The sequence below is a fragment of the Patiria miniata genome, unplaced genomic scaffold, assembly GCF_015706575.1.
Source record: "Patiria miniata isolate m_02_andy unplaced genomic scaffold, ASM1570657v1 HiC_scaffold_20, whole genome shotgun sequence".
Taxonomy (NCBI): domain Eukaryota; kingdom Metazoa; phylum Echinodermata; class Asteroidea; order Valvatida; family Asterinidae; genus Patiria; species Patiria miniata.
In genome coordinates this window covers 25,776,805-26,053,601 of record NW_024037059.1, presented here as the reverse complement: position 1 = coordinate 26,053,601, position 276,797 = coordinate 25,776,805, and the positions used below count along the sequence as shown (strand labels likewise).

The window sequence follows — 276,797 nt, the reverse complement described above, 5'->3', positions numbered from 1 at the left end:
TTGTGACTCTTTCCTTTTAAATACTTTTAATAAGTTACAAGAAGTGCCAAAGAACCAGTTGAATAGCTACCTTGGCGCATCAAAATATAAATTCCTTAACCCTAACCACCCCAACCATTCAAAATCCAACTGCATGTTTTGTTGGATTCTGTTGGAGTGAGTACTGCACTAGTAAACTGATTATGCTTTGCATGGAGTCAGGCATACCACCATAATCAGAGTCCAACAGTTTGGGTTTTGAGTTTATCATGTGGTTTTGAATTTTGCAAGAGTGAGGAAGATTCCTAGTAAATCACTCAAGGGGGTTAGTGTTAATTTTTAAAAAGCTGTATATCCTCTCTAAGTGATCTCTGTTTGCTTTTTCCCAGGTTTACAGCATTGCTAATGTTGCTAGCATCGTAACTTTGGGTGTGATCCCTGGCTACATACTGGTTTATGGCTTCTGACTAGCGCCGCTTGAACAAAGACATTTAGTACGGCATATAGGTGATGAGATTGTTCGTTTGATGATAAAAGCATGGAATTTGGCACACAGTCAGAGTATGTCATGAGAAAGATATTTGTCTATCCTGTTCGTTGTGATGTCATCTCAATTTAACCATGCGTACTTCACACGGTATAGCATAGCACGAATGGAACCGGAAGGTAACGCAACTTACGTGTTTATCCATGGGCGCTTGTAATCATGGCCCAATTTCACGGCGCTGCTAAGCACACGATTTTCTGCTAACAGAGCCTCCGTCTATTTCATGGAGACCGTAAGCATAAGAACAGCAAAAGGCACGCTTACTTCAGAGGACAAATTTGCTTAACTTAGTGACGTAACAATATAAATCTCCATGCACGCACGACCGTTAGCACACACACACCGTGAAATAGTGCTTAAGGTTAGCAAATTTTTCTGCTATGCTAAACTCAACTTTTCTGCTAACTGTTAAGCAGCGCCGTGAAATTGGGCCCAGTGGTGTGTGCGCGTGTACGACGAAGTCACTAAAGAACCTGATAGGGCCATTGCAGATTTGTCCTTTGAAATAATATAGGTAGAACAACAAGCAATGACAGCCATTTTGAAAATTGCTTGTAATTCTTCCTGTATTTTTTTCAAAGGACAAATCTGCAATATCTTTCTTAAGACATACTCTGACTGTGTGCCAAAAGCCATGCTTGTATCATCAAAGGCACAATTCCCCAAAATATTTCCCTTATCTGCGCCAATACAAACGGGGAACCGCCAACATGGGGCTGGATAGCTCAGTTGGTAGAGCACTGGAACGGCAATCTGTAGTTCACCGTTTCAAACAGCGTTCCAGTCAGTGTTTTTGTTCAACTTTATAAACAATAATTATCGTTAAGTCATTTTTAAACTACAATTTGTTGTCCCTCAGAATTAACAGATGTAATACTTACATATGAAAATGTAATTCTGAAAATTTATGAAGTCTTAAATTAGTTTGGGTTTTTTTGGTCATTGGACAATACCATACTTTCTGTTTGATAAGAGATGTGCTTTGCTTACCCATGTGTGAAAGCTTATTTTTGGAATTTTATTCTGATATAACGTGTAAAATAAATCATTTTTTGGAAATCCCTACAATGAGATTGTTGAAAGTGTACATTCTTACTTCTTAACAAAAGTGTCCACTTCTTACAAATCGTGGACAATGTATATTATACTGGGACCATGCATTGTCCGAATGATTTGTATAACGAAATGTCGATGACCGGCCCTACACTTTTCTTTTTGTTACTAAAGATTTTCCCATCATTTAAATCACATGAGATTAGTTTCCCAAAACTAGGACAAATCAGAACGCTACATTCGTGAATTACAACGGACTGAATACGGAGCCATGCCGTGAATCTGTTTTTTGGGGGTTTTTTTAGCAATAAACTATCTACATGTATTATTCTTTTAAAGGGAATATACATCATTTGCTTTTGCTGTAATTTTCAGAAATGGATGGAATTGGGGGGTTGGAAATATATAGCAAATATAGTTACACTGACTTTTTTGACGTTTTGGGTTCAAAAATGCTATAAAAACCAAGAAAAAACAATCATTTTCCTGTAGTCTGGTTCCCTGACTCCATTTAAGAAGAAACAGAGCAGTTTACATATATTGGGGAATTGTAAGGTCAGGGAACCAGTCTAGCTGGCTTGTACCCGTTCATAGGTGTGTAATCGATTGCAAACAAGTGCGATGGTCAACTGGGGCCAGTATTTGAAAAAAAGCCAGTTTTTTCCAACGCTGGTCGGCCGATCAGCGTTGGAAATTGATACAAAAATACCACTTTTCTTGAAAATGACAGTAAACCAGGTGCCATGATTTTACAGGATGCTTTACACTGTCGTTCACTAACAGTCCAGCAAGGTATTTCAAAATGATTTGGTAGTTTTATTTTTTGATGTTTGCAAATGTTGTATTTTCCCTTTAATCGTTGAAAATGGTGCAAGAACAATGGAAATCCTGAATTGTGGGACTGTACCTACCGGTAGATCCATGTCCATATGTGCAGTGTGTATGTATGGATTGGTTATCCATTCAGACTGAGGACTTGGACTGAGGACAATGGGGCGTGTGCGATTTCAATGGGCCCAAAGACCTGAGCACTAGTCCTCGGGAGAATTTCCTGTACAAACCTTCTGGGAGCTGTCGAGAAAAAGTTAAAGAGTACAAACATCAGGGAACAAAAGAAGGAAAGGGGCAGGTCTATCATGAGTACAGTAAAAATGAGCTGTGTGTTCAGACATGTCAGAGTATGTGGACTGGCCATCTGTGGTTTGGCCAATTGCTTAAAGGGAATATACATCATTTGCTTTTGCTGTAATTTTCAGAAATGGATGGAATTGGGGGGGTTGGAAATATATAGCAAATATAGTTACACTGACTTTTTTGAGGTTTTGGGTTCGAAAATGCTATAAAAACCAAGAAAAACAATCATTTTCCTGTAGTCTGGTTCCCTGACTCCATATAAGAAGAAACAGAGCAGTTTACATACATTGGGGAATTGTAAGGTCAGGGAACCAGTCTAGCTGGCTCGTACCCGTTCATAGGTTTGTAATCGATTGCAAACAAGTGCGATGGTCAATTGGGGCCAGTATTTGAAAAAAAAGCCAGTTTTTTCCAACGCTGATCGGCCGATCAGCGTTGGAAATTGATACAAAAATACCACTTTTCTTGAAAATGACAGTTTACCAGGTGCCATGATTTTACAGGATGCTTTACACTGTTATTCACTAACAGTCCAGCAAGGTATTTCAAAATGATTTGGTAGTTTTATTTTTGGATGTTTGCAAATGTTGTATTTTCCCTTTAAAGGGAAGATACAACATTTGCAAACATCACAAAACGAAATTATTAAATTATCACGAAATACCTTACTGGATTGTTAGGGAATGACAGTCTAAAGCATCCTGTAAAATCGTGGCTCCTGGTGTGCTGACATTTTCAAGAAAAATGGCATTTTTCCCAACGCTGGTCGGCCGACCAGCGTTGGAAAAAACTGGCCTTTTTTTCAAAAACTGCTCTGAATTTTCGTAAATAGTTATTCCGCATTTTCTTTGCAATTGGTTACACACATGTGAAGGAGTACAAGTCTGCTAGACTGATTCTCTGACCTAACAATTCCCCAAAGTCTATAAATTGCTCCGTTTCAACTTAAGTGGGGTCAGGGAACAAGACTGCAAGAACAGGATTGGTTTTCTTGGTTTTTCCAACATCTACAAGCCCAAAACGTGAAAAAAGTCATTTTAACAATATTTGTATAACATGCTAATCCTCCAAATCCATTTATTTCTGAAAATTGCAGCAAAAGCAAATGTTGTACATTCCATTTAAAGTCATTAATCAGATGTTAAAGTGGGTTGGGTAAAGATAAACAACAAAATCCTGGTATGGAAAAAGCCCTAGTTCTTATCAGGCAAAATCGCCTCACGCCAACGACATTCTGGAACAAAATTAAAGTAACGAAATTAAAGTATCTTTTCATGGACTTTGAATGCTACAATCCATTCCTTACTCATACACATGTGTAAAATTAAATTTAACAAGACCTCACCTACAAAACTCACAAAAACAAATATGACAAAATACAGAAAATATACAACTGGGTAAAATTGAGAATTTTTTATTCAAATCTTGCACTTCTCTGTCTCACGAAGTTGATCATGAAAGAAAATTTTTATTTAAAATACCAGGAATTTGTAATCAATATTTAAAATATATTTACATATATGTACACACATGTACATTAATGTCACTGACCAGCCCTTCAGTGTAAACTCTGCAGAAACCGTACGCTCAAATGTGTGTATGCATATGCATCTTTAATAAGAGCCAGTTTAAACTAGTAGAGACTGGTTTGAACTGGTTCAAACCAGATTTGAACCAGTATTTCATATACCTATACAATACACTAAGTATACTGTCTGATCTACTAACCATGTCTTGCATTGTATCAAACAGTACTACATTACTTAAAAATGCAACTTTTTTTATTCCTACGATTTTAGTGCATCAAAGTAGATTTTCACCCGATGGTTTTAAACTTTTTAAGGTCTCTAAATATGTACAGTATTTTGCATTAAGGCAGACATTTTTTTCTTGTGCCTTTTATGCTAATTTTTTTTTTTCTGGTTATCAAGAAATCCTTTGACTGAGATTCGTTTTTTGTTTGTGTGTTTGTGTTTTATTTCATGACGGAACTTTGCATATCAATCCCCCCTAAAGATAGATATATAATATTGGATGGCTTTGAGAGGGATATAAGAATATATTGCATGAGCTATGATGAGGGCACTATTGTTATAGCTAGTGCAATATATTCTTGTATCCCCGGGGAAAAAAGCCATCCAATACTATCATTATTATTTATATCAGGCAGACTTAATCAGCAAGAAATGGACACTCTCTTTATTTCTGAAACTTCACCGAATATTCTTTGCTTACCGAAGCAAATTTTGCGCTGCTCGAAGCTGCCATTGTTGCTGTTGACAACAGTGCGCGTATATCATGATGCGCGCTGCGTCCGTGCCCGCGTACGATGGTACCGCGCTACGCTCTGTTGACTGGTTGACAACTGTGAGGTTCTACGCTCTTGATTGTGTGGGAACCAGCAGAAATTGTTAAAATGCCCGGACTAGGAAAATATCAAAAAATAATATTGTCCTCATCTGGGTACTTTGACTGACATAATATTGCAGTCGTCTGTGAACTTTTCATGACAGCATACAATACAGTGATTTATTTTTTATCACTGGAAGCCTGATAAAAATAATAATAATATGGTTTAACTCCTTGGATACAAAATAAATTACCTCAATATTAACGGAAATAAAACATTGTGTACTATATGATCTTTGAACAGATATATCAAGTGTTCGTGTCTGGCGGGTGCAATTTTGGAATAATCTGCTCATTGCACACATAACCTATACAAAATTAAAACTAACAAAGGCTTAAGTTTTTCTGCTTATCAAGGTTCCTTCACTGACTGCAGAAAATGAAAATAATTCAGGTGGAAACCTTTGCTGCAAGGTCTACTTTTCTGTAGCATAAAAAGCGTAGTTTGTAATGTCACGTCAGTATTTAAAGCACAGTTAACATTACAAACAATTCAACAGACGAACAAAAATGCAACTTTTCAACTTATGCTACAAGCATTAAAGCACCACATCCTATGAACTCCAAATTAAATATAATTTCAGATATTTCCTATGGAATTTGACAACATGTTAAAAAAAAATGGAATTACTGAACCAATTGAAAAAGTAAACCTCATAACTCTTGAAACAAAATTGGAAAACAACAGAAAATTGTGCAGATGTTAATTATGTTAAAGTGTGCAAGAAATCAGCACCCTACATAAATGTCCATCTGACCTTAACATTGGCCAGGTGGTTTCATCTTCTCAATTGGAAAAATTCCACATTACAACTGAACAACAAGAATAATGTTTTTCCCAACTTATCTCATTGGTCTCTTTATCTCTTTTTAAAATGAAAAATTGACATTTGTATTTTTAACAAAAACCTAAGTTGTATTTTTCTTATGTACAAAGTATTTACATATGAAATAGTGAGGCGTGATATCTACAGTGATGAAGATGTTATTAAATTTACACAGAAAGGGATCTTCAACAGTTAATGTATCGAGCAAAACATCCCCCCCCAAAAAAAAAAAATGAAAATTCAAATTTCATTTAATGCTACTTGAAAAATAACTTGCATTGGTGTGTGTGTAACTATAACTTATATTAGTTATTCATATTTACTTAAAACACACCGCTACCAAACTATCTACATGGAAGATACCGAAAATGCATATTAATTAGGTATTGCCATGGCGACACCACATGCAGTTGCGATTGGATGAAAGAGTGAAGGTAGTCCCCTGGTATTGGATGCTTTCCTTTTTACAAATATTCATGATGCAATTCCTGGTACAATCTGATTGGTTCTCATGAAACACATCTGGGCCAAAGGTTAATGATATACATGTAATCTATCTGGTTGAAACCAGTCGCAGCTAGTTTCAAATCTAGATCCAAAAATACTATCAAATTCTCTTTTAGCTGAGGCAGTTTTGAAAAGTTGCTAGAGTACTCATGCTGTGTGAAAATTTAAAGTACAACCCGTTTTGTTGTTGTCGTTGTTTTCAAAAACTATTTACAGCAGGCTATAATGATGACAAGATTTATGTCATATATAGCCCTTTATCCCACGAGCGTGAGTGCACCACAGAACAAAGTAGTGTGTCTTAGTACCAAATGCCACGAGCTGAAGGCCAAGTGGTATGTGGGACACAGACGCACCAAATTTTCCATTTTCCATGAGCGCGAGCCGATAACGAATTTATCTTCAGGCCAACTTGATGCACAGTAAGGATGGAACACGAATTCTGTGCATGAACTTTTCAGCGGTAATCCTATAACATGTGAGGGCAGTAGGTACAGTGCGCATCTAAGAATAGTGCGATACCCAGACTGCGATATGGATAATGTTGTTGTCATGAATCAGCCAATCAGGATCGAGGATTCAAGTTTGCTCGAAAATGCCAAAATTCAGTATTTTTACAGCGAAGAATTTACTCTATGCATAGATTTCAGATTCAAAAATCTTTGTAGAGTTATTTGATCTAAAGTTATTTCAATGCATGAACTATTTGGCAACTTGATTTAATCACGTGGGGTGATCAATAAACAGAAAAAAAGAAATTCACCATAATTCCCGCAGCACTTTTGATAGAAAATTCCTGAATCCTACAAAATCAAACACAGTGCACAAAACAAATGGTCATTCTTGAAACTTCATAGGTGCATCAACCCCTGTGCCAAAAAAAAAATTAGCTAGGCCCAACTTTCCTAAATCCTATAAAATCCTTCAAAAAAATTCTGATAGAATTTGTAGGACCAGGGAGTGCACGGTAACAGTTAGAAATCGACAAAGTTACTATGCAAAACATCCAATAAAAAGTATCAGTGTGACATAAAGTTTAAATTCAGGTTTCTATAAATTTTTGTCACTTTTGCATCCCTTGCTAAACTGGCTGTGAGACTTTACGGTAAAACGACACACATACCATGCTACCAATTTTGTCCGTATAAAATTATTGCTTCTACAAACTACATTCAAGTCCAAAGTTAAAAAAAACCCACAAACATTGTCCTTCATTTGCTAAGAAAATAGAAGAATTTGTGCAACTCACAAAATTATGGCTTACAGTGAACAGAGTGAATGATTGAATGGAAACAGTGGCCAACAGAAATCTGGTAAGCACGGAAAATACCTGCTCAGCAAAAACAGGTTTCTCAAGGTACAAAGCATGCAAATTATTATAACTTCTGACTTGCTTGGGCAAAAAATATTGCTATTAAGCATTCATTGTCTGCTTAACACCCTGTGCAAACAGACATTCTGTGCCAAGTTGTCATTTCAGTCAAAATCAATCAAGTGACTGTTTTCAACAGCTAAGAGCTCCCAGCCAACATAAAGCAGGATTGACTGGCTGAGACTGTTTATGTAACTTGATACAGCTATAATGTCTGCCAAGTAGGTCCACGAAATCAGGCCTCAGGCTCAGGTTAGCAATTTCGTGAACCTGGCCGCGGTGTTTTTATCTGCAGCACACATCGTCAATGGATCGTCATTATTCAGCTAGTCGATGTTTATTCATAAGAAAATAACAATGACGTCAAATCATTGCTATCACACTCAGTCATGCATCAAAGAACAGCTTTCGTCGAGCTGCCACAGTGGCCTAGTGGATAGTGGAATGAACCATGGATTGCAAGATCTGTGGTTTGAACCCTTGTCCAATTTTATGAAATATTTTTGTTGGTTGGCATAAGTTAATTGCAAGGAAAACACTACAAATCCTAAGTGTCTTCCATCCACACAGCGTGATAAATATTCATGTTAGGGTGCGTGATGTGATTGGTTAAAAAACAATGTGTCAGCAAAAAAAAAAGGTGCAACCTGGCCCTTGGTTTCCTACAACCTGACCTGTGATGACCTCTGACTTATGACCCCAGGAGTAAGGAACCATATCTTCTATTGGCTACAAATTCTGAAACAGAAAAAGAAAAACGTTGTTATGTATCAATGTCGTCCAAGTCGCCTACGTCGTCCTGAACCAACGTCTTGGAAGACTCGGAGCTGTCTTCATTCCCGTTGACCTCTGACCCCTCTGACGACCCGTTGACCTCCATCTTGGTGTTGGAGTCCCCCTCGACGTACTCCTCCTCTTCGTCATTTTCGATGTGTTCACCGTCGTCGTCACGCGTGTTGAGCTCGTCCAACAGCGCGGTGGCTTCGGCCAGCGTGTCCTGAGCGCTCATGGTGCGTTGGAAGGACCGGCCTGTGCTGGATTCGTTGGAGACGTTCTGAGGCGTCCAGTAGTGCTCACTCATCTATGCAAAACAGCAACATAACGAAATAAGCACATTAATTGCCTAGTCTTGATAGAAAGTTGCTATGGATTTCTTGTATAACATAAAAAAATCAGTCAATTGACAGATTGTTGGAAATCACCTACACTTCTTAATTTCTGCTAAATGACAGCAAGCTAAACAGAATTTCACTAGGTGTTTAGTACCAGTACGATCCTTTTAATCTTAATGAGATTTGTGATAATAATCAGCTAGATTAAAATGATCCTATGTGCCTTCAAGTTAGTCAGCTTGCTTACACGTAACCATTAATGAAATACGGTTTACATAATTAGCTTGTCTTTGACTTGGTTAACTTGGAAAATTAAACCTTTTGAATCGGAGATGTTATACCCGGTTAACTGACCTTTCAAAAAAACTACATATTGGGGAGAGGTTCTTACCTTTTTCTTGAGCCAGTTGACTGCCCACTGCCACCGGACCGAGATGGTCATCAGATACTCTTTGGCCATGGAGCATTTGTTGGACAGATGGACCAGGAATTTGATGCACTGGTAGGACCGACGGCTGTCCATGGACGTACATTTACGGATGATCTCTGCGAGAAAATAACAAGAAATAGTGACATTAAGTTTATAACAGCCACGATGAAAAAGTCTGCAAGGAAGGCAATTAAAGCTGCAGTCCATCATTTGCAGCTATCCAAAAAGTAACTGACATAATTATTGTTGAAAAACATACTTGGTTGAAAGATACCGGTAGTAAGGGGACTAAACTATCTGTGAAATTATTCTTTCTGCCATGCTATCATTTTGAAGAAATCAATGAAAGAAGGCCTATCCAACAGTGCATCTGAAGACGCACCACTGGAAATTTCCATAAGTAGTTTGTTTTTCTTATTCGGCGAAGCGCACGCAAGCGTTGACACGACGCACACGCGTGCGCCCTAGATAATTCATCGGATTAGTGCGCGACACCGCATAGCTGGAATCAGCCAAGTGAGAACGTGTCTTGGACGCTGAATTCAGGCCCAATTCAAAACATGATTCATCAACTTTTGATTTGAAATCGAGATGCTAGAATGTTTTTTCTCTTGAAATATACAGCTGAAGCTGAGCTGAAACTTCATGAGGTTAGTTGTTCAGTATCCTTCTTTAGATTTTAGCACGTTTGTTGGGTCATACAAACAAAATGCACAAATTACAAAAATGGACTGTACTTTTGAATGTTACTACATGTACTCTATACAGTTTTGGTCCAAAGTGTGACACAATTTTTTTGCCTCTGTTATCTTGGTACGTTGTAATTTTCCATTCAGAAATACCTAAGACAGTTTACCCATTCCTATTGGTCGAGAGCCTGTCTTAAACGGTTGATAAAACACCAGCTGGCTGGTCTAAAACACTCTTCTGGTGTCACATGAAATTTTGACTCCTATATAATCTGGTCCAATTATCCTTTTATTGGTTAAACTTTCACAATCCTCACTTGCACAACACTACCAGTGAGTCAGTTTTTCATAGTCCTAATTCACACAACACCAGCACAGCTGCGCTCTGCACCACATCCTGCAGTATGCGCCACACCCAGGCCAATCTCCATATAAGGAGCTGTTTACGACTACTTGCTAGAGGCTAGAGGCACATACCATAACATAGTTAGAGGGGTGTTTTAAAAAAATGAAGTAAAAATATTGGAAAAGTCATTGGAAATTTATATTTTTTTGACTGGTGTTGACTTTTTGACGGAAAAGATATTTGTGAATGGGAATAAATCTGTGCTTGGCTGGTTTTAAACAAGTCAGTTTAAGACTGGCTAGGGGCCTGGTCGCTAATAATATCCCACCCTTTGGCTCGGGCTATTATCAGCGTCCATCCCCCAGCTGGTCTTAAACGGACTTGTTTAAAACCAGCCAAGCACACATTTATTCCCTTATTCAAGTAGCATTAAGAATGACTTTAAACATTTTATTTGTTGGGTAGGTAGTTTGCAATTCACATTCACTCTTGGAGGATGACTGCATCAAGGAGTGCACCAGAATTATATAATCACAGATATCAGATGTAACAGGCACATGAAAAGAGTGGACCCCACATTGATACAATAACCCATATGTCTTGGCCTCCCAAGATGGCATCCGAGTGGCTTCACCCTACCCAGACAGAGATGAGCGCTCCTTACCCAAGAGGCCATTGTTGTTGTTGCCTTCCACAGCTAGCTTGAGGCGCTTGCCCTGCAGGGGGTCCTCCATCATCAACAGCTCCAGGAGGAGAATCAAGATGTGCTTCAGCTCATTGGTGGGCGCCGAGGACACCTGACCCTGTATCGGCCAATCAGGGCGGAGAGACAATAAATGAAAAAAAAATCAATACAACAAAGAGGAAAAATTCTGGCACATAATGTAGCATTTATAATTTCAATCTCCCTTGTTATGTTTAAAGGTCCATAGGATTAATTGATTTTTGTGCATTACTTTTCTCTTCACTTTGACCGAGGTTTTCTCCATAAAATCGTTAATAACATTCAAATACTCCTGACTGTCAGAAATTTCTTGCTTGGCACCTTAAACCTGTATACACAAAGCATTTGGAAACACTTGTTAACATAAGCAGTGCTTAGGTCACTCACGGATCCTACACACAAGGATAAATTACTGTTCTGAGCTCCAGTACAAAATGCACTGAGTGGACTTGCCTTAATTGGTTAGACACGTGATAACAGGCATTAATACCTGTTGGCTTGCAATCGCGAATTTTCCAGGTGTGCTATTGTGTCGGTTCTTTGCATGACATCTTATACGGAAATATTCATAAAGCTGTATGCAAAACTACTCCTTACGTAGGACATAATTCTTCTAAAAATGTTAAAAAATTAATACTTCAGGATATAACAGATGGTATTGTGCAGTTTTTGTCATCATAGATGAAGTATTTACCCGGAAAATAAACGTCAAACTTCGAGGAGAACGCCGTTTACCCCAATTTCGTTTTTAATGAGGCTTTCATTAAGAAGTTTTAGACAGATGTGATCCCGAACCGATGAAACAAAAGCGACATCTCATTGTTCATTTTAAAGCTTAAGATATTGTGCTCAATATTAACGCGGTTATGCAGTTATCACTTATCAGAATTCAATAATAAAGACCAAAAACATAGATTCATTAGCTGGCTTGACTGACTTTGACACCAGATCGGGCGCAGAGCCCTGCAAATCTGAAAGCCGCCGCGCGCAGGGGTCTTTGTTGACAAGTATTCATGGTATTTGCCACCAGTACGGGCCGTTATCACGCGTCTAACCAGGAGTTTGGCTGAATCATTCATCCTCGTGTGTAGGATCCATGCGTCACTTAGGCCACGTCACTCAACTACTGAAGTCTTTTTGATGCCAAATTGCAAATCTGACAACTTTAAAAGAACACTGACTTATGAATGAGCCATTGCATGAACAAATCTGCCCACCTTAAAAAAGTTTGAATTACTTGCTGCACGATCATTCCAAACCCAACTTAAGGCCTTATTCATAAGGTTGCAGATGTCCCCCCCCCCCTCCCAAAAAAAGGTTGGTCTTTTGGGGGCTTTTTAAAATAACTGAATTGTACTTACGTGGATCATCATCATGACGGACAAGGTGAACGTGTCGTTGCAGTAGCAGCAATGCAGCAGCATGTCGAGCAGTGCAGTGGTTGCATTGGGTACTTCACGGAACATCAGTATGACCTGCGGGGGGGACCACATTGGAATTGTTAGCCAAAAACAGGTTTATTAATAAGGATATTGAGTTCTACAGTTGTTGAAACAAATATGCTGTGTAATTTTAACACAGTCACAACACACAATAAATTGCTTTTTTTGGACAAACCTGATTTAGGGTAACCTTGTTTCATAAATAGTGATAACATTTTAACGTGTAGGGCAATGGAAATAAATTTTTTTCACTTAAAAGTAGTTTGATAAATGGGCTTCCAAGACACAATTAACTTTGGTGCTACATAGATTTTTTTTTATGAAACATACATGTATTTCATTGTGTATCTCTTTGTTCCTATAGACTGAACACATCACAAACTTACATTCAAAGATTGTTTTTTTAACAAAAGATTGAAGAATAAGACTTGTAGAAATTGACGATTAAGGACAGGTACAAAATCCTTTGTCCCCTTTGTGTGTCTGTCGTTTATCATTAAGCCGTACAAGAACATGCAGTTGTGCATTTCTATACGCCCGAGGACAATGCTTTGTGTTTCCCTTCGTCCCTGTAATATTATGCTCTCCCATGGACTAAGCACATAACCATACGGTGGACTGTTTTTAACAAATCACCCAACGCTTGAGGACTGAAAGGATCTTTTGTTCTCCATTTATGTGTCTGTCCTCTACTGTAAAGCCACACATGTACACCCGCACAAGTGTGGCCGTTTTTTACATACATGTAAAATTTTACCCAAACTGACATTGCATAATATTTATAACTGGACACCTCATGCACCAAGAAAAGCTTTTGTTTTGGAATAGTCAGGGTTCAAATATAGCAGAAACGATATCTTAATGTAGACGTAACGGTGTCAAAATTACTCAGTGGAAGTGTGACATTTGGGGTTGACACGGTGTTACGTCCACAACCAAGCTATCATTTCTGCTCCATTTGGTACCCAACTACCGGTACCATACCAAAAGTTTTTCTTTGTGTGTTACATGTATAGTAAGAAATACATGAAGTGAATTTGGGAAATGCTTTACAGAAATTTCATTGACACGTTGTCAATGTTACGTCCGAATGACATTTTTGCTCATATTTTTGGCAAAATACATGCAAATGATTTAAAACTTTCTGCAGTCGTGAAACACCCAACAATAAATATTATGTAGAGCAACTGCAAGCAAGGCATTCATACTTTTCATAATATGGTCATATGCACACATTGTTCCAAACCCGGTTGAATAACCCATAAGGTTATCCTCATGAACTTTTTATAAATTGTAATACACCGATCCCTCTGCCTACATGCACAAGAGCAGCCGGGTACAATGTACAAGTACCACTGAACACCTAGTCACAACCAACAACAATATGCTTGAGGCCAGAGGTGTCTCATAAAAAGCTATTCATAAAAATCTGGGAATTTCCCATATGAGAAATTGTGTTCATGACGAAACAGTTGTGGCGTCATAACGACAGCCGTTGCTGTGCACTTAACTGGTAGCGAGGCACTATTCACTATTGGACAATCCATGTGCACAACATACAGTCATGCTGTTGTAGTAATAGCTGAATAGTAGGGTGTGGCTGATACTGCCGACAGACTGCATGCAGGAAACGTCTTCAAACTGTACCCATAAACAGGTCTGTTGAACTTGTAGGTAGGTGGACAATGTTTAAGGGAATATACATTTGCCTTTGCTGTAATTTTCAGAAATGGATGGATTTTGGGGGTTAGTATTTTACAGCAAATTACACTGACTTGTTTGACGTTTTGGGTTTGTAGATTCTAGAAAAACCAAGAAAAACAATCATGTTCTTGTAGTCTGGTTCTCCGATGCCACTTAAATTGAAAAGGAGCAATTTATAGACATCGGGGAATTGTAAGGCCAGGGAACAGTCTAGAAGGCTTGGACCCGTTCACAGATGTGTGATCAATTGCAAACAATATTCAGACTAAATATGGTATCCGGGCAGTAATTGAAAAAAAAACACCATTTTTTTCCAATTTGAAATTGATACAAAAATACCACTATTCTTGAAAATGTCAGCACACCATGATTTTACAGGATGCTTTAGACTGTCATTCAATAACAGCCCAGTAAGGTATTTCATAATAATTTGGTAGTTTTGTTTTTTGATGTTTGCAAATGTTGTACATTATATATTCCCTTTGATGCAGCCACACAGGCAAGCATATATAACACTATGACAGCCTGCATTATGCTCTCATGTATCCAAGAAGAAGAAATATTGACTGTCATGATGTTCTTTGATTATTTACCTTCGTATTGATATGTGCATGTATGTTTTTGACTTCATCTGCATAAAACTGAAGTGATTTAAATACATATTTACATCTACATGTACGCAAACTGTTAGTTAACTACAGTGGAACGCCGCTTTACCGAACACCGCTATACCGAACATTCGGCTATACCAAACATCATCCTTGGCTCTCGGTCAGGGTAAGCCTTAAGGATTTTTTTTTGTATAGCAAAACTGCTATGCAAATTTTGATTTGCATAGCAGTTTACCAATTTTGCATAGCAGTTTTGTTATACTCAAATTTAGCCTCGGCTTTGCAATTACTATTTACCTGTCAGTGTCAGACTGTACAAATTACAAAGCAATAAAGAAGTAACTTATGTTAAGCTGTGAACTTAATGACTCATCAGTTGTCTGTTTATTTCAGGAGCTGCATGCTTGCTGGAATAACTTTCGAGTGAAAAAGCAATTTATTAACCCGGGCCATTCCTGGCCCGGGTCTAGATCCGCCTGTCAATTATTGGCAGTGTTTGCCTTGATACCGGTAGTTTTCGTAGTAGCCATATTTTCATCAATATGCTACACAGCGCACAAACGACAACACAGCTGGGATTTTCACGTTTTTAGTTCCCACGAATCCCACGTGCGTATCAAGTGATTTTCTTGAAGGGGTAAACCCGTTTTCCGTGTCGGCAAAATGTTTAAGATAAACCGACAAATATCTAAAGAATAGTGATGAGAAAAGGGCTCGATTTACCTGGGTGCACGCATGCACCAGTGCATGTACATGTAGATTTTAGCTTGTGCACGTAGCTTTTTTACTGAGCATGCACGACGTGCATGTAACTTTTTTAGCCACCAAAATACTCATTTCATGCATATATTTACCAGTGAGTGAGAATAAGAATAAAGTTTGTTGAATAATTGACCAGATAGTGTACAAACGTGTTATTTCTTTTATAAATCCATAAATTATTCCTCGCACAGTCGCAGCAGATTCAAAGTTACGAGGTAAAATCTCGACGTACGTCCTGCAACCTCCTCCGATCATGCACGTGATTTACCACGTGATAGATGCTGCGGATAATTTGGTATCGCACTGACGCTCCGGGCATTCCTTATGTCCGGATCATAAGTGCGATTCCAAATTATTAGCTGCGTTTATCACGTGGTCTCGTTATTGGCCCATCAGACGCCGCCTGTTTACAAACTAAACACGTACAGATTTTATACAGCTGAACAAAATTGACGTTCTTTTTCAGTATTTAAGCTTAACTAAATCAAAACATGATGGATGTTTACCATGTCCGATAGTTGTGTAATTCAGTGGACCGAAATTTGGTGGCAAGTACACTTTGTGTCAACTTTTCATGATCAAAATGTTGTATAGCAGTTTTGCGATGCACTTTAAAAATTGCGTCGCAGTCGACCTCCAATGTGTCGCAAATTGCGATGCGATACCGCTTATTGCGGACCCTGCTCCCGGTTTTAATGTACAAAATCAAGCATTGTTGTTGAAAAAGTCAACAGATTAACAAAAAAATCTACTGGTTGTACATGTATTAAACACTACTTGGGCCACTTTTAATTCCAGAACATCAAACGACCCATAGTTACATCGTGTGTGAATGTCGACAAGCGACAGATGGCTATTATTTCCCCAAGGAATGAAATTAAGGGAAAACCACCAGGCCCAAGGAATAAAAGGGAAAACCACAAGTTGCTTAAACGTTTCGTGAGGACTCCTCTTGCGGCAGCGGAATGTGAGAAATGCCAGTTCACTATTGGTAGGAAGAGGGTACCGGCAGTTCAAAATCACTATATTACGAACACTTTCTGTGGATCCAACAATGTGCGTTATCGTGGTGTTCCACTGTATACTGAACACGAGTCAGTCTATATTTAAACAGTATCTTATAGTATGCATTTTTCTTTCCACTCTTATATGGTTCATGTAGAGTACAACTGAGCAAGATGGCAGAGGGAGGTATGACCGATCTAGTCTTGGATGAGACTCAGAAGGAACTTCAGGAATGTCCTATCTGTTGCACTGAGTACAAGGATCCTAGGATGCTAGACTGCTCACACAACTTCTGCCTGAAATGTCTGCAAGAACTCAGACTGACACAAAATAAGGACGACAAGAAAATTGTCTGTCCATTGTGTCGAAGTGAAACTGCCCTGTCTGAAGCTGGCCTGGACATGCTACCTGGAGGATCAAGGGATGTCAATCAACAGGAACAGACTGAAGGTCAGGGGTTACAAGTCATGTGTCAGGCATGCGATGAGGAAAATGAAGCCATTTCTCGATGTATGGATTGCAAACATTATCTCTGTCAAGAATGCCTGAAGGCACACAATCGATTGGCATCACTGAGGGCTCACAAGATGGTAGCTTTGACAGAGCTACCTGTTGAGTTCCAAGATATAATTGAGGACACTGAACTCAAGAAAGTTCCCAAGTGTCTCAAGCATCCAGATCAAGATCTCTGTCTGTATTGTAACTCATGTGAAGTCCTCATATGCAATGAATGCACAAACATTGATCACAAAGAATCCATGCATTCTCACGTCAGCATCGACCAGGCGGTTAGCAGATGTAAACAAGAAGTACAAGAATCCGTGTCTAAAACAGAAGAGTGCATTCAAAAATTCATTTCTGCAAACCCCTCTTCAGGTCATTTACGTTACAGACTCGACAAGATGCTGGTAAAAACTTACTCTCAAATTTCACAGAAAGCAGAAAAGGAAATTAGCAAAATCAGAGATAAAGCAAAACAACTCAAAATTGAGGCCAGGGCCATTGCCATTAAACGAGATACAGAATTTGCATATACAGAAACGTCTGAGCAGATTCTGGGTAAAGTGAATGAAGTGATGACTACAGCAACGTGCTATGAGATCCTGGAGTCCAAGAAGAAAATGCTGAGGGATTTGAATGAGCAGGTGGAGGTGCATAAGAGTTTGGATATCAAGCATGGGAAGTCATTCCTTGGCTTTAAGGAGAGTGAAGAGGTTGGTCAGCTTGGGACTCTGCTCTTGGAGGAGAAATGGGAGAGGGATGAGACCTTTCTAGATGTAGATAACGATATATGGTGCACAGGACATATAGCAGCATACTCCACAAGTGAAATGGTTTTGGCATACACTTATGAACTGGTTACACTGGATCCAGAGGGGAAGGGGATTTCTACAAAGACCTACAAACGTGACCCTGATAAACCAAACGAACCCCATGACCCTAATGACATACAGAAAGCAACAGCTCTAGCCATCAACAAGGATGATCAACTTCTGATCCTAGACAATCCTGCAGTCAAGATCTTCAATAAAGAATACCAGCTCCTTCATCAGTTCCTACCGGGTAAAGAGGCCGGCGTGGATGGCACGCCAACATGCCTGGCAGTGGACAGCAGCAATCTGATAGCAGTGGGTTACGAGGACAAGGAACAGATATCTCTACACAACCCATATGGTTCCCTCGTCAGAACACTGCCTGCTCCAAAGATTGATAGGCATTTGATCATCAGCAACAAGCGACTTATTTACACCAACAGCAATGAGGGTTTGCTGATGGCTGTTGACTTACATGGCAACAAACTGTTTAATCAAAGTTGTAGTTCTCCTCGTGGGCTGTGTTGTGATGATGCAGGTGATATTTACCTTTTGGCCTCAGATCAAATCTGCCATTTCAGTGCAGATGGCAAGTGCATTGCTTCATGGAACTGTCAGGATGGTTCTGATATCACATACACGCCTGCACATAAATTAGCAGGTACATATGTGTACTTTGGGTCTACGTGCATGTTCATGTATCACTTGGTTTAGAGATATCAACCAACACATAATTGTTCAAGCGATGAAAACAAAAGGCAGGGAATAAAAAAGAAAAAAATATACGAAAATGGTATCAAGACATTTTATATCTTCAAAACACCCATGAAAATTATTGATGCTCCATGCATCCATGGACGTGTGCAATGTACAGAAACTTTCTGACTGCAACTTTACAAACAGGACAGACTTGAAACACTTTGAGCAGGATATGGGAATGTATACATGTACATAGAAAGTTTACATGTGTTATATTACATTTAGTATCTTACACACAATTATCAACCGTAGTCATATGTGCAAACTTATTTGGAGATTGTACAGTTGTACATGTTTTTAAAATGGAAGCGCTAGTTTGATTTTTTTCCTAAAACTTCCCATTTCCCAAAATGAAATTTTTTTTCCCGAACTGATAACATCGCCTCAGAATTATAACAATAAAGTTTTTACATGAGGTGTTCTATGTACATTGTAGGTTGAAAAATAAACTTAATATTTCCAATCAGTCTTGAAAAAAAAACCCGCATGTGTCGTAAGTTCTTCTCTACTTCTACATGTATTGCTTAAAGATATGGTACAAGTGTAAATACTGATCATGCAACATCCATTTAGTATCCATATTTCCAGCTACCAGTACATGTATGGTACTCCACCATTTGTCATGAAAACAGGTGGGCAATAGACTGATCCACACACCCCGCTCCAGGAAGTTTTGACCAATCACAGCCATGATTTATGCCCGACATAGGTGTGTACACATTTGTAATGTGCATGCAGACATGTGCACGTCTGGCACATGTATACATGTACTGGTATTGAACATAGGAGAGGTGAACGATTTGTTGCCCACATACATGGTGGGCGGTGCCAAATAGAATGGTCTGTTCATCGAGGGCTATCTCCATGAGACAAAGTACGTACTCCATGTTCTTTTCAATAGATCCTTTTTTGTTTGTTTAAACAAATGAGACCAGCTTTATTCTTATTGGACTTTCAGAAACACAAACTTCAGCAAGATAAACTTCCCATCCAAGCGTTCTTTGTAACTTGGTTCACTGCAGTTTCTGTGCACTTTTCTCAAATATTGAGACTGTTTTGTATTATGAATATGAGTAGAACAGCTAGGACATGAGAGGCACACATGCTGTTGCCCTTGTGCGCGGTTGGTGGTAATGGGTGCTGTTTAAACATTGAAACGATAAACATTCTTAATCCATTTACAATTAATTTTCCAAACTGTTTAAACCAAACCCGCATTGTATATGTTTGCTGTATCTGCCCTCGTATGCATTTCACACACAATTAACAATACTAGTAAAGGACACCTTTAAACCATTTTATTTACAAAGCAAAAGACAGTCCATTATGAATGATCTTCTTTGTAGATCAGTGTCAATGCTGCCCTTCGTTTGCTGTGCACCATAATAATTTAATGTATATTCTTGTAACTAACATGCTTGAGTGCAAACACTGGTGCAGGTGGCATGCAGCCTGTGTGTCGTGGCTAAAGGTTTAAACGTTTCAATTAGGCTGAAATTGATTTGCTAAACGTTTCCAAAATGAACGCAAATCATCGAGGGCCACCTGCATAAGAATGTAACGTTATACCTTGGAATGTAGATCAGCTTCATTCTTATAAGAGATTCAAAAACACTAACTTTAACTTCCAACCCAAGCCCTCTTTGTATCTTGGTTTTTTCCCGACATTTTAAATTAAATGCCCCTTTTATCTTAACGTTTATACTGCTTGGTATTATGAGCACATGTACACATTGGAGCCTTTGGTTTTAGTAGTTTGGTCTTGGGTATTTGATCAAGCATTCAACTTGATCAGGCATTTGTAGCCTCAGAATAAACGATGGTTCTCCATTTATTAACCAAAACAGTTTGACTAGTTCTCTCCTTCTTGCTGTGGTTTATTAATTTAACCTACATTTCAATGACTGTATAACATTGTTTTGCACCACTGAAAACAAACCTTTCATTGACAATGATTACCAAAGACATTGGTTATTGCAGATGAGTTCTGTTTCATCTTGAGTTTTAACCACTATGGATGGTTACCCAGACCAGTGTTATGGGCCCATGTAACAGACTGCCTATAACATGCACTGGGCCTCTCTGCCACCCAAGAAAAAATGTGTGGAAAATCTGATTGGCTTTTCCGCAAAACCTTGCGGAAAAGCCTTTGTTTCTGTATTTTTTTTCTTCTTCATGTTTTCTATCCCAAATCCCATAGACTTTCTACACTTTTTTTCTCGCCGGCTTAGACATTGACACGGTGTAAATGTTGTTATCATCGCCGCTATGTATTAAATTTATTCCATTATTTATAAAGTTTCTTTCCTTGGAGTAACTTTTTCCCTGATTGAGAGCCCTTATTCACATAATTTGCAAGTCTAATCTAGTCAGTCCCCAACCAACCCTGTTTAGGAATCTCTTGTATGCCATCAGTAATGTTTTTGCTTGCGCCACCCCGGCGTGCGGGAAATTCAAATCATTGCGTTCACGCTCCGGACCAACTCACTTCACTTTTCAGTAGCCAACAATTTGTAAATTTTTTTACTTGAGTTTATTTTTTACTTCAATTAATATCATGTTTATTTCTGAACATTTTATTCCCTGTTAGCATTTATCTGTATACTATATTACTAGCGCCTGGCTGGATAATCATGGATACGTGTGTTTTAGTTCATGCCGAAATACCTAAGATTCCTTAGAGCCAACGCCCGTATTTTATAGGCCTTCACCCCGGTACATGGAAACAGAAAGTACAGATTTTTGGGGATGCCAATTTATAACATAATTTATATCTGTGAATTATATTTCATTGTGGTATGTTTATTTATTTTCTATTCACATTATTTTGTACAGCACCCCAGAATGCCGCTGTAAATCCCTGAACACCCAACAACTGTTAAACCATATACCTCACTGTGTGCTGATGATTCCTTACCCGGGGAACAATTGTAAGTTTAATATCAGTGGGTTTCTTTATTTAAATAATTCATTGGATTAATTGTATTTTATTAAAATTAATTGTTGACTCCTCCGCAACCGAGTATATTGTCGATAAGGTGCTGCCCGTTCACAATTGGTCTAATATTCTCTCTTAATCTATTTATGTAATTGTTTAATCATGTATTTTGATGTTGATGTGATTGTAATATTTAATATGAATGTTTGTATTTTCCTTTAGTTTTCACCTGCATCAGCGGTATGCAAATAAAATGGGGTCAAGAATTCAAAACAGACTTCCAGTCTTGTTCTTCAGTGGTGCATACAGTGACAAATGCGACGTCCCAATGACATTTTTGCTAATATTTCTGGCACATTCAATGATTTAAAACTGTATGCAGTAGTGAAACACCCAACAATTACAAATATTATGTAGAGCAACTGCAAGCAAGGCATTCATACTTTTCATAATATGGTCATATGCACACATTGTTTCCAAACCCGGTGGAATAACCCATAAAGGTTATCCTCATAAACTTTTTATAAACTGTAATACACCAATCCATTATCTGCCTACATGTACTGCATGCACAAGAGCAGCCCGGTACAATGTACAAGTACAGGACAGCTAAGGGCCCAATTACATAGAGCTGCTTAAGCATGCTTAAGCACAAAAAAACTTGTTTAATATAATCATGTTCCCAGCCAAAACTCAATGGAATGTACATTGCTTGTGACCGGTATTTAGCTGTTGTTTACTTAGCATAACAATTGCATAGAGTTTCAGTGGGTAACGTATTAAGCAACATTTTTTTGTGCTTAAGCAAATTTTGTGCTTAAGCCATGTAAGCGGCATTATGAAATTGGGCCTAGCTTGAGGTCAGAGGTGTCTCATAAAAATCTATTCATAAAAACCTGGGAATTGTGTTCATGAGGAAATAGTTCAACATTTACAGCAACAGCCGTTGCTGTGCACTTGACTGTGGTAGCGAGGCACTATTCAGTAATATTGGACAATGCGTGAACAAAACATACAGTCGTGCTGTTGTAGTATACATGGGCCTACCTGTACAAGAAGGGTGTGGCTGAGTCTGCTGACAGACTGTATGCAGGAAAAAACCTCAAACTGTACCCATAAAACGGCTACATTGTAGGTAAGTGGAGGATGAGCAATAATGTTCATGAGGAAACAGTTCAATTGCGACATCGCAATGAAAGCTGTTACAACTCAGTAAAGTGAACTTGACTGTGGTATAGTGAGGCACTATACAACGTGTACAACATGTACAGTACAGCAGTGAGCACTGTTGTAGTACATGTAGCAGTACATGTAGGGTGTGGCTGATTCTGCTGACAGACTGTATACATAAAGGGGGGAAAAGTTTTGAACTCGACCCATAAAACGGCTACATAGTAGGTAAGTGGAGGATGATAATCAAGCTAGCACAGGAGAAATACAGCACCATGGGACCCTAATGGAATAAGCCAATGTAATTAGCTTTTGGGGCCCTGTATCCCATGCAGACACAATGGATTGTCCTTTGATTCTTTCTGACTGTCCTATCTCTATCTTCTGGCAAACTTAAATTCTTGATCCACAACACTATCTATTGGACAATCCGTGTACACAACATACAGTTGTGCTGTTGTAGTAATAGTAGGGTGTGGCTGATACTGCTGACAGACTGCATGCAGGAAACGACTTCAAACTGTACCCATAAAGAGGCCTGTTGAACTTGTAGGTAGGTGGACGATGTTATGGGAATATACATTTGCCTTTGCTGTAATTTTCAGAAATGGATGGATTTTGGGAGTTAGTGTTTTATAGCAGATATTGTTACATTGACTTGTTTGCTGTTTTGGGTTTGTAGATGCTGGAAAAACCAAGAAAAACAATCATGTTTTTGCAGTCTGGTTCCCTGATGTCACTTAAATTGAAATGGAGCAATTCATAGAGGTCGGGGAATTGTAAGGTCGGGGAACCAGTCTAGAAGGCTTGGACCCGTTCATAGATGTGTGATCGATTGCAAACAATATTCAGACTAAACATGGTATCTGGGCAGTAATTGATTTTTCTTCCAATTTGCAATTGATACAAAAATACCACTATTCTTGAAAATGTCAGCACACCAGGTGCCATGATTTTACAGGATGCTTTGGACTGTCATTCACTAACAGTCTAGTAAGGTATTTCATAATAATTTGGATGTTTTGTTTTTTGATGTTTGCAAATGTTGTACCGTATGCAGCCGCACAGGGGAATATAATAAATAGCACCATGACAGACTGCATTATGCTCTCATGTATCCAAGAAGAAGAAATCTTGACTGTCATGATGTTCTTTGATTATTTACCTTCATATTGTTATATGCATGTATGTTTTTGATTTCATCTGCATAAAATTGAAGTGATTTAAATACATATTTACATCTACATGTATGCAAACTGTTAGTGAACTACAGTGGAACGCCGTTATACCGAACACCGCTATACCAAACATTCGGCTATACCGAACATCATCCTTGGCTCCCGGTTTTAATGTACAACATCTACCGAGCATTGTTGTTGAAAAAAGTCAATAGATTAACAAAAAATCTACCGGTTGTACATGAAACACTATTTGGACCCCTTTTAATTCCCGAACATCGAACGACCCATAGTAACATTGTGTGTGAATGTCGACAAGCGACAGATGGCTATTATTTCCCCAAGGAATAAAATTAAGGGAAAACCACCCGGCCCAAGGAATAAAAGGGAAAACCACCCGTTGCTAAAGTTTAGAGGACTCCTCCTGCGGCTGCGGGATGTGAGAAATGCCAGTTCACTATTGGTCAAAAGAGGGAACCAGCAGTTCAAAATCACTATACCGAACGATCGTCACTATGAACACTTTCTGTGGATCCAACAATGTTCATTGTAACGGTGTTCCACTGTATACTGAACATTAGTCCATCTATATTCATGCAGTATCTTATAGTACATGCATAAGTTGAAAGTTTGTTTTTCTTTCCACTCTTATATGGTACATGTAGAGTACAACTAAGCAAGATGGCAGAGGGAGGTGTGACAGATCTAGTCTTGGATGAGACCCAGAAGGAACTTCAAGAATGTCCTATCTGTTACACTGAGTACAAGGATCCTAGGAAGCTAGACTGCTCACACAGCTTCTGCCTGAAATGTCTGCAAGAACTCAAACTGACACAAAATAAGGACGACAAGAATATCGTCTGTCCGTTGTGTCGAAAGGAAACTGCCCTGACAGAAGCTGGCGTGGACATGCTACCTGGAGGATCAAAGGATGTCAATCAACAGGAACAGACTGAAGGTCAGGGGTTAAAAGTCATGTGTCAGGCATGTGATGAGGCGGAGAACGAAGCTATTTCTCGATGCATGGATTGCAAGCATTATCTCTGTCAAGAATGCCAGAAGGCGCATAATCGATTTGCAGCACTGAAGAGTCACAAGATTGTGGCTTTGACAGAGCTACCTGTTGAGCCCGAAGAAATAACTGAGGACACTGAACTCAAGAAAGTTCCCAAGTGTCGCGAGCACCCAGATCAAGATCTCTGTCTGTATTGTAACACATGTGAAGTCCTCATATGCAATGAATGCACAAACATTGACCACAAAGGATCCATACATTCTCACGTCAGCATCGACCAGGCAGTTAGCAGATGTAAACAAGAAGTACATGAATCCGTAGCTAAAACAGAAGAGTGCATAAAAAAATTCATTTCTGCAACCCCTTCTTCAGGTCATTCACGTTACAGACTTGACAAGATGCTGGTAAAAACGTACTCTCAAATTTCACAGAAAGCAGAAAAGGAAATTGCCAAAATCAGAGAGAAAGAAGAACAACTCAAAATGGAGGCCAGGGACATTGCCACTAAACGAGAGAAACAATTTGCATATGCGGAAACGTCTGAGAAGATTCTGGGTAAAGTGAATAAAGTGATGACTACAGCAACGTGCTATGAGATCCTGGAGAACAAAAAGAAAATGCTGCGGGATTTGAATGAGCAGGTGGAGGTGCATAAGAGTTTGGATATCAGGCATGGGAAGTCATTCCTTGGCTTTAAGGAGAGTAAAGAGGATGGTCAGTTTGGGACTCTGCTCTTGGAGGAGAAATGGGAGACAGATGAGGCCTTTTCAGAATATGTGCAAGGTAGAGACTATCGACATATAGCAGCATACTCCACAAGTGAAATTGCTGTGGTACAGAGTGATAAATTGCTAACATTGGGTATAAAAGGGAAGGTGATTTCTACAAAGACCTACAAACCTGACCCTGATAAACCAAACGAACCCCTTGACCGTAATGACATACAGAAAGCAACAGCTCTAGCCATCAACAAGGATGATCAACTTCTGATCCTAGACAATCCTGCAGTCAAGATCTTCAACAAGGAATACCAGCTCCTTCATCAGTTCCTACCGGGTAAAGAGGCCGGCGTGGATGGAATGCCGACGTGCCTGGCAGTGGACAGCAGCAATCTGATAGCAGTGGGTTACAAGGACAAGGAACAGATATCTCTACACAACCCAGATGGTTCCCTCGTCAGAACACTGCCTGCTCCAAAGATTGATACACATTTGATCTTCAGCAACAAGCGACTTATTTACACCAACAGCAGCAAGGAGGGTTTGCTGATGGCTGTTGACTTACATGGGAACAAACTGTTTACTCAAAGTTGTAGTGATCCTCGTGGGCTGTGTTGTGATGATGCAGGTGATATTTACCTTTCGGCCTCAGATAAAATCTGCCATTTTAGTGCAGATGGCAAGTGCATTGCTTCATGGGACTGTCGGGGTGGTTCTGATATCACATACACACCTGCACATAAATTAGCAGTTAAATGTACATTACGGAGGAACTGGTACAGTGGGGTTGCTGTGTACATGTGCATGTATCACTTGGTTTAGAGATATCAACCAACATGTAATTGTTCAAACGATCAAAACAAAAGGCAGGGAATAAAAAAAGAAAAAATATACAAAAATGGTATCAAGACATTTTATCTACAAAACACCCATGAAAATTATTGATGCTCCATGCATCCATGGACGTGTGCAATGTACAGAAGCTTTCTGATTGCAACTTCACAAACAGGACAGACTTGAACACTTTGAGCAGATATGGGATTGTATACATGTACATAGAAAGATTACATGTGTTATATCACATTCAGTATCTTACACATGTACATCAACCGTAGTCATATGTGCAAACTTATTTGGAGCTTGTACAGTTGTACATACATCCATGTTTTTTTAAAATGGAAGCGCTAGTTTGATTTTTTTTCTAAAACTTCCCATTTCCCAAAATGACAAAATTTGTCCCAAACTGATAACATCGCCTCAGAAATACAACTATAAATGTTTTACATGAGGTGTTCTATGTACATTGTAGGTTGAATTTTTTTTAAATATTTCCAATTAGTCTAGAAAAAAACCCGCATGTGTCGCAAGTTCTTCTCTACTGAGCTACATGTATTGCTTAAAGATATGGTACAAGTGTAAATACTGATCGTGCAACATTCATTTATATTTCCAGCTAACAGTACGTGTACCATACTCCACCATTTGTCATGAAAACAGATGGGAAATTATAGACAAATCCACACGCCCCCCTCCAGGAAGTTTTGACCAGTCACAGCCATGATTTATGCCCGACATAGGTGTGTACAAATTTGTCATGTGCATGCATTGGCATGTATGACATGTGTACGTCTGGCACATGTAATACCGGTATTGAACATAGGAGAGGTGAACGATTTGTTGCCCACATACATGGTGGGCGCTGCCAAATAGAATGGTCTGTTCATCGAGGGCTATCTCCATGAGACGAAGTATGTACTCCATGTTCTTTACAATAGATCCCTTTTTTGTTTAAACAAATGAGACCAGCTTTATTCTTATTGGACTTTCAGAAACACAATCTTCAGCAAGATAAACTTCCCAACCAAGCCTTCTTTGTAACTTAATTGGTTCACTGTAGTTTCTATGCACTTTTCTCAAATATTGAGACTGTTTTGTATTATGAATATGAGTAGAGCAGCTAGGACATGAGAGGCACACATGCTGTTGCCCTTGTGCGTGGTTGGTGGTAAAGGGTGCCATTTAAACATTGAAATGATACACATTCTGAATCCATTTACAATTAATTTTCCAAAATGTTTAAACCACACCCGCACTGAATATGTTTGCTGTATCTGCCCTGGTATGCATTTCACACACAATTAATAATACTAAAGGACACCTTTAAACCATTTTATTTACAAAGCAAAAGACAGTCCATTATGAATGATCTTCTTTGTAGATCAGTGTCGATGCTGCCCTTCGTTTGCTGTGCACCATAATTATTTCATGTATATTCTTGTAACTAACATGCTTGAGTGCAAACACTGGTGCAGGTGGCATGCAGCCTGTGTGTCGTGGCTAAAGGTTTAAACGTTTAAATTAGGCTGAAATAGATTTGCTAAACGTTTCCAAAATAAATGCAAATCATCGAGGGCCAGCTCCAGCTCCATTAGAATGTACCATTATACCTTGGAATGTCCTATACAAATGGTTAAATTTCTTCAGACTACAATGTAGATCAGCTTCATTCTTATTGGATTCAGAAACACTATTCGGAAACACTAACTTTAACTTCCCAACCAAGCCCTTCTCTGTATCTTGGTTTTGCCAAACATTTTAAATTAAATGCCCCTTTTATCTTATACTGCTTTGTATTATGAGCACATGTATGCATTGGAGCCTTTGGTTTTAGTAGCTTGGTCTTGGGTATTTGATCAAGCATTCAATTTGGTATTTTGTAGCCTCAGAATAAATGATGGTTCTCCTTATTTATCTCAACAGTTTGACTGAGTTACATGTGTATGTTGAAAAAAATATTCCTGTCTTTAATAATCATAACAATCCTAATCTTTGGCCTAAGGGGTCCAAAAAAGTGACAGGTTTCTGAGAAGATCGCCAGCTTAAATAAAATACCAAGTTTTAAGTTGATATGACAAGTCTTGTTTGTGCTATGGTGGGAAAACTATTGCTATTGTTTTAACCATAATGACCTTTGCCTTTGATTTATGGGGTCTAAACTCGTTAAGCTTCATTAAGCTGTGTTCAGGCCATGACTTTGCTTAAGTTACGCTGTGTAATGCTGATGCGCGCAGCCATACAAGTGAGTGTACACGTACTGTGCGATGCTGACACTCGCTTGCATGGGAAAGCGTTATCAGGTACAAGGCTGAACAGGTTATATGCTGGCGTGGTGTACATTCTTACATTGGCGTGTATTGTTTACATTTACGTACATTACTTACATTGGCGTGTATTGTTTACATTTACATACATTACTTACATTGGCGTGTATTACTTACATTGGCATGTATTGTTTACATTTACATACATTACTTACATTGGCGTGTATTATTTACATTGGCATATTGTATTGTTTATTTTGGCGTACATGTATTGTTTACATTGCTGTACATTACTTACATTGGCGCGCATTGTCTACATTGGCGTAGATGTATTGTTTATATTGCTGTACATTACTTACATTGGTGCGCATTGTCTACATTGGCGTAGATGTATTGTTTATTGCTGTACATTACTTACATTGGCGCGCATTGTCTACATTGGCGTACATGTATTGTTTACATTGCTGTACATTACTTACATTGGTGCGCATTGTCTACATTGGCGTACATGTATTGTTTACATTGCTTAACATTACTTACATTGGCGCGCATTATCTACATTGGCGTATATGTATTGTTTATTGCTGTACATTACTTACATTGGCGCGCATTGTTTACATTGGCGTACATGTATTGTTTACATTGCTGTACATTACTTACATTGGCGCGCATTGTCTACATTGGCGTAGATGCAGTGTTTACATTGCTGTACATTACTTACATTGGCACGCATTGTCTACATTGGCGTAGATGCAGTGTTTACATTGCTGTACATTACTTACATTGGCACGCATTGTCTACATTGGCGTACATGCATTGTTTACATTGCTGTACATTACTTGCATTGTCTACATTGGCGTGCGTTGTTTACATTGGAGTGTACTACTTACATTAGTGTGTATTGCTTACATTATTGTACATTGTTGATGTTGTGCATGTTGCTGCTTATATGAGTAGTGGGTTAATGTCTCCCAACTGCATGTATAATTAACTGACCCTGGTAATAAAACAGCCCAATTAGATCCCAACTACTCCTGTATATTTCTTGATTATTGTATAATAAATTACGACCATACATGTTGTGCCGACAATCCTGTTGTCAAGGTGTATTTCTTGCAGGTTTATTGTGCAATTAACAGAGAGTAATCACAATCATCATAATCGGCGGTATATTTCCTCCAAAACGGACCTGCTCCCTAAGCCTTGAGGTCGCTCTGAGTGGTCTCTTGTCTTGGGAAAGCTTGGGTTCGGAGAGATCCGCTACACACTAGGTGTCAGACTTGGTCCCTATGAACTTGGGATGGCCCAGGGAGATCCCTGCCACAATATTATGGAGACCGAAGACGCTATGGGGTCAGCAGAAAATCCCCATAACTTGGTTTTTATTTCCTGAACAATAAAAACCTTCCCCATAACGCTGGCACACGGATGGACAAGGCAGAAACAGTATGCCCCTTCGGCTTCACTGGCGGGGCATAAAACCGCCTTCAATTATTGTTTTCTTCCAAATGATCCCATTTCAAGTGGAATAATTTCACAGGGTATTAGGTACCTTTGAAGAAGGATTTGCTCATTTAATCATTTGGTCTGTTTCCGGGTATTTACCAATGTTCCCAGTACGTCACATCATGACCTTTAAAATGATAACAAACTTGGAGCATTCCTTCCTCACAATAGGAAGTTAAGGTAATATAAAACATTTGCTTTTTCTGCAATTTTCAGAAATCAATAGATTTGGGGGTTAGTATTTCATAGCAAATATTGTCACACTAACCTGTTTAAAGTTAATGTTCATAGATGCTGGAAAAACCAAGAAAAAATATGCTGCTCTTGTAGCCTGGTTCCCTGACCCTACTTCAGATGAAACAAAGCAAATTATAGACGTCGGGGCATTGTCAGGTCAGGGAACCAGACTAGCTGGCTTACACCCGTTCTTGGATGTGCAAGTGATTGCAAACAAAATGTCTTTCAGAAAAGTCAGGTTTTTCCAACGACTTGATCGTAAGTCCCCCTCCCCCCAAAAAAACTTCCCCACAATGTGGTCAACGATAACGTGACATACTTTGGAAATCATCCAATAGTATATCAACGGTTCTCGATTAAAACTTTTGGAAGGTTTTTGTAAGATGAATGGTCACCACGGCGACCTATGAACTCACCTCCCGGATGTACTTGATGCCTTCCGTGGCGAAGAGGATCTGCTGCATGTCGCTGGGCATGGCTAGCGGCTTACTGGTGGGGATGATCAATGTCCGCTGCCTCGGTGGATAATCCGCTTGATCTGGGGATTAACAGTAATCCACAATAAGTCCAATTCAATCATTGCTATTCTAATAATGAAAATTAACTCTAACAATCCTCAAACCTCCAAAATCCTCATGGCAGTTTAGGAGGATTTTCGAAGATTGAGGCTGAAGGGCAAAAAGTGTCCGTTCATTTTGGACCCTGCATTGTTTATTTTGCAGCCATGCATTACTGAGCCCTGCATTGTGCTCGATATCATCCGCACTGCTTCTGAATGTCATCAGCACTGCCTCAACCCATTAACAGTGAATTTTAAAGGATTGAGTCAATGGTCACTCCTCCATTGATTTTGGAGGATTGAGGATGGCTCCAAGCCAAAATTGTAATGCTTATAAAACGCTTTCCATTATAACAACGATCTCAAAATGCTTTACAAATATTCTCCGTTCATCAGGCCACGAGACCACATAGCAGCCGATATCAGCGTACATTCTGTCCTCTACCCTCACAGCTACCCGTTCATACTCCTGGGAGGAGAGGCAATTGTAGTTAAGTGTCTTGCCCAAGGGCACAAACACCATGCTCCTGGCAGGGAGGAGAGGCAATTGTAGTTAAGTGTCTTGCCCAAGGGCACAAACACCATGCTCCTGGCAGTAGAGTAGCACAGTACTTATGCACAAAGTCCATACAACAGACAGCCAGACTTACCGATTGTTCTGAACTTGGAGACGTCACAGTACAGGATCATGACAGCCAGCATCGTGTGGAGATAAGTGAACTCTTTGGTTTGCAGCGACGTCCATCGCCTCGTCTGAACATCCTACGCAGGCCAAAAATCAATAAGTAGTCTCAAGAAATAAAACCATTGCCATGACGTCACACTATTGTTAAAAGTGTAGATTCAGAACTATGAATCTCTTACACTGGTCACAAAGTGTGGATTCGGAACGACGAATCTTCAGTAAAGTGTGGATTCGGAATTACGAATCCGCATTTTGGACAATGTACCTTAAAACATATATAGCTGAATAGACATCATGAAACTTATGACTCGTTAAGGAAAGACTGTTGCATCCTGACGCCACTCTTTTCCTCATATATCATCTCAATAAAGGTTAGTCATCTCAAAAATGTTGAAAAGACATGAATCTGGGACTGAGAAACATTTCCATTTTTGTTCGGAAACACTTCATAGACTCTCCATAGACTCTGTACACAACCAGTTCGTGGCGTCTGGATACAACGTTCTTTCTCACGTTAATATTATTCTCTTTTTTTTACGCATTCTTAATCCATTTTGAATATTTTCAATTTGTTTTCACTTGATTCAAATCCATGTTGACGTGAAAGAGTCTACACCCAAAATAACGTGGTTGCACGGGTGTGGCGACTAGGATTCACATTATTAACAGAAACACGCCACAATGTTAATTTCCTTTACATAAAATTTTGATAACATAAGCGCCTCGGATAACTCCCTTGAATGTAAGTTCCGCCGAATTAAATGGCCAATATACAAGATATGCAAGTCTTTTCATCTCCACTCACTGGACTGTAAATGACAATACTTCTTTTGACGCAATGGTTTTAGTCACAGAATACACTCGCAAGTGTGGATTCTTAATTTACAAATTCACTCGGCGCTTTGCGCCTTGTGAATTCTTAAATTACGAATCCACACTTTCTCCTATATTCTCTGTAACAGAAATGTCTGCTATTGGACACAGGTTAAAAGGCATGTGAATTATGGCATCAATTAGGTGATCATTTTGTGTGACTGTATTTGAAGCATGATTAACGTTTGATATCACAACTAAAATCTATCTGTGCTCGAAGTGAGTAATGAAGAACCAGCCATTATTGGGTAACCGTCACCCCATTTCATTTAATGCACAGTTTTTTACACGAGAAACTATCTCACATACCTCCTCGTTCTGTGCAGTGTGTGGGCCCAAGAGGAACGTTACGATCGACGTACGGCAGACTAAGTGAACAGATGTTTGCAGCATACAATATCCTATGAGTGGAAAAGACAACAAATTCATTAAGGCCAACATAAAAAAGTCACCGGTTTCTGGTATGTGCGCGCGTCACCGCGGCGTAGCCATGCACGTCGGCAAAATGAAGAAGTTTTTTTTTCAATGAAAGATGATGTCTCAAAACCGCCAAACTCACTGGTTTGACTGGAATCCTGCTGCTGCACAATTTTAATGTGTTTTTAGATTGGGTTATGGTCGAGAATAAGCTTTATGAGGCCTCTCTGGACTCCCATATATTTGCTCTCCAATTTGAGTAGCTAGCAACAGGTCTATCAAAAATTGGCCTACTGCCATTGAAACCAATAATCAATTTTCGCAGCCATGTGGTACATATAAAGTTATTTACTTTCTCATGAGGAGACGTCATAATAAATGGGATCAAAGTATGATGGTGCAGTTATAAATGCATGGTTTCAAGCTGGTTAGGGGCCTGGCCGATAATAATGTTCAGCTCAGGCTATACATCTTTTTCACGAGGAAGCCATTTTTGATTGTGTTCCCTGAATGTATTTTATAAATTGTCAACTGTTGAATGGGATGGTGCCAGACTATTATGCCTTCCAAGCCTCGGGCTGCATCCGAATCAACTGTCTAGAGCTAGGTCTAGGTACGCGCCCATTGAAAATACGCGGGGACGCACTGACAATAGACGTAGCCGTAGCTCTGGAAGCCCATTTCGGACATGGCCTCACTTTCAATTTTTTTGAATGCTCATTGGTTTACTGCCATGTACTTGCACAACAACAAATCACCAAAGAAAAGAAAATTTATGACAACAAAATATCCAAAATTATAGGAAGTTTTTGTGCTGAAATAGCTGTAACATTGAGGTTTCTGCCCGGAATGACATCACAGGTTTGCACATGAATACGGTAATTTGAATTAGCATAAAAACCAAAACGACATCAAAATACCCTTGGATATGGCAATATGAAATTTAAAATAAGGTTAAATGGAACACAAAGATGCATTTTTAAGGATAGCATTAAATAAATGCTATCTACAATGCATGGGCCCTTTAAGAGTCAAATGGAATGCTGCCCTCAGAACTCACCTGAGTTTCTTTTTGGTTCGGAAGTAATTGTTGAATAGAAACTGGAAGGCTAGTTGCTGGCTGGTGACGGCCAGCACAGGAATCGTAGTAACTGCTCAGTGTGAAGGACTGCAGATTGACAAGAAGAGCAATATTTTTGAAGAGGAGTTATTTAAAGTATTCTCGATCAGGGAAATGATTTAGGGTACACTTTATAAGCAAATACCAAAAGTTGCAAATTTAAAGATTACGCGAGGAGAAATTGCTCAACGCAAACCACACGCCCGTAATTGGCGCCTATCAACTGCACAGTGCCCGAACAAAGCGCGGGTAATTCAATTCCTCGTGCTCCCATGCATATACAAGCACTGCGCAATCAATATTCCCTGCCGTTCGTTTTGGGCATTGTAACATTGTCACGCAGCAATTGCCACTCGCCTACTCTTTAAATTTGCGACTTTTCCAGCTGCATCATTTTTCATGAACCATTGTTAATGTTGGACAATTTACAGTCTTTGGTAGCAAACTGGGTATCAAAATGTAGCTAAAAAAATTCCCCTCAGGTCTATATCAATGACGTTATCATAAGACGATCAGATTCAAAATTATGACCCTAAAATGAGTGTGGACTTTTTACTTTTTTCGCAGTGTTTATTTGAAAATCTAGTAATAGCAGAAAATCCCATGCTGACGGTGGGCATATTTCACATGAAACCAAAGAAGTTGGGCTTGTGTGTATGATGAAGTGTACTCCAACGGCTCGATTTTTGAGGAGCAAAGTTTTGTACCCTGAAATTCCTTCGTGCAGTAATGTCAGCAAATTTGAAAGGTATAGTTGTGTTGAGCATTTGTATCTTAACTTACATTTTAATGATCGGCCCAACTATTATCATTGTGCGGTAAACAAGTTTTTGCGCCAGAATGGGCACTTTTTTTGTAAACAACAAAAATTCCCTGAAGATGTTTTTGGACTCACCACATTGCAGGACGCAAGGCTCCGGACAAAGGTGAAGTAATCGGTGTCATAGATGGCGCGGTTCCGCAGGAACTGCAGGTTGTTGTCGCGTATGACGCGCTGGATCCCCGGTGGCATGCGGTCCATGAACATCCCCCGGTGTTCCCCCTTGTGCACCACAGTGCCGTCAGCTCGCCGAGACGATCGCCGATCCCCCGAGTCAGTTCCCCCGAGCTTTCGAGGAGAGCTCGGGGGAACTGACTGGTTCCAAACTGGCGGGAAAACACAAGAAAGAACTTCACTTGACAACAGGGGCTAAAGGACTCCGTGAGTGAAAAATACTGCAAGTGAAACTTGCGCGATCCCCCTGGCATGCTGGCAGTTTTTACAGATACTTACTTGTCACTGTCAGTGTCCCTAACCAAAATGGAAGATTTCTATTGTTTTAGCAAAAGTGGCCTTGACCTTTGACCTGTCGGCCCCAAAAGCAACAGGCTTGATAAGGCTACCAAGAGCAACCCACAAACCAAATTTGAAGACTACAGGAACATCATTGTTTTTCTTGTTTTTCTTTTCCAGCATCTACAAACATAAAACTTCAAACAAGTCGGTGTAACAATATTTGCTATAATATACTAACTTCCCAAATCCATCCATTTCTGCAAATTACAGAAAAAGCATATAGATACCAATAAGCTGAAATCTCTTAGATTTTTCAACCCAACATTTGGAGAAAACGTGTTAAAAGCTGTGGAAAAGAGTACTGTTTACGACAACTTACACGTGAATCTCGCCTTCGCTGTCTTGCTTGAGAAGTGTGATAATGTTGGGTAAAGAAAAACAACGAAATCCTTGTATGGAGAAAGCCCTGGTTCTTAAAAGGCAAAATCGCCTCATGCAAACAACGTTATTAAAGTATCTTTTCATGGAATTTGAATGATACAATCCATTCCTTACTCTATAAGAAAAACATATACATGTATAAAATTAAGTTTAACAAGACGTCACCACAACACTAGCAAAAACAATCTGACAAAATACAGAAAATATACAACTGGGTAAAATTGAAAATTTTTTATTCAAATCTTGCACTTCTCTGTCTCACGAAGTTGATCATGAAACAAAATTGTTATTTAAAATACCAGGAATTTGTAATCAATATTTAAAATATATTTACATATATGTACACACATGTACATTAATGTCACTGACCAGCCCTTCAGTGTAAACTCTGCAGAAACCGTACGCTCAAATGTGTGTATGCATATATATGCCTCTTTAATTAGGGCCAGTTTAAACCAGTAGAGACTGGTTTGAACTGGTTCAAACCAGATTTGAACCAGTATTTCATATACCTGTACAATACACTAAGTTTACTGTCTGATCTACTAACCATGTCTTGCATTGTATCAAACAGTACTACATTACTTTAAAATGCAACTTTTATTATTCCTACTATTTTAGAGAATCAAAGTAGATTTTCACCCGATGGTTTTAAACTTTTTCAGGTCTCTAAATATGTACAGTATTTTACATTAAGGCAGCCATTTTTTTCTTGTGCATTTTTATGTTAATTTTTTTTTCTTTTCTGGTTATCAAAAAAATCCTTTGACTGAGATTCATTTTTTGTTTGTGTGCATGTGTGTAATTTCATGACGGATCTTTACATATCAATCCCCCCTAAAGATAGATATATAATATTAGATGGCTTTGAGTGGGATATAAGAACATATTGCATGAGCTATGACGAGGGCACTATTGTTATACCTAGTGCAATATGTTCTTGTATCCCCGGGGAAAAAAGCCATCCAATACTATCATTATTATTTATATCAGGCAGACTTGATCAGCAAAAAATGGACACTCTCTTTATTTCTGAAACTTCACTGAATATTCTTTGCTTACCAAAGCAAATTTTGCGCTGCTCATAGCTACCATTGTTGCTGTTGACAACAGTGCACGTATGTCATGCTGCGCGCTGCGTCCGTGCCCGCGTTCGATGGTACCGCGCTACGCTGTGTTGACCGGTTGACAACTGTGAGGTTCTACGCTCTTGATTGTGTGGGAACCAGCGAATTGTTAAAATGCCCGGATTAGGAGATATCAAAAATAATATTGTCCACCTCTGGGTACTTTTACAAACATAATATTTCATTCATCCGGGCACTTTTTACGAAAACATACAATACGCTCAATTATTTTTATCACTGGAAGCCTGATATAAATAATAATATAGTTTAACTCTTTGGATACAATCTAAATTGCCTCAATATTAACGGAAATAAAACAATGTGTACTATATGATCTTTGAACAGATATATCAAGTGTTCGTATCTGGCGGGTGCAATTTTGGAATAATCTGCTCATTGCACACATAACAAAACAAAATTAAAACTAAAAAAGGCTAAAGTTTTTCTGCTTATCAAGGTTGCTTCACTGACTGCAGAAAATGAAAATAATTCAGGTGGAAACCTTTGCTGCAAGGTCTACTTTTCTGTAGCATAAAAAGCGTAGTTTGTAATGTCATGTCAGTATGTAAAGCACAGTTAACATTACAAACAATTAACAGACGAACAAAAATGCAACTTTTTTACTTATGCTTACAAGCACTAAAGCACCACATCCTATGAACTCCAAATTAAATATAATTTCAGAATTTTTCTTATGGAATTTGACAACGGGTTAATAAAAATGGAATTACTGAACCAATTGAAAAAGTAAACCTCATAACTCTTGAAACAAAATTGGAAAGCAACAGAAAAATTGTGCAGATGTTAATTATGTTAAAGTGTGCAAGAACTCAGCCCAGTACATAAATTTCCATATGACCTTAACATTGGCCAGGTCAGGTGTTTTCATCTTCTCATTTGAAAAAATCCCACATACAACTGAACAACAAGAATTGTTTTTCCCAACTTATCTCATTGGTCTCTTTATCTCTTTTTAAAATGAAAAATTGACATTTTGAATTTTTAACAAAAACCTACGTTTTTTTTCTTATGTACAAAGTATTTACATATGAAATAGTGAGGCGTGATATTTACAATGGTGAAGAAGTTATTAAATTTGCACAGAAAGGAATCTTCAATAGTTAACATATCCAGCAAATCATCACCCCCCCCCCCCAAAAAAATGAAAATTCTAATTTCATTTAATGCTACTTGAAAAATAACTTGCATTGGTGTGTGTAACTATAAGTTATTCATTTTTACTTAAAACACACCGCTACCAAACTATCTACATGGAAGATACCGAAAATGCATATTAATTAGGTATTGCCATAGCGATACCACATGCAGTTGCGATTGGATGAAAGAGTGAAGGTAGTCCCCTGGTATTGGATGCTTTCCTTTTTACAAATATTCATGATGCAATTCCTGGTACAATCTGATTGGTTCTCATGAAACACATCAGGGCCAAAGGTTAATGATATACATGTAATCTATCTGGTTGAAACCAGTCGCAGCTAGTTTCAAATCTAGATCCAAAAATACTATCAAATTCTCTTTTAGCTGAGGCAGTTTTGAAAAGTTGCTAGAGTACTCATGCTGTGTGAACATTTGAAAAAAACAACCCGTTTTGTTGTTGTTGTTTTTAAAACTATTTACAGCAGATAATGATGAAACATGTATGTCATAGTCATTTATCCCACAAGCTTGAGTTGAACACGGAACAAAGTAGTGCGTCTGAGTACCAAATGCCACGAGGCTGAAGACCAAGTGGTATGTGGGACACAGACGCACCAAATTTTTCATTTTCCATGAGCGCGAGTGGAAAACGGATTTATCTTCAAGCCAACTTGACGCACAGTAAAGCTGGATCGAACGCGCGCACCCTGTACACGAACTTTCCAGCGGTTATCCTTAAACACGTGCATGCAGTAGGCAGTAGTGCGCATCTAAGAATAGCGCGATACCCAGACTGCGAAATGGATAATGTTGTTGTCATGAATCAACCAATCAGGATCGAGGATTCAAGTTTGCTTGAAGATGCCAGAATTCAGTATTTTTACAGCGAAGAATTTACTCTATGCATAGATTTCAGATTCAAAAATCTTTGTAGAGTTATTTGATCTAAAGTTATTTCAATGCATAAACTATTTGGCAACTCGATTTAATCAAGTGGGGTAATCAATAAACAGAAACAAAAAAGAAATTCACCGTAAATCCCGCAGCACTTTTGATAGAAAATTCCTGAATCCTACAAAATAAAACACAGTGCACAAAACAAATAGTCATACTTGAAACTTCATAGGTGCATCAACCCCTGTGCCAAAAAAAACCCCAATTAGCTAGGCCCAACTTTCCTCAATCCTATAAAATCCTTCAAAAAAATTCTGATGGAATTTGTAGGACCAGGGAGTGGTAACGTTTAGAAATGGACCAAGTTACTATGCAAAACATCTAGTAAAAAGAATCAGTGTGACAAAAGGTTTAAATTCAGGTTTAAATAAATTTTTGTCACTTTTGCATCCCTTGCTGTGCGACTTTACGGCAAAACGACACACATACCATGCTATAAATTGTGTCCTTATAAAATTATTGCTTCTACAAACTACACTCGAGTCAAAATAAAAAAATAACAAACAAACTTTGTCCTATATTGGCTTAAAATAGAAGAATTTGTGTGACACACAAAATTATGGCTTACAGTGACTAGAGTGAATGACTGAACGGGAACAGCGGCCAACAGAAATCTGGTAAGCATGGAAAATATCTGCTCAGCAAATACAGGTTTCTCAAGGTACAAAGCATGCAAGTTATTATAACTTCTGACTTGTGGGCAAAAAATATTGTTATTAAGCATTCATTGTCTGCTTAACACCCTATGCAAACAGACTTTCTGTGCCAAGTTGTCCTTTCAGTCAAGTGGCTGTTTTCAACAATTGAGAGCTCCCAGCCTAGCTAAAGCAGGATTGACCTATCTAGGAGATAATGAAGTGAACAATGGAACGCAAAGTCTGTGGTTTGAACCCTTGTCCAATTTAATGACATATTTTTGTTGGTTGGCATAAGTTAATTACAGGGAAAACACTACGAGAACTTAAGTGTCTTCCATCCACACAGCGTGATAAATATTCATGTTAGGGTGCGTGATGTGATTGGTTAAAAAACGATGTTTCAGCAAAAACAAATACGCAACTGGCCCTTGGTTTCCTATGACCTGACCTGTAATAACCTCTAACTTATGACCTCGGGAGTAAGGGACCATCTTCTATTGGCTACAAATTCTGAAACAGAAAAAAAAAACGTTATGTATCAATGTCGTCCAAGTCGCCCACGTCGTCCTGAACCAGCGTCTTGGAAGACTCGGAGCTGTCTTCATTCCCGTTGACCTCTGACCCCTCTGACGACCCGTTGACCTCCATCTTGGTGTTGGAGTCCCCCTCGACGTACTCCTCCTCCTCTTCGTCGTTTTCGATGTGTTCACCGTCGTCGTCACGGGTGTTGAGCTCATCCAACAGAGCGGTGGCTTCGGCCAGCGTGTCCTGAGCGCTCATGGTGCGTTGGAAGGACCGTCCCGTGCTGGATTCGTTGGAGACGTTCTGCGGCGTCCAGTAGTGCTCGCTCATCTATGCAAAACAGCAACATAACAAAATAAGCACATTAATTGTCTAGTCTTGATAGAAAGTTGCTATAGATTCTTGTATTAATTTCTGGGATAAAAATAAAAGATCAGCCAATTGACAGATCGTAGGAAATCACCTACATTTCTTAATTGCTTCTAAATGACAGCAAGCCAGACGGAAACATTTCACGAGGTGTTAAGTACCAGTACGATCTTTAATCCAAGTAAGTTTTTCGATAATAATTTGCTAGGTTACTTCTGGGAAAAATGCAAATAATACTATGTGCCTTTGAGTCAGCTTGCTTACAAGTAACCGAGGTTGAAATACTGTTTATATAATAAGCTAGTCTTTTCACTTGGTTAACTTGGATAGTTATACCTTTTGACTTGGTTAACGAGAAAAGTAACACCTATTGACTTGGTTAACTTGGAAAATTAAACCTTTTGACTCAGAGATATACCCAGTTAACTGAACCTTAAAAAAACTACATATTGAGGAGAAGTTCTTACCTTTTTCTTGAGCCAGTTGACCGCCCACTGCCACCGGACCGAGATGGTCATCAGATACTCTTTGGCCATGGAGCATTTGTTGGACAGATGGACCAGGAATTTGATGCACTGGTAGGACCGACGGCTGTCCGTGGACGTACATTTACGGATGATCTCTGTGAGACAATAGCACAGAAATAGTGAGATTAATTTTAACGATGAAAAAGTCAGTTTGCAAGGAAGTTAGTTCACAAAAGTTTTTCAGCTTGTACGTTACAATACATTTTTGGTCTAAAGTGTGACAATTCTTGTCCCTGTTACCTTGGGTGTTTAAAAAAAACATGAATTAAAATTGTTGAAAAAAATCAATGGAAATATATATTTTTTTTTAACTTGTTTTGACTCTTTGACCGAAAAGATATTTGTGAATGGGAATAAATATGTGCTTGGCTGGTATTAAACAAGCCTGTTTATGACTGGCTAGGGGCCTTGTCGCTACTAAGATCCCTCCCTTCAGCTCGGGCTATTATCAGCGTCCATTCCCCCAGCCAGTCTTAAACGGACTCGTTTAAAACCAGTCAATTACACATTTATTACCTTATTCAAGTAGCATTAAGAATGACTTTAAACATTTTATTTGTTGGGTAGGTAGTTTGCTATTCACAATCACTCTTGGAGGATGACTGCATCAAGGAGTGCATGAGAATTATATAATCACAGATATCAGATGTAACAGGCACATGAAAAAAGTGGCCCCACATTGATACAATAATCCATATGTCTTGGCCTCCCAAGATGGCGTCCGAGTGGCTTCACCCTACTCAGTCAGTATATACAGAGATGAGTGCTCCTTACCCAAGAGGCCATTGTTGTTGTTGCCTTCCACGGCTAGCTTGAGGCGCTTGCCCTGCAGGGGGTCCTCCATCATCAACAGCTCCAGGAGGAGAATCAAGATGTGCTTCAGCTCATTGGTGGGCGCCGAGGACACCTGACCCTGTATTGACCAATCAGGGTGGAGAGACAATAAATAAAAAAAATCAATACAACAAAGAGAAACAATCCTGGCAAATATTGTAGCGTTTCAAATTTCAATCTCCCTTGTTATATTTAAAAGGTCCATAGGATCATTTTTTACTTTTTGTCGTTAAATACGTTTCTGGGTCATTGCCAACATTCCTACATCAACGTGCCTTTAATAACATTCAAATACTGCAGATAGTAAGAAATTATCGCTTGGCACAGTAAAATTAAAAAAGAAATTTTTAACGAACCGTCTGCACAAACCATCTGCACAAAGCATTTCCTTGACACAAATTAAACACAAATGGCACCCATTCACAGATTCAACTCATAGCAAGCTTTTCAACAATAACTTTGTCAGTTACTTTTTGTAAAGCTGCAAATGATCTACTCTACCTTTAAAACAATGTTCATAAATATGAATGAGACATAGAATGAAAAATCTGCCCATCCTAACAAATTTTGAATTACTTGCTGAACGACAATCTCGAAGGTTGCAGATGCCCTCTATCCCCCCCTCTCGAAAAAAGTTGGTCTTTTGGGGGATTAAAATAAAAACATACAGTACAAGTTAAACATTTGTTGGATCAACTTGAATTGTAAGGAATTGTACTTACGTGGATCATCATCATGACGGACAAGGTGAATGTGTCGTTGCAGTAGCAACAATGCAGCAGCATGTCCAGCAGTGCAGTGGTTGCATTGGGTACTTCACGGAACATCAGTATGACCTGCAAATGTTTTGGTAGAATAGCATTTGTACATTCATTACATTTGAATGTTTTAACATTTCTTGAAGCATTAATGCGTATGAGGTGCAACTGATTACCATCTGATACAAGGGGCATTCCACCGGGTTGGGAAACAGTGCATCGTACATCCAAATATTTGGTTATATTATTAAAAGTATCAATGCATTCTAAACAATTGCTTAACATAATATTTGTCTGAGGGTATTTTAATAATTGTGAAAGTTTGAAATCATTTGAATGGACTTTGACAAAAATATGAGCAAAAATGAATTATTCGGATGTAACGGTGACAGTGTCAATGTTACAACCAAATCCTTTTTTTTTGGGGGGGGGGCATTTTTTTTTACACATGTAAAATAATACCCAAACTGACATTGCATATTTATAACTGGACACCTAATGCACCAAGAAAAGCTTTTGTTTTGGTATAGTCAGGGTTCAAATATAGCAGAAACGACATATAGACGTAACGGTGTCCAAATCACTCAGTGGAAGTGTGACATTTAGGGTTGACACGGCGCGGTGTCAATGTGACGTCCACAACTAAGCTATAAATTCTGCTCCATTTGATACCCAAATACCGTAATGAAAGTTGTTCTTAGAGTGTTGCATGTATAGTAAGAAGTACATAAAGGGAATTGTTTTACAGAAATTTACATTGACACGGTGTCAATGTTACATCAGAATGACATTTTTGCTCATATATGGCAAAATACATTCAAATGATTTAAAACTTTCTGCAGTAGTGAAACACCCAACAACAAATATAGGTTTTCCCGGCCAATTTCCTAAAAGGTTCATTCACTTCTGAAAATCGGTCATTTATTTTCGTCTGAATTTGAGAATCGCTCTGAACACGCATTTCATTTTCGCTACCAGAGCATTCAATTCCATTTCAGTTCAATCAATTGAGCAGCACCTTTTGTTTATGTCTATTCAGATTCGTTTACAAGACTTCTTTTTCACTTTTAGAGGGCGATTTCAAACATTTACCATTCTATTTCACTTTAAGATTAATGCATTCGGCACCACTGAGAAAAAATTAGGGGTTTTATTTTCATTTACCGTCAATCAAATTAGCTGTACCAGAAATCAATTCAGAAAAGGTATGCTTGCGTAAATGAATGCAAAGGTAACGTAATTGGTCGTCTGTTTCTCAAAACGGAATGCACGGAGGAAAACGACTGAACTTTTGTTGAGTTCAAATGGGATTAAAGATCATGCATTCAAATTCAGAGGAAACTGAATGACCGATTTTCGGAAGTGAATGGAGATTTTAGCAACTGCAAGCAAGGCATTCATACTTTTCATAATCTGGTCATATATGTCACACATTGTTTCCCAACCCGGTGGAATAACCCATAAAGGTTATCCTCATAAACTTTTTCTATACATCGATTTATCTACATGCACAAGAGCAGCTGGGTACAATGTACAAGTACTGAACACCTAGCAACAACCAACAACAATATGCTTGAGGCCAAAGGTGTCTCATGAAAAGCTATTCATAAAAACCCGGGAATTTCCCATATGAGAAATTGTGTTCATGACGAAACAGTTGTGGCGTCATAACGACAGCCGTTGCTGTGCACTTGACTGTGGTAGCAATTAGGCACTATTCACTATTGGACAATCCGTGTACACAACATACAATCGTGCTGTTGTAGTAATAGTAGGGTGTGGCTGATACTGCCGACAGACTGCATGCAGGAAACGACTTCAAACTGTACCCATAAACAGGCCTGTTGAACTTGTAGGTAGGTGGACAATGTTAAAGGGAATATACAACATTTGCCTTTGCTGTAATTATCAGAAATGGATGGATTTTGGGGGTTAGTATTTTACAGCAAATGTTGTTACACTGACTTGTTTGATGTTTTGGGTTCGTAGACGCTAGAAAAACCAAGAAAAACAATCATCATAAACAGTCCTTGTAGTTTGGTTCCCTTACATTGAAATGGAGCAATTTATGGACCTCGGGGCATTGTAAGGTCAGGGAATCAGTCTAGAAGGCTTGTACCCGTTCATAGATGTGTGAACAGTGTGATTGATTGCAAACAGTATACAACATCTGAATAAATCCCAGTCATCTGATTGGTGGATCGTTGATCACATGTCATTGAATTATTCGTACCAACGCACGGCGCGCACAGTGCGTACGTGGCGCGCAGCGCACAGTGCAATGGAAGTTCTATTACACTGTGAATGGAAATTCTATTGCACAGTAAATAGAACTTCCATTGCATGGTGTCACTTCTGCTGCTGGTGGCGCTGTTTTAGATCGAGATAAATTGAATCCGATTGTTCTTAACCTGTCGAACAGTTTGCATTAATATAAATATGATGAACTTGTCAAATTTTTAAACAGTTTTTAACCTGAATAAATTGGCTTTTAGAAGTCAACCCAATCCGATGACAAGGATTTATTCAGGTGTTATTTAAAACAAATAATGAACGATTCACGTTCGTGCAATAGATGAAATTATTCTTACCATTGCACTCACAAACATTCATTATTTGTATAATATTCAGACTTTTGTATTTCAAAGTAATTTGGTAGTTTTGTTTGTTGATGTTTGCAGATATGGTTTTTCATTTAATGCAGCCACACAGGCGAGTACAATAAATAGCACCATGACAGTCTGCATTAGTTGCTCTCATGTATCCAAGAAGAAGAAACATTAGCTGTCATGATGTCCTTTGATTGATTGTGCATACTGTATGTTTTTAATTTCATCTACCAGTACATAAAATTGAAGAGATTTAAAAACATATTTACATCTACATGTATGCAAACTGTTAGTGAACTACAGTGGAACGCCGCTTTACCAAACGCAGCTATACCAAACATTCGGCTTTACCAAAAATATCATCATTGGCTCCCAGTTTTATTGTACAAAACGTACCGAACATTGTTGTTGAAAACAGTCAACAGATTCACACAAAAAATCTACCAGTTGTACATGGATTAAACACTATTTGGGCCACTTTTAATTCCCAAACATCGAACGACCCATATTACCTCGTGTGTGAATGTCGAAGAGCGACAGATGGCTATTACTCTCCCAACGAACAAAATTAAGGGAAACCACCCGGCCCAAGGAATAAAAGGGAAAACCACTAGCTAAAGTTTCGTGATGAATCCTCGTGCAGCCGCGGGATGTGAGAAATGACATTTCACTATTGGTCAAAAGAGGGTACTAGCAGTTCAAAATCACTATATCGAACAATCGTTATTACGAACACTTTCTGTGGATCCAACAATGTTTGTTATAGTGGCGTTCCACTACCATGAGTCAGTCAATATTTATACAGTATCTTATAGAATGCATAAGTTGAATGTTTGTTTTTCTTTTCACTCTTATATGGTTCATGTAGAGTACAACTGAGCAAGATGGCAGAGGGAGGTGTGACCGATCAAGTCTTGGATGAGACTCAGAAGGAACTTCAAGAATGTCCTATCTGTTACACTGAGTACAAGGATCCTAGGATGTATGACTGCTCACACAGCTTCTGCCTGAAATGTTTGCAAGAACTCAGACTGACACAAAATAAGGACGACAAGATCATTGTCTGTCCGTTGTGTCGAAAGGAAACTGCCCTGACTGAAGCTGGCGTGGACATGCTACCTGTAGGATCAAGAGATGCCAATGAACAGGAACAGACTGAAGGTCAGGGGTTAAAAGTCATGTGTCAGGCATGCGATGAGAAAAACGAAGCTATTTCTCGATGCGCGGATTGCAAGCATTATCTCTGTCAAGATTGCCAGAAGGCACACAGTCGAATGGCAGTACTGAGAACTCACAAGATTGTGGCTTTGACAGAGCTACCTGTTGAGTCCCAAGAAATAACTGACACTGAACTCAAGAAAGTTCCCAAGTGTTTCAAGCATCCAGATCAAGATCTCTGTCTGTATTGTGACTCATGTGAAGTCCTCATATGCAATGAATGCACAAACATTGATCACAAAGAATCCATACATTCTCACGTCAGTATCGACCAGGCGGTTAGCAGATGTAAACAAGAAGTACATGAATCCGTAGCTAAAACAGAAGAGTGCATTGAAAAATTCCTTTCTGCAAACCCCTCTTCAGGTCATTTACGTTACAGACTTGACAAGATGCTGGTAAAAACTTACTCTCAAATTTCACAGAAAGCAGAAAAGGAAATTGCCAAAATCAGAGATAAAGAAAAACTACTGAAAACGGAGGCCAGGGCCATTGCCATTAAACGAGATACAGAATTTGCGTATGCAGAAACGTCTGAGCAGATTCTGGGTGAAGTGAATGAAGTGATGACTACGGCAACGTGCTATGAGATCCTGAAGTCCAAGAAGAAAATGCTGCGGGATTTGAATGAGCAGGTGGATGTGCATAAGAGTTTGGATATCAAGCATGGGAAGTCATTCCTTGGCTTCAAGGAGAGTAAAGAGGATGGTCAGCTTGGGACTCTGCTCTTGGAGGAGAAATGGGAGAGAGATGAGACCTTTTCACAAACTAGTTTCGATTCCCAACATCTTGCAGCATACTCCACAAGTGAAATGGTTGTGGCACACACTAATAAACTGCGTACATTGGATCCAGAGGGGAAGGTGATTTCTACAAAGAACTACAAACCTGACCCTGATAAACCAAACGAACCCCTTGACCGTAATGACATACAGAAAGCAACAGCTCTAGCCATCAACAAGGATGATCAACTTCTGATCCTAGACAATCCTGCAGTCAAGATCTTCAACAAGGAATACCAGCTCCTTCATCAGTTCATACCGGGGAAAGAGGCCGGCGTGGACGGAACGCCAACGTGCCTGGCAGTGGACAGCAGCAATCTGATAGCAGTGGGTTACAAGAACAAGGAACAGATATCTCTACACAACCCAGATGGTTCCCTCGTCAGAACACTGCTTGCTCCAAAGATTGATACGCGTTTGATCTTCAGCAACAAGCGGCTTATTTACACCAACAGCAATGAGGGTTGGCTGATGGCTGTTGACTTACATGGCAACAAACTGTTTAATCAAAGTTGTAGTGATCCTCGTGGGCTGTGTTGTGATGATGCAGGTGATATTTACCTTTTGGCCTCAAATCAAATCTGCCATTTCAGTGCAGATGGCAAGTGCATTGCTTCATTGGACTGTCAGGGTAATTCTGATATCACATACACACCTGCACATAAATTAGCAGTTACAGGTACATATCTGTACTTTGGGTCTACGTGCATGTTCATGTATCACTTGGTTTAGTTCAAGCGATCAAAACAAAAGGCAGGGAATAAAAAAGAAAAAAATATACGAAAATGGTATCAAGACATTTTATATCTTCAAAACATCCATGAAAATTATTGATGCTCCATGCATCCATGGACATGTGCAATGTACAGAAACTTTCTGATTGCAACTTCAAAAACAGGACAGACTTGAAACACTTTGAGCAAGATATGGGATTGTATACATGTACATAGAAAGTTTACATGTGTTATATTACATTTAGTATCTTACACATGTACATCAACCGTAGTCATATGTGCAAACTTATTTGGAGCTTGTACAGTTGTACATACATCCATGTTTTTTTTTAAATGGAAGCGCTAGTTTGATTTTTTTTCTAAAACTTCCCATTTCCCAAAATGACAAAATTTGTCCCAAACTGATAACATCACCTCAGAAATACAACTATAAATGTTTTACATGAGGTGTTCTATGTACATTGTAGGTTGAATTTTTTTTTTAAATATTTCCAATTAGTCTAGAAAAAAACCCGCATGTGTCGCAAGTTCTTCTCTACTGAGCTACATGTATTGCTTAAAGATATGGTACAAGTGTAAATACTGATCAGGCAACATTCATTTATATTTCCAGCTACCAGTACATGTACCATACTCCACCATTTGTCATGAAAACAGATGGGAAATTATAGACAAATCCACACGCCCCACTCCAGGAAGTTTTGATCAATCACAGCCATGATTTATGCCCGACATAGGTGTGTACAAATTTGTCATGTGCATGCATTGGCATGTATGACATGTGTACGTCTGGCACATGTAATACCGGTATTGAACATAGGAGAGGTGAACGATTTGTTGCCCACATACATGGTGGGCGCTGCCAAATAGAATGGTCTGTTCATCGAGGGCTATCTCCATGAGACGAAGTATGTACTCCATGTTCTTTACAATAGATCCCTTTTTTGTTTAAACAATTGAGACCAGCTTTATTCTTATTGGACTTTCAGAAACACAATCTTCAGCAAGATAAACTTCCCAACCAAGCCTTCTTTGTAACTTAATTGGTTCACTGTAGTTTCTATGCACTTTTCTCAAATATTGAGACTGTTTTGTATTATGAATATGAGTAGAGCAGCTAGGATATGAGAGGCACACATGCTGTTGCCCTTGTGCGTGGTTGGTGGTAAAGGGTTCCATTTAAACATTGAAATGATACACATTCTGAATCCATTTACAATTAATTTTCCAAAATGTTTAAACCAAACCCGCACTGAATATGTTTGCTGTATCTGCCCTCGTATGCATTTCACACACAATTAATAATACTAAAGGACACCTTTAAACCATTTTATTTACAAAGCAAAAGACAGTCCATTATGAATGATCTTCTTTGTAGATCAGTGTCGATGCTGCCCTTCGTTTGCTGTGCGCCATAATTATTTAATGTATATTCTTGTAACTAACATGCTTGAGTGCAAACACTGGTGCAGGTGGCATGCAGCCTGTGTGACGTGGCTAAAGGTTTAAATGTTTAAATTGGGCTGAAATAGATTTGCTAAACTTTTCCAAAATAAACGCAAATCATGGAGGGCCAGCTCCATAAGATTGTATCGTTATACCTTGGAATGTTCTATACAAACGATTACATTTCTTTTGAGATTACAATGTAGATCAGCTTCATTCTTATTGGAGATTCGGAAACACTAACTTTAACTTTCCAACCAAGCCCTCTTTGTATCTTGGTTTTGCCCAACATTTTAAATTGAATGCCCCTTTTATCTTAACTTTTATACTGCTTTGTATTACCAGCATATGCATCATAAGGAACCTTTGGTTTTAGTAGTTTGGTCTTGGGTAATTGACCAGGCATTTAACTTGGCATTTGTAGCCTCAGAATAAAAATGATGATTCTCCATTTATTTACCCAAACAGTTTGACTATTTCTCTCCTTCTTGCTGTAGTTTATTATCTTTTGAACCTGCATTTCAATGACGGCGTAACATTGTTTTTTTCACCAGTAAAAACAAACCTTTCATTGCCAATGATTGCTATTGAAAAAAAATACCACTTTATCTTGAGTTAATCAACCACTACTTATGGTTACCCAGGCCAAGCACCACAAATGGGGTCCAGATACTAGACTGCCTCTTTAAACTGCACTGGGCCTCACTGCCACCCATGGAAAAATGTGTGGACAATTTGATCTCTTCTGGCTTCGATACACACTTTCTAATGCATTATAACTTAATGGGTTTCAAAAACATGCTTTAATACACAAACTGTTAAAAAAAAAACAATGAAAATTAAAGGTGAAGGCCTACACCTTATTTCCAGAAGAAAGGTTGGAAAGTGTGAACTTTTCACTAATTTAAAGTTATGATACTGATTGTTTTTTGGTGTCTAAACTCTTAGGCTAAATCTGGTTCATGAGCTTTTACACTAGCGGGGTGCCACGCGATGAGCTGGGTAGAGTCATGGTTTTTTTCAATGAGCATGATGGCTTTATCATCGTATAACATTGCTGTGAATCTTACAAAGGATCAGTGCACCTTCAATAGTGACGTATTTTTCAGAAGGGTTCATTATACATGTACAGTCCGGTTTTGAATATTCATATTGTACGAATTCTAACGATCGACGGTAAAAGGGTTATGTACTAATTTGTATTACTTTGACCTCAATTTGCATGTTGACCCCAAGTGGGCGAGGATAACCTTGGTGAAGCAATGTTGCCACATTTTTAATTATCAACGTTATGTTTTGAATAATAGCGATACATTTTAAAGTGTTTTCATAGCGATAATGTTGTAAACTTTAACTATAGAAAACCCACTTGGTTGAAAGTCCGGAGTACTGAATAAAAGCATACTACATGTACATGTACATGTGAAGAAACGTGCTTCCACCACAGTAATATGTTTAATTTTGGTCATATTGACCATTATCATGTTGCTGCCATCTTGATTTTTCCCCATTCAAATCAACGTAACCAAAGCGAGGCTGGAAGGGAAAATAGTCTGGTTCCTTTTTGAACAAAAAACATTATCATTCGGTACTGTTATTGGACACAGGGAACATGACTGAAATGGCGGCAGCACGATAAAGATCTATAGCATAAGTCTGGAGGGCGAATTTTTCTCCAATTTTGTAAAGAACTATTTTCAAATCTTTTTTTTTTTTGTAACTGAATGGGTTTTGACCACTGGATGATGAATGGAAGTGAATTTTAATTGTGGAGGAGGGCTATTACACTAAATGGTAAAATGACTATTTAATATGTACTGTATTTGATGTTGGAGGGTTTTTGATAGTACAGTTTTCTATTACATTTTAATGGCATAAAATGGAATTTGCTTTAATGCAATCATTGTTTTGGTGTCCCATTTAACTTTACTTTCTAATCCTATATTGCCATTTTTAGTGCAGTTCGGCGACTTTTTGGTTTTTATGCTCCGGCCAATTTCATGAGCAAAACTTTGAAGTACCTCATTCAAGACAGAAACTTCTGTGTCACATCTGCGACAGCATAAACAGTCACCAGAAGTATGGGGGTTGGATAGGATTACTATTCTGCTTTCAGTGATTCATTTGTTATTTCAGTACATGACAGCAAGACTTTGAGAAAGCTTTACATTGTAATCAGCACAAATGTTTTCAATAAGCAGAATTATGGGTTTACAATTTGAAGAAAAACTCCAATCTGAAGGTTGAGGGTCTAAAGTGACATCACAATAACTGTGCCCAAGCCTGCCAACTCTCATACATAATGGTGAGACTCCCGCATTTCAGGTGATTCACACTCTCTCGCGCCCCCGCAGGATTTCTCACGCTTACACAAAATAGCCTGGAAAAATGATGTTTAAATGATGATCTTTTGTTAAAATAAATTGGTTAAAGTGGTCGGAAATTGCCTCAGATCGCACAACAGATCGTCTACAATCGAATTTTTGTTTTTTTGGGGGGAGCCCTTTCAGCGGGGCCCATACCCATGCTTTTAGGGCTTCACTCTTCGTGCTTGCATTAGTTCTGATCCAGCTCCATCGCCAAATTCTCACTCTCAGCTCTTACTCAAAGTTGGCAGCCCTAGGCGCCCTCTGTTTTCAGAAAAAGCATGAAACATTGTAAATGATTAAAAAAGTGCGCTTTGCAAAATAGATCACCAAAAAAGAAAGAAAGATGACTCATAGTTTTTATATATTTAAGAAGAATGGATAATTTCCTCAAATATGCTCCAGAGTAAAAAATCATTTCATGGACCCTTCAATGTTTTTATATTTCTTGAAACTTTAAATATGAGGTGGGCCTTATTCATCACCATTTGCTAGAAATGTTACCATCATAAAGTCTTGTTTCAATATTTATTTTAGAACTGTAATACACAGACCCATACACCATGCACAAGAGCAGCCGGGTACAGTGAACAAGAATGGGCATATACATGTGCGTACACAACTGACAACAACATACAAGTACCGTACATGTATGTATGCTTGAGGTCAGAGGTACGAGTCCTATGAAAAAAAGCTTTTCATACAAATCGGGGAATTCCCAAGATGAGAAATATGTTCATGAGGAAAGCAGTTCAACTGTGACGTCACAACGGAAGCTTAGCTAGGAAGTGATGGTGTATGTTAGTACATGTACATAGTACACGTACGTGTGCAGAAACGTACAGTAGTGCTGTGCAAGTAGGGTGTGGCTGATAATCTGCTGACAGCTAGAGTGCATACAGGAAAAGACTTTCCAACTGTACCTAGAAAACAACTACAATACGTTGTACAAGTAAGTGGATGATGTCATACAAATATAACATGGTTTGAGGGTGGATCGACAGTCGATATTCGTTCCCCTGGGTATTGGAAGTTTTGCCTCGGGAACTTGTTTGTCAACTTCCAGTACTGAGGGGAGCTAATATCGACTGTCCACCCAAAATAAACCATGTTATATGTGTTTTACTATACCTCATACATATTCAGTTGCCAAATTTTCCTGCAGTGCACCTTGCGGGCAAAAAATCATCGACAAAAACTTGTCTAGCTCACCAGAAAAATAACGCTCAACCTCCGAAACGTTCAGTTTGTTTACAATACAGTAACTACGGTTGTAAATACTATTGTTTTTTTTAATACAGGAGGCATCTTTATTGTTCACAATATATTCTCCAATTCGGCATCATTGAGCTCCGGAAAACACTAATTATCATTTACGTGTGCAACCATCTTTTCATGTGTAGCTATAGGTTCGCTCGTACGTACCCCCTGCCCGGCCTGCAAACAGGGCACTGGGACACGCTAATGAGCTTCACAGAATCTTGTGAAGGAAGTGGGGATGACATTCTGGTTAACTTATCATGACTGTTTAAGACCGCAGTTTCTGTTAGCCAATGCCCGCAAATGCTATTTGAAAACTTTCCCAAAGAAATGCACACATCCTATACCGGATGTGATATATTTTTTATTTTGGACCATGTGGACAAATTTTGAGCGTCGCATAATATGCAATTTGACTCATCGTGAATTCAAAACGGAGCCTGAGCAAGTAACGAGAATGGAAAATTTACAAAAAAAAATACGTTTTACAAATTTTCCTACATTATTACCCTTTTCAATGGAAAAAAAACATTTATAAATGGGAAAAAGAGTGATGACTCAGTCTTAACGGCCGTTTAAATTCCTTGCAGGGTCGTGGCCCTGAAGACTTGCAGGTCACAGGTCACGCAAAATCTATCCAATCAGAGCATGAATTCATCAGCGTATACCAGCGTTCTGTGCGTATTTAGCCTGTGCGTGAATACTGGTGCGTGCGTTTGGTAAACAGCAAAAATAGCACCTGGCACGTGATGTTGCATTGACCAGTAAGATTTCAGCTTTTGGTCATGAATATGTATGAGGTATAGTAATACAGTATGCAGTAAAGAAAATAAAAAAGCACCATGGAACCCCCATGGCAATGGGCTCTGTATCCAAGAGAACATTGACTCTCCTTTGATTCATATCTGAACCAGTACTGTTACATGTTTGTATGTGCAGTACATGATGTTGATTTCATCAGCATAAAATAGTTCTTGCATACATATTTACTGTTAGTGGAGTACGCCACTAAACATCAGCCACTCTAGGCCAAGTTAACATACATTTAAAGATTTGTTGTCATTCTTATAGAGTATTACTGACCACTTGAGATGGCAGAGGGGGGTGTGACCGATCTAGTCTTGGATGAGACTCAAAAGGAACTTCAAGAATGTCCTATCTGTTACACTGAGTACAACGATCCTAGGATGCTAGACTGCTCACACAGCTTCTGCCTGAAATGTCTGCAAGAACTCAGACTGACACAAAATAAGGACGACAAGAATATCGTCTGTCCGTTGTGTCGAAAGGAAACTACCCTGACTGAAGCTGGCGTGGACATGCTACCTGGAGGTTCAAAGGATGTCAATCAACAGGAACAGACTGAAGGTCAGGGGTTAAAAGTCATGTGTCAGGCATGTGATGAGGAGAATGAAGCCATTTCTCGATGCATGGATTGCAAGCATTATCTCTGTCAAGAATGCCAGAAGGCACACAATCGATTGGCATCACTGAGAACTCACAAGATTATGGCTTTGACAGAGCTACCTGTTGAGTCCCAAGAAATAACTGACACTGAACTCAAGATAGTTCCCAAATGTCGCGAGCATCCAGATCAAGATCTCTGTCTGTATTGTAACTCATGTGAAGTCCTCATATGCAATGAATGCACAAACTTTGACCACAAAGAATCCATGCATTCTCACAACAGTACTGATGAGGCATTCACCGAATATAAACAAGAAGTAAATGAATCTGTATCTAAAACAGAAGATTGTATTCAAAAATTTGTTTCTGCCAACCCCTCTTCAGGTCAATCACGTTACAGACTTGACAAGATGCTGGCAAAAACGTACTCTCAAATTTCACAGAAAGCAGAAAAAGAAATTGCCAAAATCAGAGATAAAGAAAAACAACTGAAAACGGAGGCCAGGGCCATTGCCATTAAACAAGATACAGAATTTGCATATGCAGAAACATCTGAGCAAATTGTGGGTAAAGTGAATGAAACGATGATTAAAGCAACGTGCTATGAGATCCTGGAGTCCAAGAAGAAAATGCTGCGGGATTTGAATGAGCAGGTGGAGGTGCATAAGAGTTTGGATATCAAGCATGGGAAGTCATTCCTTGGCTTTAAGGAGAGTAAAGATGACGGTCAGCTTGGGACTCTGCTCTTGGAGGAGAAATGGGAGAAGTATAAGACCTTACCAGCCGTAAATGGTGCAGACCATCTTGCAGCATACTCCACAAGTGAAATGGTTGTGGCATACAGTGATAAACTGCATACACTGGATCCTGAGGGGAAGGTGATTTCGACAAAGACCTACAAACCTGACCCTGATAAACCAAACGAACCCCATGACCCTAATGACATACAGAAACCAACAGCTCTAGCCATCAACAAGGATGATCAACTTCTGATCCTAGACAATCCTGCAGTCAAGATCTTCAACAAGGAATACCAGCTCCTTCATCAGTTCCTACCGGGTAAAGAGGCCGGCGTGGACGGCACGCCGACGATGGCAGTGGACAGCAGCAATCTGATAGCAGTGGGTTACAAGGACAAGGAACAGATATCTCTACACAACCCAGATGGTTCCCTCGTCAGAACACTGCCTGCTCTAAAGATTGATGCACATTTGATCTTCAGCAACAAGGGACTTATTTACACCAACAGCAATGAGGGTTTGTTGATGGCTGTTGACTTACATGGCAACAAACTGTTTCAACGAAAATGCACTTCTGCTCGTGGACTGTGTTGTGATGATGCAGGTGACATTTATATTATTGCCCCATCTAAAATTTTCCATAGCACTACAGGTGGCAATTATGTTGAAATAATAATACATAAGAGTGAGTTGATGGATATCATATACACACCGACATTTAAATTAGTTACAATGGGAGGTGGGTGGATGTGCATGTACAACTTGGTTTGAAGATATCAACCTATAATTGAAAATACAAGCTTTCAAACTAAAAGGCAGGGAATGAAGACAAAAACAGAGGTCTACAGAACACAGCGCTTCCCGCATTTCATGTTTTTCAAAAGATTATCCTTTGTTGTCTGTGTGCAATCATGTTCCATAAGGGATAAATGTGTGTTTGGGAGGTATTAAAAGACCATTTTGAGTCTGGATGGGTGATAATTACCCAAGGCGAAGCTGAGGGTAATTATCAGCACTCCAGACTCCAATGCCGTATTCACACCGTCAATCTTGGACATCCTATTGTCCCTCTTTTGTTTGTATAACTTTTTATATGGAAGGACCCCCCACATGTTTTGTACACGACCCCAATCGCAGACGTATGCTTGGAATCACGGACGATATTGTTCTCTTGTTTTCCGGCATTTTTCGTTCACTTCTTGTTCCGTAACTGTGAGGACTACACACGTGTTGTCCCATGGTAGTGTAACCGAAAGTGTGGGGACTATATCAAATCTAGTGCTAATGGAGTTTGATTTTATTCGAATGAACTGTTCATGTAGTGCGTGCGTGACTGGGCGGAGCTTAGTGCTCAGTGTGTGCATGGTTTAGCATACGTACATTAGATTAGGGGTACTCGCGTGACCACTTGGTTCAGTTGAGTCGTGGCCAGTTTTGTGTAATGCTGACGCGCCCTGTGTACAGGCCCTGACTGTGCGTAAGTTACGCTGTGTAATGCTGATGCGCGCAGCCATATAAGTGAATGTACTGTGCGATGCTGACACTAGCTTGCATGGAAAAAGCGTAATCAAGTACAAGGCTGAACGAGTTATATGCTGGCGTGGTGTACATTCTTAGATTGGCGTGTATTGTTTACATTTACGTACATTACTTACATTGGCATGTATTATTTACATTGGCATGTATTGTTTATTTTGGCGTACATGTATTGTTTACTTTGCTGTACATGACTTACATTGGCGTGCATTGTCTACATTGGCGGATATGTATTGTTTACATTGCTGTACATTACTAACATTGGCGCGCATTGTCTACATTGGCGTAGATGCATTGTTTACATTGTTGTACATTACTTACATTGGCGTGCATTGTCTACATTGGCGTTCATGTATTGTTTACATTGTTGTACATTACTTACATTGGCGCGCGTTGTCTACATTGGCGTAGGTCTGTATTGTTTACATAATTGCTGTACATTACTTACATTGGCGCGCATTGTCTACATTGGCGTAGATGCATTGTTTACATTGCTGTACATGACTTACATTGGCGTGCATTGTCTACATTGGCAGACATGTATTGTTTACATTGCTGTACATTACTTACATTGGCGCGCATTGTCTACATTGGCGTAGATGCATTGTTTACATTGTTGTACATTACTTACATTGGCGCGCATTGTCTACATTGGCATAGATGCATTGTTTACATTGCTGTACATTACTTACATTGGCGTGCATATTGTCTACAGTGGGGTAGATGTAATTGTTTACATGGTTGTACATTACTTACATTGGCACACATTGTCTACATTGGCGTAGATGTATTGTTTACATTGCTGTACATTACTTACATTGGGGTCCGCTCATAAGTCCGACGCCTCATAGGTCCGACGCCTCATAACTCCGACAAAATCGCATCCCCTAACCAAATAAAGGCCCATAAGTCCGACGCCTCATAGGTCCGACACCTCATAAGTCCGACGCCACATAGCTCCGATGCCTCGTAAGTCCGACAAATTAAACGCCTCGTTTTTCCGTTGTCGGACTTATGAGGCGTCGGACTTATGAGGCGTCGGACCTATGAGGCGTCGGACTTATGATACGGCCCCCTTACATTGGCGCGCGTTGTCTACATTGGGGTAGATGTATTGTTTACATTGCTGTACATTACTTACATTGGCGCATGTTGTTTACATTAGCGCGCGTTGTTTACATTGGTGTGTATTACTTACATTGGTGTGTATTACTGTGCGCGTTGCTGCTTATATGAGTAGTGGCCGGGTTGTCTCCCAACTATAATTAAGTGACCCTGGTAATAGATGAGCCCAATTAAATCCCAATTATTACTGTATATTTCTCGATTATCGTATAATAAATTACAATCATATTTGTTGTGCCTACAATCCTGTTGTCAAGGTGTATTTCTTGTGCAATTAACAGAGAGTAATCACAATCATCATAATCGGCGGTAAATTACCTCCAAAACAGCTTTGAGGTCGCTCTGAGTGGTCTCTTGTCTTGGGTTCGGGAAGATCAGCTACACTCTAATAGGTGTCAGACTTGGTCCCTATCAACTTCGGTTTGGCCGGGAAGTTCCCCACCACAATATTATGGGGACCGAAGATGCTATGGGGACAGCAGAAAGTCCCCATAACTTGATCCTAATTTCCCTAACAATAACAAACTTCCCCATAATCCGGTGACGACCCGCCCACATACACAAGTGTGTATACACCTGCAACTTTTTAGCAACAGGTCCAATCGGTTTTGTACACTTCCCTCTTTCGTGGACCTTTCGGGAATCGTGGACCCTATTGTCCTCTATTGTTCAACGTCCATGATTTGAATGGGTATACAAATTCTCGCACACACACACACACACACTCAGTGTATTTTACATAACTCCAGAGGACAAGCCATTGTTTTTCATTTGTCCCTTTAATCTCTCCCATTGACTAAGCACATAAACCCACGATCGAGGACCGTTTTCAACAAAAGATGAACGTTAAAGTCAACAAAGAATCTGTTGTTTCATAGCAAATATTGTTACACTGACCAGATGCTGGAAAAACCAAGAAAAAAATGCTGCTCTTTTAGCCTGGTTCCCTAACCCTACTTTAGACGAAACAGAGCAATTTATAGACATCGGGGCATTGTCAGGTCAGGGAACCAGATTAACCAGCTTACACTCGTTCACGGATGTGCAACTGATTGCAAACAAAATGTATTTCAGAAAAGTCAGATTTTTCAACGACTTGATCGTAAGTTTCTCAACAAACAATCATCCAATAGTATACCAACAGTTCTTGATAAAACTTTTGGGGTGTGTTTGAACATCTTACTCGTGTTAACACGGGTATACTCCTGAGTGCACGAACGGCAGGAGTACAACCCGCGGGTCAGCAAGAGTATGCTCTCCGTCATACCGGGAGTACACTCCAGCACCGAGAGGGATACGCACGCAGCATTTTCCTGCACTCAGGAGTAGCAAGAGTAACACGCTCAAACGCACCCTTGAAGGGTTTTTGTAAGAAGAATGGTCACCTCGGCAACCTATAAACTCACCTCCCGGATGTACTTGATGCCTTCCGTGGCAAAGAGGATCTGCTGCATGTCGCTGGGCATGGCTAGCGGCTTACTGGTGGGAATGATCAACGTCCGCTGCCTCGGTGGATAATCCCCTTGATCTGGGGATTAACAGTAATCCACAATAAGTCCAATTCAATCATTGCTATTCTAATAATGAAAATTAACTCTAACCATCCTCAAACCTCCAAAATCCTCATGGCAGTTTAGGAGGATTTTGGAAGATTGAGACTGAATGGCAAAAAGTGTCCGTTCATTTTGGACCCTGCATTGTTTATGTTGCAGCCATGCATTAACTGAGCCCTGCATTATGCTCGATATCATCCGCACTGCTTCTGAATGTCATCAGCACTGCCTCAACCCATTAACAGTGAATTTTAAAGGATTGAGTCAATGGTCACTCCGCTATTGATTTTGGAGGATTGAGGATGGTACCTAGCCAAAATTGTAATACTTATATACCACTTTCCATTATAACAACGATCTCAAAATGCTTTACAAATATTCTCCGTTCATCAGGCCACGAGACCACATAGCAGCCGATATTATACAAATATTGAGTGGCTCAGCGTGGAATGGGAGGAATATTATCGCGAGGAAAAATCTGGACTTTTCCAGTTCACGAGGCGAAGCCGAGTGAACTGGAAAAGTCCAGATTTTACCAAGCGATAATATTCCTCCCATTTCACAATTTAAAGCCACTCAATATTTGTTTTATATAACTGACATATAGATCCTTGTCATTTGATATATTTGAACTTTTTTTTCAATACAAAACTGAAGAACAATCTATTTCTCTCTTCAAAACCACCCCATCACGAAAATGTTTGAACCTAACGCTGTAGCGCTGGCTCTTGGAACAATACGCGCTACGCGCAACGCTGAACGCGCACACCAGCATTCATTTGCACACAAATACCGCGTCATGATCGTAACTGTTGAATAGTATTTCCCATTCCCCATGGGCGGATAGTACTTTTTGAGCTGCGGCGTGAATGGGAGCAATAACGAATGCCACGTGATGTGAGTTCCACCAATCAAATGACTAGGATCTGTATGTCAGTTATATAACAGCGTACATTCGGTCCTCTACCCTCACAGCTACCCGTTCATACTCCTGGGAGGAGAGGCAATTGTAGTTAAGTGTCTTGCCCAAGGGCACAAACACCATGCTCCTGGCAATAGAGTAGTACAGTACTTATGCACAAAGTCCATACAACAGACAGCCAGACTTACCGATTGTTCTGAACTTGGAGACGTCACAGTACAGGATCATGACAGCCAGCATCGTGTGGAGATAAGTGAACTCTTTGGTTTGCAGGGACGTCCATCGCCTCGTCTGAACATCCTACGCCGGGCAAAAAAATCAATAAGTAGTCTCAAGAAATTAAACCATTGCCATGACTTCAAACTATTGTTAAAAGTGTGGATTCAGAACTACGAATCTGCCACACTGGTCACAAAGTGTGGATTCGGAACGACGAATCTTCAGTAAAGTGTGGATTCAGAATTACAAATCCGCATTTTGGACAATGTACTTGAAAACATATATAGCTGAATAGACAACATGAAACTTATGACACGTTAAGGAAAGACTGTTGCATCCTGAGGCCACTCTTTTCCTCATATATCATCTCAATAAAGGTTAGTCATTGCAAAAATGTTGAAAAGACATGAATCTGGGAACGAGAAACATTTCCATTTTTGTTCGGAAACACTTCATAGACTCTCCATAGACTCTATACACAACCAGTGTGTGGCGTCTGGATACAACATTCTTTCCCACGTAATTTTTTTTTTTTTTTTTACGTATTCTTAATCCATTTTGAACATTTTCAATTTGTTTTCACTTGATTCAAATCCATGTTGACGTGAAAGAGTCTACACCCAAAATAACGTGGTTGCACGGGTGTGGCGACTAGGATTCACATTATTAACAGAAACACACCACAATGTTAATTTCCATTACATAAAATTTGATAACATAAGCGCCTCGGATAACTCCCTTGAATGTAAGTTACGCCGAATTAAATGGCCACGATACAAGATATGCAAGTCTTTTCATCTCCACTCACTGGACTGTTAATGACAATACTTCTTTTGACGCAATGGTTTAAGTCAGAGAATACACTCGCAAGTGTGGATTCTTAATTTACGAATTCACTCGGCGCTTCGCGCCTTGTAAATTCTTAAATTACGAATCCACACTTTCTCCTGTATTCTCTGTAACAGAAATGTCTACTATTGGACACAGGTTAAAAGTCATGTGAATTATGGCATCAATTAGGTGATCATTTTGTGAGACTGTATTTGAAGCATGATTAACGTTTAACTAAAATTAAAATAGATTAACTAAAATCTATCTGTGCTCGAAGTGAGTAATGAAGAACCAGCCATTATTGGGTAACCGTCACCCGATTTCATTTAATGCACTGTTTTTCACTCATGGAACTGCCTTACATACCTCCTCGTTCTGTGCAGTGTGTGGGCCAAAGAGGAACGTTACGATCCGCCGCATGGCAGACTTAGTGAACAGATGTTTGCGGCATACAATATCCTATGAGTGGAAAAGACAACAAATTCATTAAGGCCAAAAAAAAAAGTCTCCGGTTTCTGGTATGCGCGCGTCACCGCGGCGTAGCCATGCGCGTCGGCAAAATGAAAAAGTTTTTTTTTCAATGAAAGATGATGTCTCAAAACTGCCAAACTCACTGGTTTGACTGAAATCCTGCTGCTGCACAATTTTAATGTGTTTTTAGATTGGGTTATGTGGCCTCTCTGGACTCCCATATATTTTCTCTCCAAATTTGAGTAGTTAGCAACAGGTCTAGCAAAAAATTGGCCTACTGCCATTGGAACCAATAACCAATTTTTGCAGCCATGTGGTACATAAAGTTATTTACTTTATCATGAGGAGACGTCATAATAAATGGGATCAAAGTATGATGGTGCAGTTATAAATGCATGGTTTCAAGCTGGTTAGGGGCCTGGCCGATAATAATGTTCGGCTCAGGCTATACATCTTTTTCACGAGGAAGCCATTCTTGATCGTGTTCCCTGAATGTATTTTATAAATGGTCAACTGTTGAATGGGATGGTGCCAGACTATTTATGCCTTCCAAGCCTCACTGTCAATTTTTTTGAATGCTCATTGGTTTACTGCCATGTACTTACACAACAACAAATCACCAAAGAAAAGAAAATTTATGACAGCAAAATATCCACAATTATAGGACCTTTTTGTGCTGAAATAGCTGTAACATTGAGGTTTTTGCCCAGGGTAATCCTTATCTTTAGGACACCTCTATTTTTCACAAGTTCTGTTCAAAACTGACTTTGGCAATAGACTGTCCAGTACCAAAGTGACTTTTGCAGGCTAAAGAAGTCTTTTATCTTCTGATTAATGTTCTAAAGTTGTAATTTTGAAAGCACTTTCAAAGAAAATGTGACTTTCCTACCTTTTTTGCAGTTTGCCATCTTGGTTTTTGAGTCTGTTTACTGTTTGTCATTGCCGTGTTTTACCCCCTTATTTCCCTCATAAATCAAAGCCCTGCCAGCCTCTTTCCACAAAATCAAACCTGCTGATATTCAAGAAGGGTCATACTGTTCAGATATAAGACAAGAAATATCAGAATGTCACTTTTGAGTGTCATTTAGTCAGCTGTTTTGGTGAGTCTTGTAACCTTATATAGGAACGGGGTCCTAAAAGTAAGGATTACCCTGCCCAGAATGACATCACAGGTTTGCACATGAATACAGTAATTTGAATTAGCATAAAATCAAAACGACATCAAAATACCCTTGGATATGGCAATATGAAATTTAAAATAAGGTTAAATGGGACACAAAGATGCATTTTTAATGATTGCATGAAATAAATGCTATCTACAATGCATGGGCCCTTTAAGAGTCAAATGGAATGCTGCCCTCAGAACTCACCTGAGTTTCTTTTTGGTTCGGAAGTAATTGTTGAATAGAAACTGGAAGGCTAGTTGCAGGCTGGTGACGGCACAGGAATTGTAGTTACTGCTCAGTGTGAAGGACTGCAGATTGACAAGAAGAGCAATATTTTTGAAGAGGAGGTTTTTTTAAAAAGTATTCTCGATCAGGGTAATGATTTAGGGTACACTTTATAAGCAAATACCAAAAGTTGCAAATTTCAAGATTACGCGAGGAGAAATTGCTCAGCGCAAACCACACGCCCGTAATTGGCACCTATCAACTGCACAGTGCCCGAACAAAGCGCGGGTAATTCAATTCCTCATGCTCCCATGCATATACAAGTACTGTGCAATCGATATTCCCTGCCGTTCATTTTGGGCATTGTAACACTGTCACGCAGCAATTTCCACTCGCCTACTCTTTAAATTTGCAACTTTTCCAGCTGCATAATTTTTCACGAACCATTGTTAATGTTGGACAGTTTACAGTCTTTGGTAGCAAACTGGGCATCAAAATGTAGCTAAATTCCCCTCAGGTCTATATCAATGACGTTATCATAAGACGATCAGATTCAAAATTATGACCCTAAAATGAGTGCATGGGGACTCTTTTTTTCTTTCTTTTTTTTGCGGTGTTTATTTGAAAATCTAGTAATAGCAGAAAATCCCATGCTGACAGTGGGCGTATTTCACATGAAACCAAAGAAGTTGGGCTTGTGTGTATGATGAAGTGTACTCCAACGGCTTGATTTTTGAGGAGCAAAGTTTTGTACCCTGAAATTCCTCCGTGCAGTAATGTCAGCAAATTTGAAAGGTATAGTTGTGTTGAGCATTTGTATCTTTAACTCTCATTTTAATGATCTGCCCAACTATTATCATTGTGTGGTAAACAAGTTTTCGCGCCAGAATTGGCGCTTTTTTTGTAAACGAAAAAATTTCCCTAAAGATGTTTTTGGACTCACCACATTGCAGGATGCAAGGCTCCGGACAAAGGTGAAGTAATCGGTGTCATAGATGGCGCGGTTCTGAAAGGAACTGCAGGTTGTTGTCGCGTATGACGCGCTGGATCCCCGGTGGCATGCGGTCCATGAACATCCCCCGGTGTTCTCCCTTGCGCTCCAGTGCGGTCAGCTCGCCGAGACGATCGCCGATCCCCTGAGTCAGTTCCCCCGAGCTTTCGAGGAGAGCTCGGGGGAACTGACTGGTTCCAAACTGGCGGGAAAACACAAGAAAGAACTTCACCTGACAACAGGGGCTAAAGGACTCCGTGAGTGAAAAATACTGCAAGTGAAACTTGCGCGATCCCCCTGGCATGCTGGCAGTTTTTATAGTCAGTTAGTACAGATACTTACTTGTCACTATCAGTGTCCCTAACCAAAATGGAAGATTTCTATTGTTTTAGCAATAGTGGCCTTGAACTTTGACCTGTCGGCCCCAAAAGCAACAGGCTTGATAAGGCTACCAAGAGCAACCCACAAACCAAATTTGAAGACTACAGGAACATGATTGTTTTTCTTGGTTTTTTTTCCAGCATCTACAAACATAAAACCTCAAACAAGTCGGTGTAACAATATTTGCTATAAAATACTAACCCCCAAAATCCATCCATTTCTGCAAATTACAGAAAAAGCATATAGATACCAAAAATCTGAAATCACTTAGATTTTTCAACCCAACATTTTGGAGAAAACATGTTAAAAGCTGTGGAAAAGAGTACTATTTACGACAACTTACACGTGAATCTTGCCTTCGCTGTCTTGCTTGAGAAGTGTGATAATGTTGGGTAAAGATAAACACCGAAATCCTTGTATGGAGAAAGCCCTGGTTCTTAAAAGACAAAATCGCCTCATGCCAACAAGGTTATTAAAGTATCTTTTCATGGAATTTGAATGATACAATCCATTCCTTACTCTATGGAAAAACATATACATGTTTACAATTAAATTTAACAAAAACAAATCTGACAAAATACAGAAATTATACAACTGGGTAAAATTGAGAATTCTTTATTCAAATCTTGCACTTCTCTGTCTCAGGAAGTTGATCATGAAAGAAAATGTTTATTTAAAATACCAGGAATTTGTAATCAATATTTAAAATATATTTACATATATGTACACACATGTACATTAATGTCACTGACCAGCCCTTCAGTGTAAACTCTGCAGAAACCGTACGCTCAAATGTGTGTATGCATATGCCTCTTTAATTAGGGCCAGTTTAAACCAGTAGAGACTGGTTTGAACTGGTTCAAACCAGATTTGAACCAGTATTTTATATACCTATACAATACACTAAGTTTACTGTCTGATCTACTAACCATGTCTTGCATTGTATCAAACAGTACTACATTACTTTAAAATGCAACTTTTTTTATTCCTACTATTTTAGTGAATCAAAGTAGATTTTCACCCGATGGTTTTAAACTTTTTAAGGTCTCTAAATATGTACAGTATTTTGCATTAAGGCAGACATATTTTTCTTGTGCATTTTTATGTTAATTTTTTTATTTTGTCTGGTTATCAAGAAATCCTTTTGACTGAGATTCGTTTTTTGTTTGTGTGCATGTGTGTAATTTCATGACGGATCTTTGCATATCAATCCCCCCTAAAGATAGCTATATAACATTGGATGGCTTTGAAAGGGATATAAGAACATATTGCATGAGCTATGATGAGGGCACTATTGTTATAGCTAGTGCAATATATTCTTGTATCCCCGGGGAAAAAGCCATCCAATATTATCATTATTATTTATATCAAGCTGACTTGATCAGCAAGAAATACCTTTCAAGACACTGTCTTTATTTCTGAAATTTCACCGAATATTCTTTGCTTACCGAAGCAAATTTTGCGCTGCTCGAAGCTGCCATTGTTGCTGTTGACAACAGTGCGCGTATATCATGATGCGCGTATGTCATGCTGCGCGCTGCGTCCATGCCCGCGTGCGATGGTACCGCGCTACGCTGTGTTGACCGGTTGACAACTGTGAGGTTCTACGCTCTTGATTGTGTGGGAACCAGCGAAAATTGTTAAAATGCCCGGATAAGGAAAATATCCAAAAATAATATTGTCCTCATCTGGGTACTTTGACTGATATAATATTGCAGTCATCCGGGTACTTTTTACAAAGCATACAATACGCTAAATTATTTTTATCACTGGAAGCCTGATATAAATAATAATATAGTTTAACTCTTTGGATACAAACCAAATTGCCTCAATTTTAACGAAAATGAAACAATGTGTACTATATGATCTTTGAACAGATATATCAAATGTTCGTATCTGGCGGGTGCAATTTTGGAACAATCTGCTCATTGCACACATAACCTATACAAAATTACAACTAAAAAAGGCTGAAGTTTTTCTGCTTATCAAGGTTGCTTCACTGACTGCAGAAAATGAAAATAATTCAGGGGGAAACCTTTGCTGCAAGGTCTACTTTTCTGTAGCATAAAAAGCGTAGTTTGTAATGTCATGTCAGTATTTAAAACAGTTCAACCTATACAGTTAATCTAGCTGGCCAAAAAAAAAGAAGAAAAAAACCAAGACGAACAAAAATGAAACTTTACAACTTTTGCTACAAGCATTAAAGCACCACATCCTATGAACTTCAAATTAAATATAATTTCAGATTTTTCTTATGGAATTTGACAACGGGTTAATAAAAATGGAATTACTTATCCAATTGAAAAAGTAAAACTTCATAACTATACTTGAAACAAAATTTGGAACACAACAGAAAAATTGTGCAGATGTTAATTATGTTTAAGTGTGCAAGAACTCAGCCCCCAACTCAAATTTCAATATGACCTTAACATTGGCCAGGTGGTTTCATCTTCTCAATCGAAAAAATCCCACATACAACTGAACAACGAGAATAATGTTTTTCCCAACTTATCTCAATGGTGTCTTTATCTCGTTTTAAAATGAAAAATTGACATTTTGAATTTTTAACAAAAACCTACGTTGTATTTTTCTTATGTACAAAGTATTTACATATGAAATAGTGAGGCATGATATTTACAGTGACAAAGATGTTATTAAATTTACACAGAAATGGATCTTCAATAGTTAATGTATCGAGCAAAACACCCCCCCCCCCAAAAAAGGAAAATTCAAATTTCATTTAATGCTACTTGAAAAATAACTTGCATTGGTGTGTGTAACTATAAGTTATTCATTTTTACTTAAAACACACCGCTACCAAACTATCTACATGGAAGTTACCGAAAATGCATATTAATTAAGTATTGCCATAGCGATACCACATGCAGTTGCGATTGGATGAAAGAGTGAAGGTAGTCGCCTGGTATTGGATGCTTTCCTTTTTATGAATATTCATGCCATTCCTGGTACAATCTGATTGGTTCTCATGAAACACATCACGGTCAAAGGTTAATGATATACATGTAATCTAACTGGTTGAAACCAGTCGCAGCTAGTTTCAAATCTAGATCCAAAAATACTATCAAATTCTCTTTTCGCTGAGGCAGTTTTGAAAAGTTGTTAGATAGAGTACTCATGCTGTGTGAACATTTGAAAAATACAACCCGTTTTGTTGTTGTTGTTTTTAAAACTATTTACAGCAGACAATAATGATGAAGCATGTATGTCATAGTCATTTATCCCACAAGCGTGAGTGGAACACGGAACAAAGTAGTGCGTCTGAGTACCAAATGCCACGAGGCTGAAGACCAAGTGGTTGGGACACAGACGCACCAAATTGTCCATTTTCCATGAGCGTGAGTGGATAACGGATTTATCTTCAAGCCAACTTGACGCACAGTAAAGCTGGATCGAACGAGCGCACCCCGAACTTTCCAGTGGTTATCCTTTAACGCGTGTGTGCAGTAGGCATAGTGCGCATCTAAGAATAGTGCGATACCCAGACTGCGATATGGATAATGTTGTTGTCATGAATCAGCCAATCAGGATCGAGGATTCAAGTTTGCTCGAAGATGCCAGAATTCAGTATTTTTACCGCGAAGAATTAACTCTATGCACAGATTTCAGATTCAAAAATCTTTGTAGAGTTATTTGATCTAAAGTTATTTCAATGCATAAACTATTTGGCAACTTGATTTAATCAAGTGGGGTAATCAATAAACAGAAACAAAAAAGAAATTCACGTGAATCCCGCAGCACTTTTGATAGAAAATTCCTGAATCCTACAAAATCAAACACAGTGCACAAAACAAATGGTCATTTTTGAAACTTCATAGGTGCATCAACCCCTGTGCCAAAAAAAAATAGCTAGGCCCAACTTTCCTCAATCCTATAAAATCCTTCAAAAAAATTCTGATGGAATTTGTAGGACCCAGGAGTGGTTATGGTTAGAAATCGACCAAGTTACTCTGCAAAACATCCAATAAAAAGAATCAGTGTGACAAAAGGTTTAAATTCGGGTTTGTATAACTTTTTGTCACTTTTGCATCCCTTGCTAAACTGGCTGTGAGACTTTATGGTAAAACAACACACATACCATGCTACAAATTGTGTACGTATAAAATTATTGCTTCTACAATCTACACTCAAGTCCAAATAAAAAAAATAACAAACAAACATTGTCCTATATTGGCTTAAAATAGAAGAATTTGTGCGACACACAAAAATATGGCTAACAGTAAATAGAGTGAACGATTGAACAGGAACAGTGGCCAACAGAAATCTGGTAAGCACGGAAAATACCTGCTCAGCAAAAACAGGTTTCTTGAGGTACAAAGCATGCGAGTTATTATAACTTCTGACTTGCTTGGGCAAAAAATATTGTTATTAAGCATTCATTGTCTGCTTTGAACGCCCTATGCAAACAGACATTCTGTGCCAAGTTGTCCTTTCAGTCAAGTGGCTGTTTTCAACAATTGAGAGCTCCAGCCTAGGTAAAGCAGGATTGACCTAGTGGATAGTGGAATGAACTATGGATCGCAAGATCTGTGGTTTGAACCCTTGTCCAATTTTATGAAATATTTTTGTTGGTTGCCATAAGTTAATTGCAGGAAAAACACTACGAAAACCAGTCTTCCCTCCACACAGCGTGATAAATATTCATGTTAGGGTGCGTGATGTGATTGGTTAAAATACGATGTGTCAGCAAAAAAAAAAAAATGCAACCTGGCCCTTGGTTTCCTACGACCTGACCTGTGATGACCTCTGACTTATGACCCCGGGAGTAAGGAACCATCTTCTATTGGCTACAAATTCTGAAACAGAAAAAAAAAACGCCGTTATGTATCAATGTCGTCCAAGTCGCCCACGTCGTCCTGAACCAACGTCTTGGAAGACTCAGAGCTGTCTTCATTCCCGTTGACCTCTGACCCCTCTGACGACCCGTTGACCTCCATCTTGGTGTTGGAGTCCCCCTCAACATACTCCTCCTCCTCTTCGTCGTTCTCGATGTGTTCACCGTCGTCGTCACGCGTGTTGAGCTCATCCAGCAGCGCGGTGGCTTCGGCCAGCGTGTCCTGAGCACTCATGGTGCGTTGGAAGGACCGTCCCGTGCTGGATTCGTTGGAGACGTTCTGCGGAGTCCAGTAGTGCTCACTCATCTACCAAACACAGCAAATATAACAGATAAGTCATCAATGGTCTAGTCTTGATAGAAAGTTGCTATGCACTTCTTGAAATAATCTCTGGGAAAATGAAAGATTAAAAGGTATTTAGGATAATTCACCTGCTGAATTATTATCAAAAAGCTTATTGGGAAGCCTTAACTCCCTAAGGGGTGTGCAAAATCATATTGAAATTGGAGGATTCAGGACTGTTAGGGACCTACTGGTACAAACAGCCTGTGAATGGTTTTAGTCTGGCTTGCTGTTATTACGAAGAAATCAAGCAGTGATTTTCAACGATCAGTCAATTGACTGATTTTTTTGAAATAAAGAGTGCTGTTGACGAAATTGTGCTAGGTGATCAAAAGGTTATGCGCAGTTTTTCACTGTTTTCTCAAAAAGTGTAATATCCACTAAGCTGAAAATTCCAACAGGTTAGGTTTTGACCTTTCTTCTTTGGATTTTGAGTGGTGTTATCATTGCATGGAAACAAACAAAATGCACAAAAAGCAAATGATCCTAGACTTTTAATGGACTAGGGTATTTTGGTCTTCTAAGGACACCTTTGTATTTTTCCATACTGCTTAGCCGATTATCATACAAATTTGGCAGAAATATTTGCTGCCTAAACTACTGGGTGACTACTCAGGCGTGCAACTGGGAATTCAGAAAAAAATGAGGAAATTCCAAATCACACAAGAATTTATACAGTATTTTTTCAATTCCCAACAAATTTGTGTTGCACTTCGCGTGGGATGTGTACGGCCGTTGTCTATGAATGAGATCTCCAGAGCTGCTATGCAGCAGGCATGCGGCTATTGTCCCCCGGATTATCAGCTTTCGTTTGTTACTAACTAAATAACTAACCGACGTATGGACTAACTGACGGATCATACATTTATTAATTTCTTTTAAACGATGTCAAGACAGACGGAATAATATCACTGGGTGTTTAGTACCAGTACAATCTTTTAATCCAAATAGCTTAAAATAATACTTTTTAATATTAACCCAACTCCCTAGGGGGTGTGCAAAATCGTATTAAAATTTGAGGATTCAGGACTGTTGGAGCTATTAATAATTTGTTAGGTTACTTTTGGGAGAAATGCAAATAATCCTATGTGCCTTTAAGTCAGCTTGTCAGGGATAGAACACAATTTATCTAATTACCTTGTCTTTTGACTTGGTTAACTTGAAAAAGTAAATCTTTTGACTTCGAGATATTAAACCCGCTTAACCGACCCTTCATAAAACTACATGTTGATGAGAAGTTCTTACCTTTTTCTTGAGCCAGTTGACCGCCCACTGCCACCGAACCGAGATGGTCATCAGATACTCTTTGGCCATGGAGCATTTGTTGGACAGATGGACCAGGAATTTGATGCACTGGTAGGACCGACGGCTGTCCGTGGACGTACATTTACGGATGATCTCTGCGAGACAATAACAAGAAATAGTGACATTAATGTTAAATCAGCCACGATGAAATAGTCTGTAAGGATTGTAGTTAAGGCTGCAGTCCATCATTTGCAGTTTTCTAAAAAGTAACTGACATAATTATTGTTGGAAAACATACTTGGTTGAAAGATAGTAATGGGACTAAACTCCCTGTGAAATTGTTCTTTCTGGCAAGCTGTCATTTTGAAGAAATCAACAAAAGAAGGCCTTTCCAACAGTGCATCTAAAGACGCACATTGGAAATTTCCATAAGTAGTTCCTTTTTTTATTCGGTGAAGCACACACAAGGGTTGACACGACACACACGCGTGCGCCCTAGATAATTCATTGGATCAGTGTGCAACATCGCATAGCTGCAATCAGCTAAGTGAGAACGTGTCTCGGATGCTTAATTCAGGCCCAAAGCAAAACATGATTCAGCAACTTTTGATTTGAAATCGAGATGCTAGAATGTTGTTGTTTCTCTTGAAATATACAGCTGAAGCTCAGCTGAAACTTCATGAGGTTAGTTGTTCGGCACCCTTCTTTAGATTTTAGCACGTTTGTTGGGTCATACAAACAAAATGCACAAATTACAAAAATGGACTGTACTTTTGAATGTTACTACTCTATACACTTTTGGTCCAAAGTGTGACAATTTCTTTGCCCCTGTTATCTTGGTACTTTGTAATTTTCCATTCAGAAAAACCCTCGACAGTTTACCCATTTCTATTGGTCGAGAGCCTGTCATGTGGTTGGTTTTAAACAGTCAATACAACAATGGCTGGCGGGTCTAAAACACTTTGCAGGTGTTACACGATTTTTGGACTCCTGTGAATCTGGTCCAATTACCCTTTTATTGGTTGAACGTTCACAATCCTCACTTAGAAATGCGCAACACTACCAGTGAGTCACTATTTTATAGCCATAATTCACACTACACCGGCACAGCTGTGCTCTGCGCCACTCCTCCAGTATGCCTCACACGCAGGCCAATCCCCATATAAGGAGTTGTCTACAACTACTTGCTAGAGGCATATACCATAACATAGTCAGAGGGATGTTTTAAAAGAATATGAAGTAAAATTATTGGAAAAATCATTGGAAATTTATATTATTTTGAGTGGTGATGACTCTTTCACGGAAATGGTATTTGTGAAAGGGTATAAATCTGTGCTTGGCTGGTATTAAACTGTTAAAGACTGGCTGGGGGCCTTGTCTAAAACGGACTTGTTTAAAACGAGCCAAGCACACATAATTCCCTTATTCAAGCATCATTAAGAATGACTTTAAACGTTTTATTTGTTGGGTAGGTAGTTTGCTATTCATAAGCACTCTTGGAGGATGACTGCATTAAGGAGTGCATCAGAATTATATTATCACAGATATCAGATGTAACAGGCACATGAAAAAAGTGGACCCCACATTGATACAATAACCCATATGGCTTGGCCTCCCAAGATGGCGTCCGAGTGGCTTCACCCTACCCAGTCGGTATACACAGAGATGAGTGCTCCTTACCCAAGAGGCCATTGTTGTTGTTGCCTTCCACGGCTAGCTTGAGGCGCTTGCCCTGCAGGGGGTCCTCCATCATCAGCAGCTCCAGGAGGAGAATCAAGATGTGCTTCAGCTCATTGGTGGGCGCCGAGGACACCTGACCCTGTATCGACCAATCAGGGCGGAGAGAAATGAAAAAAAAAATTCAATACAACAAAGAGAAAAAATTCTGGCAAATATTGTAGCGTTTCAAATTTCAATCTCCCTTGTTATATTTAAAAGGTCCATAAGATCATTTACTTTTTGTGCATTTTTTGCCTTCACTTTGAGAAAGGCTTTTGTCGTTAAATATGTTTCTGGGTCATTGCCAACATTCCTACATAAACGTGCCTTTAATAACATTCAAATACTGTAGACTGTAAGAAATTATTGCTTGGGACAGTAATATCGATCGAGAAATTTTTAACAAACCGTCTGCACAAACCATCTGCACAAAACATTTTCTTGATACAAATTAAACACCAATGGCACCCATTCACAGATTCACCGAATTACAAATCAACAACTAATGGACATTCCCAAAAATGGGTCACTTGACACATCTTTGGAAATGGCCTTCTTCTATTTTTTTTTTCTTCAAAATGACGGCGTGCCAGAAGGAATAATTTCACAGGGAGATTAGTGTCATTACTATCTTTAAACCAAGTTGGCTTTTCAACAATAACTTTGTCAGTTTCTTTTTGTAAAGCTGCAAATGATCTACTCTACCTTTAAAACAATGTTCATAAATATGCATGAGACATAGAATGAAAAATCTGCCCATCTTTTACAAATTTTGAAATACTTGCTGAACGACAATCTCGAAGGTTGCAGATGTCCTCAATCCCCCCTCTCGAAAAAAGTTGGTCTTTTGGGGGATTAAAATAAAAACATACAGTACAATTTAAACATTTGTTGGATCAACTTGAATTGTAAGGAATTGTACTTACGTGGATCATCATCATGACGGACAAGGTGAACGTGTCGTTGCAGTAGCAGCAATGCAGCAGCATGTCGAGCAGTGCAGTGGTTGCATTGGGTACTTCACGGAACATCAGTATGACCTGCAAATGTTTTGGTAGAATAGCATTTGTACATTCATTACATTTGAATGTTTTAACATTTCTTGAAGCATTAATGCGTACGAGGTGCAACTGATTACCATCTGATACAAGGGTCATTCCACCGGGTTGGGAAACAGTGCATCGTACATCAAAAAAATTGGATATATTATTAAAAGTATCAATGCATTCTAAACAATTGCTTAACATGAAATTTGTCTGAGGGTGTTTTAATAATTGTGAAAGTTTGAAATCATTTGAATGGACTTTGACAAAAATATGAGTTAAAATGAATTATTTGGATGTAACAGTGACAGTGTCAATGTTACAACCAAATCCTGTTTTTTTTTTTTTGGGGGGGGGGCGTTTTTTTTACACAGATGTAAAATAATACCCAAACTGACATTGCATATTTATAACTGGACACCTAATGCACCAAGAAAAGCTTTTGTTTTGGTAAAGTCAGGGTTCAAATATAGCAGAAACGACATGTAGACGTAACGGTGTCCAAATCACTCAGTGGAAGTGTGACATTTGGGGTTGACACGGCATGGTGTCAATGTGACATCCATAACTAAGCTATAAATTCTGCTCCATTTGATACCCAACTACCGTAACAAAATTTGTTCTTAGTGTGTTGCATGTATAGTAAGAAGTACATAGAGGGAATTTGGGTAATGTTTTACAGAAATTTACATTGACACGGTGTCAATGTTACATCAAAATGACATTTTTGCTCATTTTTGGGCAAAATACATTCAAATGGTTTAAAACTTTCTGCAGTAGTGAAACACCTAACAACAAATATAGGTTTTCCCGGCCAATTTCCTAAAAGCTTCATTCACTTCTGAAAATCGGTCATTTATTTTCGTCTGAATTTGAGAATCGCTCTGAACACGCGTTTCATTTTCGCTACCAGAGCATTCAATTCCATTTCAGTTCAATCAATTAAGTGATTGAGCAGCACCTTTTGTTTATGTCTATTCAGATTCGTTTACAAGACTTCTTTTTCAGTTTTAGAGGGCGATTTCAAACATTCACCACTTTTAGTTTAATGCATTTGGCACCACTAAGATAAAATTAGGGGTTTCATTTTCATTTACCATCAATCAAATTAGCTGTACTAGAATCAATTTAGAAAAGGTACGCTTTCGTAAATGAATGCACAGGTAACATAATTGGCCGTCTGTTTCTCAAAACGAATGCACGGACAATGAAAACGACTGAACTTTTGTTGAGTTCAAATGGGATTAAAGATCTTGCATTCAAATTCAGACGAAACTGAATGACCGATTTTCGGAAGTGAATGGAGATTTTAGCAACTGCAAGCAAGGCATTCATACTTTTCATAATATGGTCATATGGGTCATTCCATGTCAGACCAACGCACTTTTTTACCTCATGTCATCCGATTTTGATAAAAATTGCTGTGCTTGTAGGTCCTGATGAGCAATGAATGCACACCAATTTTTAGCCCGATCCGACCTACCATGTGGTCAGGGCAGAAACCATGAAAAATTGACATTTTTAGAGTAAAATACCACCCTTTTGGTAGAAATATGTCAAAACCATGTCAATTTTAATCGAATATATGCGAATTTGGTATTAAAATAATAAGAATTGCATGCTCAAATGAACTCTTTTGTCAAAATTAAATTTGGTGAAAAGGAGGTCACTTGACCTTTAATATGTTATCGTGACCTTTGACCCAATTTATGTACTAATGTATCATTCCGAAACTCAACGAAATGAAAATGACTTGATAGAGCATGTCTTCCTCTATCAGAATCTACTAAAAATCAATTGGGGTCTTCAAAATTTACAACTTTATGACTATTTTTGTACAGTTGGTGGGTTACAAATGGGTCAATTTATAGACTTTACATTAGAAATCCACCCACACAACTTACTATTCTGTTTCTAAAGCTACTTAAATTAATCTTGCTTTGCGAATTTCTCATGTTTAGGGCTGATGAGGTCTAACCAGACTCATAATATAAATTATCAGCAGTGGCCCACCCAGGATTTTGCTTTTTTTGTGTGTGTATGTGTGTGGGGGGGGGGGGGGGGAGGTGCCTCATAATTTGTTTGGTTTCAAATTTCTGTAGAAGATTGAAAAAAAAAAGAATTACCCAAAAATCAAACAAACAAATTGGCAACCTCGGAGGGGGGGGGGGGGGGGGTCCAGCCCCTTGAGCCCCCCCCCCTCCCTTGTGCCACTGATAATTAGTTATCCCAAGAGCGCACTTGGAATATGAAACAATGCAATGCTACTGTGACCCATATGCCACCCACCCGGGTCGAGGGAGTGGAACCCACCCCCTCCAAGGTTTTCAATTTGTTTGTTTGATTTTTTTTTCAATCTTCTACAGAAATTTGACAACAAAAAGCTATGAGCCCCCCCCCCCCCCCCCAATCCAATTCCTGGATGCGCCACTGCTGATAATTTATATTATGAGTCTGGTTAGACCTCATCAGCCCTAAACATGAGAAATTCGCTAACCAAGATTAATTTAAGTAGCTTTAGAAACAGAATAGTAACTTGCGTGGGTGGATTTCTAATGTAAAGTCTATATTATTGACCCATTTGTAACCCACCAACTGTACAAAAATAGTCATAAAGTTGTAAAGTTTGAAGACCCCAACTGATTTTTAGTAGATTCTGATAGAGGAAAACATGCTCTATCAAGTCATTTTCATTTCCTTGATTTTCGGAATGATACATTAGTACATAAATTGGGTCAAAGGTCACGATAACATATTAAAGGTCAAGTGACCTCCTTTTCACCAAATTTAATTTTGACAAAAGAGTTCATTTGAGCATGCAATTCTTATTATTTTAATACCAAATTCGCATATATTCGATGAAAATTCACATGGTTTTGACATATTTCTACCGAAAGGGTGGTATTTTACTCTAAAAATGTCCGTTTTTTTGTGGTTTCTGCCCTGACCACATGGTAGGTCGGATCGGGCTAAAAATTGGTGTGCATTTATTGCTCATCAGGACCTACAAGCACAGCAATTTTTATCAAAATCAGAAGACATGAGGTAAAAAAGTGCGTTGGTCTGACATGGAATGACCCATATATGTCACACATTGTTTCTCAACCCGATGGAATAACCCATAAAGGTTATCCTCATAAACTTTTTCATAATGAAAAGTTTTGGACATTTGCTCATCGCAACACTGCGTGTACACGCTCAGTATATGTGCACGTGCGTTGTTGAAAGACCAAAACAGGCATATCTTTAAAACCGGGCAACGTACAAATCTGGGGTGATCAGAAAATGAAAGAAGACATCTTCAGCTTGCTATAGGGATGAAATTTGTCATTGACAGTGCTCGGCCAATAACGACCATTTTAGTTTGAAAAAACACATCCACTCTTTGTGCTCCTATTCAATAGTGCACATCAGGAAGCGTAAACTAGTTTTTTTAGCACGTATGTCCAAGTGGTTTTTAACACAGCGTCAAAACAAAAAGTTTGGCAACCTTGGGGTGACGTCATTCATAAAGTTTACAAAATTCTCTAAACGCTGATATAAGAAGCATGCTAATTGGACAATAAATTCCGACGACCATTTTGGCTTGAAAAAATATAGCCAGCCAGTGTTTTGATAAGTTAGCCCATGGTTAGCCACAAACACACATGCGCGCGTATTATGTACATTGTATATAAATGTGCGCGCCTGTTGTGTAGCGTGTGTTCTGTAGTGTGTGTATGCAGCGCCCCGCGTACTTGAGCTTATGTCCGTTTGCCTATATCAACTTTTCATTATGTATACATCGATCCATCTGCCTACATGCACAAGAGCAGCCGGGTACAATGTACAAGTACTGAACACCTAGCCACAATCAACAACAATATGCTTGAGGCCAGAGGTGTCTCATAATTAAAGCTCTTCATAAAAACCTGGGAATTTTGCATATGAGACATTGTGTTCATCAGGAAACAGTTCAAAGTTTACATCACAACAGCCGTTGCTGTGTACTTGACTGTGGTAGCGAGGCACTATTCAGTATTGGACAATCCGTGTACACAACATACAGTCGTGCTGTTGTAGTAATAGTAGGGTGTGGCTGATACTGCTGACAGACTGCATGCAGGAAACGACTTCAAACTGTACCCATAAACAGGCCTGTTGAACTTGTAGGTAGGTGGACGATGTTATTGGACTATGCATTTGCCTTTGCTAAAATTTTCAGAAATGGATGGATTTGGGGGGTTAGTATTTCACAGCAAATATTGTTACACTGACTTGTTTGACGTTTTGGGTTTGTAGATGCTAGAAAAACCAAGAAAAACATTCATGTTCTTGTAGTCTGGTTCCCTGACGCCACTTAAATTGAAATGGAGCAATTTATAGACGTCAGGGAATTGTAAGGTCAGGGAACCAGTCTAAAAGGCTTGTACACGTTCATAGATGTGTGATCGATTGCAATCGTTTTTCTTTCCACTCTTATATGGTACATGTAGAGTCCAACTGAGCAAGATGGCAGAGGGAGGTGTGACTGATCTAGTCTTGGATGAGACTCAGAAGGAACTTCAAGAATGTCCTATCTGTTACACTGACTACAAGGATCCTAGAATGCTAGACTGCTCACACAGCTTCTGCCTGAAATGTCTGCAAGAACTCAAACTGACACAAAATAAGGATGACAAGAGCATTGTCTGTCCGTTGTGTCGAAAGGAAACTGCCCTGACTGAAGCTGGCGGGGACATGCTACCTGGAGGTTCAAAGGATGTCAATCAACAGGAACAGACTGAAGGTCAGGGGTTAAAAGTCATGTGTCATGCATGCGATGAGGAAAATGAAGCCATTTCTCGATGTATGGATTGCAAGCATTATCTCTGTCAAGATTGCCTGAAGGCGCATGATCGATTGGCACCACTGAAAAGTCACAAGATTGTAGCTTTGACAGAGCTACCTGTTGAGTCCCAAGAAATAATTGAGGACACTGAACTCAAGAAAGTTCCCAAGTGTTTCAAGCATCCAGATCAAGATCTCTGTCTGTATTGTAACTCATGTGAAGTCCTCATATGCAATGAATGCACAAACATTGATCACAAAGAATCCATACATTCCCACGTCCGCATCGACCAGGCGGTCAGCAGATGTAAACAAGAAGTACATGAATCCGTATCTAAAACAGAAGAGTGCATTCAACAATTCATTTCTGCAAACCCCTCTTCAGGTCATTTACGTTACCGACTTGACAAGATGCTGGCAAAAACATATTCTCAAATTTCACAGAAAGCAGAAAAGGAAATTGCCAAAATCAGAGATAAAGAAAAACAACTCAAAACGGAGGCCAGGGCCATTGCCATTAAACGAGATACAGAATTGGCATATGCAGAAACGTCTGAGCAGATTGTGGGTAAAGTGAATGAAGTGATGACTACAGCAACATGCTATGAGATCCTGGAGTCCAAGAAGAAAATGCTACAGGATTTGAATGAGCAGGTGGAGGTGCATAAGAATTTGGATATCAAGCATGGGAAGTCATTCCTTGGCTTTAAGGAGAGTAAAGAGGATGGTCAGCTTGGGACCATAATCTTGGAGGAGAAATGGGAGACGTATAAGACCTTAACAGCCATAAATGGTGCAGACCATCTTGCAGCATACTCCACAAGTGAAATGGTTTTGGCATACAGTGATGAATTGCTTACATTGGATCCAGAGGGGAAGGTGATTTCTAGAAAGACCTACAAACCTGACCCTGATAAACCAAACGAGCCCCATGACCCTAACAACATTCAGAAAGCAACAGCTCTAGCCATCAACAAGGATGATCAACTTCTGATCCTAGACAATCCTGCAGTCAAGATCTTCACCAAGGAATACCAGCTCCTTCATCAGTTCCTACTGGGTAAAGAGGCCGGCGTGGACGGCACGCCGACGTGCCTGGCAGTGGACAGCAGCAATCTGATAGCAGTGGGTTACAAGGACAAGGAACAGATATCTCTACACAACCCAGATGGTTCCCTCGTCAGAACACTGCCTGCTCCAAAGATTGGTACATATTTGGTCTTCAGCAACAAGCGACTTATTTACACCAACAACAGCAAGGAGGGTTTGCTGATGGCTGTTGACTTACATGGCAACAAACTGTTTTATACTCAAAGTTGTAGTTATCCTCGTGGGCTGTGTTGTGATGGTGCAGGTGATATTTACCTTTTGGCCTCAGATCAAATTTGCCATTTCAGTGCAGATGGGAAGCGCATTGCTTCATTGCGCTCCCTGGGCGATTCTGATATCATATACACACCTGCACATCAATTAGCAGTTACATGTACAGCAGGGTTTGACTTTAAAAGGTTTGAGCCTGTGAACCGGTATCTCTACCTGTACCACTTGGTTTAGAGATCTCAACCAACATGTAATTGTTCAAGTGATCAAAACAAAAGGCAGGGAATAAAAAAGAAAAAAATATACGAAAATGGTATCAAAACATTATATATCTACAAAACATCCATGAAAATTATTGATGCTCCATGCATCCATGGACATGTGCAATGTACAGAAACTTTATGATTGCAACTTCACAAACAGGACAGACTGAAAACACTTTGAGCAGGATATGGGATTGTATACATAGAAAGTTTACATGTGTTATATCACATTCAGTATCTTACACATGTACATCAACCGTAGTCATATGTGCAAACTTATTTGGAGCTTGTACAGTTGTACATACTTCCATGTGTTTAAAATGGAAGCGCTAGTTTGATTTTTTTTCTAAAACTTCTTTTTTCCCAAAAGGACAAAATTTGTCCTAAACTGATAACATCGCCTCAAAAATATAACAATAAATGTCTGCATGAGGTATTCTATGTACATTGAAAGGTTGTAGGTTGAAAAATAAGCTTAATATTTCCAATCAGTCTTGGAAAAAAACCTGCATATGTTGCAAGTTCTTCTCTACTTCTACACGTATTGCTTAAAGATACAAGTGTAAATACTGATCATGCAACATTCATTTAGTATCCATATTTCCAGCTACCAGTACATGTACCATACTCCACCATTTGTCATGAAAACAGGTTGGAAATTATAGACAAATCCACACGCCCTGCTCCAGGAAGTTTTGACCAATCACAACCATGATTTATGCCCGACATAGGTGTGTACACATTTTGTAATGTGCATGCATTTGCATGTATGACATGTGCACGTCTGGCACATGTAATACCGGTATTAAACATAGGAGAGGTGAACAATTTGTTGCCCACATACATGCATGGTGGGCGGTGCCAAATAGAATGGTCTATTCATCGAGGGTCATCTCCATGAGACGAAGTATGTACTTCATGTTCTTTTCAATAGATCCCTTTTTTATGGTAAAACAGATGAGACCAGCTTTATTCTTATTTGACATTCAGAAACACAAACTTCAGCAAGTTAAACTTCCCAACCAAGCCTTCTTTGTAACTTGGTTCACTGCAGTTTCTGTGCACTTTTCTCAAATATTGAGACTGTTTTGTATTATGAAAATGAGTAGAGCAGCTAGGACATGAGAGGCGGGCATGCTGTTGCCCTTGTGTGTGGTTGGTGGTAAAGGGTGCCGTTTAAACATTTACACGATAAACATTCTTAATCCATTTACAATTAATTGAACAAACTGTTTAAACCAAACCTGCATTGTATATGTTTGCTGTATCTGCCCTGGTAGGCATTTCACACACAATAAATAATACTAAAGGACACCTTTAAACCATTTTATTTACAAAGCAAAAGACAGTCCATTATGAATGATCTTCTTTGTAGATCAGTGTCGATGCTGCCCTTCGTTTGCTGTGCACCATAACTATTTAATGTATATTCTTGTATACTAATATGCTTGAGTGCAAACACTTGTGCAGGTGGCATGCAGTCTGCGTGACGTGGCTAAAGGTTTAAACGTTTAAATTGGGCTGAAATAGATTTGCTAAATGTTTCCAAAATAAACGCAAATCATCGAGGGCCAGCTCCATAAGAATGTACCACTACATACCTTGGAATGTTCTATACAAATGATTAAATTTCTTTTGAAGACTACAATGTAGATCAGTTTCATTTTTATTGGTGATTCAAAAACACTAACTTTAACTTCCCAACCAAGCCCTCTTTGTATCTTGGTTTTTCCCAACATTTTAAATAAAATACTTCTTTTATCTTAACTTTTATACTGCTTTGTATTATAAGCACATGTATGCATTGGAGCCTTTGGTTTTAGTAGTTTGGTCTTGGGTATTTGATCAAGCATTCAACTTGATCAGGCATTTGTAGCCTCAGAATAAAAATGATGGTTCTCCATTTATTTACCCAAACAGTCTGACTAGTTCTCTCCTTCTTGCTGTGGTTTATTTATTTAACCTGCATTTCAATGATTGTGTTACATTGTTTTGCATCACTGAAAACAAACCTTTCATTGACAATGATTACCAAAGACATTGGTTATTGCAGATGAGTTCTGTTTCATCTTGAGTTTTAACCACTATGGATGGTTACCCAGACCAGTGCTATGGGCCCATGTAACAGACTGCCTATAACATGCACTGGGCCTCTCTGCGGCCCACGAAAAAAAATGTGTGGAAAATCTGATTGGCTTTTCCGCATAACCTTGCAGAAAAGCCCTTTGTTTCTGTACTATATATTTTTTTTGCTTTTTTATTTCATCTTTATCTTTTTCTATCCCAAATCCCCTAGACTTTCTACACGTTTTGTTTCTTTCCGGCATTGACATTGACACAGTACAATGTTACGTCCGAAATGACATTTTTGCTCATATTTTTGGCAAATTACATTCAAATGATTTCAAACTTTCTGCAGTAGTGAAACATCCAACAACAAATATTATGTAGAGCAACTGCAAGCAAGGCATTCATACTTTTCATAATATGGTCATATATGTCACACATTGTTTCCCAACCCGGTGGAATAACCCATAAAGGTTATCCTCATAAACTTTTTCTATACATCGATCCATCTGCCTACATGCACAAGAGCAGCCGGGTACAATGTACAAGTACTGAACACCTACCGGTAGCCACAACCAACAACAATAGGCTTGAGGCCAGAGGTGTCTCATGAAAAGCTTATTCATAAAAACCTGGGAATTCCCCATATGAGAAATTGTGTTCATGATGAAACAATTCAACTGTGACGTCATAACGACAGCTGTTGCTGTGCACTTGACTGTGGTAGCGAGGCACTAATCAGTATTGGACAATCCGTGTACACAACATACAGTCGTGCTGTTGTAGTAATAGTAGGGTGTGGCTGATACTGCTGACAGACTGCATGCAGGAAACGACTTCAAACTGACCCATAAACAGGTCTGTTGAACTTGTAGGTAGGTGGACAATGCTATGGGAATATACAACATTTGCCTTTGCTGTAATTTTCAGAAATGGATGGATTTTGGGGGTTAGTATTTTACAGCAAATATTGTTACACTGACTTGTTTTGGGTTTGTAGATTCTAGAAAAACCAAGAAAAACAATCGTGTTCTTGTAGTCTGGTTTCCTGACGCCACTTAAATTGACATGGCACAATTTACAGATGTCGGGGAATTGTAAAGTCAGGGAACCAGTCTAGAAGGCTTGTACTCGTTCATAGATGTGTGATCGATTGTAAACAATATTCAGAATAAGTAAATATGGTATAAAAAGCCAGTTTTTTTCCAATTTGAAATTGATACAAAAATACCACTATTCTTGAAAATGTCAGCACACCAGGTGCCATGATTTCACAGGATGCTTTAGACTGTCATTCACTAACAGTCCAGTAAGGTATTTCAAAAGAATTTGGTAGTTTTGTTTTTTGATACGTGCAAATGTCGTAATGCAGCAGCGCAGGCAAATATAATAAATAGCACCATGACAGACTGTAATGTGCTCTCACGTATCCAAGAAGAAAAATTATTGACTGTCATGATGTTCTTTGATTAATTACCTTCATATTGTTATGTGCATGTATGTTTTTGATTGCATCTGCATAAAACTGAAGTGATTTCAATACATATTTACATCTACAGGTATGCAAACTATTAGTGAACTACAGTGGAACACCACTTTACCGAACACCGCTATACCAAACATTCGGAAATACTGAACATCATCCTTGGCTCCTGGTTTTAATGTACAAAACATGCCGAACATTGTTGTTGAAAACGGTCAAAAAAAATTACCGATTGTACATGTATTAAATCTGGGCCACTTTTAATTCCCTAACATCGAACGACCCATAGTTACATCGTGTGTGAATGGCGACGAGTGACAGCTATTATTTCCCCAAGGAATACAATTAAGGGAAAAACACCCGGCCCAAGGAATAAAGGGAAAACCACCTATAGCTAAAGTTTTGTGTTGACTCCTCGTGCGGCCGCGGGATGTGATAAATGCCAGTTCACTATTGGTCAAAAGAGGGCAAGGGCGGATCCAGAACACAATTTTTTTGGGGGGGGGGGCCAACAAAAAATTGGGTCCCCCAAAAAAGTGTGTCAAAAAAATTATGGCGTGGGGTTTGGGGCCCGCTTAAGGGCCCCGAAAAAAATTTGGATTCTAGATGCTCTGTTATGCGATCTGAGGCAATTTCTGACCACTTTAACCAATGTTTTTTTGAGGAAAAGATGGTGGTGTACTCATTGCCTGCCTTTATTGCGATGTCAAATAAAAAAATAAAAAATTGGTTTCGTTTTTTTTTTGGGGGGGGGGCCATGGCCCCCTATGCCTCCCCCTGGATCCGCCCTTGAAAGAGGGTATCAGCAGTTCAAAATCACTATACCGAACAATCACTATTACGAACACGCTCTGTGGATCCAACGATGTTCGTTATAGTGGTGTGAACTGTATACTGAACATGAGTCAGTCTATAATTATACAGCATCTTATAGTATGATGATATTAGTTGAAATATCGTTTTCCTTTCCACTCTTATATGGTACATGTAGGCCTAGAGTACAACTGAGCAAGATGGCAGAGGGGGATGTGACCGATCTAGTCTTGGATGAGACTCAGAAGGAACTTCAAGAATGTCCCATCTGTTACACTGAGTACAAGGATCCTAGGATGCTAGACTGCTCACACAGCTTCTGCCTGAAATGTCTGCAAGAACTCAGACTGACACAAAATAAGGACGACAAGAATATCGTCTGTCCGTTGTGTCGAAAGGAAACTGCCCTGACTGAAGCTGGCGTGGACATGCTACCTGGAGGATCAATGGAAGTCAATCAACAGGAGCAGACAGAAGATCAGGGGTTAAAAGTCATGTGTCAGGCATGTGATGAGGAAAATGAAGCTATTTCTCGATGCATGGATTGCAAGCATTATCTCTGTCAAGAATGCAAGAAGGCACACAGTCGTATGGCAGTACTGAGAACTCACAAGATTGTGGCTTTGACAGAGCTACCTGTTGAGTCCCAAGGAATAATTGAGGACACTGAACTCAAGAAAGTTCCCAAGTGTTTCAAGCATCCAGATCAAGATCTCTGTCTGTATTGTAACTCATGTGAAGTCCTCATATGCAACGAATGCACAAACATTGATCACAAAGAATCCATACATTCTCACGTCAGCATCGACCAGGCGGTCAGCAGATGTAAACAAGAAGTACATGAATCCGTATCTAAAACAGAAGAGTGCATTCAAAAATTCATTTCTGCAAACCCCTCTTCAGGTCAATTACGCTACCGACTTGACAAGATGCTGGTAAAAACGTACTCTCAAATTTCACAAAAAGCAGAAAAGGAAATTAGCAAAATCAGAGATAAAGAAAAACAACTCAAAATGGAGGCAAGGGCCATTGCCATTAAACGAGATACAGAATTTGCATATGCAGAAACGTCTGAGCAGATTGTGGGTAAAGTGAGTGAAGTGATGACTACAGCAACGTGCTATGAGATCCTGGAGTCCAAGAAGAAAATGCTGCGGGATTTGAATGAGCAGGTGGAGGTGCATAAGATTTTGGATATCAAGCATGGGAAGTCATTCCTTGGCTTTAAGGAGAGTGAAGAGGTTGGTCAGCTTGGAACTCTGCTCTTGGAGGAGAAGTGGGAGAGGGATGAGGTCATTGCAAGTGTGTACGGCACAACCCATACTGCAGCATACTCCACATGTGAAATGGTTGTGGCACACACTGATAAACTGGTTACATTGGATCCAGAGGGGAAGGTGATGTCTGCAAAGATCTACAAACCTGACCCTGATAAACCAAACGAACCCCATGACCCTAATGACATACAGAAAGCAACAGCTCTAGCCATCAACAAGGATGATCACCTTCTGATCCTAGACAATCCTGCAGTCAAGATCTTTAACAAGGAATACAAGCTCCTTCACCAGTTCCTACCGGGTAAAGAGGCCGGCGTCGATGGTACGCCGACGTGCCTGGCAGTGGACAGCAGCAATCTGATAGCAGTGGGTTACGAGGACAAGGAACAGATATCTCTACACAACCCAGATGGTTCCCTCGTCAGAACACTGCCTGCTCCAAAGATTGTTACGCATTTAATCTTCAGCAACAAGCGACTTATTTACACCAACAGCAGCGAGGAGGGTTTGCTGATGGCTATTGACTTACATGGCAACACACTGTTTACTCAAAGTTGTAGTTATCCTCATGGGCTGTGTTGTGATGAAGCAGGTGATATTTACCTTTTGGCCTCAGATAAAATCTGCCATTTCAGTGCAGATGGCAAGTGCATTGCTTCATGGGACTGTCAGGGTGGTTCTGATATTACATACACACCTGCACATAAATTAGCAGCTACAGGAGGGTGGATGTACATGTTCATGTATCACTTGGTTTAGAGATGTCAACCAACTTGTAATTGTTCAAGCGATCAAAACAAAAGGCAGGGAATAAAAAAGATGTGACGTGGCTAAAGGTTTACACGTTTAAAGGGACACTGGGTCCTAGAACAGCCCAATTGGGCTACAAAACGCGCTTTGAACGAAATGATGTTAATCTGAAAGAACGTTTAAAAATAGGATATAAACATCCACACAACTATCCTTTCAAAGCTGGGCATTTTTGTGTTAATCCTGTATTATGCGTGCGTGAACTAATTTCGGGGTCCACTTTTGCGACCCCAAAAATTTGAGATGTTTTGATGCTAGTTGTGATTTCATCCATAATGTGATTTGCCTGTTGCGGACGTGTAAGAATTTAGAAACCATATTTTGTGCATTGGTGATTGGTCACCGCGCGCTGTTTGCGATCACGGTGCTGTGTATATATACATATTGTACGTACATTGACTAAAAAACGGTACGTACATTGAGTAAAAGTGAAAACGACAGGAAAACGTATTCGTACTCCGTCATGTCTGATGTAAACAACCGAGGTTTGTTCGTCTTTTCTCGGGAACGGTAAGACATTAGTTAGGTTGGTTTCCTTTGAACCAGATGTTTGAAATACGATAAGTAAACGATCCAGAACATGAAATTTTCGGGGATTTCAGGACCTAGTGCCCCTTTGAATTGAGCTGAAATAGATCTGCTAAACATCTCCAAAATAAACGCAAATCATCGAGGGCCAGCTCCATAAGACTGTACTGACCTTGGAATGTTCTATACAAATGATGAAATTTCTTTTGAGATTAGATCAGCTTCATTCTTATAGGAGATTCAAAAACACTAACTTTCAAGTTCACTTTCCAACCAAGCCCTCTTTGTATCTTGGTTTTGCCCAACATTTTAAATTAAATGACCCTTTTATCTTAAGTTTTACACTGTTTTGTATTATGAGCACATGTATGCAAAGGAGCCTTTGGTTTTAGTAGTTTGGTCTTGGGTAATTGATGAGGCATTCAATTTGGCATTTGTAGCCTCAGAATAAATGATGATTCTCCCTTTATTTACCCGAACAGTTTGACTTTTTCTATCCTTCTTGCTGTAGTTGATTATCTTTTGAACCTGCATTCAATGACGGCGTAACATTGTTTTTCACCAGTAAAAACAAACCTTTCATTGCCAATGATTGCCATTGAAAAAAAAAAACCACTTCATCTTGAGTTTCAACCACTACTTATGGTTACCCAGGCCAAGCACCACAAATGGGGTCCAGATACTAGACTGCCTCTTTAAACTGCACTTGGCCTTACTGCCGCCCATGGAAAAATGTGTGGACAATTTGATCTCTTCTGGCTTTTATACACACTTTCTAATGCTTACAACTTTATGGGGTTCAAAAACACGCTTTAATACACAAACTGTTAAAAAAACAAACAATGGAAATTAAAGGTGAAGGCCTACACCTTATTTCCAGAAGAAAGGTTGGAAAGTGTGAACTTTTCACTAATTTAAAGTTGTGATACTGATTGGTTTTTGGTGTCTAAACTGTTTCTTGACTAAATCTGGTTCATGAGCTTTTACACTAGCGGGGTGCCATGGAAGAGCTGGGTAGAGTCTTGGCACCCACTAGCTCAGGGTGGAATCCTAAAGCGAAAACTTGACAGATTTATCAACGAGCATGATCAGGCTTTATCATCGTAGAACGTTGCTGTGAATCTTACAAAGGATCAGTGCGCCTTCAATAGTGACGTATTTTTCAGAAGGGTTCATTATACATGTGCAGTCAGGTTTTGAATATTCATATTGTACGAATTCTATCGTTCGACGGTAAAAGGGTTATGTACTAATTTGTATTACTTTGACCTCAATTTACATGTTGACCCCGAGTGGGCGTGGTAAACCTCGGTGAAGCAATGTTGCCACATTTTTCATCATCAACGTTATGTTTTGAATAATAGCAATACGTTTTAATGTGTTTTCATAGAGATAATATTGTAAACTCTAACTATAGAAAACCCACTTGGTTGAAAGTCCAGAGTACTGAATGCACGCATACTACATGTACCTGTGAAGAAACGTGCTTCCACCTCAGTAATATGGTTTATTCTGGTCATATAGACCATGATCATGTTGCTGCCATCGTGATTTTTCCCCATTCAAATCAACGTAACCAAAGTAAGGCTGGAAGGAAAAATAGTCTGGTTCCTTGTTGCACAAAAACATTATCATTCAGTACTGTTATTGAACACAGGGAACATGACTGAAATGGTGGCAGCATGATAAAGATCTATAGCATAAGTCTGTAGGGCGAATTTTTCTCCAATTTTGTAAAGAACTATTTTCAAATCTTTTTTTGGTAACTGAATGGGTTTTGACCACTGGGTGATGAATGCAAGTGAATTTTAATTGTCGAGGAGGGATATAACACTAAACGGTGAAATGACTATTTAATATGTACTGTATTTAACGTTGAAGGGTTTTTGATAGATGTACAGTTTTCTATTACGTTTAAAGGCAAAAAATGGAATTTGCTTTAATGCAATCATTGTTTTGGTGTCCCATTTAACTTTACTTTCTAATCCTATATTGCCATTTTTAGTGCAGTTTGGTGACTTTTTGGTTTTCATGCTCCGGCCAATTTCATGAGCAAAACTGTGATGTACCTCATTCAAGGCAGAAACTTCTGTGTCACATCTGCGACAGCATAAACAGTCACCAGAAGTATGGGGGTTGGATGGGGTTACTATTCTGCTTACAGTGATTCATTTGTTATTTCAGTACCTGACAGCAAGACTTTGAGAAAGCTTTACATTGTAATCAGCACAAATGTTTACAATAAGCAGATTTTTGGGTTTACAATTTGAAGAAAAACTCTAATCTGAAGGGTGTGGGCCTAAAGGTGACATCACAACAACTGTGCCCAAGCCTGCCAACTCTCAGGCATAGCGGTAAGACTCCCGCATTTCAGGTTATTCACACTCTCTCACGCACCCGCAGGATTTCTCATGCTGAAACAAAAAGCCTGGAAAAATGATGTTTAAATGATGATCTTTTGCTAAAATAAATCGGTTAAAGTGGTCGGAAATTGCCTCATATCGCACCACAGATCGTCTAGAATGGAACGTTTTTTGGGGGGCCTAATTCAGCGGGCCCCATACCCACGCCGTTAGGGCTTCACGCTTTGCGCTTGCATTAGTTCTGATCAAGCTCCATCGCCAAATCCTCACTCTCAGCTCTTACTCAAAGTTGGCAGCCCTGTGCGCCCTCTGTTGTCAGGAAAAGCATGAAACATTTTAAATGATTCAAAAAAGTGCACTTTGCAAAACAGATCACCCAAAAAAGAAAGATGACTCATAGTTTTTATACATTTAAGAAGAATGGATACTTTCCTCAAATATGCTCCAGAGTAAAAATCATTTCGTGGACCATTCAATGTTTTTATATTTCTTGAAACATTAAATATGAGGTGGGCCTTATTCATCACCATTTGCTAGAAATTTTACCATCGTAAAGTCTTGTTTCAATTTTTTTTTTTTTAGAACTGTAATACACAGACCCATACACCATGCACAAGAGCAGCCGGGTACAGTGAACAAGAATGGGCATACATGTGCGTATACACAACTGACAACAACATACAAGTACTGTACATGTATACATGCTTGAGGTCAGAGGTACGAGTCCTATGAAAAGCTTTTCATACAAATCGGGGAATTCCCAATATGAGAAATTGTGTTCATGAGGAAAACAGTTCAACTGTGACGTCACAACGGAAGCTTAGCTAGGAAGTGATGGTGTATGTTAGTACATGTACATAGTACACGTACGTGTGCAGAAACGTACAGTAGTGCTGTGCAAGTAGGGTGTGGCTGATAATCTGCTGACAGCTAGAGTGCATACAGGAAAAGACTTTCAAACTGTACCTAGAAAACAACTACAATACGTTGTACAGGTAAGTGGATGACATTACACAAATATAACATGGTTTGAGGGTGGACAGTTGATATTCGCTCCCCAAGGTATTGGAAGTTTTGCCTCGGGAACTAGTTTGTCAGTTTCCAATACTGAGGGGAGCGAATATCGACTGTCCACCCCAAATAAACCATGTTATATTTGTTTTACTATACCTCATACATATTCAGTTGCCAAATTTTCCTGCAGTGCACCTCGCGGCCAAAAAATCTTTGAAAAAAACTTGTCCAGCTCACCAGAAAAATAATGCTCGGCAAGATTACCATATGCGAAGTTCACTAATTTTCCTCTGTATTGACTAACAAGCCCCCAGATAGCAATTTCGTGTCATCAAAGTCAATTTGAGCCGTGAGAAAATACAAGCATTTTCTTAGAAAACACTTAGAATTTTTCAGTCCACTCTCATAGGGTTTGTACACAGAGGGTTGAATGAACTTCGTATATGGAAATCTTTCCTAATGCTCACAACCTCTGAAAAGTTCAGTTCGTTTGCAATACAGTAACTACGGTTGTAAATACAAAATTCGTTCATGGACAACTTTTCTTTTTTTTTAGTACAGGAGGCATCTTTATTGTTCACAATATATTCTCCAATTCGGCATCATTGAGCTCTGGAAAACACTTATTATCATTTACGTGTGCAACCATCTTTTCATGTGTAGCTATAGGTTCGCTCGTACCCCCTGCCCGGCCTGCAAACAGTGCACTGGGACACGCTAATGAGCTTCACAGAATCTTGTGAAGGAAGTGGGGATGACATTCTGGTTAACTTATCATGACTGTTTAAGACCGCAGTTTCTGTTAGCCAATGCCCGCAAATGCTATCTGAAAACTTTCCCAAAGAAATGCACACATCCTATACCGGATGTGATATATTTTTTATTTTGGACCATGTGGACAAATTTTGAGCGTCGCATAATATGCAATTTGACTCATCGTGAATTCAAAACGGAGCCTGAGCAAGTAACGAGAATGGAAAATTTACAAAAAAAAATACGTTTTACAAATTTTCCTACATTATTACCCTTTTCAATGGAAAAAAACATTTATAAATGGGAAAAAGAGTGATGACTCAGTCTTAACGGCCGTTTAAATTCCTTGCAGGGTCGTGGCCCTGAAGACTTGCAGGTCACAGGTCACGCAAAATCTATCCAATCAGAGCATGAATTCATCAGCGTATACCAGCGTTCTGTGCGTATTTAGCCTGTGCGTGAATACTGGTGCGTGCGTTTGGTAAACAGCAAAAATAGCACCTGGCACGTGATGTTGCATTGACCAGTAAGATTTCAGCTTTTGGTCATGAATATGTATGAGGTATAGTAATACAGTATGCAGTAAAGAAAATAAAAAAGCACCATGGAACCCCCATGGCAATGGGCTCTGTATCCAAGAGAACATTGACTCTCCTTTGATTCATATCTGAACCAGTACTGTTACATGTTTGTATGTGCAGTACATGATGTTGATTTCATCAGCATAAAATAGTTCTTGCATACATATTTACTGTTAGTGGAGTACGCCACTAAACATCAGCCACTCTAGGCCAAGTTAACATACATTTAAAGATTTGTTGTCATTCTTATAGAGTATTACTGACCACTTGAGATGGCAGAGGGGGGTGTGACCGATCTAGTCTTGGATGAGACTCAAAAGGAACTTCAAGAATGTCCTATCTGTTACACTGAGTACAACGATCCTAGGATGCTAGACTGCTCACACAGCTTCTGCCTGAAATGTCTGCAAGAACTCAGACTGACACAAAATAAGGACAACAAGAATATTGTCTGTCCGTTGTGTCGCAAGGAAACTGCCCTGACTGAAGCTGGCCTGGACATGCTACCTGGAGGTTCAAAGGATGTCAATCAACAGGAACAGACTGAAGGTCAGGGGTTAAAAGTCATGTGTCAGGCATGTGATGAGGAGAATGAAGCCATTTCTCGATGCATGGATTGCAAGCATTATCTCTGTCAAGAATGCCAGAAGGCACACAATCGATTGGCATCACTGAGAACTCACAAGATTGTGGCTTTGACAGAGCTACCTGTTGAGTCCCAAGAAATAACTGACACTGAACTCAAGATAGTTCCCAAATGTCGCGAGCATCCAGATCAAGATCTCTGTCTGTATTGTAACTCATGTGAAGTCCTCATATGCAATGAATGCACAAACATTGATCACAAAGAATCCATGCATTCTCACGTCAGTATTGATGAGGCATTCAATAAATGTAAACAAGAAGTAAATGAATCTGTATCTAAAACAGAAGAATGTATTCAAAAGTTTGTTTCTGCCAACCCCTCTTCAGGTCAATCACGTTACAGACTTGACAAGATGCTGGCAAAAACGTACTCTCAAATTTTACAGAAAGCAGAAAAGGAAATTGCCAAAATCAGAGAGAAAGAAAAACAACTCAAAATGGAGGCCAGAGACATTGCCATTAAACGAGATAAACAATTTGCATATGCCATAACGTCTGAGAAGATTCTGGGTAAAGTGAATGAAGTGATGACTACAGCAACATGCTATGAGATCCTGGAGTCCAAGAAGAAAATGCTGCGGGATTTGAATGAGCAGGTGGAGGTGCATAAGAGTTTGGATATCAAGCATGGGAAGTCATTCCTTGGCTTTAAGGAGAGTGAAGAGGATGGTCAGCTTGGGACTCTGCTCTTGGAGGAGAAATGGGAGAGAGATGAGACCTTTGCTAGCGTGAACAACTCAACCCATATTGCAGCATACTCCACAAGTGAAATGGTCGTGGCACACAATGGTAAACTGCGTACATTGGATCCAGTGGGGAAGTTGATTTCTGCAAAGACCAACAAACCTGACCCTGATAAACCAAACGAACCCCATGACCCTAATGACATACAGAAAGCAACAGCTCTAGCCATCAACAAGGATGATCAACTTCTGATCCTAGACAATCCTGCAGTCAAGATCTTCACCAAGGAATACCAGCTCCTTCATCAGTTCCTACTGGGTAAAGAGGCCGGCATGGACGGCACGCCGATGTGCCTGGCAGTGGACAGCAGCAATCTGATAGCAGTGGGTTACAAGGACAAGGAACAGATATCTCTACACAACCCAGATGGTTCCCTCGTCAGAACACTGCCTGCTCCAAAGATTGATACATATTTGATCTTCAGCAACAAACGACTTATTTACACCAACAGCAATGAGGGTTTGTTGATGGCTGTTGACTTACATGGCAACAAACTGTTTACCCAAAGTTGTAGTGATCCTGAGGGGCTGTGTTGTGATGATGCAGGTGATATTTACCTTTTGGTCTCAGATCAAATCTGCCATTTCAGTGCAGATGGCAAGTGCATTGCTTCATGGGGCTGTCAGGGTGGTTCTGATATCACATACACACCTGCACATAAATTAGCAGTTACATGTAGAGGAAGGTGGGACAGGTGCCGTTGGCTTGTGTACACCTTCATGTATCACTTGGTTTAAAGATATCAACCAACATGTAATTGTTCAAGCGATCAAAACAAAAGGCAGGGAATAAAAAATAAACAAATTTCTGAAAATGGTATCAAGACATTTTATATCTTCAAAACATCCATGAAAATTATTGATGCTCCATGCATCCATGGACATGTGCAATGTACAGAAACTTTCTGATTGCAACTTCACAAACAGGACAGACTTGAACACTTTGAGCAGGATATGGGATTGTACACATGTACATAGAAAGTTTACATGTGTTATATTACATTTAGTATCGTACACATGTACATCAACCGTAGTCATATGTGCAAACTTATTTGGAGCTTGTACAGTTACATTTTATTTACAAAGCAAAAGACAGTCCATTATGAATGATCTTCTTTGTAGATCAGTGTCGATGCTGCCCTTCGTTTGCTCAGTGCACCATAATTATTTAATGTATATTCTTGTAACTAACATGCTTGAGTGCAAACACTGGTGCAGGTGACATGCAGCCTGTGTGACGTTGCTAAAGGTTTAAACGTTTAAATTGGGCTGAAATTGATTTGCTAAACATTTCCAAAATAAACGCAAATCATGGAGGGCCAGCTCCATAAGAATGTACCGTTATACCTTGGAATGTTCTTAACAGACGATTAAATTTCTTTTGAGACTACAATGTAGATCATTCTAATTGCAGATTCGGAAACACTAACTTTAACTTCCCAACCAAGCCCTCTTTGTATCTTGGTTTCGCCCAATATTTTAAATTGAATGCCCCTTTTATCTTAACTTTAAACTGCTTTGTATTATGAGCACATGTATGCATTGAAGCCTTTGGTTTTAGTAGCTTGGTCTTGGGTTAGCACAAGCATTAAACTTGATCAGGCATTTGTAGGCTCAGAATAAAAAAGACAGTTCTCCATTCATTTACCCAAACAGTGTGACTACTTCTCTCCTTGCTGTGGTTTATTTATTAAACTATATTTCAATGATCGTGTAACATTGTTTTGCACCACTGAAAACAAACATTTCATTGACAATGATTACCAATGACAATGGTTATTGCAGATGAGTTCTGTTTCATCTTGAGTTTTAACCACTATGGATGGTTACCCAGACCAGTGCTATGGGCCCATGTAACAGAATGCCTATAACTTGCACTGGGCCTCTCTGCCACACACAAAAAAAAATGTGTGGAAAATCTGATTGGCTTTTCCGCAAAACCTTGGGGAATTAAAAGCCTTTGTTGCTGTACTTGTTATTATTTTTTTATCTTCTTCATGTTTTTCTATTCCAAATCCCATAGACTTTCTACACGTTTTTTTTTCTTGCCGGCATTGACATTGACACGGTATCAATGTTCTGTCCGAAATGACAATTTGGCCCATATCTTTGGCAAAATACATTCCAATGACTTAAAACTTTCTGCAGTAGTAAAACACCCAACAACAAATATTATGTAGAGGAACTGAAAGCAAGGCATTCATGCTTTTCATGATATGGTCATACCGGTATGTGACACATTGTTTCCCAACCCGGTGGAATTTAACCCATACAGGTTATCCTCATCAACTTTTTATAAACTCCCTCTGCCTATACAGTACATGTACATGCATCAGAGCAGCCGGGTATAATGTACAAGTACAGGACACCAACTAGGGCCCAATTTCCTAGAGCTACTTCAGCATAAAATTTGCTTCAGCACAAAAAACCCTTGTTTAATATAATCATGTTACCGGCCAAAACTCACTGCGATGTACATTGCTTGTGACTGGTATTTAGCTGTTGTTTACTTAGCATAACAGTCGCATGGAGTTTGGGTAACGTGATTATATTAAGCAACATTTTTTGTGCTTAAGCAAATTTTGTGCTTAAGCGGTTCTATGAAATTGGGCCTAGCCACAACAACAATATGCTGGAGGTCAGAGATGTCTCATAAAAAGCTATTCATAAAAACCTGGGAATTGTGTTCATGAGGAAATAGTTCAACGTTTACATGTACGTCACAACGACAGCAGTTGCTGTGCACTTGACTGTGGTAGTGAGGCACTATTCAGTAATATTGGACAATGCGTGAACAAAACATACAGTCGTGCTGTTGTAGTATACATGGGCCTACATGTACAAGAAGGGTGTGGCTGAGTCTGCTGACAGACTGTATGCAGGAAAAAACTTCAAACTGTACCCATAAAACGGCTACATTGTAGGTAAGTGGAGGATGAGAAATAATGTTCATGAGGAAACAGTTCAATTGCGACATCGCAATGAAAGCTGTTACAACTCAGTAAAGTGAACTTGACTGTGGTAGTGAGGCACTATACAACGTGTACAACACGTACAGTACAGCAGTGAGCACTGTTGTAGTACATGTAGCAGTACATGTAGGGTGTGGCTGATTCTGCTGACAGACTGTAAACATAAAGGGGGGAAAAGTTTTGAACTCGACCCATAAAACGGCTACATTGTAGGTAAGTGGAGGATGATAATCAAGCTAGCACAGGAGAAATACAGCACCATGGGACCCTAATGGAATAAGCCAATGTAATTAGCTTTTGGGGCCCTGTATCCCATGCAGACACAATGGATTGTCCTTTGATTCTTTCTGACTGTCCTATCTCTATCTTCTGGCAAACTTAAATTCTTGATCCACAACACTATTCAGTATTGGACAATCCGTGTACACAACATACAGTTGTGCTGTTGTAGTAATAGTAGGGTGTGGCTGATACTGCTGACAGACTGCATGCAGGAAACGACTTCAAACTGTACCCATAAACAGGCCTGTTGAACTTGTAGGTAGGTGGACAATGTTATGGGAATATACATTTGCCTTTGCTGTAATTTTCAGAAATGGATGGATTTTGGGGGTTAGTATTTTACAGCAAATATTGTTACACTGACTTGTTTGACGTTTTGAGTTTGTAGATGCTACAAAAAACAAGGAAAACAATCATTATCTTGTAGTCCGGTTCCCTGACGCCACTTATATTGAAATGGAGCAATTTACAGACGTGGGGGAATTGTAAGGTCAGGGAACCAGTCTAGAAGGCTTGTACCCGTTCATAGATGTGTGATCGATTGCAAACAATATTCAGACTAACTAAATATGGTATCTGGGCAGTAATTGAAAAAAAAGCCATTTCTTTTTCCAATTTAAAATTGATACAAAAATACCACTATTCTTAAAAATGTCAGCACACCAGGTGCCATGATTTTACAGGATGTTTTAGACAGTCATTCGCTAACAGTCCAGTAAGGTATTGCAAAATAATTTTGTAGTTTTGTTTGTTGATGTTTGCAGATGTTGTATATTCCCTTTAATGCAGCCGCACAGGGGAATATAATAAATAGCACCATGACAGACTGCATTATGCTCTCATGTATCAAAGAAGAAATATTGACTGTCATGATGTTCTTTGATTATTTACCTAATTCATATTGTTATGTGCATGTAAAACTGAAGTGATTTCAATACATATTTACATCTACAGGTATGCAAACTGTTAGTGAACTACAGTGGAACGCTGCTATACCGAACATTCGGCTATACCAAACATCTTCCTTGGCTCCTGGTTTTAATGTACAAAATCTACCGCACAGTGTTGTTGAAAAAAGTCAATAGATTAACAAAAAAATCTACCAGTTGTATTAAACACTATTTGGGCCACTTTTAATTCCCAAACATCGAACGACCCATAGTTACATCATGTTTGAATGTCGAAGAGCGATAGATGGCTATTATTCACCCAAGGAATAAAATTAAGGGAAAACCGCCCGGCCCAAGGAATAAAAGGGAAAACCACCCGTAGCTAAAGTTTTGTGAGGACTCCTCATTGTATTGGTCAAAAGAGGGAACCAGCAGTTCAAAATCAATATACCGAACGATCGTTACTATGAACACTTTCTGTGGATCCAACGATGTTCGTTATAGCGGCGTTCCACTGTATACTGAACACGAGTCAGTCTATATTTATACAGTATCTTAGTATGCATAAGTTGAAAGTTTGTTTTTCTTTCCACTCTGATATGGTTCATGTAGAGTACAACTGAGCAAGATGGCAGAAGGAGGTGTGACTGATCTAGTCTTGGATGAGACTCAGAAGGAACTTCAAGAATGTCCTATCTGTTACACTGAGTACAAGGATCCTAGGATGCTAGACTGCTCACACAGCTTCTGCCTGAAATGTCTGCAAGAACTCAGACTGACACAAAATAAGGACGACAAGAATATTGTCTGTCCATTGTGTCGAAAGGAAACTGCCCTGACTGAAGCTGGCGTGGACATGCTACCTGGAGGATCAAAGGATATCAATCAACTGGAGCAGACTGAAGGTCAGGGGTTAAAAGTCATGTGTCAGGCATGTGATGAGGAAAATGAAGCAATTTCTCGATGCATGGATTGCAAGCATTATCTCTGTCAAGAATGCCAGAAGGCACACAATCGAATGGCAGTACTGACAAAGGGTCACAAGATTGTAGCTTTGACAGAGCTACCTGTTGAGTCCCAAGAAATAACAGAGGACACTGAACTCAAGAAAGTTCCCAAGTGTCTCAAGCATCCAGATCAAGATCTCTGTCTGTATTGTAACACATGTGAAGTCCTCATATGCAGTGAATGCACAAACATTGATCACAAAGAATCCATACATTCTCACGTCAGCATCGACCAGGCGGTTAGCAGATGTGAACAAGAAGTACATGAATCTGTATCTAAAACAGAAGAGTGCATTCAAAGATTCATTTCTGCCAACCCCTCTTCAGGACATTTACGTTACCGACTTGACAAGATGCTGGTAAAAACGTACTATCAAATTTCACAGAAAGCAGAAAAGGAAATTGCCAAAATCAGAGAGAAAGAAAAACAACTCAAAATGGAGGCCAGGGCCATTGCCATTAAGCAAGATACAGAATTTGCGTATGCAGAAACGTCTGAGAAGATTGTGGGTGAAGTGAATGAAGTGATGACTACGGCAACGTGCTATGAGATCCTGAAGTCCAAGAAGAAAATGCTGCGGGATTTGAATGAGCAGGTGGAGGTGCATACGAGTTTGAATATCAAGCATGGGAAGTCATTCCTTGGCTTTAAGGAGAGTAAAGAGGATGGTCAGCTTGGGACTCTGCTCTTGGAGGAGAAATGGGAGAGGGATAAGACCTTTTCAGAAGTTGAAGTTGATAAATGGTACTCAGGGCATATAGCAGCATACTCCACAAATGAAATGGTTGTGACATGCAGTGATAAACTGCGTACATTGGATCCAAAGGGGAAGGAGATTTCTACAAAGACCTACAAACCTGACCCTGATCAACCAAACGAACCCCATGACCCTAATGACATACAGAAAGCAACAGCTCTAGCCATCAACAAGGATGATCAACTTCTGATCCTAGACAATCCTGCAGTCAAGATCTTCACCATTAAATACCGGCTCCTTCATCAGTTCCTACCGGGTAAAGAGGCCGGCGTGGACGGCACGCCGACGTGCCTGGCAGTGGACAGCAGCAATCTGATAGCAGTGGGTTACAAGGACAAGGAACAGATATCTCTACACAACCCTGATGGTTCCCTCGTCAGAACACTGCCTGCTCCAAAGATTGATACATATTTGAAGTTCAGCAACAAGCAACTTATTTACACCAACATTAAGGAGGATTTGTTGATGGCTGTTGACTTACATGGCAACAAACTGTTTACTCAAAGTTGTAGTTATCCTCGTGGGCTGTGCTGTGATGATGCAGGTGATATTTACCTTTTGGCTGCAGATCAAATCTGCCATTTCAGTGTAGATGGCAAGTGCATTGCTTCATGGGACTGTCAGGGTGATTTTGATATCACATACACACCTGCACATAAATTAGCAGTTACAGCAAGGTGGAACATGTACATGGACAAGTTCACGTATATGTACATGTATCACTTGGTTTAGAGATATCAGCCAACACATAATTGTTCAAACAATCAAAACAAAAGGCAGGGAATAAAAAAGAAAAAAAGAAAAAAAGAAAAATGAAAAAAGAAAATGAAAAACGAAAATGGTATCAAGACATTTAATATCTACAAAACATCCATGAAAATTATTGATGCTCCATGCATCCATGGACGTGTGCGATGTACAGAAACTTTCTGATTGCAACTTCACAAACAGGACAGACTTGAAACACTTTGAGCAGGATATGGGATTGTATACATGTACATAGAAAGTTTACATGTGTTATATCTTACACATGTACATCAACCGTAGTCATAATATGTTCACATTTATTTGGAGCTTGTACAGTTGTACATATTTCCATGTGTTTAAATGGAAGCGCTAGTCTGATATATTTTTTTTAAACTTCCCATTTCCCAAAATGACATGTCTCAAACTCATAACATCGCCTCAGAAATATAACTATAAATGTTTTACATGAGGTGTTCTATGTACATTGTAGGTTGAAAAAAAAACATAATTATTTCCAATTAGTCTAGAAAAAAACCCCACATGTGTCGCAAGTTCTTCTCTACTTCTATATGTATTGCTTAAAGATATGTTACAAGTGTAAATACTGATCATACAACATTCATTTAGTATCCATATTTCCAGCTACCAGTACATGTACGGTACTCTCCATCATTTCTCATGAAAACAGGTGGGCAATTACAGACATATCCACACGCCTCGCTCCAGGAAGTTTTGACCAATCACAACCATGATTTATACCGGACATTGGTGTGTACACATTTGTGATAATGTGGATGCATTTGCATGTATGACATGTGCACATCTGGCACATGTTGTACTGGTATTTAACATAAGAGAGATGAACGATTTGTTGCCCACATACATGTACATTGTGGGTGGTGCCATATAGAATGGTCTATTCATCGAGGGCTATCTCCGTGAGACGAAGTATGTACTCCATGTTCTTTTCAACAGATCCCTTTTTTTTTGGTTTAAACAAATGAGACCAGCTTTATTCTTATTGGACTTTCAGAAACACAAACTTCAGCAAGATAAACTTCACAACCAAGCCTTCTTTGTAACTTGGTTCACTGCAGTTTCTATACACATTTCTCAAATATTTAGACTGTTTTGTATTATGAATATGAGTAGAGCAGCTAGGACATGAGAGGCGCACTTGCTGTTGCCCTTGTGCATGGTTGGTGGTAAAGGGTGCCGTTTAAACATTGAAATGATAAACATTCTTAATCCATTTACAATTAATTTTCCAAACTGTTTAAACCAAACCCGCATTGTATATATGTTTGCTGTATCTGCCCTTGTATGCATTTCACACACAATAAATAATACTAAAGGACACCTTTAAACCAGTTTATTTACAAAGCAAAAGACAGACCATTATGAATGATCTTCTTTGTAGATCAGTGTGGATGCTGCCCTTCGTTTGCTGTGCACCATAACTATTTATATTCTTGTATACTAACACGCTTGAGTGCAAACACTGGTGCAGGTGGCATGCAGTCTGCGTGACGTGGCTAAAGGTTTAAACGTTTAAATTGGGCTGAAATAGATTTGCTAAATGTTTCCAAAATAAACGCAAATCATCGAGGGCCAGCTCCATAAGAATGTACCACTACATACCTTGGAATGTTCTATATAAATGATTAAATTTCTTTTGAAGACTACAATGTAGATCAGTTTCATTTTTATTGGAGATTCAAAAACACTAACTTTAACTTCCCAACCAAGCCCTCTTTGTATCTTGGTTTTGCCAAACATTTTAAATTAAATGCCCCTTTTATCTTATACTGCTTTGTATTATGAGCACATGTATGCATTGGAGCCTTTGGTTTTAGTAGCTTGGTCTTGGGTATTTGATCAAGCATTCAATTTGGTATTTTGTAGCCTCAGAATAAATGATGGTTCTCCATTTATTTATCTCAACAGTTTGACTGAGTTACATGTGTATGTTGAAAAAAATATTCCTGTCTTTAATAATCATAACAATCCTAATCTTTGGCCTAAGGGGTCCAAAAAAGTGACAGGTTTCTGAGAAGATCGCCAGCTTAAATAAAATACCAAGTTTTAAGTTGATATGACAAGTCTTGTTTGTGCTATGGTGGGAAAACTATTGCTATTGTTTTAACCATAATGACCTTTGCCTTTGATTTATGGGGTCTAAACTCGTTAAGCTTCATTAAGCTGTGTTCAGGCCATGACTTTGCTTAAGTTACGCTGTGTAATGCTGATGCGTGCAGCCATACAAGTGAGTGTACACGTACTGTGCGATGCTGACACTCGCTTGCATGGGAAAGCGTTATCAGGTACAAGGCTGAACAGGTTATATGCTGGCGTGTTGTACATTCTAACATTGGCGTGTATTGTTTACATTTACGTACATTACTTACATTGGCGTGTATTGTTTACATTTACATACATTACTTACATTGGCGTGTATTACTTACATTGGCATGTATTGTTTACATTTACATACTTTACTTACATTGGCATGTATTATTTACATTTGCATATTGTATTGTTTATTTTGGCGTACATGTATTGTTTACATTGCTGTACATTACTTACATTGGCGCGCATTGTCTACATTGGCGTAGATGTATTGTTTAGATTGCTGTACATTACTTACATTGGTGCGCATTGTCTACATTGGTGTAGATGTATTGTTTATTGCTGTACATTACTTACATTGGCGCGCATTGTCTACATTGGCGTACATGTATTGTTTACATTGCTGTACATTACTTACATTGGTGCGCATTGTCTACATTGGCGTACATGTATTGTTTACATTGCTGAACATTACTTACATTGGCGCGCATTATCTACATTGGCGTAGATGTATTGTTTATTGCTGTACATTACTTACATTGGCGTGCATTGTCTACATTGGCGTACATGTATTGTTTACATTGCTGTACATGACTTACATTGGCGCGCATTGTCTACATTGGCGTACATGCATTGTTTACATTGCTGTACATTACTTGCATTGTCTACATTGGCGTGCGTTGTTTACATTGGAGTGTACTACTTACATTAGTGTGTATTGCTTACATTATTGTACATTGTTGATGTTGTGCATGTTGCTGCTTATATGAGTAGTGGGTTAATGTCTCCCAACTGCATGTATAATTAACTGACCCTGGTAATAGAACAGCCCAATTAGATCCCAACTACTCCTGTATATTTCTTGATTATTGTATAATAAATTACGACCATACTTGTTGTGCCGACAATCCTGTTGTCAAGGTGTATTTCTTGCAGGTTTATTGTGCAATTAACAGAGAGTAATCACAATCATCATAATCGGCGGTATATTTCCTCCAAAACGGACCTGCTCCCTAAGCCTTGAGGTCGCTCTGAGTGGTCTCTTGTCTTGGGAAAGCTTGGGTTCGGAGAGATCCGCTACACACTAGGTGTCAGACTTGGTCCCTATGAACTTGGGATGGCCCAGGGAGATCCCTGCCACAATATTATGGCGACCAAAGACGCTATGGGGTCAGCAGAAAATCCCCATAACTTGGTTTTTATTTCCTGAACAATAAAAACCTTCCCCATAACGCTGGCACACGGATGGACAAGGCAGAAACAGTATGCCCCTTCGGCTTCACTGGCGGGGCATAAAACCGCCTTCAATTATTGTTTTCTTCCAAATGATCCCATTTCAAGTGGAATAATTTCACAGGGTATTAGGTACCTTTGAAGAAGGATTTGCTCATTTAATCATTTGGTCTGTTTCCGGGTATTTACCAATGTTCCCAGTACGTCACATCATGACCTTTAAAATGATAACAAACTTGGAGCATTCCTTCCTCACAATAGGAAGTTAAGGTAATATAAAACATTTGCTTTTTCTGCAATTTTCAGAAATCAATAGATTTGGGGGTTAGTATTTCATAGCAAATATTGTCACACTAACCTGTTTAAAGTTAATGTTCATAGATGCTGGAAAAACCAAGAAAAAATATGCCTGGTTCCCTGACCCTACTTCAGATGAAACAAAGCAAATTATAGACGTCGGGGCATTGTCAGGTCAGGGAACCAGACTAGCTGGCTTACACCCGTTCTTGGATGTGCAACTGATTGCAAACAAAATGTCTTTCAGAAAAGTCAGGTTTTTCCAACGACTTGATCGTAAGTCCCCCTCCCCCCAAAAAACTTCCCCACAATGTGGTCAACGATAACGTGACATACTTTGGAAATCATCCAATAGTATATCAACGGTTCTCGATTAAAACTTTTGGAAGGTTTTTGTAAGATGAATGGTCACCACGGCGACCTATAAACTCACCTCCCGGATGTACTTGATGCCTTCCGTGGCAAAGAGGATCTGTTGCATGTCGCTGGGCATGGCTAGCGGCTTACTGGTGGGGATGATCAATGTCCGCTGCCTCGGTGGATAATCCCCTTGATCTGGGGATTAACAGTAATCCACAATCCAATTCAATCATTGCTATTCTGATAATGAAATTTAACTCTAACTCGCCTCAATCCTCCAAAATCCTCATGGCAGTTTAGGAGGATTTTGGAAGATTGAGGCTGAATGGCAAAAGTGTCCGTTCATTTTGGACCCCGTATTGTTTATGTTGCAGCCATGCATTACTGAGCCCTGCATTATGCTTGATATCATCCGCACTGCTTCTGAATTTCATCAGCACTGCCTCAACCCATTAACAGTGAATTTTGAAGGATTGAGTCAATGGTCACTTAATTCTCCATTGATTTTGGAGGATTGAGGATGGTTTATTTAGTGCTTTCCAATATAACAACGATCTCAAAATGCTTTACAAATATTCTCCGTTCATCAGGGCCACGAGACCACATAGCAGCCGATATCAGCGTACATTTGGTCCTCTACCCTCACAGGTACCCATTTATTCTCCTGGGTGGATAGAGGCAGTTGTAATAAACTTTCTTGCCCAAGGGCACAAACACCATGCTCCTGGCAGTAGAGTAGCACAGTACTTATGCACAAAGTCCATACAACAGACAGCCAGACTTACCGATTGTTCTGAACTTGGAGACGTCACAGTACAGGATCATGACAGCCAGCATCGTGTGGAGATAAGTGAACTCTTTGGTTTGCAGCGACGTCCATCGCCTCGTCTGAACATCCTACGCAGGCCAAAAAATCAATAAGTAGTCTCAAGAAATAAAACCATTGCCATGACGTCACACTATTGTTAAAAGTGTAGATTCAGAACTACGAATCTCTTACACTGGTCACAAAGTGTGGATTCGGAAACGACGAATCTTCAGTCAAGTTTGGATTCGGAATTACAAATCCGCATTTTGGACAATGTACTTTAAAACATATATCACTGAGTAGACATCATGAAACTTATGACACGTTAAGGAAAGACTGTTGCATCCTGACGCCACTCTTTTCCTCATATATCATCTCAATAAAGGTCAGTCATTGCAAAAATGTTGAAAAGACATGAATCTGGGAACGAGAAACATTTCCATTTTTGTTAGGTAATACTTCATAGACTCTCCGTAGACTCCCACAACCGCTTCGTGGCGTCTGGATACAACATTCTTTCTCACGTTAATTTCATTCTCTTTTTTTTTACGCATTCTTAATACATTTTGAACATTTTCAATTTGTTTTCACTTGATTCAAATCCATGTTGACGTGAAAGAGTCTACACCCAAAATAACGTGGTTGCACGGGTGTGGCGACTAGGATTCACATTATTAACAGAAACACGCCACAATGTTAATTTCCTTTACATAAAATTTGATAACATAAGCGCCTCGGATAACTCCCTTGAATGTAAGTTCCGCCGAATTAAATGGCCACGATACAAGATATGCAAGTCTTTTCATCTCCACTCACTGGACTGTAAATGACAATACTCCTTTTGACACAATGGTTTAAGTCAGAGAATACACTCACAAGTGTGGATTCTTAATTTACAAATTTACTCGGCGCTTTGCGCCTTGTGAATTCTTAAATTACGAATCCACACTTTCTCCTGTATTCTCTGTAAATGTCTACTATTGGACACAGGTTAAAAGTCATGTGAATTATGGCATCAATTAGGTGATCATTTTGTGAGACTTTATTTGAAGCATAATTAACTTATCACAACTAGATCTATATGTGCTCGAAGTGAGTAATGAAGAACCAGCCATTATTGGGTGATCGTCACCTGATTTCATTTAACGCACTGTTTTTTACACGTGAAACTATCTTACATACCTCTTCATTCTGTGCAGTGTGTGGGCCCAAGAGGAACATAACGATCCGACGCACGGCAGACTTAGTGAACAGATGATTGCAGCATACAATATCCTATGTTTGGAAAAGACAACAAATTCATTCAGGCCAAAAAAAAAAAAAAATCCGGTTTCTGGTATGCGCGCGCGTCACCGCGGCGTAGCCATGCGCGTCGGCAAAATGAAACAGTTTTTTTTTTCAATGAAAGATGATGTCTCAAAACCGCAAAACTCACTGGTTTGACTGGAATCCTACTGCTGCACAATTTGAATGTGTTTTTAGATTGGGTTATAGTCGAGAATAAGCTTTATGTGGCCTCTCTGGACTCCCATATATTTGCTCTCCAAATTTGAGTAGTTAGCAACAGGTCTATCAAAAATTGGCCTACTGCCATTGAAACCAATACCCAATTTTTGCAGCCATGTGGTACATTATTAATAAGTTACTTACTTTATCATGAGGAGACGTCATAATAAATGGGATCAAAGTATGATGGTGCAGTTATAAATGCATGGTTTCAAGCTGGTTAGGGGCCTGGCCGATAACAATGTTCAGCTCAGGCTATACATCTTTTTCACGAGGAAGCCATTCTTGATCGTGTTCCCTGAATGTATTTTATGAATTGTCAACTGTTGAATGGGATGGTGCCAGACTATTTATGCCTTCCAAACCTCACTTTCAATTTTTCTGAATGCTCATTGGTTTACTGCCATGTACTTACACAACAACAAATCACCAAAGAAAAGAAAATTTGTGACAGCAAAATATCCAAAATTATAGAAACTTTTTGTGCTGAAATAGCTGTAACATTGAGGTTTCTGCCCGGAATGACATCACAGGTTTGCTCATGAATACGGTAATTTGAATTAGCATAAAAACCAAAAAGACATCAAAATATCCGTGAATATGGCAATATGAAATTTAAAATAAGGTTAAATGGAACACAAAGATGCATTTTCAAGGATAGCATTAAATAAATGCTATCTACAATGCATGGGCCCTTTAAGAGTCAAATGAATGCTGCCCTCAGAACTCACCTGAGTTTCTTTTTGGTTCGGAAACAGGAAGGCTAGTTGCAGGCTGGTGACGGCACAGGAATCCTAGTTACTGCTCAGTGTGAAGGACTGCAGATTGACAAGAAGAGGAATATTTTTGAAGAGGAGTTTTTAATAAAGTATTCTCGATCTGGGTAATGATTTAGGGTACACTTTATAAGCAAATACCAAAAGTTGCAGATTTAAAGATTACGCGAGGAGAAATTGCTCAGCGCAAACCGCACGCCCATAATTGGCGCCTATCATTTTTGATGAACCATTGTCAATGTTGGACAATTTACAGTCTTTGGTAGCAAACTGGGTATCAAAATGTAGCTAAAAAAATTCCCCTAAGGTCTATATCAATGACGTTATCATAAGACCATCAGATTCAAAATTATGACCTTAAAATGAGTGTGGACTTTTTTCTTTTCTTTTTGCGGTGTTTATTTGAAAATCCAGTAATAGCAGAAAATCCCATGCTGACAGTGGGCGTTTTTCACATGAAACACATGAAGAGTACTCCAACGGCTTGATTTTTGAGGAGCAAAGTTTTGTACCCTGAAATTTCTTCGTGCAGTAATGTCAGCAAATTTGAAAGGTATAGTTGTGTTGAGCATTTGTATCTGAACTTACATTTTAATGATCTGCCCCAACTATTATCATTGTGCGGTAAACAAGTTTTCGCGCCGGAATGGGCACTTTTTTTGTAAACAAAAAAAATTCCCTAAAGATGTTTTTGGACTCACCACATTGCAGGATGCAAGGCTCCGGACAAAGGTGAAGTAATCGGTGTCATAGATGGCGCGGTTCCACAGGAACTGCAGGTTGTTGTCGCGTATGAAGCGCTGGATCCCCGATGCGGTCCATGAACATCCCCCGGTGCTCCCACTTGCGCACCAGAGCAGTCAGCTCGCGGAGACGATCGCCGTCGTGGTGTGGGTACAGCTCGGGGGAACTGACTGGTTCCAAACTGGTGGGAAAACACAAGGAATAGCTTTACTCGTCAATATGTAAACGATTTTGACAACAGCTAGGGGCTAAAGGACTCCGTGAGTGAAACTTGCGCAATCCCCCTGGCATGCTGGCAGTTTTTATAGTCAGTTAGTACGGATACTTGTCAGTGTCCCTAACCAAAATGGAAGATTTCTATTGTTTTAGCAAAATTTACCTTGACCTTTGACCTGTAGGCCCCAAAAGCAATAGACTTGATAAGACTACCAAGAGCAACCCACAAACCAAATTTGAAGACTACAGGAACATGATTGTTTTTCTTATTTTTTTTCCAGCATCTACAAACATAAAACTTCAAACAAGTCGGTGCAACAATATTTGCTATAAAATACTAACCCCCAAAATCCATCCATTTCTGCAAATTACAGAAAAAGCATATAGACACCAAAACGCTGAAATCTCTTAGATTTTTCAACCAAACATTTTGGAGAAAACATGTTAAAAGCTGTGGAAAAGAGTACTGTTTACGACAACTTACACGTGAATCTCGCCTTCGCTGTCTTGCTTGAGAAGTGTGATAATGTTGGGTAAAGATAAACAACGAAATCCTTGTATGGAGAAAGCCCTGGTTCTTAAAAGACAAAATCGCCTCATGCCAACAACGTTATTAAAGTATCTTTTCATGGAATCTGAATGATACAATCCATTCCTTACTCTATGGAAAAACATATACATGTATACAATTAAATTTAACAAAAACAAATCTGACAAAATACAGAAAATATACAACTTGGTAAAATTGAGAATTCTTTATTCAAGTCTTGCACTTCTCTGTCTCACGAAGTTGATCATGAAAGAAAATTTTTATTTAAAATACCAGGAATTTGTAATCAATATTTAAAATATATTTACATATATGTACACACATGTACATTAATGTCACTGACCAGCCCTTCAGTGTAAACTCTGCAGAAACCGTACGCTCACATGTGTGTATGCATATATATCTTTAATTAGGGCCAGTTTAAACCAGTAGAGACTGGTTTGAACTGGTTCAAACCAGGTTTGAACCAGTATTTCATATACCTTTACAATACACTAAGTTTACTGTCTGATCTACTAACCATGTCTTGCATTGTATCAAACAGTACTACATTACTTAAAAATGCAACTTTTTTTATTTCTACGATTTTAGTGCATCAAAGTAGATTTTCACCCGATGGTTTTAAACTTTTTAAGGTCTCTAAATATGTACAGTATTTTGCATTAAGGCAGACATTTTTTTCTTGTGCATTTTTATGTTAATTTCTTTATTTTGTCTGGTTATCAAGAAATCCTTTGACTGAGATTTGTTTTTGTTTGTGTGTTTGTGTTTGATTTCAGGACGGATCTTTGCATATCAATCCCCCCTAAAGATATAACATTGGATGGCTTTGAGGGGGATATAAGAATATATTGCATGAGCTATGACGAGGGCACTATTGTTATACCTAGTGCAATATATTCTAGTATCCCCCGGAAAAAAAAGCCATCCAATACTATTATTATTATTTATATCAAGCTGACTTGATCCGCAAGAAATACATTTCAGGACACTGTCTTTATTTCCGAAACTTCACCGAATATTCTTTGCTTACCAAAGCAAATTTTGCGCTGCTCGAAGCTGCCATTAATTGTTGCTGTTGACAATAGTGCGTGTGTATATCATGATGCGCGTATGTCATGCTGCGCGCTGCGTCCATGCCCGCGTGCGATGGTACCGCACTACGCTGTGTTGACCGGTTGTCAACTGTGAGGTTCTACGCTCTTGATTGTGTGGGAACCAGCAAAAATTGTTAAAATGCCCGGATAAGGAAAATATCAAAAATAATATTGTCCTCATCTGGGTACTTTGACTGATATAATATTGCAGTCATCCGGGTACTTTTTACAAAGCATACAATACACTCAATTATTTTTATCACTGGAAGCCTGATATAAATAATAACATAGTTTAACTCTTTGGATACAAACCAAATTGCCTCAATTTTAACGAAAATGAAACAATATGTATTATATGATCTTTGAACAGATATATCAAATGTTCGTACCTGGCGGGTGCAATTTTGGAATAATCTGCTCATTGCACACATAACCTACACAAAATTAAAACTAAAAAAGGCTTAAGTTATTCTGCTTATCAAGGTTGCTTCACTGACTGCAGAAAATGAAAATAATTCAGGTGGAAAACTTTGCTTCAAGGTCTACTTTTCTGTAGCATAAAAAGCGTAGTTTGTAATGTCATGTCAGTATTTAAAGCACAGTTAACATTACAAACAATTAACAGACGAACAAAAATGCAACTTTTCACCTTATGCTACAAGCATTAACCCTTACTCTCTGAGGGTAGTTTACTGCATGTCAGTTGGTTATGCCAATGCCCTCCAGCTGCAGTATATTGGCAGATAAACTATCTTGACAGTGAAGGCTCCAATTGGCAGGAGTTGGAGGCCCTGGAGGGTGCCTGATACTGACCAGCTGGGGGCACTCACTTTGTTATCAGAGGACTCTCATTGTTCTCTGTGGCATGTATTGGAGTGCCTGTCTAGTTACCCTTGAAATGACATGGCAGATATTGGAGGGCCATGCAAAAAACATAGGAGATTTTCTTGAGGCACATATTGGCATGCGTTGGAGGGTCAAGTAGGGTAAGGGTTAAAGCAGTAAAAGCACCACATCCTATGAACTCCAAATTAAATATAATGTCCATATGGTCTTAACAATGGCCAGGTATTTTCATCTTCTCAATTGAAAAAATCCCACATACAACTGAACAACAAGAATAATGTTTTTCCCAACTTATCTCAATGGTCTCTTTATCTCTTTTTAAAATGAATTTTTTTAACAAAAACCCTACGTTGTATTTTTTCTTATGTACAAAGTATTTACAAATGAAATAGTGAGGCAGAATATTTACAGTGATGAAGAAGTTATTAAATTTACACAGAAAGGGATCTCCAATAATTAATGTATCAAGCAAAACACCCCCCCCCCCCAAAAAAATCAAATTTCATTTAATGCTACTTGAAAAATAACTTGCATTGGTGTGTGTATAACTATAAGTTATTCATTCGTACTTAAAACACACCGCTACTAAACTATCTACATGGAAGATACCGAAAATGCATATTAATTAGGTATTGCCATAGCAATACCACATGCAGTTGCGATTGGATGAAAAAGTGAAGGTAGTCGCCTGGTATTGGACGCTTTCCTTTTTATGAATATTCATGGCATTCCTGGTACAATCTGATTGGTTCTCATGAAACACATCATGGTCAAAGGTTAATGATATACATGTAATCTATCTGGTTGAAACCAGTCGCAGCTAGTTTCAAATCTAGATCCAAAAATACTATCAAATTCTCTTTTAGCTGAGGCAGTTTTGAAAAGTTGCTAGAGTACTCATGCTGTGTGAACATTTGAAAAATACAACCCGTTTTGTTGTCGTTGTTTTAAAACTATTTACAGCAGACAATAATGATGAAACATGTATGTCATAGTCATTTATCCCACAAGCGTGAGTGGAACATGGAACAAAGTAGTGCGTCTGAGTACCAAATGCCACGAGGCTGAAGACCAAGTGATATGTGGGACACAGACGCACCAAATTTTCCATTTTCCATGAGCGCGAGTGGAAAACGGATTTATCTTCAAGCCAACTTGACGCACAGTAAAGCTGGATCGAACGCGCGCACCCTGTACACGAACTTTCCAGCGGTTATCCTTTAACACATGCGTGCAGTAGGTACAGTGCGCATCTAAGAATAGTGCGATACCAAGACTGCGATATGGATAATGTTGTTGTCATGAATCAGCCAATCAGGATCGAGGATTCAAGTTTGCTCGAAGATGTCAGAATTCAATATTTTTACAGCAAAGACTTTACTCTATGCATAGATTTCAGATTCAAAAATCTTTGTAGAGTTATTTGATCTAAAGTTATTTCAATACATAAACTATTTGGCAACTTGATTTAATCAAGTAGGGTAATCAATAAACAGAAAAAAAAAAGAAATTCACTGTTAATCTCGCAGCACTTTTGACAGAAAATTCCTAAATCCTACAAAATCAAACACAGTGCACAAAACAAATGGTCATTCTTGAAACTTCATAGGTGCATCAACCCCTGTGCCAAAAAGAATAGCTAGGCCCAACTTTCCTCAATCCTACAAAATCCTTCAAAAAAATTCTGATGGAATTTGTAGGACCCGGGAGTGGTAGCGGTTAGAAATCGACCAAGTTACTTTGCAAAACATCCAATAAAAAGCATCAGTGTGACAAAAGGTTTAAATTCAGGTTTGTATAAATTTTTGTCACTTTTGCATCCCTTGCTAAACTGGCTGTGAGACTTTACGGTAAAACGACACACGTACATACCATATGCTACAAATTTTGTCTGTATAAAATTATTGCTTCTACAATCTACACTCAAGTCCAAATAAAAAAAATAACAAACAAACTTTGTCCTATATTGGCTTAAAATAGAAGAATTTGTGCGACACACAAAATTATGGCTTACAGTGAATAGAGTGAACGATTGAACGGGAACAGCGGCCAACAGAAATCTGGTAAGCATGGAAAATACCTGCTCAGCAAAAACAGGTTCCTCAAGGTACAAAGCATGCGAATTATCATAACTTCTGACTTGCTTGGGCAAAAAATATTGTTATTAAGCATTCATTGTCTGCTTTGAACACCCTATGCAAACAGACTTTCTGTGCCAAGTTGTCCTTTCAGTCAAGTGGCTGTTTTCAACAATTGAGAGCTCCCAGCCTAGGTAAAGCAGGATTGACCTAGTAGATAGTGAAGTGAACCATGGATCGCAAGATGGTTTGAACCCTTGTCCAATTTTATGAAATATTTTTGTTGGTTGGCATAAGTTAATTGCAGGGAAAACACTACGAAAACCTATTGTGTGTCTTCCATCCACACAGCGTGATAAATATTCATGTTAGGGTGCGGGATGTGATTGGTTAAAATACGATGTGTCAGCAAAAACAAAATACGCAACCTGGCCCTTGGTTTCCTACGACCTGACCTGTGATGACCTCTGACTTATGACCCCAGGGGTAAGGAACCATCTTCTATTGGCTACAAATTCTGAAACAGAAAAAAAAAATGCCGTTATGTATCAATGTCGTCCAAGTCGCCCACGTCGTCCTGGACCAGCGTCTTGGAAGACTCGGAGCTGTCTTCATTCCCGTTGACCTCTGACCCCTCCGACGACCCGTTGACCTCCATCTTGGTGTTGGAGTCGCCCTCGACGTACTCCTCCTCCTCTTCGTCGTTCTCGATGTGTTCACCGTCGTCGTCGCGCGTGTTGAGCTCATCCAACAGCGCGGTGGCTTCGGCCAGCGTGTCCTGAGCACTCATGGTGCGTTGGAAGGACCGGCCTGTGCTGGATTCATTGGAGACGTTCTGCGGCGTCCAGTAGTGCTCACTCATCTATGCAAAACAACAACACAAACAAAATAAGCACATTAATTGTCTAGTCTTGATAGAAAGTTGCTATGGATTTCTTGTATAACATAAAAAATCAGTCAATTGACAGATCGTTGAAAATCACCTACATTTCTTAACTTCTTCTAAATGACGGCAAGCTAGACAGAATTTCACTAATACATAAGATTTTTGATAATAATCAGCTAGATTACTTCTTAAAATTAATGTGGCCTGACGTTGCGAACTTAGCAAGTTCTTCTTCAGAGGCTAAAACAGAAATGACAGAGATACATACATTAACATGGGGGTGCACACAAACATGCAGGGCTGAAAGAAGAAACACAAAAGGAGGATTAGGAGGGAAAGGTGTGGAAAGATGCAGGGGAGGGTGGATGAGAGAACAAAGAAACAAAGGGAGATGGCAAACCACAAGGGGTCTGGTGTAAACAGGGGAGGGACCAGAAAGGGGAAGGATCAAAGGTCACAGGGAGTGGGAACGGACAAAAGAGTGTGAGAGTGAAGGGATGATGCGGGGGGGGGGGGGGGGGGGGACAGTATAGAGGTGGAAAGGGATGAAAGATGGTGGGAGATGTGTTAACACAAACAAGGAAGACCAGATGGATTATCTGTAACAGAGGACAATGGAGGAAGAAAAGGATTAATCATTTCCAAGTTGGATGTTGAGACCATGTGGTTGAATAGTTCGAAGACGATTCATCCACACCTTCTCTCTGCTGAGGCGAACTGACTCTTTGCGATGGCCAAGAGATTCAATGCCCTGCAAAATCATATTAGAAATGGAGTGGTTAGGCAGGTTGAAGTGATGACCAACAGGGGTGTCTAGTTTCTTGGTGTTGACCGTTGACCGATGGGCATAGAAACGCTTCTTGAGCGTATTCTTAGTCTCACCTACATACTGCACTCCACAGACCCTGCAAGAAATGAGATATATGACATTAGAGGTGTTACAAGTGATGTTACCAATGGTTCTGTGGGTAGTGACAGAAGAGTGGCCAGAAAAGGAGTCAGACTCCTGGATATGAATCTGGCAGACAACACATCTGGAACTGCACTTGAAAGTACCATGCTGGGTGGGAGGGGATGCATCTAAGGATGGGACTTCAGCTCGAACAATCAAGTCCCGTAGATTTCGAGGACGCCTGTAAGCCAATGTGGGGCCGTTGGGGATGGCGCGGGCAAGGCGATCTGAAGTATGGAGGATATGATGATTGTCATTAGTGATTTTGCGGAGGGGAGGGAGATTGGGGTGAAACGTGGTAACCAAGGGAATCATGGGTTTGGCCATGGCATCAGGGGCCTTTCCCGTGAGAGCTTGATTTCTGGGGATAGATTTAGCTCTGGCAATGGCACGATGAACTTGGCGAGAGCTGTGACCCCTGGCCACCAAGTTGTTCTTCAGTATCTGTGTATGGCGGGAGAAATCGGAATCATTAGAACAAATTCTTCTGAGTCTGAGTGCCTGGCTAAACGCTATGCCAGTTTTGCTGTGCCTGGGGTGACAGCTGGAGGAGTGGAGGTACTGGTGGGTGTCTGTGGGTTTGGAATACAGGTCAGTGGTTAGTGAGTTGCCTTGCTTGCGGACGGTGACATCCAGAAAGTGGGTTTGGTGAGCCGAGAACTCCGATGTGAATTTGATGGTTCTGTGGAAGGAATTGATGTGGTTAGTGAAGGTCAAGAGACTGTCCTCATCACTGGTCCAGATGAAGAAAACATCATCAATATATCTCCACCAGATCCAAGGGCGACATGGGGCCGAGGCAAGAATGCGTTCTTCGAGGTCGCCCATGAAGAGGCAAGCCATCGACGGGGCCATGCGAGTGCCCATTGCAGTGCCGTGTACCTGTAGATAGTGTTCACCAAGGAAGGAAAAATTGTTCTTCGTTAGTATAAGTCTCATGAGGGTGCCAACATCACTGATGGGAGGAGTCGTGTGTCCTGCCTTGGCCAGAGCCAAGGAGCAAGCACGAACTCCCTCCTCATGTGGGATGTTGGTGTACAGAGATGAGACGTCGAAAGTCCCAATGATGGCTGTGCTGGGAATCTGGTCCTTGATTCCTTCAAGCTTGCGTAGGAAGTCTGGGGTGTCGTGAATGTATGACAAAATCTGTGGGACAAGGGGTTTGAGAAAACTGTCAATGAACAGGGAGATGCGTTCCGTGGGTGAGCCATTACCGGAGATGATGGGTCTACCGGGGTTGCCAGCCTTGTGAATCTTGGGTAGCAGGTAAAATCTGGCAGTCCTACAATCACAGGGAGAAAGAAATTTGTGAGCTTTCTTCGACAACTGGTCACGTGATCGCATATCGTCAAGTACCTGTTGTATATCTTGACAGAAAGTGCCTGTGGGGTCAGAGTCAAGGCGGGTATAGTTAGTGCGATTATCCAACTGGCGGTGGGCCTCATCAATGTACTGCTGACGATCCATGATGACCACAGCTGAACCTTTATCTGCTGGCTTGATGATGATGTCGGTGCGAGAGCGCAAGGAGTTGAGAGCCAGGCGCTCCTCTCTGGGGAGATTATCATGAGTCCTGTGGGGGAAGTTGTCCGGGTTAGTGACTTGGGAATTGATAACTTGAACGTATGTCTCTATGGCTGGCACACGATTCTTGGGGGGTACCCATGAACTCTTGACTCGAAAAGGCTCTGGCTCACACGGTTCACTGTCCAGGAAAAACTCACGCAGGCGGATTCTACGGTAGTATTCCGTGAGATCTTGGCTGAGCTGAACCTGGTTCACAGAACGGGGAGCGGGACAAAAATTGAGACCCTTGGAGAGAATACTACCGTAGAATCCGCCTGCGTGAGTTTTTCCTGGACAGTGAACCGTGTGAGCCAGAGCCTTTTCGAGTCAAGAGTTCATGGGTACCCCCCAAGAATCGTGTGCCAGCCATAGAGACATACGTTCAAGTTATCAATTCCCAAGTCACTAACCCGGACAACTTCCCCCACAGGACTCATGATAATCTCCCCAGAGAGGAGCGCCTGGCTCTCAACTCCTTGCGCTCTCGCACCGACATCATCATCAAGCCAGCAGATAAAGGTTCAGCTGTGGTCATCATGGATCGTCAGCAGTACATTGATGAGGCCCACCGCCAGTTGGATAATCGCACTAACTATACCCGCCTTGACTCTGACCCCACAGGCACTTTCTGTCAAGATATACAACAGGTACTTGACGATATGCGATCACGTGACCAGTTGTCGAAGAAAGCTCACAAATTTCTTTCTCCCTGTGATTGTAGGACTGCCAGATTTTACCTGCTACCCAAGATTCACAAGGCTGGCAACCCCGGTAGACCCATCATCTCCGGTAATGGCTCACCCACGGAACGCATCTCCCTGTTCATTGACAGTTTTCTCAAACCCCTTGTCCCACAGATTTCGTCATACATTCACGACACCCCAGACTTCCTACGCAAGCTTGAAGGAATCAAGGACCAGATTCCCAGCACAGCCATCATTGGGACTTTCGACGTCTCATCTCTGTACACCAACATCCCACATGAGGAGGGAGTTCGTGCTTGCTCCTTGGCTCTGGCCAAGGCAGGACACACGACTCCTCCCATCAGTGATGTTGGCACCCTCATGAGACTTATACTAACGAAGAACAATTTTTCCTTCCTTGGTGAACACTATCTACAGGTACACGGCACTGCAATGGGCACTCGCATGGCCCCGTCGATGGCTTGCCTCTTCATGGGCGACCTCGAAGAACGCATTCTTGCCTCGGCCCCATGTCGCCCTTGGATCTGGTGGAGATATATTGATGATGTTTTCTTCATCTGGACCAGTGATGAGGACAGTCTCTTGACCTTCACTAACCACATCAATTCCTTCCACAGAACCATCAAATTCACATCGGAGTTCTCGGCTCACCAAACCCACTTTCTGGATGTCACCGTCCGCAAGCAAGGCAACTCACTAACCACTGACCTGTATTCCAAACCCACAGACACCCACCAGTACCTCCACTCCTCCAGCTGTCACCCCAGGCACAGCAAAACTGGCATAGCGTTTAGCCAGGCACTCAGACTCAGAAGAATTTGTTCTAATGATTCCGATTTCTCCCGCCATACACAGATACTGAAGAACAACTTGGTGGCCAGGGGTCACAGCTCTCGCCAAGTTCATCGTGCCATTGCCAGAGCTAAATCTATCCCCAGAAATCAAGCTCTCACGGGAAAGGCCCCTGATGCCATGGCCAAACCCATGATTCCCTTGGTTACCACGTTTCACCCCAATCTCCCTCCCCTCCGCAAAATCACTAATGACAATCATCATATCCTCCATACTTCAGATCGCCTTGCCCGCGCCATCCCCAACGGCCCCACATTGGCTTACAGGCGTCCTCGAAATCTACGGGACTTGATTGTTCGAGCTGAAGTCCCATCCTTAGATGCATCCCCTCCCACCCAGCATGGTACTTTCAAGTGCAGTTCCAGATGTGTTGTCTGCCAGATTCATATCCAGGAGTCTGACTCCTTTTCTGGCCTTTCTCTGTCATTTCTGTTTTAGCCTCTGAAGAAGAACTTGCTAAGTTCGCAACGTCAGGCCACATTAATTTTAAGATTTATATATTTCAGGTCCATCCAGTCAGTAAGCAGTTTGCAGCAGTTTTACTTTTTTTCTAGATTACTTCTGAGAGAAATGCAAATGATCCTATGTGCCTTCAAGTCAGCTTGCTTACAAGTAACCATGGATGAACTACAGTTTATAATAATTAGATTGTCTTTTCACTTGGTTAACTTTGAAAATTAAACCTTTTGACTCGGAGATGTTATACCCGGTTAACTGACCCTTCAAAAAACTACATATTGAGGAGAGGTTCTTACCTTTTTCTTGAGCCAGTTGACCGCCCACTGCCACCGTACCGAGATGGTCATCAAATACTCTTTGGCCATGGAGCATTTGTTGGACAGATGGACCAGGAATTTGATGCACTGGTAGGACCGACGGCTGTCCGTGGACGTACATTTACGGATGATCTCTGTGAGACAATAGCACAGAAATGTTGAGATTAATTTTAACGATGAAAAAGTCAATTTGCAAGAAATGTAGTTCGCAAAAGTTTTTCAGCTTGTACGTGACTATACATTTTTGGTCCAAAGTGTGACAATTCTTGTCCCTGTTACCTTGGTACTTTGTAATTTTCCATTCATAAAAACCTAAGACAGTTTACCCATTCCTATTGGTTGAGAGCCCGTCACGTGGCCGGTCTTAAACGGTTGATAAAACACCAGCTGGCTGGTCTTAAACACTTTTCCGTTGTCACATGAAATTTGGACTCCTTTGTAATCTGGTGCCAGTACCGTTTTATTGGTTGAACGTTCACAATCCTCACGTAGATGCGCAATACTGCCAGTTAGTCAGTATTTCACAGTCTTAAATTCATACTACACCAGCACAGCTGTGCCACATTGCGCAGCACACGCCACACGCAGGCTAATTTCCATAAAAGGAGTTGTTTACGACCACTTGCTAGAGGCTAGAGGCATATACCATAACATAAAGGGGTGTTAAAAAAAACATGAAGAAAAATTGTTGAAAAAAATCAATGGAAATTTATATTTTTTTAAACTTGTTGACTCTTTGACCGAAAAGATATTTGTGAATAGGAATAAATCTGTGCTTGGCTGGTATTAAACAAGCCTGTTTAAGACTGGCTGGGGGCCTGGTCGCTATTAATATCCCTCCCTTTGGCTCTGGCTATATCAGCGTCCATTCCCCCAGCCAGTCTTAAACGGAATTGTTTAAAACCAGCCAAGCACACATTCATTCCCTTATTCAAGTATCATTAAGAATGACTTTAAACGTTTTATTTGTTGGGTAGGTAGTTTGCAATTCACATTCACTCTTGGAGGATGACTGCATCAAGGAGTGCATCAGAATTATAAAATCACAGATATCAGATGTAACAGGCACATGAAAAAAGTGGACCCCACATTGACACAATAACCCATATGTCTTGGCCTCCCAAGATGGCGTCCGAGTGGCTTCACCCTACCCAGGTCAGTATATACAGAGATGAGAGCTCCTTACCCAAGAGGCCATTGTTGTTGTTGCCTTCCACGGCTAGCTTGAGGCGCTTGCCCTGCAGGGGGTCCTCCATCATCAACAGCTCCAGGAGGAGAATCAAGATGTGCTTCAGCTCATTGGTGGGCGCCGAGGACACCTGACCCTGTATCGACCAATCAGGGCGGAGAGAAATGAAAAAAATTCAATACAACAAAGAGAAAAAATTCTGGCACATAATGTAGCGTTTCCAATTTCAATCTCCCTTGTTATATTTAAAAGGTCCATAGGATCATTTACTTTTTGTGCATTTGTTTCTCTCTTCACATTGAGAAAGGCTTTTGTCGTTAAATATGTTTCTGGGTCATTGCCAACATTCCAACACAAACGTGCCTTTAATAACATTCACATACTGCAGACTGTAAGAAATTATCGCTTGGCACAGTAATATCGATCCAGAAATTTTTAACAATCCATCTGCACAAACCATCTACGAAAAGCATTTTCTTGACACAAATTAAACACCAATGGCACCCATTCACAATTACAAATCAACAACTAATGGACATTCCCAAAAATGGGTCACTTGACACATCTTTGGAAATGGCTGTTGTGTTCGTACGTCAATAATACCCGATTAAGGAGAGACTGAGATTAGATACTTTTCTGGTTGCTTCGTATTGTATTCACGTTCATAACACACTAGAGTACACACGTACTAGAATGTACAGACGATCAACAAATGACGTCATACACTGGTTGCACTTTAAATAGATCACTGCAGTCTGCATACACTACATCCTCTCCCCCCTTAATATGGAAGCTGTACACACACAAAAACATCATTTTCAACCCTATGAAAATGTCCTCGACTGAAAATACTGTCTATTAAGCAATGTCACACCTCACAAAAAAATGCTAATCCTACAAACACTTGTTGCAAGAAAACCAAAGTTCAAAACAAAGAAAATCCTTTTTCCCATAATTAAATCCAAGTCCCTAGACAAGGTAGCAATGGCTTTTTTCTCTTCCTGCCCTTAATTTGAATAAACGGAACTTCCCTTAGGATTTCCTTCTTGTTTGCTTATTTTTTTTCTTCTTTTTAACCCATGACATTCCAATACCGTACAATTTCAACTGCAACCTTTTTTTTTGTTTCAAAACTGCAACTCTAAAAACTTGTTTAAACAACTTGAGTAACACGATACATGTAAACATTAACACAACTGTAACAACTCAAAGTGCAGTGCATGCACCTTTTAACTCTCATGCAGGCCTCTGCGAACAACAGCTAGGTTATTCCATAGTCTCAATGAGTCTGTCTGGGGGTTTGCTGACCCTTGACGAGCGACGTAGGGGTTTGGGTGAAGCACTGGAACCTGCGGTTACGGTCGGTGTCGCCGATTGTGAAGTTTGCTCACCATTTGTGACGTTTGAGGGTGGCGCGTGTGTACGTTCTGTATGAGGAATTTGCGAGCCAACGACTGGAGCTGTCTCAGCGGTAGGGATAAACACCGGCATGGATGCTAGGTCAGACATATCAGTATCTTGGTGAGCTGAGGTGTGCATCCCATTCCTTGAGTTCTGAGAATGACTGGTTGTAGACCGTTCTGCTCTTCTCATCTGATCCACGTGTCTTTTCCACACTCGACCATCCTGCAAAATTACCACATAAGACTTTGGGGCTGTGCGCTCCGCGACTGTGGCCAGCCACCAAGTCTCTTTACGGCGGAAATCCTTAACCAACACATCCTCCCCCGCATAGAACTCGCGGAGTTGGGTCTGTTTGTCGTGGTGCAACTTTTGGTTGCTCTGCATGTTGACCACCTTGCGTTCAACGTCCGGGCGTAGCAAGGACAAACGAGTACGCAGTTCGCGTCCTAGGAACAAACTCGCAGGAGTACGACCGGTCGTTGCATGTGTCGTAGTGCGATATGTCAACAGGAAACTGTCGATGCGTTGTTGCAAACTCCGACCACTCGATTTGCTCGAGCTGAGAGCGCGTTTGAAGGATTGAACCATTCGTTCTGCTGCACCATTACTTGCGGCGTGGTATGGTGCAACTCTCACGTGTTTCACACCATTCACCTTGAGGAACCGTTGGAACTCCTCACTTGTGAATTGCGGTCCATTGTCACTGACAAGTTGGTAGGGGATGCCATACCTGCTGAATAAGTCTCGCAGCACCGTGATGGTTGCATTCGCGGTGGTGCTACTCATGTGGAAGATCTCTGGCCATTTTGCGTATGCGTCAATGACGATCAGGAAATCATGACCATCTTTCTGCGCGAAATCGATGTGAATTCTGTGCCACGAAGAGCTAGGCCACACCCATGGCATTAGGGGTGCCACAGCTGGAAGGTGTCTAGTCTGTTGACAGCTAGCACAGAGACGAACAGTCTGTTCGATGTCGCGATCGATGTTAGGCCACCAAACGTAGCTTCGTGCAATTTCTTTCATCCTGACAATTCCTGGATGCGCATCATGTAACTCACCCAGAATGAACTTCTCGTACTTGTAGGGTATCACAACTCTTAATCCCCACAACAAACAGTCCTGTTCCGTGGATAGTTCGTGTCTGCGATTGAAGAAAGGTTTGAGGCGTTCGTCCCTTACCTCTGCTGGCCATCCACTTTTAGTGAACTCTAACACGCGCGAAAGCACAGGATCAGTTCTTGTAGCGTGTGAGATCTCCTTACTGGTCACAGGTAGGCTATCGAGGCGTTTGTCCTCGATGTTGTAGATAGCGTCTTCATCGTCCTCCTCCATTGTGGGTAATGGGAGACGTGAGAGCGCGTCTGCGAGCACATTCTGCGAAGATGGAATGAACTGCAAGTCGTAGTCAAATGCGGACAACATTACAGCCCAACGCTGAAGACGTTGTGCTGCAAGGGTTGGAATCGACGTCTTGGGACCAAGGATGCGCTCCAATGGCTTGTGATCAGTCCGTATGGTAAATTTCCTTCCGTAGAGATATGTGCGGAAGCGTTTGAGACCGAACATGATTGCCAGGGCCTCCTTGTCCAGTTGCGCGTAGCCCTTCTCATGTTTATTGAGTGAGCGTGAAGCATATGCTATAGGATGTCTGGAGCCGTCAGCGTACACATGCAGCATGACTGCTCCAAGTCCATATGGTGATGCGTCCGTTGCGAGCTCGAGAGGGAGTGCTGGGTCGTAGTGAGCGAGAAGTTTGTCTGAACTGATGGCGTCCTTCACTGCCTCAAATGCCCTGGTACATTCATCCGTCCACTGCCAAGGACAATCCCCGAGCAGTTCGTTTAACGGATGGGCCATTGTCGACAGGTTGGGAAGGAACTGCGCTTGGAAGTTGACCATCCCCAACCATGAGCGAAGCTCTGTGACATTCTGTGGAACTGGAGCGTTGCGTATCGCGTCAACCTTGTCGTCGGTTGGCTGAATCCCTTTTGCAGAAATTCGACGTCCCATGTAGATTACGCTCTCCTGCATGAACCGACACTTTTCGGTCTTCAACCTGAGACCGTATTTCCGGAATCGCTGGAAAACGTTCTTTACATTGCAGAGATGTTCCTCATCCGTCTTGCCTGTAACAAGCACATCATCCATGATTGCGCATGTGCTGTCCAGACCTGCTAGTACTTGTTCGATGAATCTCTGCCAGATTGCAGGACTCGATGAGATACCGAATGGTAAGCGTGTATACCGATACAGTCCCTTGTGCGTGTTAATCGTGACGTATTCTTGGGATTTGTCGTCGAGCAACATTTGCTGATATGCGCATTTCAAGTCGATTTTGGAGAATTTCTCCCCACAGGCTAGCTTGCTGAATACTTCCTCCGAAGTAGGTATGGGGTACTGATCGGTGTGGATTGATTTGTTTACAGTGTTTTTGTAATCCCCACACAGGCGTACCGTGCCATCTGCTTTGAGTACACACACCAGGGGTGTCGCCCACTCGCTGAAATCAACTGGGTAAATGATTGTCTCTTGCTCCATTCTGGCGAGTTCCTTTTCGACTGCGGGGCGAAGAGCCAATGGCACTGTGCGAGCCTTGTGGAAAACTGGAATAGCGTCTTCCTTGACGTGCAGCGTTACCTTAACTCCACATACTGTGCCTAACTCTGGCTGAAAAATGTCCTTATATTCACTTTTCAACTCGGCGATTGGGTCAGATTTCACACCGTATTGACCCTGAGAAAACAGATTAGGCCAGTCCAGCTTGAGAACTGTCAACCACTCCCTGCCCAACAAGGGTGGTGCGTACTTGTCTGCGTGGACGATGATTAGCGGTAACGTTGCTTTCTGGTCGCCGTACTGAACCTCGACAACCAGTTGGCCCAAGATTCGCAATTGGGCACCCGCGTAAGCGTGTAGGACACGATTCACCGGTTGCATTGGAATGTGCCCCAAATATTTGTGATAGTCTGACTGGCTCATGATTGATGCAGCGGCACCTGTGTCAAGTTCCATTTGTATGGGAATGTTCGCGATCTTGACAGGAACCTTGATAGTTGAAGTACGGCTGTACGTATCAGCTGTCGTGTCTCCTGACGTATCCGCTTTTGACTTATCGGAAGTCGTAACCGTAAAAACCGAGTCGACGAATGTACTGTCATCGCGATATGCGTCATCAGTGGGATCGTACAGTTCGCGAGCGTTTTCGTCGTCTCCCACATAGCGAACGCGTCCTTTGGGCTTGGTTCGCTGTTGGGGCGTGTATTTCGTGGTTGGTGGTGCAGGGCCTGATTTACTATCAGACTTGCACTCTGACTGCAAATGTCCCACTTTCTTGCACTTGTAGCATGTGGCACTCTTGTATCGGCAATCATCGCGATTGTGATTGTTCAGTCCACAGCGGTCGCAATGCTTCCTTGGTTGCGATGACCTTGGCTTTTGCCATTTTTGATTACGCTTGTAGTGAGAAGTCACCCTATTCACTGGTTTAGTCTCCACGGTGCCCATGTCTCTCACATTCTTTGCAGCAGCCTCCTCTGCAAGAGCGAGATCCAGAGTTTGTTGGAAATTGTAGTTGCGTGCGAGCAGTTTCTTTTGGATGCTCTCAGACTGCAGCCCACAGATGAATCTATCGCGCAAACTCTCCTGCAGTTGATCCCCCGCAAAGTCACAATATACAGCCATTTTCTTCAAATGAGCAACGTATTCACAGATCGATTGTCCTGGCATTTGTCTAGCATTATGAAATCGAAATCTCTCTGCGACTGCCAGTCTCTTGGGTCTGTAGTGTCCCCGTAACAGTTTACACAAATCCTCGAATGACTTTTCCTTGGGTTGTTGCGGAAAAGACAAGTCTTTAAGTGTCTTATATGCCGTGAAACCAATGCTGCTCAACAAAATAGCCTTGCGTTTGACAGCGTTTGCCTCTGTCTCCGCAATGTCCACAGCAATGAAATACTGATCAAGTCTCTCCAAATATGTATCAATATCACCATCCACTGGGTTAAATTCCTCGAACACAGTTCTCTGAAAAGTCGCCATTATTGTTTATCGTAGAACGTATCGTTACTATGCGTCGTCAACCATGCATGGAACAATGGCGATGTACATGTACGTTGTACTGTACCGCGTATCGTGTGTGCAAAAGTTATCACCGTACGTGTCGAGAAAACTTTGCAAAAAGTTCGTGAAAACTCACCGTCGTTTCACACAATTACAGTCCGTAGATAACCTTGTGCGTAGCCCGTGTGTTCAAGGTTCATCCTCGTCGCCACTGTTGTGTTCGTACGTCAATAATACCCGATTAAGGAGAGACTGAGATTAGGGATACTTTTCTGGTTGCTTCGTATTGTATTCACGTTCATAACACACTAGAGTACACACGTACTAGAATGTACAGACGATCAACAAATGACGTCATACACTGGTTGCACTATAAATAGATCACTGCAGTCTGCATACACTACAATGGCCTTCTTCTATTGTTTTCTTCAAAATGACAGCATGCCAGAAGGAATCATTTCACAGGGAGTTTAGTGCCATTACTATCTTTAAACCAAGTAAGCTTTTCAACAATAACCTTGTCAGTTACTTTTTGTAAAGCTGCAAATGATCTACTCTACCTTTAAACAATGTTCATCAATATGAATGAGACAAAGAATGACAAATCTGCCCGTCTTAACAAATTTTGAATTACTTGCTGAATGACAATCTTGAAGGTTGCAGATGTCCTCAATCCCCCTTTCCCCCCCCCCCCCCCCCCACAAAAAAAAAATGTTGGTCTTTTTGGGGATTAAAATAAAAACATACAGTACAAGTTAAACATTTGTTGGATCAACTTGAATTGTAAGGAATTGTACTTACGTGGATCATCATCATGACGGACAAGGTGAACGTGTCGTTGCAGTAGCAGCAATGCAGCAGCATGTCGAGCAGTGCAGTGGTTGCATTGGGTACTTCACGGAACATCAGTATGACCTGCAAATGTTTTGGTAGAATAGCATTTGTACATTCATTACATTTGAATGTTTTAACATTTCTTGAAGCATTAATTCGCACGAGGTGCAACTGATTACCATCTGATACAAGGGTCATTCCACCGGGTTGGGAAACAGTGCATCGTACATCCAAATAATTGGTTATATTATTAAAAGTATCACTTCATTCTAAACAATTGCTTAACATAAAATTTGTCTGAGGGTGTTTTAATAATTGTGAAAATTTGAAATCATTTGAATGGACTTACTCTTTTTTGTGGGGGGGGGGGGGTTTACACATATTTGTAAAATATTACTCAAACTGACATTGCATATTTATAACTGGACACCTAATGCACCAAGAAAAGCTTTTGTTTTGGTATAGTCAGGGTTCAAACATAGCAGAAACGATATCTTAATGTAGACACAACAGTGCCAAAATCACTCAGTGCAAGTGTGACATTAGGGGTTGACACGGTGTCAATGTTACGTCCACAACCAAGCTATTGTAACGTCTCTCTCGGGTGAGAGACATTATCAAATAAAGAGTCAGATACAAATATCTTACACACACACACTAGTACTTTATTCGGGATTATTTACATCTCAGGTCAATAGAGGGCGCACTATATACAATGTAAAGTTACGGCGTACATGATTATCTGCGTGCAGACGTAGGGTCTATGGCCAGTGAGCGGACAGCTCGATAATCTACGTGTACATGTCAGGGACTCTGTCGGGGTCAGAGCCCAGATCAACAATCTAATGCATCATATGCGGGAGCTCTGTGTAGGTCAGCTCAAGAATCTACTGGGTGAGAGCCCAGTACAACAATGACCAGAACTGCCATTTCTGCGTGCTTTATATAGACTTTTGGGTGCGCGTCTTAGCCAATGGGAGCATTGGATTCTGGTAGTTATGAATAATGCATCCGTGTACAAAGGCATGGGGAAAGTTCTCTATGGGAGATTTGTACACGACCGAGAGCAGTGGTTAGCGGGCGAAGTAGGATCACTCGTGGGTGCGTTACGGGGAACTGATCCTCAAGGAAAAGGGAAAGGGAATAACTTCTCGGTACATAGGCTTGTGTACAAGACTTAGTCTCTAAGACTAGGTAAGAATCTACACACTAATGCTATGGAGTAAAACTATGAGATGAAGGACGTAACCTGACCTCTAGCTACCGTAGGTCTCGGCCAGTGGGTTAGCGGGACACACTCGCTGGGGTGTACGGGGTCACTAAGGGGTGAATACACGGGTAGGTTTTAGCGAGCCACATTCGCTAAATGTTTGGGGTCAATGTGGGTCGGATGTGAGGTAAGGTGTGTGAGGGGAATTCGCATCGACTCCGGGGAAAGGAAGACGGAAAATGGCTAAGTCCCAAGTACATGTCCCATGGCGGTACATGTTCAATAGCTGTGAGTGCTACATGCATTGCGCGCTATACAATAGCGTACTGTACAATGTGCTGCACACTTCTACGTGTGTCTAAGACTTCGTGGTAAGCTTCGCGCTTTGTGAGGGCACACAGGATCGCTGCAAGCATTACGCTGTGCACGGAGTGGAATGGATTGGTGGGGAAAGAAGTAAACTACGCAATTTGCGGGAACGCAACACTATAAATTCTGCTCCATTTGATACCCGACTACCATACCAAAAGTTTTTCTTAGTGTGTTGCATGTATAGTAAGAAGTACTTGAAGTGAATTTGGGTAATGTTTTACAGAAATTTACATTGACACTGTGTCAATGTTACGTCCGAATGACATTTTTGCTCATATTTTTTGCTCAAAATACATGCAAATGATTTAAAACTTTCTGCAGTGGTGAAATTAACACCCAACAATAAATATTATGTACAGCAACTGCAAGCAAGGCATTCATACTTTTCATAATATGGTCATATGTCACACATTGTTTCCCAACCCGATGGAATAACCCATAAAGGTTATCATCATAAACTTTTTCTTCACACCGATCCCTCTGCCTACATGCACAAGAGCAGCCAGGTACAATGTACAAGTACTGAACACCTAGCCACAACCAACAACAATAGGCTTGAGGTCAAGAGGTGTCTCATAATTAAAGCTCTTCATAAAAACCTGGGAATTTCCCATATGAGAAATTGTGTTCATGACGAAACAGTTCAACTGTGACGTCATAACGACAGCCGTTGCTGTGCACTTGACTGTGGTAGCGAGGCACTTTTCAGTATTGGACAATCCGTGTACACAACATACAGTCGTGCTGTTGTAGTAATAGTAGGGTGTGGCTGATACTGCTGACAGACTGCATGCAGGAAACGACTTCAAACTGTACCCATAAACAGGCCTGTTGAACTTGTAGGTAGGTGGACAATGTTAAAGGGAATATACAACATTTGCCTTTGCTGTAATTTTCAGAAATGGATAGATTTTGGGGGTTAGTATTTTACAGCAAATGTTAACACTGACTTGTTTGATGTTTTGGGTTCGTAGATGCTAGAAAAACCAAGAAAAACAATCATGTTCTTGTAGTCTGGTTCTCTTAAATTGAAATGGAGCAATTTATGGACGTCGGGCCATAATAAGGTCAGGGAATCAGTCTAGAAGGCTTGTACCCATTCAATGTGTGATCGATTGCAACATTATACAACATCTGAATAAATCCCAGTCATCTGATTGGTGGATCGTTCATCACGTCATTGAATTATTCGTACCAACGCACGGCGCACACAGCGTGCACAGCGTGCACGTGGCGTGCAGCGCACAGTGCAATGGAAGTTCTATTGCACTGTGAATGGAAATTCTATTGCACTGTAAATAGAACTTCCATTGCATGGTGTCACTTCTGCTGGTGGTGGCGCTGTTTTAAATCGAGATAATTGAATTGTTCTTAACCTGTCGAACAGTTTGCATTAATATAAATATGATGAACTTGTCAAATTTTTTTTAACCTGAATAAATTGGCTTTTAGAAGTCAACCCAATCCGATGACAAGGATTTATTCAGGTGTTATATAAAACAAATAATGAACGTTTCACGTTTGTGCAATAGATACAATAATTTCATTCGGTGACAGATGAAATTATTCTTACCATTGCACTCACAAACATTTATTATTTGTATAATATTCAGACTTTTGTGTTTCAAAATAATTTGGTAGTTTTGTTTGTTGATGTTTGCAGATGTTGTATATTCCCTTTAATGCAGCCACAAAGGCGAGTACAATAAATAGCACCATGACAGTCTGCATTAGTTGCTCTCATGTATCCAAGAAGAAGAAACATTGACTGTCATGATGTTCTTTGATTATTTACCTTCATATTGTTATGTGCATGTATGTTTCTGATTTAATCTGCATAAAATTGAAGTGATTTAAACACGTATTTACATCTACATGTATACAATTAAACTGTAAGTGAACTACAGTGGAACGCCGCTATACCGAACACCGCTATACCGAACATTCGGCTATACCAAACATCATCCTTGGCTCCCGGTTTTAATGTACAATATCTACCGAGCATTAATTGTTGTTGAAAAAAGTCAATAGCTTAACAAAAAATCTACCGGTTGTACATGTATTAAACACTATTTGGGCCCCTTTTAATTCCCGAACATCGAACGACCCATAGTTACATCGTGTGTGAATGTCGACGAGCGACAGATCAAATTTCCCCAAGGAATTAAAGGAAAAACCACCTGGCCCAAGGAATTAAAAGGAAACCGACCGTTGCTAAAATTTCGTGATGACTCCTCGTGTGGCCGCGGGATGTGAGAAATGCCAGTTCACTATTGGTCAAAAGAGGGTACCAGCAGTTCAAAATCACTATAGCGAACGATCGTTATTACGAACACTTTCTGTGGATCCAACAATGGTCATTATAGTGGCGTTCCACTGTACAGAACATGAGTCAGTCTATATTTATACAGTACCTTATAGTATGCATCTTAGTTAAAAGTTTGTTTTTCTTTCCACTCTTATATGGTACATGTAGAGTACAACTGAGCAAGATGGCAGAGGGAGGTGTGACAGATCTAGTCTTGGATGAGACCCAGAAGGAACTTCAAGAATGTCCTATCTGTTACACTGAGTACAAGGATCCTAGGAAGCTAGACTGCTCACACAGCTTCTGCCTGAAATGTCAGCAAGAACTCAAACTGACACAAAATAAGGACGACAAGAATATCGTCTGTCCGTTGTGTCGAAAGGAAACTGCCCTGACAGAAGCTGGCGTGGACATGCTACCTGGAGGATCAAAGGATGTCAATCAACAGGAACAGACTGAAGGTCAGGGGTTAAAAGTCATGTGTCAGGCATGTGATGAGGCGGAGAACGAAGCTATTTCTCGATGCATGGATTGCAAGCATTATCTCTGTCAAGAATGCCAGAAGGCGCATAATCGATTTGCAGCACTGAAGAGTCACAAGATTGTAGCTTTGACAGAGCTACCTGTTGAGCCCGAAGAAATAACTGAGGATACTGAACTCAAGAAAGTTCCCAAGTGTCGCGAGCACCCAGATCAAGATCTCTGTCTGTATTGTAACACATGTGAAGTCCTCATATGCAATGAATGCACAAACATTGACCACAAAGGATCCATACATTCTCACGTCAGCATCGACCAGGCGGTTAGCAGATGTAAACAAGAAGTACATGAATCCGTAGCTAAAACAGAAGAGTGCATAAAAAAATTCATTTCTGCAACCCCTTCTTCAGGTCATTCACGTTACAGACTTGACAAGATGCTGGTAAAAACGTACTCTCAAATTTCACAGAAAGCAGAAAAGGAAATTGCCAAAATCAGAGAGAAAGAACAACAACTCAAAATGGAGGCCAGGGACATTGCCACTAAACGAGAGAAACAATTTGCATATGCGGCAACGTCTGAGAAGATTCTGGGTAAAGTGAATAAAGTGATGACTACAGCAACGTGCTATGTGATCCTGGAGAACAAAAAGAAAATGCTGCGGGATTTGAATGAGCAGGTGGAGGTGCATAAGAGTTTGGATATCAAGCATGGGAAGTCATTCCTTGGCTTTAAGGAGAGTAAAGAGGATGGTCAGTTTGGGACTCTGCTCTTGGAGGAGAAATGGGAGACAGATGAGGCCTTTTCAGAATATGTGCAAGGTAGAGACTATCGACATATAGCAGCATACTCCACAAGTGAAATTGCTGTGGTACAGAGTGATAAATTGCTAACATTGGGTATAAAAGGGAAGGTGATTTCTACAAAGACCTACAAACCTGACCCTGATAAACCAAACGAACCCCATGACCCTAATGACATACAGAAAGCAACAGCTCTAGCCATCAACAAGGATGATCAACTTCTGATCCTAGACAATCCTGCAGTCAAGATCTTCAACAAGGAATACCAGCTCCTTCATCAGTTCCTACCGGGTAAAGAGGCCGGCGTGGATGGAATGCCGACGTGCCTGGCAGTGGACAGCAGCAATCTGATAGCAGTGGGTTACAAGGACAAGGAACAGATATCTCTACACAACCCAGATGGTTCCCTCGTCAGAACACTGCCTGCTCCAAAGATTGGTACATATTTGAAGTTCAGCAACAAGCGGCTTATTTACACCAAGAGCAATGAGGGTTGGCTGATGGCTGTTGACTTACATGGCAACAAACTGTTTACTCAAAGTTGTAGTGATCCTCGTGGGCTGTGTTGTGATGATGCAGGTGATATTTACCTTTCGGCCTCAGATAAAATCTGCCATTTTAGTGCAGATGGCAAGTGCATTGCTTCATGGGACTGTCGGGGTGGTTCTGATATCACATACACACCTGCACATAAATTAGCAGTTAAATGTACATTACGGAGGAACTGGTACAGTGGGGTTGCTGTGTACATGTGCATGTATCACTTGGTTTAGAGATATCAACCAACATGTAATTGTTCAAACGATCAAAACAAAAGGCAGGGAATAAAAAAAGAAAAAATATACAAAAATGGTATCAAGACATTTTATCTACATCATTTTATCTTTATCTACCCATGAAAATTATTGATGCTCCATGCATCCATGGACGTGTGCAATGTACAGAAGCTTTCTGATTGCAACTTCACAAACAGGACAGACTTGAACACTTTGAGCAGATATGGGATTGTATACATGTACATAGAAAGATTACATGTGTTATATCACATTCAGTATCTTACACATGTACATCAACCGTAGTCATATGTGCAAACATATTTGGAGCTTGTACAGTTGTACATACATCCATGTTTTTTTAAAATGGAAGCGCTAGTTTGATTTTTTTTCTAAACTTCCCATTTCCCAAAATGACAAAATTTGTCCCAAACTGATAACATCGCCTCAGAAATACAACTATAAATGTTTTACATGAGGTGTTCTATGTACATTGTAGGTTGAATTTTTTTTAAAATATTTCCAATTAGTCTAGAAAAAAAACCGCATGTGTCGCAAGTTCTTCTCTACTGAGCTACATGTATTGCTTAAAGATATTGTGGCGTGATGGGGTGGGCCGACACCAGTCTAATTCCCCTTATTTGGTAGTGTTTACTTGTAATTTCTTGGCAAGGAAGTCAGGTCGTGTCAGCGGACAATGTCTCGTGGTTTTGGCGGGAGTGGCCGCCAATCGGAGCGCGCTCGCTGTTGCTGGGCGGGGCGAGGCAGGCCGTGACCGCACTTGCGATCTGTGTTTCCCGTATCCGCGTATGCGTGATTGGTGTTACCGGGCAGAGGTGAAGGGTTGGCGGCCAATCACGGCGTGATTGGGCGTGGCCCCGCTACCCTTGCCGTGGTACTTGAGCGCATGGTCGGCCGGGCGTGAATCAGTTCAGTTGAGTTCAGTTGAGTCAGTTGCGTAAGTTGTTCCTCAGTTCTGTGTATGGAGCGGGTTCAGTAGTAGTGTACGAGTGAAATTGCCATTGTCCGTGACGAAGCTAGCGTTTGCTTTGGCGAGGCCGTGTGTGGTGCAGTGTACCGGTGTTGACGCTGTTTCGGCCTGACTTCTCGTACCGTGGTTGAACGATTGTACGGAGCGCAGAGCCCCGTGGTGTGACCCAGTTAGCTTGGTAGGACCGAATTGCTTTATCGTGTAATTTAGTGCATTTTTGTGCGATTGTTGCAGTTGAGTGTTTGACTTACAGAGTAGGGTGACTAAGTACAGGCATAAGGATTGTTGTCGTGGGTTCACAGAGACGTGCGATAACATAGAGGGTCGACCCAGAGGTTGACATAGAGGCCTGGGAGGAATAGTCACAGGTAGTCAATAACTGTACTCGGTCAAGTTTATTGTCACACGGGTTTTGTCGTATACTGATCAGCTCAGGCGCTCAAACTTATACAATCATAACAATCCAACGATAATAACCTTATAAATCAAAGAGTTCCCAATTAAGTCAGAATTGTCCGTGATTAAATAAACCAATCATTTCCTTTCCACAAAGAGAATTGTGTATCCCAGTGTCCAATATTTCTGCAGTTTCTTCGTCTGTTTGTTCTGTTCTGTACTAGAGTAACAGGGCCTGGTAATCAGTATCCAACTGGGCGGTAGATTTCCACCAAAACGAGCTTGCATCCCTGGGCCTAGAGGCTGCTCGAAAACTTCCCTAGGTTCGAGGCAGAAAACATAGTTTGGGGTTAGGGGAACTTTCGCCTCAGTCGGTGATTGCCTTCCCTGACCTCTGGTTTCAATTGACCTCGGGAGATTCCGCCACAATATGGTACAAGTGTAAATACTGATCGTGCAACATTCATTTATATTTCCAGCTACCAGTACATGTACCATACTCCACCATTTGTCATGAAAACAGATGGGAAATTATAGACAAATCCACACGCCCCGCTCCAGGAAGTTTTGACCAATCACAGCCATGATTTATGCCCGACATAGGTGTGTACAAATTTGTCATGTGCATGCATTGGCATGTATGACATGTGTACGTCTGGCACATGTAATACCGGTATTGAACATAGGAGAGGTGAACGATTTGTTGCCCACATACATGGTGGGCGCTGCCAAATAGAATGGTCTGTTCATCGAGGGCTATCTCCATGAGACGAAGTATGTACTCCATGTTCTTTACAATAGATCCCTTTTTTGTTTAAACAAATGAGACCAGCTTTATTCTTATTGGACTTTCAGAAACACAATCTTCAGCAAGATAAACTTCCCAACCAAGCCTTCTTTGTAACTTAATTGGTTCACTGTAGTTTCTATGCACTTTTCTCAAATATTGAGACTGTTTTGTATTATGAATATGAGTAGAGCAGCTAGGACATGAGAGGCACACATGCTGTTGCCCTTGTGCGTGGTTGGTGGTAAAGGGTGCCATTTAAACATTGAAATGATACACATTCTGAATCCATTTACAATTAATTTTCCAAAATGTTTAAACCAAACCCGCACTGAATATGTTTGCTGTATCTGCCCTCGTATGCATTTCACACACAAATAAACAATACTAAAGGACACCTTTAAACCATTTTATTTACAAAGCAAAAGACAGTCCATTATGAATGATCTTCTTTGTAGATCAGTGTCGATGCTGCCCTTCGTTTGCTGTGCGCCATAATTATTTAATGTATATTCTTGTAACTAACATGCTTGAGTGCAAACACTGGTGCAGGTGGCATGCAGCCTGCGTGATGTGGCTAAAGGTTTAAACGTTTAAATTGGGCTGAAATAGATTTGCTAAATGTTTCCAAAATAAACGCAAATCATCGAGGGCCAGCTCCATAAGAATGTACCACCTTGGAATGTTCTATACAAATGATTAAATTTCTTTTGAAGACTACAATGTAGATCAATTTCATTTTTATTGGAGATTCAGAAACACTAACTTTAACTTCCCAACCAAGCCCTCTTTGTACCTTGGTTTTGCCCAACATTTTAAATAAAATACCCCTTTTATCTTAACTTTTATACTGCTTTGTATTATAAGCACATGTATGCATTGGAGCCTTTGGTTTTAGTAGTTTGGTCTTGGGTATTTGATCAAGCATTCAACTTGATCAGGCATTTGTAGCCTCAGAATAAATGATGGTTCTCCATTTGTTTACCCAAACAGTTTGAGGAGTTCTCTCCTTCTTGCTGTGGTTTATTTATTTAACCTACATTTCAATGACTGCGTAACATTGTTTTGCACCACTGAAAACAAACCTTTCATTGACAATGATTACCAAAGACATTGGTTATTGCAGATGAGTTTTGTTTCATCTTGAGTTTTAACCACTATGGATGGTTACCCAGACCAGTGCTATGGGCCCATGTAACAGACTGCCTATAACATGCACTGGGCCTCTCTGCGGCCCACGAAAAAATGTGTGAAAAATCTGATTGGTGTTTCCGCAAAACCTTGCAGAAAAGCCTTTGTTTATGTATTTTTCTTCTTCTTCATGTTTTCTATCCCAAATCCTATAGACTTTCTACACTTTTTTTCTCGCCGGCTTAGACATTGACGCGGTGTAAATGTTGTTATCGTCGCCGCTATGCATTTATTCCGTTATTCAATTTTCTTGCCTTTGAGTAACTATTTCCCTTATTTAGAGCCCTTATTTACATAATTTGCAAGTCTAATCTAGTCAGTCCCCGACCAACCCTACTTAGGAATCTCTTGTATGCCATGACGTAATGTTTTTGCTTGCGCCACCCCGGCGTGCGGGAAATTCAAATCAGTTGCGTTCACGCTCCCGACCAACTCACTTCACTTTTCAGGAGCTAACAATTTGTAAGTATTTTTTACTTGAATTTATTTTTTACTTTAATTAATATCATGTTTATTTCTCAACATTTAATTCCCCGTAAGCATTTATCCGTATACTATATTACTAGCGCCTGGCTCGATAATGGATATGTGTGTTTTAGTTCATGCCAAAATACCTAAGATTCCTTAGAGCCAACGCCCTTATTTTATAGGCCTTCACCCCGGTACATGGAAATAGAAAGTATAGATTTTGGGGGATACCAATTTATTATATAATTTATATCTGTGAATTATATTTCATTGTGGTATGTTTATTTATTTGCTATTCACATTATTTTGTAAGGGAATCCCAGAATGCCGCCGTAAATCCCTGAACACCCAACAACTGTTTCACCCATATACCTCACTGTGTGCCGATGGTTCCTTACCCGGGGAACAATTGTTAGTTTAATATCAGTGGGTTTCTTTATTTAAATAATTCATTGGATTAATTGTATTTCATTCAAATGAATTGTTGACTCCTCCCCAACCGAGTATATTGTCGATAAGGTGCTGCCCGTTCACAATTGGTCTAATATTCTCTCTAAACCTATTGATGTAATTGTTTAATTGTGTATTTTGATGTTTATGTGATTGTAATATTTAATATAAATGTTTGTATTTTCCTTTAGCTTTCACCTGCATCAGCGGTGTGCAAATAAAATGGGGTCAAGAATTCAAAACAGATTTCCAGTCTCGTTCTTCAGTGGTGCATACAGTGACAAATGCTACGTCCGAATGACATTTTTGCTCATATTTTTGGCAAAATACATTCAAATGATTTAAAAACTTTCGGCAGTAGTGAAACAAAAAATATTATGAAGAGCAACTGCAAGCAAGGCATTCATACTTTTCATAATATGGTCATATGCACACATTGTTTCCCAACACGGTGGAATAACCCATAAAGGTTATCCTCATCAACTTTTATAAACTGTAATACACCAATCCATTATCTGCCTACAGTACATGCACAAGAGCAGCCGGGTACAATGTACAAGTACAGGACAGCTAAGGGCCCAATTAGATAGAGCTGCTTAAGCATGCTTAAGCACAAAAAACCTTGTTTAATATAATCATGTTCCCGGCCAAAACTCAATGGGATGTACATTGCTTGTGACCGGTATTTAGCTGTTGTTTACTTAGCATAACAATCGCATAGAGTTTCAGTGGGTAACATATTAAGCAACATTTTTTTGTGCTTAAGCAAATTTTGTGCTTAAGCCATGTAAGCGGCATTATGAAATTGGGCCTAGCTTGAGGTCAGAGGTGTCTCATAAAAATCTATTCTTAAAAACCTGGGAATTGTGTTCATGAGGAAATAGTTCAACATTTACAGCGACAGCCGTTGCTGTACACTTGACTGTGGTAGCGAGGCACTATTCAGTAATATTGGACAATGCGTGAACAAAACATACAGTCGTGCTGTTGTAGTATACAAGGGCCTACATGTACAAGAAGGGTGTGGCTGAGTCTGCTGACAGACTGTATGCAGGAAAAAACCTCAAACTGTACCCATAAAACGGCTACATTGTAGGTAAGTGGAGGATGAGAAATAATGTTCATGAGGAAACAGTTCAATTGCGACATCGCAATGAAAGCTGTTACAACTCAGTAAAGTGAACTTGACTGTGGTATAGTGAGGCACTATACAACGTGTACAACACGTACAGTACAGCAGTGAGCACTGTTGTAGTACATGTAGCAGTACATGTAGAGTGTGGCTGATTCTGCTGACAGACTGTATACATTAAGGGGGGAAAAGTTTTGAACTCGACCCATAAAACGGCTACATTGTAGGTAAGTGGAGGATGATAATCAAGCTAGCACAGGAGAAATACAGCACCATGGAACCCTAATGGAATAAGCCAATGTAATTAGCTTTTGGGGCCCTGTATCCCATGCAGACACAATGGATTGTCCTTTGATTCTTTCTGACTGTCCTATCTCTATCTTCTGGCAAACTTAAATTCTTGATCCACAACACTATCTATTGGACAATCCGTGTACACAACATACAGTTGTGCTGTTGTAGTAATAGTAGGGTGTGGCTGATACTGCTGACAGACTGCATGCAGGAAACGACTTCAAACTGTACCCATAAACAGGCCTGTTGAACTTGTAGGTAGGTGGACGATGTTATGGGAATATACATTTGCCTTTGCTGTAATTTTCAGAAATGGATGGATTTTGGGAGTTAGTGTTTTATAGCAGATATTGTTACATTGACTTGTTTGCTGTTTTGGGTTTGTAGATGCTGGAAAAACCAAGAAAAACAATCATGTTTTTGCAGTCTGGTTCCCTGATGTCACTTAAATTGAAATGGAGCAATTCATAGAGGTCGGGGAATTGTAAGGTCGGGGAACCAGTCTAGAAGGCTTGGACCCGTTCATAGATGTGTGATCGATTGCAAACAATATTCAGACTAAACATGGTATCTGGGCAGTAATTGATTTTTCTTCCAATTTGAAATTGATACAAAAATACCACTATTCTTGAAAATGTCAGCACACCAGGTGCCATGATTTTACAGGATGCTTTGGACTGTCATTCACTAACAGTCTAGTAAGGTATTTCATAATAATTTGGATGTTTTGTTTTTTGATGTTTGCAAATGTTGTACCGTATGCAGCCGCACAGGGGAATATAATAAATAGCACCATGACAGACTGCATTATGCTCTCATGTATCCAAGAAGAAGAAATCTTGACTGTCATGATGTTCTTTGATTATTTACCTTCATATTGTTATATGCATGTATGTTTTTGATTTCATCTGCATAAAATTGAAGTGATTTAAATACATATTTACATCTACATGTATGCAAACTGTTAGTGAACTACAGTGGAACGCCGTTATACCGAACACCGCTATACCAAACATTCGGCTATACCGAACATCATCCTTGGCTCCCGGTTTTAATGTACAACATCTACCGAGCATTGTTCTTGAAAAAAGTCAATAGATTAACAAAAAATCTACCGGTTGTACATGAAACACTATTTGGACCCCTTTTAATTCCCGAACATCGAACGACCCATAGTAACATTGTGTGTGAATGTCGACAAGCGACAGATGGCTATTATTTCCCCAAGGAATAAAATTAAGGGAAAACCACCCGGCCCAAGGAATAAAAGGGAAAACCACCCGTTGCTAAAGTTTAGAGGACTCCTCCTGCGGCTGCGGGATGTGAGAAATGCCAGTTCACTATTGGTCAAAAGAGGGAACCAGCAGTTCAAAATCACTATACCGAACGATCGTCACTATGAACACTTTCTGTGGATCCAACAATGTTCATTGTAACGGTGTTCCACTGTATACTGAACATTAGTCCATCTATATTCATGCAGTATCTTATAGTACATGCATAAGTTGAAAGTTTGTTTTTCTTTCCACTCTTATATGGTACATGTAGAGTACAACTGAGCAAGATGGCAGAGGGAGGTGTGACAGATCTAGTCTTGGATGAGACTCAGAAGGAACTTCAAGAATGTCCTATCTGTTACACTGAGTACAAGGATCCTAGGAAGCTAGACTGCTCACACAGCTTCTGCCTGAAATGTCTGCAAGAACTCAAACTGACACAAAATAAGGACGACAAGAATATCGTCTGTCCGTTGTGTCGAAAGGAAACTGCCCTGACAGAAGCTGGCGTGGACATGCTACCTGGAGGATCAAAGGATGTCAATCAACAGGAACAGACTGAAGGTCAGGGGTTAAAAGTCATGTGTCAGGCATGTGATGAGGCGGAGAACGAAGCTATTTCTCGATGCATGGATTGCAAGCATTATCTCTGTCAAGAATGCCAGAAGGCGCATAATCGATTTGCAGCACTGAAGAGTCACAAGATTGTGGCTTTGACAGAGCTACCTGTTGAGCCCGAAGAAATAACTGAGGATACTGAACTCAAGAAAGTTCCCAAGTGTCGCGAGCACCCAGATCAAGATCTCTGTCTGTATTGTAACACATGTGAAGTCCTCATATGCAATGAATGCACAAACATTGACCACAAAGGATCCATACATTCTCACGTCAGCATCGACCAGGCGGTTAGCAGATGTAAACAAGAAGTACATGAATCCGTAGCTAAAACGGAAGAGTGCATACAAAAATTCATTTCTGCAACCCCTTCTTCAGGTCATTCACGTTACAGACTTGACAAGATGCTGGTAAAAACGTACTCTCAAATTTCACAGAAAGCAGAAAAGGAAATTGCCAAAATCAGAGAGAAAGAACAACAACTCAAAATGGAGGCCAGGGACATTGCCACTAAACGAGAGAAACAATTTGCATATGCGGTAACGTCTGAGAAGATTCTGGGTAAAGTGAATAAAGTGATGACTACAGCAACGTGCTATGAGATCCTGGAGAACAAAAAGAAAATGCTGCGGGATTTGAATGAGCAGGTGGAGGTGCATAAGAGTTTGGATATCAAGCATGGGAAGTCATTCCTTGGCTTTAAGGAGAGTAAAGAGGATGGTCAGCTTGGGACCCTGCTCTTGGAGGAGAAATGGGAGACAGATGAGGCCTTTTCAGAATATGTGCAAGGTAGAGACTTTCGACATATAGCAGCATACTCCACAAGTGAAATTGCTGTGGTACAGAGTGATAAATTGCTAACATTAGGTATAAAAGGGAAGGTGATTTCTACAAAGACCTACAAACCTGACCCTGATAAACCAAACGAACCCCATGACCCTAATGACATACAGAAAGCAACAGCTCTAGCCATCAACAAGGATGATCAACTTCTGATCCTAGACAATCCTGCAGTCAAGATCTTCGACAAGGAATACCAGCTCCTTCATCAGTTCCTACCGGGTAAAGAGGCCGGCGTGGACGGCACGCCGACGTGCCTGGCAGTGGACAGCAGCAATCTGATAGCAGTGGGTTACGAGGACAAGGAACAGATATCTCTACACAACCCAGATGGTTCCCTCGTCAGAACACTGCCTGCTCCAAAGATTGGTACATATTTGAAGTTCAGCAACAAGCGGCTTATTTACACCAAGAGCAGCAAGGAGGGTTTGCTGATGGCTGTTGACTTGCATGGCAACAAACTGTTTACTCAAAGTTGTAGTGGTCCTCGTGGGCTGTGTTGTGATGATGCAGGTGATATTTACCTTTTGGCCTCAGATAAAATCTGCCATTTTAGTGCAGATGGCAAGTGCATTGCTTCATGGGACTGTCGGGGTGGTTCTGATATCACATACACACCTGCACATAAATTAGCAGTTAAATGTACATTACAGAGGAACTGGTACAGTGGGGTTGCTGTGTACATGTGCATGTATCACTTGGTTTAGAGATATCAACCAACATGTAATTGTTCAAACGATCAAAACAAAAGGCAGGGAATAAAAAAAGAAAAAATATACAAAAATGGTATCAAGACATTTTATCTACAAAACACCCATGAAAATTATTGATGCTCCATGCATCCATGGACGTGTGCAATGTACAGAAGCTTTCTGATTGCAACTTCACAAACAGGACAGACTTGAACACTTTGAGCAGATATGGGATTGTATACATGTACATAGAAAGATTACATGTGTTATATCACATTCAGTATCTTACACATGTACATCAACCGTAGTCATATGTGCAAACATATTTGGAGCTTGTACAGTTGTACATACATCCATGTTTTTTTAAAATGGAAGCGCTAGTTTGATTTTTTTTCTAAACTTCCCATTTCCCAAAATGACAAAATTTGTCCCAAACTGATAACATCGCCTCAGATATACAACTATAAATGTTTTACATGAGGTGTTCTATGTACATTGTAGGTTGAATTTTTTTTAAATATTTCCAATTAGTCTAGAAAAAAAACCGCATGTGTCGCAAGTTCTTCTCTACTGAGCTACATGTATTGCTTAAAGATATGGTACAAGTGTAAATACTGATCGTGCAACATTCATTTATATTTCCAGCTACCAGTACATGTACCATACTCCACCATTTGTCATGAAAACAGATGGGAAATTATAGACAAATCCACACGCCCCGCTCCAGGAAGTTTTGACCAATCACAGCCATGATTTATGCCCGACATAGGTGTGTACAAATTTGTCATGTGCATGCATTGGCATGTATGACATGTGTACGTCTGGCACATGTAATACCGGTATTGAACATAGGAGAGGTGAACGATTTGTTGCCCACATACATGGTGGGCGCTGCCAAATAGAATGGTCTGTTCATCGAGGGCTATCTCCATGAGACGAAGTATGTACTCCATGTTCTTTACAATAGATCTCTTTTTTGTTTAAACAAATGAGACCAGCTTTATTCTTATTGGACTTTCAGAAACACAATCTTCAGCAAGATAAACTTCCCAACCAAGCCTTCTTTGTAACTTAATTGGTTCACTGTAGTTTCTATGCACTTTTCTCAAATATTGAGACTGTTTTGTATTATGAATATGAGTAGAGCAGCTAGGACATGAGAGGCACACATGCTGTTGCCCTTGTGCGTGGTTGGTGGTAAAGGGTGCCATTTAAACATTGAAATGATAAACATTCTTAATCCATTTACAATTAATTTTCCAAAATGTTTAAACCAAACCCGCACTGAATATGTTTGCTGTATCTGCCCTGGTATGCATTTCACACACAATTAATAATACTAAAGGACACCTTTAAACCATTTTATTTACAAAGCAAAAGACAGTCCATTATGAATGATCTTCTTTGTAGATCAGTGTCGATGCTGCCCTTCGTTTGCTGTGCGCCATAATTATTTAATGTATATTCTTGTAACTAACATGCTTGAGTGCAAACACTGGTGCAGGTGGCATGCAGCCTGTGTGTCGTGGCTAAAGGTTTAAACGTTTAAATTAGGCTGAAATAGATTTGCTAAACGTTTCCAAAATAAATGCAAATCATCGAGGGCCAGCTCCAGCTCCATAAGAATGTACCATTATACCTTGGAATGTCCTATACAAATGGTTAAATTTCTTCAGACTACAATGTAGATCAGCTTCATTCTTATTGGATTCAGAAACACTATTCAGAGACACTAACTTTAACTTCCCAACCAAGCCCTTCTCTGTATCTTGGTTTTGCCAAACATTTTAAATTAAATGCCCCTTTTATCTTATACTGCTTTGTTCTATGAGCACATGTATGCATTGGAGCCTTTGGTTTTAGTAGCTTGGTCTTGGGTATTTGATCAAGCATTCAATTTGGTATTTTGTAGCCTCAGAATAAATGATGGTTCTCCATTTATTTATCTCAACAGTTTGACTGAGTTACATGTGTATGTTGAAAAAAATATTCCTGTCTTTAATAATCATAACAATCCTAATCTTTGGCCTAAGGGGTCCAAAAAAGTGACAGGTTTCTGAGAAGATCGCCAGCTTAAATAAAATACCAAGTTTTAAGTTGATATGACAAGTCTTGTTTGTGCTATGGTGGGAAAACTATTGCTATTGTTTTAACCATAATGACCTTTGCCTTTGATTTATGGGGTCTAAACTCGTTAAGCTTCATTAAGCTGTGTTCAGGCCATGACTTTGCTTAAGTTACGCTGTGTAATGCTGATGCGCGCAGCCATACAAGTGAGTGTACACGTACTGTGCGATGCTGACACTCGCTTGCATGGGAAAGCGTTATCAGGTACAAGGCTGAACAGGTTATATGCTGGCGTGGTGTACATTCTTACATTGGCGTGTATTGTTTACATTTACGTACATTACTTACATTGGCGTGTATTGTTTACATTTACATACATTACTTACATTGGCATGTATTACTTACATTGGCATGTATTGTTTACATTTACATACTTTACTTACATTGGCATGTATTATTTACATTGGCATATTGTATTGTTTATTTTGGCGTACATGTATTGTTTACATTGCTGTACATTACTTACATTGGCGCGCATTGTCTACATTGGCGTAGATGTATTGTTTAGATTGCTGTACATTACTTACATTGGTGCGCATTGTCTACATTGGCGTAGATGTATTGTTTATTGCTGTACATTACTTACATTGGCGCGCATTGTCTACATTGGCGTAGATGTATTGTTTACATTGCTGTACATTACTTACATTGTCGCGCATTGTCTACATTGGCGTACATGTATTGTTTACATTGCTGTACATTACTTACATTGGTGCGCATTGTCTACATTGGCGTACATGTATTGTTTACATTGCTGAACATTACTTACATTGGCGCGCATTATCTACATTGGCGTAGATGTATTGTTTATTGCTGTACATTACTTACATTGGCGTGCATTGTCTACATTGGCATACATGTATTGTTTACATTGCTGTACATTACTTACATTGGCGCGCATTGTCTACATTGGCGTAGATGCAGTGTTTACATTGCTGTACATGACTTACATTGGCACGCATTGGCGTAGATGCATTGTTTACATTGCTGTACATTACTTACATTGGCGCGCATTGTCTACATTGGCGTACATGCATTGTTTACATTGCTGTACATTACTTGCATTGTCTACATTGGCGTGCGTTGTTTACATTGGAGTGTACTACTTACATTAGTGTGTATTGCTTACATTATTGTACATTGTTGATGTTGTGCATGTTGCTGCTTATATGAGTAGTGGGTTAATGTCTCCCAACTGCATGTATAATTAACTGACCCTGGTAATAAAACAGCCCAATTAGATCCCAACTACTCCTGTATATTTCTTGATTGTTGTATAATAAATTACGACCATACTTGTTGTGCCGACAATCCTGTTGTCAAGGTGTATTTCTTGCAGGTTTATTGTGCAATTAACAGAGAGTAATCACAATCATCATAATCGGCGGTATATTTCCTCCAAAACGGACCTGCTCCCTAAGCCTTGAGGTCGCTCTGAGTGGTCTCTTGTCTTAAGAAAGCTTGGGTTCGGAGAGATCCGCTACACACTAGGTGTCAGACTTGGTCCCTATGAACTTGGGATGGCCCAGGGAGATCCCTGCCACAATATTATGGAGACCGAAGACGCTATGGGGTCAGCAGAAAATCCCCATAACTTGGTTTTTATTTCCTGAACAATAAAAACCTTCCCCATAACGCTGGCACACGGATGGACAAGGCAGAAACAGTATGCCCCTTCGGCTTCACTGGCGGGGCATAAAACCGCCTTCAATTATTGTTTTCTTCCAAATGATCCCATTTCAAGTGGAATAATTTCACAGGGTATTAGGTACCTTTGAAGAAGAATTTGCTAATTTAATCATTTGGTCTGTTTCCGGGTATTTACCAATGTTCCCAGTACGTCACATCATGACCTTTAAAATGATAACAAACTTGGGGCATTCCTTCCTCACAATAGGAAGTTAAGGTAATATAAAACATTTGCTTTTTCTGCAATTTTCAGAAATCAATAGATTTGGGGGTTAGTATTTCATAGCAAATATTGTCACACTAACCTGTTTAAAGTTAATGTTCATAGATGCTGGAAAAACCAAGAAAAAATATGCTGCTCTTGTAGCCTGGTTCCCTGACCCTACTTCAGATGAAACAAAGCAAATTATAGACGTCGGGGCATTGTCAGGTCAGTGAACCAGACTAGCTGGCTTACACCCGTTCTTGGATGTGCAACTGATTGCAAACAAAATGTCTTTCAGAAAAGTCAGGTTTTTCCAACGACTTGATCGTAAGTCGTCCCCCCCCCCCCCAAAAAAAAACTTCCCCACAATGTGGTCCACGATAACGTGACATACTTTGGAAATCATCCAATAGTATATCAACGGTTCTCGTTTAAAACTTTTGGAAGGTTTTTGTAAGATGAATGGTCACCACGGCGACCTATAAACTCACCTCCCGGATGTACTTGATGCCTTCCGTGGCAAAGAGGATCTGTTGCATGTCGCTGGGCATGGCTAGCGGCTTACTGGTGGGGATGATCAACGTCCGCTGCCTCGGTGGATAATCCCCTTGATCTGGGGATTAACAGTAATCCACAATAAGTCCAATTCAATCATTGCTATTCTAATAATGAAATTTAACTCTAACCATCCTCAATCCTCCAAAATCCTCATGGCAGTTTAGGAGGATTTTGGAGATTTAGGCTGATCGAATGGCAAAAAGTGGCAGTTGATTTTGGAGGATGCATTGTGCTGAGTTCGTAGTCTGTACCCTGCATTGTTTATGTTCAGTCATGTATAATTGAGCCCTGCATTATGCTCGATATCATCCTCACTGCTTCTGAATGTCATCGGCACTGCCTCAACCCATTAACAGTGATTGTTGGAGGATTTTGAAGGATTGAGTCAATGGTACCCCTCTGAACAAATTCACGAAATAACAGACGATTTTGGAGGATTGAGTATGATTCCTAACCGACAGGTCCTAGGGGGTTAGGGTTAAGTATTCATAGATACAATACATTGACATATGTGACCGTCCGGCACAAAACGTTAACCCAGTCATTTGGACCATTTTTTAAAAACTGGGATTTTCAGCTCATCAGAAAAGGACATTGAATAAGGGCATTGAAATGTTGTAGGGAATATGGAAATGGGACAAAATCTGACAGAGTTATAGGTGTATTTGGTTCCCAATTTTCATCAATACTCTTTGTATTTAAAGGCTGTATCTTAAACTACGACCATGCAACGTCCGACCAGTTTTGTGCTGGACAGTCACATATTGGTGTAGTTATCTGAAGTCTGATCAATAATGCAGGGACTGTGAACAAGTCTACCTGATCCCAGACCCCCAGAAGAGGAGGGAGGGGCTCATCAAACCCACAAAGTGGAACTTGTGGAACTTTGTATGCTAGCACGGAGTGCGAAGCCTGTTATATCCTTTGATGGGGATTCGTATTTAAACAACTTGGGACGCAAATAGCACCACAACAACTCCAGCTCGGTTTGGCTTACAACTTCGTAACACACGTTTATTCAACATGGATCCGCGCACAGAAACTCTTACACGAGTTGACCTTTGATACACACTCTAATAGACTGGCTACCTGTCACATGCAGACACGACAAAGCCCTTACTATATGGGCTTTGAAAAATGTTGGATTCTAGATTCTAGCAAAAGTTTATCGAAGCAACATGAACACAATACCATGGGGTCATCAAAAGTGGAATATGTTGGAGACAAATTGTTTTGAATATTTTTTCTTTTAGTTCCGAGCTGAACAGGTCCGCCATAAGTTATGCTTATATAGCGCTTTCCATCGTATCAACAATCTCAAAGCGCTTTACAAATACTCCCTGTTCATTAGGCCACGAGACCACGTGGCAGCCAATATCAGCACACATTCGGTCCTCGACCCTCACAGGTACCCATTCATACTCCTGGGAGGAGAGGCAATTGTAGTTAAGTGTCTTGCCCAAGGGCACAAACAAAATGTTCCTGGCAATAGAGTAGTACAGTACTTATGCACAAAGTCCATACAACAGACAGCCAGACTTACCGATTGTTCTGAACTTGGAGACGTCACAGTACAGGATCATGACAGCCAGCATCGTGTGGAGATAAGTGAACTCTTTGGTTTGCAGGGACGTCCATCGCCTCGTCTGAACATCCTACGCAGGCCAAAAAATCAATAAGTAGTCTTAAGAAAAGAAATGCCTAATACAAGGTAAAACAAAATGAAACCCAAATGTCGGGACTGTTGTTTAAGTGAAGTTCTGCATGTAGCACTTTCAAACTCTAAAATGTGAAAGCCCGATTCATAAGCTTTCTTTTAGTACAAGAATCATTCAAATCACTCATGTACTTTTCAAGTTACAGAATTTTAAACACTACCACCGTTTTAACGTCCTGTCCATGGATCACAAAAAAAGGTGTACGTTCTTTCAGCAAAATAAAAACAATTCACACACATCCCTGTGTGATTTGTTGTCGTTTTGTTGAAAGAACACTTACCTTTTTGTGATCGGTGGACAGAATTTTAAAACGGTGGTTGTGTTTAAAATTCCGTAACTTGAAAATTACATGAGGGATTTGAATGATTCTTGTACTAAAAGAAAGCTTATGAATTGGACTTTCATGTCCTAGATTTTTAAAGTGCCACATGCAGAACTTCACTAAAACAATGGTCCCGAAATTTGGGTTTCATTTTATTTTACTCACCCTGTATTTGACACAGGTTTAAAGTCCTGAGAATTATGGCTCAATTAGGTGATCATTTTGTGAGACTATATGTGAAGCATGATTAACGTTTGATATCAGAACTAGATCTATATGTCCTCGAAGTGAGTAAATGGAGAACCAGCCATTGGGTAACCATCACCTGATTTCATTTAAAGCTTCAGTCTATCATTTGCAGCTATCCTAAATGTAACTGACGTAATTATTGTTGAAAAACATACTAAGTTAAAAGATAGTAAGGGGACTAAACTCGCTGTGAAATTATTCTTTCTGGCAAGCTGTCATTTTGAAGAAATCAACGAAAGTATGTCTTTCCAACTATGCGTCTCAAGACGCATCCTTGGAAACTTCCGTTAGTAGTTCATTTTTTTTATTCGGCAAAGCGCGCGCAAGCATTGACGCGATGCACACGCGCTTGCTATAATTTTGTCAATTCAGTGCGCGACATCGTGTAGCTGCAATCAGCACAGTGAGAACGTGTATTGGACGCTAAATTCCGGCCCAATTCAAAACATGATTCAGCAACCTTTGATTTAAAATTGAGATGCTAGAATGCTGTTTTTCTCAAAACATTCATCAGGTTAGTTGTTCAGCACCCTTCTTTAGATTTTGAGCACTTTTGTTGCTTCAAACGAACAAAATGCACAAATTACAAATGATGGACTGTACCTTTAATGCACTGGTTTTTTTTACTTGTGAAACTGTTTTACATACCTCCTCGTTCTGTGCAGTGTGTGGGCCCAAGAGGAACGTTACGATCCGCCGCACGGCAGACTTAGTGAACAGATGTTTGCAGCATACAATATCCTATGATTGGAAAAGACAACAACTTCATTAATGCTACATTTTTTAAACCTCTAGAAGCAATTTCAGCACCATGCGCCACTCAGTGGTTGACTTGTGGCATGCCTTACGTCTGTAATTTTCATAGAGCTATATTAAATTACTAAGAGCGCTAACTCACGTACAAAGTGATGCCTGCTGGGCGCATCCATGTTTGTACACAAACCTATGGAGAACTAGAAATTTTGTACTGTACGTATTTTGTACGTCTATTTGCATATCTGCGTTTGTATTCCATACCGGTGCGTCATCGAAGCTGATACGCCCAAAACCAAAATGCACGATCAGCAAATAAGCGTGTCATTTTGCTCTACGCAAACAGCACAACATGTACGCGTATCCGCTGCAGATGCTTTTCGTGGTGACTTTTTTGAACCGTCATGACGTGCTTAAGTTGTTTGCGTGTGTTTTACTTGCGCGTTGCATTTAGAGTACACTTTTAAAATTCAATCCATCTATTTTGATTGTGTTCAACAAACACGCACATGAATTCAAAATGTCTGCGCCCAGACAGTTTCAAAGCGTCTCCACGCGCAAGAATGAAAATTTAGCGCTCTAGTAATTGAATATAGCTCTATGGTATTTTACGCAAATTCTATTCTGAATGAGCATAAAGCCATAGTGTCTTCAGGCTTCGTGGGCAATGCGTTCCAATGTCTCTCCCAGTGGTTTCCCCAACTCTCCCTTTCTTACCGTTGAGGGGGTACTTGTATACGGAGAACTAAACATGCACCGTGCATCTATTTTTTGGTCCCTATTTTTTCATCCCAATTTTTTCATTCCTAGCCAAGAATTGCTAGCCTTTATAAAGCAGGATTGACTGGCTGTGACTGTTTTTGTTACTTGATACAGCTATGCTTGACTGTGGGTGATTGATAAGCCAGCTGTGCCTACCACTTGCCTGCTTTTGTCTGTTAACTGAATTTGACAAGTCGCAGTGCTTGCTTAAAATAGATCTCTCTCAAATGACGTCATTTCCAACTGACCATCCACGTGCATTGGCATTTTGTGCGTAAACATATAATAACACGCGCCGGCTGCATCGTATTTCGAACAAATTATGAGCAACAAGCATGTGTGTTTGGAACATTTTTAACACTGCGTAATGCTTGCTTGATTGCAAAAAATACACAGTTGCAGTTCTCTTACAAAGATGGCCGTCATTGAGAGCCATTACATGATCTGACTGTTGGTGACCGGCCTGTGTACAAGGCACGGCAGGGAAGAGGATTGAATTGTTTGACTGTCTGTGTCTGTTCAGACAGCAGGAGGGTTACATATATAACGGCCGTCGAAACTAAACTTTGGGCAGAGGGCAGGATTCTAGAAGGTAAGAAAGTGGTGCTTGCTGATTTTCGGAAGCAAACTCTTCATTTATTGATCTTACCAGTCAGTGGGGTAGCCACCGGGGGGGGGGGGGGGGGGGGGGGGGGGGGGGGGTGGGGGGCGACCGCCCCCCCATGAAACCTTGTCGCCCCTCCAGTCGCCCCCCCCCCCCACTGAGATTTTGAGTTTCTAAAAAAATTATCATTGATCTACATGACGCAGTGGGCCCTATTATGTACTACAATGTATCTTTTGCTTAGAAAATATTGGTTAAAGTGGTCAGAAATTGCCTCAGATAGCACCACAGAGCATTTAGAATCCAAAAATTTTCGGGGCCCTCAAGCGGGCCCCGAACCCCACGCCTATAGCTCAGAATTCTAGTAGCTGATTCAATGACTCCAACCTCGAAAACAATGTTCACAAAATTTTCTTATGCCTTTAGCTGAGAAAACCTTGAAAATCATGTTTAAATTATTATCTTTTGTGCTAAGATAATTATTGGTTAAAGTGGTAAGAAATTGCCTCAGATCACACCACAGAGCACCGAAAATCCAATTTTTTTCGGGGCCCTTAAGCGGGCCCCGAACCCCACGCCAATAGCTCAGAATACCGATAGCTGATTCAATGTCTCCAACCTCGAAAACGATGTTCAAATAATTATCTTTTGCCAAGAAAATATTAGTTAAAGCATGGAGGAAAGTCGTAAGAAATTGCTTCAAATCACACCACAGAACATCTAGAATCCAATTTTTTTCTGGGCCCTTAAGCGGGCCCCGAACCCCACGCCGTAAGGGCTTCGAGCTTGCATCAGTTATGATCAAGGTATATCCCCCCCCCCCCCCACTTTTGAGAAGCGATTGACGCCTCTACTTGACGCCCCCCCCCATGAAATGTTCCAGCCCCCCAGCGCCCCCCACTGAACAATTCCTGGCTATGCCACTGTTACCAGTGTTGTAGTACTCGTACTCGTACTTGAGTACTACTCGAGTACTATTTTTAGAGTACTCATACTCGTTATCGTACTTGAATGGCAAATTCAAGTACGATTATTCGAAATGATGGTACTAGTACTCGAGTAGCAAAGTACTCGTACTCGACATGTCGAAATTGAACTCGACATGTCGAAATTGTACTCAACATCAAAGTACTCGTACTCGAATAGCAGTACTTCGAGAAAAAAATATGGTATGGCTTGACTTACCACAGCCTTATTTTATAGATAGTTTCAGTTTGAAATGGTCAATTGGCTTGCAGAGAAATCAAAGTTTCCTGATTTTCCTCTGTACACGTCTGGACAAACACATTTAATAGCTAGCTGTGAGTGGGTATGTGTATCAGTCTGACTGAGCCTGGGCCCATTACGCACAATGAACCATTTGCCGTATGGCCGCATTCAGAAATAGGAGTACTCATACTCATACTCATACACGGAAGTACAAGTACTTGTACTCGGAGACCTGTACTTGTACTCGGAAGTACGGTGGTACTCGTACTTGTACTCGATAACCTAAGTGATCGGCAGTACTCGGTACTCGAAAAAGATACGCAACTACAACACTGGAACTTACCGCATCAAGGTAGGAGCTGAGAAGCCAGAAGTACTGCTGGCACGTCTTGCAATGGTCTGGCACCTCCTTGTCCAGCAGCGAGAGCAGGTACTCAATCAGGCTATTGAGAGGTTGGGAACTAGACACCAAGGCCGGACTGAAGTGGACGAAGCTTTGCAGGATGTACTGCATGATGCGGCCAAAGGCGATGCGGACCTCGCGCGTGGGACACTCAAGTAAAAATTGCCTAGAAGACAGAAAATATGGCCATCGTAAAGGAACATTACGTCCTAGAATGCGCCTAGCTCCATAAATGTGGCCAATTTACTGGACTACCTCTGTAAATAAGGCCACACTTCCACCATGTACAAAAACATGTTGAACTTTGTCAAATTTAGATTTTCACATTTAGGCTTAGTTTGTAGGGTTTTTGCTTTAGAAGCATACTCACCCTTTTTATACTCATCATATCTGTTTGTTTTGTATCTGTGTACTTTAATACCATACATGTTTTCCCAGCTCCATTCCCCTCAACCCGTCCCTATCACTCGCTCCCTCCTTCCTATGCCCTTTCATGATGATTATTCTTTAAATCTCTGTGTAATTGTATTTTTTATGTAACTATTCTGCAATTCCGCTGCTGGCGGTGATAGAATAGAATAATAAACCATTAATAATAATAATAATAGGCTAATCAGAAAGTGCTGCCTTTTTCAGATGTCTAATTTTCGTGAAATTTCATGTTGAAATTTTGATACGCAAACGTGTGCAAACGAATCTGGAAATTTCACGAAAAATAGACATCTGAAAAAGGCAGCACTTTCTGATTAGCCTATGAAGAGGGTGAGTATGCTTCTAAAGCAAAATTAAACTACAAACTAAGCCTAAATGTGAAAATCAAAATTTGACAAAGTTCGACATGTTTTTGTACATGGTGGAAGTGTGGCCTTTATTTACGGAGGTAGTCCAGTAAATTGGCCACATTTATGGGGCTAGAATGCGCCCAATTGGGTTTTTTACCACATGGAAAGAGCATTTATAGCATAAACATCCACACAACCACACGTTTGTTGATGGTGTAAATCAATGATTTTCTTTTGTTCCTCTTCCCTTTTCCTTTGTTTGTACTTTTCGCAACAGCTCGCAACATTTTCGCAACAGCTCTCATTGATTTTGTTCAGTTTTCTAATCGAGGTCGTCCTCGATTTGGTTCCTATCCTCGATTCATCGATGATGCTGCACGTGTGTTGTCCTCGATTTACACCATAAACAAACGCACCCTATAAAAATCTGGACGTTTTTGTGTTATTCTTGCAAGAACAAATTTCAGGGGCCTCAAAAATTTCACTGTTGGGTGCTAGTCGTAATTCCTGCCGTACATATTGTCATTGCATTGGATTCAGCGGATGTGCGAGAAACAACATTTGTGTACGTGTTCTACATAACCCCCGAGGACCGACACACAAAGGGAGAACAACAGATCCTTTCAGTCCTCGGGAGTTGGGTCTTTTGTTCAAAACGGTCCTCTGTGGTAGGTTTGTGTGCTTAGTCTATGGGAGTGTGTTATATTACAGGGACAAAGGAAAACACAAAGCATTGTCCACGGGAATATAGTAAAACAAGAGAGGGTGTTTGTTACATGTATGTGCCGACACACACACAACTCGTTCAATCATGAAGTGTTACTCACTTGATGTACGTCTGGCCTTGCGGACTGGCCATGAAAGTCAGCGCCCATGTCGATCCTTCCTTGCTCTGGATGACCAGTTGCTCAATGCAGCCCCACCACTCGCCTATATCGGACCTGCGTTGGAAAATTAGAACTTAGTAGCTACTACTATTATGATGAAATTTTTGTGTCGGCAAGATGCAAATTCAATATTAGCGCTTTATACCAAAGGTCTCAAAGTGCTTCACAATAATAATATAACGCTTTTTACCAAAGGTCTCAAAGCGCTTCACAATAATAATATAGCGCATTATACCAAAGGTCTCAAAGTGCTTCACAATAATAATATAGCGCTTTATACCAAAGGTCTCAAAGTGCTTCACAATAATAATATAGCGCTTTACACCAAAGGTCTCAAAGTGCTTCACAATAATAATATAGCGCTTTATACCAAGGTCTCAAAGTGCTTCACAGTAATAATAAAGCGCTTTATACCAAAGGTCTCAAAGTGCTTCACAATAATAATAAAGCGCTTTATACCAAAGGTCTCAAAGTGCTTCACAATAATAATATAGCGCTTTATACCAAAGGTCTCAAAGTGCTTCACAATAATAATATAGCGCTTTATACCAAAGGTCTCAAAGTGCTTCACAATAATAATAATATAGCGCTTTATACCAAAGGTCTCAAAGTGCTTCACAATAATAATATAGCACTTTATACCAAAGGTCTCAAAGTGCTTCACAATAATAATATAGCGCTTTATACCAAAGGTCTCAAAGTGCTTCACAAAAATAATATAGCACTTTATACCAAAGGTCTCAAAGTGCTTCTCAATAATAATAATATAGCGCTTTTTACCAAAGGTCTCAAAGTGCTTCACAATAATAATAAAGCACTTTATACCAAAGGTCTCAAAGTGCTTCACAATAATAATAAAGCGCTTTATACCAAAGGTCTCAAAGTGCTTCACAATAATAATATAGCGCTTTATACCAAAGGTCTCAAAGTGCTTCACAATAATAATAAAGCGCTTTATACCAAAGGTCTCAAAGTGCTTCACAATATTAATATAGCGCTTTATACCAAAGGTCTCAAAGTGCTTCACAATAATAATAAAGTGCTTTATACCAAAGGTCAAAGGTCTCAAAGCACTTCACAATTATTACCCCAATTCATCAGGCCATGAGACCAGTTTTTCTGCAGCAGCTCGAGATCAGCGCATCCTGGTCTCTACCTTCACAGGTACCCATTTATACTCCTGGGTGGAGAGAGGCAATGAGCGATCGATATTCCCTGCCGTTCGTTTAGGTACTTAGGTACTCATTAAATTTGCAACTTTTCAAACTGCATCAATTTTCATATACCGTTGTCAATGTTGGAGGATTTACAGTCTTTGGTAGCAAACGAGGTACCAAAATGTAGCTCACAACATTCCCCAAAGGTCTATATCAATGGCGTCATCATAAGACGATCAGATTCAAAGTTATGACCCTCCAATGAGTGTGGACTTTCTTTCTTTTTGCCGTGTTTACAAAACCACAACCAACAAATTACAGGACACTATTAGAGCCATGAGAGGGTTACGAGTCAAATGGAATGCTGCCCTCGGAACTCACCTGAGTTTCTTTTTGGTTCGGAAGTAATTGTTGAATAGAAACTGGAAGGCTAGTTGCAGGCTGGTGACGGCACAGGAGTCGTAGTAATTGCTCAGTGTGAAAGACTGCAGATTGACAAAAGGGGCAATATTTTAGGGATTCATAAAGTTTTTTGTGCAGAAGTTTTCTTCATGAGGGTAACGATTAAGGAGTACAGTTGAAAGTCGCTATACCGAACACTGCTATACTGGACTTGTGAATTGACTGATGATTTGGCTCAAAATTAATTTGAGAATAAGTCCGCTTCCAACCTTGGGCCAATTTCAAGCAAATTTGCTCAAAACAGAAGAGTTTTACTTGCATGCACTTCGAGACAGGTTGCCCAATTTCTCAATTTCAGAATGAATTTGACACCGTGTAACAATAAATCTCTTTTGTGAGTAAAATGCAGCAGAAACCCTCAGAGCCCATGACAGGAATCTCAGCAAATGGTGTCACCGCGACCTTTCTTTTCATTGGTGACCTTAATCTGTACACTAATGAAGACCTGTGACAATCAAAGGCCTAGTTTGCACAATTTAGATTTTCGGAAATTATAGTCTCCCCAGAATGGGCCTAATTTCTTGTTCTGCTTATAGTGGGGTGCTGTGGTCCACTGGTCATGGTGTTCGACTCGTGTGCCGTGGTATGTGGGTTCGAATCCTGACCGTGGGAACATGGTGCTTGTGCTCTTTTGAGCAAGGCACTTTACCACTTTTGCTTCGTCCTTCGGATGAAAGTAAAGCCGTAGGTCCCGTGTATTGTTAAAGAACCCAGTAACACTTATCGCTAAGAGAAGGGGTTTGCCCCGGTGTTTCTGGCAGTGGCTGCAGTATGCGCCGCAGCACCTAGTAAACCCTTTATAAAGGTGCTACATAATGGGTCTCATATTTCTCATCAATTTCATTTACCTGTCTTTAAAAATAGACATAATTAACAGCGTCTTGAGTACATATGTGCGCTATATAAAACTCTGGTAATTTTGTAAGTGAAAAATCGTTGGCAACTGTAGAAGCAAATTCTGGGCCAAAAGATGGTAAGCATATTTCAGTGGTTATCAAGAGATTTGGCTAATGCACATCAGTACATCCCATAAAAGCAAATAACTAAGATTTCTGTGCTTACAGGGTTTGCTTGCTAGGGCTATTAGCACAGAATGATGATGGTATACACGGAATTCTGTGGACAGTTAGCGAAAAATCCCTGCTTACTGTAGCAGAAAATACTGTGCTTACGGTAAGGCGAGACACCAAAAATACATTGACCGTTCGCACGCGTGCGCACGGATTCCTTCCCGTTCTGCACGCCTTCCCGTTCCTTTGCGTGCCAAACTGCGTTCCGCACGCGTTCCTCATCCCGTTCTCTCACTGGCTTCACTGAGAGGGTATTATGCACCGTTCCTTTGTGTGCGAGAACGGGAACATCACAAGAAAGATGTGAAGTACATTTTCTTGGGGGCAAAAAACTGCGGTGCCAGCGATAAATAAATCATAGACATTCCAGGGTTTTAGGATTCATGTGGAGTTTGATCAGATTTATTCTTCTTTTGCAACACGATTAACTCGTAACCATTTGATTTGCCGACCTTTCCAACTGAGCATTTCCGTATATATATTCTTGTCTTGTGATAAATAAACGAATGAAAAAAAAAAGTATGCCTCGCCCAAGCTCCATATTTCGGCAGGCGTGATACGGAATAAAACATATAATAATTACACGGTCGGGCGGGGTGAAAATAAAACCCGACGGAAGGGTTAATATTTTTTGGGTGGGCTGGATACTCGGAATAAAAAATGTATAATTATCCGGTCGGGCGGGGTGAAAAATGAAACCCCACGGAAAGGATAATATTTTTGGTGGGCTGGATACGCGGAATAAAAAAAAATAATTACGCTGTTGGGCAGGGTTAAAAATACAACCCCGACGGAAAGAGTTAATATTTTTTGGGGTGGGCTGGATGCTCGGACTAAAAATAATAATTAAGCTGTCGGACGGGGTGAAAAATAAAACCCCGACGGAAGGGTTAATATTTTTGGTGGGCTGGATACTCGGACTAAAAATAAATTACGCGGTTATGGGCGGGGTGAAAAATAAAAAGCGACGGAAGGGGTTAAAAACAAATTGGTGGGCTGGATACTCGGAATAAAAATGATAATTACGCGGTCGGGCGGGGTGAAAAATAAAACCTCGACGGGAGGGTTAATATTTTTGGTGGGCTGGATACTCGGAATAAAAATAATAATTACGCGGTTGGGCGGGGTGAAAAATAAAACCCCGACGGAGAGGTTAATATTTTTTGGGTGGGCTGGATACTCTGAATAAAAATTTATAACTACGCTGTCGGGCGGGGTGAAAAATAAAAAATAAAACCCCGACGGAAGGGTTAATATTTTTTGGTGGGCTGGATACTCGGAATAAAAAAATTAATTACGCGGTTGGGCGGGGTGAAAAATAAAACCAGACGCAAGGGTTTATATCTTTTGTGGTCTGCCTACTCGGAATAAAAAGTAATAATTACGAGGTCGGGCCGGGCAGAAAAAAACCCACGTAGTCAAGATTTCAACAAAGAAACTAAGATGGGAAGCCATTGGTTAATATTTTTGGTGGGCTAGGCTGGATACTCGGACTAAAAATTCCGCGGTTTTGGTTGGTGAAATAAAATAGGGATTTGGCAATCTCTTATTATTACATGTATATATTTTTTATAAATGAAATTTCAATGGTTATTGCAAATGCGACTTTCTTTGATTCTCGAAAAATAAGAGGAACAAGCATTACAATTTGGTGTAAATTACTATTTGGTTTTATAAATTAAAATCAATCATTTAATAAAGGTCATAATACACGATTGAAATCCGGTTCAAGCGTTTTGTTTTATTTATTTGTCACAGCTCTCAAATAATCTCAATAATTAAAGATAATTATTGTATAAAGTCAGAATTTAATTTAAATATGCATGGTCGATTGGACATTAATGTTTCAGGTGCTCGAAATAAACATCCATCCATTACAGTTGGAAGAGAGTAACTTATGCATAATCAGGTGGTGGTTTTTACGATTTTACAAAACGCTAAAAGATATAAATCGTTGTCAATCAACTATAAACAAAATCTGCAAATACGCCCTGATCTTGCCTACTAGACTACAGCCTACGATCTTAACATGGAAGACTTTTTTCTACATTTTGCATTGACTGCATCCTTCAGTGCTGTTTGCAGTTTCTCGTCAATTTTGTGTCTTGGGAATTCAATGGCCGCTTGCGACATTATTGCAATGAACTTGGGCTTCTTCCTCAAACATTCTTTGGTGACCTTTTCTTTGCCATTGAAGATAACACTGCCATGGTAATTTGATCTGGCAAGTTCCTCTGGGGCGAAGACTTCTGCCATTAATTTGACGATCAAGTCCTTGGGGTTGTCCACCTTGTCGAAGATTTTGTCGTAAGTGTCCTTGTCCATTGTATGGGTGGCATTGTTCGGTGTGCCTATTAGCACTGTGTTGAGATGCTTGTCGGCAATGACGTACTGTGGCTCCCGATGTTCACTGGTGATACTTGAGGCGTTCTTCTCCTCGGACCGAAGCTCTCGTACCTCTGCCCGCAGCTCGTTTACCTCTGCCTGAAGCCCTCGTATCTCTCCACGCAGCTCTTGACTGCTCATCCAGCTTGGCAATCACCATCGCAAGTTGTGACATCACAAGTTGGATGAGGGGACTTTCTGTGCTGGCCCCGGTGATCGCCGAAAGATCGAGATCCAGATCAAAATCAGCTATCGGCTCGAACTGAAACTGAGGAAGGGTGAGCTGGGGCTGGGGCTCGGGAACGCTGGCGGGGCCCGTGGAATCCTTGGTGGGCTGGGGCTCGGGAACGGTGGCGGGGCCCGTGGAATCCTGGGTGGGTTGGGGCTCAGGAACGCTGGCAGGGCCCGTGGAATCCTGAGTGGGCTGGGGCTCGGGAACGCTGGCGGGGCCCGTGGAATCCTTGGCCCGCTGGGGCTTGGGAATGCCGGCGAGGCCCGTGGAATCCTTGGTGGGCTGGGGCTCGGGAACGCTGGCGGGGCCCTTGGGATCCTTGATCGGCTGGGACTCGGGAATGCTGGCGGGGCCCGTGGGATCCTTGGTGGGCTGGGGCTCGGGAACGCTGGTGGGGCCCATGGGATCCTTGGTGGGCTGGGGCTCGGGAACGCTGGTGGGGCCCGTGGAATCCTTGGTGGGCTGGGGCTCGGGAACACCGGCGGGGCCCGTGGGATCCTTGATCGGCTGGGGCTCAGGAACGCTGGCGGGGCCCATGGAATCCTTGGTGGGCTGGGGCTCGGGAACGCTGGCGGGGCCCATGGAATCCTTGGTGGGCTGGGGCTCGGAAACGCTGGTGGGGCCCGTGGAATCCTTGGTGGGCTGGGGCTCGGGAACGCTGGCGGGGCCCGTGGGATCCTTGATCGGCTGGGGCTCGGGAACGCTGGCGGGGCCCATGGAATCCTTGGTTGGCTGGGGCTCAGGAACGCTGGCGGGGCCCGTGGAATCCTTGGTGGGCTGGGGCTCGGGAACGCTGGCGGGGACCGTGGAATCCTGGGTGGGCTGGGGCTCGGGAACGCTGGCGGGGCCCGTGGAATCCATGGTGGGCTGGGGCTCGGGAACGCTGGCGGGGCCCATGGGATCCTTGGTGGGCTGGGGCTCGGGAATGCTGGTGGGGCCCATGGAATCCTTGGTGGGCTGGGGCTCGGGAACGCTGGCGGGGCCCGTTGAATCCTTGGTGGGCTGGGGCTTGGGAATGCTGGTGGGGCCCGTGGAATCCTTGGTGGGCTGGGGCTTGGGAACGCTGGCGGGGCCCATGGAATCCTTGGTGGGCTGGGGCTCGGGAACGCTGGTGGGGCCCATGGAATCCTTGGTTGGCTGGGGCTCGGGAATGCTGGTGGGGCCCGTGGAATCCTTGGTGGGCTGGGGCTCGGGAATGCACGCAGGGCCTGTGGAATCCTTGGTGGGTTGGGGCTCGGGAACGCTGGCGGGGCCCGTGGAATCCTTGGTGGGTTGGGGCTCGGGAACGCTGGCGGGGCCCATGGAATCCTTGGTGGGCTGGGGCTCGGGAACGCTGGCTGGGCCCGTGGAATCCTTGGTGGGCTGGGGCTCCAACAAATGTCAAAAAAGTAAGTACCGCTCTGTGTTATTAATACTATATTCTGTATTATTAAAGTATAGTAGTTGACAAATTAATTCGAGGAATATTGTTGTATTTTTCAAATATACATGTATATGATGATGATCATGAGCAACAGCTAATGTACCCTAAAATCAGCCAGTTCATGCTGTCCATCCAGTGCCGACTTGTCACCAGAGCCTTCACTTAAATAAAAAGAAAAGGATTTTTTTCAAAGAAGAAACGTATACATGTACATTTATTTTATATTTTGCTTGTTTTTGTTGTATTCAAGGAAAAGCAGTAACAAGTAAGATATTATTTTGTATTATTAAACGAGACTAATAAACGAAACTTTATTTTGACGCAAGATATAAAAGCAAAAGACAAAATCGCACCAAAATTTGAGTTATAGGGCCTTCATGTTGGAGATTTTATAGTGATGGTATAAATAACAGTCAAGTTATAACATTTTGTTGTGCCTAAAAAAAGAAAGGATGAAGATTTTAAATCAGAACAAATAATCGTACGTGGATGTGTATCAATATGCGAAACTTACCAAGTTCAAGCTGCCTTGAGACTTGAGTTGTATTGCGTTGTATAGTTTCGATTACTACACCAACGTGCATAAATAATTGTGAATTAAACGCAGCAGGATCAAAGTCACCCAGATGCGGGCTGAATTTATATCTCATGGTTTCAAGAATTGGTTTTACTCATCTGTTTCCAAAAATATGCACCAGAATTAAAAGCAAACAAACAAGTCGGAGGCAATTTCCAGCAACTGCCGGTGAGCTGTGCACGCGTGCGAAAAGGGATTTCCCCTTGATGAGAAACTACATGTGCATACAAAAGATAGCAGGGTACCAGCGTGTACATCATAATACGCTGCGCTGGTATCCATGTGAACGTCATACATAATCGGCTGATGTCGGACTTTCACGCTATCGTGCGTGCATAGAAAGACGAACCTGGATCAGAAAGGCCTTTTCCCCCCGCCCCACCCAACCGCGTTTTTCCCGAGTGCCCAGCCTGCATAGGCCCATCATCGTAGAGATCTACGATGATGGGCCTATATGCAAGCTGGGCACTCGGGAAAAACGCGGTTGGGTGGGGCGGGGGGAAAAGGCCTTTCTGATCCAGGTTCGATAAAATAATACTGAGCTGGGCAGGGTTTTTTTTTTTTGCAGACTCGAATAAAATAAATATAAACGCAGAATGAAAATAATATAACGCGGTTGGGCGAGGCAGAAAAAAATCTTTCTGGTTCAGGTTGTAATAAAAAGAATGCCAAGATGGGAAGGGTTGTAACATTTGTGGATAGGCTGGATACTCGGGAAAAAATAATAACGCGGTCGGGCGGGGCGAAAAAGAAACCCATTTATTTATTTATAGATTTAAACGTTTATTTATCCAGGATTAACCAGAACAGTAAAAAGGTGCTTTTACTTAGGCCTAGGGTCCTGCATTGAAATAAATATAAATAATAATAACATAATATAAACCCTAAATAATTGAAGAATTACAAATCTCTTCCAGGTTCCAATAAAAATGATGCTGATACTCGGAATAAAAATAATAACGCGGCTGGGAGGGGCTTAACAAAATTCTCGTTTAGGTTCCAATAAAAAATATTGCTGAGATACTCGGAATGAAAATAATAACGCGGTCGCTGGGGTGGGGCGAAAAAAGAAACCTTTTCTGGTCCAGGTTCCAATAAAAAGAACGCCGAAATGGAAAGAGTTAATACTTTTTGTAGGCTGGATACTCGGAATAAATATAATAACAACGTGGTCGGACGGGGCGGAAAAACACTTTGCGCTGCAGGTTGCAATAAAAAATAATGCTCAGATGGGAAGGGTTTATGTGCTGGATAATCGGAATACATTTAACAATAAAAACACGGTCGAACAGACGGGGCTTTAACAAAATCCCGTCTAGGTTCAATATATATCTAGGTTAATCGCTAGGCTGGGTACTCGAAATAAAATAATGCTGTTGGACTGGACGAACAGAAAAAAAAACACCTTGAGTTGAAGTAGAATCCCAAAATATATTTCTACACAATGATAGACAGCGGACCTTAAAAAATTATACAATGTGTATATCTTTGTTGATACAAGGCAGGTGCATGAAGTCACTTCTGGAATGTAGCTGCCGGCCAGTATAACAATCAGCGTTCTACTAAATTAACAAAAGAAATGCGTTAAATCGAAATTAGGTCAGGCTCAGTATTAGGGTACATCGTTTAACTGTTCAGCATAATAAAAACGGAGTTAGGTTTCTTGGGATTGTTCCGTGATAGATTGTGCCTGGATTAAATCTCCAAGGTTTTTTACACAACAGTTTTTTTTCCCGATGATGCTGCTTGCCCATGATGGTGCCAGTTTATAGTACATGTAACATTCCTCTGGCGAGGACTAAACACATTTTTCTTCGCATACTTTTAGTGTTGCTGAGTTCTTCCTGTGTGCACAGACTGTAACTGGCCTTTTGTTGTAAAGGAATGCGTGCAGAACGGGAATGCCGTTCGCACGCGTTCGAACGCGTGCGAACGGGACGTAGCTGGAACAAAGGGATGCGTTCCTGGCGTGCGCACGCGTGCGAAAGGTCAATGTATTTTTGGTGTCTCGCCTAAGTGTCTTTCACGGGTTAACAAGGAATTTGGACTTCTGCGCATGCGTACACCCCGTAACTTAGGATTCTGTGCCAACAGGATTAGCGCAGAATTTTTCTGCTCGCGCGGTAAGCACAAAATGGCGATCGTGAGCGCGGAATTCTGTGGTTAGCAGGATTTTTCTGCTCACGTGGTTAGCAGAGAGTGGCGATCGTGAGCGCGGAATTCTGTGGTTAGCAGAATTTTTCTGCTTGCGCAGTTAGCACAAAATGGCGATTGTGAGCACGGACTTCTGTGGTTAGCAGAATTTTTCTGCTCGCGCGGTTAGCACAACATGGCGATTGTGAGCGCGGAATTCTGTGGTTAGCAGAATTTTTCTGCTTGCACGGTTAGCACAAAACGGCGATCGTGAGCGCGGACTTCTGTGGTTAGCAGAATTTTTCTGCTCGCGCGGTTAGCACAAAATGGCGATCGTGAGCGCGGAATTCTGTGGTTAGCAGAATTTTTCCGAATGCGCGGTTAGCACAAAATGGCGATCGTGAGCGCGGAATTCTGTGGTAAGCAGAATTTTTCTGCTTGCGTGGTTAGCACAAAATGGTGATTGTTAGCATGGAATTCTGTGGTTAGCAGAATTTTTTTTTCTGCTCGCGCGGTTAGCACAAAATGGCAATCGTGAGTGCGGAATTCTGTGGTTAGCAGAATTTTTCTGCTCGCGTGGTTAGCACAAAATGGCGATCGTGAGCGCGGAATTCTGTGGTTAGCAGAATTTTTCTGATCGCGCGGTTAGCACAAAATGGTGATTGTTAGCACGGAATTCTGTGGTTAGCAGAATTTTTCTGATCGCGCGGTTAGCACAAAATGGTGATTGTTAGCACGGAATTCTGTGGTTAGCAGAGCCAGGGTATTGAGCCCTGGTCGTCTGAGAATGATGACCATTAATTTGTCTTTCTAAAGAGTACACTCCACAAAAGAAAGATGAAATGTGTGATTTACCATGTTGCAGGACGCAAGGCTCCGGACAAAGGTGAAGTAATCGGTGTCATAGATGGCGCGGTTCCGCAGGAACTGCAGGTTGTTGTCGCGTATGACACGCTGGATCCCTGGCGGCATGCGATCCATGAACATCCCCCGGTGCTCCCCCTTGCGCACCAATGCAGTCAGTTCGCTGAGACGATCGCCGTCGTGGTGTGGGGACAGCTCGGGGGAACTGACTGGTTCCAAACTGGCGGGAAAACACAAAAAGAACTTTACTCGTCGATATATGAACGACGTTAACACCAGGGGTTGAAAAACTCCAGGAGAGAACAAAACAGGACCTGCATAACCTAAACAAAATGGAGCAAGTTTTATTTAATACAGCCGCGAAGGATACCCAGAAAAGTACATACTGATTTAAAGGTAGAGTAGATCATTTGCAGCAATCCAAAAAGTAACTGAGCAAATTATTGTTGAAAAGCTAACTTGGTTTCAAGATAGTAATGGCACTAAACTCCCTGTGAAATTATTCTTTCTGACATGCTGTCATTTTGAAGAAAAAAAAGATTCAAAGGTCATTCCAATGATGTGTCCTGAGACGCATTTTTGGAAAATTCCATTAGTATTTGGTTTGCAATTAACTTATCGCGATAGAATCACGTCGACACATCTTGTGTGATAATTGTCCAATTATATGATACACAAATGGACGCGGAACGCGAAACATCTAAGACAAACAAAACTTAGCGGTTCAGTGCATGACATCATGTAGCTGTTTTTAACGATCTTTCACATGTTTAACCGAGCAGTATGGAGCTGCGTGATATTAAGTATTGAAAATAGAGTCCGAATTTAAGATGGTCTCATAGATTTCTCAAACCAACATTTTGGAGAAAATTTGTGTTAAAGGGAATATACATCATTGGCTTTTGCTGTAATTTTCAGAAATGAACTATTTGAGGGGTTAGTATAATAGATCAAATATTGTAACACTGACATGTTTGAAGTTTTGTGTTCGAAAATGCTGGAAAAACCAAGAAAAACAAAAATGTTTAAGTAGTCTGGTTCCTTGACTCCAGTAAAGATAAAATGGATCAATTTATAGATGCCGGAAAATTGTAAGGTAAGGGAACCAGTCTAGCTGGCCTGCACCCGTTCATGAACATGTAAATAACAGCAAACAAAATTTGGACTGAAAAAAAGTGTAAAGTTGGAGCAGTAGTTGAAAAATAGTTAGGTTTTTCCAACGGTGGTCGGCCGACCACCGTTGGAAATGTATACAAAAATACAATTTTCTTGAAAATGACTTCACACCAGGTGCCATAATTTTACAGGATGCTTAAGCATGTCATTTACAAACATCCTAGTAAGGTATTTTGTAAAAACTTGGTAGTGTTATTTTTCGATGTTTGCAAATGTTGTATATTCCCTTTAAGTTGCGGAAAAGATTGGCATTTTTTTTTTCAACAACTTACACGTGAATCTCGCCCTCACTGTCTTGCTTGAGTAGCGTCACTCTGTTGTTGCCGGCTGGTACTTTGCCGGCTGGTCCCACAGGCGTGATGGCACCTTCTAGTCTCTCGTAGAACAGCATGTAGCCGTTCCAGTATCGCAGCCTCATTTCAGAGGAGTAGGAACCTGATAGACAAGAACACTCGTGTTATACACCAATCTGTCGACCCAAGACATATTTGGCTAGAAATATTTCCAAATATATTAATGAGATTTTGATTCCTTTTTTCCTTTCATAATTGGAATAAATTTAACAGTACAATTAATCACCAATATTTAAAACTTAAACTAAAGTTTATCTAAGCCTGGGGTAGTTTTTCTATTCCTATTGGTTGAGAATTTGTCACATCGGTATATATAGTGTGAATATAGGACTATGAAATAAGGACGCATTGGTATTGTGCATGCATGCTTAAGTGAAGATTGTGACCATATTTGTGACTAGCTCTGCCAAAATGACTCACATGTCTCCAAAGCCACTTTTGAGCTAAAGGTCTTTGAAAGAATGTTGCACAGTGTTTAAGCAAATGGAATCCTCAACAGTTTGGTTGGATGAAAATGGACATTGTGTAGAATTTAAAATGTTGAGGATTCAATTGCTTAAACGCTGTGCAACATTCTTTCAAAGACCTTTAGCTCAAAAGTGGCTTCGGAGACATGTGACTCATTTTTGCAGAGCGGGTCACATTTCATAGGAGTCCATATTTCATGTGACACCGGGAAAGTGTTTAAAACCAGCCAGCCGGTGTTTTAGCAACTGCTTAAAACTGCCCATATGACAGGCTCTCAACCAATGGGAATGGGTAAACTGTCTTAGGCATTTATGGATACCCATTCATAAATACCTTTTCGGTAAAAAAAAATAAATACTCACTTCCGCTGGGTTCATAAATCTTTGGTTTGTAGTTGCCTCCGAAGCACTCTGCCTCCAGCGCAGCCTCAGACATGTCAAACTCGTCCACCACGGTGTCGTTGAACTTGAACCATTTGCCCTTGGAGTTATTGGTCATGGTCGTGCCCCTAAACAGAGAGCGGCAAAAAACATGCCATGAAAATCTTTGTCACGGCTGGTGCTTGGCTTGACCCTTCTACTGGGAAATAAAATATTCAGTGCCATGTTGTAGTCTTGTAGCCGTGTCACTCGAGTTGAGTCCGAGTCTTGAATCACCTTGGTCGAGTCTGAGCCGGAGTCTCAAGTTGCTCGTGAGTCACAGGCCATTTGTGTTAAGTCTGAATCACGATTGTCGAGGTCTTAGTCTGAGTCTGAGTCTTCTGACGGTGTGACTTGAGTAGAGTCCGAGTCACCAAAATTGTGACTCGAGATGGACTCACCTCCAAGTCCTAGACTCGAGTCCTGCAACACTGGTACAAACCCTGTATGGGTAAAGACCAGTAAGTAAGCCCAAAACTGCCTATGCTGGCCAAATCATGATTTGCATGCCCTCAAATTCTGCAGTATTAGATCATTTAGAGGGCCGTGAACTCAAGGGTTCGTAAAAAAGAAGGGTGGAAGCCATGTAGAGGACTGCAAGTTCGTATTTCCGTGAAACTCTGAGGGAATTAAGCCCTAAAATTGCGTTATTTTGCAATGGAGCGAAGGCGTCCTTTTTCAAAATGGCGATGGGCTTCAGGACTGCTTTTAGGGGTGATCATCTTAGATAGAATGTTCTCCCAAAAATCATCAGTTAATCCCCCCCCCCCCCAAAAAATTAACATAAAATGAAAGACGATGAAAATAGCTTTAACTTGATTACAGTAACTATTATTTATCAGCACTAAAATTCATTTTGTGATTACAGCTTTTCCTATGAACACTGTTGATTGTCCAAAATATACATGTATGCTATCGTACCGTGGAATAACCCAAAAGCAAACAATAGTAAACACAGCATTAATTTTGTCATCTTCCAAAACGATGTCTCTCTGAGGTGTGTCCATCCCACTGGTGCTCTTGAAAGTGACCACAAAATGCCATCTACAGTTTGTACACGGAGTCCATAGTCAAACAACCTCATAACTTCAACCTACCACCGATCCTTGATGAAGGAGTAGTAATGTCCAGCATTAGCCTGGCCGCTGTGGACAATGATGCCCACTAGGTGGTACAAGTCCTCCGACGTGTGCGGCTTGCTATTGTCTGGTGTCCCTGCCGACGACACCTCGTCTGGTTGCTGACCCTCCTGCCTTGCTATGCCTTTGACTGTGTACGGCTCCATGTCCAGGACCCAGGGGAACTAGGTAAGGGATTAAAGTCATCATAGACTGTTTCATCATTGCGAATGTTATGTAAGATTAAAAAACACTGTGGTTTGAGGTGAAGAGAAGAGCTAAATTACTGGTCCAGCACCCGACTTCACGAAACTCATCATAACTTACGATGCATCGCAGCGCTGCGGTTCGTCCCATACCTACGATGCGTCGCAGCTGCGTAGTAAAGGCTGATATAAAACGTCGTTATCAGACTTGTAGCCCGTGCATTCGCCAACAAGCACTCTTCTCTTATGACCCTAGTTTTTGTAATTTTTTTGGTAGAAAGTGCAATTTTCTCGCACATTTCTCAGTTGATTCCTTGCAAATCAACATGATTTGTGCGTTTATAGTGCATCGTGGCGATGACCATATTTATTGTCTTCTCCATCGAAACTCTGCCCTCTATCCATGACATTCCTGTTGGTTTTATACGCTGGTAACAACTGTCCATTCTCTTATAAGAACAGGGCCTGTAACTACACCATCACCTCTATTTAACTATAAGTGGGGATTTGGTAAAAAACTGGATCGCAACATGGGTAAGTTTAGTTTTGGCTGTTTTGCAGAGAAGATATCCGAGGAGAGATTTAAAGGAATGGAATTCTCGGGGGGGGGGGGGGGGTTCAACAAGATTTTCTGGGGCTTTTAACCTTCTTACCTTGAAGTAGTCGTCAAATTTCAAGGCTCTCCCTGCCTCCCAGTCATAGTCGAACCTCTTGAGTTGGATGACCAGCACCGGTGGCAGGGTCTTAATGCACATTCTCTTGATGGTGTTCCTCTATGGTGTGAGAAGACAAGGACCCAGACATGTAAGCCGTGTCATGGCTATGGCTGCAGGAAAACACAGGTCTTTGGGACGTGGCTACAACCACTTCCATAGGGGTATTTGTGATGACAAGCCGCAGCCGTAGTAATTTTGGATGCTAATGGGACATGTGCATAAATCAATATTTGAGTGCAGGATATAGTCAGCTGCCTTCACATTACTGCCAATCAAGGTTTGTTGGTGTATGTGGTGTCTAGGGTTCAGACTGAAGCAAGTCCTCATATATATAGTCCAATGGTTTAAAGTTTTCAACTCATTTGCAATGATACATGGGTTCAAACCTTGACTGGGCAACATGGCGCTTGTGTTCTTGGGCAAGGCATTTTACTACAATTGTCTCTCTTCACTCAGGAGTATAAACCACACAGACCACATTGTGCTGATCTGAAGTTACTGCAGGCAAGTGGTCTCGTGGCCTGATGAACAGGGGTAATAATTGTTTTCAGACTTTGGGATGAAAAGTGTTTTCAGACTGTGGGATGAAGCGCTACATCAGCATCACATTATTATTTTTATTATTATTATAAATGGTGCATGTGCTCTTGGGCAAGGCACTTTGTCACTCATTGCTTCTCTCCACCCAGGAGTAAATGGGTACCTGTGAGGGCAGAGATGGTTACTGTGATTGAATTAGCTTCCTTGCACCTCACAGGCTGCATCGAGCTGTATACTCCCCAGGGAGCTGAGATGGTATTTGGAATGTTTCATGGGCCCAAGAAGCAGGGATAATGATGATGTAGCGCCTTGAGCACCAGTCCTGGTGGATAAGTGCGCTTCATAAATACCCACTATTTATTTCTTATTACAACCAACCTTTTCATTGCACTTTTCACAGAAGTAAGCGTTGTCGCCATCCAGCAGTTCCCCACGGACAAACTGGTCCAGCGACGACTCCAGATTGTGACTCTTGACTGTTAAATTGAGAGCAAAAAACTCTTCCTCTCTTTCGTATCTGCAAAAAAAAAACACCCAAAAATCGAAAAATAATTTATAAAGCTCACAATAAGGCTATACAAGACATGTTTACCAAGGAAGTGCCCTGTAGTAAATACATCATGTGGCATCAAATTTTTTGGATGGAAACTTCCATTTCATTTTGACATGTAATTTTGTCATCTGTAAGAAAATACAGGGTGGATCAAAACAAGAAACCGAGATATTATTGCTTATTGTAACAGAAGTAGGGCACATGTGAATCAAAGGGAGATATCCTCTGTAAGGGCTGAATCTCTTCTTTAAAATAACACCCTGATCATGTCCTTGCATTCACGGTTGATGAGCAGGGACCAATTTTATAAAAGGGTCTATCTAGAGACTTGCGCCACTTTTCAGTTGTGGTTTTTGTTGTGTCATTTGTCACAGAGTGAAAGGCTATGGTTGCCAATCAAGGCAGGTGGAAAAAAAAGAAGAGATTTCACCATGAAAAGAGGCGCAATTCTCTAAACAGACCCTTTCATAAAATTGGTCACTGCTCAGTCAACCATGAATGTAATGACATGATCAGGGCGTCATTTTTAAGAGGAGATTCAACCCTAACAGAGGATATCTCCCTTTGATTCACATGTGCCCTTCTTCTGTACCAATTAGCAATAATATCTTGGTTTCGTTTTTATCCACCCTGTATAATGGGGATAAAGACACTAATTAACCAGGACTTGAATTTTAGGCAAAAATACTCTTGACTTCAAGATTAGCTCTAAAAATTTATTAGGCAAGGGGTACTTTTATAAAACCTGTGCCAAAACAAGGAAAAAAAACCAAATTTATTTGAGGTGTATTTGGGAACAAGTTTTACCTGTGTGGGCAGTCCTCACAGATCTTCTGATCAGAGAAAATTCCTTGGAATTTGGGCTTGAAGACTTCCTTCTGTTTGTTCTTCTGCGTATCGAAAAAAAGTCACGATGATTTGTTTAGACTTCAAATGTCTGGATTTCCCTCCATTTTTTTAATCAGCAGACAAATTTCTAGTTAAATACTTGGTTTTAACAAATAAAAAGTATTTTGTTTTCTTTTCTTGGTGTCTACCAGGCAATTTTGGCCTTGCAAGTAGATGGGTCCCAGTCCCTGATATGGTGGAAGGAACCAGTCTACCCTGCGAGAAGTGAAGCTATGTCGGGCTTCAAATAAAACTAAAGGAATTGTCACATCACTCAATGTGGGCGTGTTTTTTCGTTCAATGTCTCATACAAAAGTTTTGCAATGCTAAGAAAAAACGTAGTGGTTATCGTTACGGCAGCCATAATGCGATTTTCATCTGCTATCGTTACGGCACTGCAAAGACAACATCACAAATCTGTTATTTATAACTGCCCTACCAACCTGGGCCCAATTTCACAGCGCTGCTAAACACACGATTTGCTGCTAACAGAGCCTCTGTCTGTTTCATGGAGACAGTAAGCATAAGCACAGCATAAGGCACGCTTACTTCAGAGGAAAAAATTTGCTTAACTTGGTGACGTGACAATAGAAATCTCCATGCACGTGCGACCGTTAGCATACACACGCCGTGAAATAGTGCTTAAGGTTAGCACATTTTTCGCTATGCTTAGCACACCTTTTCTGCTAACTGTTAAGCAGCGCCGTGAAATTGGGCTCAGAGTGATTTGGTAGTTTGATTGGTTAAATGCTCGACTACCATGCCAAAGGTCCCTGTATCAAATCCATGCTGTGCCAAATTTTATTTCCCCTTTTTTTCTTTTAATAGTTTCATTTAATTTTATTTTTTTCATAAATCCTACTTTTTATTGAAGTACCTTTCATTTCTTTCTTCGTAATCCTTGGCTTTGGAGGATTTTTTTAAAAGGGAAATACAGTCTGAGAACCATTCGGTCCATAGTCTGGTTCCATGAGCCAAAAGATCCTGACGTTGATTACTATTAGGTCAGGGAACCAGACAGTCAACTTTTGTAACAATAGCCACTGCGAAGATTTAAAAATCAAATGTATTTTTTTGGGATGACTCTCGAAAGTGGTACACGGACAGCAACTTTGAGGGGGAAAAAATGACCTTAAGGAATTCGTCCAGCTGGTCTGTCAGGTTGGTGAAGAACTCAAAGGCGTCTTGCTGCTCTCGGATGTTGACCGGCTGGCCCCAGAGTTTGAAGACACGCCAGAACCGCTCCGGCTCATAGTACTGTAGACGGCTCTCCATCAGGTGACCAAAGACTGTCTGCATCTGGTAGAATACGCTGTCCTCGTCTAGGTCTAGGTTGCTGTCCTTGAGCAGGCCCTGTGACATGGATAAATGGGGGGTGGTTGATTCAGTATAGTGTTCCCATAGATATGGAATAAAAAGACTAGATAGGCAGCGCGTGTATATAATAATAATAATATTAACCGGCATTAATAAATACCTTGGAGAGTTGATGGTTTCTGTTTGGTCGAAACTCGATCACGTGGCCGGGCATTAACGGTGATAATGACCGGCTTCAAAGAACAAGCGAACAAAATGGCCCCTGAACCAGCATTGATCCAGCCCCATGGAAGGCAATGATTGGCCAAATTTACAACAGTCATACGGTAGCTTGTAACAATACAGCACTCTACATAAGCTCAACCACCTTCGCGTGACACTGACTTGCGCGTACGCAACACAGTTGCTATGGGTGTGCGCGCGCGTAAGGAAGTTTTAAAACGACTGGACATCGTACATGTACATACAGCAGTGCAGTATCTGATATACTGAGGATGTTTACGACGAAAGCGTAGATCTACGATTTATTTTCTTTAAACACTTCGCCCAGCGACATATTTACCTTTCCTAAACCAAGCATCTTCGTAATTCTGGACACGAGGAGTGTGTAAACGAAATTTCAGCTTCCTCCATCAGGTAAAAATATGAAAACATTGTTGTAAATATTTTGTTTCGCTACAGCAGCAGAAGTCCAAACCCTGGACATGCTGGACGTCGTACACATACGCAATGAAGACGTTGTCCAGCAATGCCTGGGCCCGGCTGTTGGTGTATATAACAACGCTTATCGAAGAGACAGGGTACCACGCATAAGTTAAAATATGGCCCATGAACATGAACACAAAAAAATCTGGAAATATCGCCGAAACAAAGTCACAAAATTGGAGCATTTTAACTGTTTATTTCGTTATAAAGGTATTTATTAATGGGAATAACAGTGTGAGGAGCCGGTCTTCACTGCGTGATAATGACCGGGTGTGGGGGTGACCACTGTTAATGGACTTCGTCTCGGTCCATTAACAGCGGTCACCCCCAAACCCGGTCATTATCACGCAGTGAAGACCGGCTCCTCACACTGTTATTCCCTTATTTAAGAACGCTCTTATTAGTAAAGTAAATCACAGCCCTTACAGTATTATTATTACCCCTGATCATTGGGCCAATTAAACATTCTAAGTACCAATTCAGCTTAATGCTGCCTGTTAGGCGCAAGGAAGCTAACATTCAATCACAATAACCAACTCTGCCCTCACAGGTACCCATTTACTCCTGGGTGGAGAGAAGCAATGAGTGACAAAGTGCCTTGCTCAAGGGCACACGCACCATGACCCCAGGCTGGACTCGAACCCACAACCTGCAGCTTTACCCACAGGCCACGGAATCCAGTGCCGTTATTCCGTTAACCACGAGGCCACAGCACTCCAAATCTTATACTGAATAACAAACCAAATCGGTAAAGTTGCGCACCTACGTGTAGGCTATGCGCTGTGCGTATTGTGCATGTACACCGTGTTCGTTACACACTAATAACCTCGCGTTAAATAATTTGCCTCTGCATGTGACCTTTTTGCGTGTCCATGAATGACCAAAAATGGCGCACAGTGAATGGTGTGTACACACACGCTGCCGATCTAGTCTATTTATTCCATATCTATAGGGTATTCCCATTAGGTTCTGTGACACTGATAAATGCCATGTTGGGATTATGCACGGTTAAACAGATAAAATAGAACGTTGATATACAGTTTGGAGATGTATTCATCATTATGCCCTGTAATATTGATAAATAAATTGTATAATATACATCATTTGCTTTTGCTGTAATTTTCAGAAATGGATGGAATTGGGGGGTTGAAAATATATAGCAAATATAGTTTCACTGACTTTTTGAGGTTTTGGGTTCTAAAATGCTATAAAAACCAAGAAAAACAATCATTTTCCTGTAATCTGGTTCCCTCACTCCATATAAGAAGAAACAGAGCAGTTTACATACATTGGGGAATTGTAAGGTCAGGGAACCAGTCTAGCTGGCTCGTACCCGTTCATAGGTTTGTAATCGATTGCAAACAAGTGCGATGGTCAATTGGGGCCAGTATTTAAAAAAAAGCCAGTTTTTTCCAACGCTGATCGACCGATCAGCATTGGAAATTGATACAAAAATACCACTTTTCTTGAAAATGACAGTATACCAGGTGCCATGATTTTACAGGATGCTTTACACTGTCATTCACTAACAGTCCAGCAAGGTATTTCAAAATGATTTTGATAGTTTACATTGATAGTATTACATTAGATGCAGGCAAATGGATACAAATTTAGCCTGTGAAGCTAGGGGAAGTTGGACTAGAAAGTCTATGAATGCATTTGATTGTCATTTCTACCTCTCTGATGCCTGGCGTCATGTACAGCTGTTGGATGACTGAGTTCATGTAGCATGTTGCCCCACCGTTCCTCAGACCAACATATTTGCTGGGTGACCGGCCGTCAACTGGAGGTAGGTACTGTCACCGAAAAACAAAGACACAAACTGCATATAAGGAGTCGTTTACGACACACGTGAGACTGGACATACCATAATATAGCTTGAGGGGTGTCCCGAACAACATGAGGTAACATTGTTGAACAAAATCATTGGCAATTTAAAATGTTTGACTTGTTTTGACTTTTGGATTCAAACAGTTGTGATTATTTGACCGAAGAGGTATTTCGGCTCGTGTAATTATCAGCATCTAGACAGGTCTTAAAAAGAGTGTTTAAAACCGGTCAAACACACATTTATTCCCTTATTCAATGCTTTGATCTTTGATAATATGTGATGCGATCAAGCTAAATGAGTCGTTTGTCGACCCTGGTCAATTTTTTTTTACAGATTTGAAAAGAGCACAATTTAAGCATTACTGCTGTGAAAACCGCATGCTGGTACCATCTTTAGTTCAAAAATTATGGAAGTCGGAACACAAAGAGATGTAATGAAGTGATGTGATGAAGTGACCCTATTTTGGCCTGAATCTCCAAATGAAAGTTCCTGATAAACGACTCATGTAGCTTGATCGCATCACATATACCCGTCCGTGTTGACAGGAGCGTGGAAATGCACATGCATGGTCTATTCTAGCTATGTTGTACAAAGCAGTAGGGATGAAAGTATTCAAAAGTCGGTGAGAACAATCAAGATGATGTGCCAAAACAACATGAGGTAATGTCCTCCTCCAAGTCCATCATATCATCATGCATCTGAATGTTATCGGCACTGCCTCAACCCATTTACAGTGTTTGTTGGAGCATTTTGAAGGGAGGAGGCAGAGGTTATCCCTCCACTGGACAAACTCATGAAGATAACAAATGATTTGACAGGATTGAGGAGGCATCCTAGCCAAAAAGGGCCTAAGAAAGGTTAGGGTTCAACCATAGAGCAAAATTAAATTACTAGAGCGCTAACTCGATGTACAAAGTGGTGCCTGCTGGGCGCATCCATGTTTGTACACAAACCTATGGGAACTCGAAATTGTGTACGGCTTTTGTACAGCTATTTGCATATCTGCATTTGTATTCTATACAGGTGCATTATCAAAGCTGATACGCCCAAAACTGCAACACACAATCAGCAAATGAGCGTGTCATTTTACTCTACGCAAACAGCGCAACGCGTGCATGTATCAGCTGCAGATGATTTCTGCCGTGACATTTTTGAACCGTCATGAAGCGCTTAAGTTGTTTGCGAACGTTCTACTTGCGCGTTGCATTTAGAGTACACTTTCAAAATTTACTCCATCTATTTTCACAATGTTCCACAAACACGCACATGAATTCAATTTGTCTGCGCCCAGGACAGCTTCAAAGCGTCTCCGCGCGCAAGAATGAGGAGTTAGCGCTCTAGTAATTTAATATAGCTCTGTGGGTTCAACTCACATCCCACTCTTTGGCGTTGGCCGGATCCTGCTGGTGGTGCATATCGATGAGCTGGCTGCTGACCAGCTGTAGGTTCTCTGGACAATCCTCACACAGTATGATCAAGAGGTCAAACGCTGCCATGCGACTCTCTCTACCTGAGATCCTAGAAAGGGGCAAAATGAAGGAATTCTTAGTACATCGAAGATACTTTTCCCCTGAAATAAACCACATCGTGGCTTTGGTCATGATCCCTAGCTACATGGCATATATACAAGTTTATGGCTTCCGACTAGTGCCCTTTGAACAAAGACATTGACAAAATGGGGAACTGCCAACATAGGGCTGGATAGCTCAGTTGGTAGAGCACCGGAACGGTATTCTGAAGGCCACAGAGTAAAGTCCCACGCCACTGAATTTCTGTTCAGTCTTACAATTAATACCTTTTTCCCAATGCCAGAGCAACTTGTGGATTTACAGAGAATAATGCAATTACTTTTTTTTTCTCAAAGCACATGGGTATATTTTTATGCCCGACATAGTTCTGCCGATACATTTATTAGTGAGGACAATTCTTGAAAATCTGAGCAAACCACCAAATCTTTTATTTTGAAATCTGAATGATATAATTTTCTTTAAAATTAGCCAATAAGAACAATGACAAAAAATTGAATGCAGTGTTACACTGGTCCGAAGTGGGGGATATTGGAGGTCCAGAAAGATTTTCTGACCAAAATGCTTGGTGTGTTCGCCGTGAATATGAGGCGTTGACGCCAATGCGTTCCAGGCCGAGTTCAGGCGGTCTACTCTTGACGCGGGTATATTGTCCTTGCAAAAACCCTGACGGATAGGTGGTGTGTGATCCTCTTCCAAGTGCAGTGTTCCTGGGTCCTGTTCCCTTCATTCGAGCGCGAGAACAACATACCCGTATCAAGAACAGACCGCCCGAGCTCGGCCTCAGAGTTCCTTCCAGAGGTCCTTCCCATCTTTGCCTTTGGTACCATTGAGGGGGTAATTTTTGCACGGAGTTCATACTGAACGGTATCTTACTTTGGACTGTGCTCTGCCTGCGGGTTCAGCTTGTCCGTGTTGCTAGAACTATCCAGTATCAGTCTGGATGCTGGGAAGAGGAACTCATTCAGTAACTTGTCCAGTAGCTGCTTCCCTGGTAACCGGAATTAAAAAAAAAACTCAATAAGATGCCATATATGCCACAGTATACAAATATTGACTGCTTTGAGTGGTGTAGTAAAACTAGCCTCCCGAGGTGATCCATGGACACAAAAATAGAATGCTCCATGGATCACCGAGGGAGGCTAGTTTTACTTTACCACGAGATAAAGCATTCAATATTTGTTTTATAACACTTCACCCACAGATTCTGCTTGATTTTAATATTTTAAACTATTTAAATCTGAACACGGCTGAAATAAACTTCAATTTCAATACAAAATTGGTGGAAAATGTATTTCTCTCTTAAAAACTACCCCTTCACAAAATTTTTGAACCCAAGTCTGCGGCGCACTCTTTTTGGAATAATACGCACTACGCACAACGCGCACACCAGCATGCATTTGCACACAAATACCGCGCCGTGGAAATAGTACTTTGGTTGCTAATGGTATAGTACTTTGGTTGCTGTGCGCATAGTACTTTTGGCCGTGCACAGAAAGAAAGCAAAATTAGAAAGTAACATGTGACTCGCTCTCGGCCAATCAAGACACAGAATCTGTGGGTGAGGTGTTATAATAAACAAATATTGACTGCCTTGAGTGGTGTAGTAGCACTAGCCTCCCGAGGTGATCCATGAGGCATTCTATAGACCATTATCATGTTCCGGCCATCTTGATTTTTTCCCCATTCACATCAACGTAACCAAAGCAAGGAAAACTGATTCATTTTATCTAAATACAATTAAAATGCACTTCAACTCGAAAAACGAAATAAGTTGAAAATTTACTTGCACTTTTTCAAACTACCCCTCCTGACATATTTGAGCGCAGCTCTGTAGCGCCACTGCTTGGCTACAATACGCGCAACGCACACACCTGCATACGCATTTGCACACAATACCGGTTCTTATGCGTATAACACTTTAGTTGCTACGGGTACAGTACTTTTGGCCGTGCACAGCAAGATAGCAAAAAATAGCGAAGTTTACACATGTCACTGAGGCTGAGGGTTAGGGCATGTGATGTGATGTACTGCATGCATTGTATGCACGTGCACACGCAATGTACATTGTATCGCAATCATGTACATGTACATTTATGCATGTATGTACACAGTATATAATGAAAGGTTTGCAGAAACACCATGTGCGAATAATTTCGCCTTTTGCTACTTAAGTATTCACTGTCTTAGAGTTTAGGCACTCTCCTGAAGACGGTCAGAGCATACTGACCGGAACGTCGAGTTTATACCTCTGGTTCTTTTCAGAACCATTCTCTTAGTTGAGAAATTATTCGCACATGGTGTTTCCGCAAACCTTTCATTATTTAGTATCTCCACCATGCAAAGCCTCACATCTTACGTACACAGTATAGTTGGCGTGTGCAGTACATGAAACCTAAACGTGTTGTGTATGTTGGTAGACGAGAACTGGTAACCGAATGGAACATAAGAAAGGGTAGGCGTATATGTGAACTATGTATACCCCCCCCAAAAAAAATCCCCGACCAACCGACCGACCGACCAATTGACCGATTGACCGACCGAACCTCCTGATATTTTTCAAGTGAGGGCTACACAACAATTATTTTTGGGCCTTATTATTTGCAAAGTGGGAGAAGGGGTTGGGGAGGGTGTGTTACCGATTTTCTTCTTGTCCATGCCTTCACACGTTAGCAGCGTCTTGGCCAGCTGCAGATGACCAGCGATGATGATGTTATCCGTCTGCTGGAAACTGGCCTCGTCCGAGTCGCACGGCTCAAAGTTATTCAGCCAGTCGATCTCGTCCGTGATCATTGATGTGGGGTTGATGTTTAGAAACTGCTGGTCATCGACTGCATGGAGAAAATAAGGAAAAGGAGATTTTGTTTTATTTCACATTTTAATTAACAATAAAACAAAATCTGACTTGACACATTGTCAGGGGTGATAGGGGGGGGGGGGGGGGGAAGGAAAAATCCACGACCTAATCGGCCGAGCAGAGGGTTTCTAAGAGCTGGTCGTCGAGGGCCACAGAGCAACGTAGGGTCTATGGTATATGTTTGTATTTGCCTAAAGGCTGCCCTTGAAAAGAACATTTCTTTTGTTCTGCAGGATGAGTTAAACAAAGCGGAACCCAAACCCCAAAAGTTATATTTCACATTTAAAAAAATATGTAGCACCAAAAATAATAATGACTGGAAAGCCAATTCCATAAGCCATTTTAAGACGGAAAAAATTCTGAAATTGCTCAATTCGTTCAAAGAATAACACCATTTAAACGCAATGACCCTTAAACCTGTTTCATAAAAAAAAGGAATTTATTGTGTATTCTTAATGTCTGGAACAACAAAGAAAATGACACAGAATACTTGTTTCAACAACTGTCACCAACTGTAGTACACAATATCTTTATTAACAACCCTGGTTAGGCGAACAATATGATTTATAAAATCCACTTTTTTGAAAAGACGGGCCTTCAAAAGGATTTTGTTGAATATTTTTAACTATTAAACTGAGGTTTTATCCCTGGTGATGTTTGAAAACAATTGTGACGACAATTCTTGAAATCACATTTTTGGCCGAAAGAGGTTTTAGGGTCATTGTGTTTAAATGGTGATATTCTTTAATCGGATTGAGCAATTTCAGACATTTTTTCATCAGAAAGTAGCTTATGAAATTGGCCTTCCAGTCATTATTATTTTTGGTGCTTTTTCGTGCTACATATTTTTTTAAATATGAAATATAATTTTTGGGGTTTGGGTTCCGCTTTTTTGACACACCCTGTATATAAACTTTCATTGGTAAAAAAAATCAGGGTTACCAGATTTTAAAAGGGACTTTTTTGAAAATCCTGAAATCAAAAAAAAATTCTGTCAAAATTTACCCCAGCATATTTTAGTATTGACACTTTGCACTACGCAGCCATATTTGAGGGTTTGTTTTAATTTTAATACAGCAACAATGAATGCAAATGCGTATCCACTTTGAGGGGTTTTGTGCATACTTTGAGTTTCAACATTTTAGTGTAAATGAAGACTTTTTGCAAGGAAGTGCAAACCCCAACCTTGAAACGATTCGGGCGATTCACAATGCAGTGCGCCACCAAGAGTTTGCCTCGGAGAGTTCATTTTTCCCAGCAGGAGATGGTCGACAAATTCGCAGCGCAGGACATTTGAAATTGTTGTTTTTTCCAGTAAGTAGTTTCGTAAGCATATGATTCGAGTATTTATTTGCCCTTTTGTTTGCTTTTTTTTTATCAATATGGTGTTTTTTTTGTAAGGCGGCAGTTCCCTAAGCCCCAATCTATAACAAATTAGCTCAAGTTGTCTACTGACACTCATTCAAATAGGTCATGTTTTGTTGACCGTAAACTTGAAAAATGGACTCTCCATGGCAAACTCTTGGTGGCGCACTGCACTGTGATTCGCCCGAATTCCAGATCCTTTTAATCAATTTTCGGTGTTGTCCTACCTGTGAGTTGCTCTAAAAGTCGACACCTCAGCTCAAAGTACTGTGAACACTGAGTAATTATCCTGCCAGATGACAAAAAAATCCGAGTAAAATATGCTACAGAAACATATCACTCTAATATACATCTTGAGATCAATACAAATATGTGGAGCGTTCTGGCAAATGGAGAAGGAACTGGGCACAGGCCTTAGTGGAGGAAACTAAAAAAAACCGAATGGGGATGATTTTTTTTTGTCGATTTGCAGATTTATTGAAATTTGTGATCTTTGATATGTCTACTACACATATTTTAAATAGTATACAAATGGTGGAATGAAAGTAGTTTTTAAGGAAAAACAATTGAAATCCCATGGCAATGCCTCACAAATGTTTTGTAAGGCCAAAAAAAAAAAAAAAAGTCGGTCTGTGGTCAGCACGCGCGTCGATTTTAATCATGCGCGTCGATCTTTTTTTTTCCCAAAATGTTCCGCGGTAGCTCCAACAGCGCCCTCTATTTCCGCACCTCCTCAATTTTTTTTACCAAAGAGCACCAAGGAATGGGAAATTGCACCAAGGCAAATGATCGAAAGCACCAAGGCAAATTATGGAGGACACCAATGTACATGAGGACACCAATAAAGCAAAATAGTGCCCCACCTTGTCTGTACAATCCAAGCTTGAAGAAGAAAAAAAAAAGCGAAAAAAAAAAAAAAAAAGCCGCGTGGCCGCACCAATTCCGGAACTTTGGTCTGACCAGAGACCGAAAATTTTTTTTTTGGCCTAAACTCGTTTTTTTTTTTTCACTGTACAGATAGTGTACTCGTATAAACAAGTCATCAACAAAAATATCAAGGTATATGCTGTTGAAATTTGTAACCAGCAGGTCGCACATACCTTTGGTTAGTTCCTCTGACTAGACAGCTGGACGTCCATAGTGGAACTGGTACGCTGAGTAACACCTGAAATACAAGATGCAAACAAAGCAAAATAAAGCAAATATACATGTACTACAGACATGAAACTGGCCTATGAGGAAAAAACAATCGAAAAATGGGGCGAACAAAAATCTGTATCCGAATTCTGGGCCGTGCTGCTGCTACACGTCCATATGTACAATAAACTTCATGCAATTTGCGGACACCCCTTCCTATTATTCTGTTATGTGAAAAATAGTCAGTGTTTCCATAAACTTTTCCATAAAATTACAAAGTCTGAATTAATAATAATAATAACCGTATTTATATAGCGCCTTTTCCAAAGGATACAAAGCGCTGGGGGAGAATGCAACCAAAGACAGGTAAATGAAGTATATGAACATATGAGACCCATTATGTAGCACCTTTTTGCTAGGTGCTGCGGCGCATAATTGCTGCCACTGCCAGAAACACCGGGGCAAACCCCTTCTATTAGCGACAAGTGTTACTGGGTTCTTTAACGTGTATTACACAACACATGGGACCTATGACTTTATGTTCCATCCGAAGGACGAAGCAATAATGGTAAAGTGCCTTGCTCAAGAGCACAAGCACCATGTTCCCACGGTCAGGATTCGAACCCAAGCACCACAGCACACGAGTCGAACACCGTAACCATTAGACCACAGCGCCCCACAATTCAGGCTACAGTAACTGACTCATCAACAAAGAAGCTCACTTCTTACTTAGAAGACATCCAAGACAAGTGCACCGTTAACCAAACAACTCCACTAACGTACATGAAAAAAGTTCTTATCTACTTAGAGACTGACCTGGAGTAGGAAGTGCCTAGGATGGAGCGTGCGTATACTCGCGGGGTTGACATTGGTGATGCTTAGGGTATGGAACTGCTCCATGGCTGCCGTGCGGACCTCGTTGTGGGGGCAGGCTAGGAGGATGTCGATGACAAAGTCACTCATCGCAGGCATGTTGTAGAAAGATGCTGCATGGGAGACAGAGAAGACATTCATTAAAGGTTTAGACAACATTTGTTTCTACTGTAATTTTAAGAAATGGATGGATTTGGGGTTTAATATTGTATAGCAAATATTGTTCAACTGACCTTTTTCAATTTTTATGTCCATAGATGCTGGAAAACCAAGAAAACAAATGCTGTTCTTGTAGTCTGGTCCCCTAACTCTGCTTCAGACAAAACGGAGCAATTTCTAAAGGTCGGGGATTTGTCAGGTCAAGGAATCAGACTAGCTGGCTTGCACCCATTCAAGGATGTGTAACCAATTGCAAACAAAAAGTGGAATGACTAAATTTGGTAAATTGGGGGCAGTATTTGAAAAAAAGTTCAGTTTTTTCCAACGATGGTCGGCTGACCACTGTTGAAATTGATACAAAACTTCCACTTTTCTTAAAAATAACAGCACACCAGGTGCCATGATTTCACAGGATGCTTGAGACTATTATTCACTTACAGTCAAGTAAGGTATTTCATAATAATCTGGTAGTTTTGTTTTCTGATGTTTGCAAATGTTGTATATTCCCTTTAAGCTCAATATTTGGTTTTGCCCCTGTCACCTGTTTTTTTTACAAACAGCGTATACCCAATGTTGTCCAGGGGCTTGTGAGAAAGCTCAAGGCCGGTTCATACTCAGCGCGAAAGTGAACGCATACTTGTGACATCACGGCAAGTTTTCGTACGGCAAATTCGCAAAAGTTGAACAAATTTCAACTCCAGCGAATTTCGCAGCGAATGCTTCGTGATGTCAAATTTGAAGTAGTAACCGGCCTTTAGTCAGGTGGGACAGGAGCCAAAGACATCTTGAGTATGTCAAGACACACACAGGGGTGTGAAATCTCAGCTTTAAAGCTGATTTCAGCTTTTTTTAGTTTTGGTTTCAGCTTTTTTTCAGCTTTTTCCCTCGCTTGCTGTGTACAAAAGTATAGGAGATTTCCAAAGTTCAGCTTTTTTACACCTTTTTCAGATGTTTTCAGCTATTTTTATCAGTGGTCACTCACACCCTTGCACACAGGGCTCTCAAAAACGGTCAAAAATCGCCCTCCCTTGTTTGCGCAGGAAGGGAATGCATTTGAGGTGGGAATGTATCGGAGTCTGTCATAACTTTTTCTTTATAACTGTGAGAGGGGGTTCTTGTGCACGGAGAGTCCATCATTTCCCCGATAACTCACAGAGGTTGTGGCTCCGGAGTTGCAGGCAGGCCACCAGTAGCTCCAGGGCCTCCCGTGCTATCATGGCATCCTTTGTGGAGACGTGGGTAGCTAGGAGACAGACTCCCGCGTGTAGACTCTGGACGTCAGCGTCGCTGGAGGAACTCGCTGGAGGAAATAACAACAGGACAAACAAACAGAAGCAGGATTAAGCCGTGCCCGAAGTATTTCCGCTGTGGCTGTTGGCTATGAATGTATATGCAGTAGTGTCTTTCCGTTGGCTAGATTGATAGATTGGGCAGGCATGCAACTTGGAAGAAACAAAAAACAAGGAAACTCCAATCTGTACAAGACTTTGTACAGTTTTTCGATTTTGAAAGGCATAAGTGTGAAGTGAAAAACGAGGAAATCAGGTGATCCGAGGAAAAGTTGCATACCTGATTGGGGAGTCAGGCTGGCGCAGTGGTACTTTCCTCGCCTTCCACCGCTGGATTGGGTTTTCAGTCCCTATCTGATTCTGTGGGTTTTCCCCACAATATTCTTCTGGGGTTTTCCTCCCACCTCTAAAACTGTAACTTCTTCTCATTGTCTTCTCTCAAAAGTTTTTTTCAGGCTTGTGAGCTACAGTGTATAGGGCGCTTTTGAGGAATCCTTGGTTTCATTACCAGTAATAAATAATAATAATAATAATAAAAAAAAATTCAGACATGAAGTCTTGGCTTTGCAAAGCGCCCTCTTTCACTTGTCAACACAAGATTGTACGATACGCGCAGACGCAAATAACTCAACAATGCACGAACGTGATAGTTTTTAAATATCACAATTTTAAAAGACGCGCCAGACACTCAATTCTAACAAATGACAAATTGCAACAATAAAAAGTGCAGCATTCTGGGTTTTTTTAACACATACTCCCTAACATGATTTACTAGGAACCATACCCATCCTGGCAAACTCCAACACCATATGGGAAACTGTACACATATTTCTGACTTTGTTTCTGGAGGTGTGCCTGCCTTATGTAAAAGAATGTCAGTTTAGGGGCACTGTACCCATCCTGACAGATTCCAACAAAACATGCCGTTGGGGTTTGCTTGGTTGAGTCCTGTTAGGGTTAATAGGGTAACCTCTGTTCAGGAATTCATGTTGTCTATCTCAAATCTCAGTCAAGTTTGTTGGTGATTGGGTACAAAAAAACACCAAAATTAAAAGAGCCAGTGGTATATATTTTGGAGAATTCTGGAAATGGAGCTAGGGCCAATGGCCTTGACATAAATGGGAAAAATGAGTTCATATTTCCTACCTCCGCTACTGTGTCTGCTACGCCTGTGGATTCCCATGGCAAAACCCCCGCCGGGATTCTCTCTGATCTGATTGGCCGAGCTGGCCAGTCGCAGCTGGCCTGCAGCCGCAGCCCAGCACACACGCATCAGGCAGCCGATCATGGATGAGAAATCTGACGTGCTCATCGTCTGGATAAAAATACATTTAATTAATCAACCTATTTGAATTTCACTTGTTTTAATGGTGACAAGATCCTACAAAATGAGTCTTTTTAGTGCAGTTTTCATTTACGAGTTGTTCATGTACAGTATAAAGTACATAATTTGCTCAAAAAGAGAAAAATCCAAGCTTTACACATACAAGACTTTATACAGTATTTTTCAATTTCAAAGATTGCGCTGGATCGCACACATATGGCTTGAGGCATGCAAGACTTAAGTTTCATCTCAATGTGTACAAGCATGAACTGTTTCCCGCAGAAATCTTTAAAATGGAACTCGGTGACATTTCCATGGCTTTTCCAAAAAATCTTAGGGCTTTCCATGACCAATTCCTACACTGTTTTTGGCATCCTAGGAGCCCTTTTACTGGCCAGTCATCACACTGAGGCAAAGGATGCCACTCCCTTTCAGCCTTCCAGTTTGACACAAGACCACTGAACACCACAAAAGCATAATGTACAGAGCAGCCTGCCACAGCCAAATACTAGGCATCATCACATATGGGTTGGGCAGGATTCCATGACTTTTTCTTGGAATAGTCAGGTTGGCATCGTGGTATTTTCCTCGCCTTCCACCACTGTGACCCAGGTTCGAATCCCGCTTAGGCCAACATGTGGATTGGGCTTTCAGTCCCTGCTGATTCCGTGGGTTTTCCCGTGAATATTCTTCTGGGGTTTTCCTCCCACCTCTAAAACTGTACTTTCTTCTCAATGTCTTCTTTTTACAAGTTTCTTCAGGCTTGCGAGCTACAGTGCCCAGGGCGCTTTTGAGGAATCCTTGGTTTCATTACCAGAAATAATTAATCATAATAATAGTATCAACTCTCCGTGGCTCCTTGTAAAATAAACAAAATTTCATGACTTTCCAGATAGCTCTATTCAATTCCAGGGAAACAATGCAGTATCCAGATGCCACTTTAGCGGTTGTGTACAAAGTCCATGCAGAGTCAAGAAAATTTTCTTAAGTATATCCAAACAAAACTGGAAATGTTTCTCAGTCCCAGATTCATGTCTGTTCAATATGTTTGCAATAACTGACCTTTATTGAGATGATATATGACAAAAAATGGGCGTCAGGTTGCAACATTCTTTACAATTGCAGGATTTTCCGAATTTGTCCATGACTATGGGAACCCTGAAAGCATACAAGCCTGAACTGTTTTTGATAATAGTGTAGTTCGGCCATATGGAAGTAATTCAGACATGGCCTAAGATACCATACCTGTATGACTGCAATAGCTGTGGACGTGCCCTCCCTGTAAGCCACGTCTCCACTGGCTTCCACGCTGGACATTCTCTCCACCAGGCTCATCTTACGCGGCGAGGTCCCGTAGCTGGACGACAGGATTCCCGAGTTGCTGTCGGCCGACAGGTCGGCTTGGCCCTCGGTCAGCGACAGGTCACTCTCCATGACCGCGGTAGTGGTCTCCCCGCACAGTAGAAACCTGTCAGTCAAAAGGAGGGCGCAAAATTCAGCTTCTAAATTCACATTGCTCAAAACTGCTATATTCCTATTCCTTTCACATTATAACACCTCACCCACAGATTCTGTGTCTTGATTGGCCGAGAGCGAGTCACATGATACTTTCTATTTTTGCTATCTTTCAGTGCACGGCCAAAAGTGCTATAACCGTAGCAACCAAAGTACTATACCATAAGCAACCAAAGTACTATTTCCACGGCGCGGTATTTGTGTGCAAATGCATGCTGGTGTGCGCGTTGCGCATTTTGTTCCAAAGAGAGCGTGTCACAGAGTTGGGTTCAAACATTTCGCGAAGGGGTAGTTTGAAAGAGAGAAATACATTTTCCACCAACTTTGTATTGAAATTGAAGTTTATTTCAACAGTGTTCAGATTTAAATAATTAAAAATATCATAACCAAGCATAATCTGTGGGTGAAGTGTTATAAAACAAATATTGAATGCTTTATCTCGCGGTGAAGTAAAACTAGCCTCCCGAGGTGATCCATGGAGCATTCTATTTTCCCGAGGCTTCACCTCGGGAAAATAGAATGTCCATGGATCACCACTCGAAGCATACAATATTTGTATACTATCAAAAATCTCTGTGTTGGACCTGGGTTGAACCCCAAGATTTTGAGAAACCTTTCCACACTGGTAAGAATATCAAAAATAATATTGCCCTCATCCAGGTACTCTGAATAAAATATTGCATTCGGGTATGTTTTACGAAAGCATACAATGCACTGATTTATTCTACCATTAGAAGCCTGATGCAAATAATAATACATAATATAGAATATTTTGTTCGCTTCTCTAGATAAATTCTACGTTTAATAAGTGCACCATATACATCAGTTACTGGTCTGAATCTTGCAAATTGGAGAAATTTATTATTCAATACTTGTAGTTTGGCAGTGGTCTTTTGTATTTTGCACAGAAAAAATCAATTGGATTTGATTTTTCTCGAAATTTCTGCAAAATGGGTTTCCCCATGTCAAAAATTGCAGTATCTCTTTGTGAGACATTCTACAGGATGTATTCTAGCACACAGGTGTCCTTTATTACACAAAAAATCAATCCAATGTGATTGTTCTCTCAGAATACATTCTGCAAAATGAGTTTGCCCACATCAGTATAGCAAGTATTTCATTACTCTCCCTACAGGTCAATCATTTTACAGGATGTGTTCTAGACATTCTCACCTGGCCAGGTGCAGGCAGATCATGTAGCATCCTCTCCGCGTCTCTTCATCCAAGTCCTGCGGGATGGACTCCCTCTGCAGCACACTGATGACCAGGCTCAGCCCGCCAGCATTCAGGAAGTTCTCCCGGAAGGTCTGGGCGCTGGTCTGGGTGGCTCTGTCCTCCTGGAGGGAGGGTACTAAGCGACTGCTTAGGACCTGGAGGGGGAGGGGAGGGAGAGAACCAATGAAATAGTATTATACACATATGGACTGGCAATGAGGTCACTAGTGCACATCTATGAGCCCCGAGGGACTGTGAGTGACCAGAAGAAGGTCCTATTTCCTGAGGCCAAGGGCTGAAGGAATAGGACCCTCTTCTGGTCTCTCACTGGCCTCTGGTATTGCCGCTTTTTTCAGGCATGCAACTGGGTATTCACACAAAAAGAGGAATTCAAATCTTTCCAAGACTTTGTACAGTGTTTTTCTATTTTCAATGGCACACATGGGAAGTAAAAAAAGAGGAAATCAGCTGATCCGAGGAAAAGTTGCATGCTGTTTTTTGCAGCTTTTTCGAGAACCGCTCGTCCAAACAACTTCAAACTTGGTGGCTCTGACACTGCACAATCATTCTACAATTGAACCAACGCCAACTGAACCAACGCCAATGCAGACAAAATACCGCAACACGCCTTATTACACGCACCAGGTGTTTTTTTTTTCACACATAACACCTATTATGCAACATCTCCACTGGCTTCCGATTAAAGTTAGAATCATGTACAAACTTATGCTTCTCACTTATCGCTCACTACACAACATCTCCCCTCCGTATTTAACTACGCTACTAGCTCCCCACCAATCTGGTCGTTCTGGTCTCCGGTCTGCTAACCAACAACTTTGGCTGTACCGAGATCGTACCGATCCTGGGGGACAGATCTTTTCGTATAGCTGCACCATTTCTTTGGAATAGTCTCCCCATTAACATCCGATCAAGCACATCTCTCAGCTCATTCAAAACGGCTCTGAAAACACACTACTATAATCTAGCCTACAACATCACATAATAAGCTCTTCTGCTTGTCAGACTACATAGTGATACATTGTTTTTGTTCTTGTTTGTTTTATCGTGTATTTTCTTTACTAATGTAGCGCCATGAGCACCTTTTGCTAGGTGGATGTGTGCGCTTTATAAGTACCCATTATCATCATTCTTGGGTGCTAAGCGATACACCTGCCAATTTTGAACTTCAAACAGTGCCCCGTTCTGGAGGTAATTGAAATACAGACACACAACAGACAAACAGAGATTCCTGGAATTATAGTTAGATAGGTTTAGAGAAAGCTACCTCTAGGTTATACAGGAGCCTGAACGCCGACATGCTCTGTGAGTTGGTCTTGAAGAGTGATTCTAGCGTGGCTTTTGTGGTTTCCTTAGGAGAGTTGAAACCATCACCCCAGTCCACTGACGAACCTTCCGTCTGCAAAATAACAACAAAATACAAAAGTTACTGTCCATTCGAAACAGTCTGTAAATGCACATTTGTCAATTTTGCATATTTTAGGGTTTTCTGTTTTTTTGAATGGGATTGCCAACCCCAAGTTGATGAAAACGAAAACACAACAAAAAGGGGGAAACATGCAAGTAAAAAAGAGATTGATATTGCGTTTGGAACTGGAGAAATTATAAAAATGTGAAAGTTGGCTGTTTTTACATTTTTTTCAGAAATGTATCCATTATAGACTTCTCCTATAGATTGGAAAAATTAAGAATGATTGACAATTTTGGAAATAGTGAACTTTGGTACTCTACTTTGAAAGTCTATTTGAAGGGAACTGTAAGCAAATAATTTAATGAATTTCGAGAACAAAAAAACAAATTCACATATAGAAATAGGAATGCATTGAGTATCATTTTAAAGCTGATGGATTTATTTCCAGATTAGTATTTGAAGCTACAATAACAGATTTTTAAAAGCTCCCCTTCTTACCTGTCTACAGATGGAGTCCAGTGCTTCTTGCACGGTGGGATCTGTTGGGATGAGCATCAACAGATTTCGTACCCTTTCTGTTAACCTAAAACAACAATATTGAAAAACAACTTTGAAGTAAACCATGGACCCCAAATTTACAGAATGACCCAGATAGAAGGAAAGTAGAGTGCTGTGGCTTTGTGGTTAATGGCATTGGATTCGTGGTGTGCGGGTAAAGCTGCAGGTTGTGGGTTCGAGTCCAGCCTGGGGTCACGGTGCGTGTGCCCTTGGGCAAGGCACTTTGTCACTCATTGCTTCTCTCCAGTCACTCATTTGTCACTCATTGCTTCTCCCAGAAGTAAATGGGTACCTGTGAGGGCAGAGATGGTTGTTGTGATTGAGTTAACGTCCTTGCGCCTAACAGGCAGCATCAAGCTGTATACTCCCCAGGGAGCTGAAATGGTATTTGGAATGTTTCAGTGGCCCAATGAGTAGGGTAATAATGATGTAGCACCGTGAGTGCCAGTAACTGATGGATACGTGCACTGTATAAATACCCACTATTATTATCATTGGTAAGTGGACTACACATGTTGTTAGATTAAACTGCTGCCAAAGTTATGCCAAGCCAGCAAATAAAAAAATAAGCAAATAAATAAAAACAAAATTCTTGTAATATTATTGTCAGAATGCAACTAACCTTGACCCTTCTAGCTCAGCCAGCTGATACAGCATCTCAAAGACTTGACCTCCTGTTGCCATGACGACACCTGGCAATGACCTCTCCATATCGGTCAAGTAGCTCTGTCTGCCGGTGAACGGAACGCTCTGCAGAAATATGACATGCAAAAATGTTTACAAATAGATGGGTCAAACGTTCCAATGACCAGAGAGAATTTTGAAAGTTTTTACCATGAACTACAAACCTGTTCTTTCAAATGCCATGTAGAGTTTTTGAAGGAATTTGAAGGATTTAAAGGTGGAGTAGATCATTTGTCATTTGCGCATTTTTTTCATTCGCAGCAACAAAAGTGCTCAAATCTAAAGAATGGTGCTTAACAACTAACCTGACCAAATTTTAGTTCTGTGAATGCTGTATATTCCGAGAAAACACTATTCTAGGATCTCGATCTTATCTCATAGTTTGCAGAGTCATGTTTTGAATTGCGCCCGAATTCATCATCCGGGACATTTTCATTCAGCCGATTGCAGCTACGGGATGTAATGCACTGAATCAACAAATAATAGCAACCGCATGCGCGTGTGCGTTGTGTCAACACTTGCGCGCACCTGCGCATGGATTCGCCCAATTACAAACCAACCAAGAACAGAAATTTCCTAAAAAGCATCACTTGACGCATCTTTGGATATGGCCCTCTTTTACTGTTTTCTTCAAAATGACAGCATGCCGGAAGAAAATAATTTCACAGAGAGTTTATTGCCATCCCCATCTTTAAACCAAGTAAGCTTTCAACAATAATTTGGTCAGTAACTTTTTTGATAGCTGCAAATGATCTACTCTGCCTTTAAGAGGGTAGGGCCACGCTTTTAGTACTTTACATGGATTTTGGTTCATCTGTAACCCTAACTCCCTAGCATGATTTACTAGGAACCATACCCATCCTAGCAAATTCCAACACCATATGGGAAACTGCACACACATATTCCTGACTTTGTTTCTGGAGGGCCTGCTGGCAGAGCTACACTGGCTCCCTGTTTAACAGAGGATAGCGTTCACAATCTTCACCCTTGTGTACAAAATTCTCAACACTCAAGCTCCATCATATCTGGTTGACCTATTACATTCACATCACTCAAATTTTCCTGATGCTTACAGACACCGACTCCACTCATCATCCGATCAGACCCGGCTTTCTGTCCCTAGAAGTAGGAAGAAGGCCGGAGATAGCTCTTTTGTTGTGGCCACCCCTCGCGTGTGGAATGAGCTTCCTTCTTGTCTGAAAGAGGCGGTCTCGCTGCCTGTATTCAAACGTCTCCTTAAGACATACTTGTTCCTAGTCCATTCGTAATCGTATTGTGTCTGTTTTTCTTTCCTGTTAGTTTTTGTTGTGGATGTGTGTTAAGCGCTTTGTTCTTTGTAAAACGCTTTATAAATACTTTGTATTATTATTATTATTATTATTATAATAAAGGAGAGACTGGTTCCCAACCTCCATTCAGAATTGATAATGTTGGACCAGGAACCAGTCTACAACAGAACAGATCTGTTTTTGTTCAAAAGCACCGCCCTCATAAAAGACTTTTTTGGGGGATTGAAGATGTCCAAAATAGAAAAAAAAAGTTTTTCTTTAAAATAAAACCCTCAAAGGTTAAAGTTGGTATATACGTTGTTTTTCAAAATTTTGATTTTCTTTTCAGAAAGAATTTTCAAGGAATATAATGTCCTGTAAACAAATAAAAATGCTTGTTTGTATTTGCAGGCCTTTTACGGTTTCAAAATATGGTTTTTAATAGTGCACTTCAGTTCATTAAGTTTTGAGCAAAATTCTATAAATATTCATATGTAGTGACATTAGCTATATGTTTAATTTTGAATCACGTGTTTTGTATCACCTGGTCCGGCTACTTGATAATTGCTGTATGTTGGTGACACTCCGGTTGCACAAAATTGATTATTTCAAGATGTGACTTTTCCTTGCAGTTTTATAAGCAGTGAATTTGTAAAAATTACTGGGATATCTCAGTGCTGCTTTTAGATAGTGAAATCCAATAATGCCATTTGGGTCCTACCTCGTCAATTCTGGACACTGCCGTTCCCAACTGTTTGACCGTCAACAACTGCTGCTCCTCAAACTCCAACTGCCGCAGCAGCTTGGGGTACTTGTTGGACATCAGCTACACAAAAAACAAGTTAACAGATTTTCTTCTTACAAACTAGAAATCTAACAATGATTTTTTTTTATCCTTCAGTGCGCAAACACAATCTAATAAATTGAAATACTGTTCTTATACGTTAAAGGGAAGATACAACATTTGCAAACATCAAAGAACAAAATGATCAAATTATCATGAAATACCTTACTGGATTTTTAGGGAATGACAGTCTAAACAAGGCATCCTGTAAACTCATGGCTACTGGTGTGCTGACATTTTCAGGAAAATTTGTATTTTTCCATGCTGGTCGGCCGACCAGCGTTGCAAAAAAAACTGGCTTATTTTCAAAAACTACTTCTAATTTTTCATATTTAAGTATTCTATGTTTTCTACAAGCCTGCCAGACTGATTCTCTGACCTTACAATTCCCCAAAGTCTACAAAATTGTTCCATTTCATCTTAAGTGGGGTCAGGGAGCCAGACTACAAGAACATGATTGGTTTTCCTGGTTTTTCAAGCATATACAAGCCCAAAACGTGAACCAAGGCAGTTGAACAATATTTGCTATAACATTCTAATCCTCCAAATCCATTTAATTCTGAAAATTGCTGCAAAAGCAAATGTTGTAAATTTCCTTTACTGGCATACAGAATCATTTGCATTTATCACAAAAGTAGCCTATCAAATTGTTATCAAAAGGCTTATTTGGATTAAAGATTGTAATGGTACTAAACACCCCGTGCTATTGTTCCATCTGGCCTGCTGTCACTTAAAAGAAATCCAAAAATGTTGGTGATTTCCAGCGATCAGTCAATCGACTGATTTTTTGAAATACTGTGATGAAAATGTGCATGGTTTTCCCCCCTGTTTTCTCAAAAAGTTTAACTTCCACTGAGTTGAAACTTCCATGGAATGCAAATGATCTCACATGCCATATGAAGGTTTATGTGAGTAAAAAACAAATTTCTTCAATATTTGTAAAAAGCCAATTACTCAAAAGTAGCATTGGGCACTTGTGCCTTGTTGTTTGGGGCGGGCTTACAATTTTACAATTTGTGATTTCTTTTCTTTAAAAAGTAATTTACGAAACAACAAAATTCACAAGTATGCTACACTGAAAATTCTGTTTAGTATGGACTCCGTGCACAAGTACCCCCTCACCGGCAAGAAAGGGAGAGTTGGGGGAGACCACTGAGAGAGACTTCAAACGCATCACCGATGACGCCTGACGCTAACGCTAAGACACTATGACTTTATGCACATTTAGAATAAATAAGTTGTGTGTACTTCACGCTATATGCACGCAAAGCAGTGTACATGCTCTACTGGTACATAACCCCCGAGGACAGACACACAAAGGGAAAACAACAGATCCTTCCGTCCTTGGGCATTGGGTCTTTTGTTCAAAACGGTCCTCTGTAGTAGGATTGTGTGCTTAGTGTATGGAAAAGTGTTATATTATAAGGACAAAGGGAAACACAAAGCATTGTCCTTGGGAGTATGGTAAAACAAGAGTGTGTGTGCACAGCAGTGTGTCCCATCCACCCGGCTCTCAAAATTGGTAAAAAAATGCCCTCTCTAGTTGGTGCACGGAACCCATGCCCATGTACTCATGTCTCTACTTATTTGATTTGTGGGTTCTCTCTATTTACCATTCTATCATTTGCAGCTATTTGAATGTTGTCCACCGTTGTCCTCATCCGCTGGGCAATTCGTTGACGGACGCTTTGCAATGTCTCGTTCCCGTGACCCTGAAACAAGTAAAATCGCACTGATGTAGTGATGTAACAATTTTGAGGTTCCTGCAGACGTGCACAATATCTGTCTGAAAAAAAAAACATTTCTTAAGTATACAACAATTCAAGAAATTAAATTTTTACAATGTGCAAATATTTTCTCCAAAATTCAAATACTTGGCTTCTATTTTCAGCCCCCAAAAACTCAATAAACAAAAACAAAGCAAAACACACAAACATTCAAAATTTCAAATATTAGCTTCCCTGAATTTTTCAATCTACAACCAAACTTTTTACTTTTGGTGTTTTTAAAATATCTAGGACCCTCAGGGAAAAAAAGTTTTGGGTAATTCCACACAAAGTGGACATGGTTGAAAAATGGACGAAAATATGATGTCTTCAGAACTACAAAACGTCAAAACCTCAAATATGGTATCACATGAAAGTGGACAGCAGAGCTTTTTATTTGAGTGGTGCACCAGTGAGATAGAATGTGGTTAAATGTATTTTTTTTTTTTTTAAGTTTTGGGGTGGGCTGAACTGAAACATTTTAGGCAGTCATTTGGCATCTTGTTTTCACATGCAAAATGCAAATTGTGAGTTTTTGTTTTTAAAGGGAAGATACAACATTTGCAAACATAAAAAAATGAAATGACCAAATTATCATGAAATACCTTACTGGATTTTTAGGAATGACAGTCTAAAGCATCCTGTAAAATCGTGGCTCCTGGTGTGCTGACATTTTCAAGAAAAAATGTATTTTTCCAACGCTGGTTCGGCCAACCAGCGTTGGAGAAAACTTTTTTTTTTTTCAAAAACTGCTCCTACTTTTTCATGTTAACTTATTCCGCATTTGCTTTGCAATTGATCACAGACCTGTGAAGGGGTACAAGCCTGCTAGACTGATTCTCTGACCTTACAATTCCCCAAACTCTATAAATTGCTCTGTTTCATGGGGTCAGGGAACCAGACTACAACATGATCAGTTTCTCAATTTGAGGTTTGCCCTTCAGTTTTCTTGCTTTTTCCAGCATTTACAAGCCCAAAACGTGGAACAAGTAAGTTACAATATTTGCTATAACATACTAATCCTCCAAATCCATTTATTGCTGAAAATTGCAGCAAAGGCAAATGTTGTACATTCCCTTTAAGGCAGAGAGAAAGGTCAATATTTTATAAATATATCACACAGAACTTAGAATACCATGATTCAGTAATTTGTTTATCACGCGTTGGAAGTTGATTTCAGACATTGACAATATCGGGACCCGCCAACATAGGCTGGATAGCTCAGTTGGTAGAGCACCGGAACGGCAATCCGGAGGTCACAGGTTCAAACCCTACTCCAGTCAATTTCTTTATTCAATCTTATCAATAAATGTTAACTGCTTGTTGAAATTTAGGAGAGAACAGAAACTCACCACCAGGATGAAGTCGTACTTGGGCGAGTCGCAGATGACCTGCATTGTGATTGGCTGTCCCTGGTATGATGCACCATGGGGCAGGATGGTACGAGGTGCGAGATGCTGGTCCTCAACCGTGGTGATGTACGTCTCGGCTAGCTTGAGGAGTCGCTCGATCACTAGTAACTTTGCCGCTCTGTTAAAAAAAATCAACCAAAAAACACACCATTCATAAAAATTGTTGATGTCCCTAAGGTGGCACGGCCCCTAACATGGCGCATTTTGATTTTTCGCCTCTAGCGCCTTGCTAGGGCAAAAGTTTTATCTCAAATTTTACAGTAAGTAAAATTTCATCAAGTTCTAATCATTCCCATTCATAAATCTTGAGTTTTTCTCCCCATTACAACGTTAGCAAAGAAATTTCATTTTGGCGTGATTTTCCAATATATTTTTTTGAAGTGCACAATGAACCCTTTTAAAATGCGCTCAAAAATAAGAAAAGAATTTGCTGACAACTTGTAATTGTGTGAGTAAGAAAAAGGCCTTGAAAGTTTTGACTGTTTTGTAGTAATGAAAATTAAAGACGTGATTGTTTTTTCCTTAAAAACACTTTTATTCCACGATTCTATACTCGTTCTCTTAAAATATGTGTAGAGACATATCAAAGATAAAAAATATCAATAAATCTGAAAATAAAAAAAATAAAAACCACCACCTCACATTTGTTTTTTGTTTTTTTCATTTTTCTCCGCTACAGCCTGTACGACATTCAGAAAGAAATAAAAAGAAAAGAGAAAAAAAGCAAGAAAGAAAATAATTGACACAAGGTGAAATCATAACAAAAACAGAGAGCCATGAACCAAGAAGAAAACCAAAGAAAGCAACATCTTGTGGCCTACTCCTGCCAAGAAATCTACACAGAGCATCACAACCGATATGCTTGGCATTGTTTACCCCTTTAACTTGCATGTTTCGGATCCCGATCAACTTTGAAACCCCCCGAAAATTTGAAATGTTTAGATTGAGTGTTTTTAGTCTTTTCGGGCAGATACCTAATTCAAACTTTGGTCAAGTCAAAACCCGATGGCAAAACCGAAACAATAAACAAATAACATGAAAGGGCCTTGGCAGCTATGCTCAATAAGGGAATAAATATGTGCTTGGCGGGTTTTAAACAAGTACGTATACAACTGGCTAGGGGCCTGGTCGGCAATATATCCGGAGTCAGGTACCGAGCTGGTTTAAACCTGTACTTGTTTAATACCAGCCAAGAACATATTTATTCCCACTCATCAATACCTTTCGGTTCAGAAGTCAAAACAAGTCAAAAATTCAACAATTTCCAATGATTTTATTCAACAATTTTACCTCATGTTTTGTGAAACACCCCTCTGACATTTCTGTGGTATGTGCCTCGCACGCGTAGCGCTAAAAATCTCCTTATATGGAATTGGCGCGAGTGCAGCGTGTACCATGTGATGTTGCGCAGAACGCAGCGGTGTTTTACCGGCGGTTTCAAACCACCCACGTGACGGGCTTTTGACCAATAGGAATGGGTAAACTGTCTTAGGTATTTATGAATTAGAATTTTATGAATCCAGAGGATGGGGAAATGAAAAGTGTTTTGTTTATGGGGGTGGGGTGGGAGGTGGGGGTGGGAGGTTGGGGTGTGGGTGGGGTGGGGGTGGGGGTGGGGGTGGGGGCACGAGTTTGGCAGATAAAGGCAGAGGGAAGGTCAAAGGTACAATGACTGCTTGAGATTGGGATAAAAATATTCATCAAGGGATAACCAACAACAATGGAGAGCAAGGGAGAGGATAATTCACAAATAAAATGGAATTCATTTAATCACCTCAAATATGACGGACAGGAGAAATAGAGCATGTTAGTCTACCCCAGTTCACGGTTCACTTTTTACGTGAACGACTTGGAACCAAACACTGACTAGTCTAGCCAAAGACTCCCGCGTTTGAATTTACCCAATTGTTATCTGCTTTGAGGGCAAACAATAGACCGCTTGCAGATGCATTTGATAATCGACGCGTGAAGTCGCACAATGCCATGTTGTGGGACAAGCGTATATCTTTCAATGCACATTTTGTCCCACAACATGGTGTCGCGCACCTTTGCGCGTTAATAATCGATCGCGTCTGTAAGCGGTCTATACGGTCCGAAAAGTTGAGCCCCCCCCCACCCCCGGTTTTTTTCAGAGCATCACAAACTCACAAAAGAGATTTGTCACATGGTGCTACGTCAATTTCATTATCTTATCATTTTCATCTGAAAGTGCACTAACATGCAGCATTTTCTTTTGGGATTTTGCACACATAACAGTACTGGCAACAATGGCAAGTGTTCAACATTTCTCCTGAACAACTGAAAGGGTGCTTATATTGGTGTTCCCTAACGTGACGCACTTTGACTTTTACCCCGACATTCCTCATGTGGTGTTGCCAAACTTCTTTGTTGACAAACTTCAAATTCATTCAGTGGAAAACTGGTACTTTTACGTTATTAATGCTTGCTATGGGCTGTGAACAATTTCAGTGTCATGAAATTTAATCCGAAATTCGCAAACGGTGCATCCGGAGATTGGGCACAAAATCGGCTGAGTGTTCCCTAACGTGGTACACTTGAATAAATCTTGGTAAATTTCAAATTAACATGTACAAATTTCTGTAAGTTGATAAATTCTGATAAACCATTATTATCGCTACTTCCATACCCAACATGAAGTTTGCCAGAAAATTAGTTTCCTATATTTGGGGGGCATTTTCAAAGGGTTCACTGTGCACTTCGAAATGAAATCTGAAAATCACGCCGAAATAAATTTCTCTGCTAACTTTGTAACAGGTAGGTAAACTCGCAATTTATGAACCGGAGTGTTAGAACTTGATGAAATTTCACTTTCTGCAAAATTCCAGGCAAAACTTTTGCTCTAGCTAAGCGCTACAGGTGAAAAATCAAAGGGTACATCAACACTATGCAGCCCGTAGCAACGCAAAAGTGTGTACAATACAAATACCTCACAGAAATACAGCTGCAATGTTATACTCATTAGTCAACCACTCACGCGGGAAAAGTGAAGGTGAAAAAAAGGGAGTTATTATCACCAGATATACTACCAAACACTCAGTGCCATGTTATAAAATCACTTTTGCCCCCCCTAAATTTTTTTCTTCTTATATTTGGTCTTACCTTCGACAACTCGTCATTAGACCACAAGATGGTTGCTCACTTTGACATACGACAGAGGAAACGGATGGAGGTACAGTTAAGAAAAGAGGACAGACCCGAAAAAAAAGGAATCAAGTTGACAAGAATGAATGGGAACATTATGAAAGGAAGCCATGTTTTTTTTTAAAGATTATGGAGTGAAATATGAGTAGCATGTCATGTGAATGTTTGTGGCTAATTTTGATTTTGTTTTAATTTGGTTTGAATAAGCCATTTGCGAGTAACCTATACCCTTTGGGATTTACATTTGAAAAACATCTGGTACACTGACTTGCTCAGAATGCTGGGCACATTTGAACTTTAAATTCTCCAGACCAAAGACACTGTTGCTATATCACATGATTCGGGGCAAGCTCTTGCATAGTTACGTAAGGGACGCTCAGCACCAATACATTGTTCACAATGGGTGAGAATGGCACAAAGACACCAGACCATGCCGGAGCTGGGGGTTGCTAGCATAAGGCTTGCCCCGAATCACGTGATACAGTAACAGTCTCTTTGGTCGGGAGAATGCTAGATTAAAACGCACAAAGCATTGTTTTAAGTCAGCGTTCCAGATTTTATTCAAATTTAACTCGCAAATGGCTTATTCCGCTATTTGGTTTGGATTTTGGATACTAGATATTCGAAACCAAACTTAAAAGAATTAGGCCTTCCATTTTTTGGGGACACAAGCTAAAGAAAACAACTGTAACATCCCCCAATTTGTTCCATGGTCTCTGATTGTAACTGCATTCACTTGCTAGTGGTCTTCTCGGTTCGTGAATAGCCTGCCCATTCGTCTGATCAGAGAGTTCCCATCCATATTCTCACCATTACAGCTCTCAAGGCCCAATGGTCATTCAATCCCGCAAACTACATGTATACCATCGTGTACAGCATTCCGTGCGGCACCTGAACTCTTAACTTTTTGTTGGCATGACTGTGAGCTTCCAGTGAAATCGGATAACTTTCAGACTTTTATTGGGTTTGAAAAAAATTAGGATAACCAGATTTTGAAATCTCTGATTCCTCCCACCACTAGCTGGCCCACAAATTTTTAAAGTTTCTTTTAGCGTTAGCTATCCAGTCAGTATACAGGGATCAGTGATCAGATTTGATCAGTGATCAGAGATTTGATCAAAGATCAATGATTTGATCAGTGCTCAGAAATCAGTGATTTGATCAGTGAACACTGATTTGATCAGAGATCAGAAATCAGTGATTTGATCAGTGAACAGTGATTTAATCAGTGATCAGAAATCAGTGATTTGATCAGTGAACAGTGATTTGATCAGAGATCAGAAATCAGCAATTTGATCAGTGAACAGTGATTTAATCAGTGAACATAAATCATTGATTTGATCAGTGAACACTGATTTGATCAGAGATCAGAAATCAGTGATTTGATCAGTGAACAGTGATTTGATCAGTTATCAGAAATCAGTGACTGGACCCCAGGGTAGCACCACATCACTGGTTCCAGTAACACAAAACCAATAGATCATATTTTAGAGTGAACAAGTAAGTAATAAAGTCCGTCATGAAACGACTGAAAATATTTCTAATTCCCCCTGGATGGGATGCTAGTCCATCGCAGAATACTCCCCAGCTAATGCTGGTACCCATTTATACTCCTGTGTGGAGAGAGGCAAGTGGGGGTCAAGTGGCTTGCCCAAGGACACATTTGACCGGCAGCTGGATTTGAATCCCTGACCTTCTGATCATGAGTCACGAACCCAAACCACTAGGCCACACTACCCCTTTGAGCGAATGAGGATGTGCTGTAAAGATGCCTTTTTTCGGGTATCAAGACTAGAAATTTCACCTTGAATGAAATAATTTTGCAACGTATCTTCAATCTACAGATTAAAGATTTCAAAGATGTAGTCTTTTTTAATACAAGATATAAAGGGCCCATGCAATGTGCCTTTTTTTAATACAATCCTTTAAAATGCACCTTTGTGTCACATTTAACCTTATTTTCAATTTTCGTTTCGCCATTTTCAAGGGTATTTTGGTGCCTTTTTGGTTTTTATGCTAATGCCAATTTCCATATTCATGAGCAAAGGTGTGATGTCATTTCAGGCAGAAAACTCAATGTTACAGCTATTTCAGCACCACAAGTTGCCAGAATGTTGAATATTTTGCTGTCGTGAATTTTCTTTTCTTTGGTGAATTATTGTGTCAGTACATGGCAGTAAGCCAATGAGCGATCTTTTCTCACAAATGTTTTCGATGAGCACATTTTTGGGTTCACAATATGAACACACACAAAAAATCGAAACTGAACAGTGTCTTCCTGAAATGACATCACAGCAACAGCGCCCTCAGTTGTCCAGAAAATCATGGCATATTTCAAATGTTTAAATCAGTGCACTTTTCAATAAAATTAGCCAAAAAGGGATGTTAAATAGTTTTCATACATTTAAGCGGAATAGAAAGTTGCACAAAATGTGTTCCAAAGAAAAATTCATCGCATGACACCTTTAAGTCAATGAATTGAGAATGGAATCTGTTTTGTACCCAAAAATGGCATCGTACAGCACCTTTCTCACAAATCAGCTACGGCTTGTCGCATCTCACCTCAAGGGGCTTGGGATCGTGGCTACGCCAGGCACGGTAGCCGCAGTCAGTGTCTTAGTGGCTTGGGAGATAGCACGGGCTACGGCTGTGCCTCCCAGCGCGATGGTGGCTAGCTCCAGCCTGTGGTAGCACTCTGCGATGAAGCCATTATGCAAGGCAACAGGATCCTTGTATTAGAAGAAAAAACAAAACAAGCACTTTATATCTTTGTTCCAACATTTGTCCGCCGTTTCAATGACAAACCCACACAATGTTTAAAGGAAGAGTAGATCATTTGCAGCTATCCAAAAAGTGACTAATTTTGAAGAGAACAATAAAAGAAAACATTCCAAAGATACATCAAGTCTTTTTTAACCTCCATGTCTCTGTCTCATCATCAGACCTTCAAATCTTGGTCTTAGACCCTCAAGTTTTTGTGTCAGTCTCAGACTTCCGGGTCTCACCATTGAACTTGGACCTTCAGGTCTTGGTCCCTGCTTTTACTCTTAATGTCTCTGTCTCATCATCAGACCTTCAAATCTTGGTCTTAGACCCTCAAGTTTCAGTGTCAGTCTCAGACTTCCGGGTCTCACCATTGAACTTGGACCTTCAGGTCTTGGTCCCTGCTTTTACTCTAAATGTCTCTGTCTCATCATCAGACCTTCAAATCTTGGTCTTAGACCCTCAAGTTTCAGTGTCAGTCTCAGACTTCCAGGTCGCAACCTTGACCTTGGACCTTCAGGTCTTGGTCTCGGCTTTGGACTTTAAAGCCTTGGACAAGGAGCTCTAGGTCTTGGTACGGAACATTAGGTCTCTGTTTCTTTCTCGGACTAGGACCTTCAAGTCTTGGTCTTAGACCCTAAGGTTTCAATCTCAGTCTAAGACTTTCGGGCCTCAGCATCGAACTTGGACCTTCAGGTCTTGGTGTCTGCTTTTAACCTTCATGTCTTTGTCTCATCATCAGACCTTCAAGTCTTGGTCTTAGACCCTCAAGTTTCAGTGTCAGTCTCAGACTTCCGGGTCTCAACCTTGACCTTGGACCTTCAGGTCTTGGTCTTGGGTTTGGACCTTAAAGCCTTGGACAAGGAGCTCTAAGTCTTGGTACGGAACATTAGGTCTCTGTTTCTTTCTCAGAATAGGACCTTCAAGTCTTGGTCTTAGACCCTAAGGTTTCAATCTCAGTCTAACGCTTTCAGGCCTCAGTGTCGAACTTGGCCATTCAGGTCTTGGTGTCAGCTTTTAACCTCCATGTCTCTGTCTCATCAGCAGACCTTCAAATCTTGGTCTTAGATCCTCAAGTTTCAGTGTCAGTCTCAGACTTCCGGGTCTTGGTCTCGGCTTTGGACTTTAAAGCCTTGGACAAGGAGCTCTAGGTCTTGGTCAGGAACATTAGGTCTCTGTTTCTTTCTCAGACTAAGACCCTCAGGTCCTGGTCTCCGACCTTCTGGTCTTGGGTTTGGACCTTCAGTTTGGGTTTCAGGCGTTTAGTCTTGCTTAGGGACCTTCAGGTGTCGGTCTCGGACCCTCAGCTTCCAGTCTTGGTCTTGGGCCTTCAGGTCTCTTTCAAGGACCTTCAGATTTCAGTCTTGACTCTGGACTTTCTAGTCTGAACCGAACCACGGAAACCTACCTTCTTGAGCTTGCGTGACAGGTTGGAATAGCACATCTTCATCAGATGCCTGATGGCCTGATCGGCAATCTCCTCCACAGGAGTCTCAAGAGCCACCTGCCACATGAAGTCCAGACCGTACAAATCCAGCTTCTCCACCACCTTTAAATACAAAAATATGAAACGCAGGAGAAATAAGACATAGCAAGGGAAGCCTAGTACGAGTAGTCCCAGAGCACACAAAATTCTATTCTGTTTAGTAAAAATGTCCAAACAGTTTTTAGAATAAGCGTTATCTTCAAGCAAACTTGTATCCTCGATCTTGATTGGTCAAACCATGACAACAACGGTGTGACATTATACCGAATCGCACGGTCCATATCGCACCCTGCGTATTGTGCTATTCCAAGTTGCGAGCTACATTCCAGCTGTATGCGCCAAACTGCGAAAAACGTTCGCGTAAAGCGTGCTAGTTCCAACTTAAATGTGTGTCAAGTTTGAAGATAAATTCGTTATCACGCTCGCGAGAAAACAGAAAATGTAGTGCGTCTGTGTCCCACATACCACTCGGCCGACATCAACGCACTACATCATTCCGTGTTCCACTCGCACTCGCGGGATAAATAACAGTAGTGGTAAGGCCAAAAAAAAAGTCTCCGGTTTCTGGTATGGAGCTTGCCCGAAAAGTGGTGCGGCGACGCGGTTTTTTTTATCTGTTTTTTTTTGCTTCAAATGTCGGCTGATGACTGCAAATGGTGCCCGACTAAACTTTGTGCAAATATTATGGGAGACCAGAGAGGCCACATAAAGCTTATTCTCGATCATAACCCCATCTAAAAACACGTTAAAATTGTGCAGCAGCAGGATTCCAGTCAAACCAGTGAGTTTGGCGGCTTTTAGACATCATCTTTCATTGAAAAAAAAACTTTTTCATTTTGCCGACGCGCATGGCTACGGCGACGCGCGCGCATACCAGAAACCGGAGACTTTTTTTTTTGGCCTAATGTAATGGCGATTAAAAATCCACTTCCACCCTTCGCGAGGGTAAAAAACGGATATGTGTCTGATTTAGCTGTTTTCTCCTTTATGGCAGCATCGAGCTGCATACTCCCCAGGGAGCTGAGATGATCTTTGAAAGTTCTCCTTGTACTGTGTCGTGAGAATGCGTTTGGTTCATATCTACACTACATAAATACATATTACAGTTATTATTAATAACTCACCAGACCGGTGGCTGTCTTTTTCAAAGCGTCGCTGTTGATGTTGACGGTTTCAAAGAAGGGTTTGATGCACTCGAAGCCCGTCGGGGAGAGAGTGGTAGGGTCCAGCTTGAGCAGTTTCTCCTTGAAGAGTTGCATCTGGGTGTCTTGCTCCAGGTCTGTCAGGCCGACACGGAACCACTCAAAGCAGGTCTGACATAGACAGGGAGGATAGATGCTAAGCTCAAAAATAGCTCCACATGGTTTTCAGTGAAGAAATTACTTTGCCACACTTTAGAATACTGACGCTGTGACATCATTCTAGTGTTGATGACTTTGGCACTGAATATCAATGTGTAATTGTTTTTCGGCAATTTTCTAATTTGGACACCTTTTCAAAGATAACTCATGATTTCGTTGAGTTCATGAACTCATTGTTGTTAGCTTGAACTAGTGCAGAGCCCGTCAAAAATGTACCTGTTCGGAAGGGGCAATCGAGAACCGCTCAAGCAAACAACGCACACAACTCAATGGTGTTGTTTTCACGGGTTGAACGCACACTCACAGGTTGAACGCACACTTTGTACATTTCGTCATCCCCTGGCACTGATATTCACCCATACTGGACAATGGTATCGCCCTACAGTGAGGGCTGCTCAGTCGACTGCCTACAGTGATGGTTGCTCAGTCGACAGCAAAAGGCATGTTCCCGTGCAGCTTCACACGTACGTGTACATACGGAGACAAAATGGTATGCAGTGCTTTGCAGTCTATTCACCCATACTGGACAATGGTATCGGCCAAAAGTGAGGGTTCCTTAATCAACTGGAAAATGGCCGTGGAGCCCCACACGTACATGTACATAAGAAGAAAAATCTGCTATGCAGTGGGTGGTGGTCTACGCTACGCGGAGTAATTTTTTGATGTTAAATATCAAGTGCTTGTTGGGAATCAATCCATGACACCATGTAATTTGAGCCACCCGGCCCTCACAGTCAGACCATTCACCCCTGATTAACCCCTGGTATCCCTCAGGCCCCAAACAGCCATTAAAACCACAGACTTAACCCATCAATGCCACTTGACATTCCATTTTGGTCACAGGGGTGATCGAAACAATCCCTATGTATACAGTGCATTTGTACACAAGCCTATGTAAATGTGCACAAGCACACTAGGTTTTCCCGCCAATTTTCAACACCTCCAGTAGGATCACAAGACTGACACCCCCTCTGGTGGATGTACCATGGTCCATACTAGGATCTAGTGATAGATGACCTGGGGCATGGCTACCACACGTGGCTGGGACAATATAAAACAAAGAAATGTGGAAGAGATTTTAACCACACCGACTCCAGCTAAGGACTGCCATGTTTGCCTCAGAAAACGCTGCTTTTTTGAGAACTGCTCATCCAAACAACTTCAAACTTGACACTGCACATTCTGGGGTCCTGAGCAATTTGAGCCGATTTTCAACTTCATACACAGCCTGGTTCTGGAGATAATCGAAATACAGACAGACAGACACACAGACAAACAGCGACTTCCCGAATTATAGTTACCGGTAGATGTGACCCTGCCGGTTATAAAAACTTCGCAGCGGTGTATAAAATGGCTGTATAAAACCAACCACGTGGCGGCTCTCGACCAATAGAAATACGTAAACTGTCTCACGTGTTTACAAATAACGGACTAAGCAGCGAAATCATGAAATAAAATATATGAATTGACTATTTGAACTTTGTTTGGCCATAAGGTCCAAATTCAGGTCGTCTTTACGTTTGGCCAACAGTTGCAGAATCGGACCGTATCAACCCATTTCATGAAACTGACCTCAACGTCAAATTCGCAGGCGTCAGGATTGGCCACCAGGCAATCCCATATCTCCCGCGCTCGGTGCCAGTGCAAATACAGCGCCCCCTCTTGGAGAATGAAGGCCAGGAATCGCAAGTGGACATCCAGGTACTGCCAGAATAAATATTTATACAAAATGAGGAACGCACATTAATAAAGCCAACACATACAGGGGGAGTAAACATAAAACGAAACCCAAATGTCGGGACCATAGTTTTAGTGAAGTTCTGCATGTAGCACTTCCAAAATCTAGGATATGAAAGCCCAGTCATTAAGCTTTCTTTTAGTACAAAAATCATTCAAAGCACTCATGTACTTTTCAAGTTACGGAATTTTAAACACAACCACTGTTATAAAGTTCAGTCCATGGATCACAAAAAGGTAAGTGTTCTTTCAGCAAAACAAAAACAAATCACATAGGGATGTGTGTGAATTGTTTTCGTTTTGCTGAAAGAACGCGGGGCATAAAAATACATTTATATTGAAATTTGCATCCTTGTGGAGACATTTCTTTGTTATTGTGAACTAACGTTTTCGAGTTTGAAAGTACAGTTTCAAAATGCTCTTATTTTAACCAGAATTAATTTCCTTGGCTGAAATTCGGACTTAATATCCCTTTTCTAAAATTCTACCATTTGCGACATCAACACACCTTGGAAATTCCTAGTTTTTTAGTAAAATCCATATATCTATTTCGTGAAAACCTTGTGGAGACGTATTAATCTATAGAAATTGCCCTGTGGAGACATGTACAATCTTTTGTTCCCTATTGTGTGCATGTCTCCAGAGGGCACGGTGTATCAGATCATATATATACATATTTTACCTCTTCGTGTGTGTAGCGGCCATCTATCGATACTTTCGGTCCCAGGGGTTGTCCTTCTGCGATGGCCATCTTGTGATATTTGAGCAGACTTTGTGTCGTCAGTTTGATGATGTCATAGCTCTTGTTCAGCTCTTGTGGCAAACCCTACAAACAAAATTACACTATCAACAATAAATGAGAAAGTACCACACTTGCAGTTTTTCCCAAAATGTATAGAGCACACATCAGACCTTTATAAAGATTAAGGTGTGAAATCATTAGGAGGAACTTATGTCATAGTATGTTTTTCGCTGAAAGGCACTTTCCCTTAAGTTTTGGCACTTTACCTCATCTTTTGGCACTTCACATTTTCCTCAGGCCCTTTACCTTATCTTTAGGCACTTTACGGTATCTTTAGGTGCATTATAACTATAACTATAACTTAAAACATTTATAATGCGCTTTCCACCATGTTTCAAAGCGCACAGTTGTTTCTTGTACAGATATCAATTTGCTGATCAAAGGCTTGTGAAAAAAGTTAAACGAGTCTAATGAATCAGTTTCACGGATGTGGATGGGAAGAGAGTTCCAGAGTTTCGGGGCTAGCACAGAGAAGGCACGGTCGCCATAGCGGGTTTTGGTTTTAGGTCCAGGCAGTAACTGAAGATGGGCTGTAGAATGCGATCGGAGGTGGCGGGATGTAGATGAAATGGCTGTGGACTGGGTAGATACGAGCTTCTGAAGGTATGATGGGGCAAGGTTGTGAATGATTTTGAAAACAAGGAGAAGTGTTTTGAAGATGATGCGTTTGTGAACCGGAAGCCAATGAAGAGACCGAAGGACTGGTGTAATGTGTTCATGTTTCTTAGTCCGAGTAACCATTCTGGCAGCGGAGTTTTGAATACGTTGTAATGGAGCGATGTTTGACTTGGGCAAACCCGACAACAGGACAACCAATATCTTTAGACACTTTACCTCATCTTTAGGTGTGTTACCTGATCTTTAGGCACTTTACTTTACGTTAAGGCACTTTGCCTTATCTTTACGCTCTTTATCTTATATTTTGGCACATTTCTTTATCTTTAGGCACTTTACCAAATCTTTAGGCACTTTACCTTATCTTTAGGTGCTTGACCTTATCATTTGGCACTTTTGCCTTATTTTTAGGCACTTTACCTTATCTTGACTTTAGTCACTTTACTTACCTTTTGGCACATTTCTTTGTCTTTAGGCACTTTACCGTATCTTTAAGCACTTTACCTTATCTTTAGATTCTTTACAATAGGCACTTGACCTTATCATTTGGCACTTTTACCTTATTTCTAGGCACTTTACCTTATCTTTAGTCACTTTACTTATCTTTCGGCACATTTCTTTATCATTTGGCACATTTCCTTATCTTTTGGCACTACACCTAACCTTTAGGCACTTTACCTTATCTTTAGTCACTTTACCTTATCTTTTAACACTTTACCTTATCTTTTGACACTTTACCTTATCTTTTGATCCTTTACCTTATCTTTAGGCACTTTACCTTATCTTTAGGCACTTTACCTTGTCTTTGGTGTAGCTCTGTTTTGTGATTCCTCTGGTGATGGAGTGCAGTTGCCTCAGTGCTGGTACAACCAACAAACCCTGCACACAAAAAAATCCAACTGATTATATCCTATATGTGACCAAGACAATATCTTTAAGTTATGTTGGATGATCTTAATTTATGATGATTCTTCCAAACAGAGAGTTAAGAGTTAACATTGGGTTCAATTCCTCGTAAGTTCCACGGCAATGATTTGTCACTCATTGTTAATAAGTTTTTTTTCAATAATTTTTTTTTTAATAAGAATTTTTTTTGAGAACTACTTTTTTTTATAGACATTAAGTGGCGACAAATTGTCAACTTGTTTTAATGGAGAAACTACTTTTTTAAGTTGGTTACTCCGAAGGGGCAGTTTGTGTATCACCCATTATCCAAGGAGCCAATCTCCTGATTAATGTTTGATATGTCTAGACATGCAGATATATGCAAGCCGAGCGCCAGCCAATCGGAGTCGACTTTACTCAATCGTGACTTCATTTCATTCCAAAATCAGGACTAAATGGTTTGATTGGTCAATTCGAATGCAGTGTTTTGTAATACATCAGCCGGGCGCATATGCGTGCAACATGATACAGAGCGCGTGACACAGGTTTGTTTTATCTATTGTCTATGACGCGCAACAGGTAAATGACCGAAGACCCAATATAGAAAGCCTGCTGATTAGTCAAAATCTACAGGTCAAGAGGCGGTTGTCTTGCCTAATTAATCAGTGAATCTGCTCACATATCATAGACCACAGCATTCACTGTGGTCTATTACATAGGCTACCAAAGGGGGGGGGGATAGGAACATTTGAGGGCCAAATTACCTTCTTGATGTCCCCGACACACTTGCCGATGTACTTGTGCTTGACGGTCATATTGACCGTGATGGAATCGCAGAGTATGGCCAGCTGTTCGTCCAGGGCTTGCTGGAGGTGTGACGCGGAGATGCCCGGCATGTGGGCCAGGTCCCAGAGCAGCTCCAGAACCTTACTGGTCGTCTTAGCATTGCGGGCCTCACGGCCGATCCGGCCAATCAGGCTAAGGAGCTTCTCCTGGATGCGATCATTCTCGTTGGTCCAAGCCTTGGTTTTAAAATATAATATAATGCAGGGATGTTAAGATCGGAGACCAGTTTTACGGAGCTGTTTTTAGCACACTGCTTGGCAAATTTTTTTGCTTAGTAAAAATTTGGCAGAGTACCAGTCAACAGCAGTACACATGATATGAGATTCTGGCTGGTAACCTGATTTTGCTCTGCATTTTTTTCTGTGCTAAGCTGTATTCTGTGTGAAGTCAATCCATGAATCACATTATGTTCCCAAGGGCCATTTAGTTTTGCGCATGAGTGAACTCATTTGCATAATCATGATTTGGTTTATTTTGACCTTCATTCATCCTGTTGGTCCTCCTGCTAAACTTCTCATGAATAATTCATATCGTCATGTCCATGCAACAAGGTCGTATCTCCTAAAATGGGTCGTACATGAAAAGCGAGTTTCAGAATGACATAAGGTCGTATCTCACATAAAATCCCCCGGATGTACACACAGAGTCAAAGGATATTGAGATAAAACCTTGTTGCACGGAGCGTATTCACACGAGAGACGACTTTGTTGTAGAATGGAGTTACGACCAGGGTGACCGTTTTAGCCGATTTTCGGCTTATTTTGACACATATTTTTGGTTAAAAAATGAGTTTGACAGAAAATTGGACAGAATGGATATTTTTGGCAGATTTCTGGCAGAATTCTGCAAAAATGGTTATTTACAGAAAACCATGGCGAATTTGAAAACAAAATGGTACAATTGTTTAAAAAACCTTCAATCTTTTCAAACAAACCCTTGCATAATGGGACAGGTTGGCTGGTCTAGGCGCTGAGGTTCATAACATCTTTATGTGACTATAAATTATAAATAATGTGATTTGAACCTTAATTAAGGCAGTACTACAAATCTGCATGTGATTTTAAGGGTTTTTAGTGTATTTCGAGTAAATCTGGGGAATTTGGCAGATTTTTGATAAATCTGACAGATATTTGAAGTGCATTTAGCAGGATTTTGCCATGACCTTACGGTTACCCTGGTTACGACCTTGTTGCACTGGCACGAAGATATTAACCCCAGGTCACAATGAACTCTTGCACTACCCATTTTCACTAATTTCAAAGCTGTTTAGAAAATCGTGGGGTTGGGGGGGGGTGGGGTGGGGGAGTGGTGGGGTGGGGTTGAAAGTGGGGGAAATGGGGTGGTGGTTGGGTGGGGGTGGAAGGTAGGGGGGTGGGAATGGAAGGAGGGAAGTGACTTGGTTCATATACCTTCTGAATCAGACAGAATAGATGCTCCAGTTGTTCCGTACTGAATTTAACAGCCACAGCCGACATGATGGAATGAATGTTCTCTACCACCGTCAGTGGCTGGTCGTTCTGTTACACAGACGAAAAAAGCAAATAAGCAAGGTGCCAGAATTCTTTTAACTTGTCAAAAATATTTCCAGTACACTCTAAGATAATAAAAAAACCTAGATATTTAATGTTGTAAAGTCTAAGACTTTATACATGGTGGCTTAGTTTGTAAGTTGGGCAGTGATTTTTTTAAGCTTTGCAACAAACACACAAAGCTTGGTGGGTTTTACCGGTTGAAAAACACTGATCTGTATAATTCTGGTTTCCCATTTCAAATTAGTAAATAGAACAGAATTGTTCATTTTTCTCCTAAGTTATATATTTTTCTAATTTTAATTTTTTAATTAAATTTTAATTTCTAATTTTAATTTCTAATTAAATTGATAATCTGTATAATTCTGGTTTCCCATTTCCCGTTTCCAAAAATTGTTCATTTTTCTTCTAAGTTATATATGTTTTTTCTAATTTTAATTTCTAATTAAATTGATAATCTGTATAATTCTGGTTTCCTATTTCAAATTAGTAAATAGAACAGAATTGTACATTTTTCTCCCAAGTTCTATATTTTTCTAATTTTAATTTCTAATTAAATTGATAATTTTCTAATTCTAATTTTGGTCCTGATTTATGGAAATACTTATCCTTACCTGCATATTCCATATTCCAGTTAGCTCTTCCAGCGATAGTTTGGTACCCAGGAACACCACTATACCTTTCAGTCTGTCACAGTACTGCGCCTGGTCAATGTTGCCTGCAAGAATCATAACAATATTGTGGTGCTTATATAACGCATTATGCCTCAGAGCGATTCACAATTATTACCCCTGTTCATCAGGCCATGGGACCACTTTTCTGCAGCAGCTCGAGACCAGCACAATCATCGCAGGTACCCGTTTATACTCCTGGGCGGAGAGAGGCAATTGTAGTAAAGTGTCTTGCCCAAGAACACAAGCATCAGTGCATTCTGGTCTCTACCCACATGGGTACCCGTTTATACTCCTGGGTGGAGAGAGGCAGTTGTAGTAAAGTGCCTTGCCCAAGAACACAAGCATCAGTGCAATCTGGTCTCTACCCTCACAGGTACTTGTTTATACTCTTCGGTGGAGAGAGGCAATTGTAGTAAAGTGTCTTGCCCAAAAACACATGCATCAGTGCAATCTGGTCTCTACCCTCACAGGTACTTGTTTATACTCTTCGGTGGAGAGAGGCAATTGTAGTAAAGTGTCTTGCCCAAGAATATAAGCATCAGTACAATCTGGTCTCTACCCTCAGAGGTACCCATTCATACTCCTGGGTTGAGAAAGGCAATTGTAGTAAAGTTTCTTGCCCAAGAACACAATCACCAATGCAACCTAGTTTATACCTCAATTTCTGTAAAGGGCAAATTTCCCGGCCAACTTCTGATATACAGCCAAACGCCATACTGATTCGCATGAGTCATTTTCACAGTTTGTACATACGATATTTCCTGCCAAAACCTCACATGTTTCAATACTCTGGGTATGCACTGGAGCAAAAACTGTACGACAATATGCCGTGCACAACGGCCAATTTAAGGTTGCTCCATCTCCACACACTTCACGGACTTTTTTGTGTGTGTACAAAAGACATGCAGGATTAGCATGTTGAGACGTCACCCGGAGGCGAGTCAAGGCAATCTTGACGTCTTAACCCGTCAGCCGTGCCTGTGTATAAAAACAGCCAGTGCGTGTTATCATGCCTCGACGCAAACTGGTTAATAAGCAATATCCAACAACCTACCTTCAAGTGCTATGGACAGAACCTTCTTGTCCACCAGCCAATTAAGAACCACTTCCTCCTGGATGGCCGTGCGATGGTTCCTAGCTGATGAATCCTCTATCAGTTTAGTAATCTGTCAAAAATCCAAAAATGTAAAGTCAGTTTACTCCTGATTCTCGATTCAATTCCATATTACATTCTATGTAACACCTACATGGATCATTTGATTGGTGGAATTTAGTCACATGACATTGAATCACTTGCCCAATTTCATTGACACGTATTCCATTGTATGATTTACGTCATATATTGTGCAACTTGGTTCCCTTTACCGTGCATTTTGGTTCCATTCATTTTGCTCTATTGCATGCGCCTCAATCAATCGCGGAGCAAAAATGCATGCTACACCGCATGCTATGAGATTGCAGCTTAACGCGTTGACCGCACTGACACCGTGTCACTGTTTGACCAGGTATTGACTGTTTTTGAACAGTTTTGGACTTGAACTTTGAACTTGTTGTATCTACAACTGTTTGGATTGGAACTTTTACTACCTGTTGGATTTAAAATATGTTGTAGATGGCCATGAAGTAAAATTGAAGCTCAACCTAACTATTTTTAAATAACTTATCAAATATTAGGTGTTATATAAAACAAATAATGATATTTTTATAATTCATGCAATGGAAGGAATATTTTCATTCGGTGAAAGATTGAAATGGAACAGTCAATCTTTCACCTCATGAAAATATTCCTTCCGCTGCACTCATAAACACTCATTATTTGTATATCATTTCATACTGTCCCACATTTCTCTCTGTATTTTGTTTAATTCATTTTATTCATACTTACTATTTTTTTTAAATATTTCTAAGTAATCTTTACCATCAGATTATTCGCAACCTGCGATTGACCTGCTAGATTCTGACCGAGTGCAAAAGGCCTCATGACTCAGTCACCCAGCCTGTGAAGTCTTCGCTCAATCCGCTTCAAGGCTTCACTGACCAGTTGAATGCCGAGCCCAAGTCACGAAAGCCTTGTCACAAGGCTATGAGTCACACGGCACCATGACTTTGCACAGTGTGTACATGCAAAATCAAGTTATACAGGGCGAGTCAAAAAAAAATAAAAACCAAATGTCGGGACTATTGTTTTATTGAAGTTCTGCATGTAGCACTTTCAAAATCTCGGATATGAAAGCCCAACTCAAAAGCTTTCTTTTAGTACAAGAATCATTCAAATCACTCATGTACTTTTGAAGTTACTGAGTTTTAAACACAACCACCATTTTAAAGTTCCGTCCATGGATCACAAAAAAGGTGTGTGTTCTTTCAGCAAAACAAAAACAATTCACACACATCCTTTATATGTGATTTGTTTTCGTTTTGCTGAAAGAACACTGAACTCTGTAACTTGAAAAGTACATAAGTGATTTGAATGATTCTTGTACTAAAAGAAAGCTTATGAATTGGGCTTTCATATCCTAGATTTTGAAAGTGCTACATGCAGAACTTCACTAAAACAATGGGCCTGACATTTGGGTTTCGATTTTTTTTTACCCACCCTGTACAGGGTGTCCCCCAAAATAACTGAATCCTCAAAGTGTCTTTTCTCACAGCTTTATTAAGCATAAGTCAAACTTATTTGGATCTGTCTATCAACCTTAAATTGTTAGCTTAATACCCTGAAGATGTAATTTTAATCAGTTCAAGACTTGTTGAGTTGTGGCTAATTAAACAAAGATTTTGCTTTTTCATTTTTGTCCACGGCGTCCGATGTTTGACTGCTGCAATGAGAACAAGGTCTGAAACTTGCATCCTTGAAACAAGCAAGTAGAGGGCAAAGCAGAACAGTAAATATGTAAGAAAGTAAACAAAACAGCCTTTTTCAGGACTACCATTTCTTGCAAAAAGAAGAAATGACCATTATTACAAAAATTTTAAAATTATAAAAGAACCAAACAAAAGACAGAAAGATAAAGTAAATCAAAGAAAGCAAAACTACCCTCACCCCAAATCCATTACATTCCTAACAAATGACAATTAAGACCTAGTCTATGTAATAGACCCTGGCCCTGGCGAAGCCGTCCATGGTCTATGATATGTAAACAGATTCGGCAATTAATTATGCAAATAGACTGAGTATGACCTCGAGAAACCGACCAATCAGCGGGCGCCTTCTATACACGCGTAATGCGAGCTCCTTGCGAGCGTAAACATCAGGCCCACAATGAGTGGCATTTTTGTACAGGTTGTTGTATGAAAAAAACGTGGCATCGAAATTGACCAATCAAACTCTTAGTCCAGATTTCGGAATGAAATGACGTCACGCATGCTTAGATACATCAGACGTTCTACCGCAGATGGGCTCCGTGGACAACGGGTGATACTCACACTAATTAAGACCGTGGACAAAATGAGAGAAGTGTCGTTTTTTTTAATTGGCTATAAGTCAATAAATGTGTTTCCGATTGGAAAGATTTTTTTGTTGCTGAAAAGCTGACAAACTTTTGTTTTACATATGTATCAATATTTCTGATGTAGAGGGTGCTTTGAGGGTTTTGTGGGACGTGCTATTGCGATTGTTACAATACCTCTTTCAAGCTGTTCATCTTGGCGTTGAAGTGAGGCGATTTCAGCATCCGGAGGGCAATTTCCAGGCGCAGGTCGTCGACCTCGGAGACGTCCTCCACCCAGAAGTTCTGGCAGAGCAACTTCATTGTGCAGAGCAAGTCCGAGATGCTGCCGGCCCTCTACGATTGGTAAACGACGGGAAAATATTTTACAAATAAAACATGGTGTGAGGATTGACAGTCAATATTAGCTCCCCAAGGTATGGAGTACCGAAGTGTGACGTCATTTAGAACCAGAAAGGGTAGCGCGAATGAATGGAGTACGGGCGCGTGTTGGTTCACGGGCTGAATCAAGCGCTAATGTCTTTCACACACATTTTGTGCACGTGACTTATTCACTTCGGTACTCCATTGCAAGTTGACAGACTAGTTGCCGAGGCGAACCTGCAACCTCCAGATTAGAACCTGCGACCTCTGGATTGTCGTTCCGGTGCTTTACCAACTGAGCTATCCAGCCCTATGTTGGCGGTTTCCCCATTTTGTCAATGTCTTTGTTCAAAGTGTGCTCGGAAGTGCCATGAATTAAGCCAAGTACCTTTTGTTTCAGGTCGCTGTCTGCAAGCTCCCGGACGTACTTCAAGGTGCGCTTGGAGACGGGTCCCAGGAAGGAGGCAACTCGCAAGGTGTTGAGGTACTCAGAGGTCACTCCGAGGGGCTGCAAGAGGGCTGCCATGATCTGTCAAAGTACATGTAGAAGAAATTTAAAGCTGCTACGAACTGCTTAACCCTAACAGAACTCAACCCATCTAACCCAACAGCATGTCTTATTGGAATCTGTCAGGATGGGTACAGTACCCCTAAACTGACAGTCTTTTACATTGGGTTGGCACACCTCCAGAATCAAAGTCAGAAATATGTATGTGCAGTTTCCCATATGGTGTTGGAATTTGCCAGGATGGGTATGGTTCCTAGTAAATTATGCTAGGGAGTTAGCGTTAATGGCCGGAGTGAAATCCTTGCAGAATCTCTTTCTCAAAGACAAAGATCAATTGGATGGGGCACCTGATTTTCCATGTCAAAATGTGTTGAATGGTTTATTGCTTAAAAATCGTATAGTAGCCAATATTTAAAAGAAATTTACAATACTGAAACACAACTATATAAAAATATATATTAAAAAAAAAATGAAATTACATTTACAATCAGTCCATTGGATGCTGTAACAGTTTGAAAAAATAAATTGAGAAAAATATCAGATAAATGAATACATTAACACCAGTACCTGAATGACTTACCGTTGGATCCAGTTCTTCGCACGGTTCCAGGGCTCTAGTCTTCAGTTCCTCCAACCCACCTTTCTCTCCAAACTTTTTTAGCACAATAAAGAAAATATAGTTCATATTAAAATGTGATGCAATCAAGCTACATAAGTCGTTTGTCGGGAATTTTCATTTGGAGATTCAGGCCAAAATAGGACCACTTCATCACATGACTTCATCACATTTCTTGGTGTTCTGACTTCCATAATTTTTGAACTAAAGATGGCACCAGCGTGCGGTTTTCACATCAGTAATGCTGAGATTGCGCTCTTTTCAAATCTGTAATAAAAAATTTTTTTGACCAGGGTCGACAAACGACTCATTTAGCTTGATCGCATCACAAATGTGAAATTGTTAGTTTTGCCTATTTCATCTCAATGTGTGTGTGCACTGTGTGGTCTACGCAAGTGAGTTCAGGAAAGACACACCATACACTGCTTCACAAATTAATGTGAATGACCTTAAAGGTATTACATACGATATTTGCTTTTGCTGTATTTTTCAGAAATGGATGAATTTGGGGGTGGGCAGTAGTATTTGATAGCAAGTATTGTTGTTACACTGACCTGTTTAAAGTTTTGTATTAATAGATGCTGGAAAAACCACGGGAAAAAAATGCTGTTCTTGTAGTCTGGTTCCCTGACCCTTCTTCAGACGAAATAGAGCAATTTATAGACGTTGGAGAATTGTCAGGTCAGGGAACCAGACTAGTTGGCTTGCACCCGCTCACGTACATGTGTAACTGATTGCAAACAAAATGTGGACTTTAGAACTAATGTTGGTAAATTGGGGGCAGTATTTGAAAAAAAGTTTTTTCCAATGATGGTCGGTTGACCATTGGCCGACCATCATTGGAAATTGATAAAAAAACAAACACTTTTCTTGTAAATAACAGCACACAAGGTGCCATGACTTCACAGGATGCTTTAGACTGTCATTCACTTACAGTCCAGTGAGGTATTTCATAATAATTTGGTAGTTTTGTTTTTTGATGTTTGCAAATGTTGTATATTACCTTGAGAAACTTTCTAAGAGAACATTTTCTTAGAGAAAACACCCAAATTGAACCGGCAGTTCTCACATGAACCAATACACACATAGTGGAATTTGTATCCTTGTGGAGACATTCCTTTGTTCTCGTGTACTAAAGTTTTCGAGCTTGAAAGTGTAGTTTAAAAATGCTCTTATTTTAACCAGAATTAATTTCCTTGGCTGAAATTTGGACTTAATATCCCTTTTCTAAAACTCTTCCATTTGCGACAGATCAACATAGCTTGGAAATTCCTAGTTTTTGAGTAAAATCCATACATCTATTTCGTGAAAACCTTGTGGAGACGTATTCATCTGCCCTGTGGAGATGTATACAGTCTTTTGTTCCCTATTGTGTGCATGTCTCCAGAGGGCACGGTGTATCAGATCACACTCACCCTGTTAATGAGATTGACCAGCCACCCGCAGGGATCCTTGTATGAGTTGAACGGCGGACTGGCGGCGTACGTGTCGTTTATTCCAAGTTTGTCTTCCCAGTACAGCTTGTCCCAGTGTTTAGAACGATTCTTGTAGTGGAACTCCGTTTCTGGATTCAACACCTGCAGTGGAATAGCAGCCAATTTCACAAAACATGACGCATTGGCATGACTTAGGGTTCGAAATTAGCGGTAGCCCGTTAGCCAAATGCTAGTCAAAACAGCGGCGGGCTAGTCAAACTTTTCCTTAAGTAGCGCGGCTGGCGAGTCAAAAATTATTGGGCTACGGGCAAAGATGAAAGGACAGGAAGAAATAAATCATTAAATTCAAAAAGCAAACCTCAGCAATTTGTGTCTAATTTTATCAACTGTTTTAAAGGGTTAAATGAGATCTGTTTATTTAAAACACTGACAAAATTGCCTCAGAATTGAGCCTGAAAATACGGCATTTTGTATTTGAGCTAAAAAAATATGCGGGCTAGTGAAAATGCCCCTGGGCTATTTAAGAGTCTGTTTCAGTAGCCCGGCTGGCTAGTGAACAAAAAAGTTATAAGGTCAAACCCTGATGACTCCACTTATTATTGGGTAAGTCGCCTAACATGTACCGGTACTGTGCAACTTTTCAGTTATGACACATCTCACAAACGTTTCACAGTACAGTTAGGTATGCAACTTTCGCAACAAAGTATGGCGTACATGTACCTTACACAGTAATTTCTCTTTTCTTGGGTCTTGGTTGGTTCTTCTCCTAAATACTCTGCAACAGAGTTTTAACAGGAGGCCAGAAACACCGCGGCAAACCCTTTCCCTCAGTGATAAATGTCATTGGGTTATTTTACCTGCATTGCACAACACACGGGACCTATGGCTTTACGTCCCATCAGAAGGACGAAGCAATAATGGTTAAGTGCCTTGCTTAAGGGCACAAGTGTCCACCCGGGCACGAACCCACGTCACTGTTGCCTCTGAAACACCAGAGCATGAGTCCGGTGCTCTTAACCGCTAGGCCATGACACTCCACACCCTTGAACAAATTTTTGAGTTACTGTATAAAGAGAACGGTCCATTAAATAACAGCTTTAACTCCTTACCATGGAGAGTACACCCAGCAGATCCACAGGTACCGGTTTGTGTTTGAGTCTTGCGGCAATCAGGTCCACCGTCAGCTGCAGCATGTTGTAGATACCCTCCTGGATCTCCGCGCCCCACCGGTGCACCGCGTTGGACACCATGAGCTTCTTGATGGCCTCGGGCATGCAGCGGCTCACGAAACGCTTGCAGTTCTCGTCCGAATCGATCAGATCTAGCAAAACCAGAACAGAACAGAGAGCTTTAACACTTGCTTTTTTTGGGGGGGGGGGGGGGTAATTTGGGGCGTTCAATGTTGGGTTTCCCCATTCACCAATGTACTTTTTATAAACAATGTATACACATGTACTCAGTTATGCCCCAAGCATGCAAAGGCTTGCGAGAAACAAATTCACACACTTACTTGGGTGGGACTCGAACCCACAACCCCCTGCTTACTAGTACCAGGCATGCAACTGGGAATTCACAAAAAAAGAGGAAATTCAAATCTTTCCAAGACTTTGTACAGTGCACACATGGGAAGTAAAAAAAGAGGAAATCAGCTGATCCGAGGAAAAGTTGCATGCCTGTAGTACAGATTAAATAAAGTTGTGCAAACCTGACCCGAAACCGAAATCGACCCGACCCGAAACTGACTTTGGGTCAGGTCGGGTCGGGTCGGTTTGTCCATCATTTCAGTCGGGTTGGGTCGGTTTCGGTTTTATGTTTGTGATTTTCGGGTCGGGTCGGGTCGGTTAAGCCATCTTGGAAAACCCCCGAAATAAACCGAAATAAACCCCCAAAAAATAAACAGTTTGGAAATTCACACAGTGCAGTATCTACTGCAGAGTCACTGTGCCCGGTACGACCAAATGCGGTTTGCGGTCTATCACGCACGGTCTATAACATGTAGGCCCACCAGTAGGTCACGTTTTGAGTACCATACGGTATGATTCAATTACTGAGAGACGACGATATTCACGCGATGCGGCCAGATATTCAGGGGGTTTTGGGGGGTTTTGGGGTCGGTTTGGTTTTCGGTCGGTTAGGGTCATTTTTTTTCCTTGAATTTTTGTCGGGTCGGGTTGGTTTTATGGAGTTCAGATTGGTTTATATCTTTAACGTTTTCGGGTCGATTTGGCCTCTGCACTAATGTTGTGCATCTAGTCAGGTTGACCACCTGACTAGATGCACAACATTAGTGCAGATGTCTTACCACTCCACCACCATTCGAATCCGACTGTAACTTCTTTTTTTTCTTCAATATTTTCAACATCAATATTGAATATATACATCTTTCCAATTCAAATTCCATCCTGGTGATTACAATTTAGTATTTTTTTAATCTAAACTGCAATTGACCGAATATAGTTTTACACACGCCTTAGCTTCAGCTGCCTTCCTCGCTGGTCAAAATTGAATACAAAGCACGCCGGTTCAAATTTGCATGCGGCGATGGCTATTGGCCGCTGTATATAGTACTGTATAACTATCAAGGGACTTTACCCAGCTAAAACTTGTAAAAGAATGGGACCATTAAATAGGTGTCAACAAAAAAGTTACTATCGACAGAAAAGATGGCATCTGACAATAAAAAATGCAACATTACTATTAACCCTAACTCCATTTTGTTAGGATGTAGCCTCAATCCTGCAAAATCCTCTAATGGGCCTCAAGGAAAAATAGCATAGCCTCAATCCTGCAAATTCCTCCATTATTTCTTGAATATGGTCCATGCATGGAGGGGTGACCACTGCCTGAATCCTTCAAAATCCTGCGGCAGCGACTGTCAATATGTTGAGGCTTGGCCAGTGACATCCTGGAGCAGTACGGAGGATTTCAAGCATAATCCAGGCCTGTATTTATGCATGGCCGAGCATAAACAACACAAGGTCCTGCCCAAGACCTTGACGAAGTGCATCCTACGAAATCAGTAATGCACTTTTGCCATGTAACCTCAATCCTCCAAATTCCTCCACTTTAGCAAAGAGGATTTTGAAGGATTCAGGGCAGTTAGGGTTAAAGTAACGTCACAGTCGTGTGTACTGTGCATACTTTTTTGTCTTTTTGAATATTCAAACGAATGATCGAATATTCGAGTATTCAGTATATATTCAGGACAGCCCAAGCAGGTATAGTACACACATAGCCTGCTTCAATACATACATGTGCACAACAACACAGCCTGAACTTTGCACTCTTCTTTGCACGAACAATATATTTATCAACGTTCAAACACAACAACATTCCTTTGTATACACAGGAGTACATTCTGAAAACTTATTTTTAACTTTATGGGAAACACAGCAAGCTACTCATAAATACACTAATGTACAGATGCAGGTTTAAAGCTGGTTTCCCCGTGCCGTTTCTGTGTTAAACTCTCAAAACTAGACTTTGTTTTTAATTGCTATTTTTCTAGCCATACAAAAGTCATTCACTTTTGAGTGAGACATTGAACCCAAAAAATCCGCTCACATTTGATCGTGGCATATTTACTTAACAACTTTTTAATAATTTGCAGCTCGACAATAATTCTGGGGTAATTTTTTTGTGCGTTAGGAGTGCAGAAGCAACCCAAAGTAAAATTGTATTTTCAGAGAGTTGAAAACATCCAAAATAGACAAAAGTAACTTTTTCCGTTTGAATAAAAGACAGAAATTGAAAATGTTATACGTGTAAAGGTACCACTAAGGAGACACGTTATCGTAATTTTTTCGCACGATGGGGGACATCGGTCATTAGCGAGACATTTTCATGTCTCCCTAATGTCACAGCCCCCCTTTAGAGGCACAATTTTAGTGTCGCAATTAGATTGTATTAATTTTGTTGCTCGTCTAATTAGTAAACATACCAAAATACGTGGAAAAAGGACAAGGGAATATTGGGTTAGGGCACATTTAAGTTTGAAAATTTGAAGCACAAGTCTATAGGGATGTCTCCCAAATGTCCAATCCCGGGTAATAATAATAATTATTATTATTATTATTATTAAAATTAACAAAATTGATTATGTTGAAGAGCACGGATAGAGCCCTGAAAGGTAATATACAACAATTTGTTTTCGCTGTAATTTTCAGAAAGGGATGGATTTGGGGGTTAGTAGTTTATAGCAAATACTGTTACACTATCCTGTTTAAAGCTTTGTTTTCATAGCTGCTGGAAAAACCCAGGAAAAAGCCTACTGTGCCTATTGGATAATCCTCGCCCGTACAGCAGGAAATGGAAAAACATACACAACGGCCACATGTGCAAGCGTAAGTTTGTACATTGCTTGTTTTGAAAGCAAGGTGGGATCCTTAACCCTTACTTTGCTATTTGTTCTTTCATGCATAACATCGGTATTTCACACATTTTTATCTTCTTGATGTGGCCAATAGTTCAGCAGTTTTATACGGAAAGCAAGCTGAAAAGTGAAAAACTCAACAGGAAAAATCGTTGCTGCTGCCCCAAATTTGTGAACTACACTCAACCAAAACAGAAAGTCCCCCACTAATACTTTTTTGTCTAACTCAAAAACTACTGGGCACCTCTTGCTCAAATAATGACCAATCAGTACAGATATTCCTTAGGCCAAAAAAAAATACTTCTGCTTCCGATTACATGGCATTCGAAAATAGGGTAGGTAGGTAGAGAATTTCTTTTTGGTCAATTTTTTGTGTGTACAATCATATGGAGGCGTCTGCATGTAGTCACGGGTAAAAGGTAGAAATTGATAGTTTTGGGTGGTTTTTTTTCCTCATTTTTCCAATAAAAAAATTGGGGTAGGGGCTGTCAGAATGGTAGGTAGGGAAACCGGAAGCAGAACTATTATTTTTTTTTTGCCTCAGCAATCCATGCTCTTTATTTGGCACAAAATAGCAATAATGTGTTGCACTTTAGTATACAAGTTGAATGTGAACATTTCCCCTCTAACGTAATCTTCCAACAAAAACTTCTTAAAATTAATTTCAACTTTTGTTGGTTATTCTATCAGCCTTTCCTTTACTGAACTTTGAAGAACATAAAAAGTATGCAGTAAATGAAAGGTTGAACAGATTTCAAAAAAACAATTTAAAGACACTTTTGTTGGAAGATTGCGTTACAGATGAAATGTTCACACTCAACTTGCACGTATACATACAAAAGTGCAACTATTAATGGTATCATTTGTCATAAACTGCATAATTCTATACACATTACCAGTATCATTGTTTTTTTGCCAAATAAAGAGTATGGCTGGCTAAGGAATTTCTGAACTGATTAGTTTTTTGGCTTCTTGGTTCATGACTAGCCTGCCCATTTGACTTATCAGAGAGTCCCACCCATTTTTTTCTTCATCATTACAGCTTTGGAGTGTTTTTGTAAAGGCCACGTGGTCACTGAAATCCTGCAAATCACAAAAGTGACTTCACTCGTCACTTTTTGTCGGCGTGACTGTGAGCTGGATGGGAACTTCCAGCGAAATCAGATTTACATGTAACTGTCATTCGGTTTGAAACAAAATTAGGACAACCGAATTTTGAAATCTACGATTTCTCCAACCACTATTACATGTTAGACTTGTAGGTGCACATGAACAAGTAGTGAAGAGCCGTTTTCAAACGTGTTTGGCACTGATTTGCTGAATTTCGTTATTATTTTGTGATATGGTATGAAATCTTAACAAATTTAGCTGTTGCGTCAACACCCGAAACATATTTGAACAATGACCTCCAAGAACCCCTACATGACCTTTGACCTCACCTTCCCACTCAAGGGTCACTGCATCAAAATGTTATCAAAATCTACGAAAGCATGTAGAAGTAATGCATCTTTTTTCTAAAAACTGAACCCAAACTTTAACATACGCTGCTATTGGTCTACAGTCATACGGGTCTACAGTCATATAGAATTTAAGACTGGTTAGTTTATTCATGTATTTATTTATTTCTTGTTTATCCTGGGGAGACCTTTCAGTGGCACACTGTTTTTCAAAGGTGCCCAGCATTTACAACAAGCATACAATAGTATAAAAATAGAACAAGCAATAAAAACATTACAAAGATATAATTAAGAAGATTAATAAACAGTAAAATGAGACAAGGTTAATCACGGTTCACAAAATCACAAAAACAAGACATACATGTACCATAGAATATTAAACTATCAGGTTCGTGTTTCTCCCAAAACTTTGTTAATTGAACATTGGACATTACATCTACAGTTATTTTGTAACCCCCCAAAAATCTAGATTTCTAGGTCAATAAAATCAACAGTACTATACTTTTTTGGACTTTGTATTGTTGGCAGAGATTTCAATCAATGATAATGGAAGGGAGTTGCTGGTACAAAAACTGTGGTTATTCTGAGTCATTAGACATTTCAATACACATGATGAAGTTGGACCTTTTCATGAAGTTGGGAAGCTTTAACCTACTGCTATTTAAACAGTCACAGACAGTCAAAATCCGCTTCCACTTTCCCTGCTATACTTTCAACAATGGCTAGTCACCAGCAGTCACGTCATATGCCAAGCAAGCACTGTGACTAGTCAAACTGGGTCAACAGACAAAGCAGACAAGTTGTGGTCACAGCTGTTGTATCACTCACCCCCAGTCAAAGCATAGTTGTATCACGTTACTTTAACAGTCCCAGGCAGACAATCCTGCTTTATGTAGGCTGGGAATTCTAAACTCTTGAAAACAGTCACTTGTTTGATTTTGACTGAAAGGACTACTTGGCACAGAATGTATGCTTACATAGGAGGGTTAATATGACATTTTGACTAACTTGTAGAAGAAGTACATGTAAGAGGGGTCACTCAAAGTAACTGGAAAAAACAGTTCGGCATTTCAGCTGATTTCACCGTTTTTCTTTTGGGATTATTTGTACACATGTATGCAAAATTATACAGAGTACCGGTACTGGTGAAATTCAAGAAAAGCTCATGTGTAAAAGTAGAGTAGACCCTCCCCCTATACATATGCCTACTGGATTTACCTCCCCAGGCTGGCCTTGTTGAAGCAATCAGACATTTTTCCAGTGACTCCTCCTTGTTAGGGACGGGTCCACCTCTGTGAAGACACGCCCCTTACCACAGTTGTCCACTCCCCTTCCCCCCCCCCTCCCCCAATAAGACATTTCCCCATTGACTCCTCCTTCTTCTATTGGGTTGGAACGCTGGTTTATGAAGACACACCCTTTACTGTTATTATGCATATTTACTTACTTTCCTGGGCCATCCTAGTTGAAGCGATCAGACATTTCCCCAGTGACTCCTCCTTCTTGTAAGGGACTCTGTGAAGACACGCCTCTTACCAAAGTCCTCCCCTCCCCCTTCCCCAATCAGACATTTCCCATGGACTCCTAACACTGGTCTACGAGGACACGCCCCTTACTGTTATTTTGCATAAATACTTACTTTCCTGGGCCATCCTGGTTGAAGCAATCAGACATTTGCCCAGCGACTCCTCCTTCTTGTAAGGGATGGACCCCCTGTGAAGACACGCCCCTTACCAAAGTCCTTCCCTCCCCCTCCCCAAATCAGACATTTTCCCCATTGACTCCTAGCAATGGTCTACGAGGACACGCCCCTTACTGTTATTTTGCATATGCACTTACTTTCCTGGGCCATCCTGGTTGAAGCGATCAGACATTTCCCCAGTGACTCCTCCTTCTTGTAAGGGATGGACCACTGGTCTGTGAAGACACGCCCCTCCAGCTCATACAGGTTTGTCGCTGGGAACTCCTTGCACATGTCTGGGTCTTCTTCCTCCATAGTGCTTAGGCCTGGCCTGGCCGACAACTTAGCCTTCTAGAATGAATCGTTTAAAAAAAATATAATAATTTCATCCTTACTCATGGGTCATTCCATGCCAATTCAACGGGTCATGGCACCATATGTTACAGATTTTTTTCAAACTTGGTGGAAAGGTTCTGTTAGTTGTTCTATAGATGAGGTCAAAAGCAAAAATTCAAATTGCTTTCTTTTGAGGCGTTACGGCAGCACAAAGTTCAATTAACTTTGCCAAAAAAGGGGAAACTGACTGGCCCATAGAATAAATCGCTGACTTTAAGGACCCATATCTTGAGATTGAAATTGATTTGGAAGCTGAATTGAGATACATGGGTACAACTGCTGTAGTAGAGCAGGAATATAGGAAAATAATACCCATCATGCCTCACACCTTAATTTTAGGGGGTGGTTTCAAAAATGATCCGTCATGATGCGTCATATGCATTTTTTCAAATTTTGAAGGCCCCTTATCTTGGAACTTTGCATTAACTTTTTTTTATTTCAATTTTAATGTAATCTCTGACTACTAATGTTGACATTTATGTGAAAGAAAGAGCAATTGTAGATGTCTTCCCTGATTTGGGGGACCCCAAATATGTCCTCAGTCAGAAATCTGCCTTAAAATTGGCCCAAAACAAGAAGGAAATCCCCATGTGGCTCAGGCGATATAATTTTCTAGGTTTTTCTTTTAGGAAAGAGTGCATCTTCCAGATTTATATTATCGAAAACAATTCTTGTGTATCTGGCATTTTCATGAAAAATTCAAAGCTGCAAAAACACCTCCAAATTGGGCGACAATGTGTGTTAGACACACATTGTGCATGTGCAGGAAATTTTGACTGACCCCAATTCAGCTCAGAAGCATAAATGGAAACCTTTTTTGGCTTATGAGTATCTCAGTATGTCTCTCTACCTAATGTCATGACAGAGGTCATTTCAAATTGTTACAAATGGTGCTTTTCTTTTTTTACCAGATTTTTGATACAAATATGAAAGCCTGGTTCACATTTCATAATTGTGTGGAAATGTGTGCTTATAAAATACAGAAATCATGGTAGCGAAATATTGAACCCCTTCACATTGTCGAGCCTATGAGAACAAACAATCCAATTAAATAAATTTAAAAAAAAATTAAAAAAATTCAATTATTTTTCAAATAAATTAAAGAAACCAGTGGCAGTGAATATGCAGATATGAAGATGATCATATTGCCGTAATATGCCATGAGGCGCTGTGAATGCATAAAAATCAGACTGCGCTGATTTGTCTGGCATCAACTGGAAGTGGAAATAAGGGCAAGAAAGTTGTATTTTCTGTCTCAATACTTTTGAACATTTTGAAAACTTATGTTTGTGTTAACCGTTATTGGTGTTAATATTACTAGAACTAGACTATGTAAAAAGATAGGGTCTGCTACATTCAGGCATTACATGTATTGTGTAGATTAATTAAAGTTGAAGGTTGGCAGGCATAAACAAAAGGGAAAGAATGTTGCAACCTGACGCTGCTTTTGTCTTCATATCATCTCAATGAAGGTCAGTCATTGCAAAAATGACGATGAGACATGGATCTGGGACTGAAAAACATTTTCAATTTTGTTAGGAAATACTTAGGCAATTTGCTTGACTCTCCATAACGTTAGACTTTGTACACAACATTAGCTGAAGTACAGTCAGGTTGCAAATGCAACATTCTTTCCAACAAAATATCTGAGAAAGAAACAAAATGTTGGCTTCACCTCTTCAGGTTCAACAGCTTCATCGTAGCTTGGCGGTGCAGTATCCGGGTTAAGCTTGAGTTCGGGCCGCGGCTCCCCTTTCGACTTGCCCGACCCAGACCCGCCCCGATCCTCCGACATCTCCACCACTTCGTCCACCGTGTCGTAGGAAAGTCCCGGCTGCTCGTTGGTCAGGATCGCCACCGCTTCGTTCACGTCGTTCTTGCTCAGCGCTAGCGCTCGTTTGATCTCTGTCAGGTCGGAAAAACCCATGCTGACGAGCATTTGGAGGTTGTCTTCGCTGGGCTCCATGGTCGAGTCGATAAGTGCGCGCCAGGGGCTTGGATAATACGGCAATCGCGGGTGGATAAATGTCCGGGAAATGGAACTAAGTGATTTTTTTTACGACGGCAACACCCCAAATTGGTTTCCACTGTACGTCGCCATGTTGCAATATGAAATGGCACAGACGCGACAAAAGAGGGCGCTAGTGCGATTGCACATTTTCGGTCGGGGAAGGCCCTAAAAAGGCCTAAACCTTGAAAAAGTCCATGTCAACTTTAATTAATAATCCACATTTTTGATTTTCCATTGTTTTCTCCCTAATATATTAATTAACGCTGCTTGTAGCCAGTAAAGAAATGAGCACTGCATTCTCATTCCCCTGTTGATTTTTGTTTTTAAATGCAATTTTTGTTGGCAAAACAATTCAAATTTTGCTACAACATAACTTTTAAAATTAGGTTTATCATGAGAAATTGTGTCAAAATAGTTAAAAATACAACACTCATTCAATAAAAACCTCAATGAAAGTCAGACAAATTATGCGTAAGAGTGATTTTTTTTAATTCAAAAATATTTCCAAATAATTTGATCAATGTAAAAGACCACTTTTCATGAAAAATGTTTACAAAATAAAACGAGTTGACAATTCGTCTTTAATACAGACATTAGGCATTTCTAAAGAAATTAGTGCATATATTGCAATCAATGTACAAAATTATAATCGCCGTAGTTCACACCACACCCAAAAATTTACAAGCACGGGCAATGAGTAAAACATTCCTGTTATATTAATAAATATACATAATATAATGTTAGTCACTAATGTAATTTGAATGTTTGATGATTTGGAAATATGCCGACAATTTTTTGGATCACAGAGGCCCCTGTCAATAGACGAAAGCCGAAAAGGCCAAAAAAAAAAAAAAAATTAGCTCTGCTTCCAATTTCCCCACCTACCCTATTCTGACAGCCTCTAACTTAATTTTGTTTATGGGAAAATTGAGAATATACCTTAAACTGTCAATTTATACCTTTTACCCTTGTCTATATGATCTGATACACCGTGCCCTCTGGAGACATGCACACAATAGGGAACAAAACATTGTATACGTCTCCACAAGGCAAAATTCTATAGATGAGTACGTCTCCACAAGGTTTTCACAAAATAAATATATGGATTTTACTCGAAAACTAGGAATTTTCAAGGTATGTTGATCTGTCGCAAATGGTAGAGTTTAAGAAAAGGGATATTAAGTCCGAATTTCAGCCAAGGAAGTTAATTCTGGTTAACATAAGAGCATTTTGAAACTGTACTTTCAAACTCGAAAACTTCAGTACACGAGAATGTTCACAGCCGCCTCCATGATTGTACACGCACAAAATAGCCCCCCCCCCCAAAAAAAACCCTACCTACCTACCCTATTTTAGAATGCCATGTAACAGAAGCAGAACTAAGTTTTTTTTGGCCTAATGTGGCACGGGGCAGTAGCACGCACAATGGTTTCTCCTTTGTGTCATGGATCCTTGGCCAGAAATATCGGGGTGTGCTACCCCCAGATGACGGCCTGAACCCGTCTGGTAGTCAACATAATCCCGGTGCGAACTGGTTTAACATTTAAAATTGCCCATGCTTTTTCAGACAACTGAGGGTGCTGTCGCTGTGATGTCATTTCAGGAAGACACTGTTCAGTTTAGGGTTTTCTGTTCAAATTGTGAACTCAAAAAATTTGCTTATTGAAAATGTTTGTTAGAAATGTTTGCTCATTGGCTTATTGCCATGTACTGACACAACAACGAATCAACAAATTTGCGACAGCAAAATATCCAAAATTCTGGCATTTTTTTGGTGCAGAAATAGCTGTACCATTGAAGTTTCTGCCTGAAATGACATCACACTTTTGCTCATGAATGTCGAAATTTTTATTAGCATAAACACCAAAGGCACCAAAATACCCTTGAAAATGGCAAAGCGATATTTAAAATAGGGTTAAATGAAAAAAAGGTGCACTTCCAAGAATTGCATAACAACAAATACATTCCAAGGGCCCTTTAAGACTTGCACAAGTCTAATTTTGTTTTCGCAATTCATCAGTACATATTTCAGAGCAGACTAATGAGCGACACAGAGCATATACTTTCTAAATTTCAATCGCAAAATAAACAATAAACAAGTTTTCCTTCAAAAAGCCTTTCCTTCAACTTTTGAACAATCCATGAATTTAATACAAGTCATTAAATTCCATCATGCTAGATGCATTATATACATTTCAAATTTACATAAAGGAATCAAAAGTTGAAGGCACAATGTTTTGCTTTGACCCTGCACGTCTTAAACATTTTTTTTTTTATCAAAATAATTTCAAAACCTCTCTGCTGCTTCGAGCAGATGCCAACTACAAAAAATGGTGAGAACGGTTTACCCCTTACATAAGGGATACATTTCTGCTTGGCCGGTTTTATCAAAACGAGTACATTTAAAACCGGCTAGTAGGGGCCTGGTTGCTGATAATGGCCTGGGCCGAAGGCGAGGCACATTACCTGTGACCAGGCCCTGTACTTGTTTAAAACCAGTCGAGCACAAATTTATTCCCATTCATAAATGCATGTGGGTCAAAAAGTCAAAAATTATAAATTTTCAATGATTTTGTGTAACAATTTTACATAATGTTTTGTGAAGCACACCTCTAGCTATGTTCATGGTACGTGCCTCTTGTGAGTAGTACTAAAAATCTCCATATATGGAGATTGGCGCATGCGTGGTGCATACTGCGCGATGTGACGCAGAACGCAGCGGTGCCAATGTAGTGTGAATTGTGAGAAAAAAACCGTTAAATGATAAAACCAGTTGATGTTTTTTTATCAACTGTTTAAAACCACCCATGTGACGGGCTCTCGACCAATAGGCCATTTCAAATGGTGCAATCGAGATTGTGACATTTGACGATTTCCAACCAATCACCATATATGTCATTTTCGTTACATTTTATACATGTACGAGAAGTGAAGATATTAAAGCCCAGTTCATACTCGCCTCGAATTTATGACGTCATGGCAAGTATTCGCGCTGCGAATTCGTAAAAGCTGAACATATTTCAACTCGGGCGAATTTCGCAGCGAATGTTTTTATGACGTCAAATTCGCTTCGCATTCGCATTCACGTGAAGTATAAACCGGGCTTATGTCAGTGAAGGAATTATAGCAGTTGCAAGTTATGGCTAAAAAATAACTGTGCCAATTAATTGTTACTAGCGTCTTTTGTGTCTAATATAACCCTCTACCGGAAAAAATGTTACCAAATAACCAACATACTGATCGATTAATCATTTCAAATGAATCATCATTGCAGGCCTATTTCCTTTCAGCATTTTTTGAAGTATGGGGCAGAGGAATCAACCCTTTCTTCCTGTGAATCAAAAAGTGCTCATTGACCAATCGGATCAGGACTTTTAGTCAGGTGACCAAAGCAGCCCCATCACACTAAAAAATGTACAAGAACCAAAGGAGGGCGGGGCTTACGGCCAAATCTCGAATGGTCCATTCTTATGAGGGGTGGAAACTGTCAACAAGAAACTGCTGGGGGCCCAATGTATTTTCAGCTTTTTTTGTGAGAAGGGAAAATAGAATGGTCCCTTCCTGCTTGACAATCAGCACAAATTGACCTATCAGTTTATGACTTTTGGTCAGGTGACCAGACTAGCTCCATCACACTCAAAAATGTACACAAACCAAAGGTGGGCGGGCTTATGACTCAATCAGGAACAGTCCATTCTTATGGGGGGTAGGCACTGTTGACCAAATTATTGTTGCGGCCCTAAGATATGTTTAGCTTCTTTGTTCAAAGAGAAAGGGAATGGTCCCTTCTTGCCTGTCAATCAGTCAGTATGAATTGACCAATTAGACCATGACTTTTGGTCAGGTGACTCTCAAAAATGTGCACAAACTGAAAGTGGGCGGGCTTATGGATGAATCCAGAGCAGTCCATCCTTATGAGGGGTAGGTATTGTTGAGCTGATAATTGTTGTGAAACTACAGCATTTTCAGCTGTTTGTTATGAGAAGGGAAAGGGAATGGTCCATTCCTGCTTGTCAATCAGTCAGTACGAAATAACCAATTAGACCATGATTTTTGGTCAGGTGACACTCAAAAATGTACACAAACCAAAAGTGGGCGGGCTTATTGATAAACCAGGAACAGTCCATTCTTGAGAGGGGTAGGTATTGTTGAGCTGATAATTGTTGTGAAACTACTGCATTTTCAGCCTTTTTTTTGCGAAAAGGGAAAGGGAATGGTCCATTCCTGCCTGTCATTCAGTCAGTATGAATTGACCAATTAGAACATGACATTTGGTCAGGTGACACTCAAAAATGTACACAAACCAAAAGTGGGCGGGCTTATTGATAAACCAGGAACAGTCCATTCTTGTGAGGGGTAGGTATTGTTGAGCTGATAATTGTTGCGGAACTATTGCTTTTTCAGCTTTTTTTGCAAGAAAAGAAAGGGAATGGATCTTTCCTGCCTGTCAATCAGTACAAATTGACCAATTGGATGGAACTTGGTCACAAGCACTGTGAGAAATGTACACACCAAAAAAGTGGGCGGAGCTTATGGCTAAATCCAGAAAGGTCCATTCTGTTGAAGGGTAGGTACTGTCAGACAGCCAATGTGAGAAGTGTACACAAACCCCCCAAAATGGGTGGGGCTTATGACCAAATCCAGAACAATCCATTTTTTGGAAGGGTAGGTACTGTCAGACAGTGTGAGAAATGTACACAAACAAAAAGGCGAGCAGAGCTTATGGCCAAATCCAGAGCGATCCATTCTGTGGAAGGGTAGGTGCTGTCAGACAGCCGCTGCCCGGGCCGCAATGAAACTCCGGTAGATGATGGTGACGTAGATCAACAAGAGGAGCAGTATGAGCAGGTCGTCGACGAAACCGAGCACGCCAAAGACGGCCTCGGGAATGATGTCCAGCGGGGAGACGAAGTAGAGCAAGGCGGCTAAGAAGCAGACGATGATACGGAGACGGAACATCCAGACCAGGCCGCTGAGAGTGAAGAACTCCCGCATGGCGTGGCGCAAGAGGGTGGGCAGATCATGGATGTAGTCCATCAGCTGCAAAAAACAAGGGGGGATGAAGAAGATGAAGGAGGTTACAAAGGTCAAAGTTTAAAGGTTACCGACTGTAGTTATTCTGATTACTCTTGTTAGGAGGAAGGTTTGAGTATGAACCATGGATAAGTAATGATAAACCAATGATAAACTTAGGTTGCCAGGTGACCAGATTTGGATGAAATGTTCATAAGAACCTCTGTGTTTGCTAGGAAATTTGGCTGCCAAGTCCAACATGTCCAAGTCTTTAGCGAGATAACGACCCCCTAAAAATATGGATGTAATCCATCAGCTGCAAAAAAAGGGGGTGGGGGGATGAAGAAGGGGTACAAAGGTCAAAGTTCAAAGGTTAAAGATTGCGGTTATTCTGATTACTCTTGTTAGGAGGAAGGTTTGAGCATGAACCATGGATAAGTAATGATAAACAAGTGATAAACTTAGGTTTTCCGGTGACCAGATTTGGATGAAATTTTCTTATTCACTAACAACTTGGAGTTGGCAGCTGAAGTTTCACGCGTTCATAAAAACCACAGAGGTATTTAAAAAAAAAAAAAATCAACGAAATCTGAGACGGGTACTAGACAACTTCTTAAAAAGTTAGGACAGTTGGCATGGAATGAACCTAACTCATTTTCTTTACGATGAAATCTCCACACATTCTACTCACCGGTCGCGGCTCCCCAGAGAATCGTCGGTTGTAGTTGTTGATCTCCGTGGTCACTGCTTGGGCGTCCTCTGTCGTGTGGTCCACCTCTCGGAAAATTGGCAGTAACAGAGTCACCTGTGCATGTGAACAAACACAGCCCCTCAGTGACTGCAACACTATCTACACATTTACACCCAAGAAGCTCGGGTATTGGAATCATAACTGCAATTGTTACAAAATTGGGTAAGCTAGTGGAGACGGTTGAGGCTCAGTGAAAACATGGTTTGAGGGTGGATAGTATACAAATATTGACTGCTTCGAGTGGTGTAGTAAAACTAGCCTCTCAAGCCTCACCACGACATAAAGCAGTCAATATTTGTTTTATAACATCTCTCCCACAGATTCTGCTTGATTTTAAGCGATATCTGATTAATTTAATCTGAATACAATAAAAAATTACTTCTATTTGAATACGAAATTAGTGGAAAATTAACTTGCAATTTTTCTAACTACCCCTTCACGAAATGTTTGAACCCAGCTCTGTAGCGCTCACGCTTGGAAACAATACGCGCAACGTACTCCTATGCATTTTGCACACAGTGCGTATAGTATTTTGGTTGCTATGGGTATAGTACTTTGGTTGCTATGGGTATAGTACTTTTGGCCGTGCACTGAAAAATGGCAAAATAGAAAGTACCATGTGACTTGCTCTCGGCCAATCAAGACACAGAATCTGTGGGTGAGGTGTTATAATCGATATTAGCTCACCGAGGTATTGGAAGTTCCAGAGGCAAAGAACTAGTCTGTCAACTTCCCATACCAAGGGGAGCTAATATCGACTATCCACCCGAACTCAACCATGTTTAATTTTGTTTAACTATACCTTAGGCCAAAAAAAATAATAGTTCTGCTTCCGGTTTCCCTACCTACCCTATTCTGACAGCCCCTACCCTATTTTTTTTATTGGATAAATGAGGGAAAAACACTCAAAACCATCACTTTTTACCTTTTACCCTTGACTTCACGCAGACGCCTCCATATGATCATGCACACAAAAAATTTGGCCCCCAAAAAATAATTCCCTACCTACCTACCCTATTTTCGAATGCCATGTAATTGGAAGTAGAAGTATTTTTTTTTGGCCTTAAGACTTTCTGAGTTTTGTCCCTACCTGCTGTCTGCAAACAGGACACCTGATGGAACCCAGCCAGTTGCCATGTCTCCAGTAAGTAATTAAACAGTTTCCTTCACAAAAGAGAGAAAAAAAGTAGATTTGTAAATAATCAAAAATCATCATAACCAATCACAAAGTCAATCATGCATTTATGTTCAGTTTCAAGTCATGTGATAAGCATTTCACATGAGTTTAAAATTCTGGCCAATTCAAATGTAGTCTGAGCATCACCCATTGTCCAACAGAGCCTTCTCTGTCTCTGGTCCAACGTCTGATATAATAAGCATGCAACTTTATGCGAACCACGCACCAACCAATCGGAGTCGACATGACGTCATTTCGTTCCGAAATCTGGACTAAGCTGTTCGTCAATTTGGATGCCATGTTTTTGTAATACAACGACGGGCATAGAGATCTAATGAAATCCGACATTTGCTTTCAAACTGTTAGAAAAATGCTGCGCGTATAGATTACGCTAATGCTCATCTTAGATGGACGTGAACGCGCAAGAGGGCATTCGCATTACGCACGTTATTCAAAATGTTATGTGATGATCATTCAAAGCTGCAGGACGTTTGTTCATCGCGTAACATATCGTTACAGGCCGCATGACGGCAGCCTATTTTTGCTAACAAAATTCACTACGTAAAAGTATGTTGCGAAGACCCAATATAGAAGGCGAATGGTCAGAAAATCTGAATTGTCAGAATCTCGAAGGCAAGATGTAGTCTTGTTGCCGAACCTGCTCGCATATCATTGACGCTTGGTGTTCAAGGGAAATATTCCGTAGACCAATTACGGTAATGTTCTAAAAAGTATCCAGGTAGGTAGGTAGAAAAACAATTCTATTTTGAAAATTTATTTTTACATTCGTTTGTCCGTCTAATATACTTACTTTGTTTGCTTAATAGGATACCTTTAACATTGCTCCGTTTACAAATGTAATTAACCTGTTTAATTGTTTAACTGACCAATACCAAACAAGGGAAGACTTTTTTTAATTTCCAAATATTAGTCATTTAAAATGTTTGGCCAATATGGCGATACAATATGGACGTCTGCAATTTGGCCTGATAATTTTTTACGCCTATGACCCACTGGTTTTTGCAATATAAAAGTTATTTTAAACACACTTGGTCCACAGAGTTGGCATCGGGATTTTTCTTTCGCAATTTTGACCTTTCTATAGCTCTGTCGATTTTTTCAGAACGTCAGCGCTGGATACAGTGGCGGCAGGCACGTGCTGCGGCCGAAAACTTCTGAAGGAATGCAGGATCACCCCTGATGTCATTGCAAACCTTCTCGATCTTGTGTTGCGCCAAACGATCCAGGAGGTGTGCAATGACATCAGGGGTGATCCTGCATTCCTTCAGAAGCTTTCGACTGCAGCACGCGCCTTCCGCCACCGTCTCCAGCACTGTATCGACATTGGAGGCTACCAAGTTGAAAGTGGCAGTTTCTTTCGTATGGCATTTAAATCTTACTCTCTTGCACAAAGCTGATGAAACTCGCTCCATAAAATGTGTCATGTCTTGTTTACATTATCTGAAATTTTGGTTTAATTCCATTGGTGAACAACAGAGTTATTGAGGATCAAAAGTAGGACATGTTTTTTGACACGTAGTAGATATATGCCCAGCAGGCTTTTTTTGTAATCTTACATAGCTGTATGGAAGTCATCAACACATACCACAAAAAACATGGCCACAGTTTGTCTCGGTTGCGTAGGCTAAATCACTGAGGCAGACTGGGCAGGTTGGATCTGTACTGTATCTGTGCCTAGCCGGCGGTAACTGGGTGCTGCCATTTTGTTGTTGTTCTTGTGGCTGCTGTTGTTGTTGTTGTTGACGGTTGACGCTTGCCGTCTCTGTATCCACGCCCAATCGCTGTCTGGCCTCGTAAACGCGCTGTTCATTTTCCGGGTGGATAGCTTCAGTTGTGGCTTGGTTTCTACTGTTAACAAAAAAAAGGTCCCAAATATGAAAGAATATTTTCATGAATATTTTCAGATATAATTGGCTTGTATAACATTAGCCCTAAACTTTCCAAAAATCCCCAAAATCCTGTTTTGCAGGATTGAGGCCATATGGCCAAAATGTGTGAATAATTTTTAAGGATGCACTGTGTCAAGGTCTTAGGCCGGACCTTGTGTTGTTTATGCTCAGCCGTGCATACATTTAGGCCTAGATTATACTTGAAATCCTCCGCACTGCTCCAGGATGAAACAAGTCAGGTGTGTTTACAAACACAAATGCCCCGCAACCGTGACTGTTTCCATGACATAACACCACTCTAACATCAACTTACATGTACCTTGGTCAAATGGAACGTTCATTGACAGCATTAGTGTCTTCTGTATGTTTTATATGAATTAATCCCTAATCCCTATGATCTCAGAATACATACAAGATTTCTATTGTTTTAGCCACTGTGACCTTGACCCTTGACCTTTCGACCCCCCAATGCGATAGGCTCCTTAGGATTGCCAAGGACAATCCACAAACCAAATTTGAAGTTCATATGTAAAGTATATCTCAAGTTATCACGCTGACAAAATTTCTTTTGTTTTTGCCACTGTGACCTTGACCCTTGACCTTTTGGCCCCAAATGCAAAAGGCTTCTTAGGATTGCCAAGGACAATCCACAAACCAAATTTGAAGTTCATATGTAAAGTATATCTCAAGTTATCGCGCTGACAAAATTTCTATTGTTTCAGCCACTGTGACCTTGACCCTTGACCTTTCGGCCCCAAATGCAATAGGCTTCTTAGGATTACCAAGAACAATACACAAACCAAATTTGAAGTTCATATGTAAAGTATTTCTCAAGTTATCGCGCTGACAAAATTTCTTTTGTTTTAGTCACTGTGACCTTGACCCTTGACCTTTCGGCCCCAAATGCAAAAGGCTTCTTAGAATTGCCAAGGACAATCCACAAACCAAATTTGAAGTTCATATGTAAAGTATTTCTCAAGTTATCGCGCTGACAAAATTTCTATTGTTTCAGCCACTGTGACCTTGACCCTTGACCTTTCGGCCCCAAATGCAAAAGACTTCTTAGGATTACCAAGGACAATCCACAAACCAAATTTGAAGTTCATATGTTAAGTATTTCTCAAGTTATCGCGCTGACAAAATTTCTATTGTTTCAGCCACTGTGACCTTGACCCTTGACCTTTCGGCCCCAAATGCAAAAGGCTTCTTAGGATTACCAAGGACAATCCACAAACCAAATTTGAAGTTCATATGTTAAGTATTTCTCAAGTTATCGCGCTGACAAGATTTGTCCGGACACACACACCCACACACCCACCCACCCACCCACACACCCACCCACGGAAGGACAAGGCGGAAACAGTATGCCCCTTCGGCTTCGCCGCGGGGCATAAAAAACGATCCACGATGAAGATTCAGCCTACGATTGCAGTGAATAAGGAGGCATTACTGACATGACAGCCGATCAAGTTAGTGTCGCTGGCCGTAAAAATGGCAATACGCGGTCGATACATAGAGCGCCCTCTCTATCTCTCCTTTTATTTACACTGGATCCCGAACGATCGTGCGTAGCTTTCAGTACGTACGCTCAATGGGCCGGCCACCAGTAGTTCAGTATTGACGAGTTTGAAATAATAATCGGGGTTTGGTAAACCATAACTTGGATTTAAACGTTTATGAAACACTGCGTTGCACGTGTCAATAAACCATGAAATTACGCTTCGTTTATTGTTTTTCAGTGTGTCCTTATCATTGTTTATAAACCATGAGATTGCACTTTGTTGATGGTTGTTCATTATTTACAAACCATAGAAGCATACAAGTGTGTTTTTCACTGTTTATAAACCATGAACTTGCACATCGTTGTTCATTATTTATAAACCATAGAGTGTAAAAGTGTGTAGTTTTCATTGTTTATAAACCAGGAACTTGCACATCGTTGATCATTGTTCATTTATGTATACAGTCGAGTCTCGTTATAACAAACTCGTTCGGACCTAGCCAAATTGTTTGTTTTATCAGAATTTTGTATTAAGAGGAACATCAGTCCCATTCATTGTGCACATAAATGCACAGTCGGGACCAAGGCTTTATGTTTGTTATAACCAAAATTTTGTATTAACAGAGTTTGTACTAACGAGAGTCGACTGTAAACCACACAAGTGTACAAGAGTGTAGTTTTCATGGTTTGCAAACCATGAATTTGCACACCCTGCCAGTTTCCATTATTTGTAAACAATGACTTTATGTTTTTCAAGGTTTATGAATCATAATGTTGATACAAAGAGTGGTTTAATGGTTTGTAAACAGTAAAACAATTTGATTACAAATTTATCGTTTACATATAACTTGAGCTAAACCATGGTAAAAACATGCTTAAATTGGCTAAATAACTATTTGACAAAAGGCGCCCCATACTAGTTCCGGAACTCGGAAAAATCCGGAACTAGGAAAACAGAAAATTGTCTTGACTCTCAAGAGCTCTACCATGGAGCTATAGCTCCATGGCTCTACTAGGCGGAGCGCTGGAACTTCGGTACCCTCTGTACGGAGGGTACCGACTATCGAAGTTCCAGCCCTCCACTCAGTAGATAGAGCTAGACACTCAATAGACTTTGTACACAACCGGTACCAACCGCATGAAGAGTAGAGATCGAGTGGTGTAATCAGGTAAAAATATGACAACAATTTGTTGTCAATTTTTTTTTGTTATGGCAGCAAAAGTTCATACCCTGGACTCCATCGCGTGTACTGTACACAACGGAGGAGTCCAACCTGGGCTAAAGTGACACTGGGCCCCATGAAGGATGCCCACCCTGTGTTGGGTGAGCGCGGCGCGCGCTAGTTCGACTGTATGATGACTGTCAGTGTCACTAGCTAGCAGTAGCACTCAGTGTCAGTCACTGTGCCAGTGAGTCAGTGACAGTGTTGTGTTTACCTGTTGAAATACGCAATGACAAACGGAAGTGCGAGGACAAGAACAATTCCGAAGGCGTGCACAAGCTCATCACCAACACCTTCAATAATTGTCCCTGTCTGCATGACATCGGTAGGTGCAGAGGATTCCATTTTTCAGCGATTTTACTTTACTTCACACAATCAAAGTGCATGTTTCCGTGCAAGTGAAAACACTGGCTAAAGTAATAGTATGTGCCCATGCTTTTACGGAGTTTTATTCCGAAGGTGAACGTGGGAAGAAGTTCAGGACCCAGACCAACAATTCGACGTGTAGTTGATTGCCTCTTTTCCAGCCGCTATTACTCGGGAGAAGAGATTTCTTAACACAACACAGCAAAACCGTACATGATTTTACGCTAGCAAGGATGCGCAAATTAAGCTTCATCAAGAATCTGGAAAGGGCAAAACAAAAAAGTGCCCACTTCCGCAAAATAAACACGTCGATCTCGGACATTTGCATGCGCGGAGACAGTGACTGTAGACGGCTGTTTACTGCGTTCGAGACTGTAGACGGCTGTTTACTGCGTTCGAGGAGTGTTCGGCGGTGCTCTTCATTGGTACTCTGTTCCCGAAGACGCCCCCGACGCGTGGCGGTGAATCATATCTGTACTGTTCACCAATGAAACATAACCGGCGGATGTTGAGAGCTTACATCACAACCGCTTCTGAATCGCATGCGGGTCATGGGGCGATCAGATATGAATAATGCAATATCCAATATAAAGCAGGTATAAAGTATGTTTGTATGTGCATCTACTAGTTAGCGAATGCTGGTGGGAGACGATTTTTCCCGTTTATTAAGAATCTCAACACAAAGGTGTTACTGGTGTTATTAGACAAAGGAATGTTTCACTATTTCTAAGGCTTTCCAGCCAATTTAAATAACAAATTTGACGTTGACACTGACACTCTAATTCCCATTAATTGTAGACATATCGAATCTGTTAAATTTGTCCATCATCGGGCTCGTTCCAATGCTGCCCATCATTCTCTTTTTCACAGATTCCCTAGATTATGGGATGAACTACCGGCCTGCATTAAAGATACAATTATCCATAGTTTATCCTCCTTTACAAATTCTCTCAGAAATCATTTATTAGTCCCTGGCCAGGAGGTCCCCTTGACCAAAACAGTTTAAATTTCTAGTTGCCTTGCCCATTCAAATACCTTGCTGCTTGTTTTTTTTTCTCAATTTTATAGTGCCTTTTGCATTATAATTCACTCGAATCTCTCTTTTACCGAATCTGTATTATTTAATGCCCATTTGTGCTTTTAAAGTTTTAACTGCTTGTATAGTTCTATATTCTTATACTGTAAGCCATGTTTTAATAATGTCCATTTGTAATGTCCTTTTGTATTGTCTCTTCTTAAATTGTGGCATCAGGAGATTAACTCGATAGTAATTTAGTTTACTTTTTTAAAATCCATCAGGGGTGCTACTTTTTTTTCTCTTTTTCTTGTTCTCTCTCCTAACTGTATGTGCATGTTTTTGTTTTCTTTACTGTTCTTATTGTCTGTACTTGAATTTTTACCTGTGAAATTAATAAATGAAATGAAAATGAAATGGAAAAGAAGGACTGATCAGTCACTTGACGCATGCAAATGATTATCCCAATCAAAAGTGGCGAAGTCCTCAAGCTCAATACCAGCTAGAAACTTGAACTTCTGATCTGTAGAAGTTTTCAAGCCTTCGCACCGATTTTCTGAAAAAAAATGTATTCATTTTTTACTTGCTTTCCCCCCTAACAATTTAAGTGTTCAAAGTTATTCATATTTGGATGACGCATCGAATGAAAAAATATACCAATGTTTCGTTATGGAATAATTACTAAATTCACTTTTTCGTGCAAAAGTAATCCAAAATAAAGGCTTTTTCAGAGGGTCGCAGAAACTAAATTTAGTGGGAAAAAGTTTTATTAAAAAAAACATTCAAATTGTTCATTGGTGGAAACCATGGTGGAAACAAAGTTAAGAGCAAGCGACAATGTCAACATACCAAATTTGACTGGGGGGATTAAAAACAAAGCAGAAAAGTAAGCACAAACATTTGCTTTTTTCCATTTTTGAATGAGACATGGAGCAAAATACTCAAATTTTCATTGAAAGTTAGTATTATGAGCGCAAAACAATCCAGATATGATAGCACTCACGGGCCCTATTCAGAGGATTAAAAACGTCTAAACTAGAGAAATAAAATGTTTGTCCTGTTTTTAAAAAATACAACTTGAAACTTTTGTTAAAAAAAAACCACTTATGATATGTTGATAAAAGCACGCTAGACCTGTATTATCGGCCCAAAATTGCCTCGGCGGGCCAAATCACGATTTGTATGCTCTTGCTTTGCTATTCGAGCATTTAGTGGACCATATACTTGAATATAGATAGGTGGAAGCCGTGCACAGGAGTGCGAGCTCGTATTTCTGTGAAATTCGAATGAAATTGAGCCCTAAAATTGCTGTACTTATTTGCAATGGAGCACAGGCGTCATTTTTCAAAATGGTGATGGGATGAGGTGATCATCTTTAGATGGAATTTTCTTCCAAAAGTCGTCAAATTACCATCAAAGTATGAACTGAAAATAAAATGTGATGGAATAAGCTTTAATTTAATGGGTGTCTTAAATACCTTGGAGATTTGTGAGCATTTTAGATAATTGTTTCGAAGTACGCGTAATTGTCACTGAGGTCGATTTAGTGGGTGGGCCTGCTGCATTCAGGGCGACCGCGCGCGACCGAGTGACGTGTACATATATTATCATAATTATCATCGCTCCGGTTGTGATGTTGCAGCTATGGTACGTAGACATTTCATCGAAAGGAAATGCAGGTTGAGTGTTTACCGTCCGGGTTGAAATTGGGAAGTGACTTTCTCTCATGGTTTTAATTCTTTTTAGGCAGTGATTTCATCAAAATGACGAATCATGAACTCTGTGAGAGTCTTCTCACCTGGGTAAGTGTATTGGATCGCTTGTTTTTGTCTTGCTTCATGTGAAAATCATAGTTGATTTTTCAGTGATCGAGTGGCGCTTATGCCTTGGCGAACTAAACTTTATTCTTCAGCTTCAGTGTTCACACAATCGCAAACCGTGTATCCTCGACGCTCCATAATCTGCGCAGGTAGCGCAACGCGCGATCACACACAAATTGAAGGTGAGTGCGTAGAAATAGGACCGCGTAGCTTTTAGATGCAGGTGAGCTAGACCACACAGTAAACAATCTCTTGTATTGGTCATATACTGTACAGTGGAAACAGTTATCTTACGATAGCTAAATTCTAATTCATTTTTTACAGGTACAAACTTTTAATTTGGACAACAGTCCAGAAACTGTAGCAGAGCTCACAGATGGCGTTGCCCTGAGTCAAATTCTCTGCCAAATGTAAGTATAACTCATAACACCATGGATACATGTCATTCAACAGTCAACTTTTTCCCAAGTTTTACACAGCTAAATACCTACTCCTAGAACTATGAGTATGAGGCTCTCCAGTGAGCCTCATAGACACAGAACCCCGCAAAATTGTTGTCAGCACAAAACACTAATTAAGTACAAAAACGTCCATCCCAACCAAGCTTTTTCCCACAGAACCGCTGCACAGTTTGCCCCTAAACTCCGTACAATATCTCATGACTCACGTTATGTGCACCCAACAAACATCGGTGGATTCTTCTGTTTTCGGCAAAAATGTTGAAAAATATGCCCTTTCCGCACTGAGCCAACCTAACACTTAAAACGAGCAGTCTGGCTGGTGAGTCAAAATGATTGTTATCAGGCGTGCAACTTGCCCACATATCGGCAGATTTCAGCGTTTCTAAAAAAGCCGGTCTTGTTTATAATCTTATACTGATGGCATTCGGCTTGTTTCATGCTGTGGTGCCGCCGAATCTTGCACTGATATCGATAGTGAATAAATTAAAGGAAGAACATCGTCTAACTCTGTGCTTTGTATACAGGTAGGCCTATATAAAAAAAGTATAATAAAGCATTAAAGGGAAGATACAACATTTGCAAACATCAAACAGCGAAATGATCAAATTATCACGAAATACCTTACAAGATTGTAAGGGAATGACAGTCTAAAGCATCCTGTAAAATCGTGGCTCGTGATGTGCTGACATTTTTAAGAAAAACTGTAATTTTTTAAACGCTGATCGGCCGACCAGCATTGGAAAAAAACTGGCTTTTTTTCAAAAACTGCTCCTAGTTTTTCGTATCTAGCTATTCCGCATTTTCTTTGCAATTGATTACACACCTGTAAAGGGGTACAAGCCTGCTAGACTGATCCTTTGACCTTACAATTTCCCAAAGTCTACAAATTGCTCCGTTTCATCTTAAGTGGGGTCAAGGAACCAGACTACAAGAACATGATTGGTTTTCTATGTTTTTTTCCAGCATCTACAAGCCCAAAACGTGAAACAAGTCAGTTGAACAATATTTGCTATAACATACTTATCCTCCAAATTCATTTATGTCTGAAAACTGCAGCAAAAGCAAATGTTGTACATTCCCTTTAAAGATATAGTCCATCATTTGTAATTTGTGCATTTTGTTTGTTTGAAGCAACAAAAGTGTTCAAAATCTAATGAAGGATACTGAACAACTAACCTGATGAAGTGTCAGCTCAGCTTCAGCTGTATATTCCGAGAAAAACAGCATTCTAGGATCTCAATTTCAAATCTAAAGTTGCTGAATCATGTTTTGAATTGGGCCTGAATTCAGCGTCCGAGACGCGTTCTCACTGAGCCGATTGCAGCTATACGCGATGTCGCGCACTGATCCGACGAATTAAAGCAACCGTGCGCATGTGCGTCGTGCCAATGCTTGCGCGTGCTTCGCCAAATAACAAAACGAACTACTAATTTAAATTTTCCTAAGGTGTGTCTTAAGAGGTACCGTTGGAAAGGCCTTCTTTCGTTGATTACTTCAAAATGACAGCTTGCCAGAAAGAATAATTTCACAGGGAGTTTAGTCCCCTTACTATCTTTCAACCAAGTATGTTTTTCAACAATAATTACACCAGTTACTTTTCGGATGGCTGCAAATGATGGACTATAGCTTTAAAATGTATGCCTACAGGAGTACAGGACACAGACTCTCCGCATTCTCCAGCATACTGTCTGGCCTTTTTATGAATGAGCAAGTTGACATAGCGCCCTCTATGTACTCTGGGCTATTGGTCTGCATGAATGCGACGGTTACATGCGCTGTTCTTCCTTAAATTTATTCATCTGTGTCATCATTGTGTCATGTGTGTGGAAATTGCAAATAAATCAAATCAAATACGGAGAGTACTGCCACGTGCTGACTTCGTTTGAAAATCATGGCCTACGTAGTGTAAATTAAATGGTCGAATTTGACATCGTAAAAATCATAAAAATGTCACAAAAACATCGGTAGAGGTAGAAGATTTCTGCGACTTAATTCACATAACTTGATCTGCCTTTTCTGTGTGTATATATTTTCCGCTTTTCTGCATTTATTTCAAGGTCTTGTATAATGCTGGTACTTATGCCGGTAACGCTTGGCTGTTTTTTATTGTTGGTTGAAAACACTTGCAAGATTGCCTAATGATTCAATTTTATACTATGCATGCGCATTGTTCTTTATGACATTCTGGTTAGAAAAAAATTATATTGACCGAATAAAAAAAAAACATGCGCGGACTAGTGAAAAGGCCCGCGAACTAGTTACATGCACATGTAAGTGTCTGTTTCACTGGTTCGGCTTGCTAGTGAAAAAAAAGTTATAGCGAACCCTGCATTAGTGATAAGTATGTAAACAAGTGAAGCCATTCATTTCATGATTACTTTATGTGAATGTGATGAATTGTCTTTCCTAATGTCACAAATGTCAGCCTATTGTTAAGTTGTCCCTAGAAAATTCCTCAGTGGGGAACTAAGTACACATTGATCAAATTGTGGCAAACTATTTAAATTTCCAGTAGTCACTGAAATCTCAAATTCCCTTTCGTTGTCGCACTTCCTTGTACATGCCTTTCACTTTCATTGAAAGCCGCTACTTAAAAGGGGTGTACATGTGCATGTACATGTACACTGTATACCCTACCTTTTGTATAACCATGGTACATGTATAACACATGCCTGTGATGGGCAGCAAGCTGTACATTTAATGGGCGGTGCAGAACAAGTGAAAGCTGTACAGCATAATGTCCTTGGCTATTGTTACCTTTTGTGCATTGTGCTGAACCAGTGAATCATAAAGACTTTGTTCATTCAAGTAGGTTTAATTGCATCTGGGAAGCCTTGGGTTTGGGTCCAAAGCTTTAGGTGGCTGAGGCCTTTCTTTCTATTCCACAATCATGACAATCATACTCGTGTGTATACTTGTGATAAACTTTTACTGATGTCAAGTTGTTCTCATGCATCTTCTGTCTCCTCCCCCCCCCCCCCCCCCGGGTCAGCCCATTGTCCTGTGACTGACCAGCTCAATTTTTTTTTCCTAGGAGGGTTGGGGGCCAAATCATGCATAAGACCAAGTAAAAAAAAAACATGTTTAGCGTCCTGCCTTTTTTTCCCTTGCCTGCCCGACTGGGCTATTTTTCAAGATGGCCGCCATCTTTTTTTTTTAATGGCCGCCATTGGACTCAGGAAATGACATACCAGCTTTATATGGAATAGATGCAACAGACAAAGAGGCCAAAATGATGTCACTGTTGAAAATTTATAATTTTTTTGGATTAAAAAAAAAAGAGGCAGCCTCCAAAAAGGAAGCGGGCGGGGACGCTAAACTTTTTTTTTATTTGACTTAATTCAGTTTTACCACTGAATCATTACAAGACACTTAGGTTCTTATTCTCTTATTTTCCCTTCAATTCGGGCGATTCACAATGTAGTGCGCCACCAAGAGTCTGCCATGGAGAGTCCATTTTTCAAGTTTACGGTCGACAAAACATGGCCCATTTGAATGAGTGTCAGTAGACAACTTGAGCTTATTTGTTATAGACTGGGGCATAGCGTTCTGCTGCCTTACAAAAAACACCATATTGATAAAAAGAAAAGAAAAGGGCAAACAGATACTTGAATCATATGCTTACGAAACTACTAACTGGAGAAGAACTAACAATTTCAAATGTCCCGCGCTGCGAATTTGTCGACCATCTCCCACAATGCACTGGGGAAAATGAACTCTCCGTGGCAAACTCTTGGTGGCGCACTGCATTGTGAATCGCCCGAATTGAAATTATCTCAAAAATATATTTTGAGAAGAAAAATACTAACAGTCGATGAAAATGAGCAGCGATGACGTGGATTCGACCTAACCTTTATGACTCTTGCATGTATTGTGGTAGATGCTATCAGTACCCAACTATATTTTCTATTTTGTTTCCTTCATGTCTTTTACAGAGCGCCAACATTTTTTAACACGGGTTGGTATAGCCGTATAAGGAGGGAAGTCGGTGACAGCTGGCGTATACGTGTCAGCAACTTAAAGAAGGTGCTGGAAGGGATCCTGGATTTCTACAACGATGTAAGATATATCCCACAGTCCCTTGTACAGAGTGTTTCAATAAAAAGGAAACCCAACTTTGAAGAACCAGTATGGACAGACTAAATATTTACTGGCTATAAAACTGGTATCATCTGAAAGCGTAATCTCTATGCTTTTTAATGATACCTTGTTTACATTTCCAGGGTCATGCATCACTGAGCGCCACTGTCATGAGATTTTGGTGCAAAATTTCAGTTGGTTCACTTTCATGTCAAACACAATAGGCATGGTGTGCATGAGAATAAGTACTCAAGAAGAAGACACGAGTGCATAAAAAGAAAAGAAAAAAAAAAAACAAGTCGGGTTGGTTTCAAAACTGGATGTTATTGTTTGTCATGAATTTCTCGTTTTGACCAAGCCATGTTCAAAACAATGTGCCATTTTCCCGAGGATTAACATTCAAGCCATTTTACAGACATTTCCGTAACAATAGGCACACCGTGCCCAGTGTTGTTTTTTTATGAAAGTGAACCAACTGCATTTATGCATCCAGTTTTCAAGACAATGATGCTCACTGATGCATGACTCAGAAAACCTAAACATAGTATCATTGAAAAGCATAGAGATTACGCTTTCAGATGAAAACCAGTTTTATAGCCAGTAAACATATCGTCTGTCCATACTCATTCTTTGAAGTTGGGTTTCCTTTTTTTTGAAACACCCTGTATACCCTGTCATACATCCTTGTACATGTATTGTTCACATGGTATTTAAGGTAGAGTACAATGTATATCATTTGCAGCTGTCCAAAAAGTAACTGACCAAATTATTCAGGAATGAGATTTGTCAGGATTTTTGTCTGTTTTTTCTCTGATTTCGGGATTTTTTGTCAGTTTTTGTTCCTCCAGATTTCAGGAATTATTTTGGTCACTGACATTTAAGGACTCATATCTTGAGAATGAAGTTGATTTGGAGGCTAAATTTTGGTACATTGTTTCAACTACAGAAGAGAAGGAATATAGAAAAATAATACCCATCATGCATCACACCTCACTTTTAGGGGGGTGGGGTTTAAAAATGATCAATCAGACCCCTAATCTTGGAACTTTGCATTAAATTTTCTATATTTCAATTTTGATGTAATCTCTGACTACTAGTAGTATTGACATTTATGTGAAAGGAAGAGCAATTTTAGATGCTTTCTCTGATTTGGGTGACCCCCAATATGGCCCCAACCAGAAATCGGCCTTAAAATTGGCCCAAAACAAATGGGGAATTCCCCATGTGGCTCAGGTGATTTAATTTTCTAGGTTTTTTTAGGAAAGAATGCATCTTCAAGATTTTTATTATCCAAAAAAGATTCTTGCGTATCTGGCATTTTCATGAAAAATCTAAGCTTCAAAAATATCCCAAAAATGGGCGACAATGTGTGTTAGGCACTCCTTGTGCATTCAGTTTTCACTGACTGACACCAAATCAACACAGGTAGTAGTATGTACATAGAACTCTTGTTTTTGACCTGTGTTATAAATCTCAGTACATGTATGTCCCTCTACCTAATGTTGGTCCAAATGTACATTCAGAGAAATTCCTGTTGAACTAATATTATTGTCCCTTAGCACTTTGATGTCAACCGAAGCAAAGTATAAATACACACAACTTCCTGTGCATTTCCTGTCGCTAAATGTGAAGTGCAGTTCGCGTGGAAAAAAAATTAACATTGCCACAGTCGGGCGGGTTATGGAGGATTACTGGCCCAGGATATTGGATTAGGGATGAGGTTGACGTTGCCAAAAATAGCTCATTAGTGGCCGATTATCTTGTCAGTTATTGGTTAGACACTAATTGTTTCTTTGGCGTAGCGTCAAGTTACAAGCAGAACGGTTTATTTTTGTCAGTTTGTGTTGTCTGAGGATTATGTGGTCTTTTCATGGACAGTAATTCCTCGAATCGCTTGATCTGTGACCCAAACTGCACTTACTACCGCAACTTCCCCAAATCTGGCCAAATGTAATAATAATTGTGCTTTCCATCGTATCAACAATCTCAAGCGCTTCACAATTATTGCCCTGTTTATCAGGCCACGATACCACGCGGTGCTGATATCCGTGCTCAATCGGTCCTCGACCCTCACTCACAGGTACCTATTCTTACTCCTGGGTGGAGAGAGGCAATTGTAGTTAAGTGTCTTGCCCAAGGGCACAAAGTCAGGCATACCACCAATAATTAAAGTCCAACAGTTTGAGTGTAGAGTTTGATGTTGGAATGTGCAAGAGTGAGGAAGGTTCCTAGTAAATCGCTCAAGGGGGGTTGTAGGTCTAACTTAGGGTTAATGTTTTGATCGATTTGGGACAGCGCCCAACTAAACACATACAAGACATGCATTAACCCTTACGTACCTGAATCCATCAAAATCCACACCCCTGTTTTGGAGGATTTTGGTGGATTCAGGATACCTCCATATAGAACAAGTTGGGGGATTTTGATGGAACCAGGACAGTAAGCCTAGCGGTACTGCAGGATTTTGATGGATTCAGGATACCGCCATATTGAGCAGTTGGGGGACTTTGATGGATGCAGGATCAGTTTAACTCCTTAGCTATACATTGTATGATTGGTGTGTACGAGGTATATGTACTACTGGTGGATTTTGATGGACTCACTGGTGGATTTTGATGGAATCAGTACAGCAACATGTTTTGCATGACAAAATTGGTGGACGTTTTCTGAGTTTATTTCTTTTGTTTTTTAATATCACATGGTGACACTTACCGATAAAATATAAATTTTTAACGATTTAAAAAATTAATAATCAAATTCTCTTGACGGGAAAGGAGTATAACTTAAAGATAAACAGAGTTTCGAGTTATCCAAATTTGAGTTAACAAAAGTTGACTGGAATTTTTTTATGAATACTTTTCTGTTGTTTGTGCCTTAAACAGGTTCTTGGACAACAGATTCGGGATTTCAAGCTCCCTGATGTCTCCAAAATTGCAGAGAGACATGACCTTGAGGAGTTGGGTCGTTTACTGCAACTGGTGCTAGGCTGTGCTGTGAATTGCGAACACAAAGAGGGTAAGAGCTTGGACAGTTATGAACCCTAACTCCCATTGGGTATTCTTCAGGTACCCTGCTAAATGCAACAATATCCAACTCAACTCAAATGAGAACCCAGCTAAATGCAACAAAACTGCAACAGTGGATTCTGTTGCATTATGCAGTGAACCTGGCACCAAGCAGTTACCCTGCTAAATTCAACAATATCCAACTCAACTCAAATGAGAACCCTGCTAAATTAAACAAACTGCAACAGTGGATTCTGTTGCATTAGGCAGGGAACCTGGCACCAAGCAGTTACCCTGCTAAATTCAACAATATCCAACTCAACTCAAATGAGAACCCTGCTAAATGCAACAAACTGTAACAGTGGATTCTGTTGCATTGTGCAGTGAACCTGGCACCAAGCAGTTACCCTGCTAAATGCAACAATATCCAACTCAACTCAATGAGAACCCTGCTAAATGCAACCACCTGCAACAGTGGATTCTGTTGCATTGTGCAGTGAACCTGGCACCAAGCAGTTACCCTGCTAAATGCAACAATATCCAACTCAACTCAAATGAGAAGCATGCTAAATGCAACAAACTGCAACAGTGGATTCTGTTGCATTGTGCAGTGAACCTGGCACCAAGCAGTTACCCTGCTAAATGCAACAATATCTAACTCAACTCGAATGAGAACCCTGCTAAATGCAACAAACTGCAACAGTGGATTCTGTTGCATTGTGCAGTGAACCTGGCACCAAGCAGTTACCCTGCTAAATGCAACAATATCCAACTCAACTCAATGAGAACCCTGCTAAATGCAACCACCTGCAACAGTGGATTCTGTTGCATTGTGCAGTGAACCTGGCACCAAGCAGTTACCCTGCTAAATGCAACAATATCCAACTCAACTCAAATGAGAACCCTGCTAAATTCAACAACCTGCAACAGTGGATTCTGTTGCATTGTGCAGTGAACCTGGCACCAAGCAGTTACCCTGCTAAATGCAACAATATCCAACGCAACTCAAATGAGAACCCTGCTAAATGCAACCACCTGCAACAGTGGATTCTGTTGCATTGTGCAGTGAACCTGGCACCAAGCAGTTACCCTGCTAAATGCAACAATATCTAACTCAACCCGAATGAGAACCCTGCTAAATGCAACCACCTGCAACAGTGGATTCTGTTGCATTGTGCAGTGAACCTGGCACCAAGCAGTTACCCTGCTAAATGCAACAATATCTTACTCAACCCGAATGAGAACCCTGCTAAATGCAACAAACTGCAACAGTGGATTCTGTTGCATTGTGCAGTGAACCTGGCACCAAGCAGTTACCCTGCTAAATGCAACAATATCTAACTCAACCCGAATGAGAACCCTGCTAAATGCAACAAACTGCAACAGTGGATTCTGTTGCATTGTGCAGTGAACCTGGCACCAAGCAGTTACCCTGCTAAATGCAACAATATCTAACTCAACCCGAATGAGAACCCTGCTAAATGCAACAAACTGCAACAGTGGATTCTGTTGCATTGTGCAGTGAACCTGGCACCAAGCAGTTACCCTGCTAAATGCAACAATATCCAACTCAACTCAATGAGAACCCTGCTAAATGCAACCACCTGCAACAGTGGATTCTGTTGCATTGTGCAGTGAACCTGGCACCAAGCAGTTACCCTGCTAAATGCAACAATATCCAACTCAACTCAAATGAGAAGCATGCTAAATGCAACAAACTGCAACAGTGGATTCTGTTGCATTGTGCAGTGAACCTGGCACCAAGCAGTTACCCTGCTAAATGCAACAATATCTAACTCAACTCGAATGAGAACCCTGCTAAATGCAACAAACTGCAACAGTGGATTCTGTTGCATTGTGCAGTGAACCTGGCACCAAGCAGTTACCCTGCTAAATGCAACAATATCCAACTCAACTCAATGAGAACCCTGCTAAATGCAACCACCTGCAACAGTGGATTCTGTTGCATTGTGCAGTGAACCTGGCACCAAGCAGTTACCCTGCTAAATGCAACAATATCCAACTCAACTCAAATGAGAACCCTGCTAAATGCAACCACCTGCAACAGTGGATTCTGTTGCATTATGCAGTGAACCTGGCACCAAGCAGTTACCCTGCTAAATGCAACAATATCTAACTCAACTCAAATGAGAACCCTGCTAAATGCAACAAACTGCAACAGTGGATTCTTGGTTCTTGGTTTGTTCATCTCCTAAATACTCCATGTGGGAGTTTAAATAGGAGGCCAGAAACACCGGGGCAAACCCCTTCTAAGTGTCACTGGGTTCTTTTACGTGCATTGGATTACACAACACACGGGACCTACGGCTTTACGTCCCATCCGAAGGACGAAGCAGTAATGGTCAAGTGCCTTGCTCAAGGGCACAAGTGTCCACCGACAGGCTCGAACCCTCTGTTGCATTGTGCAGTGAACCTTTCTTTTAGTACAAGAATCATTCAAATCACTCCTGTACTTTTCAAGTTACTTTTCAAAAAAGGTGTGCGTTCTTTCAGCAAAATGAAAACAATTCACATACCCCCTATTTGAATTCTTTTCGTTTAACTGCAAGAACACTTTTTTTTTTACTCACCCTGTATTGTGATCTAATGTTTGCGCAACCTCTCTGCAGAGTACATCAACGTCATTATGGGCATGGAAGAATCGGTTCAGCATGCGGTCATGAACGCGATCCAAGAGCTCATGTCCAAGGAGATGCCTAGCAACGAGCCACCGCCGGAGGCGTACGTCGAGATTGAGCGACAGCTCAAGAGGACAATGGAGGACCTGCAGCACTCCCTAATGGACAAAGAAGAAGTCATGCAACGGTGCCATGAGCTAGACATCCAGGTATGGGATTCGCTCTCTCGCCTGATGCCTGGGCCCAATGTCATGCAAAGATGAAACTTTTCAGATTATAATCTGAAATCAGATGTTTTTAACATTTCAAATGAAATTTCAGATTTTTTAATGATCCCACAAAAATTTATTTTCATTATAATTTCCAAAGAAAGTCGATAAAAATGGCATGTAAAAATGTGCACAAGTGTAAAACACCTGGACCAACGTTGATCAGATCCTTTTCCGGCTGGAGAAAAGGTTAAATACCGACCTACGACATTGATGCGCTGTGCTGCACTGCGCGATGCTGTAGCAGGTCGGACCCAAGGTCCAATTTCAGATTTTATTTGCTAAGGCCAGTTTCATCTCTGGTCATGGTTCTTCTGACCATTAACCCTAACCCGCTAGGCCCTCTGGCTAGGATGCAACCTCAATCCTGCAAAATCCTCCAATTGCCACCAAGAAAAAAATTGGATTCAGCCTCAATCCTCCAAAATCAACCGTTTTTTCCCTTGAATTTAGTCTGTGGAGGGTGACCACTGCGTCAATCCTCCAAAATCCTCTGCCAATTACTGCTACGGTTTGAGACAGTGTGAATGGCATTTAAAAAGGAAAAAATGCTCACTTTCAGAATATCGATACAGCGATGGAGACGGTGGTGGAAGGCGTGTCCTGTGCCCGAAAGCTTCTGAAGGAATGCAGGATCACCCCTGATGTCATTGCACACCTCCTTGATCGTGTGTTGCGCCAAACGATGGAGGTGTGCAATAACATCAGGAGTGATCCTGCATTTCCACAAAAGCTTTCTGCTGCAGCACGCACAGTTGAAATATCAAACTGGCTTACTGAGATTGATAACCAGTTAGCTGAGCTGTAAATAGCGCCAAATTATTTCAGTCCCACCTAAAAAACACACCACCTTTTAACTATACCATTAAATGAACCATGTACATGTAGTACTGTTAAATTGGTTTACAGGTTGCAACTTTAACCGAAGAACGAAACACGCTGCACGCAGAGAATGAGCAGTTACATGAGAGACTGGATCTAGGAGACAGCGTCGACGACCCAAGGTATGTACACTCACCAAAATGGGGGGATGGATTTTGATGGAGTCGGGGGGATGGATTTTGATGGAGTTGGGATGGTTAGAGTTAAAGCAAAGTTTGTTTGTTTTTACCCATTTCTTTCTGGTTTAAACATGTTTGAACTGTAAGCGTTATCTATCAAACAGTTTTTCTATATTTCAAATCTGGTTTTCTTGAGCCTAACTTCATTAAAAACAAAAATGTTCAATGCAGAAATATTAACATGCTATTTATTCCATGATCTCTCAAGCAAAAAGGTTAACAAGCCAACAGAACGAAAAAGGTACCTGTCGTTAGCCAATCAGAGGCATTTTCTCCATATGCATTATGCATGACATGAAATATTCATGAAGGAACTTGTGCATGCTCAGTGCACGCTTTGACTGGCTAGCCAGTGGCAAAGTTTTTATATTTTGAATCTTGGTGACAGGGACTTTTAGTGTAGTCTTGGTCTCTATGGGCTCCTTGCGCGAGCAATAGAGGGCGCTTTCAAGAGCCCCGTGGGCGGGACACACTGCGTGCGCGTACTTGTTTTGCGCGCATGTAGCGCGAAGTACGCACGATTCATCGCGCCATCAGCAGTTTGTTTGAATATCTCTCCCAGTGGTCTCCCCTAACTCTCCCTTTTCTACCGTTGAGGGGGTACTTCTACCGTTGAGGGGGCTCTTGTTTTGGTAGATTTTGAAAACGTCCCAGCAAAAAACACTGGTTGCTAATATTGGGTTAAATTTAATTTTTGGTTTTGCCCTTCACCAGCAAAAAAACAAATGTTGGGTTACATTTAACCAGTTCGCGCTGGAGGCCGTGTATACACGCAAAATTTTTGTGGTATTCAAAACGGATGACACATAAACACGCAGGGAGCGAGGCCGGAAATATCTGTCAGCGACCCGCTCACAGCGAGCGAGGCCGGAAATACGAGTGTGCTGCCCGAGGGTGATGGCTTCAACCCGCCTGGCTTGACATGCTTGAGGTCGAGTGAAAAGTAATCCCGCGCCTCGTTCCGTTCGTGTCAATTTAATCCCGGCGTGAACTGGTTAAATTGGTCAAACTGTACCTTTATTTTATCAAACTGTAATACCCTAACAATATTAGGCCATCAGCCTGGGGGTTTGGTCAGTATTAAATCAGAGCATAAATGATTATAGTGCGCATGCGCAAGGTATACCGCCCCTAGAGTGGTAACAAGCATTTTGATGGACATTTTGAAAAAAAGGGTGATAACGCCTAAAAGCTGCCACCGTTGCAATGCTATCACATATTTTCCAACTCTGGAGGTGTATACCTTGCCACAAATTGCTATGACGATTATTCTTCTCATTTGATACAGGTTGCCAAATTTTTAGACCGAGGCTGATGGCCTATATGTTGTTCACATCTGATATTCGTAGAGTGTAGTGTTTTGGGGGCAGCTTTCAAAAAGGGGAATAAATATTGGCCTTTTCTTTTCATTTTTTTTTCAACTTGATATAAAGTGAGAAGAACACAAGGTAAAATGTAACGGTGCATGTTCTCTTGCAGATGTAAAGTTGCTTCGCCCCGTCTTATTCCTATGGTTTGACAATTTTTTTTAGCATTTTTCCTGTCTTGTCAATGCTTAGTTTTTATTCTAATCTACATAAACTGCATGATCTTTATTAACCATAGAACACACACTGTGGCAATATCAGCATCACAGACATTACATCAGAACTAAAGGTTTTACTCCTTTTGTTAAAGGGACACTGGGTCCTGGAACAGCCCAGTTGGGCTACAAAACGCGCTTTGAATGAAATGATGTTAATCGCAAAGAACATTTAAAAGTAGGATATAAACATCCACGTAACTATCCTTTAAAAACTGGGCGTTTTTGTGCTATTCCTGTATTATGCGTGCGAGAACGAATTTCGGGGTCCACTTTTGCGACCCCAAAAAGTCGAGCTGTTTGGCTGCTAGTTGTGATTCATCCGTAAAGTGTTTGCCGTTTGCGGACATTGAAGAAAATTTATTTTGTGCATTGGTGATTGGTCACCACTGTTCCCGAGACACACAACATGTATATCATACACTGAGAACGACAGGAAAAACGTATTCGTACTCCGTCGTGTCCGATGTAAACAACCGGGTTTTTTTTGCTTTTCTCGGGAACGGTAAGACATTAGGTTGGTTTCCTTTTAACCAGATGGTTGAAATAGGATAAGTAAACAATCCGAAACATGAAATTTTCATTGAATTTCAGGACCTAGTGCCCCTTTAACTTCAAGAGCAAAAAAGTTGAAATTCCATCCAAATTTTTAATTTTCTGATACTCGGTGTCATTTATGGACATTTCAGTTTGTCTCTACTCTATTTTTCAAATCATAAAAACATGAGCCCTAGGTGAGTGTCAGTGATGCTGATATTGCCTTGATCTTGAGTATCCCAATTATTTCAGTAGCCCTTTTATTTATTGCCAGTTAGTTTAAATAGATTTTGTATCTGATACACCTGTTAAGTATACTTCAAAAGTTTTGCTGTAAATGCCCTCTCCAGTTATTTCTGCATCGTGGAAACTCCCTCACTTGCCTCAAAGTATTTTTGTTCGTCCCTCTCTTTTCATTCAGTAGTTTCTGCATTTAGGAATGTAATTTATTGTATGTTTAATTTTGTTGGTGTTTTTCCACGTGCTACCTACTACCTGTACAAATTGGCATCAGAAGTGAACAATTGTACAATGTGTTTGCCTAGGCACAAGTCATAACTGCATTGCACTTCTAAAACAAGCTTAGCTGGAAATTTGTACATGTACATGTGCGTACCTGAACACTGCGACGAATGTAGAGGGCGAATTTACGGTCAGTTAGCGGACATTTTCTCTGTTGTGGTACATTTTGTCATCTGTCACCATGAAATGAGCGTAAAAAGCTTTCAACGATATAACATATTGGGGTACTGAGTTCCGTATTAGTTGTTAACCTAATTTTTGAAGGGAAAAAAAACACAGCCATTTTAAAATCCAGCTGTTGTATAACAGTGAAAGAACATTCAACTAATAAAATGGGCTGAATTAGGTTTGAAAGATGCTTGATAGAACCCCCCAAAAAATGAAGGCCGGTCATACTCGATATGAAAGTGAATTTGTGACAGGGCAAATTTCCACGCTGCAAATTCGCAAAAGTTGAACACATTTCAACTCTGGTGAATTTTGCAGCAAATGCTTCTCGACATCAAATTCGCATTGGCATTTGCATTTCATGAAGTACTAACCGGCCTTAAATGGCTTTAACTTGACAGAACTAAAACTAGACAAAACAAATTTTGTATTTAGCTTGTAAGTTTCTGTTTTTCCTTTTTGTTTTTCCGTTGCAAAAGAAAGTCACACTCCACTCAGAACTTTCTTGGAAATTGTAAAAACACACTGATTTCTTATTTTTTTTTGTATCCGTTGTTTTAATTCATAGCACTCCGGCAGGAAGGAGGCACCAGCATCTGCAGCAAACGGTGGAAGAGTACCAGGAGGAGAACTTCCGTCTGGAAAACATCCGAGACGATTTGCAAATCAGAATTGACATGCTGGAAAGGGAAGTCCTCGAAATATCACAAAAAGTATGAAATCTCCGCTTTCTCGCTCCCCATTTCATAGACCAGGGGCCGATTTCACGAAACTTGTCTTATCTTACGACTCATCTTAGGACTTAAAGACGAGTCCCCGCTCTAACAACGATCCTAGCGAAGACGCGTCCTAAGACCGATTTCACTAAATGCATCATAGCTAGACGCATCAAAACTACCAATTTGATGGCTGTTCCTTGTTTGTGTTTACCGCTTGACGAATCAGTCGTTGAAAAAATACGCACAAAACCAATTTCCCGCGCACGTGCATAGAACACGAACTTTCGTATGAAAACTACTCTTCTCTATCCTTGTGACTAAACGTCTTGGTCCCTAGTTAATAACTCTACTTCGAGATCCCAAACTATTTCATTTTCAAAAGTTGACCAGATGTTGGCGTATAATTGAATTTTTCCCATGCATCAGAGATCTTTTCAAATCTGTTTCTACAGTGGTTTTCTTCCTCTAAACTATGGCTCAAGGTCGACACTCGTCTTAAACAAGTAGAAATTGCAATGATGTCCATAGACGATACACAAATTAACACACTATTCATGGGATAAGACGACCTTTAGACCGTTAAGTAAAGATGAGATCAGCCGCGTTAATATGTTAGAACGTGTCTAAAGTTTGGTGAAATCGATCCTAGAACGAGTCGCAAGATGAGACGAGTTACCCTTCCTAAGACGCGTCCTAGCATTTTCGTGAAATGGGCCCATGGGCCCAATGTCACTGAACTGATTTAGAAGCAGAAGATAACTGCTTAGCAGATTCATGTGCTGAGCAGAAATCAGCTGGATGCCAGTCAAATGCAGTATATATTGTATGGCATTTTCGCTGGTTACCAATTTTTGCCTTGTAAATAAAACATGTGGAAATTTAAATAAAAGTCTTAGTGCTATTCCACAAAATCTGACAGTTGATGCAAAATGTCACATACAAAATGTCACGTACAAAATGGCCCATAGAAAATGGCACCCAATGTTTACAAACGAAAGAATGGGTTTAAAATTTTCTCTCCTTCAATTTGTTTTTTTTTTTTTCAGAATGAAAAACTCACGAGTCTCGCCGAAGAGGCCAGGGCTCTCAAGGACGAAATGGACGTCCTGCGACACACGTCGGACAAAGTGTCCAAATACGAATCCACCATCGAGACATATAAGAAGAAACTAGAAGATCTGAGTGACCTGAAGAGACAGGTCAAGCTCCTGGAGGACAAGAATACAATGTATATGCAGAATACCATGGAGCTGGAGGAGGTAGGGAACCAGACCTTCATCATGTGACAGTGGCAGCCATTTTGGTTTTTTTCTTTTCGTTTAGATATGATGCATGAGCCTGTGAGAGTTTCACATGTATAGAAACCCATTAACCCTCCTAGTGTTTAAACGGTCACAGACAGTCAAAAATTCAATCCACTTTCCCTGCCATGCCGTTTACACAGGCCAGTCACAAACAGTCGGATCATATTTCAAGCGAGCACTCTGACTAGTCACTTCAGTCAACAGATAAAAAGCAGCAAACTGTTGGCACAGCTGGCTTATCAATCACTTACAGTCAAAACATAGCTGTATCAAGTTACATAAACAGTCACAGCCAGTCAATCCTGCTTTATGTAGGCTGGGAATTCTTAACTGTTGAAAACAGTCACTTGCTTGATTTTGACTGAAAGGACTACTTGGCACAGAATGTATGTTTGCATAGGAGGGTTACAGCCAAAAATAAATTACCAAGTGTGGAGTTAAAATCAGTGGTTGGAGAAATCAGAGATTCAAAAATCGGGTAATCCTAATTTTGTTTCAAACCGAATAACGGTTATCAGATTTCACCGGAAGTTCCCATTCAGCTCACAGTCATGCCATCAAAAAGTGACGAGTGAGGTACTGCATGAAATGCCCTCCCAATGACTGGGTACAGATTGCAAGTTTCAATGACCACTGGGCCTTTACAAAAAAAACCACTCCAGAGCTGTAATGTTGAAGAAAAAAATGCATGGGAACTCTCTGATCATTCGAATGGGCAGGCTATTCGCGGACCAAGAAGACTACTGTTGAGTGAATCTGATGACATACTCAACAGCCAGAGACCACAGAGCAAATTGGGGGATGTTCCAGTTGTTTTCTTTAGCTTGATGTCACAAAAAATTGAAAACTTCACTTCTTTGTTTTCCAATATCCAGTTTCTGAAATTGAAACTTAATAGTCCAATTCAAACCAATTTTATTTTAGAAATCTGGGTTCGAATCCCACCACAAGTTAAAATCAATACTGAGAACATTACAGGATTGAGAAGGGTTAGGGTTAAGTTGTGCAGCAAGTTAACGCACATTTCACTCAAGTAAAACATTGCTGTTGTCCGTGACTTCGCCATGAATAATGGTGTGAAATAAAGACGCATTTTTTAATTCGGCAAAGCCGTGAATGGGTGCGCTCACAGGCTTTGACGTGATGCACACGCCTGCGCGGTTGCTATAATTCGTTGGTTCGGTGCATGACATCGCGTAGCTGCAATCGGCTGAATGAGAACGTGTCCCGGATGCTAATTTCAGGTGCAAATTGAAACATGACTCGGCAACTTTTGAATTGAAATCAATATCCTAGAAAATTGTTTTTCAGAATATACAGCATTCACTGAGCTAAAACTTCATCAGGTTAGTTGTTCAGCACCCTTCTTTAGATTTTGAGCACTCTTGTTGCTTCAAACGAAAAAAATAATGCACAAACGACAAATGATCTACTCTACCTTTAATGCATCATAGTCTAAAACTTACTGTCATTCACATTTCTTGTTCAATCAATAAATTTTACTGGTATTTTCTTCTGATATTAGGAACTAAAGAAAGCCAGCGCGCTGAAGTCACAGCTTGAGAATTACAAGCGCCAAGTCCACGAGCTGCACGCAAAGGTCTCCGAGGAAACGAGACGGGCAGACAAGGCTGATTTCGAGGGGAAACGCCACCTTGAAAGAGTGACGCAGTTCCAGACCGAAGTTGACGTACGTCTCAACATCTCAAGCAAACCAGTGTTGAATTTGTTTGTTGTTATTGTATTTCGTAGAAGTCTCAGAACCTGAACCTGAAGTCAAGAGCATTGGATCATTACCCCCCCCCCTTACTCCCCCTCCCTTCAGATTGTTGTTGTGAAAAACCAAAAATGCAAATTTTGAGTTTTTCTTCAATTTATCGAACAGTCCACATAAAGTGAAATCTCACAAAGTTAAAAAATGTTTAATAACTCAAAAACCCTTCCTTCTAACTCAAAGTAAAAACTTATTCCTGTCAATTGTTGTTGAATAGAAAATCCATTTGCAAACTCAAAACTCTGCTGAACTCAAAATTTGAGCCAATTCTTCTGAGGTTTGACTTATCAAGATTCCACTGTAAATAGTTCTGAAAAATTGAGAAACCATTGCACTGTTGTGATGTAAGGTATTGGGTCGTAAGCGCACTAGTTTGCATAAGATTTACAGTTGCATCATGAAGAGCACCCTCTAGTATCATGTGGTGTCCACCCCCCCCCCACCCCCCCAGCTTTTGGGATTTCCACGGCTGAGCAGCGGAGGATTTTGGGTCATCCCCCCATTCCCCCCCCCCCCCTCCTCCTCACACCGACCAAGATTTAAGCCCCTGTTAACATTACTTTTACAGCGATTACGGACCGAGCGTGATTCGCTCAAGGAGACAAACGAAGAGCTAACGTGTAACCAGCTGGCTGGCAACATCAGCATGGGCATGTCCCCAGCGGGAAGTCCGCTTTCAGCTGGCTTCGCAGACATGATGCCCTCAGAAATCAGGTCAGTCCGGTACAGAAAGAGGCAGAGTTGTATGACTCGGACTCGAACTGGAGTCCGACTCGAGTTCCATTTTCTGTGACTCAAATTCGAGTCACAATCACGAATGACTCGGACTCGAGCCTGCGGACTCCGACTTGGACTCAGACTCTCTTCGCATCCAATCCGCCAGTGTGCATCTTGTAACCATTGCGCACTGGTTGCATAATGATGCGTACAGTCAAACCCCTAGGCTGATTTTATGCACTTCCATGTCTTGTTCCGTCTAGACATGGATGATCCAAAATTAGCCACATTTAAGGTTGATTTCACGGACCAAAAGTAAAAAAAAACACATTAAAGGTAGAGTAGATCATTTGCAGGTATCCAAAAAGAAACTGATCAAATTATTGTTGAAAAAGCTTACTTGGTTTAAAGATAGTGAAATTATTCTTTCTGGCATGCTGTCATTTTGAAGAAAACATTAAAAGAAGACCATTTCCAAAAATGCGTCAAGTAACGCATTTTTGGAAATTTCCGTTAGTAGTTGGTTTGTAATTGGGCGAATCCTTAAATGGGTGCGCGCAAGCGCAGACATGAAGCACATGCTGTTATTTGTTGGTTCAGTGCTTGACATTGCAAAGCTGCAGTCAGCTGAATGAGAACGTGTTCCGGATGCTGATTTTGGGCACAATTCAAAACATGACTCTGGTACTTTTGAATTGAAATCAAGATTGCAGAATATGGTTTTCTTGGAATATAAAGCACTCCTTGAGCTAAAACTTCATGGAGTTAAGTTAAGCACCCTTCTTTAGATTTTGAGCACTATTGTTGCTTCAAATGAAACAAATGCACAAATGACAAACGATCTGCTGTACCTTAAATCCAGGGAGAAGATTATCCGTCTGCAGCATGAGAACAAGATGTTGAAGCTAAAACAGGGCGAGACGACAGACGAGAAAACGCAATTACTGCAGAGCCTCCTGGATGACTCCAACGCAAGGAGGAGCGAATTAGAATCAGAAAGCAGGTGCGTATGCAAACAGTGTTCTTGGGCAAGACACTTTACTACAATTGCCTCTCACCTCCCAGGAGTATAAATGGGTACCTGTGAGAGGGTAGAGACCAGATTGCACTGATGCTTGTGTTCTTGGGCAAGACACTTTAGTACAATTGCCTCTCTCCAACCAGGAGTATAAATGGGTACCTGTGAGGGTAGAGACCAGATTGCGCTGATGCTTGTGTTCTTGGGCAAGACACTTTACTACAATTGTCTCTCTCCACCCAGGAGTATAAATGGGTACCTGTGAGGGTAGAGACCAGATTGCGCTGATGCGTGTGTTCTTGGGCAAGACACTTTACTACAATTGCCTCTCTCTACCCAGGAGTATAAATGGCTACCTGTGAGGGTAGAGACCAGATTGCGCTGATGCTTGTGTTCTTGGGCATGACAATTGCCTCTCTCAACCCAGGAATATATATTGGGTACCGGTGAGGGTAGAGACCAGATTGCACTGATGCGTGTGTTCTTGCACAGAGACCAGATTGCACTGATGCGTGTGTTCTTGTTCTTGGGCACTTTACTACAATTGCCTCTCTCCACCCAGGAGTGTAAATGGGTACCTGTGAGGGTAGAGACCAGAGTGCACAGATCTCGAGCTGCTGCAACAACTGGTCTCATGGCCTGATGAACAGGGGTAATAATTGTGAAGCGCTTTGAGAACTTTGGTAAAAAATCATACACACACAATAGTCGAAAAATGCTGTCATTGTCCTTGTGCAAGATGTTTAGATTATTTAAAATGTTGCGCAGCTACGCCAAGTTTTTGTGAAATCGATCTTAAGTTTATTGCGCAGCTGCGCAACAAATTTGCTGCGTAAGTCCTACGCATGTCATAAGTTACATGCTGTTTTTTGAAATCGTTACATACTGTTACATATGAAATCGGCTGCTGCACCAGTAAGCAGGAGGTCGTGGGTTCGAGTCCCACCTGAGCAAACTTGTCCCAAGCACACAGAGCCGGGTGTTCGTTGCTTATAAACTGACGATGGGCAATTCTCAACATTTAAATCTCCTGTATCTTTTCTCATTTTGTATCTTTTAGGATTTCCAATCAACGGATCTTGTCTCTGGAAGCAGAGATGGAAGAATTGAAGCAACAGCAGAGGGAGGAGGGCGTGTCTTCATCAGTTGTGGGGGAGGTAAGTTTTACCCTATTTATATTTTATTGTCAGCGTGCAGCGTCAATATTGTGCTCGGTTTAACAACTTTCCGTATCCACTCTTGGGATTATTTTGTAAATTGCTGTCGCCATCATTGTGGACTTTTAATTTTAAAGTCTCAAACAAATTTGGTGTGTGGTTGAAATTCTGTGCCTATCATAAAACTTGTTGACTGTTGAAATTTTGATGCCGTGTGCACTTTAAATTGGCTTTTTCAAGTTTGCATGAGTTCATTCCGTGGGCTTGCCAATAAACTTCTTCAATAATTCTGCGAATTGGTTGACAATTTGGGCGATTCACATTGCAGAGCGCCACCAATAGTTTGCCACGGAGAGTTCATTTTCCCAGTGCATTGTGGGAGATAGTCGACAAATTCGCAGCGCGGGACATTTGAAATTGTTTGTTTTTTCCGGTCGTGGTTTCGCAAGTGTACGATTTGAGTATATGTTTGCCCTTTGCTTTTCTTTGTATCAATATGGTGATTTTTGGTAAGGCAGCAGAACGCTATGCCCCAATCTATAACAAATTAGCTCAAGTGTCTACTGACACTCATTCAAATGGGCCATGTTTTGTCGACCGTAAACTTGAAAAGGTGACTCTCCATGGCAAACTCTTGATGGGGCACTGCTTTGTGAATCGCCCGAGGCCAAGTTCGGGCAAGGACCATAAGTCGACTAGTGGTTGATTTGTGACGTACCTTACGTCTGCGCACTGATAGCAACGTGCGAACGTCTTTAGTCAAACGCTGGTCAAAATGTCATTGCAAAACTTCTGGATCCTGGCTCTCTGCTAGCGTTGTGAATGCGAGCGGCTGTTGGTTACCAGCGAAGCAACCAACCCCAGTAGGCTGGTTCCAAATAGTCGACTATTGTAGTCAACCACCGTCGACTAGACAGAGTTCGGGCAAACGTTAGTTAACCATTGGTCAACTATAGTCCTTGCGCGAACTTGGCCCGAATTGTTGCAGTGCTTTTTTAAAGTTTCTAGCCCGTAGCTGGTACTCTCGTGTATGGTGTGTTCTGATATTGGCAATGTTTGGAGGAAGGCTTGTTCGCTTGGCAGTCAGTTTTAACCCATTATCACATGCGCTGTATTGTATGTAATCACTGAAGAATCGCTTAAACCAATTGAGTGCTTGGGAGGTTTTGGGTGGTGTAGGGAGTAACAGGCAGGGCAGTTTTTCGGCGGAACTAATGAGTCAAAGAGCTAATGCAATACACAGTAGTGGCAGTACATGACGTGAAAAGTTGATACCCGGTTTTACCGTTCAGGTAAAGAGTTTTGAAAAAGGAAACAATAAAGAAGAACTTTAAAGGTAATATACAACATTTGCAAAAAACAAAAAACAAAAAAAAAAACACTACCTGTTAAAAGTCTCAAGCATCCTGTGAAATCGTGGCACCTGGTGTGCTGTCATTTTCAAAACAAGTGGAATTATTGTATCAATTTTCCAACGATGGTCGGCCAACCATCATTGACAAAAACTGACTTTTTCAAATACTGTTCCCAATTTACCAAATTTAGTTTGTCCATATTTGGTTGCAATCAGCTACACATCCGTGAACGGATGCAAGCCAGCTAGTCTGGTTCCCTGACCTGACAATTCCCTGACGTCTATAAATTGCTATGTGTCGTCTGAGGTAGGGTCAGGGAACCAGACTACAAGAACAGCATACTATCAACATTGACCTTAACCAAAGTCAACCCATCAAAGCCCAACAGCAGGTTTTGTTGAAATCTGTTGGGATAGGTACAGTACTCCTAAACTTATGGTCTTTTACATTGGGTTTGGCATACCTCCAGAAACTAAGTCCAACAGTGTGTGTGTACGATTTCCCATGTGGGTGTTGGAATTTGCCTGAATGGGTACAGTTCCTAGTAAATTATGCTAGGGAGTTAGGGTTAAAATGCTGCAAACCTTGGAAATAGCAAACAGGGATCACTCAAACAGGATAGAGCTTTTTGTTACAGTCTTCAAAATAACCATAACTTTGGGCGTGATCCGTGGTTGTATACAGGTTCATGGCTTTGACTAGCGCCCCTTGAACAGAGACATTAACAAATTGGGGAACCGCCAACATAGGGCTGGATAGCTCAGTTGGTAAGAGCACCGGAATGGCAATCCAGAGGGCGCTGGTTCAAACCCTGTTCCAGTTCAGACCCAGCTCCAGTCAATTTCTTTAATTCAACTATGAAAAAAGAAAACAATTATATCTCTCATTGACGTCGGATAAGGGAGTGACTACTTAATAAACTTCATTAGCCTTTATGTTGAAGAAATTAGGTCAATTCTTAACAAAATTGGGAATCGTAACTTCATGTAGTGGTAAAATTGATCCCCTAATGTCTGTCTTTGTAGTCTCCTCATGCAGCATCAACATTGTTTTTAACCGTGAATTGCTCTTTTTTCTAATCCTCAAATCATTAATCCTTTTGTGCCGCCCTTGTTCTTTCATTCGTGGTGTTCAGTCCACTCAGACAAAAAGCAAAGAGGTAAATAAACAAAAGGTACAAATGTCTGCTGTCATTAACTTGCAGATCGCTCATAGTGAATGGCTTGCGTTGCTGAGTGCAGTGAAATATGTACTAATTCTTTGCGTGATTTTTCGTACAGTTTTATTTTTGCGTGATTTCTCCGCTTGGACACTTATCACATCCACATTCTGCCAGTCGAAGCTTTGTATTGCCTTGCTTAAGGCACTCGACGAGTCCGATGATCGATGGTTAGCCACAAACACTGCACTCACGTGAAATGTTCTGTGCGAAGCGCGAACAGCAATCGCATGCGCGTCATGTGGCTTCAATCTCGGCCAAAATGGTTGGGACACTTCCTGAGCCTGCCACGGTCACCCACTCCCCCGCTCCCCTGGTCAATGTTGTTCTCTCCAGCTGATGGAGCACACACCGCGCAATGAGAGACAACATTGAGGGGGGGCCGGGGGGTTGGGGGCCCAGCGAGATTTGGCCAGGATTGTAGGCTAAACTATGCAATTCAGATGGGGCTATATGAACGCCTTGGAACATCTGTGACTTTGGCTTATGTTTTTCTGTATTTTGTTGCTGGATTTCCAGGGGCAATCCCGTATACGAATAAAGATGAGATTCTTATTCAGTGCTTGGTCGTGACAGCTCATATTTTACATGGACGTAGAGCTGGATATTGTGGGTACATTCTCAAAAAAGTTTGGAGTCTGCACACCAAATGTAACTCAATATAAATCCAGCGACAAAATAACGAAGAGTGCCCCAAAAAGATAGGTCATCGCTATGGTTGTTCCAAGGCGTTGGCTCCTCCCCACCAGATTTGCATATTGTAGCCTAGCCCCGTGAGGTCGCTGTTTGCCCTTAATACAGTACATACATGTGAGTACGTAGCGCGCAGCTTATGTGTACGTTAGGGGCCGACCATCGATTGTGGGACGCTACTGCCGATTGCCTTGACCAAGGCTAAGCTTTGTATGAAAAGATGATTATTTTATCATTTGAAATAAGTTGTCTTTGTTTATTTTGTTTCTATTGATTGCAGAATAAATACTGCATAACTGTTGTCAGAATTATCCAATGGGCTATTTTTGTTTTTGTAGAGAACTTTCCCTCATAAATATGCATGTTTCTTGCTATGCAAATTAACCAGTGAACTCATGACAGTATTCGAATTTGTGTCATTCCTCAATTTTTTTTTTTCCTTTCCTTTCTGTATTGTAGAATTTTTAATTTTTTTTCTGTATTGTGGCCTTGTTTTTGTAACTGTACAATAGTTTGATTTTATTCTATATTCTATTCTTTAGAATGCTTTGTTTGTGTAGTTTGTTTTTGTTGTGTTTATTTTATATGTTACTTGTTTAATGGTTGGCTTTTTGTGTTTGTTCATGAAATCTCGATTTCTTTTTTTAAATTTTATTTGATAATTTCTGCCACGGTTATCCGTGACTTCTAAGTAAACTGAGAAATGTGGTTTTCTTTTAATCCTAGGAATACAAAAGTAATCTAGGATGTTTGTGTTGTTTATGTTTAGTTATGTGTTTGTTTGTTTATTTGTGTGCTCATTTTTTTCCTTGTCAATGTGGTTGTTAATTTGTCAGTTAATCTGTTTGTTTGTTTGTCTGTTTCTGCTTGTTTGTGTGCCGTAACTGAACGAGCATGTTGACCTGGAATTGCCATGTCTTACTAATTCCATTCATTGTCTTTTCTCCGCATCTGGTATCTTAACGTTAACCCCACCTGGATTGCATGGATGAAATAACCAGTTTGTGAGTACCTGACTAATCCCAATCATATTTTTATCAACTCAGATTCTCACACAGCCAGTAAGGCAAAACCAATTGTATTCATGTTGTCGTGTTTGAAAGTCTTGGTCGTAGTTTTTATTTTTATTCTTTCGATCAAAATACAGCGTGTCTCAAAAAAATTTCAATTTCCAAACAAGTGGTTACAATAAATCTCTGTAAATACAATTTTTCATCATTCTATTTGTTTTTTTTACATTGGTCAGTAATGTAGCATATGGGTCATTCCACCGGGTTGGGAAGCAGTGCATGTTACATCCATATATTTGGTTATATTATTAAAGGTATCAATGCATTCTAAACAATTGCTTAACATAATATTTGTCTTTAATATGATGTTTCAATACTTGAGAAAGTTTGAAATTATTTGAAAGTATTTTGACACAAATATGAGCAAAAATGTATTAATTCGGACGTAACATTAACACTGTGTCAATGTTACATCCAAATTGGTTTTTTTTGCCATTTTTTACACGTATGTAACATACTACCCAAACTGACATTGCATATTTACAACTGGACACCTAAGCACCAAGAAAAGCTTTTGTTTTGGTATAGTCGGGGTTCAAATATAGCAGAAACAATACCTCAAGTGTGGATGTAACGGTGTAAAAATCACTCAATGGAAGTGTGACATTTGGGTTTTACACCGTGTAAATGTTATGTCCACACAACCAAGCTATCATTTCTGCTCCATTTGATGTCTGACTACCATAACAAAAGCTTTTCTTATTGTGTTGCATCTACAGTAAGAAGTACACAAAGTAAATTTGGGTAATGTTTCGCAGAAATTTTTTTAAAAAGGTACAAATGTCATATTTGGACGTAACACTGACACGGTGTCAATGTTACGTCCAAAATGACATTTTTTGCTCATATTTTTGGCAAAATACATTGAAATGATTTCAAACTTTCTGCAGTAGTGAAACACCCAACAACAAATATTATGTAGAGCAACTTCTGCTAGCAAGGCATTCATACTTTTCATAATATGGGCATATGTCACACATTGTGTCCCAACCCGATGAAATGACCCACATATACATGGCATCTTGTTGTGTACAAAAACTGCAGGGATTTACTTGTAATGAGGATTAAACGTACTTGGAAGTTGGCCATCACTTGAGACGTTCTTGTATCTTCCTTTGTTTCAGAATCAAGATCTACGACTGAAACTCAATGAGCACAAGTAAGTATTACAATGTCTCCTCATGGTAGTGCTTCTTGCTGAAATGTCAAACGTTAGCATTTAAACTAAATAGAATACAGACAGAGCATTCTGTATCGTTTATTATTATTTATTATTATTAATGGTTTATTATTCTATTCTATCGCCGCCAGCAGCGGAATTGCAGAATAGTTACATAAAAAATAAAATTACACAGAGATTTAAAGAATAACCATCATGAAAGGGCATAGGAAGGAGGGAGCAAGTGATAGGGACGGGTTGAGGGGAATGGAGCTGGGAAAACATGTATGGTATTAAAGTACACAGATACAAAACAAACAGTAAAAATCGAGAGAAACAGTTTAGTGAAATACAAATGCAATAAAAACCAGGCTTCCTTTTTAAAATTGTGTACAAACAGGCTGTAAAACCGCACAGGATGAAAAAAGGTTGGGAAAAGAGGATGGAAAGGTTGGGTGTACACAGGGGCAGAGGTTGATACAAGTAGGATAGGGAAGTTGTCTTGGGGATGGAAGGCATGGGAAGGGAGGTTGTTATGTGAACAACAGGATTGTGGGAGGGAGGGGTCAAAGGTAAAGAAAAACAACGGGGAACACTCAAATGTTACAAAAGAAAAAAAAATCGACATAGACACAAATGCATAAAAATTCAGGATTGCAGCTAGAGGTCAGACCCACTAGTTAGTTAATATTAGTGGCTTTCATTCCAAATCTTTGTCATGTAAACAATTGGGCTTTTTTGGTACCGCTTAGTCTTACAAAGAGGTAGGGAGTATTTGTTGCAGTTTCTGAGGTCTCTATGATGAACATTCCTCCTACTTGGCGGAAGCCAGCTGCTGTAGTGTTTGGATGCAATCAGTGGTTTAAAGCCAGAGTCCATCATTTCCAGCTATCCAAAAAGTAACTGGTGTAGTTATTGGTGAAAAACATACTGGTTGAAAGATAGTAAGGGAACTAAACTCCCTGTGACATTATCCTTTCTGGCAGGCTGTCATTTTGAAGAAATCAACGAAAGAAGGCCTTTCCAACGGTGCGTCTTAAGAAGCACCGTAGGAAATTTCTGTTAGCAGTTCCTTTTTTTATTCGGTGAAGTGCGCGCAAGTGTTGACACGACGCACACGCGCTATAATTCGTCGGATCAGTGCGCGACATCGTGTAGCTGTAATCAGCTCAGTGAGAACGTGTCTTGGACGCTGAATTCAGGCCCACTTCAAAACATGATTCAGCAACTTTTGATTTGAAATCGAGATCCTAGAATGCTGTTTTCCTCGAAATATACAGCTGAAGCTGAGCTGAAACTTCATCAGGTTAGTTGTTCAGCACCCTTCTTTAGATTTTGAGCGCTTTTGTTGCTTCAAACGAACAAAATGCACAAATTACAAATGATGGACTATACCTTTAAAAAAAAAACGGGTCTTTTCAGAACCACATACAAGTCGCACAAGAGATTTGACTGCATAGTGCTACCACAAACTTTACATCTTTTTAACTTTCAAGTTACAAAGGATTGGAGATTGAAAAAGATGCAACGGCAATTTGGAGTGGATTTAGAGCTGGATCGGGAATTTCCCTGTGTTTTTTTTTCCCAAAAAGTTTTTTTGGGGGTTTTGGGCCATCCCGTGTTCAGTAATTCAGTTTGTTCATTGAAAACATTTGTGAGAAACGTCAAGAAAGCTCATTGGCTTACTGCAATGTATTGACACAACAAGGAATTACCCCCCCCCCCCCCCAAAGCAAAATATCCAAAACTCTGTCAACTTTTTGTGTTGAAGTAGCTGTAACATTGAGGTTTGTGCCTGAAATGGCATCACAGTTTTGCAAAGGAATATGGAAATTTGCATTAGCATATAAACAAAAAAAGCACTAAAATACCCTTGAAAAATGGCAAAATGAAAGTTGAAAATAAGGTTAACCGGAACCAAAGGTGCATTTTCAAGGATTGCATTAACAAAATTACATTGCATTGGCTCTTTAACGGACCCCTTTATACTTGTGTTCATTTATATAGTAACATCATTCAGCCCAAAGTCTCAATACCAACGTTGCGTGTGTTTAAGGCGTCAACATTTGAATTCATTTGCATGTGCTTCAATCATGCATAATCAAGATGTATTTTGAAATTTGTTTTGAAATCAGGGAGAAGCTTCGTGAGTCTGATACCGAGCTACAGCGCAACCGAACGTACATTGACGAGCTGGAACCCAAGTACATATCAAGCTGTGAGTACAGTGCTTTTACATTTGCTGAAACAAAGTCATTTGTCTGAACCCACGTCAAGCAACAATTTTAAAGTTTTTAAAATTTTTATTAAGATTTAGATCCATCAGGTCAAAAGTCTCAAGGCCAAACTGCTTCAGAGTCGGTGGTCACCGAATGCAGCAGGATACAACTGTGGCATTGTTCAATGGGACTAGCTCTCATTGTCTCAGAAGCGGCCGTTCATGCACTGGCGTTGGTAGCTGAATGTATCAAAGTACACCAGACTTTTCCACCTGATGCACTGTGTTGTGTCTGGCAGGGTCAGGGTTAACCCTAGCCCTTTTTGCTAGGATGCACCCTGGATCCTGCAAAATCCTCCAACTGCCTCCCTGTAAAAACTGGATTCAGCCTCGATTCTTCAAAATCATCCATTATATCTTGAATTTGTGCAAAATCATTTGTTACATCTTGAATTTGTGCAAAATCATTCATTATATCTTGAATTTGTGCAAAAGCATCCGTTATATCTTGTATTTGTGCAAAATCGTCCGATCTCGAATTTGTGCAAAAACATCTGTTATATCTCGAATTTGTGCAAAATCAACAGTTATATCTTGAAGTTGTGCAAAATCATCCGTTGTATCTTGAAGTTTTGCAAAATCATCCATTATATCTCGAATTTGTGTAAAATCATCCGTTGTATCTTGAATTTGTGCAAAATCATCCTTGTATTTGTGCAAAATCATCCGTTGTATCTTGTATTTGTGCAAAATCATCCGTTATATCTTGAATTTGTGCAAAATCATCCGTTATATCTCGAATTTGTGCAAAATCATCCGTTATATCTCGAATTTGTGCAAAATCATCCGTTGTATCTTGAATTTGTGCAAAATCATCCATTATATCTTGAATTGGTGCAAAATCATCCATTATATCTTGTATTTGTGCAAAATCAACAGTTGTATCTCGAATTTGTGTAAAATCATCCGTTGTATCTTGAATTTGTGCAAAATCATCCGTTATATCTCGAATTTGTGCAAAATCATCCGTTATATCTTGAATTGGTGCAAAATCAACAGTTATATCTTGAAGTTGTGCAAAATCATCCATTAAATCTTGAATTTGTACAAAATCGTCCGTTATATCTTGAATTTGTGCAAAATCGTCCGTTATATCTTGAATTTGTGCAAAGTCATCCATTATATCTTGAATTGGTGCAAAATCATCTGTTATATCTTAAATTTGTGTAAAATCAGCTGTTGTATCTTGACAAAAATGCTTGAAGTTGTGCAAAATCGTCCGTTATATCTCGAATTTGTGCCGTGGAGGGGTGACCGCTGCCTCTGAGTGCCTCAATCCTGGAAAATCCTCCAACAATCACTGTTGATATGTTGATATCCAGAAGCAGTGCGGATGATTTCATGTATTATCTAGGCCTAAATTTAGGCATGGCTCAGCATAAACAACACAGGGTATAGCCTAAGACCTTGACACAATGCATCCTCCAAAATCAACCGATACTTTCGATACAGCCGCAATCCTTCAAAATCCTCTCTTATATGCAAAGAGGATTTTGGAGGATTTCGGAAAGTTAGTGTTACAGATTTGGATGTCATATCTGGTTGGTTGGCCAAACTATAACTCAACAAACACGGATTAAAAGGAATTTGTTTCATTGGCTTTTCCTGTAATTTTCAGAAATAAACTATTTGAGGGGTTAGTATAATAAATCAAATATTGTTACACTGACATGTTTGAGGTGCTGTGTTCGAAAATGGTGGAAAAAAACAACAAAAACAAAATTGTTCAAGTAGTCTGGTTCCCTGACTCCACTAAGATGAAATGGATCAAAAATGCCGGAAAATTGCCTGCACCCGTTCATGAACAGGGAACCAATAGCAAATAAAATTTGGACTGAAAAAAATGATAAATTTGGAGCAGTAGTTAAAAAATAGTTAGGTTTTTTCAATGGTGGTCGGCCAACCACTGTTGGAAATGTATACAAAAGTCCTAGTTTTCTTGAAAATGACTTCACACCAGGTGCCATAATTTTACAGGATGCTTTAAACTGTCATTTACCAACATCCTAGTGAGGTATTACGTAACAACTTGGTAGTTTTATTTTTCGATGTTTGCAAATGTTGTATTTTCCCTTTAAAAGAAACGACTGACAATCCACGTCTGATTTTTTTTTACCCCAGCGGAGAAGGTGTCCAACCTTCAGGACATGCTGATGAAGAAGGAAGACGACATGCGGGCCATGGAGGACCGCTACAAGAAGTACCTGGAGAAGGCCAAGAGCGTCATCCGCACCCTGGATCCCAAGCAGAGCCCGGCGGGCTCCAACGAGCTCCAGCTACTCAAGGCTCAGCTGCATGAGAAGCAGAAGATCATCGAACACCTGGAGGTGAGTGGTAGCCTTTTTCAGGAGGCCATCGTGACTTTGTAATTGAAACCTGATTGGCAATATGATGAAGCACATTGAGCGGAGACTACACAATGCAAGTCAAGAGATGGGGTCAAGAGGCATTTTGAATTTCAAATTGGCTGGGTCGCTGTAGGTCTTCTCTCGAAGACGGCCATCTCTGTAGGGGAACTGCAACTGCGTATTTTACGCAATGCGTGCTTGATTGTGTTGAAAATGTCCCAAACACGTGCACTTGTTGCCTGAAATGTGTTCAAAATACGATGCAGCCGATGCGCATTATACAAGTTGACGCTCAAAACGCCGATGCTCGTTAGGCGTGGGTGGTTCCAATCTTTCTGGAGCCGGTTCCGGTTCTCAAAAAAGAACCGGTTCTGAGTCGGAACCGGCTCCCGAAAATTCAATGAAAAAAACATAAGCTCCTAGAATTACATGTAGAGAATAACGGTTTCACCTCGTGAGGTCCGTGTTCTGTGGATTTCGATGTGGAGTACAGGAATATTCCACTACGTATTTGGTTTCAAATCATGAATTTTTCCTGTGAAACTATTTTTGAAAGCAAGCTTAGCGTTTATCACTTTATTCTCTTTGATTACAGATTTTGGTCAGGTGACACTGTCAGAAATGTACATGTACTGTATAAATACGGGCAGGGCTTATAGCTAAATTTGGAACAGTCCGTTGCTTGCTGGCAGATCAGTTTTAATATTTGTTGTTTTCTTTTCTTGTTCGATAGCATGAAAGGGAAAAGTCCAAGGTGATGCGTGACAGTGAGGAGAAGCTGATAGTGTCTGCGTGGTATAACATGGTGAGTCTATGCTGGATAAACTGTCAAAACTATAGAGAGGTCTTCACAAGCCTATCACAAGTCATCTCAAGTCATTACAAGTCGTCACAAGTCAATCACAAATTGTCACACGTCAATCACAAGTCAATCAGAAGTCATCACAAGTTGTCACAAGTCAATCACAGATCATCACAAGTCAATCACAAATCATCACAAGTCAATCACAAATCATCACAAGTCAATCACAGATTATCACAAGTCAAACACTAGCCAATCACAAGTCAGTCACAAATTGTCACAAGTCATCACAAGTCAATCGCTAGTCAATCACAAGTCAATCACAAGTCAATCACAAGTCATCACAAGTCAATCACAAGTCAATTACAAATCAATCGCAAGTCAATCGCAAGGCAATCACAAGTCTATCACAAGTCATCACAAGTCAATCACAAGTCAATTACAAATCAATCGCAAGTCAATCGCAAGTCAATCGCAGGCCAATCGCAAGCCTATCACAAGCGTATCACAAGCCTATCACAAGCCTATCACAAGTCAATCGCAAATCAAGCACAACTCAATCACAAATCAATTGCAAGTCCATGGCAAGTCAATCGCAGGTCAATCGCAGCCAATCACAAGTCAATCACAAGTCATCACAAGTCATCACAAATCAAAAACAATCATCACAAGTCAATCACAAGTTGTCACAAGACAATTACAAAGCATCACACGTCAATCACAAGTCAATCACAAGTCAATCACAAAACTTTGTTCAGTCTTTTTCACAGAAATTCACAACATAACACCCATGATGAAAGAAGAAACAAAATTTCTTGCAGTTTTATGGTTGAAACGAAAGTTTGAATTTTCCTAAAATCAAAAAAAAATAAATGGAAATGCATTTCTATTGAAAACAACATAAAAAAGAATGGCAAAATGTATAATCATTGTGAACACTGTGAAAATGGCTTTAGCTTACCCGGAACCTTTTTCTCACAATAGACCGCTCCATTAAACCCCGCCCACTGTGTTTTTGACCAATCACAGCCATGATATATGCAGGCATGCAACTTTTCCTCGGATCAGCTGATTTCCTCTTTTTGTACTTCCCAAGTGTGCCATTGAAAATAGAAAAACACTGTACAAAGTCTTGGGAAAATTTGAATTTCCTCTTTTTTTGTGACTTCCCAGTTGCATGCCTGTATATGTCTGACATGCATGCACAAAAGTCCAACATGCTTGCATGTGTGCATGATCCATGCAGCTGGAACATGCAGTGTTGCATTGGAGAGGCGCACATGTTGTTGCCCATGTGTGCAGTGGGCGGGACTTAAAATGGATCGGTCCACTTGCGCCGTAACTGTCAATCACTTTTTTTTGTGTCATGCAGGGTATGCACATGCATCGTAAGGCGGCCGAGGACCGGCTAGCCAACTCCAACACCGGCCAGTCATTCCTTGCCCGCCAGCGCCAAGCCTCCAACCGACGCTCTCAGGCCATTATCAGCGGTCACTCCTCCAACGCCACCAGGTGAAAAGGTCGACCGGGGTCACGTGGGCGAAGAGGTCAGCCGGGGTCACGAAGGTGAAAAAAGTCAACCAGAATCACTTAAGTGAAAAAGTTAATTGCAAAAGGCCATCTCAATTCATATGCGGGACGAGTTCCGGACAAGATGTGGACGTTGTATCGGATATAAGTTGCAGGATTCTGAACAACTTCCCTGCAATCTTCCCGCAATGAAGTTATCAGTATTGGTGAGTCAAGCAGTTGCTAATGAAATTTCCCCAGAACATGTCCGGGACAGATGCGGAGTTCCGTCCGGATAAAGGTTAATGATTCTAAACGCAACTTGGCCAGGTACTCGCCCGGGATATGAATTGAGAAAGACCCTAACTTGGATGAAAAAGACCACCAGGTTACTATGGTAAGAGTGGGTCACTTGGATAAAAGAAAATAAGTCACCAAGTCAAATGGGTGAGAAGGTCCACCAGTCATTTGGGTGATGATAGGTCAATTAGGTGAAAGTGTCAAATGGGTTGCTTGGATGACGTTATCACTTGAGTTGAAAAGTTAATATGGAAAACTTACGCTGCTGGCAAACGGGTCTGTATTTAAAAGAAAAAAAAACTTGTCGGCAGTTTTCCGGCAGTTTTCCACCTTTGACTTTGCTTCGTGACTTCACCTGTGGGCAAGTTCGCGCAAGAACTACTGTTGACCATTGGTTAACCATAGTTGGACTAAAGTTACCCCGAACTCTGTCTAGTCGACGGTGGTTGACTACGCTAGTTGACTATTTGGAACCAACCTACCGGGGCTGGTTGCATCGCTGGTAACCAATAGCCGCGCGCATTCATAACGTACAGCTGGGAGCCAGGACCCAGAAGTTTTGCGATGACATTCTGACCAGCGTTTGACTAGAGACGTTCGCACGTTGCTATTAGTGCGCAGGGGTAAGGTACGTCACAAATCAACCACTAGTCGACGAATGGTCCTTGCCCGAACTTGGCCTGTGCTGTAAATACGGAAAGGAAAAAAAACCTGTACAAGTGTA

General features: G+C 40.5%; 9 protein-coding genes across 13 annotated transcripts; 4 read left to right on the top strand and 5 right to left on the bottom strand.

Moving 5' to 3' along the window:
* Positions 1-4,101: 4,101 nt before the first annotated feature.
* LOC119728337 (ubiquitin carboxyl-terminal hydrolase 24-like) lies at positions 4,102-33,055 on the bottom strand. The gene is made up of 7 exons (XM_038200535.1): positions 33,016-33,055; positions 31,799-31,910; positions 31,006-31,127; positions 12,491-12,604; positions 11,070-11,208; positions 9,332-9,486; positions 4,102-8,909 (listed from the first exon to the last, which is right to left on the bottom strand). The coding sequence occupies exons 2-7, from the start codon at positions 31,848-31,850 to the stop codon at positions 8,592-8,594; spliced, it is 900 nt and encodes a 299-aa protein (XP_038056463.1). The 5' UTR covers positions 31,851-31,910; positions 33,016-33,055; the 3' UTR covers positions 4,102-8,591.
* Positions 33,056-40,254: 7,199 nt separating this feature from the next.
* LOC119729355 (ubiquitin carboxyl-terminal hydrolase 24-like) lies at positions 40,255-62,003 on the bottom strand. Its single transcript, XM_038201980.1, has 7 exons — positions 61,962-62,003; positions 60,734-60,845; positions 59,477-59,598; positions 42,812-42,925; positions 42,030-42,168; positions 41,196-41,350; positions 40,255-40,689 (listed from the first exon to the last, which is right to left on the bottom strand). Exons 2-7 carry the CDS (start codon positions 60,783-60,785, stop codon positions 40,369-40,371), a joined length of 903 nt encoding a protein of 300 aa, XP_038057908.1. The 5' UTR covers positions 60,786-60,845; positions 61,962-62,003; the 3' UTR covers positions 40,255-40,368.
* Positions 62,004-65,428: 3,425 nt separating this feature from the next.
* Positions 65,429-74,027, bottom strand: LOC119728726 (ubiquitin carboxyl-terminal hydrolase 24-like). Its single transcript, XM_038201072.1, has 4 exons — positions 73,915-74,027; positions 72,950-73,088; positions 71,270-71,424; positions 65,429-69,988 (listed from the first exon to the last, which is right to left on the bottom strand). Exons 1-4 carry the CDS (start codon positions 74,017-74,019, stop codon positions 69,668-69,670), a joined length of 720 nt encoding a protein of 239 aa, XP_038057000.1. The 5' UTR covers positions 74,020-74,027; the 3' UTR covers positions 65,429-69,667.
* Positions 74,028-84,986: 10,959 nt separating this feature from the next.
* Positions 84,987-87,927, top strand: LOC119727938 (E3 ubiquitin-protein ligase TRIM71-like). Its single transcript, XM_038200018.1, has 2 exons — positions 84,987-86,429; positions 87,913-87,927. The coding sequence occupies exons 1-2, from the start codon at positions 84,987-84,989 to the stop codon at positions 87,925-87,927; spliced, it is 1,458 nt and encodes a 485-aa protein (XP_038055946.1).
* A 4,457-nt stretch (positions 87,928-92,384) lies between these two features.
* Positions 92,385-94,664, top strand: LOC119727937 (E3 ubiquitin-protein ligase TRIM71-like). Its single transcript, XM_038200017.1, has 2 exons — positions 92,385-93,824; positions 94,623-94,664. The coding sequence occupies exons 1-2, from the start codon at positions 92,385-92,387 to the stop codon at positions 94,662-94,664; spliced, it is 1,482 nt and encodes a 493-aa protein (XP_038055945.1).
* Positions 94,665-98,263: 3,599 nt separating this feature from the next.
* Positions 98,264-99,014, top strand: LOC119727936 (tripartite motif-containing protein 45-like). The gene is made up of 2 exons (XM_038200016.1): positions 98,264-98,890; positions 98,979-99,014. Exons 1-2 carry the CDS (start codon positions 98,273-98,275, stop codon positions 99,012-99,014), a joined length of 654 nt encoding a protein of 217 aa, XP_038055944.1. The 5' UTR covers positions 98,264-98,272.
* Positions 99,015-111,644: 12,630 nt separating this feature from the next.
* On the bottom strand, positions 111,645-227,655 carry LOC119728329 (ubiquitin carboxyl-terminal hydrolase 24-like). Its single transcript, XM_038200529.1, has 53 exons — positions 227,216-227,655; positions 225,303-225,495; positions 218,744-218,955; positions 217,614-217,775; positions 216,163-216,234; positions 215,463-215,603; positions 214,889-215,047; positions 212,317-212,428; positions 211,203-211,306; positions 210,469-210,576; positions 208,978-209,235; positions 208,127-208,207; positions 206,594-206,737; positions 205,747-205,878; positions 203,938-204,126; positions 202,736-202,876; positions 201,127-201,293; positions 198,523-198,561; positions 195,343-195,520; positions 193,838-193,936; positions 192,102-192,206; positions 190,051-190,178; positions 189,369-189,453; positions 188,727-188,858; positions 187,400-187,596; positions 185,957-186,179; positions 184,534-184,702; positions 183,252-183,398; positions 181,883-182,052; positions 181,030-181,094; positions 180,157-180,218; positions 178,347-178,538; positions 176,584-176,698; positions 175,555-175,699; positions 174,027-174,146; positions 171,460-171,681; positions 170,248-170,330; positions 169,266-169,404; positions 168,285-168,404; positions 167,405-167,610; positions 166,251-166,396; positions 165,340-165,502; positions 163,883-164,111; positions 155,127-155,230; positions 153,529-153,642; positions 151,860-152,085; positions 148,837-148,929; positions 147,443-147,554; positions 145,833-145,954; positions 126,209-126,322; positions 119,939-120,077; positions 118,732-118,886; positions 111,645-113,878 (listed from the first exon to the last, which is right to left on the bottom strand). The coding sequence occupies exons 1-53, from the start codon at positions 227,504-227,506 to the stop codon at positions 113,558-113,560; spliced, it is 7,845 nt and encodes a 2,614-aa protein (XP_038056457.1). The 5' UTR covers positions 227,507-227,655; the 3' UTR covers positions 111,645-113,557.
* A 3,440-nt stretch (positions 227,656-231,095) lies between these two features.
* Positions 231,096-239,759, bottom strand: LOC119728561 (E3 ubiquitin-protein ligase RNF170-like). Of its 2 annotated transcripts, none has more exons than XM_038200850.1 (5): positions 239,341-239,759; positions 236,099-236,358; positions 234,406-234,479; positions 233,256-233,369; positions 231,096-232,591 (listed from the first exon to the last, which is right to left on the bottom strand). In XM_038200850.1, the coding sequence occupies exons 1-5, from the start codon at positions 239,469-239,471 to the stop codon at positions 232,319-232,321; spliced, it is 852 nt and encodes a 283-aa protein (XP_038056778.1). In that variant the 5' UTR covers positions 239,472-239,759; the 3' UTR covers positions 231,096-232,318. The 2 variants fall into 2 exon arrangements, with proteins under 2 accessions (XP_038056778.1, XP_038056777.1); XM_038200849.1 differs by having other exon boundaries at positions 236,099-236,361; positions 239,341-239,640.
* Positions 239,760-242,161: 2,402 nt separating this feature from the next.
* LOC119728325 (protein Hook homolog 3-like) lies at positions 242,162-276,180 on the top strand. 4 transcript variants are annotated; one of them, XM_038200523.1, is made up of 18 exons: positions 242,162-242,309; positions 242,652-242,737; positions 246,724-246,847; positions 249,751-249,883; positions 252,504-252,721; positions 253,691-253,785; positions 257,220-257,364; positions 258,417-258,629; positions 260,200-260,364; positions 261,017-261,162; positions 262,028-262,168; positions 263,244-263,340; positions 265,831-265,854; positions 268,802-268,836; positions 270,972-271,054; positions 273,236-273,441; positions 274,196-274,267; positions 275,637-276,180. In XM_038200523.1, the coding sequence occupies exons 1-18, from the start codon at positions 242,271-242,273 to the stop codon at positions 275,778-275,780; spliced, it is 2,166 nt and encodes a 721-aa protein (XP_038056451.1). In that variant the 5' UTR covers positions 242,162-242,270; the 3' UTR covers positions 275,781-276,180. The 4 variants fall into 4 exon arrangements, with proteins under 4 accessions (XP_038056451.1, XP_038056450.1, XP_038056452.1 ...); XM_038200522.1 differs by having other exon boundaries at positions 265,831-265,869; XM_038200524.1 differs by lacking the exon at positions 265,831-265,854 and adding an exon at positions 264,886-264,888.
* Positions 276,181-276,797: the final 617 nt, after the last annotated feature.

What these genes read in the sequence shown, in the direction of transcription:
- LOC119728337 (XM_038200535.1), bottom strand. Translation starts at nt 31,850, where the DNA reads ATGCTGGCTGTCATGATCCTGTACTGTGACGTCTCCAAGTTCAGAACA. An exon ending in CTCCAAGTTCAGAACAATCG is followed by an intron (nt 31,128 to 31,798) that starts GTAAGTCTGGCT and finishes GTTAATCCCCAG; the next exon opens with ATCAAGCGGATTATCCACCG. An exon ending in GCATCAAGTACATCCGGGAG is followed by an intron (nt 12,605 to 31,005) that starts GTGAGTTCATAG and finishes TCCCCCCCGCAG; the next exon opens with GTCATACTGATGTTCCGTGA.
- LOC119729355 (XM_038201980.1), bottom strand. Translation starts at nt 60,785, where the DNA reads ATGCTGGCTGTCATGATCCTGTACTGTGACGTCTCCAAGTTCAGAACA. An exon ending in CTCCAAGTTCAGAACAATCG is followed by an intron (nt 59,599 to 60,733) that starts GTAAGTCTGGCT and finishes GTTAATCCCCAG; the next exon opens with ATCAAGGGGATTATCCACCG. An exon ending in CAACAACAATGGCCTCTTGG is followed by an intron (nt 41,351 to 42,029) that starts GTAAGGAGCACT and finishes ATTGTCTCACAG; the next exon opens with AGATCATCCGTAAATGTACG.
- LOC119728726 (XM_038201072.1), bottom strand. Translation starts at nt 74,019, where the DNA reads ATGTTCCGTGAAGTACCCAATGCAACCACTGCACTGCTCGACATGCTG. An exon ending in CAACAACAATGGCCTCTTGG is followed by an intron (nt 71,425 to 72,949) that starts GTAAGGAGCACT and finishes ATTGTCTCGCAG; the next exon opens with AGATCATCCGTAAATGTACG. An exon ending in TCAACTGGCTCAAGAAAAAG is followed by an intron (nt 69,989 to 71,269) that starts GTAAGAACTTCT and finishes TGTGTTTGGTAG; the next exon opens with ATGAGTGAGCACTACTGGAC.
- LOC119727938 (XM_038200018.1), top strand. Translation starts at nt 84,987, where the DNA reads ATGGCAGAGGGGGATGTGACCGATCTAGTCTTGGATGAGACTCAGAAG.
- LOC119727937 (XM_038200017.1), top strand. Translation starts at nt 92,385, where the DNA reads ATGGCAGAGGGGGGTGTGACCGATCTAGTCTTGGATGAGACTCAAAAG. An exon ending in ACAGCAGCAATCTGATAGCA is followed by an intron (nt 93,825 to 94,622) that starts GTGGGTTACAAG and finishes TCTTCTTTGTAG; the next exon opens with ATCAGTGTCGATGCTGCCCT.
- LOC119727936 (XM_038200016.1), top strand. Translation starts at nt 98,273, where the DNA reads ATGGCAGAAGGAGGTGTGACTGATCTAGTCTTGGATGAGACTCAGAAG. An exon ending in ACGTCAGCATCGACCAGGCG is followed by an intron (nt 98,891 to 98,978) that starts GTTAGCAGATGT and finishes ACCCCTCTTCAG; the next exon opens with GACATTTACGTTACCGACTT.
- LOC119728329 (XM_038200529.1), bottom strand. Translation starts at nt 227,506, where the DNA reads ATGGAGCCCAGCGAAGACAACCTCCAAATGCTCGTCAGCATGGGTTTT. An exon ending in AAGCTGTTGAACCTGAAGAG is followed by an intron (nt 225,496 to 227,215) that starts GTGAAGCCAACA and finishes GATTCATTCTAG; the next exon opens with AAGGCTAAGTTGTCGGCCAG. An exon ending in TGGACTCCATCTGTAGACAG is followed by an intron (nt 188,859 to 189,368) that starts GTAAGAAGGGGA and finishes GTTATTTTGCAG; the next exon opens with ACGGAAGGTTCGTCAGTGGA.
- LOC119728561 (XM_038200849.1), bottom strand. Translation starts at nt 239,471, where the DNA reads ATGGAATCCTCTGCACCTACCGATGTCATGCAGACAGGGACAATTATT. An exon ending in CTGTGGCCATGTTTTTTGTG is followed by an intron (nt 234,480 to 236,098) that starts GTATGTGTTGAT and finishes TCTTTTGTGAAG; the next exon opens with GAAACTGTTTAATTACTTAC. An exon ending in GTCCTGTTTGCAGACAGCAG is followed by an intron (nt 233,370 to 234,405) that starts GTAGGGACAAAA and finishes TCACATGCACAG; the next exon opens with GTGACTCTGTTACTGCCAAT.
- LOC119728325 (XM_038200522.1), top strand. Translation starts at nt 242,271, where the DNA reads ATGACGAATCATGAACTCTGTGAGAGTCTTCTCACCTGG. An exon ending in AGTCAAATTCTCTGCCAAAT is followed by an intron (nt 242,738 to 246,723) that starts GTAAGTATAACT and finishes TGTCTTTTACAG; the next exon opens with AGCGCCAACATTTTTTAACA. An exon ending in CTGAAACTCAATGAGCACAA is followed by an intron (nt 268,837 to 270,971) that starts GTAAGTATTACA and finishes TTTTGAAATCAG; the next exon opens with GGAGAAGCTTCGTGAGTCTG.